This window comes from Hemibagrus wyckioides, linkage group LG20 (assembly GCF_019097595.1).
Source record: "Hemibagrus wyckioides isolate EC202008001 linkage group LG20, SWU_Hwy_1.0, whole genome shotgun sequence".
In the NCBI taxonomy this organism is placed as follows: domain Eukaryota; kingdom Metazoa; phylum Chordata; class Actinopteri; order Siluriformes; family Bagridae; genus Hemibagrus; species Hemibagrus wyckioides.
In genome coordinates, this window is record NC_080729.1 from 13049015 (window position 1) to 13308933 (window position 259919).

A 259919-nucleotide genomic window follows, 5' to 3' on the forward strand; every position below is an offset into this window, starting at 1 on the left:
TGAGGAAACCTGCAGTCTGACACTGAAGAACTTACAGAAGAGTGATAGTGGACCCTATGATGCAGAAGTATCTGGTGAAACAAAGGACTCTGTGGCTATGTACCAACTACATGTGTTGGGTAAGTGTTATAGTCAAAATGCACGACTGATACAATTATATTGTCCTTATCAGTTAAGTAATAATTGATTAATTATTAATAATTAATTAACTACCAGTACACTAAAGCATGTGTATGCGTGTATCTCAGATCCAGTGGAGAAACCAGTTCTTACTCCTTCTCTCCAAAGCAATGACACCTGTAATGTGACTCTCACCTGTGAAGTTCAGAAGCTCTCAGTAACCTGTCAATGCTACAATAATAATTGTGATATGATGGAAAAGAAAACATCTGGAGACACGTTCCTTTCCCTCTCGCTGTATGTTAGCAACAACTTCATCATTTGTAATCATAGCAATCCAGTGAGCTGGAACAATACAACTATGGAGATGAAACATGTGAAACAACTCTGCCTTAATAAAGGTGTGAGCATGCACATATACACACCACCATGTTTTATTTATCCACACATACATATGTACCCTTTTCTTATAGCTTGATATTCTTGTTGCATGATATTATATGTAAATTGTATTCTAAATATCATTTTTCCCCTAGGAGATAAGACAGGTTCTGGAGAAAATATGACTGACACACACCCTGATTCATTAATTATCATCATAACTCCCATCATCATCATCCTCCTTCTCGTCATCTTTATCATCTGGTTCCTGAAGAAAGGGACAACAAGTAATTACCTTTTTATATAAAGATAATAATTAATGTGGGTGTATAGTGGGTAACATTTTATTTGGGTGACACATTTATGATAGAGATTATTTTTATTTTTTTGACATGACAGAAATTGTTGGTATATGTTCTTCAAAAGCATTGCTCTCTAATGCTAGCAGCTGGGCAAATCACAATTATATATAATAGCATAAAGTTAAAAAAAATGTAGAACAGCCTTCAGGAGAGAGGACTTTGTATGTTGCTGTTTTTGGTGTTTGGGTTGTTGTTGTTGTTGTTGTTTGTTTTCATTACAAAGCAATGTGCATTTTGTTGCAGAGAGAGAGAGGCAATTACTGTTTTTGTAAGGAAGGAATAATTTACAGGATTAATACAGGAATAAAACAGGATTTGTAAAGAGAAGGTGCACTTACCACTTTGTATTTGATCTTTTTGATAATGAAGTGTACTTTTCCACTTACAATTATTATATATTTACATATAATATAAATTCCTAAAAAAGCATTCACCATATCTAAAGTGTCAAGATAAACTAAACCCTTTCATGTTTAGCATGTAATGTATATAAACTGTACATAGTAGCTCCCTTTTATAATCTTCTCCAATTAAAAAATAAGTTGACATTTTGCACATGAAAATAGCTCTGCTCTAAAAGCTCCATGCTTTCTACAGTGAATTTAACTACTTCTGCAAGCTGTTAATTAAAAGCACCTTAATAAATGACTGCATGGCAGTCATGAAACTGATAAACAAAAAAAATGTAATTAAAAAATATTTACTTTAACTATTATATACTAAAACATACTTTCTAATACTTTTAACTTTCTGTGTTTTTATCTAGGCAAGAATTTCATTAAACTAACAAAAATAACATATAATATCGCTTGATATTGCCAACTTTGAAGATCAACATGAGTTTGTGATCTAACATTTCACTAGTGTTACTTAAGCATTTTAATGACAAAACATTTCAAGTTATTTATTATTTTTTTTAATATAAATGATGAATCGATGTGTTCTATTTGTAGAAGTTAAGTGTCAAAACAGGAAGACTGATGCAAGTCCAGGTAAGGCAGCTGTAAAAAAAAATATATATATTAGGAGTCCAAAACATAAAACATAATTTGGGTTAGGCAAGAACACAGGTAACTAGGGTCAGGAACTAGTTCAAATATAGTTTACAAAATATCAAAGGCTTGCTATAGTCAGAAACACAAGGTAAGCTGAGCATATTCTTAACAACTGGCTTGTGTGTGTGAATGTGACTTGGGTGTGTGTGACTGGAAACAGGTGAGACTGACCAGAAGTCCAGTGACTGTGACCTAAGGCAGTGAATGAATGTGGGTTCTGGGAAGTGGACTCAGGTGTTTGTAGGCCATGGTGCATGTTGGTAGTTGGAGTTTGTGGTTTTGTTTACCTAAAATTAATTAAAATGAATACAGTTCATTTACAAGTGTAATATGATTTCATTGTAATGATTTTAATACTTATGTACAGAAAATTAAGTACAGTATAAATGATTAAAGCAGATTTCTAACTGTAATTTTTGTCATTACTACTATACAGAGTGAGTATATTGTTTGTTACCAAATCATTATTTCTGCATAGCTACACAAAGAAAAGCACATATGAGTAATGTAGATAATTAATTTGTGGCAATTTGCACATTTTATATATAAGAATTGCAATTTGCAGCTAGTTAATTACCAATCCCCATTAGTAAAAGTCGCATAATGCTGAAAGTGAATAAGCATATAGTGGATGCTTTGCATTAACTTTAAATATTGTACAATTCCTTTTCTTTTCATCTAATTTCAGATTGCTTTTTTACTAGTAAATGACATTGTGAATGATAAAAATAGAATACAGCAACACACAATAAATAGACATGAGCAATAGGTGTTAGTGTTACCAAACTAATGTGTACTTAATTTAGACTGGTATTTAATGACATAAATTTTGTGTAGTTGGTAAAGGATCGGTCTGATATTTATATTTTAAAGTGTCTGATATTTCATCTTTAATATAGTTTGAAAATATAAACAATTTCATTTCTAAACCTGCTAGATGTTGTCAACACGATCTATGAAGAAGTTGAGCCTAAGAACAAGGTGACCATTTTGATAGTAATTTTTTTTTCGCATTATCAATTACATATTACTGAGGGGAAAAAACACTGTATATGGTGTATATAACAGTGTGGTTAAACCATGTCTACAGGGGGGAAATAAAGCACAGTCAATTGAGATGTCAGAGAACCATACAACTGCTGCTACTGTGTACTGTACTGTCGGGATGCCAGCCCAGGCTTGTATTAATGATGAGAGCACTGTAAGCACTGCAAATCCTGGCAGCAAGGTAAATGCCAGCAAATAATCTCTTTTAGGTGTACTAAATGATAATATTATATTAATTTAGTATAAAACATAAATATGCATTTTTACAATGTTATTTATGTAGATACATTTATGTAGATACCATTCCTTAATTATGCATAATGTTTTATTGTGTTTTATAAAAAAAAAAAGACAAATGTAGAATGTAATTTTTTCCTCATTTGTTTTGCAATCCATAATTTCAATTAGTTGCTCAAGGGCCTAAAAGTGACTCTTTGGTAATCTCTGTTATAAAGTGATGCGTCAGTCACTGAGCTTTGAGTCTTAAAATGCTTCTGTGGCATGCATTCTGTTGTCTAAATCAGTCCGGTTTAATTCTACCTCTATTCTATAATCTATGTATAATCTAACCTAACCAATCTATTCTTGAAGAAAGGTTCTGTGTACATTTTTGGAGAATTTCCATTTGTGTCATTTTGCTTTTTAACTCTAAGTGATTTTTGTTTAACAACAGAAATATTGTGAAACTGCCCTTCTGTAGTTCTGTACATTTTCAAGCTTGTCATTATTTTTTCTATAGATTCATGGATATAGTTATATGATCAGTGTTCAGTAGCTATGTGATATATACATAGGCCTGTGTTGTTTGGCCAGTTACAATTTCATTTTATTATAGTAAATTTTTAATGACAGTGAAAGTATTCTACTTATAACCTGTTACCCACACTGTTAGGGATGAAATATTTTTATAATGCAACTTTAATTAGGACACCTGCAGATTAGGTACACAGTAGCAAAACCCAGAGTGGCAGTAATTTTATGGCTTCCTGTTGTGCATCATTTGCGTTTCTTATTTTGCTTCTTTTTGTTATTAATACACTGTTTACTTTTTTGAAGTAGCTTCAGTAATCTTGTTTATCTTGTTTTTAACATTAGTCATGTTAATACATTTTATAAATATGCTCTTCTACCATGCTTTTGTATTAACTATCCAGAAAGAACAGCTATTCACCAGACTGCAAAAGGGATATTTAGTTTATTTCCTACTTCTATTCCACAGAAACTTTCTATTTAAGAAAGTCTATTTACTATTTATTATTTATAAATCTTTCTATTTATATAGTTCTTCTTTTTGTGATCTCTCTGTCACTTCACCCCATAAAACTTCAGATGGAAAGACAATGGTTAGAAATAAAAGTCTGGTTAATTTTTTATATTTGTTCTGTAGTTTGTAAAGTCCTGGGGTCATTTTTATTTTTGTGTTAAATTTAACAGGAAACCATGTTTATTTTCTTTCTTCAATTTGGACCTACTGATATTTATTTGAACTTTGGAACTTGTACAAACATTGCAATACAATTTAAGATGGTCCTTTACATGCCTACATGCCACAGAAACTCTAAAAATTAAATTAAACTCTTTCTATTAACCCTATAACCCTACTATGAAATAAGCTGTTTTTATCTACAGAGTCTCTAATAGAAGTAGTGAAAGGGGTAAAACATTACTCATAATATTTACTATTGCTGGATATGAATAATTAAATAGATAGATTAAATATGAAAACCTAATGAGTGCCTAGAATATACTTAGCAAAAAGAATGTCTCTGTTGATCTGTTGATTTAAATATATTTTAACTATAACACAGAACAACACTAACATTTAGGAAAATCTGTGCCCTATACAGTACATTTATTTGCTCCAATTTACCAACTGCACTGTGACTCAATATTACATATCTCAAATAAGTAAATCTTCAGTGATTTATTACAATATTTGGGCTGTGGAATTATTTAAATCTGTGGAATATATATATATATATATATATATATATATATATATATATATATATATATACACAGATATATATATATATATGTATATATATATATATATATATATATATATATATATATATATATATATATATATACATATATATATATATATACACACACACATATATATATATATATATATATATATATATATATATACACAGATATATATATATGTATATATATATATATATATATATATATATATATATATTTAAGTTTCTTATATATTTGTTTATTTTGATTATGTTGTTTTTTTTCCTTTCTTTAGGATATGGATCCGAGGGAAGTGCAGCACAATAACAACAAATACGGTGAAACCCATCAAGTATGATTAACAGAATATTTCTGATTTCTTGAGTTACAGTAATTAAAGAGTCTGTAATCTAGTTCTATTTGTTTTGGTAACTGCAAGCCATTAATGATGTAATGAAATTGTATGAATGCCAAGTTTTAAAATATAAATGTAATTATGGCATGTTTGTTATGTATACTGTTTTATACCTTTATTTTTTGTACTTAGAATCAAGGAGCAGAGAGGAACTATGAGTCAGTGGACGTCTTGCCTGAAACCATTTATTCAACTGTGAACAAGGCTGGCAAACCTGTTTATAAAGCATGAACATTCCTTTTAGCTTTGTGATTGACATTTTTATGCCACAGCCATAAAACAGCTGTAGTGATGATTATGTTTGGAGCACCAGTGGAACACCAGGAAACAGGTGTTTTAGGGGGTTGGGGTGGTTTTTGAACTACAGTAACTCAGGAAATTTGGTTAAAGTTGTACTCAAATTATAATTAGGTTTACATTATAATTGTCTGTTTTATTGCTTATTGCATATCAGAGTAGTTTTTGTTTGTTTGTTTATCTTTGCTTTTTTTTTTTATTTCTATTGTGTAATCATCCTCAACACATATAAATGAATTTATCAGTCATTTAGGATACTAAAATTATAGTACCGATAGATAGATAGATAGATAGATAGATAGATAGATAGATAGATAGATAGATAGATAGATAGATAGATAGATAGATAGATAGATAGATCCCACATTTATTGAACCCATGGGGGAAATTCTAGTGTTACTGCAGCTTAGTCAATTAGAATAGCGGTTCCCAACAGCGGGGTCCCGGCCCACAAGAGGAAGCCAGAGCCATTAACTCCCAGTTATTCACTGCTCTCTGCGAAGAGGTAGGTGCTGATTACCATACCCTGGTGGTGGGTGCTGACGCGTCTGTTCAGCCTGAGGGAGGAGTTGCATGACCTTCTTGCGGACAAGAGACCAGACCTTCCAGAGTTTTTGGATGATGACAAATGGCTTGCTCAACTCAGCTACCTTTCAGACATATTCGGTGAAATGAACAAGCTTAACAGAGCAATGCAAGGTGCAAACAAACACTGTGGTGCAGCATGAACGAGTAGAGGCTTTTCAAAAGAAAACTACACATGTGGAAATCCCGTGTCTCCTCTGGAATCAGTGACATGTTTGAGCACACCCATGCATTTATTGCAGACAGACACTTGAATTTTAAAATCAAACCCATTTCAGTGAGGTTCCATTGGAATCATTCTGGTCTGAAATTGCAGGGCCAATTTATAGGTTACTCTTAGGCTTACGTTTTTAAATTACAAATGCTGATGTTTTTGTTATTGTATTTTCAATATTATATGTTTTTTATAGATGCAAGTATTACGTTTTAAAGTGTTGAATAATCAGGTATTATTCAACATTTGATGTATTATTTCAGGGATTTGCACATTCTGTATACTCAAAATGTAAAAGAATAAAATAAAATACAGATGATATATTTATCTTTATTTGCTTACTGTCTGTATTAACCTTATTTATGTTCACATTTGCTATTTTAGTGTATTATCTATCTATCTTTTTTGTAATATTTTAAAATGGCAAATCAACTCACCTTAAATGACTTGTTCACTGCATATACAGTACATAAACAAAAGAGAATAAAAATTTACATCATGTCTTTGCAGTGTATATTAGAATTTGTCACTAAGCGACTAATTTTGTTCTAAAAGCATCTACAACTGATTCGTATAAACCCAGTTTTCATCTTTCTTTCATCTCCTGCATGTGTTCCTACTTCATTAGAACAACACCCAAACTGCAATATTTATTCTTGTCTCTCTCTGTCTTTTTCACCAATACATCACAGGATCAGAATAAATGCCTCAACAGAAAGAGATTCATAATTTTGCTGCATTCTTGTTTTGTTCTGAGCATTTGGCGGCATGGCTATTTCTTTAAATTAGCAGAAAAAAATAAGTGGATATACTAAAGCTCAGATTCTGTACTTTAATGACCAACTTGCAGCAGACATTGGCTGAAGGCAGTGCAATAATCCAATAGAGCATTCTAGCATAGTAATTAAAAGTAAAGAGATGTCAAATTTCATAAATGGCCCTCAACTTGCGGCTTAACTTGCGTCTTATAGATGTCCTTGACAACTGTTGACATCTATCCTGACTATTCTGTAGATTTTAGTATAAACAAATTTTTAAGGCAATTAAAATTAAATTATATTGTAAAAGAATCTTTTCTTATTAAATATAATATATATTAAATATGAAATATTATTTAAATAGTAGACAGCTAGACAGATGCATTGTACAGATTTTACAGTTCTCCATTTAATTTCTCTGGTGAAGCAAATGCAAGATGCAAACTCGAATTTTCACAGAGTTCACGCATTTCACGTCACATCCTTCCTGTCACAAGCCAAAAAGGGGAAATGGTTAGTCACACAGAATAGACAGCCATGTGTTCTACAAGATATGAGAGGCAAAATCTCTTATCTATTAACCTCACAAGGATATTTCCATGTAGATTTCAGTGTTGTTTTTTGAAACCAAAGAGTAGTTTCATACACAAACAGATGTCATATGGCTTAACATTAAACAGATTTTACCACTGAGGTCTCACATAAGCAACTTTGTAATGAGTGAAATGACCTGAGTCACATGAAAGAGAAACTACTGGCACTGGTATTTTTTTAAGTTTCCAGTTGGTCAATAGGATGAAAAAAAATGGTGTTTCCCCTTTCTACAAGATAAAAAAAAATCTATTGGTTACTGGAAATATTCATCATTTGTGAGACTGAAACTCTGTTCATTAAGATGATTATGATTGCATCTGCATGTTATCATTAATTTGTTTTTTTTATTATGTTCGGTTAAACATAGAATCTGATGTTATGTTTGTTTAAAACCTAATGTAAAATGTAACTGGGAAAAATCTTGGACAAACATTTTAATAGACCATCAGTTGGAATGAAAACTTATCTGTTTGAAAAAGACAAAAAAATGCTTTAATATCCCATATATGAGGGGAAATGGAACAAAATGTTATACATGGTATTATTTTAGCCAATTAATTTCAGATTTATTCGATAAACTGTACACAAATTGGTGATCTCCTCAGTCCCTTGATAAAAGGTGTGCAGTTCCATCTTCTCAGGATCTCTTTTGATCAGGCACACCATCAACTTTTAAAAATTAAAAAAATATGTATTCTCAACATAGCTTAATGCATTAAGTCGTTTTTCTTAATACATTAATTTCACTACACACAAATAGGCCTAATATATTATTCATCATTCTAAACACGTTAATTTAAATAATGACATTCTCAAAATATTACGAATTTAATCCCGTATTGCTACGAATCTCGTGATTTTTACTTTATTCTCATAGTGTTAACTTTATGCGCGAAATATTACTACTTTGTCTATAATGACTTTAATCTCAAGAGGTTTTCCATTTTAATTTTTATCTTTGCACAGGCATCTTTAAAGTTGAACAAAACAAAGTTATGCGCAAATGGCAGGACAACACCAGCGCAATTAAGTATTTACAAAGCACATAAAAATACTTCGCAGTTTTAACACTCACACAGTCACGGGTAAATTTATACATATTCATTTAAAATGTAAATTACCATATATGTATTAAAGTATTAAAATATATATAAGAACTGCGTTATACTGTATAATGTGCTCTGGCCAGAGTTGTACCATGTGCCACCTGGCGGGAATTCTGTGAAGTACAACACGTGTATTTAAATACCAAAGCGCCGACTCGCAGAATCTCGCGGCACACTGCGGGCGGAATCGCGGCATGCCGCAGGAAAAAGCACGCATTTTTAAATGCCACATCTGTATGATGTTTAAAATTGTTGAATAATTAGAAACATTAAAACATTTTAATGTTGAAACATTAAAAGTATTATTATACTATTTACTAGGGATGCCACAATACTCAGTATAATATTGAACCGTTCGGTACGACCTCCACGGTTCAATACGCGTATGTGAACCGCGGTTTTTCGGTTTTTCTTTAAAATAATAATAACCATGCGTTTTATTACTCTCTGAACCGTCTGTTTGTGTTTGCCTCTACTGTGTCTACGCGCTGAGACAGACACGCCTCCCCTCGAGTAAATATCCAATCAGTGAGCGCTAAAGTTAGGGGCGGTAACCATGCTTGAGATGCTGGTGTCAGATTTCACAATCTAACCGTAGAGGGCGGTGAAGTGAGACAGAAACATGAGGAAGCAGCGCCGTCTTTCAAATCTGTGGTGTGGGAACATTTCGGATTTGTTGGTGACTATGATGCCGATGAAACAAAAATGCTAAAATGACTGTGTGCAAGCACTGTTACACACGAGTTACCTACTGACATGGAAATACTTCCAGTAAGACCACACATCTGCAGCTCCATCACCAGAGATATCACCTGTGTGGAAGCAGGATGGCAGAGCAGGTAACACAGGCATCCAAAAAGCTACAGTCCCTAGCTGATTCCTTCACAACTGCAGCATTCAGACACAACTGGTTCCGAGAGACACAAAAAATTATTATAATATAATAATTGCTAAAGATTTGCAGCCGTTTTCTGTGATCGGTAATGTGGACTTTCGGCAACTTATAAAAGTGCTCGAGTCGCGTTACACACTACCGACACGGCCTTTTTTCCTGACCTCTACGAAAAGACGCGCAAAAAAATCGAAAAGGAATCGACTAAAACACAAAGCCTTGCTCTAATAACAGCTAGTTGGACCTCGGGGGTAACAGAGCGTTCTCTCACCCTTACTGTTCATTACATAGTGGACTGGGGAAAAAAGAGCGCCGTACTCCAAACCCGTCTCCTGTAATAAAGTCATACAAGCGCTAATTTTTATATCTCACTATTTTCAGTACACTATGAATGTGAAATAAGTTGATTTTTGCATTTAAGTAAAATAAAGAGAATTGCAACTAAAACCAGTTTTTTTCTTCTTCTTAACATACTTACTGTTCCTGTCACCTAAGCAAAGAATAATGGAAAAAAAAAACAAACTTTAATATGCCAAGCCATCCGAACCGAACCAAACTGAAAACCGTGGTTAAAAACCGCGGTACGTATTGAACCGTGATTTTTATTGTATTGTTTCATATTCATTTGTTTTGGAATATACAGTATGATCAAATGAAAAAGATGTTAAGAAAATATGAAATGCCAAATGTCATGATTTGATTTATTTATTTGTGAGCGAAACAATCGGCCTCGCCTTATAGGGGAAATTACTAAGTAACCTTGGAAGACCTAAAAGCGAAAGGATCCTAGTCCCTGCCCCAGATCATTTAGTCTCAGTCTATGATGAGACTAAATGACGAAACTAAATGCGTATTACTACCGTTTTCACGTCTCCCTCCCGAAAACTGTAGACTTCTCACATCAGCGACCAGGGCGCGCCCTTATTCTTGGAAAAATTATTATTTTATTCCCTGATGCCTTTTTTTTTTTATCTTTTTCAAACATATGGGGAGCGGGGCAATACGTCAAAGTGAAAGTCCCTTAAAATACTTCTGTTACATATTCAGTTTGCTAAATTTATATATGTCCTTATTTGCTTTCGATCTCTGATTTAAAATAAATGACCACTTCCTCTTTTTTTTTTCTCATCTCCTACATGATTTCCTGCTTTTCTAGAATAACACTTAAACCCATAATAATTCTCTTCTGTCTCACTATTTCATCACAAATGTCTCATCACAAGCACCTCTGAATAAACACCTTCACAGAATGAGAAATTCTGAGCATTTAGCCCTTTGGTTGCTTTATTTATTCAGCAAAAATGTATTTAATCATTTAAAGTGGTTATTCATTAATTACTATTTATACTATGTCCAAAACTTAAATGTCCTTAATTTCTAGTCAAAAAATAAAAACATTACTTTGTGTTTGTTTACCACATAAATTAATGTTAGTGTTATACGCAGTAACTGTTCAGCAAAATAACAGGAAGAATGAGCGCAAGTCATATAATGTTAATAACAGTGTCCTGGCACATCCAATAATCTTTCACTTTTGAGATTGTCTTAAACAATTCTGTAGTTCTTCAAAGGGTTTTTTCTGATCTAAGCAAGAGTGAAAAAACAAGGCAAAGTTAGTTTTGACTATACTTAATAAAAATAATAAATAATTATAAAATAATTGTGTAATTAAATTACTCTAGGAATTCTTCTGTGTTTTTACCAAGCAAACAGACCACAGGTCCTACTTGTTTTCTATTGGCTCATGAGTTCATATTCACAGATCAAATGTCACCCTAAATAAGGTCGAACACAAGCATAACTTCCTTAACCTGAAGAGGAAGTTCTGATACACGATGGTGCTAGAGATGCAGCTGGTCTTCTTTCTCTCCATCTTGGTCTCAGTTACAGGTAACTAATCATCTAAACTGACTGAAGCGGATAAAGTGCTCTGATATACTGTGATTGAGCTTAGGAAAGCAAACAGATTAGAGATTATCTCAGGCCATTATTAATATAGTAGTAAATAAACTTGAATGATCATGAATATTATCCAGTGCTAGTGTTCTTCTCTTTTAAAAGAGAATATTTTTTAATGTGGTGTTCTTTCTCTTGTGTGGCTTTGTGGCAATGGCTGGCTGTGCAGATGAGTTATTTATCCAAAACAAATTACAAAAGAGGAAATAATTTTAACTGACTAGCCTTGGGTGCCTTGGACGTTTCCCTAGCAGACCTCCAGAGGGCAACCCTGCACATTTTAGTTAAGTTTGGTTGTATGTTTAATTTCCCATGTTCACTATGCTCACCTGTTTTGCACTGTTAGTAATTCTAAATTTACACATGTATCTGTCTTCATCCTCACTCCCCCTCTGGCCTCGACATGTTCCTCATTTCCACCAAGTTTCCAGGCCGTCAAGTAAAGGCACGTTAGAAGCCATGCCTTATGGGCTTACAGAGGTTTGGGGGCAATCCACCAGAGCACTGAAAAACATAATGACATTGTCATTTTACTATAATACTATGTAATTTTACTATAATAATGGTTTTATCACAGTAGCAATATTATCCATGGTCACTATGATTTAACCAAAAATGGAAATTAATTTTGTAGGAATTAGTGTGTACATCTTGTCTGGGCTGCCGCCTATCATCACTGTTACAGTTTACAGGGTTTTGGTGTACAGTGGGAATTGTGGCTTAGTGGTTAGCACATTTGCATCACACCTCCAGGGTTAGTCTCTCAGTCCAAAGACATGCGTTGTATGCATGATGATTGGCATCACTAAATTGTCTGTAATGTGTAAGTGTATGTATCATTGTGCCGTGCAACTGGTTGTCACCATGTTCAGTGTGTCCCCAGCCTTGTGCCCCTGGAATAGGCTCCCCACAACCCTATGTAGAATAAGTGGTACAGAAAATGGATGGACTGAGTGTAGTGAATATAGTTTGGGATACAGCCCTCAATTATTTAATGAATAATGCAGACCTACATAGATGTTCCAGTGCATGGGTAATTCTGTTGGATGTATAGTTAATTTGTTAGATTATGTAAATCATTCTGACATAAAATAAAAACAAAATACATTGCTAAAAACAAAAGTTGTCACAACATAACTAAATAGCTTATCTGTGCTCTTTTCTCACAGTGTGCAATGATGTTTTTAAGCTGGTTAACAGTTCTGTTCAAATGGACATACATAATGTTACATATCCAGATGTTATTGTGGGGAGAGAAGTTTTAGATATTTACAAAGCGTAACACAACACAAAGACTAAGAGAAAAGAGATGCGAGCCGTGCTAAAGAAAGTAAAGGAATATAACAAAACTTCAGTCTGGCTCACTTTTTAACACTTTGTCTAAGCAAACAAAATGAAATGTGAATGTACTGTAAAAGCTTGGTTAAAGTATCTTGTTTTCTAAGATTTACATGTCTTACGTTAAAATAAGACACTTGAGGTTGCACTGAATGTAGCAAAAGACCTTTAAGTGCTTCATTAATTTCATCCACTTATATTATTATTGTTGCAATGTCAATATTTTGTTAAAAATAACACAAACCTACTGTGTATGGACTGGCCAATGCATATCATTCTCATTGTTGGATAGATATTAAGTTGATACATTATTGTGGCATAAAATAAAATGTAATACAAGTCATCACAACATACCTAAAGAGTTTATCTTTGCTCTTTTCTTACAGTGTGTGATGATGTTTTTAAGCTGGTTAACAGTTCTGTTCAACTGGAAACTCAAAAGGAATTTACAAAAAGTGAAGGTTTTGATATTACCTGGACATTTAACAAAAAAAACAACATTGTGAAATTTAATGGAAATCCTCCAAGTACAGTATTTAAAAGTTATAAAGACAGGGTGGAGTTCAATGAGGAAACCTGCAGTCTGACACTGAAGAACTTACAGAAGAGTGATAGTGGACCCTATGATGCAGAAGTATCTGGTGAAACAATGGACTCTGTGGCTATGTACCAACTACATGTGTTGGGTAAGTGTTATAGTCAAAATGCACTACTGATACAATAATGTTGTTTTTATCAGTTATGTAATGATTAATTAATTAATTTGTGTGTGTGTGTTTGTCTCAGATCCAGTGGAGAAACCAGTTTTTACTGCATCAATCCAGCAAAGCAATGACACCTGTAATGTGACTCTCACCTGTGAAGCTCAGAAGCTTTCAGTAACCTGTCACTGCTACAATGATAGTTGTGATATGAGGGAGAAAAAAACATCTGGAGACACGTTCCTTTCCCTCTCACTCTATGTTAGTAACAGCTTCATCATTTGTAATCATAGCAACCCATTGAGCTGGAAAAATACAACTATGGAGATGAAACAATTCTGCCCTTCTGAAAGTGTAAGCATGCACAGATACTGTATGGGGTAAATTTAAATGTAAGTAAAATGTACATTCCTTAATTAATATTTGTGGTATTATTACATGATCAGTATTGAACATCTGTTCCTCTCCATGCTATGCTGTTCCTCACCTAACCTCTTCCCTAGATTGTATCATACTGACCAGAGCTCACCATCATTCTTTGGGGAATGTTCCTTGGGTAGGGGTAAAAAGTTCCCGGGTATTAACAGATGGTGTCTCATGAAAACTGTTTTTAATCATCATGCATGTCTTTTATTTGTAAGGAAAATATACTTTTTTTCCTGCCTTTATTAAATGTATACATGTGCTTATTTGCTTTCTTAACTATTAATTATTATTATAGTTATTAGTAGTAGTAGTAGTAGTAGTAGTAATGTAAACAGTGATATTTTAAACCATTTTAAATATATACAAATACCAAGACCAGAATTGACAAAACAAGCCCCAACTTAAATGAGTTGGTCACTTCATATACATAAAGAAAACAGAATGAAGATGTACATCACTTTTCACACAGTAAAGTAAATTTGCATAATGTCATTGTAGTGTACATTAGAATGGCCGTTGGTCACCAAGTGGTTAATTTTGACCTCAGCTTTAAAAGAATCTATCACTGATTTCATAAACTCCATTTTAATCTTTTTTTCACCTTCTCCATGTGCTGCTGCTTTTTCAGAATAACACTCAAATCTCTCTCACTGTCTCTTTCATGCTGCCAATACACCACAAGCTCCTCTGTATAAATGCTTCCACAGAATGAGAAATTCAACATTTTGTTGAATTCTTAACAACTGCTTGATAACTGTGGTTGCTTAATATAATTAGCAGGAAAAAAGTAATTAGTCTCTATTGTCAGACGTTGTTTTTGTTTACCACAAATTCAACTCAATTCAATTTATTTATGTAGCACTTTTTACAATGGACAATTGTCTCTCATTTAGTTAAATAGTAACTTAGTTAATTAATGTGAGTGTTAATTTCAGTTATTGTTTAGCTGAATAAAATGAAGAATGAACAAATCGCAAACTTCTCTGATATACTGTGAGCTGTGTGGATAGCAAACAGATTAGAGATTATCTCAGGAATAGTATATAGTATTGTATTATACTATATACTATTCAGTGCTATAGTGTTCTCTTTTAAAGAAAAAGATTTCTTTTACTGTGGTGATTTTTAATCTTCACAAATATTATGTGGGCATTATGTGGGCATCAACCTCCTTATTGATTTACATAACACTATACACATGCTGTATCTGCATCACACAATTGTCACCCAAATGAGGATGGGTTCCCTTTTGAGTCTGGTTCCTCTCAAGGTTTCTTCCTCATACCATCTAAGGGAGTTTTTCCTTGCCACAGTCGCCTCAGTCACCTCAGGCTTGCTCACTTGGGATAACATCTAGGACTGTCTGTCTGTTTGTTTGTTGTTTTCTTATGTCGTTTCTCATGTAAAGCTGCTTTGAGACAATGCTCTTTGTTAAAAGCGCTATACAAATAAAATTGAATTGAATTGAATATGGAATTGGCTGTTTGTGCAGGTGAGGAAATGTACTGAAAAAAATTTAAAGCATAAAAAAATAAGTGTTATTCTTTATTAACATTAAATGAAATTATTATATTATATTATATTATAAGTCATTTTTACATTTACCTTTATTTGTGCATTGAGCAAACACTTTTCTTCAAAGCAAATTAGTGATGGGTGCCTTAGATGTTTCTCTAGCAGACCATCAGAGGGCAACCCTGCCCATTTTTCTTAAGTTCAGTTACATGTTTAATTTCTCCTGTCTTTAATTTTCTCACCTGTTTTGTATAATTAGCTCCCTAATTTAAGCCCCTGTGTCTCACCATACAATTGTCTAGATTCTGTTTGATGTCAGTGTGTTTATTCCTAACCCACGTCCAGTTTTTGTATGTTCCTGACATTGACGCAGTTTTGTGTATTCATGATTCTGATTTTTGTTTCTGTTACCTCCTAGTAATTTTGCACTGTAAATTAATCTAAATCTACACATGCATCTGTCTTCATCCATCCACTTTACTATGATAATGGTTTTATCATTGGAGCAATAACCATGGTCACTATGATTTTACCAAAAATGGATCATAATTTTGTAGGAATTAGTGTGTACATCTTGTCTGGGCTGCTGCTTATCATTACTGTTATCAGACACTTCTGAAGCAAATGCTGTCCAATTATATGAGTTGTTATTTTACAGGGTGTTGGTGTACAGGGGGAATGATGGCATAGTTGTTAGCACATTTGCATCGCACCACCAGGGTTAGTCCCCCAGTCCAAAGACATGCATTGTATGCTGATTGGCATCGCTAAATTGTCCGTAGTGTATGCATGTGTGTGTGTGATTGTGCCCTGTAATTGTTTGCCACCACATCCAGGATGTGCCCTGCCTTGTGCCGTAATGCTGAGTTCACATTGCACAATTTTCAAAGTCATCGGATCACCATTGTTTTTACACTGCACGATTATCTGGGGTAGCATTCAGTTGCTGCTGTGTTCACATTGCACAATGGATCAAGGACAAGAGATTACACACTGTCACTACTCAATCCATACTGGATACATACTGTGCATGTGTTTTTACAACAGTCTAGCGATATGGATTATTGTGTGGTTTATATACAGCTATAAATAAATAAATATTTTGTGTGTTTCTTAAATGCAGACTTTTGTTAAAGTATGCTGAAATAAGTAGAACAGATAAGTATAACATGACGGACGGAATGAATTAATTCATTTATGAATAAATAAATTGAATGAATAAATAAGTATATTGTGTGTTTCTTAAATGCAGACATTTTTTAAAGTATACTGAAATAAGTAGAACATATCCTTCAACTGGACATACAAGAAAACTTTGATATGTCCTCCATTCTCTTCTGGTCATGTAACAAAGAATATTGAAAAAGACAGAGTTTTTAGGTGGCAATAAATGTAGCAAAAGAAATTAAAGTTTTCATGAAAATTGAAAGTCATGTAATGTTCCTGACACAGTCCTGGCACTTCCAATAATCTTTCAATTTTGCGATTGTCTTTACAATTCTGTAATTGGTATGTAAAAAGGATATAGTTTTTCAGTTTTGACTATACTTAATAACAAATTGTTTTAATTACTATAAAATAATTGTATGATTAAATTACTAAATAAGGAATTCTTCCGGTTTTGTAACAAGCAAATAGACCACAGCTCCTAATTGTTTTCTACTGGCTGATGAGTTCAAAATTGATGTTTTTCCAGCAGGTCACCAGAGGGCAACCCTGCCCATTTTAGTTCAGTTCAGTTGTGTTTAATTTCCCCTGTTCACTATTCTCACCTCTTTTGTATAATTAGATTTAAACCTTTTTGTCTCACCATGTCTTGGTCTAGCTTATGTTGATGTCAGTGTGTTTATTCCTAAACCGCATCCAGTTTTTGTGTATTCCTGACTTTAATCCAGTTTTGTGTATTCCTGATACAGATTACTGTTTCTGTTACCACCTAGTAATTTTGCACTGTTACTAAATCGAAATCTACAAATGCATCTGTCTTTATTCTTGCTTCCCCCCACTGGCCTTACTATGTTCCTCACTTCTCCCCTAAGGTACCTGATTTAAACCTCTTTGTCTCACCATATATTTGTCTACCTTCTGTTGATGTCAGTATGTTTGTTGTTCCTACCCTTGAGTCAGTTTTTGTGTATTCATGACTGTTTATTTTGCCATAGATTATGTTTCTTAATCTAGTAGTTTCTCTTTCATCGTAAATTTAATGTATTAATACTTATGTCACTTTACTATCATAATGGTTTTATACATGAATTGTATGCTGATTGGGATTGTTAAATTGTCTATTGTGTGTGAGTGTTTGTGTGTAATTGTGCCCTGCATTTGATTGTCCCCAGAAAACTTTGATAGGTCCTCTGTTCTCTTCTGGTCATTTAACAAAGTATATTTAAAAGAAAAATAAACTGTTCTATCTGTTCTATCTAACTCTCATGTAAAGCTGCTTTGAGACAATGCTCTTTGTTAAAAGCGCTATACAAATAAAATTGAATTGAATTGAATTGATTGGAGTCTCTAAATTGCCCGTAGTGTGTGAATGAGTGTGTGTGTGCCCTGCGATGCGTTGGTACTCCATCCAGGGTGTATCCTGCCTTGATGCCCGATGACTCCTGAGATAGGCACAGGCTCCCCATGACCTGAGTATAGATTGGATAAGCGGGACAGAAATGAAATGAAAAATTTATTATATCAGGGATTTGCACATTCTGTATACCCAAAATGTAAATGAATAAAAGAAAATGTATTTTTATATTTATTTGCTTACTGTCTGTATTACCCTTATTTATGTTTTCATTTGCTATTTTAGTGTATTATATTATCTATCTTTTTTTAATATTTTAAAATACCATGGCCACAAAATGCCAAGTCAACTCACCTTAAATGACTTTGTCACTGTATATACAGTACATGAACAAAAGAGAATAAAAATTTACATCATGTCATCATTACATTTGGCAGCATGGCTATTTCATTAAATTAGCAGGAAAAGATAAGTGGATATACTAAAGCTCAGATTCTGTACTTTAATGACCAACTTGCAGCAGACATTGGCTGAAGGTAGTGCAATAATCCAATAGAGCATTCTAGCATAGTAATTAAAAGTAAAGAGATGTCATATTTCATAAATGGTCCTCAACTTGCGGCTTATAGATGTCCTTGACAACCATTATACTACTTTTGACATCTATCCTGACTATTCTGTAGATTTTAGTATAAACAAATTTTTAAGGCAATGCCCATGTATTATATTGTAAAAGAATCTTTTCTTATTAAATATAAAATATTATTTAAAAAAATATATTTTACTTTGTAGACAGCTAGACAGATGCATTGTACAGATATTACAGTTCTCCATTTAATTTCTCTGGTGAAGCAAATGCAAGACGCAAACTAGAATTTTCACACAGTTCACGCATTTCACGTCACATCCTTCCTGTCACAAGCCAAAAAGGGGAAATGGTTAGGAGAGGCAAAAACTCTTAACTATTAACCTCACAAGGATATTTCCATGTAGATTTCAGTGTTGTTATTTGAAATCAAAGAGTAGTTTCATACACAAACAGATGTCATATGGCTTAACATTAAACAGATTTTACCATTGAGGTCTCACATAAGCAACTTTGTAATGAGTGAAATGACCTGAGTCACATGAAAGAGAAACTACTGGCACTGGTATTTTCTAAGTTTCCAGTTGGTCATTAGGATGAAAAAAATGGTGTTTCCCCTTTCTACAAGATAAAAATATCTATTGGTTACTGAAAAGATTCATCATTTGTGAGACTGAAACTCTGTCATAGGAAAACGGAGTTGTGTTTCTGGTACAGTGTCATCCCCTACTGGTGACTCAGTTCTTAGTTACAGAAGGCTATCCAAGTTAATGTGTGTGGAATAGTTTACATTAAGACATGATTACATCTGCATGTTATCATTAATTTGTTTTTTTATTATGTTCGGTTAAACATAGAATCTGAATATATTAACATGTTATGTTTGTTTAAAACCTAATGTAAAATGTAAATGGGAAAAATCTTGGACAAACATTTTAATAGACCATCAGCTGGAATGAAAACTTATCTGTTCGGAAAAAGACAAAAATGTGCTTTAATATCCCATATATGAGGGGAAATGGAACAAAATGTTATACATGGTATTATTTTAGCCAATTAATTTCAGATTTATTTGATTTTCACATTTTAATGAAACAAGGTAAAAAGAGTATAGATATTAAAGTATGATGTTTTAAACTGTTGAATAATTAGTCATTTTCCATGTATTATTACAGGTATTCATTTGTTTTGGAATATACAGTATGTTGATCTTTCAGCTGCTCCCTACGTGTGTGAGGGGTCGCTACAGTGGACAAACTGGTCTGCACAACAATTTGGCACAGGTTTTACACCAGATACCCTTCCTGACCCAAACCTCCCATTTTATCCGGGCTTGGGACCGGCACTGCATCCAGTGCCTGGGGTGTGGGGTGTGGGCACTGGCTGGGAATTGAACCCAGGCCTTCCGCATGGTAAGCGAGAAACGTACCACTGAGCCTCCAGCGCCCTTTGGAATATACAGTATAATCAAATTAAAAAGATGTTAAGAAAATATAAACTGCCAATGTCATAATTTGATTTATTTATTTATTTAGCTAAATTTATATATGTATATCTTTTGATCAAAGATTTAAAATAAACGACTACTTCATTTTCATACTTTTTTCATCTCCTACATGATTTCCTGCTTTTCCTTTTTCCTCGCTTTTCCCACTTATACCCATAATAATTCTCTTCTCTCTCACTGTCTCATCACAAGCACCTCTGAATAAACACCTTCACAGATTGAGAAGTTCTGAGCATTTAGCAGTTTGGTTGCTTTATTTAATCAGCAAAAAAAGTATTTAATCATTTAAAGTATTTAATCAGAAATTAATATTTATACTACAATATGTGCAAAGCTTAAATGTCCTTAAACTTAAGTCAAAAACATGGCTTTGTATTTGTTTACCACATAAATTAATGTTAGTTTTATTCACAGTAACTGTTTAGCGAAATAAAAGGAAAAATTCGCAAGTCATGTAATGTTCATAACACAGTCCTGGCACATCCAATAATCTTTCACAACCAAGATTGTCATATACAATTCAGTAATTCTTTGATTCTTCTGATCTAAGCAACAGTGAAAAAACAAGGCAAAGTCAGTTTTGACTATACTTAATAAAAAAAGAAATAATAAATAATTATGAAATAATTGTGTAATTAAATTACTTTAGGAATTCTTCTGGTTTTTTACCAAGCAAACAGACCACAGCTGCCACTTGTTTTCTATTGGCTCATGATTTCATATTCACAGATCAAATTTCACCCTAAATAACTAATCATCTAAACTGACTGAAGCGGTTAAAGTGCTCTGATATACTGTGATTGAGCTTTGGAAAGCAAACAGATTAGAGATTATCTCAGGCCATTATTAATATAGTAGTAAATAAACTTGAATGATCATGAATATTATCCAGTGCTAGTGTTCTTCTCTTTTAAAAGAGAATATTTTTTTAATGTGGTGTTCTTTCTCTTGTGTGGGTTTGTGGCAATGGCTGGCTGTGCAGATGAGTTTTATTTATCCAAAACAAATTAAAAAAGAGGAAATAATTTTAACTGACTAGCCATGGGTGCCTTGGACGTTTCCCTAGCAGACCTCCAGAGGGCAACCCTGCACATTTTAGTTAAGTTTGGTTGTATGTTTAATTTCCCATGTTCACTATGCTCACCTGTTTTGCACTGTTAGTAATTCTAAATTTACACATGTATCTGTCTTCATCCTCACTCCCCCTCTGGCCTCGACATGTTCCTCATTTCCACCAAGTTTCCAGGCCATCAAGTAAAGGCACATTAGGAGCCATGCCTTATGGGCGCAGGGGGGTTCAGGGGCAATCCACCAGAGCATTTGTGAATTTCCCTGCCAGACCACCAGAAGGCACATTCAATTAAACCTAATTTACACTCGTGTCTGCCTTCATAGCCTCTACATGGCAGCAATGTTCCCATGTGAAAAGTAACTCTTGTTAATACTCTTATGAAAAACATAATGAATGTCATTTTACTATTATAATGGTTTTTATCGTAGTAGCAATATTAACCATGGTCACTATGATTTAACCAAGAATGGAAAATAATTTTGTAGGAATTAGTGTGTACATTGTGTCTGGGCTGCTGCCTATCATTAATGTTTACAGTTTACATGGTGTACAGTGGGAATTGTGGCTTAGTGGTTAGCACATTTGCATCACACCTCCAGGGTTAGTCTCTCAGTCCAAAGACATGTGTTGTATGCATGATGATTGGCGTCACTAAATTGTCTGTAGTGTGTGACTCTGTGTGTATCATTGTGCCATTCAATTGGTTGCCACCATGTCCAGGGTGTCCCCCGCCTTGTGCCCCTGGAATAGGCTCCCCACAACCCTATGTAGAATAAGTGGTACAGAAAATGGATGGATTCAGTGTAGTGAATGTAGTTTGGGATACAGCCCTCAATTATGTAATAAATAATGCAGATCTACATAGATGTGCCAGTGCATGGCTAGTTCTGCTGGACGTATAGTTAATTTGTTAGATTATGTAAATTATTCTGACATGAAACATAATACATTGCTAAAAACAAGAGTCGTTACAAAACTAAAATAGACTACATAGTTTATCTTTGCTCTTTTCTTACAGTGTTCAATGATGTTTTTAAGCTGGTTAACAGTTCTTTTCAATTGGACATACATAATGTTACATATCCAGATGTTATCTAGGATGCATCTATCTAAAGCATCGGATGCAGTGGTGTAAAGCACGCTGCCTCTGGACTCTAGAGCAGTGGAGACACGTTCTCTGGAGTGATGAATCACGCTTCTCCATCTGGCAATCTGATGGACGAGTCTGGGTTTGGCGGTTGCCAGGAGAACGGTACTTGTCTGACCGCATTGTGCCAAGTGTAATGTTTGGTGGAGGGGGGATTATGGTGTGGGGTTGTTTTTCAGGAGCTGGGCTTGGCCCCTTAGTTCCAGTGAAAGGAACTCTGAATGCTTCAGCATACCAAGACATTTTGGACAATTCCATGCTCCCAACTTTGTGGGAACAGTTTGGAGCTGGCCCCTTCCTCTTCCAACATGACTGTGCACCAGTGACCAAAGCAAGGTCCATAAAGACATGGATGACAGAGTCTGGTGTGGATGAACTTGACTGGCCTGCACAGAGTCCTGACCTCAACCCGATAGAACACCTTTGGGATGAATTAGAGCAGAGACTGAGAGCCAGGCCTTCTCGTCCAACATCAGTGTGTGACCTCACAAATGCGCTTCTGGAAGAATGGTCAAAAATTCCCATAAACACACTCCTAAACCTTGTGGACAGCCTTCCCAGAAGAGTTGAAGATGTTATAGCTGCAAAGGGTGGACCGATGTCATATTGAACCCTATGGATTAGGAATGGGATGTCACTTAAGTTCATATGAGAGTCAAGGCAGGTGAGCGAATACTTTTGGCAATATAGTGTATATATAAAACAAAAAAGGAAAAAAGTTGTAAACTATGGAGAATAAATATTTACAAAATCCAGACCAAGGGAAAGGGGATGTGAGCTGTGCTAAAGAAAATAAAGGAATAAAACAAAACTTCAGTCTAGCTCACTTTTTAACACTCTAACGTATCTTAGCAAACAAAATGAAAACAATAAATATTCACCATTTTGAGGTAACAATAAAAAGCTGAAAACTTCTACGATATTTAACACAAATAACAAGATTTTGAAATTTATTGCAAATCCTCTAAGTAGAGTATTTGGAAGTTATAAAGACAGAGTGGAGTTTAATTAGGAAATCTACAGTCTTACAGAAAAGAACTTACAGACAAGTGATAGTGGACTCTGTGAAGCATTTGATGAACAGGACGTAACTGTTGCCAATGTTGTTATGTTACAATGCAATTGTATGCATAGCAATCTTTTTGTTGGATAAATGTTTTTTTTTTAATTGATACATTATTGAGGCATAAAATAAAAATATAATCCAAGTCATCACAACATAACTAAATAGTTCATCTTTGCTCTTTTCCTACAGGGTGTGATGTTTTTAATCTGGTTAACAGTTCTGTTCAACTGGACATACATGAATATTTTAATAAGTCCTCCCTTCTCTTCTGGACATTTAACAAAACCAATATCATTTTGAGAGATCCTCCAAGAAAAGTGTTTGGACATTATAATGGCAGGGTGGAGTTAAATGAGGAAAACTACAGTCTGACACTGAAGAACTTATAGAAGAGTGATAGTGGACTCTATAAAGCAGAAACATCTGATGACATGAAGGTCACTGTTGCTACATACCAATTACATGTGTTGGGTAAGTCTTATATCAGTTGTGCAATAATTAATTAATTAATGTGTGTGTGTGTGTGTGTGTGTGTGTGTGTCCATGCGAATTGATTAGCAGTACAGTAATGCATGTATATGTGTGTATCTCAGATCCAGTGGAGAAACCAGTCCTTACTGCCTCTCTCCAAAGCAATGACACCTGTAATGTGACTCTCACCTGTGAAGCACAGAAGCTCTCAGTAACCTCTCACTGCTACAATAATAATTGTGATATGAGGGAGAAGAAAACATCTGGAGACACGTTCCTTTTGCTTTCACTGTATATTAGTAACAATTCATCATTTGTAATCATAGCAACCCAGTGAGCTGGAAAAATACAACTATGGAGATAAAACATGTAAAGCAACTCTGCCCTTCTGAAGGTGAAAGCATGCACAGATACTGCATGGAGTAAATTTAACTGTAATAAAAATATCAATAATTGATACTTGAATTGTATTATTATTTGATTAGGCTTGAACATCTCCATGCTGTGCTGTTCCTTACCAACCCTCTTCCCTATGTCGTGTCATATTGGCCAGAGCTCACCATCATTCTTTAAATATTCTGGAAAAGGACATTTTACAGTGGGTCTAGTTTGCCATAGGCAGTTTGCATATCAAGATGGAAAAGGAGTGGAAGGACACAAAGCTTTTCATCTTACAAACATCTTAAACAACCCAACTCGCACACAAAACATTTATTTGCTGATTTTAGCTCAGTTTTTAAAAAGATGCAGCTGTATTTTTGTCAGTCAGCAGTTAGCTTCTGATGTGAGGTTACTGGCATTTTGGTTTTACTTTTAAACTTTAAACAGATAAACACATGTCTCTAGACACATATTCAACATCATAACACAAGTCAAACACCTTTTTATTATGTAAATATATCTTCACAGGAAGGCAGCTTTGTGGTGTCTTCCAACATCCAACGTCTTCTTCAGGGCCAGTCTGATCATGGTTGTGCCCCACTGCATTTTTCGATTATGTGATGACATCTTCCTTGTTCTTACATGACTAAAACATTTTTTTAACTCAAAAAATAAAAGCACGACTTTGTTTTTGTTTACCACATAAATAAATGTAAGTGTTATTTAGTCTCTGTTTAATTAACTTCAATTCAATTTATTTATATGACCTTTTTTACAATGGACATTGTCTCAAATTGTCTCAAATTTAGTTAAATGGTAATTAAATTTAGCTATTTACTTAACTGATGCAAGTGTTTATTTTAGTTATTGATTAGCAAAATAAAATGAAGAATGAACAAATTGCTTAATTTTCATAGCACAGTCCAAGAATCTTAAATCTTCTTCTTTCGGCTTTTCCCTTCAGGGGTCGCCACAGCGAATCATCTCTCTCCACCTGTCCCTATCTTCTGCATCCTCAACACTTGCACCCACTAGCTTCATATCCTCATTTATTACATCCATATACCTCCTCTTTGGCCTTCCTCTTTTCCTCCTGCCTGGCAGCTCCATGTCCAACATTCTCCTACCAATATAGTCACTCTCCCTCCTCTGGACATGTCCAAACCATCTTAACCTGGCCTCTCTAACTTTGTCCCCCAAACATCCGACAACAGAGCTGTCCCTCTGATGTACTCGTTCCTAATCCTGTCCAACCTTGTCACTCCCAAAGAGAACCTCAACATCTTCAACTCTGCTACCTCTAGCTCTGACTCATGTCTCTGTCTCAGTGATACTGTCTCTAAACCATACAGCATGGCTGGTCTCACCACTGTCCTGTACACCTTCCCCTTGATTCTCGCTGAAATTTTTCTATCACACAGAACTCCCAACACCTTTCTCCACCCATTCCAACCTGCCTGCACTTGCTTCTTTACCTCTTTCCCACACTCTCCATTACTCTGGACTGTTGACCCTAAGTACTTAAACTCCTGTACCTTCTTCACCTCATCACCCTATAATCTTACTGTTCCACTTCCCTCCCTGTCATTCACACACATGTTCTCAGTCTTACTACGACTGACTTTCATTCCTCTTCTCTCCAGCGCAAACCTCTACCTCTTCAGGTTTTCCTCCACCTGCTCCCTGCTCTCACTACAGATCACAATGTCATCTGCAAACATCATTGTCCAAGGAGACTCCTGTCTGACCTCCTCTGACAACTGGTTCATCACCATAGCAAACAGGAATGGGCTCAGAGCCGATCACTGATGCAGTCCCACCTCCACTTTGAACTCCTCTGTCTGCCCTACAGCACACCTCACCACTGTCCTGCTCCTCTCATACATGTCCTGCACCACTCTGACATACTTCTCTGCTACTCCTGACTTCCTCATACAGTACCACAGCTCTTTTCTTGGCACCCTGTCATACGCTTTCTCCAAGTCTACAAACACACAGTGCAACTCTCTCTGATCATCCCTATACTTCTCCATCAACATTCTCAGAGCAAAAATTGCATTTGTTGTGCTCTTTCTGGGCATGAAGCCATATTGCTGGTCACAAATTTCCACTACCTTCCTTAACCTAGCTTCTACTACTCTTTCCCAGAGCTTCATTGTATGGTTCATCAACTTTATCCCCCTATAGTTGCTGCAACTCTGCACGTCACCCTTATTCTTAAAGATCGGCACTAATACACTTCTTCTCCATTCCTCAGGCATCTTCTCACTCTCTAAAACCCTGTTAAACAGACTGGTTAAAAATTCCACTGCCACCTCTCCTAGACACTTCCAGACCTCCACCGGGATGTCGTCAGGACCACTGCCTTTCCACTTTTCATCCTCTTCAAAGCCTTCCTGACTTCATCCTTTCTAATCTTATCTACTTCCTGTTCCAGAGTTCACCCCTTCTACTCTTTTTTTCCCCTCATTTTCCTCATTCATCAGCTCTTCAAAGTACTCCTTCCATCTCCTCTGTACACTCTCCTCATTTGTGAGCACCTTTCCATCTCTATCCTTAATAACTCTAACTTGTCGCACATCCTTCCCATCTTGATCCCTTTGCCTAGCTAACCTGTACAAGTCTTCTCTCCTTCTCTAGTGTCTAACCTAGTGTACAACTCATCATACACCTTCTGCTTGGCCTTAGACACCTCCCTCTTCACTCTGTGCTGTAACTCCTTGTATTCCTGTCTATTCTCTTCAGTCCTGTCCATGTCCCACTTCTTCTTGGCTAACCTCTTCCTCTGAATACTATCCTGAACTTCCTCATTCCACCACCAAGTCTCCTTATCTTCTTTCCTCCTTCCAGATGGCACACCCAGCACCTTTCTTCCTGTCTCCCTGATCACTTCTGCTGTAGTTTCCCAGTCATCTGGCAGCACTACCTGACCACGCAGAGCCTGCCTCAACTTCTGTCTAAATTCCTCACAACATTCCTCCTTTTTCAGCTTCCACCACTTGGTTTTCTTCTCCATCTCTATCTTTGACCTCTGCTTACAGACCATCAAATTTATCCTACACACTACCATCCTATGCTGTCTGGCTACACTCTCTCCCACTACCACTTTACAGTCACTAATCTCTTTCAGATTGCTTCTTCTACATAGGATGTAGTCTACCTGTGTGCTCCTACCTCCACTCTTGTAAGTCACTCTATGCTCCTCCCTCTTCTGAAAATAAGTGTTAACCACAGCCATGTCCATCCTCTTAGCAAAGTCCACTACCATCTGTCCTTCAAGGTTTCTTTCCTTAACTCCAAACTTGCCCATCACCTCCTCATCGCCTGTGTTCCCCTCACCAACATGTCCATTAAAATCTGCTCCTATCACCACTCTCTCACCTGTTGGAATAGTCTCTATCACCTCATCTAATTCACTCCAGAATCTCTCTTTCTCCTCTAACTCACAACCTACCTGTGGGGCATAACCACTAACAACATTCAACATCACCCCTTCAATCTCCAACTTCAGACTCATCACCCTGTCTGACACTCTCATCACCTCCAGAACATTCCTCACAAACTCCACCTTCAGGACCACACCTACCCCATTTCTCTTACTATCCATACCATAATAAAACAGCTTGAATCCTGCTCCTATACTACTATACTCCTATACTTCCACCTGGTCTCCTCTACACACAGTATATCCACCTTCCTTCTCTCCATCATATCAGCCAGCTCTCTACCTTTCCCTGTCATAGTACCAACATTTAGAGTTCCTATTCTCAGTCCTACACTCTTACGTTTCCTCTTCTCTCTCTGTCTACGCACTCATCTTCCTCCTCTACTTCTTCGACCAAAGGTAGCCCAATTTCCACCAGCGCCCTGTAGGTCAACGGCGCTGATGGCGGTCGTTGTTAACCCGGGCCTCGACCGATCCGGTATGAAATTTAGAGTACTGACAATTCACATGGTTAAATTTGGCAATGTTTTACGCCGGATGCCCTTCCTGATGCAACCCTCTCTATTTAGTATAATAGTAAAATAGTATAAAATATATAAAATTATAGAACATTTGAACATCACTGTAATGCAATGTTGTAAAGTCTGACAGCCATTAGTATGAATGACCTGTGTATAGTGCTCCTTCCTATACTGGGGGTGTAGCAGTTTGCTGCTGAAGGAGCTACACAGGATCTCCACAGACCCATACAGTCCCATGTTTGCCTGGTTTTTGTTGTTTAATTAGCTACCTGATTTAAACCTCTTTGCCTCACCATGTCTTTGTCTAGCTTCACTTGATGTCAGTATGTTTGTTGTGCTTATCTTTGACCCAGATTTTGTGTATTCCTGACTCTAGTGTTTGTTTTGCTTAGTTCTGCCATAAATTCTTTTTCTTAATCTAGTAGTTTCTCTTGCACTGCAAAAAACTGCCTTCATCGACTCTACATGACAAATTTTTCCATGTGAAAAATTACTAATTAATAATTTTATAAATAACTATGTCACTTTACTATCATAATGGTTTATCATAGTAGCAATAATAACCATGGTTATCTATTACCTATGATTTAACCAAAAAGGAACATAATTGTATATGCATTATGTGTGATTGTACCCTGCAATTGGTTGCCACCATGTCCAGGGTGTACCCTGCCTTGTGCCCCAAGGAATACAGAAAATGGTACAGAATATGGATTGATTTTGTCTATCGAATGTATTTTGGGATACAGGCCTGGATTCTCACTAACAATTCAGTAATGCATGTCTATGTGTGTATCTCAGATCCAGTGGAGAAACCAGTCCTTTCTGATTCTCTCCAGGAAAGCAATGACACCTGTAATGTGACTCTCACCTGTGAAGCTCAGAAGCTCTCAGTAACCTCTCACTGCTACAATAATAATTGTGATATGAGAGAAAAGAAAACATCTGGAGAAACGTTCCTTTCCCTCTCACTGTATTTTAGTAACAGCTTCATCATTTGTAATCATAGCAACCCAGTAAGCTGGGTACAACATGGAGATAAAACAATTCTGCCCTTCTGAAAGTGTAAGCATGCATAGATACTGCCTGGGGTAAATTTAAATGTAAGTAAAAAGTACATTCTTTATTAACCTCTCTATGCTATGCTGTTCCTCACCAATCTTCTTCCCCATGTTGTATCATGCTGGCAAGAGCTCACCCTCATTCCTTAGGATGGTGTCTCATGAAGTTGGTTTTTCTTTTTTTCCTGCTGTCCTTTTAATAGTCATGCATGTTTTGTATATGTAAAGAAAATACTCTCTCTGTGCTATGTTTGATATTTCCCTAATAAAATGAGGTATGGGGAAAAATTTTAATGTTTCATTTACCACATAAATTAATGTCACTTTACATTAACTCTTCAGGGGGAGACCGCCTGGGAATACCAGGTGTGGTATGCTATTTAGGGCAGTGGTGTTGATGGGTTGTTGATTGGGGTTCAAGCCCCTGCACCACCAAACTACACTGCTAGGCAATTGAGCAAGGCCCTTAACCCCCTGCTCCTGTGATGCTGTATCATAGCTGCCCCTGTGCTTTGACCCTCAACTTCCCCAGCTGGGATATGCAAAGAAAATAATTCCACTGTGCTGTGATTTATGTGTAGCAATAATAAAGCCTTTGAGTTCTCAGTTCTGTAATGTTCATGGCACATCTAATAATGTTTCACTTTTAAGATTGTCTTACACAGTTCTGTAACTCTGCCAAGGTTGTAGGTTTTCTGTTCTATTTCTAAAGTATGCAACTAGTCAAGATTCAAGTCAATAGGCTTTTAATGTCATATCAACCATATATAGCTGATATAGTACACAGTGATATGAAACAAAGTTCCTCCAGGACCATGGTGCTACATGAAACAGAGCTAGATAAAAAAAAACAGAACTAGGACTAAAGGTAAAAAGTTAATTTTTGCCTTTATTTATTTGTCACATATACATTACAGCGTTATTCTTTTCTTCACATATCCCATCCTTGGAGGTTGGGGTCAGAGCACAGGGTCAGCTATGATACAGCACCGCTGGAGCAGAGAGGGTTAAGGGTCTTGCTCAAGGGCCTAATAGTGGCAACTTGGTGGTGCTGGGGCTTGAATCCCTGATCTTCTGGTCAATGACCCAGAGCCTTAACCACTTGAGCCACCACCACCCTAAATTAATGGACCTAAATTAACCTTTTCACAAAGTGCATTGAATGCACAAAGTTGCAACCTCAAACAACTACACAAATATACCAAAATATAGCTCCAACCAGCATACAGCCTGTTTGGATTACAGTTGAACTACAGTTCAACATTATTTCTACAGTATTTGTACAATATATGTATTTATTTATTATATTTTATGGTTTATATCACGGTGTGTAGATGGCACGGTGGTTTAGTGGTTAGCATGTTTGCCTCACACCTCCAGCACCTTGGGTTTGAATACTGCTCGCTGTGTGTGTGTGGAGTTTGTGTGTTCTCCCTGTGCTCTGGTTTCCTCCCACAGTCCAAAGTCATGCTTCTATGCTGGTTGGAGTCTCTAAATTGCCTGTAGTGTGTGTGTGCCCTGTGATGGCACTCTGTCCAGGGTGTATCCTGCCTTGATGCCTGAGATAGGGACAGGCTCCCCATGACCTGAGCATAGATCAGGCAAGCAGTACAGATGATGAAAAAATAATGGTATTTCTTTCTTTCTCTTTCATATTTTTATTAGAGCAACTGTAACATGGCAAAGAAATTTCCCCCAGGGATTAATAAAGTTCTTTGAATCTTGAATCTTGAAACAGTTGTAGCAGCATTTAGGAAAAAGTAGAGATATAGATGGCTTCAGAGAAGAAACTTGCACTGATTGTGAGGGCCTGAATGTTTAGTGTCTGGCTTATTGGTGTATTCATGAAAAACACATGAGCTTGTGTGTTTTTACAACATTAAAGAGTTGCTTTTCTGAGCTTCTTTCTTGATGAAATGTCAGGCATAAGCAGATTTAGGAATATTCATGCAGGTTTGAGTTCAACTTTTACTTCTTATAGGAAATACACAAAGCCATGGTTCTTCAGTAACAGATGGATTTATTCTTCTTATTCCATTAATCTGCATCTCTCTGTCATCACATCCACTATCAGACTCTTCAAATACATGACAATGTACAGAATAAACACTGTTGTAAAACCACCATTCTGGATCCTGAGTAGCTGCTGGTGCTACTGCCATGACACCAGCTTGGATATGTGAAGTATTATTCAACAGAGAAAAAAAAGGGGGCAAAGTCAGTTGTGACTACAACTTAATAACACATTAATATAATTTTTATATGATAATTGTATAATTAAAAAAATAAAAAACTAGAATTTTGCATTTCTAGAAGAAAATGTGATTGTGAAAAGCAAAGCAATATGTTGCTTAAACTATTGCAAAACATTGTCAAATAATATATACAAGCTAAAGTAACAGTTTAAAAAGTTTAAGGTAGTATGTGGCTGTAGAGTAAGAATTCAAGCTGTAGGAACAGTTTAAAGATGATGCGTCCTTAAAAAAAAAACCTCTTCCCTCACTCTAGCTGACGTCACAAACACAGTAGCGGTCTGAAGTCCATGAAACATACATTTAAAAATCCATATAAAATAAACTATAATACTTATCAGCATGAAAAGTAATACCACACCTAAGCAGCATTTTAGCGTTGGAACCCTGTTTCTAGCTATTATCATTTAAGCGATATGTTGCTTAAAGTATTGCAAGAAATTCTCAAAAAAATATATAAACACAACTCCAAGCGGGTCTCAAGCATGGGAGGCGGGCACGCTAACAAAGTACCACAAAGCAACGAACAACAAAGGACTTATATACAATCTATACATACTATATACAACTCGCCTGCACAGCACCTACCGCTAACCTCCATATATAACCTCCTCTATAAAAGCTATACATGCTTAAACTATTGCAAACCATTCTCAAATAATAAATACAAACTAAAGTTACAGTTAAAATATGAGGTCTAAATGCACTAGCGTGTGTGCTCTGCTTAAATATCCATATAAAACTCAGGAAGTGAACCATAGCTAAAGTTTAATGTAGTATGTGTAGTATGTGTAGTAGTATTTACCAACACCGCTTTGCCTGCACCTACCGCTAGCCTCCGTTACATATATATAAGCTATAAATGATTAAGCTATTCCAAAACATTCTCAAATAATAAACACAAACTAAAGTCACAGTTAAAATATGAAGTCTAAACAAACTAGCGTGTGCGCTATGCTTAAATGTCTGTACAAAAACCAGGAAGTGAAGCGTAGCTAAAGTTTAAGGTGGTATGTGGCTGTAAAAGTTAGAATTCAAGCTGTAGGACCAGTTTAAAGACAATACAATCTTAAAAAAGAAAAACCTCTAGCTGACGTCACAGCTAGCCGTATAGAAACCAGGAAGTAAAGTTTGTGAAAAATGCATTTAAAAATTAATATAAAAAAAACTATAATACTTATCAGCATGAAAAATAATAGCACACTTAAGCACAACATGAGCAACATTTTAGCTTTGGAATCATGTTTCCAGCTATTATCATTTAACCAATATGTTGCTTCAACTATTGCAAGAAATTCTCAAAATATATATAAATACAACTAGCGCACCTAGCGCTAGCTTCCGTTACATATATAAAAGCTGCACATGCTTAAACTTTTGCAAAACATTCTCAAATAATAAATACAAACTAAAGTTACAGTTAAATTATGAAGTCTAAACGAACTAGCGTGTGCGCTCTGCTTAAATATCCGGAGTAATGTTTTACATGAACAGCACCTACTGATAGCCTCCGTTAAATATATACAAGATATACATGCTATATACAACACCGCTTTGCCTGCAGAGCACGTACCCCTAGCCTCCGTTACATATATAAAAGCTATACATGCTTAAAAGATTGCAAAACATACTCAAATAACAAATACAAACTAAAGTTACAGTTAAAATTGCTTATGCAATCACACTAATAATGCATTATTCCTGTTTTGTTCCTAACAAGTAGGCCACAGCCCCTCCTACTTGTTCTCCATTTGATCACAAGATCATATTTACAGATTAAATTTCACCTCAAATAAAGTCGAACATAAGTGTATCTTCCTTAACCTGAAGAGGAAGCTTTGATACATGATGGCGTTGGTGATTCATCTCGTCCTCCTTCTCTCCGTCTTGGTCTCAGTTACAGGTAACTAATCATCTAAACTGACTGAAGAGGTTAAAGTGCTCTGATATACTGAGTGAACTTTGGATAGCAAACTTGCAAATTAGAGTTAGTAATGTAGTACTAAAAAACTTGAATGATCATAAATACTATCCAGTGCTAGTGTTCTTTCCTCTTAAAAGAAAAGAATCCAATAATTGTGTTGTTTTTTTATTCTGTTAACAAATCATGTGTGGAAAAATCATGTGTGGAATTGTGGCAATGGTTGTCTGTGCAAGTGCGGAAATGTACCGAAAATTTATATTTAAGTATAAATAATTTGAAAAAAATGTTGTGTCAAAAATGTAGTAAGAAAGTAAAATTCTATTATTTTAAGTGTATTAAAACTACTAATAAGTAAAAACATTTACATATAGCTTTATGTTTACATATATTTATGGTTTTAGCAAATTACACTTGAGGAAAATGAGGAAATAATTTTTAGTGACTAAAATATAAATAATGTAATTGTTATGGATACCTTGGACAGTTCCCCAGCAGACCACTAGAGGGCAACTCTGCAAATCTTAGTTCAGTTTAGTTGTGTTTCATTTCCTCTGTCCACTATGCTGACTTGTTTCATTTCACTATGCACTTTGTCTCACCATAACTTTGTCTAGCTTTTGTTTAATGTGTGTGTGTGTTTCCTAACCTAGATCCAGCTTTTGTGTATTCCTGAATTTGAACAAGTTTTGTGCATGGTTTGATTCCTGTTTCTGTATCTACCTAGTAGTTTATTTTTGTGCTGTAATAAATGAAATTCTGCACATGCATCTGTCTTGACCTCCACATGTTAGAAAGCTAGAACAAAACATGCATTTTCTGGCAGTAACAGTATAAGCAGTTCTGGGAGAACCAAAGGCATCTCACTAGGCTCAAGGCTCTATTGGACAAGCCTGAGGTCAGGCTTCTCCATGAAAGATTTCCTCTGGTTGGGGCACCCACCTAGATGGTAGCCATTACCCACTCTTCATTGGTTCCACAATGGATGTCACTCCAATACCTGGTCTAGAAGAGGATGACACCCTGCCCCCCTGTCCTTCAGAGGGTGTCAGTCCCCCCACTCTGCCTGGCCAATGTAGACACTACCCTTTTGCTTAGTGGCAGGCATTGCTTCACCCCCTTGCTTGACAACGGACCACTGGCTTCCACTCTTCCCCTTTGGCATTGCCAGACATCTTGCTCTCTCCTAAATTATGAGTTGTTATTTTACAGTGTGTTGGTGTACAGGGGGCATGGTGGCTTAGTGGTTAGCACATTTGCATCACACTTCTGTGGTTAGTCCCCCAGTCCAAAGACATGCAGTGTATGCTGATTGGCATCACTAAATTGTTTGTAGTGTGTGAGTGTGTGTTTGATTGTGACTGATTGGTTGCCACCACTTCCAACGTGTCCCCTGCATCGTGCCCCAAGAAAATAGATTTAGTGTAGTGAATGTATTTTTGGAAACAGCCTTGGATTATGTAATAAATGATACAGACCTACATAGATGTGCCAGTGCATGACTAGTTCTACCTGGTGGCTGAATAGCTAATTTGGCTGGATAGTTAATTTGTTAAATTATATAAATAATAATGACATCAATAAAAACACAAGTCACCACAGCATAACTAAATAGTTTATCTTTGCTGTTTTTTTTTACAGTGTGCAGTGATGTTTTTAAGCTGGTTAACAGTTCTGTTAAATTGGTCATGCAAAAAAAAATTGAAAAGTTCTATGATATGGGCTGGATATTTAACACGGAAAACAATATTGTGAGATATAATGGAAATACTCCAAGTAAAGTATTTGGAAGTTATAAAGACAAGGTGGAGTTCAATGAGGAAACCTACAGTCTGACACTGAAGAACGTACAGAAGAGTGACAGTGGAATCTATGAAGCAAAAGCAATTGATGAACAGATTGTAAATGTTGCTACATACCAACTACATGTGTTTGGTAAGTCCTATAGTCAAAATGCACTACTGATATAATAATAGTGTCTTTATCAGTTAAGTAATACATAATAATAAAATAATGTCTGTGTGTGTGTGTGTGTGTGTGTACATTGACTAGCAGTACAGTAATGCATGTGTATATGTGTATCTCAGATCCAGTGGAGAAACCAGTCCTGTCTGACTCTCTCCAGCAAAGCAATGACACCTGTAATGTGACTCTCACCTGTGAAGCTCAGAAGCTCTCAGTAACCTCTCACTGCTACAATAATAATTGTGATCTGAGGGAAAAGAAAACATCTGGAGACACGTTCCTTTCCCTCTCACTGCATGTTAGTAACAACTTCATCATCTGTAATCATAGCAACCCAGTGAGCTGGAACAATACAACTATGGAGATGAAACATGTGAAAAAACTCTGCCCTGATAAAGGTGTGAGCATGCACATATATAAACACTATGTTTTTTTAATTTATTTAATTTAACATATACACAGGTACCCTTTCATTATAGCATGATATTGTTACTGAATGATATTATGTGTAAATTATAATCTAATTAGCATTTTTCCTCTAGGAGATGAGAATGGTTCTGGGTTAAATATGGCTGACACAAAGACTGTTCTATTACTGACAGGCATTTCCACCATCATCATCATCATGTTCCTCATCATCATATGTTATCAGAGGAAAAGAACAACAAGTAATTTCTTTCTTTTCTTTTTTTTTTTTACAAAAAAGATGATAAATAATGTTCACAGTGGGAAACACTTTATTTGGGTGATACATTTGATACATTAATTGTCAGTTATATTGTCATTAAAATAAAGGCACCATTAGTGGTATTAAGTAGTATTACATAGATTTTTTTTAAACAGAAAATGTTAGTATTTTTTTAGAGAAGCATAGCTCTATAATGTAGGTAGCTGGGTAAATCACAATTATATATAATAACAAATTAGGAAAAGCAGAAAAGTCTTCAGGAGAGAAGGCAGGAATTTCAATAATCTGAGACAAAAAAAACATACATAATATCACTTGATATTGTAAACTTTGATCAACATCAGTTTGTGATATAACATCAAAAGTCAAAGTCAAAGTCAAAGAAGCTTTATTGTCACTTCAACCATATATAGCTGATGCAGTACACAGTGAAATGAAACAACTAGACCAAAGTTCTTCCTAGACCAAAGGTGCTACACACAAAGACAAAGTACAGTGACACAGACAAGCATAGAGCTAAACATAAAGATAAAACTAAGCTATACTTCTTGTGCAATCTTTAAACTAGACATACAACAGAAGTGCACAGGATGACAAGACAAGACAGTGCAGACAAACAGGACATATAACGCCGACTCTGTGCAAAAGAATATTGTTGACAGTGAGTGCAAATATTAAAGTTAACATGTAAACAGGATCAATATAAAGTGTAATGTAAGTGACATATGCGTGCAAACAGGACAATTTGTGTGTGTGTGTGTGTGTGTGTGTGTGTCCAGCACAGTATAGTTCTCTGTTGAAAGCAGTTCTCAGTTGTGTCCGTGTGTCCGTGTCCAGCACAGTTCAGTTTCTCTGTTGAGATCAGATCTCATTTTTTGCGTGTGTCTGTGTGTGTGTGTGTGTGTGTCTGTGTGTGTGTGTGTGTCTGTGTGTGTGTGTCCATGTCCAGCTCAGTTCAGTTCTCTGTTGAGATACCTGATTGCCTGAGGGAAGAAGCTGTTCAACAGTCTGGTTGTGCGGGTCTGAATACTTCAGTACCTCTTTCCGGATGGCAGGAGGGTGAAGAGTGTGTGTGAGGGGTGTGTGGGATCATCCAAAATGCTGTTAGCTTTGCGGATGCAGTGTGTGGAGTAAATGTCTGTGATAGAGGGAAGAGAGACTCTGGTGATCTTCTCAGCTGTCCTCACTATCCGCTGAAGGGTCTTGCGATCCGAGACGGTGCAATTCCCAAACCAGGCAGTGATGCAGCTGCTCAGGATGCTCTCGATGGTCCCTCTGTAGAAGGTGGTCAGGATGGGAGGTGGAAGATGAGCCTTCCTCAGCCTTCGCAGGAAGTAGAGACACTGCTGGGCTTTCTTGGTGATGGAGCTGATGTTGAGTGACCAGGTAAGGTCCTCTGCCAGGTGAATTTGGTGCTCGTGACGATCTCCACAATGGACCCATCAATGTTCAGTGGAGAGTGGTCACTCTGTGCTCTCCTGAAGTCAACAACCATCTCTTTAGTCTTGTCGACGTTCAGGGACAGGTTGTTGGCTCTGCACCAGGCCGTCAGTTGTTGCACCTCCTCTCTGTATGCGGACTCGTCATTCTTGCTGAAGAGACCCACCACGGTCGTGTCATCGGCGAACTTGATGATATGATTAGAGCTGTGCATTGCTGCACAGTCATGAGTCAGCAGAGTGAACAGCAGTGGACTGAGCACACAGCCCTGAGGAGCTCCAGTGTTCAGTGTGGTGGTGCTGGAGGTGCTGTTCCCAGTCCGGACTGACTGAGGTCTTCCAGTCAGGAAATCCAGGATCCAATTGCAGAGGGAGGTGTTGATGCCCAGCAGACTCAGCTTCTCGATCAGGTGCTGAGGAATGATCATATTGAATGCTGAACTGAAGTCAATGAACAGCATTCGTAGGTAAGTGTCTTTATTGTCCAGGTGTGTGAGGGCCAGATGGAGGGTTGTGGTGATGGCATCGTCCGTGGAGCGATTTGGACGATGTGGCAGCAGGTTCTTAATGTGCCTCATGACAAGCCTCTCGAAGCACTTCATGATGATGGGTGTGAGTGCAACGGGACGGTAGTCATTGAGACAGGACACTGGAGACTTCTTCGGCACGGGGATGATGGTGGTCGACTTTAGGCACATTGGGATGACGGCGCTGCTCAGGGAGATGTTGAAGATGTCTGTGAAGACATCTGCTAGCTGTTCTGCACATTCCCTGAGCACTCTGCCAGGAATGTTGTCTGGTCCAGCAGCTTTCCGTGGGTTAACTCTGCATAGAGTTTTCCTCACGTCAGCCATGGTGAGACAGAGCACCTGGTCCTCTGCCCTCACTGTCACGTCATTTCGTGCCTCAAACCGAGCATAGAAGCTGTTCAGCACATCTGGAAGGGAGGGATCACTGTCACAGGCAGGTGGAGCTGGCCTGTAGTTGGTGATGGACTGGATGCCTTGCCACATGCGCCAAGTGTCACCGCTGCTCTTGAAGGCAGAGTCTCTGGATTTTAGCAGCGCACACACCTTTGCGGTCATCCACGGCTTCTGGTTTGATCGTGTGGTGATGGACTTGGAGACTGTCACGTCATCGATGCACTTTCCGATGTAGCTGGTCACTGATGACGTGTATTTCTCCAAGTCTGTGGTTTCGCTAGTGTTATTTACACTTTTTAATGACAACTATTTTTAAGTTATTGATTATTTTTAAATATCAATAATGAATCCATGTCCTCTGTTTGTAGAAGTTAATTGTCAAAACAAATAGAATGATGCAAGTTCAGGTAAGGCAGCTGGAATAAAATATTAGGAGTCCAAAACGTAAGGTGAACTCAGTGTTACATGAGCAGTTAGTGTTATCATTCTAATGTGTGACTGGTATTTAGAGACAGAAATTTTGTGTAGTTTGTAAAGGATCAGTCTGAATTTTATATTTTACTGTTTCTGATACTTCATCTATCAATATAATTTGAAAATATAAACCATTTCACTTCTACACCTGCTAGATGTTTTCAACATGGTCTATGAAGAAATTGAGCCTATGAACAAGGTGACCCTTTGATAGTAATCTCTTTTGTATATCAGTTACGTATTACTGGGGAGAAAAGAACACAGTATTTGGTTTATATAACAGTTTGGTTAATCCATGTCTACAGGGGGGAAATAAAGCACAGTCAGAGAACCATGCAGCTGCTGATTCTGTGTACTGTACTGTCGGGATGGCAGCCCAGGCTTGTAGTAAAGATGCGAGCACTGTAAGCACTGCAAACCCTGGCAGCAAGGTAAATGGAAGCAAATAAGCTTTTTTGGGATTATGAAATGATAATATTATATAAACCTTGAATAAAATATAAATATGTATTTATACAATGTTATTTATGTAGATACCATCCCTTCATTATACATAATGGTTTATTGTATTTTTTTAAATGACAAATATCGTAAAATATAGAACATAATTTTTTTACTAATTTGTTTTGCAATCCATCATTTCAGTTAGTTGCTTAAGGGCCTGAAAGTGACTCTTTGGTAGTCTCTGTTTCAAGGTGATGTGATGTGTCGGTAACTATGTGATGTACACATAGGCTTGTGTTGTTTGGCCAGTTACAATTAAATTTTTTATTATTATTTTATTTACACTTGATTATATTTATATATTACCCATCATATCATACTAACATTATTTTCATAATGCAACCACAATTAGGACACCTGCAGATTAGGTACACAGTAGTAAAACCCGGGGTGGCAGTAATTTTATGAATTCTTATTGTGCATCATTTTTTATTTTGCTATTTTTGGTTATTAATACACTGTTTACTTTCTGGAAGAAGCTGCAATAATCCTCTTTCTCTTGTTTTTAACATTAATCATGTTATAGTAATACTATTCTTATTTTATACTTTATTGCATCAATGTTATTATAGATTTGTTCTATAGTTTGCAAAGATGTGGGGTTATTTTTATTTCTATGTTAAATTTAACAGGAAACCATGTTTATTTCCTCTCTTCATTTTTATTAAGGACCCATTGAGATTTATTTATACTTTTGATTTCTTGTACAAGCATTACATCACAATTCAAGATGTTCCATTACATGCCACAGGTGTAATCTAAAAATTAAATGTGTTGTGAAATATAAATGTAATAATGGCTTTTGTATATTTTCACTTTTCCTTTTTTTGTACTTAGAATCAAGGAGCAGAGAGGAACTTTGACTCATACCGTGGATTTCATACCTCAAACCATTTTTGTTACCGTGAACAAGGCCAGTAAACCTGTCTACAAAGCATGAACATGCCTTGTAGCTTTATGATTGACATTTTTATGCCATAAAATATTCCTCAAACAGCAAAAAAACCTTAAGAATTCTGGACAAATGTCATTTGTACTGATGATTATGGTTAAAGTTGATGGCTAGATGAAAGGGTTTCGAGAAAGGGTTTGGTGTAGATGCAGGTTTTCAATCCAGTAAAGCAGGAGCCACACTTAATTCCACCAGTTGGTTTTGAGTAACCTTAGGTGTGGCTTTTGCTTAGTTGGAATGAATGTATGCAGTTTTACAAACTCAAATTATAATTAGATATACATTTTAATTTGATTTACATTTTAATTGTCTGTTTTATTTCTTATTACGTATCAGCATAGATCGCATAGCATATACAAGGATAGATCTTTGCTCTCTTAAAATTTCTACTACTATATATATATATATACAGAATACAGAATTTATATATATATATATATATAATATATAATATTATAATATATTATTATAATATTATATAATATTATAATATTATATATATATATATATATATATATATATATATATATATATAATATTTTTTATAAATACAAGTATTAAATTTTAAGTTTTAAATAATCATGTATTATACTTCATGTATATGTCTGATGTATTATTTCAGAGATTCGTACGTTTTAGAGTATACAGTATACTCAAAAGGTAAAAGAGTAAAAGAATGTAAAATGCAGATGTCATGACTTTTATATTTATTATCCTTGGTATATTAGCTAGATTTACCTTTTTAAAATATTTTAAAATACCATTACGCCAATTACCAAAACGGCAAAAGAGCTCACCTTAAATGACTTGGCCACTTTATATATAGTACATAACCCTCAACCCAACTCACATGCAAGTTGTCAAATGGTGTGATGGCAACTTTGTTGATCGTGACTAAAACTAAAGAAATAATTATAGGCATTAAGAAGTGTAGTGGTAAACCAAAAAACCAGCATCATTCACAGAGAAAATGTACAAATTGTACAAACATGCAAGTATTTGGGAAAAGTGTTTGATTCGCAACTGAGATTTGATGAGAAAACTAGTTGTATTGTCAAGACGAGACATCAGAGAATTCACTTCACTGAGAAAGCTAAATTCTTTTGGCGTCTGTAAGAGTGTTTTAAGTAACTTTCATCTAACTTTTATCAAGAGTGTTTGAACATTTTCATTTATGTGCTGGTTCAATAGGTTGTCTATAAAAGAAAAATAGTCTAAATAGCATTGTTCAGGTCTGCACCAAAATCACCGTAGTCCAACAAAAAGACCTATGCTCCCTATGGAAGAAGTGGTCCAGAAAGCAGAAGGAAAAATAAGTCAACCTGACTACATACTTTCAAGGGAATTCTCAATTACATTTACATTTCTGCCATTTGGCAGATGCTCTAATCCAGAGTTATGTACAATTTCTCATTTTACACAGTTGTATTTAGATAAAAGTGGAGCAAGAAAGAGAAAGAATAACTAACATTTATTGTTCTCTAACAGTTTCATTTTGTTTCCCCGAGAAAGCAGAACAAACAAGTTTCTTCTAACACAGCTATTTCACAACACATCTTTCCGGGAACAGGAACAGGAGGAAAGGCTGTCAGCATAAGTTAAGATATAAAAGGCAAAAGAAATTGTACTATGGTTTTACAAACACTGTTGAATTTATTATGAATAAGTAACCACACAAAGGCAGTGTCATGGAGAACAAAATAATTGCAAGGAACCCTCTGATAACAAAGATATTTAAAATCATACTGTATTTTTTTGTATTTTTCTGTATTAAACACATCATTTTCCTTACATAATACACATTTAACAATACGACCTTATATGTTCCACTTTGTAAAAACTGATATGATTATTACAGTGTTAGTGTTAGTGTTTATATAGAGTATGTCTTATATAATGTAAGTGTCTTAATTTCTTATTTAATGTACAAAGTTTCAGTTTATTTTTAGTACTGGTCTCTCCTCCTTTTGAAAATTTCCTATTAGTTATTAAACAGATTTATTATTTGTAGGATTTTATTTGGAAATTTTGAATTTGTAGGATACTGAAGCTTTTATGTCAAAATGTCTCCGCCTACTGGTGAGTCAAGCATTCTTAATGATAGAATGCCGCCCTCATTCAGATTATTTATGTGTTTATATATGTCTTAAACTAAGACACAATTATTATCAGGAAAATATCAGGAATGGAGGTCTGTGTCCTGTGAAATCCCCATTAAAAATTTTGTTTTATACTGACTTTACATAAACTTTTTGTTCATGTGAGTGATGAAAGAAGTATTCTGTCTACAGTTTCATATAACAAAAGCAGTAAAAATCTGTAGTATGCTATAGATTCTCCCCATTAATCATAAGGACTAGTGTCATTCTGTATCAGTGCTATCTGTGTGAAAGCGAAATTCCTTTTTTCCTCTGTAGAGAATGGCAACTACTATTCTATAATATTATATATTTCATCGACATTGTCATTCAGTATTGTCTCCATTTATCCCTGTGTCACTTTTTACCATTGTAATGTTATGTACCGTTTGTTTGTGAATTTTCCTTACCTTTAAAAAAGAAAAAACAAAGAGATATAAAAAAGATGTGACATGTGGCTTGAAATTGTAAAGGCCTGGTTAAGAGTAAGTAAGAATCATTGTTGCTACTGAGGCAACTGAGACCTTGAGTGAAGGAAAAAAATAGTAATATCCACCAATGGTTGCTGATGCACAAAGGCAAACTAGCATAAAACTAGCTGATCAAGCAGAATACAAGTGTCCAATGTTCCAGGATGACATCTACAGAATGCATAGCTGAGTGGTGGTGCAGTGCAATGAATTTGCAGACAAGATCCAATCACAAGCATGTGTGTGTGTGTGTGTGTGTGTGTGCCATGTGTGTTTGCTTGTGTCAGTTAAAATGACAAGGCATATAGGGGTGTATACATTTTAATAAGATTTATATATAATAAAACAGCAAGGAAAAGTTTACAGAGTACAGAAAGTTTTATACAATGTATAGTATAATTAGTATAATCAAAGTGTAACAGAAAAAGGGCTGTGTGCTATGTCTCACTTTTCCATCTGGCCTGCAGTGTACATTAGAATGACCAGTATTCATCTAGATGTTAAATTTGATCTCTGTAAATTCAATCTCTAATTTTTCATGAAATCATACACCACTCAACCTATAAACTCCCACAACCTATTCACATTTTCATCCAATGTGGATTTCTGACACAAAACTACTGGAACTATATTTATTTCATTCTCTATCACTGTCTGTATCATACAGCTCCCCAAGGTCTCATCTGAACAATGTGGAGAAACCAGTTCTTACTGCCTCACTCCAGCAAAGCAATGACACCTGTAATGTGACTCTCACCTGTGAAGCTGAAAAGCTTTCAGTAACCTCTCACTGCTACAATGATAATTGTGATATGAGGGAAAAGAAAACATCTGGAGACATGTTCCTTTCCCTTTCACTGTATAGCAACCCAGTAAGCTGGAAATATACAACTATGAAGATAAAACAACAAGCAACTCGTTATTTTTGTTTTGCAAAACTTATTTTTTTCTCACAAATTTCATTTTTTCATTTGCAAAACTTTATTTTCTTTTGCAACACATGAATTCTTTTGTGAATATATGTGGCATTGAATTGACTCCATAGAAATGAAATACACATCTAAACTAAACTAAGATTTGCAGAGTTTCCCTCTAGTGGTCTGTTGGGGAAATGTCCAAGGTATCCATAACAATTACATTATTTATATTTTAGTCACTAAAAATGATTTCCTCATTTCTAATTGTAATTTGATAAGACTATAAATATATGTAAACATAAACGTATATGTAAATGTTTTTATTTAATAGTAGTTTTAATACACTTAAAATAATACTTTTTTACTACATTTTTGACACAAAAAGTTTTCAAATGATCTATACTTCAATATAAATTTTCAGTACATTTCCTCAGTTGCACAAACAACCACTGCCACAATTCCACACATGATTTGTTAAGAGAAAGAAAACAACACAATTATTGGATTATTTTCTTTTGAAAGGAAAGAACACTAGCACTGGATAGTATTTATGACCAAGTTTTTTAGTACTACATTATTAACTCTAATTTGCAAGTTTGCTATCCAAAGTTCACTCAGTATATCAGAGCACTTTAACCTCTTCAGTCAGTTTAGATGATTAGTTACCTGTAACTGAGACCAAGACGGAGAGAAGGAGGACGAGATGAATCACCAACGCCATCATGTATCAAAGCTTCCTCTTCAGGTTAAGGAAGATACACTTATGTTCGACTTTATTTGAGGTGAATTTTGATCTGTGAATATGATCTTGTGATCAAATGTAGAACAAGTAGGAGGGGCTGTGGTCTACTTGCTTGAAACAAAACAGGAATATTGCATTATTTCGTATTATAGTTATATAATTATCATATTAAAATTATATTAATGTGTTATTAAATTGTAGTCACAACTGACTTTGCCCCCTTTTTTTCACTGTTGAACCATACTTCACATATCCAAGATGGTGTCATGGCAGTAGCACCAGCAGCAACGTTTGACTTTCTGGCACTGTTTTGACGTGGGGGTGGAGTCAAGGTATTGTGGCATGGTAAGCAGGCCTGGGCAGGCCTCCTTCGAAGCTACGTCATCAGCTGGAGACTCAAATCGCAACAAATAAAGTTAACAGATCAGAGGTCTACGTTTGGATCTGTCGTTTCCTTTTATATCACTTACATTAAAATGAGTATTGTTTTGTTAAAGTCCATAGATTTTATTTACGACCGCGGTGAAGTAAGTTTGATATTTGGACATTAGACATACATTCGGAAGCAGTATTTTAGGGACTGTCGACAAATTTCTGTACGACTGGAATGTAGTACTTGTTACTTACCTAGCTACGTGCCCCACTTATTATAATTTCGTCTTAAATATACATATGCCATGCGTCATTGCATGCTGCTTTTTTAATTTATTAATGATAATTTAATTAATAGATAGTATTAATTATGTATCATGTGAATTAAATTGTAATTATTTATTTATTTTTTAATTTAAAAAAATCACTACTCCTTCAATACCTTCTAGGTCATGTGACCCAAAACTAGTATGCAACACATGAATTCTTTTGAGAATATATGTGGCATTGTATTGACTCCATACATTTCCTATGTTCACTATGCTGACTTGTTTCATTTCCTATGTTCACTATGCTCGCTTTGTCTCACCATACCTTTGTCTAGCTTTTGTTTAATGTGTGTGTGTGTTTCCTAACCTAGATCCAGTTTTTGTGTATTCCTGAATTTGAACAAGTTTTGTGTAAGGTTTGATTCCTGTTTCTGTATCTACCTAGTACTTTATTTTTGTGCTGTAATAAATGTAATTCTGCACATACATCTGTCTTCACCTACATGTGACAGAAAGCTAGAAAAAAACATGTGTTGTCTGGCAGTAATAGTACAGGTCTGGGAGAACCAAAGGCATCTCACCAGGCTCAAGGCTCTATTTGACAAACCTGAGGTCAGGCTCCTCCTTCCTCTGGTTGGGGCACCCAACTAGGTAGCTGTTACCCACTCTTCATTGGTTCCACAATGGATGACACTCCAATTCCTGGTCTAGAAGAGGATGGCACCCTGCCCCCCTGTCCTGCAGAGGATGTCTGTCCCCCCACTCTGCCTGGCCAATGTAGACACTGCCCATTTGCTTAGTGGCAGGCATTGTTCCACCCCTTTGCTCGACCATGGTCCACTTGCTTCCTCTCTTCCCCCTTTGGCATTGCTGCGTCACTTGCTCCCTCCTACATTATTTTACAGGGTGTTGGTGTACAGGGGGAATGGTGGCTTAGTGGTTATCACATTTGCATCACACCTCTGTGGTTAGTCCCCCAGTTCAAAGACATGCATTGTATGCTAATTGGCATCACTAAATTGTCCAAGGTGTCCCCTGCCTTGTGCCCCAAAAGTATTGTATTGGGAAACATCCCTGGATTAGGTAATAAATGATACAGACCTACATAGATATGCCAGTGTATGACTAGTTCTACCTGTTGGCTGGATAGTTAATTTGTTAAATTATATAAATAATAATGATTTAATAATACCTCAAAAAAAACACAAGTCATCACTAAATAGTTTATCTTTGCTGTGTTTTATTTTTCCAGTGTGCAGTGATGTTTTTAAGCCAGTTAACAGTTCTGTTAAATTGATCATGCAAAAAAAGTTGAAAAGTTCTATGATATTGGCTGGATATTTAACACGGAAAACAATATTGTGTGATATAATGGAAATCCTCTAAGTAAAGTATTTGGAAGTTATAAAGACAAGGTGGAGTTCAATGAGGAAACCTACAGTCTGACGCTGAAGAACATACAGAAGAATGACAGTGGAATCTATGAAGCATCAGCAATTGGTGAATACACTTTAAATGTTGCTACATACCAACTACATGTGTTGGGTAAGTCTTATATTCAAAATGCACTACTGATACAATAATAGTGTCCTTATCAGTTAAATAATAATTAATTAAATAATTTGTGTGTGTGTGTGTGTGTTCAGTAATGCATGTCTATGTGTGTATCTCAGATCCAGTGGAGAAACCAGTTCTTACTGCCTCACTCCAGCAAAGCAATGACACCTGTAATGTGACTCTCACCTGTGAAGCTCAGAAGCTCTCAGTAACCTCTCAGTGCTACAATAATAATTGTGATATGAGGGAAAAGAAAACATCTGGAGACACATTCCTTTCCCTCTCACTGTATGTTAGTAACAGCTTCATCATTTGTAATAATAGCAAACCAGTGAGCTGGAAAAATACAACTATGGAGATAAAACAATTGTACAGTTGTAGCAGCATTTAGGAAAAAGTACAGACGTAGATGGCTTCAGAGAAGAAACTGTTGCATTGATTGTGAGGGCCTGAATGATTAGTGTCTGGCTTATAGGTGTATTCATAGATAGATACAACTTTATTGTCATTGCAAAGTACAGGTACATAGCAACAAAATGCTGTTTAGCATCTACCAGAACTGCAAATAGTAGAAATTGTGCAAATGTACAAGTGCAGATAAATATGTAAATATGTACATCGATAAATAAATAAGGCTATGTCAGAGTGTGTATAGAAAAGCATGTGCAGGTAGTATTTACAGCAGATAAAGTGACAGGTGTAATTATAATTGTGCTAAAAAATGTGTGCATTGTGTACAATGTATGTACATGTCAGCATACCCACACACACAGGAAGCAGAGAGCAAGTTCAGTGCCACTTTAATCCAACACAGGCAGGCACAAGGTAACTCAGGCTGAATGCAAACTCAAGCAGGCAGGCAAAAAGGCAAAACAGGCAAGAGAGGAGACTAGTGGCCTTTACTACTGCAGTCTTCTATTTACTGCAGTCTTCTTTTACACGAGAGTCGGAGGCGGATGTCCCGTGTGGAGAGCCAGACTCTATCACCCATATGGTATTGGGGAGTTTCTCTCTGCCGCAAGTCTGCTTGGCTTTTCTGTTGGCGCACCGCGTGGCGCAGGTGGACGTGTGCCGATTCCCAGACCCTCTCACTCTCTCTGAACCAATGGTCAATAGTTGGATCTCTTGGACTTTGCGTTCAGTCTGCCCGTTCGTCTGCAGATGATAACCCAACGACAGGCTTACTGATACCCACAGTTGATTGAAAAAGGCTCGCCATACTCTAGAGACGAACTGATGTCCTCTATCAGACACAATGTCTTCAGGGATTCCGAAGTGCCAAAAGACATGCTGAAAGAGTGCCTCCACAGTTTCCAGAGCAGTGGGCAGGCCCCTGAGAGGTATCAGTTTGCACACCTTGGAGAATCAATCTACCACGATGAGGATAGTGGTAAAGCCGTTGGACGTGGGCAAGTCCCTAGATGGGACCAGGGATGTTGAGGGATCGGTAGGGGCACTAGCTTACCCTCCGGCAGATGTCGTGGTGTCGAAATCACGGCGCAGACTGGGCATCCTCTCATGAATCGTGTGACATCACGAGACATGTTGGGCCACCAATATCTGCCCTTGAGGAGTGAGAGGGTTCGCTGTCTGCCCGGATGTCCAGAGCCCGGAGAGGAGTGTACTCCAGAGTGTAGTCCAGAAGGGTTAAGCGATGAGAGGTTGGGACATAGGTTTTCCCGGCGGAGCAGGTTCGGTAGTGGAGGACATATTTCCTTGTCTATGGACCATAGGAGAGGGCAGACGAAAAGATCAGGAGGGAGTATGGGCATGTCTTCTTCCGGCTGAGGTTCGGGTGAATGGATTCGGGATAGTGCATCGGCTTTGGTGTTTTGGTTGGTATGAGACAGTGAAGCGAAACCTTGTGAAGAACAGAACCCAGCGAGCTTGTCACGGATTCAGGTGTTTCACTTCTTTGAGGTATTGAAGGTTTTTATGGTCAGTGATAACTTTGAAAGGGTGGTTAGCTCCCTCCAACCAGTGCCACCACTCTTCTAGGGCCAACTTAATGGTCGTAATTCTGCTCCACCGGGGACAATTTCTTAGAAAAGAAGGCGCATGGGCGGAGTGCAAGTGGGTCACCTCCTCTCTGAGACAATACTGCCCCTACTCCTGAAGTCGAAGCATCCACCTCCACTATGAAGGGTCGACTAGGATCTGGGTGGATTAAGATGGGTGCAGAGCTGAAGGCAGCTTTCAGTTTTTGGAAGGCTTTGAGCGCCGATGGCGTCCATTGAAGTGATTTGGGCTTGTTGCATAGAAGGGAGGTGAGAGGCGCGGTATTCTTACTGAAGTTTTCAATGAAGCAACGGTAGAAGTTTGCAAACTCCAGGAAGTGCTGAAGAGCTTTAATACTGTGAGGTTGCGGCCAGTTCTTCACCGCTTCTACTTTGGACTGATCCATTGTGATGCCCCCTGCGGAGATGACATAGCCCAATAACTGGATGATGGGTTGGTGGAACTCGCACTTTTCGAGCTTAAGATAAAGCTGGTGACGGTGGAGACAGTTGAGCACCTGTTTGACATGGCGAATATGCTCCGACCGGTTGGATTAATAAATGAGGATGTCGTCAATGTATACAATCACAAACTGGTGGAGCATGTCACGGAAGACTTCATTCATAAAATTCTGAAATACCGCAGGCACGTTGGAGAGACCATATGGCATGACCCTGTATTCATAGTGCCCAGAAGGTGTAATGAATGCCGTCTTCCATTCATCTCCGTGCCATATGCGGATCAGGTTATAGGTGCTCCGCAGAGTTTAGTGAAAAGGCGAGCTCCATGGAGTTCCTCAAGTGCCGCAGGGACCAGAGGCAGGGGGTAAGTGAACTTTACTGTCTGCGAGTTCAGGTTTCTGTAGTCGATACACGGCCGAAGCTCTCCATCCTTTTTTGCCACAAAAAAGAAACTGGAAGCCACCGGGGAAGTGGATGGACGTATAAATCCTTGACGTAGCGCCTCCTGAATGTACTCTTCCATGGCCTTCTGCTCTGGGATGGACAGAGGGTAAACTCACCCCTTGGGCATCTTAGCATCGGGCAGAAGGGTTATGGCACAGTCCCAGGTTTGATGTGGTGGCAGTTTCGTCGCGGCTGTTTTACTGAATACAACCCTGCAGCTCCCGTATTCCGCAGGGATGCCCACCTCAGCATTCTGGTGAGGGCTCTCTACACTGGTTTCCTCCAGCATGCCTGTCATGGGAACCGGGATGGAGAGTGCTCGTAGACATGACTGGAAGCAATAGTCGCTCCATCGATCGATGCTCCTGGTGCTCCACCTGATGTAGGGCTGGTGGAGCGCTAACCAGAGGAGCCCCAGGATGATGTCCACCTGGTCATCCTCCAACACCAGGAGTGAGACCGTCTCCTCGTGCAGACAGCCGAGTCAGTGGGTCAACTCTGGGGTGATCCACTGCACCAGCCCGCAACCCAGTGGCTTTTCCTGAATGGTCATGATCCTGTAATGCGTGGGATGTGGCAGGTGGATAAGACCCGAGAGGAGACGAAGTTCCCAGACGCGCCGGAATCAAACAGCATGGTAAGTGCGTGAGATTGAGACCCATGCATTAGTGTGGCATCATGATACCGCGGGTTGGTTATTATAGAGCTGAGGTAGATTGTACTCACCTCAGGCTCTCCACAGTACAGGCAGAGTTCACGCTGGAGCCGGTGCTGCCGCTCGCTAGCGGACAGATGGTACTCGTCTGTCTGCATGGGCTCTGGTGTGGAGAAATCCTCATGGGGTGAGATATCAGATCGGTCACCATCAAAGGGAACAGATGTTGGGACACACTCTGCGCCTTCAACATGAAGGACTCTAGGCTGGCAGACTCGTCGTATATCGCCATCTGCCGTTGGATGTCGGGCCATAAACCCCGCCAGTAAGCCGCGAGTAGCGCCGCCTCATTCCAGCCACTGGATGCCGCCAGTGTGTGGAAGCACAGCGTGTACTCACGGACAGTGTTCTTTCCTTGCCGCAGAGTAAACAGCTCATCGTGAACCGAGAGGGCAGATGTGCTCACGCCAAAGACCGCCTTGAAGTGGGCCAGGAAATCAGCTAGGGAGGCGAAGACTGGGCTCTCGGTTGTCCTCAACGCCTCTGCCCAGTGTCTGACCTCACCAGACAGTAGCGAGAGGATGAATGCGATCTTCGCGTGGTCATTGGGGAACAACATCAAAATAGAGTTGGCATTGCATCACAAATCCTGCACATTCCGATACCTCACCCGAGAACAATGCTGGTTTGGCCACGGGACAGGCCGGGGGAGCCACCGTGGATAGTACGGCTTGCTGTAGTGCGGCCGCCAGTGCAGCAACCGGATCAGGTGCAGGAGACGGGCCGGCTTGTGGCTGCTGCGGATCCGGTGTAGGAGGCGCGCCGTCATGCTGACCTTTCATCTCGCAGGTAGGACCCAGTTAACTTGTTGAGGAGCGAGTATTCTGTCAGCATACACACACACACAGGAAGCAGAGAGCAAGTTCAGCGCCACTTTAATCCAACACAGGCAGGCAGAAGGTAAAACGTAACTCAGGCTGAATGCAAACTCAAGCAGGCAGGCAAAACAGGCAAGAGAGGAGATTAGTGGCCTTTACTACTGCAGTCTTAATACTCGCCACTGTCACTGATGAGTGAGCGCTTTAAATAAGCCCCGGGTGAATTAAGTGCAGGTGTCGCAATCAGAACTCAGGTGAGTGTGAGCGAGGTAGTGCTGCTGGGACCGGCGTGCCAGTGAGAATACAACAATAACAGATAATATACAATGAATATACAAATAGTATATGGTATGTATAAATAAAGTATATATAAATGTATATAAATAGATAGACAGATAAATAAAAAAACTAGGTGTATCTATGAAATGGACAATATGTACAATTAATTATATTACACAGTGAGAAAATATATTATACCAGAATGTACAACAGAATGTATAACAGTGAAATATATTATATTAACAGAATGTACAGGGTGGAGCAGAACTGTAAAGTGGTAAGTGTAGTAAGACATGAGTGTCCTAGCGGTGTAGTGTAGAGTTCAGTAGATTTATGGTTGAGGGAAAAAAACTGGCCCTAAACCTACTGGTTCTGGTGAGGATGGACCTGTATCTCCTCCTGGATGGAAGGAGGTTGGACAGTTTATGACTCGGGTGGGAGGAGTCCTTGATGATTTTGTGTGCTCTGTGCAGACATCTACTGTGGTGAAGAGACTCAATGGCAGGTAGTTGGGTGCCAATGATGCATTGGGCAGTTTTCACAACCTTTTGCAGTGATTTCTTTTCACACACCATGGAGTTGCCATGCCACACTGTGATGGAACTCGTCAAGATGCTCTCAATGATGCAGCAGTAAAAGTTGGTCAGGATCTTGGGGGATAGGTGAACTTTCTTCAGTCTCCTTAGGAAGTAAAGACTCTGTTGCGCCTTTCGAACCAGAGTTGAGGTGTTCGGATGCCAGGACAGATCCTCAGAGATGTGGACACCCAGGAACTTAAAGCTGGAAACACGATCTACTTCAGACCCGTTGATGTAAGTAGGGGAGTATCTGCTGCTGTTAGATTTCCGGAAGTCCACAATGAGCTCTTTGGTCTTTGTGGCATTGAGGGTGAGGTTGTTCATGGAACACCATTCTGACAGTCTACGGATATCCTCCCTGTAGGCTGATTCATCGTTGTTGCTGATTCAGCCAACAACTGTGGTATCATCTGCATACTTGATGAAGACATTGGAGTTAGTCATGGGTGAACAGGGAGTAGAGCAGTGGGCTCAGCACACAGCCTTGTGGGACACCGGTGTTCAGGATGAGGGTTGAGGATATGTGATTACCCAACCTTACAGACTGAGGACGATTTGTTAAAAAGTCCATAATCCAGCTGCATATGGATGTGCAGTGTAGCGAATTTAGCTCAAAATTTAAATATTTAAGTGTAATTATAACTGGTTATAATTAATTATAAATATTCAAATGGGGGTTCTTAGAACTAACTGTTAGAGAATCAATAACACAATTATTTGATTTGTTTGTCCACCGAACAGACAGTATAATTATGCATTAATTCCAGGGAAAGTTATCTTCCTGGCCAAGAAAGAATAACTACTTTGTAAAGTACTAGCTGTAATTTAGCATGTAGCAAGAGCAATGTTCAGGGACCCCGAATTCCCTGAACTTGTAGTTTATTCACAATCACTCGTGAATAAAATGCATTTAATAAAACAGAAACACACAACACATACTAACTACAACACACATACATAAAAGTCAGGGTAAGTATTATAGAGAGGGGATAAGTAGGCAAAGGGAGATTGAGATTAAGGAAGGGAATACGGAGGAAATCAGAACGAGATTGAGAGTAAGAGAGAGGAAGGAGATAAGGAAACAGAGATCAAATATGGCAAGTTTCAAATCGAGTTTTGGTTACACCCGTGTGAGAATCGTCAAAGTAATTAGGATTCGCCTTAATAAAGGGGTTTCAGCTTAAAATTGTGGATCTAAAGTAATTAGTAACTTGTTCGTTGACAAGCATCCTGATGTAGTGGATCAAGGAGGTTCGGAGATTCAAAGTCCTCGGAGCAAGCAAGAGATTCTGCTGGTATGAAAAAGGTTTCAGTGGTGCAAAGAAAGTTCTTCAATCAAAGCTGCCGGCAAAGTCTCAGAAGAAAGTGAAAGTCTTGTCCCGAAGAAAGGTCAGAGTCGAGTCGGGCGATGATAGAAGAGATCGTGCCGGGAAGCAAAGGCGCACCCCCCCCCCTGCCCCCCGACCGCAGAGCTGAGCAGAGCAAAAAGCTGAGCAACAAAAGCCAAAAAGCTGAGCAAAAAGCCACAATAGATGGTTGCTTAGGGTTTTTATTGATCCCTTGGTCGCACCCAGTTTTTTAGAGTGACCAATCCAATACCTGAAGTTTTTGGAGGGAAAAGTTTCTTTGTCTCCACTCGGTCACTTATTTGCATACTTTATGGTGAAGTCAGGAATGGATAAAGTTTCAATTAAAGTATCATAGGCTCATATTATGTACTTGGATGACCACCTGGCATACACTATTGCTCCTAAAAGTAAAAGTGGATCATTTTGATAGTAGACACAAAAGAGACAGTAAGAGAGGAAAGGAAACTGGGTATAGGCAATTAAAACATATAATCTTATCTTATAAAACATGTTCTATTTCATGAAAACACAGAACAACAGGTCATGAGTGGTCATACAACCATAAAAATATAAAGGCAAAAGGGGAATACATATACAGGTGTGTTAGGCATGGGTCAGGTAGGGTTTTACTATTGTTTTATTGAAACTTGAATCAAGGAACTCTCCTTATGTGTGTGCGTGTGGGGGTCAGGATGAGCGTTTCCAGATGCTTTGTGTGTGTGGGCTATCAGTACTGATGGTCTGCAGAACTCCAACATTCATGGAGGCAGGATTCCTCCTTTGTCTCCAGTCTCTTTGGGGGAGTCATTGGTTATCCAGAGCCATCAGACATCCCGGAACCTGGCTCCCATGAGTTACAGCATGTCGGTTGAGGTATAATGAAATGAACTATAAGTAGTGATAGCTCAGTTGTGAGCTGTGTAATAGTTAATTGAGTTTTTGAGAAGAATGCAACGGACCCCATGAGCAAGTGAGCCGACCTGGAGACGCTACAGCAGATACCCAGGTCACTGAGCTTAGTGATCAGTTTACTAGGGACAACTGTATTAAAAGCAGAGCTGAAGTCAATGAACAACATCTGAATGTATATAGTGTTATTGTCCAAGTGGGAGAGAGCAAGATGAAGAGCAGTGGAAATAGCGTCCTCTGTTGACCTATTTGGGCAAACTGATGTGGGTCCAGTGTAGGTGGGAGACATGCTATGAGGTGACTTAGAACCAGCTTCTCAAAGCACTTCATAACAATGGGAGTGAGTGCAACAGGGCGGAAGTCGTTCGAACACTTCACAGAAGAATGCTTGGACACTGGTATGATGGTTGTAGTCTTCAGACATGTTGGAACAGTGGCCTGGGCCAGTGACAGGTTGAAAATGTCAGTGAAGACTTGCGCCAGTTGGTCAGCACAACTCCTGAGCACATGTCCGGGTATGCCATCAGGACCAGCTGACTTACGTGGATCTACTCTGCTCAGTGCTGAGTGTACTTCTGTTGTGGAGAGTAACATTGGAGGATCAGCTGTAGAGGAATCATCATTCCTGGTGTGTGTGATGTCCTGGTCAAAGCAAGCAAAGAAGTGGTTGAGCTCATCTGGGAGGAAGGCATTGCATAGGTAGAGACTGTATTGTTGGTTTGTGGTCAGTGATGGTCTGGATGCCCTTCCACATGCATCTGGGGTTGGAGTTGCAGTGGAAGTGCTCCTCGATATGCAGTTTATGTACATGCCTGGCTTTCCTAATGCCCTTTTTCAGGTTGGCCCTGGCTCTGCTGTAGTCCTCTGCATTGCCGGATTTAAAAGCAGCATCTCTTGCTTTCAGCAAGAGGCGGACCTCAGAGTTCATCCATGGCTTCTGGTTAGGAAAGTGTTTCACATGCTTAACAGTGGTGGCGTTGTCAAGACACATGGTTATATGGTCCAGTACAGGTGTTAATGTCTGTCTGTGTGTCTGAGGTGGCCTGTGAGGTGAACATGCTCCAGTCAGTGTCTTGTAGTTGGTGCTGTAGTGAGGAAATGCCCCTCTCTGGCCATACCTTCACCGTCTTCACTGATGGTTTCACACGTTTGATGAGTGGTGTGTATTTGGGTAGGATGAACAAAGAGAGGTGATCAGACTGACCCCAGTGGGGGAGGGAAATGGCCCTGTATGCCTCAACAATGTTGGTGTAGACATGGTCCAGTGTGTTGTCCCCTCTAGTAGTGCAGGAAACATGCTGATGAAATTTGGGAAGTACAGATTTCAAGTTGATGTGGTTGAAGTCCCCAGCAACAATAATAGCTCCACCGGGGTGTGTGGCCTGTTGCTTGCTGACAGCTGCATGCAGTTCTTCGATAGCAGCCTTAGCATTAGCATCAGGAGGGATGTATACTGCAGTCACAACAATGGCTGAGAATTCTCTTGGTAGATAGAAGGGTCTGCATTTAATCATCAAATACTCCAGATGAGCAGAGCAATGACTTTCAATAACAGTCGAGTCTGTGCACCATGATTTATTAACATAAATACACAGACCTCCACCTTTGTGCTTACCAGAGTCCACTGCTGATTTGTCTGCTCGGAAAACACTGTGTCCCCCTAGTTAAATGGCGCTGCTGGGAATGTTGTTGTTAAGCTACGTTTCCGTGAAAATCATGACATTACATTCCTTGATCCTTTTTTTCGTTGTTAGCCATAGTCGCAGTTTGTCCATTTTATTCACCAGAGATCATACATTAGCAAGAAAGATGCTTGGAAGTGATGTTCAATGAGGGTTTAGCTTTAGCCTCGCTCTAACGCTGCCGTGCTTCCCACGTCTTTGTTTACGCTCACGGTGCCGGCGCTGCGCTCTTTCTGCCGGGTGAGCTGGAGCGGAGATCAGCAGTGTTTTAGCGATTTCCGGAGGGAGTTGAAAGGTCAGTGAATTATCATTAATCCAGTTATGACCGATGTCCAACAAGGCTTTTCTGAGTGAATAAACTTACTAGTAGAGAAATAACTAAATTGCAGAATCTGGGGAGACATATGAGCTTGTGTGTTTTTACAACATTAAACAGTTGCTTTTCTGAGCATCTTTCTTGATGAAATGTCAGGCAGAAAGAGATTTAGGAATGATCATGCAGGTTTGAGTTCAACTTTTACTTCCTATAGGAAATACACAAAGCCATGGTTCTTCACTAACAGATGGATTTATTCTTCTTATTCCATTAATCTGCATCTCTCTGTCATCACATTCACCATCAAACTCTTCAAAGTTTACTGTTGTAAAACCACCATTCTGGATCCTGAGTAGCTGCTGGTGCTACTGCCAGGACACCATCTTGGGTATGTGAAGTATTGTTCAACAGTGAAAAAAAGGGGGCAAAGTCAGCTGTGACTATAACTTAATAACACATTAATATAATTTTTATATGATAATTGTATTACTATAATAAGAAATAATGCATTATTCCTGTTTTGTTCCAAGCAAATAGACCACAACCCCTCCTACTTGTTCTCCATTTGATCACATAAGTGTATCTTCCTTAACCTGAAGAGGAAGCTTTGATACATGATGGCGTTGGTGATTCATCTCGTCCTCCTTCTCTCCATCTTGGTCTCAGTTACAGGTAATTAATTATCTAAACTGACTGAAGAGGTTAAAGTGCTCTGATATACTGAGTGAACTTTGGATAGCAAACTTGCAAATTAGAGTTAATAATGTAGTACTAAAAAACTTGAATGATCATAAATACTATCCAGTGTTAGTGTTCTTTTATATTAAAAGAAAGGAATCCAATAATTGTGTTGTTTGTTTTCTCTTAACAAATCATGTGTGGAATTGTGGCAATGGTTGTCTGTGCAAGTGAGGAAATGTACTGAAAATTTATATTGAAGTATAGATCATTTGAAAAAATTTTGTGTCAAAAATGTAGTAAGAAATTAAAATGCTATTATATTAAGTGTATTAAAACTACTAATAAGTAAAAAAAAATTTTTTTCGTTTAAATATATTTATGGTTTTAGCAAATTACAATTACAAATGAGGAAATCATTTTTAGTGACTAAAATATAAATAATGTAATTGTTATGGATACCTTGGACATTTTCCCAACAGACCACTAGAGGGCAACTCTGCAAATCTTAGCTCAGTTTAGTTGTGTTTCATTTCCTCTGTCCACTATGCTGACTTGTTTCATTTCACTATGCACTTTGTCTCCGTACCTTTTATTTAATGTGTGTGTTTCCTAACCTAGATCCAGTTTTTGTGTATTCCTGAATTTGAACAAGTTTTGTGCACGGTTTGATTCCTGTTTTTGTATCTATCTAGTAGTTAATTTTTGTGCTGCAATAAATACAATTCTGTGCATGCATCTGTCTTTACCTCCACATGACAGAAAGCTCTAGCTTTTATGAATTTTCTGGCAGTAACAGTACAAGCAGATCTGGGAGAACCAAAGGCATCTCACCAGGCTAAAGGCTCTACTGGACAAGCCTGAGGTCAGGCTCCTCCTTCCTCTGGTTGGGGCACCCACCTAGATGGTAGCCGTTACCCACTCTTCGTTGGTTCCACAATGGATGTCACTCTAATTCCTGGTCTAGAAGAGGATGACACCCTGCCCCCCTGTCCTGCAGAGGGTGTCAGTCCCCCCATTTGCTTAGTGACAGGCGTTGCTCCACCCCTTTGCCCGACAACGGACCACTGGCTTTCTCTCTTCCCCCTTTGGCCTCGCCGTGTCCATCTCTCCCTCCTAAATTATAGAGTTGTTATTTTACAGCATGTTGGTGTACAGGGGGCATGGTGGCTTAGTGGTTAGCACATTTGCATCACACCTCTGTGGTTAGTCCCCCAGTCCAAAGACATGCATTGTATGCCGATTGGCATCACTAAATTCTGTAGTCTAATGTCTGTAGTGTGTGAGTGTGTGTTTGATTGTGTCTGTGATTGGTTGCCACCACTTCCAAGGTGTCCCCTGCCTCGTGCCGCAAGAAAATGGATTTAGTGTAATGAATGTAGTTTGGGAAACAGCCCTGGATTATGTAATAAATGATACAGACCTACATAGATGTTCCAGTGCATGACTAGTTCTACCTGTTGGCTGGATAGTTAATTTGTTAAATTATATAAATAATAATGACATAAATAAAAACATTACACCTCAATAAAAACACAAGTAATCACAGCATAACTAAATAGTTTATCTTTGCTGTTTTTTTTTTTACAGTGTGCAGTGATGTTTTTAAGCTGGTTAACAGTTCTGTTAAATTGGTCATGCAAAAAAAAGTTGAAAAGTTCTATGATATTGGCTGGATATTTAACACGGAAAACAATATCGTGAGATATAATGGAAATCCTCCAAGTAAAGTATTTGGAAGTTATAAAGACAAGGTGGAGTTCAATGAGGAAACCTACAGTCTGACACTGAAGAACATACAAAAGAATGACATTGGAATCTATGAAGCATCAGCAATTGGTGAATACACTGTAAATGTTGCTACATACCAATTACATGTGTTGGGTAAGTCTTATATTCAAAATGCACTACTGATACAATAATAGTGTCCTCATCAGTTAAGTAATAATTAATTAAATAATTTGTGTGTGTGTTCAGTAATGCATGTCTATGCGTGTATCTCAGATCCAGTCGAGAAACCAGTTCTTACTGCCTCACTCCAGCAAAGCAATGACACCTGTAATGTGACTCTCACCTGTGAAGCTGAAAAGCTTTCAGTCACCTCTCACTGCTACAATGATAATTGTGATATGAAAAAAAAGAAAACATCTGGAGGCACGTTCCTTTCCCTCACACTGTATGTTAGTAACAGCTTCATCATTTGTAATCATAGTAACCCAGTAAGCTGGAAAAATACAACTATGGAGATAAAACAATTCTGCCCTTCTGAAAGTGTAAGCATGCATAGATACTGCCTGGGGTAAATTTAAATGTACATTCTTTATTAACCTCTCCATGCTATGCTGTTCCTCACCAATCTTCTTCCCCATGTTGTATCATGCTGGCAAGAGCTCACCCTCATTTCTTAGGATGGTGTCTCATGAAGTTTGTTTTTCTTTTTTCCCTGCTGTCCTTTTAATAGTCAAGGTCCTTAACCCCCTGCTCCAGTGACACTGTATCATAGCTGCCCCTGTGCTTTGACCCTCAACTTCCCCAGCTGGGATATGCAAAGAAAATAATTCCACTGTGCTGTGATTTATGTGTAGCAATAATAAAGCCTTTGTGCCCTCAGTTCTGTAATGTTCATGGCACATCTAATAATGTTTCACTTTTAAGATTGTCTTACACAGTTCTGTAATTCTGCAAAGGTTGTAGGTTTTCTGTTCTATTTCTAAACTATGCAACTAGTCAAGATTTAAGTCAATAGGCTTTTAATGTCATATCAACCATATATAGCTGATATAGTACACAGTGATATGAAACAAAGCTACATGGTGCTACATGAAACAGAGCTACATAAGTTTAAAAAAAAACAGAACTAGGGCTAAAGGTAAAAAGATAAATTAACCTAGTCACAAAGTGCATGTTTGCAACCTTGTGTAAACAGTGCAAGACAAGAGACAGACAATCAACTATACGAAATACACAGTATACAGCCTGTTTGGTGTGCAAAATAGTTGTAGCAGCATTTAGGAAAAAGTAGAGATGTAGATGGCTTCAGAGAAGAAACTGTTGCACAGTCTGGTTGTGAGGGCCTGAATGCTTAGTGTCTGACTTATTGGCATATTCATGAAAAACATATGAGCTGTTTATCATCGATGGAGATTTCAATCATGCAAATCTCAGAACAGTGCTCCCTAAATTCCATCAACATGTGCACTTTGCTACGAGAGGGACGAACACGCTGGATGTTGTTTATACAAACATTCCCGGTGCGTATCGTGCGGAGCCCCGCCCCTACCTCGGCTACTCAGACCACATCTCTGTTATGTTGATTCCAGCATACAGACCACTCGTCAGATGCTCTAAACCGGTTCTGAAACAGGTTAAAACCTGGCCAGCAGGAGCCATCTCTGCTCTTCAGGACTGTTTTGAGTGCACTGACTGGGACATGTTTAGGGAGGCTGCAACCAACGGTGACTCTATTGACTTGGAGGAGTACACGGCATCAGTGACCAGCTACATCGGGAAGTGCATCGATGACGTGACCGTCTCCAAGTTCATCACCATACCCTCCAACCAGAAGCCGTGGATGACCGCAAAGGTGTGTGCGCTGCTAAGATCCAGAGACTCTGCCTTCAGAACTGGAGACAAGGACACCCTAAGAAAAGCACGGGCTAAACTGTCTCGAGCCATTAGAGACGCAAAGCGCGCACACTCCCAGAGAATTCACGGCCACTTCCAGAGCAGCAGCGACACTCGGTGCATGTGGCAAGGCATCCAGTCCATCACCAACTACAGGCCAGCTCCACCTGCCTGTGACAGTGATCCCTCCCTTCCAGATGTGCTGAACAGCTTCTATGCTCGGTTTGAGGCATGTACCGACGTGACAGCGAGGAAGACCATCCCTTCTCCAGAGGACCAGGTGCTCTGTCTCACCACAGCTGACGTGAGGAAAACTCTATGCAGAGTTAACCCACGGAAAGCTGCTGGACCAGACAACATTCCTGGCAGAGTGCTCAGGGAGTGTGCAGAACAGCTAGCGGATGTCTTCACAGACATCTTCAACATCTCTCTGAGCAGCACCATCGTCCCAACGTGCCTAAAGTCTACCACCATCATCCCCGTGCCGAAGAAGTCTCCAGTGTCCTGTCTCAATGACTACCGTCCCGTTGCACTTACACCAATCATCAGGAAGTGCTTCGAGAGGCTCGTCATGAGGCACATTAAGAACCTGCTGCCAGCTTCACTTGACCCCATGCAGTTTGCATATCGTCCAAATCACTCCACAGACGATGCCATCAGCACAATCCTCCATCTGGCCCTCACACACTTGGACAATAAAGACACTTACCTACGAATGCTGTTCACTGACTTCAGTTCAGCATTCAACACGATCATTCCTCAGCACCTGATCGAGAAGCTGAGTCTGCTGGGCATCAACACCTCCCTCTGCAATTGGATCCTGGATTTCCTGACTGGGAGACCTCAGTCAGTCCGGATCAGGAACAGCATCTCCAGCACCACCACACTGAACACTGGAGCTCCTCAGGGCTGTGCGCTCAGTCCACTGCTGTTCACTCTGCTGACTCATGACTGTGTAGCAATGCACAGCTCTAATCATATCATCAAGTTCACCGATGACACGACCGTGGTGGGTCTCATCAGCAAGAATGATGGGTCAGCATATAGAGAGGAGGTGCCACAAGTAGCAGCCTGGTGTACAGTCAATAACCTGTCTCCGAATGTTAACAAGAGTAAAGAGATGGTTGTTGACTTCAGGAGAGCAAAGAGTGACAATCGATGGGTCCATCGTGGAGATCGTGAAGAGCACCAAATTCCTTGGCGTTCACCTGGCGGAGGAACTCACCTGGTCACTCAACACCTGCTCCATCACCAGGAAAGCCTAGCAGCATCTCTACTTCTGTGAAGGCTGAGGAAGGCTCATCTTCCACCTCCCATCCTGACCACCTTCTACAGAGGGACCATCGAGAGCATCCTGAGCAGCTGCATCACTGCCTGTTTTTTGAATTGCACTGTCTTGGACCGCAAGACCCTTCAGCATATAGTGAGGACAGCTGAGAAGATCATCGGCGTCTCTCTACCCTCTATCACAGACATTTACTCCACACGCTGCATCTGCAAAGCTAACAGCATTGTGGATGATCCCACACACCCCTCACACATGCTCTTCACCCTTCTTCCCTCAGGCAATCAGGCATCTCAACAGAGAACTGAGCTGAACTGGACACATGAACACACACACATACAACCAAGATCTGATCTCAGAGGAGAACTGAACTGTGCTGGACACGGACACACACACACATACATAACACACATGCACAAAAAAAAGAACTGAACCGTGCTGGACATAGTCAGACATACACACACACACTGAATTGTCCTGTTTGCACGCACATGCCACTTTACATTTATATATATTTATATTAATCCTGTTTACATGTGTCGCTTTAATATCTGCAATCACTGTATACACTGTTCTTTGTACATTGTCTTGTTCATTGCACAAAGTCGGCCTATTGTTTGTCTGCACTTCTTGTCTTGTCTTGTCTTGTCTCCCTGTGCACTTCTGTTGTATGTCTAGTTCTTAAAGACTGTTTAATTAACTGTAGTTTAATTTTTTAGTTTAATTTTAATTTTTAAATTATAGGTTTTTTTTTTCATCTCTGTGTCATAGCTCTATGTTAGTCTGCATCACTGTACTTTGTCTGTGTTATGTGTAGCACCTCTGGTCTAGGAGGAATGTTGTTTCACTTCATTGTGTACTGCATCAGCTATATATGGTTGAAGTGACAATAAAGCTACTTTGACTTTGATTTTGAGGTTGTGTGTTTTTACAACATTAAACAGTTGCTTTTCTGAGCTTCCTTCTTGATGAAATGTCAGGTACAAACAGATTTAGGAATGTTTATGCAGGTTTGACTTTGACTTGCTATAGGAAATACACAAAGCCACGGTTTATTATTCTTATTCCATTAATCTGCATCTCTCTGTCCAAACTCCAAAATCCACCGTCAAACTCTTCAAATACATGACTACCTGTTGGCTGGATAGTTAATTTTTTAAGTTATATAAATAATAATGACTAAAAAATATAAAAAAACCTCAAAATAAAAATACCTCAATAAAACACAAGTAAACTACATACCAATTACATGTGTTGGGTAAGTCTTATATTCAAAATGCACTACTGATATAATAATAGTGTCCTTATCAGTTAAGTAATACATAATAATAAAATAATGTCTGTGTGTGTGTGTGTGTGTGTGTGTGTGTGTACATTGACTAGCGTTACAGTAATGCATGTCTATGTGTGTATCTCAGATCCAGTGGAGAAACCAGTCCTGTCTGACCCTCTCCAGCAAAGCAATGACACCTGTAATGTGACTCTCACCTGTGAAGCTCAGAAGCTCTCAGTAACCTCTCACTGCTACAATAATAATTGTGATTTGAGGGAAAAGAAAACATCTGGAGACACGTTCCTTTCCCTCTCACTGCATGTTAGTAACAGCTTTATCATCTGTAATCATAGCAACCCATTGAGCTGGAAAAATACAATTATGGAGATGAAACATGTGAAACAACTCTGCCCTGATAAAGGTGTGAGCATGCACATATACAAACACCATGATTTATTTATCAACACATACACATGGACCCTTTTATTATAGCATGATATTGTTATTGGATGATATTATGTGTAAATTGTAATCTAATTAGCATGTTTCCTCTAGGAGATGAGAATGGTTCTGGGTTAAATATGACTGACACAAAGACTGTTCTATTACTGACAGGCATTTCCACCATCATCATCATCATCTTCCTCATCATCATATGTTATCAGAGGAAAAGAAGAACAACAAGTAATTAAAAAGTTTAAAAAAAAGGTGATAAATATTGTTCATAGTGGGAAACACTTTATTTGGGTGATACATTTGATACATTAATTTTCAGTTATATTGTCATTAAAATAAAGGCACCATTAGTGGCATTATGTAGTATTACATAGATTTTTTTTAAACAGAAAAGTTTAAAGCATAAAAAAAGCATAACTCTATAATGTGGGTAGCTGGGTAAGTCAGAATTATATATAATAATATAAAGATAACAGACAGAGGTAAAGCTGCTGATGTAAGCACTGCAAATCCTGGCAGCAAGGTAAATGGCAGCAAATAAGGTTTTTTAGGTTTTTGAAATGATAATATTATATTAATCTTGTATAAAATATTAATATGTATTTATACAGTGTTATTTATGTAGATACCATCACTTCATTATACATTATATTTAAATGACAAATATCGTAAAATATAGAACAATTTTTTTTTACTAATTTCTTTTGCAATCCATCATTTCAGTTAGTTGCTTAAGGGCCTGAAAGTGACTCTTTGGTAATCTCTGTTTCAAAGTGATGTGGTGTGTCCATAACTATGTGATGTACACATAGGCTTGTGTTGTTTGGCCAGTTACAATTAAATTTTTCATTTTTATTTTATTTACACTTACTTGATTATACTTATGTTACCCATCATATCATACTAACATGTTACTCACAGTGTAATGATGAATTATTTTCAAAATGCAACTACAATTAGGACACCTGCAGATTAGGTACACAGTAGCAAAACCCAGGGTGTCAGTAATTTTATGGCTTCTTATTGTGCATCATTTGCGTTTCTTATTTTGCTTTTTCTTTTGTTATTAATACACTGTTTACTTTCTGGAAGAAGCTGCAATAATCTTGTTTCTCTTGTTTTTAACATTAATCATGTTTGCAAATTTTATAAATATGCTTTTCTACCATGCTTTTGTATTAACTATCCAGAAAGCACAGCTATTTATTGCTTTTTACTTCTATTCCACAGAGACTTCCTGGTTCTTAGTAGTAGCACTTTCTATTTGTATAGTGCTTCTTTATGTGACCTCTCTGTCACTTCCCAAAAAAAACCTCAGGTGGAAAGACAGTGGTTAGAAACAAATGTAAGGTTAAGAAAATAGTTTTAATTAATAGTACTCTTATTTTATACTTTGCATTAATGTTATTATAGATTTGTTCTGTAGTTTGCAAAGACGTGGGATCGTTCTCATTTCTATGTTAAATTTAACAGGAAACCATGTTTATATCCTCTCTTTATTTTTTATTAAGGACCCATTGAGATTTATTTATACTTTTGATTTCTTGTACAAGCATTAAATCACAATTTAAGATGTTCCATTACATGCCACAGATGTACTCTAAAATTTAAATGTGTTGTGAAATATTAATGTAATAATGGCTTTTGAATATTTTCAATTTTTCCTTTTTTGTTTCTTAGAATCAAGGAGCAGAGAGGAACTGTGAGTCAGTGGATCAAACCATTTTTGTTACCGTGAACAATGCCAGTAAACCTGTCTACAAAGCATGAACATGTCTTGTAGCTTCAAGTTTGACATTTTTATGTCACTGCCATAAAACATTCCTCAAACAGCAAAAACGCCTTAAGAATTCTAGACACATATCATTTGTACTGATGATTATGTTTGTAGAGGAGAAAACAATGGCTACGAAGAGAAATACCAGAAAACAGGTAGTTTGGGGGTGGTAACAGGAAATTTGGTTAAAGTTGATGGCTAGATGAAAGGGTTTTGAGAAAGGGTTTGGTGTAGATGCAGGCTTTCAATCCAGTAAAACAGGAGCCACACTTAATTCCACCAGTTGGCTTTGAGTAAACTTAGGTGTGGCTTTTGCTTAGTTGGAATGAATGTATGCAGTTTTACAAACTCAAATTATAATTAGATTTAAATTTTAATTTGATTTACATTTTAATTGTCTGTTTTATTGCTTATTATGTTTCATAGAAAGCATAGATCTTTGCTTTCTCAAAATTTTTACCTGTGTAATCACTGTAAACAAATATAAATGAATTTATTGATCATTTTAGATACTACAATTATAGTACCTAACATATACCCTAACATAATTAAACATACGTGTAGTATACATAAAAATGAAATCACAACATAAAATAGACATACACACATAACACAAACGCATAGACACACAAGTCACATATATATCTGTGTTGTCTATAGTTTTAGTTTTATTGCACACATTGCTATTTTGTTGCAAACCAAATGTTAATCCGGTTATAATGTGTACATGCTGTAGAATAAATCACTGCATATGAATTCCATAAGGGATATACCATATGTGTCCACATAAAGTGTCTGAGCATGTTAATAATAGAGTGATATTAAAGCCTCATTATGGTGTAATGTTCTTGTGAAGTGTTTGATTATTGTTCATAGTATGATAATACAAGATGGAAAAAAATTATAGGTCTTCAGTATTTACCATGACCTTTCCATTTATTACCAAGTATTCATGTTCATGGCTAATGGGTCCCCTCATGTGTATGACCAGTGTTTTTTGTTGTTTGTTTGTTTTATGTATTAAATTGATACAGAGATTTCAGAGATTCATATGTTTTAGAATATACAGTATACTCAAAATGTAAAAGAATAATAGAATGTAAAATGCAGATATCATGACTTTTATATTTATTATTCTTGATATATTATCTAGATTTACCTTTTTAAAATATTTTAAAATACCATCACGCCAAATACCAAAACGGCAAAAGAGCTCACCTTAAATGACTTGGTCACTTTATATACAGTATATAACCTTCAACCCAACTCACATGCAAGTTGTCAAATGGTGTGATGGCAACTTTGTTGATCGTGACTAAAACTAAAGAAATAATTACAGGCATTAAGAAGTGTAGTGGTAAACCAAAAAACCAGCATCATTCACAGAGAAGATGTACAAATCGTACAAACATGCAAGTATTTGGGAAAAGTGTTTGATTCGCAACTGAGATTTGATGAGAAAACTAGCTGTATTGTGTAGACGAGACATCAGAGAATTCACTTGCTGAGAAAGCTAAATTCTTTTGGCGTCTGTAAGAGTGTTTTAAGTAACTTTCATCTAACTTTTATCAAGAGTGTTTAAACATTTTCATTTATGTGCTGGTTCAATAGGTTCTCTATAAAAGAAAAATAGTCTAAATAGCATTGTTCAGGTCTGCACCAAAATCACCGTAGTCCAACAAAAAGACCTATGCTCCCTATGGAAGAAGTGGTCCAGAGAGCAGAAGGAAAAATCAACCTGACTACATACTTTCAAGGGAATTCTCAATTACATTTACATTTCTGCCATTTGGCAGATGCCCTTATCCAGAGTTTTGTACAATTCATTTTACACAATTGTATTTAGATAACACTGGTGCAAGAAAGAGAAAGAAGAACTAACATTTATTTATTTACAGTTTCATTTTGTTTCCCTGAGAAAGCAGAAAAAACAAGTTTCTTCTAACACAGCTATTTCACAACACATCTTTCCAGGAACAGGAGGAAAAGTTTCAATGGAATCTTCTGTCAGCATAAGTGAAGATATAAAAGGCAAAAGAAATTGTACTATGGTTTTACAAACACTGTTGAACATTTCTGATGTTTAAAATCATACTATATTTTTTTTTACACCAAACACATCATTTTCCTTACATAATACACATTTAACAATACGACCTTATATGTTCCACTTTGTAAGAACTGATATGATTATTACAGTGTTAGTGTTAGTGTTTATATACAGTATGTCATATAATGTAAGTGTCTTAATGTCTTATTTGTACAAAGTTTCAGTTTATTTTTAGTACTGGTCTCTCCTCCTTTTGAAAATTTCCTATTAGTTATTAAACAGATTTATTATTTGTAGGATTTTATTTGGAAATTTTGAATTTGTAGGATACTGAAGCTTTTATGTCAAAATGTCTCCGCCTACTGGTGAGTCAAGCATTCTTAATGATAGAATGCCGCCCTCATTCAGATTATTTATGTGTTTATATATGTCTTAAACTAAGATACAATTATTATCAGGAAAATATCAGGAATGGAGGTCTGTGTCCTGTGAAATCCCCATTAAAAATTTTGTTTTATACTGACTTTACATAAACTCTTTTTGTTCATGTGAGTGATGAAAGAAGTATTCTGTCTACAGTTTCATATAACAAAAGCAGTAAAAATCTATAGTATGCTATAGATTCTCCCCATTAATCATAAGGACTAGTGTCATTGTAATGACTTGTCGGAGACAGGTGTGTTCGAATCCATGTGCAGATCTTTATTTAAACTCACACAGGCAGGAATCATAAACCGTATAGACGAAGCCAAGTTCAAAGTCGGAAATCAAACACTAGAAAATCAATACCGAAACACAAAACCGAAACTCGAAGTCGAAGACGAAGGCAAGGATCATACACAAGAAACAATCTGAGAGCAGAACTATGGCAAGGCTTAGTATGTCACGAAGGAACGATACTTCACAATGAACAAAGGGAGCATGCTGCTTAAATGCTAAAACAAACCAGGAAGTGAGTACGAGAGTGCTAATACTCGGGCGAGGGCTCCCTCTGGTGTTCTGGATCTGGGTGTGATGTTACAGAACCCCCCCCTCTAGGAACACCTCCAGGTGTTCGACGACGTGGACGTCCCCGAGGCCGAGGTGCAGGTTGGTTGGGGAAGGCACGGTGAAACTCCTCCGTGAGTGACGGGTCCAGAATATCTGCAGCGTTTACCCAGCAACGTTCCTCTGGGCCATACCCCTCCCAGTCCACTAAGTATTGAAGACGGCCTCCTAGACAACGGGAGTTAAGGATGGCATGTACCCGATAAGCGAGGGAACCGTCAATGTCTAGGGGTGGAGGTGGTTCACTGGAGGCGGGGTTGGTTGTCTGTGGTTCGTGAAAGGGCTTAAGAAGAGACACATGGAAGGTAGGGGAAATACGATATGCCCTGGGTAATTCTAGACGATAAGAGACTGGGTTAACCTGGCGAACGATCTGGAATGGTCCAATAAACTTTGGGCTGAGCTTACGGCAAGGGAGACGCAATTTTAGATTCCGCGTGGAGAGCCAGACCTTTTGGCCCACCCGGTAGGCAGGGTGGGGGCGTCGATGGCGGTTTGCTTGGATCTCCTGCCTGCGGACTGCCCTTTGAAGGCGTACATGGGCTCACTCCCAAACCTCCTGACTCCGCCTGGACCAATCATCTACTGCAGGGACGTCCGAGGGTTCTCCTGACCATGGAAACAATGGTGGTTGGTAGCCGAGGACACATTGGAATGGGGTGAGGCCTGTGGAAGAGTGGGTTAGAGAATTCTGTGCATACTCTGCCCAGGGAAGGAACTCACTCCAGCGATGCTGTTCTCTACTGCAGTATGCCCTCAGGAATCTTCCCAACTCTTGGTTCAGGTGTTCAGCTTGGCCATTAGATTGGGGATGGTATCCAGAACTTAGACTGACGTTGATCCCCAACTGTTTACAGAATTCCTTCCAAACCCATGACGTGAACTGTGGGCCCCTATCTGAGACGACGTCTTCTGGAAGGCCATAATTACGGAACACATTGTGGAACAAGGCTTGGGCGGTTTCCATGGCTGTCGGTAACCCTTTCATGGGAATAAGCTTACAGACCTTGGAGAACCGATCAATAACCACCATTACAGTGGTGAACCCCTGAGACTCGGGTAGATCTGTGAGAAAGTCTGTGGAAATGTGAGACCATGATCGTCGTGGAGTAGGCAGCGGTTTCAATAATCCAGCTGGAAGTAGATTGCTCGTACGAGATTGGGCACACATGGGACAGGATTTGACATATTTTCCCACGTCGGCTTTAAGTGATGGCCACCAAAATCTATGACGTAGGAGTTGGGTGGTACGCTGAATGCCGGGGTGACCCGAGCTTGGGCTTTCGTGGGTCCACTGCATAACTCGTTGACGCATGGAGGTAGGTATATATAACTTGGAAGGTGGACAGGTTGGCGGAGGGGGTTCTGTGGTGTGGGCCCGCTCGATCTCATCCACAATGCTCCACTGTACTGGGGCTATGAGAACAGACCGAGGGAGAATGGGTTCAGGGAGAGTTGGTGGCTCGAGAGTTTCGTGGATTCTGGACAGGGCATCCGCTTTCCCATTCTTGGAACCTGGTCAATAGGTGACTGAGAATTTGAACCTGGTGAAGAAGAGGGCCCACCTGGCTTGGCGAGGATTCATTCGTTTGGCCTCACGTAGGTATTCCAGATTTCTGTGGTCTGTTAGGACTAGGAAAGGGTGTTGGGAGCCTTCAAGCCAATGTCTCCATTCCTCAAGAGCAGCCTTCATGGATAGAAGCTCCCGATTTCCCACATCATAATTCATCTCGGCTGCCGTGAGCTTGCGCGAAAAGAAAGCACAGGGATGCAACTTCCCAGAATCCGGTTGGCGTTGTGAAAGTACTGCCCCAATTCCGCTGTTGGAAGCATCGACCTCTACTACAAAGGGCAGACTGGGGTCAGGATGACGTAATATAGGTGCTGATGTGAAACTTCGCTTTAGCTTCTCAAAAGCTGCCTGGGCTTGGTCAGTCCATGACAATTTTTTGGGCTTGCCTCTGAGTAGTGAGGTGAGTGGTCCAGCTATGGTGCTGTAGTGACGGATGAAGCGACGGTAAAAGTTGGCAAAGCCCAGAAAGCGTTGAAGTTCTTTGATCGTAGTGGGTTTAGGCCAGGCTGTGACCGTAGACACCTTGGATTGGTCCATCTCTACCCCCTCAGGTGAGAGCACGTAGCCTAGGAAGGACATGGAGGGGCAGTGGAATTCACACTTTTCGAGCTTGACATAGAGGTGATGCTCAGCAAGTCGCTTGAGGACTGCCCGCACATGTTTGACGTGTTCCTCATGGTTGGGGGAGTAAATCAGTATATCATCTATGTATGCTATGATGTGTTTGTTGAGCATGTCTCTAAATACCTCGTTGATGAGAGACTGGAAGACAGCAGGGGCATTAGTAAGTCCATAAGGCATGACTAGATATTCATAATGTCCTTGTGTTGTATGGAATGCAGTTTTCCAGTCGTCACCCTCTCTTATCCTGATGAGGTTATAAGCGCTGCAGAGATCCAGCTTGGTGAATATTTTAGCCCCCTGTAACTGTTCAAGCGCTGCGGGGACTAGTGGAAGAGGATAGGGATAAGGAATGGTTATGGCGTTCAAACCTCTATAATCAATGCAGGGTCGTAGGCCTCCATCCTTCTTTTCCACGAAGAAGAACCCTGCCGCAGCCGGAGATGTAGACGATCGGATATACCCTGCAGCAAGGGCTTCTTCGATATACTCCTCCATAGCTCTTTTTTCTGGAAGAGAGAGAGGATTAACACGATTTTTGGGGGGCATGACATTCGGGAGGAGGTCAATAGCACAATCCCAGGACCGGTGTGGTGGTAATTTAGTTGCTTTTTCTTTACTGAAAACATCCCAGAGGTCACGGTATTCATTGGGGAGTGTGACTGGGGACGAGGACTCAGGGCTTTCGACAGAAGTAGAGAGGCATGGGCGTGGCGTAGGATCAGCGAAGCAGTTTGCCAGGCAGGTTCTGGACCAGTTCTTGAGTTCTCCCTCCTTCCATGAAATGTGCGGATCGTGAAGCCGTAGCCACGGGAGGCCCAGGACGATGGGATTGGAGGGGGAGGAAAAAATAAAAAATGATAGTCTCTCGTGGTGAAATAATCCAATTTGTAAGTCCATTACAGGTGTCTGATGAGTGAGAAGCCCTTCTCCTATGGGCTGATCGTTGATAGCAGTCACTCTCAGAGGTGGGGTACAAGGGATAGCAGGCAGCTTGAGTTTGAGCACCAGGTCACGGTCTATCAGGTTGACTGCCGAGCCTGAGTCAATCAACACTGTGACATGAAAACGTTCATTACCATTGAGTAGAAAGGCAGGGAGGGTAAGCTTAGACACCGTGTTAGCTTTTCCCACTAGAGATGTGGTAGGTTTCTCTGGGCAGTGATAAACTCGATGGCCTGGCTTCCCGCAATAGAAACACAGCTGCTGTTGAGTGCGACGCTGACGCTCCTCCTCAGAAACACAAGCTCTCCCCACCTGCATGGATTCCGAGTAGCAACCCTCTGATATGGGGTGAGGTAGTGAACATGTGGCGGACGCATGAGCATTGTATTGGCGGCACAGATTATCCAGTCTGACAGCCGTGGAGATGTACTGAGAAAGAGTGATGTTTGTGTCTCGACACACCATCTCAGCCTTCAGGGACGGATTGAGGCCCTCGCGGAACACTGCCATGAGTGCAGGTGCATTCCAGCCTGACTGAGCCGCCAACGTACGAAATTTGATGGCGTACTCAGCTGCCGACTCAGAACCCTGGCGTAGTTCGAGCAGCTGCACAGAAATGTCTTTCCCTCCCGCTGGGTATTCAAACACCTCCCGAATAAGTTCAGTGAAGTAGTTAACAGAGCTCCTTACTTGGGGATCCGAGTCCCAAACTGCTGAGGCCCAGTCTAGTGCTTTACCAGTTAGCAAGGATAACATGAACGCGCACCTGGTAGTTTCGTTGTCATAGGCCTCTGGTTGTTGTGCAAAGAAGTTATCACACTGACGTAGAAAACCTCTGCAATGGTCGGCGGACCCATCAAACTTTTCGGGAAGAGCAAAACTGGGAAACTCACTACATGACGGTGGCGTGGGTGCTGGGGCGGCTGCCGAGCTCTGAGCTTGTTGCTGTAGCTGTAGATTAGCCGCTTTCAGAGAATCCACCTTCGCTTGGTAAGCCCTGATAAGAACTCCCTGACGCCACAAAGTAGAGTTGCAAAGTTGCTTGTAGATCCGCTGGATTCGTAGTTGGTGAAGTATCCTGTAACGACTTGTCGGAGACAGGTGTGTTCGAATCCATGTGCAGATCTTTATTTAAACTCACACAGGCAGGAATCATAAACCGTATAGACGAAGTCAAGTTCAAAGTCGGAAATCAAACACTAGAAAATCAATACCGAAACACAAAACCGAAACTCGAAGTCGAAGACGAAGGCAAGGGTCATACACAAGAAACAATCTGAGAGCAGAACTATGGCAAGGCTTAGTATGTCACAAAGGAACGATACTTCACAATGAACAAAGGGAGCATGCTGCTTAAATGCTAAAACAAACCAGGAAGTGAGTACGAGAGTGCTAATACTCGGGCGAGGGCTCCCTCTGGTGTTCTGGATCTGGGTGTGATGTTACAGTCATTCTGTATCAGTGCTATCTGTGTGAAAGCGAAATTCCTTTTTTTCCTCTGTAGAGAATTGCAACTACTATTCTATAATATTATATATTTCATCGACATTGTCATTCAGTATTGTCTCCATTTATCCCTGTGTCACTTTTTACCATTGTAATGTTATGTACCGTTTGTTTGTGAATTTTCCTGGGCCAGGATAATGGTGAATATCTTCTAGTTACTGAAATGTTTTGGCTGTGTGTATGGGCTGTCCTGGTTAATTTAAAATTACATCCTCAATTTTTTTTCTCCTCCCCGTCCATCATAAGGTGGCATGGTGTCTCAGAGGTTAGCACGTTCACTTCACACCTCCAGTGTCCTGGGTTCGAGTCTTGCTCTCGCTCCCACTCACTGTGTCATGCAATTTGCATGTTCTTCCAGTGCTTGGTGAGTTTCCTCTGACAGTCCTTCTTCTAGAAGACATGCTTCTAGCCGGATTGGAGTCTCTCAATTGCCTCTAGTGTGTGATTGAATGAGTGTGTGTGCCCTGTGATAGGCCTTGATGCTCGATGACGCTTGAGATAGGCACAGGCTCCCTGTGACAGTATGAAATGAAAAATACTTTTCCATAGCATTTCACTGATGTGCTGCTCAAGTGATTTCTAAAAAACATAATAAAAAGTGTACTTGCATAGTGCTATTTATCCTTTAGAAGCATTAGTATTTGTGAGCATTTTATTAATTATTAATTAATTATTTATTATTATTAATTTATTATTAATTAATTAATTATTAATACAAAACACAGAGGCAGTGCATGTTTTACAATTTAATTCTGTGTTTAATTAAAGAAAGGATTCATACAGGTTTGGAACAACATGGGAGTGAATAAATGACAATTTTCATTTTTGGATGAACGATGACTTGTCAGCTATGACAGGTGTAAACAGGGCAAAAAATTGACATTAATACAATAAGCATTCCATTCATCTGACCTTTCCAAAAACCTGCAAGCATTTCTACAAAATGTCACAATCCAACATACAAATTATCATCAACTGTATACAGTGAAGGAAAAAATTATTTGATCCCCTGCTGATTTTGTACGTTTGCCCACTGACAAAGAAATGATCAGTCCGTAATTTTAATGGTAGGTTTATCTGAACAGTGAGAGACAGAATAACAACAAAAAAATCCAGAAAACCACATTTCAAAAATTTATACATTGATTTGCATTTTATTGAGTGAAATAAGTATTTGACCCCTTTGCAAAACATGACTTAGTACTTGGTGGCAAACCCTTGTTGGCAATCACAGACATCAGACATTTCTTGTAGTTGGCCACCAGGTTTGCAGACATCTCACATCTCAAGGAATTTGGGCCCACTCCAATTTGGGTCCTCTCCAAGTCATTAAGGTTTTGTGGCTGACCCTTCATCTCCCTCCACAGATTTTCTATGGGATTAAGGTCTGGAGACTGGCTAGGCCACTACAGGACCTTAATGTGCTTCTTTTTGAACCACTCCTTTGTTGCCTTGGCCATGTGTTTTGGGTCATTGTCAGGCTGGAATATCCATCCACGACCCATTTTCAATGCCCTGGCTGAGGGAAGGAGGTTCTCATCCAAGATTTAACGGTACATGGCCCTGTCCATCATCCCTTTGATGCGGTGCAGTTGTCCTGTCACCTGGGGATGGTGTACTTGGGGTCATAGGCAGCATTCCTCCTCCTCCAAACACGGCGAGTTGAGTTGATGCCAAACAGCTGGATTTTGGTCTTATTTGACCACAACACTTTCACCCAGTTCTCCTCTGAATCATTCAGATGTTCACTGGCAAACTTCAGATGAGCCTGTACATGTGCTTTCTTTAGCAGGGGGACCTTGCGGGCGCTACTGGATTTCAGTCTTTCACGGCGTAGTGTGTTACTAATTGTTTTCTTGGTGACTATGGTCCCAGCTGCCTTGAGATCATTGACAAAATCCTCCAGTGTAATTCTGGGCTGATTCCTCGCCGTTCTCATGATCATTGAAACTCCATGATGTGAGATCTTGCATGGAGCCCCAGACTGAGGAAGATCGACTGTCCTTTTGTGTTTCTTCTATTTGGGAATAATCGCATCAACTGTTGTCATCTTCTCACCAAGCTACTTGGCGATTGTCTTGTAGCTCATTCCAGCCTTGTGTAGGTCTACAATCTTGTCCCTGACATCCATGGACAGCTCTTTGGTCTTGGCCATGATGGAGAGTTTGGAATCTGATTGATTGCTTCCTTCTGTGGACAGGTGTCTTTCATACAGTTAACAAGCTGAGATTAAGAGCACTCCCCGAGAGTGCTCCTACTGTAATCTCAGCTCGTTACCTGTATAAAAGACACCTGGGAGCCAGAAACCTTTCTGATTGATAGGGGATCAAATACTTATTTCACTCATTAAAATGCAAATCAATGTAGAACTTTTCTGAAATGCATTTTTCTGGATTTTTTGTTGTTATTCTGCCTCTCACTGTTCAAATACACCTACCATTAAAATTACAGACTGATCATTTCTTTGTCAGTGGGCAAACATACAAAATCAGCAGGGGATCAAATCATTTTTTCCCTCACTGTATGTGTCAAGTGTTGTGTGGTCCAACTCATCTCCAGGTGTGAGCAAAATCCAGTCACTATCTACCCTTACATGCATGAAAATGTGAGTCAAAGGACAATGGAAGCAAGATTTCACTGCAAAGCACTCACATGGTAACAGTGTTAAGAATGTACTTGATCTGTGCAAAAACAGGAATTTTTTCAACATGTAAAAGGTCTAATGTCAACACCTCTCTATCAACAAGTCTCTAACAGTATACTTGACCTTGTCTGCAGTCAGCTGAGAGACATACTGAATTATATTGCCATCAAATTCTATATCCCTGAAGTTGTTGCTTTCTCTTAGAGCAGTCTGAAGATCAGTGGGTAGAGACAATAAAGGTCTGCAGATACTTCTGCTAGGAACCTTTTCAGAATTACCCAAAATATTATCTGGTGAAAGTTACCAGCATTGTTTGAACTGGTGATGATTGCTCAGTGTCATTGTTATGGTTAAAAAACTTTGACAGTTATATGTCAGGTTCTTAAAATACTGATGTTTAACTTCGAATCTCATACACCAATGAGAAGGAAGAGGACCATACATTAACATAAATCTGGGATAATGTAGAAGATAGTGACATTTCAGCATTAAAACATCTCCAAATACTTCTGTCATCTCTGAAAGGAATGCATGTACAAGTAATTCTAGATATGCCAGTTCATCTTTCCTCATGACAATGTCTGCAATCTCTTTACATAGTAAGAACACATGCCAATATCTGCTTCCAGGTGGAACACGATGGCCCATTATAAATGGCAACAATCTAAAAAGACACCATTTCTGAGCAGCTGTTCCTACAATTCCTGAAGACAACAGCACAGGCTTATTGGCCTTGCCATTCTGACCAAAAGAGAATTTTTGAAGCTCTTCATTTAGCTCAGTTATTATTATATGCTTTTGTTTATGAGCTTCACAAATTGTTATACATTCACTAAAAATGTACAACTACAACATGCTGAATTAACTTTACAAGCGTGAATGTCCTTCGAGTGCACTTTGGGCAATGGTACAGTTGAGGCATAAGGATCTAAAATAAAAGGTTAATCATCCAGAGTAAAGGTTCTGGCAGCGGCTTGTCTCCCTCTTCCACAATGTTGACAATGCGCCTCTGAAGGAAAGTGTGTTTTTAAGGTGTGGCCTCCCCCCGACAATCTTAATATGATTTTTATTAATAGTATACACATGCTTTTTTACATAATGTGAATGTAATGTGAAAATTTATTAGTGTTATCATTCTAATGTGTACTGAATTTAGACTGGTATTTACAGACCTAGTCTTTCTATAGTTTGTGAGAGATCAGTATGATATTAAGTCTATAGTCTATATTAATTATGTCTGATATTTCAACCTTGAATTTAATTTGAAAATATAAACTATTTAATTTCTAAACCTGCTAGATGTTGTCAGTATGGTCTATGAAGAGGTTGAGCCTAAGAACAAGGTGACCTTTTGACAGTAATCTCTTTTGCGTATCGATTACATATTACTGGGAGGAAAAAGAACAGAGTATATGGTGTGAATAACAGTTTGGTTAAACCATGTGTTCAAATCAACTGCTGATTCTGGGTACTGTACTGTCAGGATGCCAGCCCAAGCTTGTAGTAATGATGAGAGCACTGTAAGCACTACAAATACTGACAGCAAATGAAAATGCCAGCAAATAATCTTTTTTAGGTTTATGAATATTATGTATTAATCTTGTATAAAATATAAACATGCATTTATACAATAAACCACACATTCATTATTCATAATGTTTTATTTTATTTAAAAAAAAAAAGACATATACTCTAAACAGTAAAATGTAATTTTTTTTAAATCCATCATTTCAATTAGTTGCTCAAGGGCCTAACAGTGACTCTTTGGTGATGTGTCATTCACTGAGCTTTGAGACTTCAGTTGGTGCTGAACTGTTAAAATTCTTATGTGGCATGGATTCTGCTGTCTAAATCAGTCCCTCTGGTAGCCTTATATTATCATGAATTCATACTTCATGTGAGATGGTTTTTTGTAGTTCATGATCAATTCCTTTTGTGCTCTACAATGGACTCTTTATATTATTCAGGTTTAATTCTACCTCTTGATTTGGCACCAGTTTGTCCACCAGATGCCCTTCCTGACACAACCATCCTATTTTATCCAGGCTTGGGACTGGTGCTGAGAATTGACCACTCAGTAGGAGGGTTAGTTCCCTGCCTGAGAACCAAACCTTGGCTGTAACGTTAACCAGACTGGACACAGACTTAGAGCAAAACCCCAAACGGGGATGTTTATTGAACTTCACAAAACGGGTAGAGAGACAGAAGAAGAAAATACCGGAACTAAGAAGATCAGCTGGAGAGGAGTAGCGTAGCGTAATGTAGAGAGTCTTGGCATCTTCGACATGAGTCGTTTTCAAGATCAGACAGTGAGTGAGTGGAAAGAGTGCATTTAAATAGAGGAGTGAAAGTGATTACGTAACTAGGTGCAGGTGTGCTGAATTAATATTCGGGTGATTGGGCACATTGGTTGGTGAGGGAGTCTGGTATACCCATGACAGAACCCCCCTCTCCACGGCCTGCTTCTGAGGGCCAAATACCCCGATGCCGTGGTGGGTGTCCTCTGCCGCGTGGTGCCGGGCACTCGGGGTGAGCTATGTGGAACTCTGAGAGTAGGTTGGGGTCCAGAACATCCTCTCTGGGAACCCATGACCCTTCCTCCGGCCCATAGCCCTCCCAGTCCACAAGATACTCCAAACGACCACCATGGCACCGGGAGAGCAGGATTTCTTTGACAGCATATATGGTGCCATCATCTAGCACCATTGGGAGAGGGGAATCGTCAACCGCACCAGACTCTGTGGAAAGAGGAGAGACAGGTGAGACATATGGTTTGAGCAAGAATACATAGAAAGTGGGGTGAATTCTGTATTGTGGTGGCAGTTTGAGTTCATATGTGACTGGGTTGATCTGTCTCGTGATAAGGAAGGGACCAATGAGTCTGGGACTCAGCTTTTTGCATGGGAGGCATAGTTGAATGTCTCTGGTGGAGAGCCAAACCTTTTGCCCTGGTCGATATGTGGGAGTGGCAGATCTCCAAGCATTGGCGTGAAATTTCTGCCAGCTTACCGCCCATTGGAGGTGCTGATGTGCTGATTCCCAAACCCTCTCACTCTCCTGGAACCAGTGAGTCACTGATGGCACCTCTGAGGGTTCTCCAGACCAGAGAAACAGAGGTGGTTGATAGCCGAGTATGCACTGGAACGGTGTGAGGTCTGTGGCTGGCTGACGGAGGAAGTTCTGTGCATACTCGGCCCATGCAATGTACTGATGCCAGGAGTTCTGGTGGCTATGACAGAAGGTATGGCGGTAACGGCCAATTTCCTGAATCTTCCTTTCAGATTGGCCATTAGACTGAGGGTGGTAATCAGAGGTCAGACTGACTGTCACACCTAAAAGTGAGAAGAAAGCTTTCCAGACTCTGGAAACAAACTGGGGCCCTCTGTCTGAGACCTGTCCTCTGGTAATCCAAAGTTTCTGAAGACATGTTGGAAGTATCTCAGCGGTTTCCATTGCAGTGGGAAGGCCCTTGAGGGGTACGAGACGGCAGGCCTTGCAAGTGTTCCCCTCAGGGGGTGGTAGGTCAGTTATGAAATCCACTCATAGGTGTGACCAGGGGCACTGAGGAGTGGGTTGAGGAAGCAACTTTCCTGATGGGAGATGGCAGGATGTCTTGGCCATAGCACACTCCTGGCAGCCCCTCACATACCTTCCGATATCCTGAGCTATTCCTGTCCACCAGGGTTCGATTGGTTCCAGGGTGACCAGTGCCCAGCACTGCATGAAAAGTGTGATTTTTGTCAGTTAACGAGACTGTAAATTACCACAGAATTTCAGGTTAACGACTGTTCACGGGAATGCAGGCAGGGAACTGCCAAAAATTGACGTGAAATAGGCTTGTCAATTGACCCCCCTCCCCCATGTTCCTATCACCTTGGCCTGGGTTTAGCTTTCATATGTAAATGACTTCAGTGAGCTATACAAATGCAAACCAGGGTAGTGTGGGGAGGGGGGACTCACTGGTTGAGAGTGGGCTTATTACCCAAATGTAAAGAAAATCTAGTAAAAAAAAGCTCAGTCTTATTTTAATTATAGACTTTTAAATTGTTGCTTGAATTTTGAATTGAGATTTCTTACACAGTGTCCTAACTACACGCGACGTGATGCTGCAAGACACGATAAAATGTATTTTTTCCATGTTAATCAGTTTTTGTTCTGAACAGCCTAACCAGTTTTAGAAACTGTTTTTATTTCAGTGACGTCGCAGCCGACAGCTCCTATACAGAGATCCTATATATATAGAGAGCTCCTATATATATATAAAGCATTGAAAACAAGGATTTTCTTTATTATATAATATATTTATATAATAATATATATATATATATATATATATATATATATATATATATATATATATATATATATATATATATATATATATATATATATATATTTAATTATAATTATAATATATATTTATATATATTTATATAAATTATATATAACAAATAAATGTTTTTTTTAAAACAACCATACCAAAATAAAGAAAATCCATCTTCCGAATTTATTCATCTAACACATATAATGGAAGTGAAGTCAACTGAGCGTTATTGTCATTCTGCTACATGTAGGAACATACAGTGAAACAAAATGTTGTATCACTAAGGCTCTAAGGACCAAATTACACAACAGAAAATACTTTTTATTGTATACAACTAACAAAGTATATAGCAAATGATTACATAAAGTAAAAAAAAAATAGTATAACATTTTCAGACAATAGTCTGATCCTAACAGCACTACTAGTCCTCAACCACTGTACACAGTGGTATGACTACAGTAAGTTTTTCTGTTGTTTTGCTTAAATGCACAGTGGATGTATTTAACACACATCTTCCAGCAATGCGCTCAACAGGGAGAAATGATGCTGGGTATCAGATGTCTTTCCCCGCTCCAAACCACAAAACTCCAAATTTCTATGGGTTTTTCATAAAAATGACAGTCTGAATGGGGATGAGGCCAGGAGACTTGTGCAATGACATGTTTAAATTATTACCTTTTGACACAACATGTACAACAATAAACCTCTTGATAATAGCCAGCTGTGGTTCTGCTACAGGGTTACCCTTTTGCATGTCTTGGCAAAACAGTCAATCTCAGTTATACAATTTTCAGGGTTGACCATGTAACATCAATTTTCATTTGATGTTACATGGTCAACATCGCATTTCTGTCATCCTCATCCAAGATTGTTTGCTGGAATGGAGACAGAGGCTCCACTGTACAGTTTAATGCTCTCCGAGCTCTTCCTGGTTACATCACTTCGCATGTGACGATCCTCGGCCAGTCAGGTGCTAGGTCACGGTGACGCGGCATGTTCCTCCAATCACAGACGAGGATATGAGACAAAGCGCAGAACCAAAACATACAAACAGAGATGTTACTCTTTCCTGGAATTCGCTTACCGTTTTCATTTTTACCCCCGCTCTTTACATTTACCTCACTGTTTACAATGGCTAGCCAAGGAACTGAAGAGGAAGAGGCGGCTGCACAGTTCTAAAATCGCGGTAAGTCTAAATTCTTCTAACGATATAAGCCATGCTTTCATTTAGCAGAACCATTGTAAGTTTTGTAACAAAGTATTTTTACTTGTGTTTTGTAGGAGGCAGTCCGTCGGCTACACAACTCTGAGGCAAACTGTAGGTGCTATGACCCGGAGCACGGGTACAGATGAAAGATATGGGCTAATATGCACTCTGTTGTTTCAGAAGCAAATAAACATGTTGTTTTAACTCCGTACTTTTTGCCTCCACAGATTAAGCTCGCCACATAATGAGACGGTCACCTCATCTTAGTAGGAGCACTGTCCATAAGCCCGGAATTGCGCAATGAAGGCCTGGATAAAAATGACTTTGTTGGTAAGTAATTTTCACTGTGTTGTTGTTGTTATTTAGTTGTTAGATTCAAGAAGCTTTATTGTCATTTCAACCACATATAGCGGACGCAGTACATATTGACATGAAACAACGTTTCTCCAGGACCTGGTGCTACATAAACATACAACATAGAGTTCAACACAAAGTTTGTCCAAGCCACATAAAGTGTAAAGTGTTATTATATTTTGTTGTCACCATGTTGTTGTTCTTCATTCTGTTTTTATTATTTTTCTGTGTAGCTGTTTGGTTGGTTGTAGTTTTTAAAAAACCCATTCTTTTTTTCTAGTTGCCTGCAAGACATACTACGAGACCGTGCGTAGAAATTTCCGGTACAGCCAGCCAGAGCTAGCAAATGTGGCTGCAGCTAATAAGACCTCAGCCCAGAGTCGCCAGAGGAGGAAGAGGGTAAGACAGATTAGAATTAAATTTGTTTTACTTATTTCTGTTGCATTAGTATAAACTGTAATGATGTACATGGTGCTTATTATATGTAACAATTGTGTTTTCAGCTCTTGGAGGCGAGGCAAAGTGTACAGGCTGCGGATGAAGTGGACTTCTGGAGGGGAATCACCGCTGACATAATGTCAGACGAAGAAGACAGTGCCATTGATGGAGTCTCGGGGTGGATTGTGAGACCTCCATCAATCCGCAGCCAGGAGCTAAGCAATCTGTGTGCAGACGAGACTAGAAGCCAGTTCAAAGTATGCAGCAATGCATCACCAGCGTCTGCGAACTGGGCTGCTGTCTAACAGAGCGCCACTGCATACCTACGACCCCAAGGCAGCAAAAAGACATTTGATGCTAAACATGATGCCATGAAAATAATCTCTGGCTACTTTTTGTGTATTTATATTTCATATGTCTATTTAATAAAACTCTTACATTTAATTAACATGTCTCTCCCAAATGTCTGTTTTCCTAATATTTACTATTAGCCTTTGACACCTATATTGTTATAATATATCTTTAATAGGGCTGGGGAAGTTAACGTGTTATCGCGTTAACTCATTAATTCATTAACGCCGACAATTATTTTATCGCGCGTTAACACAGTTTTTATAATTTTGTAAATAATTTAAAAAGTCTGCTGGTAACTGGCTCCGAATACATATACAGATAAACGACGGGTGACGGGAGGGGTGGGCTGTCGTTTCGTATTGGCTTTGGATAAATGTCATGACGTGTCTGAAGCAATGAGAGCATTTTGGATGAGTGTAAGTGCGCTGCGGCGCTCACAGGAACCGGAAAAGAAGTAGAATCGGCAGATAAACAAAGATGGAAAACAGGCAGGCAGAGGCAGAGAGAGAGAGAGAGAGAGAGAGAGAGCGTGCGTTAACTTGCATTAACTCATGACAATCATGCAATTAATCGCGATTAAATATTTTAATCGATTGACAGCCCTAATCTTTAACAATTTTTATAGATTAATAAATAAACATAAATGAAAATTATATATATATAAATAACAAAAGGGGAAAGGGAGGGGTTTACTCAAAACGGTATTATGATTGCCCAGACTGACCAATAGCAACACATGTCTCAGCCAATCACAGGTGATCTTTCTGTTTTGAAAATTGTGCTTTCATCCAGTAGGTACTGTAGAACATTCAAGGTGGTTTCATTCATATGCTAATTCGCATTTCGCACCTTGTACCTCCACACACACCTCCCTCCCCAGACACCCCCTGGTACGATAACGACTGTTTCTGTCACTCGCGAACGGGAACTTCCCAGGCTGTGAATTGTCGATAACTGCTGGTGATTAGAGAGGTCATCAGGCGTTCACGGGGATGAAAATCTGCCTTTTCATGCAGTACAGGGAAGTGTGCGTCGAATGAATAAGCCGGTGACGTTGGGATCTAGGGACATATATATGATTGGGTAGACAGCCCGGAGGAGCTGGATCAGAGACACTGGCGGCTGCAATGTCTTCATCCAGGGACCACTGGATAGGGGAGATAAGTAATTCAGAAGGAATGATTGGTTCAGGCTGTTTGGGAGGTGCTTCTGGAGTGTGGAGATGGGAAAGGGCATCTGCTTTAGTATTTTTGGTCCCAGGATGGTAAGAGATGGTGAAATTGAAGTGGGTAAAGAAGAGGGCCCACCTGGCCTGCCGGGGGTTAAGCCTCTTTACGTCATGTAGATATTCTAGATTGCAGTGGTAAGTGAGTACCACGAACGGATGGCGGGCCCCTTCTAGCCAGTGTCTCCACTCCTCTAGAGCTAATTTGATGGCCAGTAATTCTCTGTTTCCAATATCATAGTTTTGTTCGGTGGGGGTCATCTTCTTAGGAAAGAAGGCACATGGACGGAGACGAGGAGGATTGCCTTGGTACTGTGATAACACTGCCCCTACTCTCGAGGTGAATGTGACTACCTCCACCGTAAAGGGCTTGTTCGGGTCCGGATGGGTCAGGAGGAGTGCAGATGTAAAAATCTTTTGGAGTTCTGTCATGGCTTTGGTGGCCTCAGGTGTCCAGGACAATGACTTAGGTTTATTCCTGAGCAGGTTGGTTAGTGGGGCCACAACAGAAATGTAGTTCTTTATAAATCAGCGGTAGAAATTGGAGAAACCAAGGAATCTTTGGAGGTCTTTGATGGTAGAAGGGGCAGGCCAGGTAGAGAAGGCTTCTACCTTCCTCTTGTCCATGCGGATACCCTCAGGGCTGATGACAAAGCCGAGGAACTGAATTGAGGTCTGATGGAATTCACACTCCTCTGCTTTCAGATAAAGCTGGTGTTCACAAAGTTTCTTCAGGACCTTAGAAACATGTTGATGATGTTCTGTCTCGCTCTGGGAGTACACCAGGATATTATTGATGTAAACAAACAGGACAAAGCGATTGAGGTACTCCTGGAACACCTCATTCATGTACCCCTGGACCACTGAGGGGGTGTTGACCAGGCCGTAGGGCATGACCCGGTACTCGTAATGGCCAGTTGGGGTCACAAATGCAGTTGTCCATTTGTCTCCCTCTCATATTCGAATGGTTGTACACGTTTCTAAGGTCCAGTTTCGTGAAAATCCTGGCTCCGCGGAGCTGTTCTAGAGCAGCTGGGACGAGAGGAAGAGGGTAACGATATTTGACGGTGATGTTATTGAGGGCTTGGTAGTCTATGCAAGGCCGTAACCCTCCATCTTTCTTGGCCACAAAAAAAGAAACTGGAAGCTGCCAGGGGGGTTGACAGGCAGATGTAGCCTTGGATAACATGTCCCGATTGGCCACAATAGAGGCACAGACCCTGGGTCAGTCGGCGTTGGTACTCAGCTTGAGTAAGGCGTGAATGGTCCAGTTGCATGGGTTCTTCAGCTGGTTCTGGAGAGTGGGGAGGTTCTGGTTTGTTGGAGGACACCGGTGTTGTTTAGATCCATGCTGTCTCTCATATATTCAGAGACCTGAATGGTACGCTGGATGAAATGCTCAAGCCCTATGGTGCCATCTATGGTGGCGAGATGCATTTGCAGCGTGGATTCTAAACCCTGTCTGAAGCTGGTCAGCAGGGCATGCTTGTTCCACCCACTGACAGCAGCTAGTGCAAAGAATGTCTCTAGAGATTGGGTGACAGATCCACCCTGACTCCAGAGGGATTCCACCCATCGGAGAGCTTGACCTGAAAGGAGAGAAAGAACAAATGCGATTTTAGCTCTCTCTGTAGGGAAACGATCCGGCTGCATCTCCAGGGCAAGCGAGCATTGTAATATAAACCCGTTGCAGTCCTCTGCCGAACCAGAGTAGGGCGCTGGATTGACCACGGGACTGGCGAAGTATTGGAGCGCTGAAGAAGTGGAGGCGGAAGCGGCGGGTTCCGAAGGCGGCTGTAGAATCCAGCTCTTGAAAAGGGTCCGAACCTGTTGGTGGTCTGGTCTTCTGTAACGTTAACCAGACTGGACACAGACTTGGAGCAAAACCCCAAATGGGTATGTTTATTGAACTTCACAAAACGGGTAGAGAGACGGAAGAAGGAAATAGCGGAACTAAGATCAGCTGGAGAGGAGTAGAGTAGCATAGCATAATGTAAAGAGTCTTGGCGACCAGACAGTGAGTGAGTGGAAAGAGTGCACTTAAATAGAGGAGTGGAAGTGATTACATAACTAGGTACAGGTGTGCTGGATTAATATTCGGGTGATTGGACGCATTGGTTGGTGAGTCTGGTATACCCGTGACATTGGCCACCTCAAGGATATGGGATGGGCATGGGATCCTGCCACTGGACCACCTGGGGACACAGGCTACTCTTCATATAATCTGTCCAAATTTTTTCCCAGCCCATATTTTTTCTCAATTAGTTTTTTTTTTTTTTTTTTTACAACCATTAACCTAACCTTTATTTCCATGAAGAAAACCTCTGTTTACATTTTTAGGGGGGTCATTTTGCTTTTTAACTCATTTTGAGTGTTCTGTTGACAGAATCATTTGCATTTCAGCTTGTTTAATTACTGTCTTTCAGATTGAGTAAAAGTATTAAAGTAAGCATCATAGAGGATATTGAAAATATAACAGTCAAATTCACTTAACAATATGGCAATATTTCAAGGAACTAAAGAAGAAGCCAAAATTTAAGCTTTAGAGAACTAATTTTTAAAATTACAAGGCACTTATATGTAAACAAAGACTTCCTGCATTTTTGAAATAAAGCAATTATCATTTTTCAATTGACTGACAATGTATTAATGAGTCTCATGCCCCTTCAAACATTTTTTCATGCATTGTAATTATTATTAGGCTATACACCTTGTAGTTTTTCTAATTCTTGTCACCTTTCAGAATACAAATTTTCAAACATATGATCTTGTGTTTTTTTTTACATTAAACAGTTGCTTTTCTGATCTATTTTATTAATGAAATGTCAGGCACGAGCAGATTTTGGAATGTTCACACAGGTTCGAGTTAAATTTTTACTTCCTATTGGAAATACACAAAGGCATGGTTCTTCAATTACAGATGGATTTATTCTTTTTATTCTATTAATCTGCATCTCTCTGTCATCACATCCAACAGTGAACTATTCACATACACGACAATGTACAGAATAAACACTGAATACCAGTGAATACCACCATTCTGGGTCCTGAGTATATGCTGGTGATACTGTCATGACACCATCTTGGATATGTGAAGTAGTGTACAATGGTGAAAAAAAAAAAGTCAGTTGTGACTGCAACTTAATAACACATTACTATAATTATTATATAATAATTGTATAATGATAATAATAAATAAATAAATAATGATTTTTTTCTGGTTTTGTAGCAAGCAAATAGACCACAGCCCCTCCTACTTGTTTTCTATTGGCTCATTTGTTCATATTCACAGTTCAAAGTTCACCTTAAATAACGTCAAACATGAGTGTAACTTTCTTAATCTGAAGAGGAAGCTCTGAAACATGATGGAGCTGGTGAAGCAGCTGGTCTTCTTTCTCTCCGTCTTGGTCTCAGTTACAGGTAACTAATCATCTAAACTGACTGAAGAGGTTAAAGTGCTCTGATATACTGTGATTGAGCTTTGGATAGCAAACAGATTAGAGATTATCTCAGGCAATTAAAAAATAGTAAATAAACTTGAATGATCATAAATCATATTAAGTGCTAGTGTTCTTCCCTTTTAAAGGAAAATATTTATTTTACTGTGGTGTTTTTATTCTTCACAAATATTGTGTGGGTATGTTTTTGCAGGTGAGGAAATGTACTGAAAAAATTACATTCAAGTATAGTTAAAGAAAAAAAAATTCTTGTGTCAAAAATGTGTTCATAGAAAAAACTAAAAGTGTTATCAGAAAGGTATTATGTAAAAGTCATTTTTACATTTATATTTATTTGTGCATTTAGAAAACACTTTTCTCCAAAGCAAATAATTTTAACTGACTAGTTATGGGTGCCTTATAGCTATTTATTAGCTCCATGTTTTAAGCCCCTTTGTCTCACCATATAATTGTCTAGTTTCTGTTTGATGTCAGTTTGTTTATTCCTAACCCACATCCAGTTTTTGTGTATTCCTGATTCAGATTTCTGTTTCTGTTACCACCTAGTATTTGTGCACTGTTAGTAAATCTAAATCTACACATGCATCTGTCTTCATCCTCGCTCCCCCCTCTGGCCTCGCCATTTTCCTCACTTCTCCCCAGTTTACAGGCTATTTCCACTCCGTTAGGAGCCGGGCCTTAAAGGGGGCTCTGTCATGGATACCTGGAACATTTCTCTGCCAGGCCACCAGATGGCAATCCTGCACATTTAATTGAACGCTTCTTCAGTTGTGCGATTAATTTCCATAATTCATGATGTTTGCCTGTTTTGTGCTGTTTAATTAGCTACCTGATTTAAGACTCTGTCTCACCATGTATTTGTCTAGCTTCTCTTGATGTCAGTATGTTTGTTGTGCTTATCCTTGACCCATATCTTGTGTATTCCTTACTGTAGTGTTTGTTTTGTCTTAATCTAGTAGTTTCTCTTGCACTGTAAATAAAACTTTTCTGCGTTTTTGTCGGCCTTCATCACCTCTACCTGACAGCAATTTCCATATGAAAAATTACTCTAATTAATACTTTTATAAATAATTATTTCACTTTACTATCATAATGGTTTTATCATAAGTTACCATGGTCACAATGATTTAACCAAAATGGAACATAATTGTATATGAATTATGTGTGATTGTACCCTGCATTTGGGTGCCACCACGTCCAGGGTGTCCCCTGTCTTGTGCCCTGGAATACAGAAAATGGTACAGAAAATAGACTGATTTAGTCTATTGAATGTAGTTTGGGATACAGGATTATCCTGGATTCTTACTGAATATACCAAAAGAAAATGAAGCAAATTCCTCATTTAATCAGCAGTATTTTTGCTATATTTGCTAGTATGTTGGTAGTGCTAAGACTACTAATAGTGTAGACCTACATAGATGTGCCAGTGCATGGCTAGTTCTACCCATTGGATGGATAGTAATTTGTTAGTTTATAAATTTCCTGACATAAAATTAAACCATAATAAAAGTTGGCAACGAAACGTTTGCGATACTATTTTTAAGATGGTTAACAGTTCTGTTCAGCTGCACATACAAGAAAACTTTAATAAGTCCTCCATTCTCTATGGTCCTTTAACAAAGAATATTTAAAAAAGACACAATTTTGAAGTGGCACTAGTTGTAGCAATAGATATTAAGCAGTTCTGTAATTTTATATGCTTATATTTTTAATGCAAAATCAGTGTTTTGTTCAAAATAACACAAACCTACTGCATAGCATTCTGTTTGTTGAATGGATAGTTAAGGTGTTAATTTAATCAATATTGTGACATAAAATAAAAATATCATACAAGTCATCACAATATAACTAAATAGTTTACCTTTGCTCTTTTCTTACAGTGTGTGATGTTTTTAAGCTGGTTAACAGTTCTGTTCAACTGGACATACAAAAACATTTTGATAAGTTCTCCATTCTCTTCTGGTCACTTAACAAAGACAGCAACACTGTGAGATATAATGGAAATCCTCCAAGTAAAGTATTTGGAAGTTATAAAGACAAGGTGGAGTTCAATGAGGAAACCTACAGTCTGACACTGAAGAATGTACAGAAGAGTGACAGTGGAATCTATGAAGCAAGGGCAATTGATCAAGAGACTGTAATTGTTGAGTTAAATTATTGAAGGCCTTACAGCCGGGCGACACATGATGTCAGCCACTAGCTGAAATATGATTGGATAAATACCCTTATCATAAATATACACTACTGGAAGCAGCGCAACCGAGAGAAAAGCTATGAAATGTAGAGAATAGACTATTGGGAATAATTTAATACACATTCATGGAAAATATATTAAATATATTAAAATTCAAGTCAGTGATTCAGATCACTGCTGTTTAGGCCAGCAGAGAAGGCCTTGCTGGCCCTGACGGTCCACCACTGACAAAGTGCATGTTTGCAAACTTGTTAAAACAGTGCAAGACAAGAGACAGACAATTAAGTACACGAAATATACCAAAAATATAGCTCCAACCAGTATACAGCCTGTTTGGTGTGCAAAATAGTTGTAGCAGCATTTATGAAAAAGTAGAGATATAGACTGCTTCAGAGAAGAAACTGTTGCATTGATTGTGAGAGCCTGAATGCTTAGTGTCTGGCTTATTGGCATATTCATGAAAAACATATAAGCTTGTGTGTTTTTACAACATTAAACAGTTGCTTTTCTGAGCTTCTTTCTTGATGAAATGTCAGGCACAAACAGATTTAGGATTGTTTATGCAGGTTTGACTTTGACTTTTACTTGCTATAGGAAATACACAAAGCCACAGTTTATTCTTCTTATTCCATTAATCTGCATCTCTGTCCAAACTCCAAAATCCACTATCAAACTCTTCAAATACACGACTATGTACAGAATAAACAATGTTGTAAAGCCACCATTCTGGATCCTAAGTAGCTGCTGGTGCTACTGACACCAAAGTCAGTTGTGACTACAACTTAATAACACATTAATATAATTTTTATATGATAATTGTATAAGAATATTATAAGAATGCATTATTCCTGTTTTGTTCCAAGCAAGTAGACCACAGCCCCTCCTACTTGTTCTCCATTTGATCACAAGACCATATTCACAGATCAAAATTCACCTCAAGTAAAGTCGACCATAAATGTATCTTCCTTAACCTGAAGAGGAAGCTTTGATACATGATGGTGTTGGTGATTCAGCTCATCCTCCTTCTCTCCGTCTTGGTCTCAGTTACAGGTAACTAATCATCTAAACTGACTGAAGAGGTTAAAGTGCTCTGATATACTGAGTGAACTTTGGATAGCAAACTTGCAAATTAGAGTTAATAATGTAGTACTAAAAAACTTGAATGATCATAAATACTATCCAGTGCTAGTGTTCATTCCTTTTTAAAGAAAATAATCCAATAATTGTGTTGTTTTTTTCTTTTAACAAATCATGTGTGGAATTGTGGCAATGGTTGTCTGTGCAAGTGAGGAAATGTACTGAAAATGTATATTTAAGTATAGATCATTTAAAAAAAAAATTGTGTCAAAAATGTAGTAAAAAAAAGTAAAATGCTAATATTGTAAATGTATTAAAACTACTAATAAGTAAAAACATTTACATATAGGTTTATGTTTACATATATTTATGGTTTTAGCAAATTACAATTAGAAATGAGGAAATCATTTTTGTTGACTAAAATATAAATAATGTAATTGTTATGGATACCTTGGACAGTTCCCCAACAGACGACTAGAGAACAACACTACAAATCTTAGTTCAGTTTAGTTGTGTGTTTCATTTCCTATGTCCACTATGCTGACTTGTTTCATTTCACTACGCACTTTGTCTCACCATAACTTTGTCTAGCTTTTGTTTTAATGTCAGTGTGTGTTTCCTAACCTAGATCCAGTTTTTGTGTATTCCTGAATTTGAACAAGTTTTGTGTAAATTACCCAGTAGTTCATTTTTGTGCTGCAATAAATGTAATTCTGCACATGCATCTGTCTTTACCTCCACATGACAGAAAGCTAGAACAAAACATGAATTTTCTGGCAGTAACAGTACAAGCAGATCTGGGAGAACCAAAGGCATCTCATCAGGCTCAAGGCTCTATTGGACAAACCTGAAATCAGGCTCCTCCTTCCTCTGCTTGGGGCACCCACCTAGATGTTACCCACTCTTCATTGGTTCCACAATGGATGACACTCCAATTCCTGGTCTAGAAGAGGATGGCACCCTGCCCCCCTGTCCTGCAGAGGGTGTCAGTCCCCCCACTCTGCCTGGCCAGTGTAGACACTGCCCATTTGAGGATTCAAATGAGGATGGGTTCCCTTTTGAGTCTGGTTCCTCTCAAGGTTTCTTCCTTTTCTTCCTCTTACCATCTAAGGGAGTTTTTCCTTGCCACAGTCGCCTCACTCACCTCAGGCTTGCTTGGGATAACATCTAGGACTGTTTGTCTGTTTATATGTTTGTTGTTTTCTTACGTCGTTTCTCATGTAAAGCTGCTTTGAGACAATGCTCTTTGTTAAAAGCACTATACAAATAAAATTGAATTGAATTGAATTGAATTTATGTGAATTTGCTTAGTGGCAGGCATTGCTCCACCCCTTTGCTCGACCAGGGACCACTTGCTTCCTCTCTTCCCCCTTTGGCATTGCCGTGTCACTTGCTCCCTCCTAAATTATTTTACAGGGTGTTCATGTACAGGGGGCATGGGGCTTTAGTGGTCAGCACATTTGCATCACACCTCTGTGGTTAGTCCCCCAGTCCAAAGACATGCAGTGTATGCTGATGGGCATCGCTAAATTGTTTGTAGTGTGTGAGTGTGTGTTTGATTGTGTCCATGTTTGGTTGCCACCATGCCCAAGGTGTCCCCTGCCTTGTGCCCCAAGGGTATTGTATTGGGAAACCTCCCTAGATTAGGTAATAAATAATACAGACCTACATAGATGTGCCAGTGCATGACTAGTTCTACCTGTTGGCTGGATAGTTAATTTTTTTAGTTATATAAATAATAATGACTTAAATAAAAACATAATACCTCAATAAAAACACAAGTCACCACAGCATAACTAAATAGTTTATCTTTTTTTTTTTTACAGTGTGCAGTGATGTTTTTAAGCTGGTTAACAGTTCTGTTAAATTGGTCATGCAAAAAAAAGTTGAAAAGTTCTATGATATTGGCTGGATATTTAACACGGAAAACAATATTGTGAGATATAATGGAAATCCTCCAAGTAAAGTATTTGGAAGTTATAAAGACAAGGTGGAGTTCAATGAGGAAACCTACAGTCTGACACTGAAGAACGTACAGAAGAATGACAGTGGAATCTATGAAGCAAAAGCAATTGATGAACAGACTGTAACTGTTGCTACATACCAACTATATGTGTTGGGTAAGTCTTATATTCAAAATGCACTACTGATATAATAATAGTGTCCTTATCAGTTAAGTAATACATAATAATAAATTAATGTTTGTGTGTGCATGTGTGTGTGTGTGTGTGTACATTCACTAGCAGTACAGTAATGCATGTCTATGTGTGTATCTCAGATCTAGTGGAGAAACCAGTCCTGTCTGACTCTCTCCAGCAAAGCAATGACACCTGTAATGTGACTCTCACCTGTGAAGCTCAGAAGCTCTCAGTAACCTCTCACTGCTACAATAATAATTGTGATTTGAGAAAAAAAAAAACATCTGGAGACATGTTCCTTTCCCTCTCACTGCATGTTAGTAACAGCTTTATCATCTGTAATCATAGCAACCCATTGAGCTGGAAAAATACAATTATGGAGATGAAACATGTGAAACAACTCTGCCCTGATAAAGGTGTGAGCATACACATATACAAACACCATGATTTATTTATCAACACATACACATGGACCCTTTTATTATAGCATGATATTGTTATTGGATGATATTATGTGCAAATTGTAATCTAATTAGCATGTTTCCTCTAGGAGATGAGAATGGTTCTGGGTTAAATATGGCTGACACAAAGACTGTTCTATTACTGACAGGCATTTCCACCATCATCATCATCATCTTCTTCATCATTATATGTTGTCAGAGGAAAAGAAGAACAAGTAATTTCTTTTTTTTTTTTACAAAAAGGATGATAAATATTGTTCATAGTGGGAAACACTTTATTCATGTGATACATTTGATACATTAATTGTCAGTTATATTGTCATTAAAATAAAGGCACCATTAGTGGCATTAAGTAGTATTACATAGATTTTTTTTAAACAGAAAAGTTAGTATTTTTTTTCCAGAAGCATAGCTCTATAATGTAGGTAGCTGGGTAAATCACAATTATATATAATAACATAAAGATAACAGACAGAGATAAAGCTGCTCCATTAGGTTTAAAGCTGTTCCTTCAGGTTTTCCATTAGGAAAAGCAGAAAGGTCTTCAGGAGAGAAGGCAGGAATTTCAATAATCTGAGACAACAAAACATATATAATATCACTTGATATTGTAAACTTTGATCAACATCAGTTTGTGATCTAACATTTCGCTAGTGTTATTTACACTTTTTAATGACAACTATTTTTAAGTTATTGATTATTTTTAAATATCAATAATGAATCCATGTCCTCTGTTTGTAGAAGTTAATTGTCAAAACAAGAAGAATGATGCAAGTTCAGGTAAGGCAGCTGTAATAAAATATTAGGAGTCCAAAACGTAAGGTGAACTCAGTGTTACATGAGCAGTTAGTGTTATCATTCTAATGTGTGACTGGTATTTAGAGACAGAAATTTTGTGTAGTTTGTAAAGGATCAGTCTGAATTTTATATTTTACTGTTTCTGATACTTCATCTATCAATATAATTTGAAAATATAAACCATTTCACTTCTACACCTGCTAGATGTTTTCAACATGGTCTATGAAGAAATTGAGCCTATGAACAAGGTGACCCTTTGCTAGTAATCTCTTTTGTATATCAATTACATATTACTGGGGAGAAAAGAACACAGTATTTGGTTTATATAACAGTTTGGTTAATCCATGTCTACAGGGGGGAAATAAAGCACAGTCAGAGAACCATGCAGCTGCTGATTCTGTGTACTGTACTGTCGGGATGGCAGCCCAGGCTTGTAGTAAAGATGCGAGCACTGTAAGCACTGCAAACCCTGGCAGCAAGGTAAATGGAAGCAAATAAGCTTTTTGGGATTACAAAATGATAATATTATATAAACCTTGAATAAAATATAAATATGTATTTATACAATGTTATTTATGTAGATACCATCCCTTCATTATACATAATGGTTTATTGTATTTTTTTAAATGACAAATATCGTAAAATATAGAACATATTTTTTTTTTACTAATTTGTTTTGCAATCCATCATTTCAGTTAGTTGCTTAAGGGCCTGAAAGTGACTCTTTGGTAGTCTCTGTTTCAAGGTGATGTGATGTGTCGGTAACTATGTGATGTACACATAGGCTTGTGTTGTTTGGCCAGTTACAATTAAATTTTTTATTATTATTTTATTTACACTTACTTGATTATATTTATATATTACCCATCATATCATACTAACATTATTTTCATAATGCAACCACAATTAGGACACCTGCAGATTAGGTACACAGTAGTAAAACCCGGGGTGGCAGTAATTTTATGGCTTCTTCTTGTGCATCATTTGCATTTCTTATTTTGCTTTTTTTGTTATTAATACACTGTTTACTTTCTGTAAAAAGCTGCAATAATCTTGTTTCTCTTGTTATTAACATTAATCATGTTTATAAATTTTATAAATATGCTTTTCTACCATGCTTTTGTATTAACTATCCAGAAAGCACAGAAAGCTATTCATTGCTTATACCAGACTGCAAAAAGGGATATTTAGTTTATTTCCTACTTCTATTCCACAGAGAGTTCCTGGTTCTTAGTAGTAGCACTTTCTATTTATATAGTGCTACTTTATGTGACCTTTGTCCCTTCCCCAAAACAACTCAGGTGGAAAGGCAGTGGTTAGAAACAAATGTATGGTTAAGAAAATAGTTTTAATTAATAGTATTCTGATTTTATACTTTATTGCATCAATGTTATTATAGATTTGTACTGTAGTTTGCAAAGACATGGGGTCGTTCTTATTTCTTTCCTCTCTTTATTTCTATTAATTTTTATTAAGGACCCAGTGAGATTTATTTATACTTTTGATTTCTTGTACAAGCATTACAACACAATTCAAGATGTTCCATTACATGCCACAGGTGTAATCTAAAAATTAAATGTGTTGTGAAATATAAATGTAATAATGGCTTTTGTATATTTTCACTTTTCCTTTTTTGTACTTAGAATCAAAGAGCAGAGAGGAACTGTGAGTCAGTGGATCAAACCATTTTTGTTACCGTGAACAAGGCCCGTAAACCTGTCTACAAAGCATGAACATGTCTTGTAGCTTTATGATTGACATTTTTATGTCACTGCCATAAAACATTCCTCAAACAGCAAAAACGCCTTAAGAATTCTAGACACATATCATTTGTACTGATGATTATGTTTGGAGAGGAGAAAACATTGGCTACGAAGAGAAACACCAGAAAACAGGTAGTTGGGGCAATTTGGTTGATGTTGATGGCTAGATGAAAGGGTTTCGAGAAAGGGTTTGGTGTAGATGGTTTTCAATCCAGTAAAGCAGGAGCCACACTTAATTCCACCAGTTGGCTTTGAGTAAACCTTTGCTTAGTTGGAATGAATGTATGCAGTTTTACAAACTCAAATTATAATTAGATTTAAATTTTAATTTGATTTACATTTTAATTGTCTGTTTTATTGCTTATTACGTTTAATAGAAAGCATAGATCTTTGCTTTCTTAAAATATTTACCTTTTTAATCACTCTAAATAAATATAAATGAATGTATAGAGTGGTATTAAAGCCTCATTATGGTGTAATGTTGTTGTGAAGTGTTGTTGATTATTGTTCATAGTATGATAATACAAGATGGAAAAAATTATAGGTCTTCAGTATTTACCATGACCATTCCATTTATGACCAAGGATTCATGTTCATGGCTAATGGATCCCCTCATGTGTATGACCAGTGTTTTTTTTGTTTGTTTTGTTTGTTTGTTTTAGGTATTAGATAGATACAGGCTTTTTTATATATATTTTCATTAAAAAATATTTTTACATATTTTTTATAAATACAAGTATTACATTTAAGGTGTTTAATAATCATGTATTATACTTCATGTATATGTTTGATGTATTATTTCAGAGATTCATACGTTTTAGAATATACAGTATACTCAAAATGTAAAAGAATAAAAGAATGTAAAATGCAGATGTCATGACTTTTATATGTATTTGTTTACTGCCTTATTAAATGTATTTATGTCTTTATTTGCTATCTTGGTGTATTATCTAGATCTACCTTTTTAAAATATTTTAAAATATTTACATTACGCCAAATACCAAAATGGCAAAAGAGCTCACCTTAAATGACTTGGTCACTTTATATACAGATGACAACTTTGTCGATCGTGACTAAAACTAAAGAAATAATTATAGGCATTAGGAAGTGTAGTGGTAAACCAAAAAACCAGCATCATTCACAGAGAAGATGTACAATTCGTACAAACATGCAAGTATTCAGGAAAAGTGTTTGATTCGCAACTGAGATTTGATGAGAAAACTAGCTGTATTGTGTAGACGAGACATCAGAGAATTCACTTGCTGAGAAAGCTAAATTCTTTTGGCATCTGTAAGAGCGTTTTATGTAACTTTCATCTAACTTTTATCAAGAGTGTTTAAACATTTTCATTCATGTGCTGGTTCAATAGGTTTTCTATGAAGAGAAAAAATGTCTAAATAGCATTGTTCAGGTCTGCACCAAAATCACCGTAGTCCAAAAAAAGACCAATGCTCTCTATGCAAGAAGTGGTCCAGAGAGCAGAAGGAATAATAAGTCAACCTGACAACATAATCTCAAGGGAATTCTCAATTACATTTCTGTCATATGGCAGATGCCCTTATCCAGAGTAACTTACAATTAATCTTATTTTATACAACTGAGCAATTGAGAGTTAACAGCCTTGCTCAGCGGCCCAGAAGTGGCAGCTTGATGTAATTGGGATTCAAACTCCAAACTTTCCAATCACTAACCCAGTGGCTTAACCTCTATGCTACCACATCCCCCCAAATATGGATTGCACCCCATCATTGCACATTATTACTAAAACCTTTCCTAACATCAAAACCATCTGAATTTGTGCAGTCCTACTCTCTCTGTTACGGTGAAATATTTTTCTTATTTCTGTATCTCGAGAAAAGTGGTGCAATAAAGAGAAAGAAGAACTAACATTAATTTTGTTTCCCTAAGAAAGCAGAACAAACAAGTTTCTTCTAAAACAGCTATTTCACATCACTTTCAATCTTTCTGGGAACATACACTGTAAAATCCGATTAGTTAACCTTACTTGAAAAAAGCATGCAAACCGGTTGCACTTAAAATAATGAGTACAGAATTGGGTATTGTATGTTCTAGTAACTAATGCTTACAAAGTAAAATATACTTATGTCCAAGTTACTGTAACTAAGAGAAACTAGTACAAAGTACTTTGCAATTTGCTTAATGTGTACTATTGGGTAAGTATAGAGTACTCAGAAGTACAAGTTCAGTATACTAACTTGCATGATGTAAACTTTACTGTTGTGTGTATTCCAAATAACACAATTATGTAAGTTAGGCTAACTGAAGTAAAATTTCCTGTAACTGCGATTTTCTAGTTTTATTTACTTTAAGAGCAGTCAGATTTACTTCATAATAGCATGCAAACTACACTAAAACTACACTTTTAATGCAACAGTAAATAAACGCCTTGTTTTAGCTGCAAATAATAACATTCAGTAAAACATTACATTTGGTAATAAATAATTAGACATGTAGTGAAGGTATACTTTGTAAGGAATATCTATATCCAAAACATGAAAAAATGCCTGCCAACTCACTATAATTTATACCTATGTAGTGGAGTATAGGTACAAAGTAAAAATACATATTTAACACACAATCACATTACAGTTAGAACAGGTTTATTTCTCGAAAAGACCTTCAACCTTTGCATCTGTTACAACGGTCAGGAATGTGGCCAATAACAAAAGCAAAAACAAAAACTTTTGTTTCAAAGAAGTGTCATAATTACTTAGCAGAAATAGCAACTGACACTACGCTCATACACATAATTAATAGCCATAACCATCACTCAGTCAATCAAATGCACTTTCGTGATGCTTTTAACCAAACCATTTGTAACCTTTCACCTGCAGTTGCAAAGTGCTGTGTGTGCAGCAGGATTGCAAGAACAATTATAATTGTTATAAGAACAGTTATAGTGGATTAGTCTGAGCATAAGGCATTTAAAAACCTCTATGTAACTGCACCGAGTGTTTTTTTCCTATTAACACAATAATAGCAAAAACAAAAAAAATAACCATTTCAAAAAAGTGCCATAATGACTTAACAATGGCAACAATAGCAACTGACACTACTACAACTTTTCAACAAACTCTTCAATAATTGCACTAACTCAACAGGAGATTTTTTTAGAGTTTGGAGTCTTGGGGGGAGTTTGTTCTCTCCCAGCCTAAGCATCACTCTCTGGATGAAGTTTAACGTGTTTCTCATGGCCCTTGGGTATTCAAGGTGGAGAGCATAAGACAGGCCAAACAAAAGGCAAAGTGCTTGTGGTAGGTTTGTGAGATTTCCCATCACAATACCTCCTTCCAGAATGATGGCAGTTGATAGTGGGTTTAAGTGGAGATGACTTGAAGACACAGGTGTATCTTCGCCGACAACAGTCAGCAAGCCAACAGTCACCTGTGCCCAGCCCTCATTGTCGTTTGAATCCTGTGTGACACAAAAACTCCATTACAACAGTGAAATATTATCTATCTGTCCTGCCTACACAGCTTTCAAGTCTTGTTCATTAATTTTTCATTAATTTCACTGCATCAACACATGGGCCATGGATAATTTTACTGTACACAAAAAGATTCCTGCTGCCAATCTTCCACCCCTGTCACCCAGCCGGATTGAACCCAGGACATTCTTGCTGTGAGGGACCCGAACTAGCTCTGCAACTGCGGGTGAGGGACCCGAACTTGCTCCCTTCTAGTACTGAACTCACAGGGACATATTCCATATTCTTATTTTTCTGTAACTGTGTGAGAACTTACAAAGGCAGTGTTGTAGAAGTTACTCGGATCATCACCAAGTAGTACTGGGAGACCTCTGAGAACAAGGGTATGTAGTGCTGTCACATCTGGCTTCTAGAGGAAAGAACAAATTAAGTTCAGGATAATACAACATTACAATATGAACACAAAAGTATACATGAAAAGAGTTTCATCTAAATGTTATTTTTGTGGAAATCTCCAAAACTGGTACACAGTTTATCAGGAGCAAAGGACCTAGTGTTTTAACAGTACTGCAAGTTGCCAGTTCTTAAAATACAGTATTTATGCTCGTTCAACAAAAAATAACATTAAGAAACCTTTAGAAGACTTACCCCTGAATCAATCTGCTGCACAATTTCAGCTAATTTTTCTCCAACATATCCTTTCTTGGACTTGAAGATACTGACAAAGCGTGGTGTGAAGTGGTCCAATGCATCAAAAAAGTCATTTTCTAGATTTGTGGTGGCAATCCTGTTGAACTCTGCATATACCTGCAATGCACAGCAAAAAGACACAAAAACATGTGAATAGACTAGGTATTTATTATGGGTGTAAACAAAAAAGCATATAAGTGTCAGTTCTTACTTGTCTCTCTGAAAAAAGGGCAGGCCACCGCTCCTTCAGGGTTTTCACTGGAGGTTCAGTCTCCACAATCTCCCGTCTCCGCAGTGGGAAGGTCTGATCCATCCTTGAAGCAATAACAGTTCCACTGGGGTTCCGTTTTTTTCATTTCTTCAACCAGGAGCTTTCTTTCAGCCTCTAGTCCATCTTCATTCTGCCCCTCAGGTAGGTTAGGTAAGTAATTCACCTCATACCTTTTTGGTCTTTTGAGGCCTTTTGATGCCATTTGTGGGGCGCACTTTATCCCTGTGTTTATTGCAACCCCTGCACATCCAGCTTTTCTCAGTTTAGTGCGATAATTTCCCATTTTGTACATCAAGCTGTTCTTCCAGCCAGAGCACCCATCTGGTGAGCCTGGTTCCCTCAGACAAGGATGTTTTGTTATGAGTGCTAATGCCACAGAATGGCATCGTTCTTCATTTGGATAGGCATCAAATTTGTAGATCTCCTCAGCAAGTTTCTCCAAAATACCATGCTTCATGTCTCTTGGTACATTCAGGTAAGTACGGTCTCGTAAAAACAGAAGATTTGCCTGTCTCAGTCTGAATTCCACATCAACTGGGAAATTTGGAATGTCAAAACGATTCATCACAATTGGTGTGAGTGCGACGGGACAGTAGTCATTGAGGCAGGAAACCGTAGACTTCTTTGGCACAGGGATGATGGTCATTGTCTTGAGGCACGTAGGGATGATGGAGCTGCTCAGCGAGATGTTGAAGATGTCAGTGAAGACATAAAATACAAAAGAAACCTCTCAAGAGTAACCTCACAAAGGCAGTGCCATGGAGAACAAAATGGTCACAAGAAACCCTCTTGTACTCCAATGAAGATATTTCAAATCATACTAAAATACATTTTACACCAAACACGTCATACACTGTTTAAAAAAAATTAAAGGAACACTTAGAAAACGCATCAGATCTCAATGGTGAAAAATGTAATGCTGGATATCTATACTGATATGGACTGGGTAATGTGTTAGGAACAAAATTATGCCACAATGTTTGATGGAAATGAAAATTATCAACGTATAGAGGGCTGAATTCAAAGACACCCCGAAAATCAGTGGTACTCAGTAGTTTGTATGGCCCCCACGTGCTTGTATGCATCCCTACAACATCGGGGCATGCTCCTAATGAGACAACAATTGGTGTCCTGGGGTATTTCCTCCCAGCTCTTGACCAGGGCATCACTGAGCTCCTGGACAATCTGAGGTGCAACCTGGCGATGTCGGATGGACCTAAACATTAAGGATTAAGGTCAGGCGAGCGTGGGGGCCATTCAGTGGTATCAATTCCTTCATCCTCCAGGAGCTGTCTGCATTCTCTCGCCACATAAGGCCGGGCATTACCGTACACCAGGAGGAACCCAGGACCCATTCCACCGGCGTAGGGTCTGACAATGGGTCCAAGGTTTTCATCCTGATACCTAATGGCAGTCAGGGTGCCATTGTCTAGCCTGTAGAGGTCTGTGCGTCCCTCCATGGATATGCATCCCTAGACCATCACTGACCCACCACCAAAAGTACAGGGCGCCAGTGGCGGACCTGCCAATTCTGGTGTTTGATTGGATGCAAATGCGGCTCCAGACAGTGAGCACAGGGCCCACTAGAGGACATTGGGCCCTCAGGCCATCCTCATGAAGCCTGTTTCTGATTGTTTGGTCAGAGACATTCACACCAGTGTCCTGCTGGAGGTCATTTTGTAGGGCTCTGGCAGTGCTCATGCTGTTCCTCATTGCACAAAGGAGCAGATACCAGTCCTGATGGGTTAAGGATCTTCTACGGCCCTGTCCAGTCTCCTTGCAGAATCTCCTCCATGCTCTTGAGACTGTGTTGGGAGACACAGCAAACCTTCTGGCAATGGCATGTATTGATGTGCCATCCTGAGGAGTTGGACTACCTATTCAACCTCTGCAGTGTCCAGATTGCCTCATGCTACCACTAGTGACACTGACCCTAGCCAAAATGCAAAACTGTGAAAAACAGTCAAAAAGATGAGTAGGGAAAAAATGTTAGTAGCCTCCACCTGTAAAACCATTCATGTTTTGGGGGTCGTCTCATTGTAGCCCATCTAGTGCACCTGTTGTTAATTTCATTAATACCAAAGCAGCTGAAACTGATTAACAACCCCTCTGCTACTTAACTGACCAGATCAATATCCCAGAAGTTTAATTGACTTGATGCTGATATGATTATTACATTACTGATTTGAGCAATGAGAAAATCTCATTGTTAGTGTTAGTGTATATATACACTGTTAAGCCATAACATTAGAAGAAAAGGTGAAGTGAATAACACTGATTATCTCCTCATCATGGCACCTTTTAGTGGGTGGGATAAATTAGGCAGCAAGTGAACATTTTGTCTTCAAAGTTGATAGAAGTAGGAAAAATGGGCACGCATAAGGATTTGAGCCAATTTGATGAAGAGCCAAATTGTGATGGCTAGAGATCAGACATCTCCAACCGGCAGGTCTTGTGGAGTGATCCCGGTTTGCAATGGTCAGTATCTATCAAAAGTGATCCAAGGAATGAATAGTGGTGAACCGGTGTCAGGGTCACCGGTGACAGAGCAGCTAAGGCTCGCTGATGTGTGTGGGGAGTGAAGGCAGGCCCATGTGTCCATCAAGATTTCTTTTACATCACTTGGATGGCTGGGTCTGTGTGCATCGCTTACCTGGGGAACACATGGCACCAGGATGCACTATGGGAAGAAGGCAAGCCGGCGGAGGCAGTGTCATACTCTGGGCAATGCTCTGCTGGGAAACCTCTGGTCCTGCCATCTTTGTGGATGTAACTTTGACACCTACCTAAGCATTGTTACAGACCATACCTTTTCACTGAAATAGTATTCCCTGATGGCTGTGGCCTCTTTCAGCAGGATAATGCACTGTCCCACAAAGCAAAAATGGTTCAGGAATTGTTTGATGAGCACAACAACGAGTTTGAGGTGTTGACTTGGCATCCAAATTCCCCAGATCTCAATGCAATCAAGCATCTGTGGGATGTGTTTGACAAACAAGTCCGATTCATGGAAGCCCCACTTCGCAACTTACAGGACTTAAAGGACCTGCTGCTAACATCTTGGTGCCAGATACCACAGCACATCTTCAGGGATGTAGTGGAGTCCATGTCTACTCAGGTCAGGGCTGTTTTGGCAGCAAAACGGGGACCAACACAATATTAGGCAGGTGGTCATACTGCTATGCCTGACTGGTGTATGTCTTATATAATGTAAGTGTCTTAATGTCTTGTAAGTGTCTTCTTGTATGTTTATACAATACAGTTTAATTTTTAGTACTGGTCTCCTACCTTTTAAAAAGTGTACACATTCAGATTATTTATGTGTTTATATATGTCTAAAATTAAGATAGAATTGTTATTGAAAATATCAGGAATGTAGGTCTATGTCCTGTGAAAGTTCATATTAAAAAATTAAAATTATCTCTTGGGTGTTATTTTGTTTTTATACTGACTTTACAGTCAGTATAATAATAATAGTCAGCCCTTTATGTTCTTGTGAGTTTTAAAAGAGGTATTCTGACTACAGTTTCATATACCAAAAGCAGAAACAATTTGTAGATTGCTATAGATTTTCCCCATTAATCATAAGGACTAGTGTCATTCTGTCTCAGTGCTATCTGTATGAAAGTGAAATGGAGGAAGCGTGCCTTTTTTCATCTGTAGAGAATGGCAACTGTTATTCTATAATATTATGTATTTCATCTACATTGTCATTCAGTATTGTCTCCATTTATCCCTGTGTCACTTTTTACCATTGTAATGTTATGTACCATTTTTTTGTGAATTTTCCTTACCTTTAAAAAAGAAAAACCTAAGAGAAATAAATTTTTAAAAAATGTGACATGGCTTGAAATTGTAAAGGCCTTGTGGCAATTTCCTATTAGATTATTATTATTATTATTATTCTTAAAAGGTTCATTGTGAGACTGAAACTGTGGAAGTTCTAAATATGTTAAATGTCAATATTTATGTTTGAGACATTAACTTCTTAACATGAATTAATTATAGTTAAAGATATGATGTATTAATGTAGTAATGCAACAATGTAGTGCATTAAAATGTCTAATCTAAAAGTTTTTGTTGCTGAGGAAAACCTGGCACAATCTTCTTAATAGAACACTGCCCAGCATACCAGTAATTACTGGGCAAACAAGATACAATCAAGTGTGTGTGTGTGTGTGTCATGTGTATATCTGCATCTACAGCCCTTTCTTCTTCAAAATAGCTTGAACAGCACACCCCAGTCTGCATTGAAATCTTTGCCTGGAAGAGACATTGCTGATGCAGTATAGCTACCTTGTGTCACGTTGCCGTATTCAGTCTTACCATGGCGTAAGACCTGTGACATGAACAGGTCCCCACCTTAGTAGTACCTTAGTAGTTTGACTGTTACTCACCCAGGTTTAAGCCTCCCACCCAGCAGTTTCAGTTTATGACTGTGTTTCAACCTATATATAAAATTGATTATCATTAGCATAGCATTGTATATATTTGGGTTGAATTAGAGTGGAGACTGTAAACCAGGCCAAAACTTGGACGTCTGCCTTCACACGCACATGAATGTAATATGGAGTTGGCCCGGAGGGGTGTCTTCTGTAACCGCAAGGTTACTCATCTATGAATTGACTCTTTCTGCTTCTTTCAGTTGATGAATCTGGAGTACATAATCAAGTTTTAATAACTTTACAAAGAAACCAAATCTCTCTTCTGAGCTGCACTCCACTTTCATTTATCCTATCTGTATTGGAAGACTCAAAACATGACACCAAAATCTGCTGAAGACTGCAGTACATATAAATAAGTCTAAATTGTTTTGCACAATTTTATTGCTCCACCGTCATGAACCTTCTCATTGGATTAAACTTTATTATACAGTACAAGAATATCCAGCCTGGTAGGTCTTGCCTATAAATTAAGTCCATTTAAATGAATAGTCATAACAAAAAATAAAGGTTACACCATAATGAATTTAATTACACAAGTTGAAATAGGAGGTTTCTTGATATAGTCTTAAAAATCAGCAATACCTCCACAAGTACAACAGCCCATGATGGTATAATATCCAGAGGTAATCAACATCAAATGAAAAATTTATATAGTATATTAAGACTTCCAAGTAACAGAAGTGAAGTGAGGCAATGCATGAAATTAAACATACAATGAATACATGTTATTGAATGAAGCCCACCTCAACACCTCTTGGACAGATGATGATTATAAAAGTAGTGTATGATTACGCAAACCTGAGTTTATAGCAAGCATAATCGCTGTAGATATGCTGTAATTAGATATGGTGTTTTTGTTTATTAGAGCATGTAAAGACAACAGATGGCAGGTGACTCTTTCAGCTACTGTTCGGGCCTATTATTAAAATTCTTTAAAATATTCTGTATTTTGAAGCAGTGAGAAATCACTGAAAGTGGATCTTTTGTTATTTAGATATTTGTTGAAATGGAAACATTGGGGATTCAATTCAGGATGCTCTGACTTTGCCTGCTCTCCCCAGTACAATGATGTGTGGTATCTCTAAACTATCCATAGAATGTGAAAATGTGTATTGGTGCATGTCTGTCCTGTAATGGGTTGATACCCTGTCCAGGGTGTCCTCTGCTTTGGCCATAGTCCCCTGGGATAGTCTCAGGCTCACTGCAAACCTGTGAGGGACAGGCAGAAATGGATGGATGGATGGATGGATGAGCATTTAGAATCTGGTTTATCCAGCAATATATGAAAATATTTTAACTGTGCTATAGTGTGTGGCACAGTGGGCATTGCCATCCCAGAGCCACCAGAGGGTCTCCGGTTTGATTCTGTAGAATTCCACTAATTAAAATGTACAAAATGTATAAAAAGTTTTTTTATAAAAATTACTACGTTAAGAATTTATACTGTGTGTCACAAAACTGTAATCAAAATAACATTACATAGAAAGAACAACACAGCAAGTTTTATTGACGGGTAATTTTTCATTTCACTGCAAATATATGACTGTTTGTGACATAAAATCTTGAATCTCTAAGCTGCTTTGATGCTAGCATACCTCCACTATATCTTAAAATCTATTCAAATCCATGTATACAGAGAGAAAAAAAAATACTTCACTTAATTATGGTGATAAGTGTAAATATGCTTTATTACCATTGCCTTTATCACAAAGTAAGTCTCTGAAATACAGACTAGAGTCCATTCTGTATATAAACTGTACACAAAAGCAAGGCACTATGCTGTACATTTACAGTGTTTCATTTGTTAATTCATCTTTTAACTCGCCTCACATATTTCATAGTGTTTTAACAAGTACAAGCAAATGCAAGAGATCACCTGACAACAGCCAAAGTTCGTTCACACAGTAAAAGTATCTTAAATACTGGTTAACTCCACTGAAGATGGAAAATATAAGAGCAACTTGAAAAAAATTGAAGAGAGTAAACTCCCTTGCTACAAATTAGGCTACATTTTCCTCAAGCACACAGAACTATCCCAGAAAAAGTTGGGAAGACAGAAAAAACCAGACTGGATTACCTTTACTTTAATAAGAAGAAGAGAATAGAACAGCTGTTGTCAAAGATGGTACAGAAACTTACTGCACAGCACAGTTCATAGAAAAGTGATGACACACAGTGGTGACTGTTGAAAGTGCATAGAAACAAAACACGTCAACATCAGAGACAGACACCACAGCAGGTAAACACTGTTAAACCTAATGTGACATTTGGCATGATCCACATCATCTTGTTGTCACTCGCCAACATCAGATTTTAATGACAAGCTGAGGTCATAGTACACAAGGGCACACAACCAGAGCTGTGACAGAAACAGAGCATGGTCAACATCACTATTGAGAGGCAATTAAAAGAGTCCTTTGGCTTTTTTAAGGTTGACTTGCTTCCACCCAGGTAAGGCTTCATACTCCTCTCTCTTCATTTCCAGGGCTTTCTGGAAAAAAAAAAAAACACCACATGCAGCACTTATGAGAGAAGAGAAATATAACAAATGCATGGGAAAACTCTCATTCAGCTACTTTTTAGTAGCAAGTTTTTAGCCTACACCAATAATATATAGGATTCACAGCAGACCCTTCATTGCAACTGCTTGTGGTCAAATCTCAGAGGGCTGAAACATTTGTTAAATGTAGATGCCTATCCAACAGATCAATGAATGAATAAATTAAAGTCTCCTACTTAAGATGTATTGAATTATATTGACCTGTAGATGTCAGGGAATTGTCAATTATCAGTATCAGTCCGTTGTGCTTGTTTAATTATTTAAAAGGTCTTATTATTCTCAACGCAGGAATGCTTCACGATGTGGTCATGCTTATCAAGTTCAAAGCCTTTGAAAACCTGACACTCAAGTCTGGACAACAGTCAAACCTTACACTTAAACTGTGTGCATGCACAGCACCTTATTAGAGGAAATATATGAAAAGTTGCCATACGTGAGAAAGAGTGCAAAAGGAAGAACATCAAACAGAGTCTTTAGTGAAGGAAAAGTGAAGCAGTGCATAGTACATATTCTGTGCCTGTGTAAGGTCCAGTGGTTAAAAAAAAACAAAAAAAAAAAAAACTTACCATCTCAGAAATCCCTATACTAGAGTATAAAAAGGAAAACATCAGACTCTAGACATTTAGAAGCTTATGTATAGGTAAATATGGTCTCCCATGAAATACGTTGCTTCTTAATTTATTTTGTTTTGTTTTAATATTCTGGTTAGTTGAAGGTAATGAATGGACCTTCTCACCTCAAAGTCCTCATCTGATAGGTAGATTTCGAGGCGCAAGGGGTCTACACCGTGTGGAAGGGGCCGAGTCTGCAGTGCTGCAAGAGGATAAGTGCTTTGACAAAGACGAGCCAGAACATCCTCCACCAGAGTAATCTGGTTACACATCTCTGCCTCCTACACACATACACAGACACATAAGTGGTCCAAATGAAAAGTACTGCATAATGCAAACTAGAAAATGATAACACTATAGCTGTACAACTTCCAGATTTCATTATCATATACTAGTACCTGTAATTTTTATTTTTTAGCAAACACATTGAATCTAAGCAAATTATAACAGTTCCCATAAATAAACGCGTTGTTTCATATAAAATACACAGATATGCATGCACATTATACACACACATGCACAGTCTATAATTTCTGATCTCAGCTGGTTTCACCTCCTACACTTTGCTTGCATAGCTGATGAAGGACTTTTGTCTAAACAGTCCTGTTGCTCTGGAAACCTTCTGTACTATGCTGCAGTTTATACTACATGCGTGAGTAGTTTTGTACACATTTGTGCAGTCACACCTGTTCCATGAGCTCTGCAATGTCCTCACGGTGCTCCCAGCTCGGGAACATGTTAGTAAAAGTAAGAGGCTCCAGTCCAGCATGGATCAAATACGACTTTTGAGGATTCTGCTCATTCTTTTCTGTAAGAGGTAGATAAGTCATTAAGCTGTTAAGCCTCAACATACATCTTCAGGTTTCACAAAAAGGAACAGAACATAAGCTTTAGCCAAAACGCTACAATACATGTCTGCGATCTTTTTAGATCAGCCAATTCCTAGAACACACAAAATACCAAGTCTATTTTTTTTTTTTATTCAGAAAGAGCAGCTTGTATTAATGGGCCTGCAGCCCTCTATCATTTAAGCTGCTATTTTTAAAGGCTTCATCAACTCATAACACAAGGTGACAAAGGTGACAAAATTTACTTTACTATCCTTTTTTTTACTCTCATTCCCCCTCCCAAATGCTTTTTTTAAATAAAAAACTAAATGTACTTAATCATACAAAAGGACAGGCAATAGAACCAAAGGTTCTGTGGGTTTTTTTCCCCCCCATGTTTGAAGTTCAGAGGAAAAACCAGCATGAACCCAGTAGGTCATAAATAAATGGCACCGATCTGCATTTAAAAGCATGTGTAACTGAGTGCTGCAATGTGTCTCATGCGCTCCTCAGCACAGGCATAAAATTCAGCTATACTGACTGTGCCATCATCACTATTCTGAACTCCTTGACAAGTCCATCTGCACTACTGAATATTATACTGTTCACTTACAGATTGTATATCGCTACCACATATGTGTTTATGTGATGAGTGCTGCATGTATACTGTGTATATTCTCTTTATATATTGTATATTTTTTTTTATGTGAATACTGCAGATATAGACGTGTTATTGTGGACACTGAATTGCATGCTTTTATTGCATAATTATATTGCAAAGCTGTGGGGAAGTACCCAAGATTTTCACCATCTATAGACTTGTAGTTATGGCTAAGTGACTTAATTTGATAATAGTTTGCCCCACATTGTTCTGCTGTTGATGGGACCTGACAAAATGCTTTGGTCAACCCATACAGTTTCACTGTTAAACTACTAACTGGTATTGCAACTTAGCATCTAATTTAATAACACAATCACCCTTCTCTGTTTAAAAAAAAAAAAAATAAAAAAAAGAAAAGAAATAAAATAAAATAAAAAAAAATCTTTTCACTAATCACAATGTAGGTCAAAACAAAATAGCGCAATGTCTTTAACAATCAACACCACACACTTCTGGGACAAGTCTGTTCTGTTTATTCTAACTCTATGGTCATATCTCACCTCTGCAGTAACGGAGTACTGTTTCCATGGCGCATTTTCTGTCAGCATCCCAGCGGATCCGGGCTGAGCCGGGTGTTTCTGTGTCCTGTGGCCACCACCCCTGCCACAGGTAAACCTCATGATAGTTATCCACCAGGAACAGAGCTAAAGTGACAGGGAGAGAAAGAGAAAGAAGGAAAGGAAGAATTTGTATTTTTCTACTTCAAATTTTAAAATATCTAGCTTTATAACAGAACATGTGCAAAAATGTCCAGGACAACAGCTTACAGTAGGGAACATATTGTATCAATGATGTACAAAAACCTTCAAAACCTATTGTTTATGCATTTCTTTAATAAGTTGTCAAACACACATAGCTAATATGTGGTAGACAGATCCAGAACCTGGAAATTGACAGCAGATAAACAGTCACATTTTTCAATCTATACCGAGGTACAGGTAAAAGATGCTAAGAGGAGGACCACATAGATCTAGGGGCTAAGTAAAGAGAAATACAGGCCTGAAATGTGCTTTACAATGGCAATAGACCGATTAACTGAACAGAAAGCCAGTGAGGCTAAAACATGCATGAAATTCATTTTTTATCAATATATTTTGCGTAAATATTGTGATTTTACTCATTTATACAGGCTCAAGAGCAATATTTCAAGGGAGACAAAATGCTACTTATGAACCTCTAGCTAATATTCTGCTTGAATTGTATTCATGGGGGTCCATAAACTTCTGATTTTCGAGTTAAATGACCCATTGATTGAAATAATTTGTTAATATTAGATTCAAACCCCCCAGTACATACATATATACACTTCTTCACATTTACTGGCAATACAGAGTAGCCACACTCCACTAGCTTGTATTTATTTTAATTTTTTTTTTCTTTCAGAAATTGGAGTACTCCAAGAAAACCCACACACTCAGATTGTAAGCCAAGTGTTCTGGATCATAGCAGGGAGCTGTGAAGCGGAAATGCTACATCTGATTAAACTTCAACTCAAGTTTAACAAACAACTTTTATGTAACACACAAAAACTATCCCCCCATGACTGTGGATCCCTGAATGTTAGATGTAATTAGTTAGATTTAATGCACAAAGGTAATGTGAGGATTACAAAAAAAGCATTTGTAGAGCACAATCTCTAATGTAATTAAAAACACTAATAATCTACTTTAAGTATAAATGTACAAAGAACTGGGTTAAAGATATCTATAGTGTGTAGTGTGTATACTTACCAGGCTGTGGTGCAGAGTACAGGTCTTCCTGGAGGAAGGGGAACGCGCTGACCAGGTCTGGAGTTCTGGACGGGTAGAAGAACTCCTGAGCCACAAACTCACCTGATGAACTAGTTAACTGGAAGAGGCGTGGTGTGAAGTTAAACTTTCCTGGATCTAAAAATAAATAAATAAATGATTTAAAAAAACATACTATACACATACCAAATATTTTTTTTCCATAAATGTAGCTTTAAAAGTCACAACAGCATCTATTTATGTTAAATGTAAAAATGCTATACCTTGGAGCATGCAGTCATAAGCCTTACGATCCTTTCTGCCTAACGCCTCCCAGAATTCGATAGTCTCCATCCCTTCTTCGCACTCATGGATGGTCACACTGCAACTGCTGTGCAAACCAGCCTCCAGTGGTCGCCTTGGAGACAATAAAACATTTACTGGACTCGATAAAAACCGTACTAGTGCTTTAATAATACTTGAGTGTGTTATCACTTGTGAGAAGAAAGGAGTGGACAAAGCCTGAACAGCAAGGACAAGCAGATTACATATCATACATTTTTCATTCACAGTTGCCTGGCAGACAAGCAGCTTTACTTTTTATTTAATACAACAACCAACTAAATTTATTATTTTTTTATTTTGTAATGTACTTCATGTTTTTATTATTTAGAGATATGTTTTAATGTTTAGAGATGTGTGTTAATTTGTTCTAAATTGATACAAGTACAGATGTTAAAAAGAGGTGTAAATATACTATATGTTTATTCATCAGCAAGATACACAAGCCATCTCTCCGACAACACAGAAACTAAAATTCATGTGATCAGGAGATAAGATATAAGGCTCAAATAAACATTATGCTCAATATAAACCTGTGGTAGTCTGGTAATCTGGGTGTCAGTTTAGATTAAGAAAAACAAAAAAAGGTAAATTTCTTCGAGAAATTTAAAACAGAAGGATTTAAAACAGATCCATGCACGTCTCTGAGACCAATTAACAACTCAAGTGTTAAAGAGAAGAGATGGGGGAAAAAAACTAAATTTATCCTTTACCCACTACAGGATTAAATCTTAGATACATATCCAAAGACTTTCTGCAAGCATGAATTGCCTCATCAGCACACACATTATCAGGAGAAATCAATGTTACATAATGTCACATCTTCAAGGGATTCATTTATTTTTATATGTTTGTCATCACTTATTGTCCTCTTATTTAGATCAAGCACAACATGAGACTGGAAAGCACACTGGAGCTTTGACTTTCTAGTCAGGAAGTTAATGAACTATCAAAACCATAGACAACTCTTGAACTCACTGTTCTTTGATCTTGTCAGCAGCGGTTCTCGCCACTTCACGGGTGTGTGTTTGTGTCTTACAGCCATGCCATAGGTAGATCAGGGCTTTGTTAATGTTGAGCAGAATCATGGAAGTCCGAGAGCGCAGACTACTGCAGTGACATGCTACCTCCAGCAGATGGCCCTCTACTGGCAACTCTCCACGAACACAGTACAAACGCCATTCACCTAAAGAGATTGAAGAAAGAGAGTATATGATAACTGACTAATCTGATGCTCTCTTTTTCACACTATAACGTCACAGCCCAATTCCATATTTAAAACACCATGGTAGACTTTAGAACAAACCCAAAAAGACACGTATTCAAGTATAAACTTGAATGTCCTTACTCTGAATGTTCTCTTCCTCTTCCTCCCTCTTCCCACAATGCACGATCATGCCGCCATTAAAGCACTGCAGGAAGCACGGAGGCTCTTTGCCCTGCTGCACCTGCACCTGTAAATCAACACCCAGGTTTAAGCATACTGTATATAGTTTCTGCTTCAGTGTAATATTACTGCACAGTGATTTAGTGTATGCTTGCTGCAAGCAATGTTAAATTAGTCTAAGTTCAAATTAGTCTAAGTTGGCAGGTTTAACATTCAAAATGTAGGGTGCATTAATGAGCTGCTACAAGATTATGCTGGTTTGTAACTCAAGTGTTTTATATCAGATGCCAGTTTGACTGTGTATTTAAATGACATGTAAACATGTATTTATTTTATTGATTTAAATTCATTAATTCAATAACTAATGAACTATGCACTGATTAGAAACACACACAAACCTGTGCTCCTCTCTCCTCATCCAGCTCAATGGTCATCAATGCAGAGGTTCCTTTTTCACTGACTGTTGAGTTCCTGCCTTGCCAGAAAAAATAGCAGCACTTCTCTCGCCCTGGACCAGCACTGCGAACCTGCTCGGGCTTCTGCCTGTTGCCCACTAAACACAAACAATATACCATTTTTTCCCCACAAGTTCATATTTTGTCAATATTTTTTTTTAATTCTTCTATAGCCAGCTTCCTTCCTTCTCCATTACACGGCAGAGGTGATTTAGCAACGTTTTCTCCATCCCACTAATTCCACTGCTGTATATATTCAGATGAAAAACTCATACTCAGCACATTTCTCCTGCTATTGATACTCACCTGCTACGCTCACCATGTACTTCCATTTCACTACATAGGCATCTCCCTCATGAAACTGCCCAATGCTCTGCTTGGGTAGGCGGCTGTAGTCGAATTCCAGGATGTGCCAGACATCCACACTGATTGTGCTAATCTCCAGAGAGCGCAGATGATCTTCAGAACATCCACTATCCACAGGGCCATGACCACGACCAACATCCTGCCCTTCCAGAACCATGCTTATAGGGGACTGAAGCACCGGGAGCATCAGCCCCACGTCATATGCAACACTCTCCAAGCGAGAGGGTGTACCCTGAGAGAGCTAATATGGATAGGAAAGAAAGGGATGCAAAGGCATGAGGAAAATCCAAGGCAAGTGATGTGTAATAGAATGGAATTACAGATGAATTGTTTTTCAGCAAAATCACTTTATCCTGGGCTGCATTGTGAGACTATTATATCCTGCATCCTTTTAGTTACATGAGCTGGGTTTTTAACCAAATAAACAGTTTTCAGCTATTAGAACTAGTCACCAAACCTTAGATTTATTGATGGCATATCTGAGTAATAGGTGCCATGTTTCTCAGCCATGATATATTTATTTCACAGAATATACCCACACACATATAGGGGAATATACCTTCTGCTCGAAGGAATGTTCACTGCTGCTCTTTGGTAGTGACTCAGCAGCATCTCTCCAGTCCAGAAACTTCTCTTTGAACAAAGATGTCTCGTTGTGTTCAGTCAATCTGCCGAATATCGCCCAGTCTGGACGACCTTGGCCATTCCTGAACACGGATATTTTATCAGCATAAACCGAGAAAAGGAAGAAAAGAGTTTCTTTTTGAGTGCTACTGCTTTCAAACCTGGGTATGAGTGAATTGCATCCTCCTGGGTCGAGTGGGTTAATGTCACAGTTAGTGTAGTCAAAGGTGCCATTCCACAGATGCTTGGCCAGTTGGAAGGCCACCTTTCTCTGTGCCAGAGTGACTTCTTTACCATGCCATACATACACCTCACTGCCAAAATCAAACACCAGCACCTAACACAAACATTCACAGAAATACAAGCAGAGACACACAGGGAGAGAAAATATGTTATTTAAATCCACTCAGCACTTAATATCAGCAGTTTCTGTAGGATTTTCTTCACATTTTTATGGTTTCATTCTTCTGAAGCCATAGTCTACAAAAAAACTTACAAAGCATGCATGGTATCTTACTTGAAGAAATGTTTTGGTCAGCAGAGAGGTATAAAATATTTTTATATTGATTATAATTAATATATGAATTAAAGACAAAAAAGGTTTGGAATAGGGAAGCAATTGAAAACTACTATTATTCGAAATAAACAGAGAGTGTAAATAGATACATATACAAATCAGTAGTGCACTACTTGCTTGCCACAGTAGTTCTCAGGGCATCTGCATGAGAAGTATACATCGAAAATGGGGTCAATATACTGCTGCTAGCGAGCAGTCAGATGTGAAACTCGCATAGCATTGCATTTAGAGCATTCTGCCTGATCAGGGTCATCGTGGTTCAAATTAGGTTAAAACTAGTTTGTTAATATTTGGGGGAAAATAGAACAAGCTACACTACCAGTCAAAAGTTTGGACACCTTCTAATTCACTGTTTTTTGTGTAGTGACTTATTTTCTACATTCTAGAACAATACTGGAGATTTCAAAACTATTAAATAACGCACATGGATTTATGTAATCCATACGTAACGACAACAAAAACAACAGTCAGTTGTTATTTTAAGACACGAAGGTCAGGTGTTCTGGAATAGTTCTTGTAAGAACAGTATTGTCAAGTGCATTTCCAAAACCCATCAAGCACCATGATGAAACTGGCTCACAGGAAGACCATCCCAGTAAAGCAAGACCAAAACTTACCTCTGCTGCAGAGGAGAAGTTCATTTAGAGTTACCAGCCTCAGAAATCACCAATTAACAGCACCTCAGATTAGAGCCGTTATGAAGGCTTTACAGAGCATCAGTAGCAGACATATCTCAATATCAACTGTTCAAAGGACATTATTGTATATTTCGACCACCTTCAGCATTGTTTTACAATGTAGAAAGAAATATCAGGAAAGACCATTGAATTAGAAGGCATGTCCAAACTTTTGACTGGTAGTGTAAATGTTTGATTCCAAGCAGGTTCAAATAAAATGTTAACAGGAGAGGATTTAAAAAAATTTAAAAAAAAAATTGCTGTCTACATGTCTAGTTAAGACCAATTCTCAGTAGCTCGATGTAGCTGAGGTCAGAATCCGTCTGAATTTATACACCATGCTACAAGTGCAGGCATGTCTAACTCCAGTTTTCTGGTGGTTGAGTTCATTTTTAATTGATAGATGAAATTGAATTAAAGAGAATACTCTTTTCAGGTTTTGGCCATGCTACCTGCAAATACAGATATTTGGACATTAGACATTTAGAGTACTAAACAGATACAGATAATGGCACTGCTTTACCCTAGTTGGAATGATTGTACAAATGATTTAATAAAAGTACAATAAGTTATGTTAGTTACGTGTTACAAAATTTTTGTCCATTACACAGAATAGCATTTCAATTAGCTAAAGGTCATTATCTTTTCTTATTTGAATATTTTATTATATTTTTCCACTATCATTGAAGAAATATTTCAACCTTACTTTAATGATGTGTTCATTATTTTATATTACAGCTTTCATACCTCTTTGGATCCCAAAAGTGAGCAACGAGGAACTCTTCCCCAGAAATCATCATCAGGAAGCAGCTTATCATCCACCAGACGAAAGATGCAATTAGTCTCTACGATCGCATTCTCAAAAAACTCGTCTTCTTCTGGTGTACCAGCCGCTGTTGTGACACAGGCACAGAATGCGTTTCATTTGAATGTAGAGCAAATGTGAAAGAGATGAATATGATTGTGTTTAGATTTTGGTGTTAGGAGCATACGCTGGTAGCTGGCTTGTCCTCCTAAAATTTTCCAAAACTCCGCTGCAGCAGGGCTTTCAAAGTTCACCCCCTCCTCAATGGTCTCCACTTGCGTTGCCCGGCAACCTAGGTCATGGTTCAGCTGTATAAAACTAGCCAGCTCTGATGCCTAATAAAGGTTAAAAGTATAATTTTATAATAAAAGCTAATGACATCAGATTTTTAGCTATATTATCAGACATGGATAAACCTGAGCATCAAGTAATATATTTTTAGATTGATGTGTAGCACTTCTAAGTGACTAAGAATGTACTTTCACACTGAAATACACGCAAAAAACACAGCAACAGAAAAAGTTAAACAAATTCTGCAGATTTAGAAAATTTGTAGATCATAGAGTCAGCACAATTTTTTAATATGCTAATTTTCTTTTTTTGGCCAACAATCCAATTATACAGAATGCAGGTACTGCAATTTTTTTCAAAGCTGCAGCTCGGAACTCTGGCTTTGAGTTCGGCAGCTCAAAAAAATGCCCAAAATCCCTGTGGCTGGGTTGATAGAGGGTCAAAATGCTTTCTCACTGCAATTAAAACTGCACTAGAGTTGGATGGAGATCGCATTGCTTAGACACATACTGTCTTAAAGAACTGCACTACGGGACAATATGTGCATTTGTGAGATATATAGTGGGTTCCAAATGTCTGAGACCATACTGAAAAAGTCTGAGACCACACTGACCTTTTTGTACATAGCTGTTAAGGTGGCATGAGGAAAAGCTGACCTTTTGTACAAAGCCATTAAGTTGGTCAGTATCACAAATTTGCTTGCATTTAAAGAGAGACCTGTTGAATATTCAAGGTATTGAACATTTACTATTGTTGTTTTAAATATTTAAAAAAAAAAATAAAACCTTTCTTAACCAATTGTAAATGAAAAAAACAAAGACCACAAGATGATTAGATTAGGAAAACAAGTATTGAACATAGAGACTCCTGAGATGCTTGATTATGCTTTATGTGTAATAGTAGCCATGACAGGCTGTACCTTTGCTCTCTCTATGACATTTGCAAACTCTCCAATCCAAACGAAGCAGTGCTCAGGCGTAACCAGTAGAAAACAGTCACCACTGTTCAAAGATGAGACTCTGGGCTCCACTAGTCTTGTCTGGACATGTCTGCGACCTGAGAAAAAATAAAATGAAATGGTTTAGGTTGCACAATGCAAATGTTCCTAACCTTTGATATGCCAGTGATAGAATCTATTCATTTTAAAATAAACAATAGCACTGTATAGTGACAATGTTGAAGAGTATAACTTTTTCAAAACAATTGTGTACAGGACTGACCTTTGACTTGCATGAGCATGAGTTTTTTGTATGGAGCAGCACTGTTGTTGGTCACCTGCTCAGAAATGCTGACACTGCGCAAACTCACACTGCTGTAGTTCTCCTTACTAGCCAAACCAGCTAGAGCAGCATCTGAAATACTGGAGCTCTGACTCACTGCAAAACAGATAAAAACAGATCAGTTCATGCAAACACATTTCTTAGTCACCTCATCTCTCAATTTTTAACTCGACCTCTGAACTCTCTTTCTCTATTAGTCCAAATCATCTTATACCAACAACTCTTTCAATTAAATGCAAATTTTCAGGTGTGTGATTGAGCTTTTCATACCATAATTCTTTTTTACTCCCCCTTATAAAACCTTCATTCACACATTTAAATCTCACATTTTCCACATCATGTCTAATGTCTCATCATACCCTCTTCTCCACTTCAATGGCTATGTAGTAATTAGTATTTCCATGTCATCCTTTTCCTCCTATAACTCACTTTTCTCCTGTTTGATCCTCTTGCTTTCCAGAATGCCAATATTGAGTCTCTGTTCAGTGTACTCATGTCTGATGTCCTGACGTGCTGCCAGAATCTTCAGCGGGTTACGTGATGCCTGAACGTTACGTGAAGGACGTATAGCCCTCTTGTGGTGCACCATTGCTGATGCCAGCCTAAGATCAAATAAATTACATTTGTATGTATTTGTATAGGAATCCATGCATATGAACATATTATACATATTTATACAATAGTCACAGAAACTAACCATTTCTGATTTGGCATTCATTCATAATATTGGGAATCCTGTCTAGTCTACTAGTCTAGGTTCAGCATGTAATTTATTAATTCATTGACTATCACAATATACAAAATGATCCTTTTATAATAAGTATTCTTATTTAAAAAAAATAATAATAATAACTAAAGAATCCTTAAACTTCATCCTTTATATGGTAGCCAAAAAAGTCTACCCTCCATGTCCTAAAGCACAATCAATGGGCAATAAAGAAACCTTCCTGCTTCTTTTTGTTTAATTTACATAAATGATCATTTTACATTTTCATTGCATTTTATACATTTTAGTAAAGATTGAGCTTAATTTTAATAGTGATTTAAAAGCAAATGAAGATACATGTGTTTCCTGTTTATGTTGTAAATTTCAACACTGATAGTTTGTGCCAATTTATTTATCTGGAACATATTTCACAATAGGCACTGTATACTTACTTTGGTGTATGTTTTCCAAATATGGCATCAAAATCATCATCGATGGGCACTCTCGGCATGCTGCGTGGGATGTCTGCCACACGGCGATAGAACTTCGAGAAGATTTCATCGTCCAGTCTCATTACTTCTTTCACAGCCTTCTCGGTCACTGTGAGAGTCGTCTCCTGCAAACTAGTCACTGAGAGACAGAAAAAGAGAGAGCACGAAATTGAGAAATAGAAGCAAGTCATTACCATTAACACCAGACTCAAACAGACTGAACTGGAACAGATCAAATTATCAACGGTACTCACCTTTACTGTTCAAATGCCCCAAAAACGTCTCCAGCTTATCCAGTTTCTTGTCGGATTCCATATCTGCTGTGACCTCAATCTCTATTATAGGGATAGACATTGACAGATTCCATGAAGCATTATGCATTTATTTCCTCACATACTCATAATTCTAAGTATAGGCTTGCAGCATTTCAGTCTTAAACAGAAGGAGAGAGAGTGTGTGTTACATTTACCCTCCTGTGGTTTAGAGATAGCTGGTACACCATTCTTTAGCTTTGCAGAGACTGGAGACAGAATGGGACTGATCACTGCAGAGGATGCAGCCAGACCTACAACAGAGATATGAAAAAGCCCTTCAGTTTGTAACAGTTGGATAAAATGGTGTGGTTGTATATGCTGCACTACCGAAAAGATAAGATAACCTATTAATCCCGAAATAAATCCTTTTACCAGAAACTGCTTCAGGTTATGAGAATTAAAACAAATAAATACAAACAAAATATAAATGAAATATTCTGTATATACAGAATGTATACAAAAAGTACAAAAAGGTGGTAGGGAACTATAGGATATTGCACATGATGTGATCTCACATTGTATGATATTGATATTACACATAGTATTATATTAACGTATATAATGCACATAGTATTATATTAACGTATATATTGTAAATATTGTGAACTAGGATAGTGCACATAACATGCCCTGTTTTCATTGTAACAGTTAAAGCTGGAAAAAAATGCTAACAAACTACATAAATGTACAGTGACATGTAATTTGTGTTTGCATGGATTTGTATCTTCCAACCTTTCTTCACCATCCGAGCAGCCACAGTGTACTGGCCAGAGTCATTTGCCACACCCTTTCCGGTGCTTTGCCATGCCTCCTCTCTTGTAGAGATCATCTGCTTCCGCTCTTCGATGGACATCTGTCCCTCTACTCCTTCTGCCAGCCTCTGATTGAATGGAACACAAACAGGAATTAGAAATGGGAAATGTGGCGCAATCACCACACATGCCAACACAAAAAAGCAGTGCAAACTTTCATAACAGTTGGAGAGGTCAATCTGTGAAAACATGCCATCCATAACACCAAGGTGCAGTCAGTTTGCAGCATGTTTAGAAGCAGGCGTTTTTAAACATTGTCTGCTTTGTGCTTAATGATCATCTGAAAAAATGGCATGATCACTGATGCCAGACATAACAATAGTACCAAGTTATTTGGTTAACATTAACCAAATCTGGTTGAAGGGCAAAGAATTCTAGTTGTAAAACCTGCAAACCTAGGTTAAGTTGAACTTTAGATTTTTTTTTTTTCAGCTTCAGATATAATGATGCTGGACATATCTGAACTGGCAGATGAGGTTTGTTTTTAAAATTTTCCACTAACAAAACCATCACAGCTCTGACTTCAAAATACTACAACATACTATTACAGGATATAATCAAGTGACTCACAGCACCTCAGCAATATCCCAGATACACTAATGCATTTGTATCAAATTAAACAAAATATATTTTGCATAGACGGTTAACATAGTTTTGTTCAATTGCAGCAGAAAATTTCGATCTTTACTAATAATAGGCACACAAAAACTAAATATACATAGCACATCTGTTTCCCAACACAAGAGTTCATAAGCCATTCATTGAGGACATTCAGACAACAAGACCATGTTTGCTGCATGTTAGAAAGGCACACAGCCCTGAAGAAGACATCATGATATCAACAAAGTAATTTGTTGAGTGCATTGGCCACACTTACCTGGCATGGTTGGTCTACCGGCTGACATTTTTGGGTGGAATGGAAAGGAGGAGGGGAATAGGTGGAAGCAAAAACAGGCTCCTAAAGGTAGGAGATGATGTGAGAAAGAAAGAGCAGGAAAAAAATGAAAATACAAGAGCACCCAGAGGGAAAGAAATGAGATAAAATAAATCCAAAAGGGTAATGCAACACAAAATGACTCTGAAGGAAACAGGGAATACAGTGGCAAATGTCTACCAGAAGAAAATAGAGCAAAGTCCAGCACATAGCTTTTGAAAAGACAGATGAACACAAGCAAGTCAACAATCAATGCAAAGCTCCGAAAGGTACTCAAGCCCCAACTAATCACCGTGTAGCATAAGCCAGGAAGCAGTGCAGGTAAAATATCTAATCTGCAAAGGCTAAAGTTGTTAATGCAGTATGCATGAACAAATCTTACCCAAACCATCTCAGATGAGGCAAACTCCTCAATAACAGCCCTTTCTTCCTATAACACACAAGTAATGGATGTGTGTGTAAGGCACAGGTTGTTTTTTCTTGTAAAATAAACTAACCACATGTTGTGCTCCATACCATACAAACCACAAAATATGGCTAAAAATTTTTCTAGTTATCAGACTGGTGACAGAAAATCAAGTCTTTTGCACATGTTAACAGCACAAAAACACACAATTTAAATGTGATTAGTTGTGTAGTTAGGGTTTGGACACTACTAAACAATGCTCTTGACCAAGTTAAGCACAATACATCAAGTCATAATTTCATGGCACAAGGTTATGTTTAAAATTAGCTTAGCGAAACCCCTATCCTGAAGTTTCAGATGCATGTATGTCTTTTACCCTACACATTTAGTATGATATTAAGCCATGTCAGTACCAGGTGTCTCAAAGCATGTATAGAACTTTCTCTAGCTCTGTGTGTAAGAGTCAGCAGTACATTAAACTATTGGCATTTATATTACCAGTTAGTTCTGGTCCAGTAATTTGACTGGAATTTGATTTTAAATCCAGATCCATGAGTGCCACAAAAACATTTCATATTTGCAATACTCCACTTGTCTGTTACTTTAATGAGACTAGCAGCTTTTTTTTGCCCCCAGTGTAATAGTCAGTCTTTACTATTGACTGTAGTTTTGCTGTGTTGTTCTGTTAATTATGAGGACTTTTGTTATTTAAAAATATATATTTATAAATAAACATATTGCTAAATTACAAACATTTTCTTTAGTCAATTTCTGCTTAGTTACTCCCATCAGTTGTTGAAGAGAATTGTAAAGTGTAACTAATATTTGCCCATATTGTGTCTGAAATGTCAGTTACTTCATATTTATTTCTTATGAGTAGAATAATTGTATAAATAAGATATCACACCTGTAATCATGCTGTTAATATTGCCATGGTTTTGATTACATGCAGCCCATGACCTCAAGCCTATGGCCAAATCACAGCCGCGCAGATGTTCAGTATAAAAGCCCTCTTGTTTGTGTGACATTTAATTATTTGTAGTATTTGTAGTGTAGCACATATAAACTATATGTAGACACGAGTGTCTACAAACCCGGGGTCTTTTTTATCAGACATTTCTTCAGTCATATACCTTCTTCTTGAAGCCTTGCTCCTCCCATATTTGGTTGCTCATTGATGCCACTTCCTGCACGACTTCTTGTTTCTTGTTCATCCTGTTCTTCCAATCCTCTTCCCCACTCTTTTTCAACAAGGCTAACCTGTGAAAAGAAATGCAGTCACACTCATGGAGACTTATCCTGCACATCACTGGATGCATTTTGAAGACAAAACAGATATTCAGGAAATTGGATTATGCATGTAGCTTCCTAATGATGCATATTTCTTTATAGCAAATATTCTCTTTTTCATCCTCTCCCTGCAACCTCTTTTTACTCTACTTTCCAGTTTCATCCTCACCATGAAGAAGGACAGCCAGCTGAACAGCACATTCTAAAATAGCAATCTCTATGTGGCTCAGCGAAGGAGAGGAGCACTGACCCACATTCATTCATCAAACAGGACGCAAGGAGAACAGTGCTGGTGCCCTTGACACATGCTGCATTCACAGCCATTTCCATACCCAGTCACTATACACTTTTTAGCAACATTTTTTCTATGCACTGATTTACCAGTTTAGGTGTTTAGGTATGAAATAATCCCCCATAGTATATGAGAGGTAAAATAACACACCAAAGCCAAGAAAGGAGGTGTAGAAAGCACAGATACACACAGCATCTGTATGAAGTAAATTAGGCAATTAGTCTAGTTTTTATTTTGGAAAATAGAACCAAGTAAGTGTGTTAGAAAAGACTGTAGGAAGGCACAAAGAAAAATATTTAAAAATATTAACAGTCCCATACACATGAGGAGAGGAGAGGAGAGGAGAGGAGAGGAGAGGAGAGGAGAGGAGAGGAGAGGAGAGGAGAGGAGGGGAGAGGAGAGGAGAGGAGAGGAGAGGAGAGGAGAGGAGAGGAGAGGAGAGGAGAGGAGAGGAGAGGAGAGGAGAGGAGAGGAAAAGATCACCAGTATCACCATCTTCTTATGGTTAAGATCAGTTCCAATTTGAGGTTAAATTTGAACTATACAGATTTTTGGAACCTTACTATAATGACTGTTACAACTGTATAACACACTAGAAAAATATCCTTTATAAACATCAGGATAATATTTTACTTCATTTTGCAGCCTACATGAGACCACTAACCACACACTCACCTCTCCTTAATGGACATTGACGTCATTGTCTCTGGTTCTTCGTGGGCCACAGGAGAAGACTGGGTTTGATTTGGTATGACGTACTGGGGCTTAGGTTGCGTCTGAGGTGGGACCTTAGTCTGTGGGGGATTGTAGGAATAAGACTGAGTGGGGTTGGTTGTCTGAGTGGATACTTTGGTTTGTATCTGTCCAGGGAATTCTGGGTAAATTTGTGCTTCTGTTGGTGGAGGAGACTGGAGGTATGACTGGGGTTTGGGATAAATCTGAGGTGAGGTTTGAGGGGAGCGGTGAGAAGAGCTTTGGAAGTGTGGCTGTATCGTCTTCGGCTGGGGTTTAGGTGAAACAGGAGGAGGACTGGGCTGCAGGTATGTTAGTGTGTGTGGAGCAGTAGTCGTAGTGCGTGAAGGGCTTTGGAGGGAAACAACTGCAGTGCTCACAGTACACACTGAGGGACCGGTCTCAGGAGCATCTATTTAACACACAAAGTGGAAAAGTACAAGTGAAATGGTTAATGCACACATGCACATATGCGTACACAACAATTCTAGCTTTAATATTCTAGTTTTAAATAGAGATTATTGTTACTCTCCTACAATTAGCTAAACTTCAGAAGATTGCTACCATACATACAGATATATACACACACACAGTGACATTGAATCCTCCTTATACACACATTACCACACACAAATATTCTGTGAATACATAATAGCCACAATAATTGGCAGACAAGTAAGCCAATCACAGAGAATCATACCCAAGAGAGGGAGAGAGAGATAGCAAAATACCAAAATAAAAGGGATATAAAAATTATTTTTAAAAAAATTTATAAAAAATTGAGCTATTAGCTTATATTTTGGTAAAGAGAACTTTCAAACTGTATTTTACCCCTTTTCAATTTTTTAAGGATAAGCAGACTGCATGAATCAAGTATTTTAAGTATATCATTCTCCAGTAGCTAAAGTGATAATTGTTGGCAAATGGGTAGTTACCTGAGGTTGGAGAGTTTGTATTTTTTACTTGGTTCTATTAAAATACTTGTTTGTATTTAATTCAGAGATGTGTGATCAGGACTTTTTTGTTTTCTCTTCTCTGCTAGCTGAAGTTAGCAGGAATACCAGGGTACATCTCTCTATTTATCTCTATTGACAGGTTCAGCCTTGAGCTGTGTGATTACAGTGGAGCTCTACATGCCTTCAAACAAAACCTATACTTGAGACAGTTAATGTCTGTTGACTAGTTCATTCTGTAGGGCAAATGGTGCTCATGATTCTGCAGATTGAGTACAGTTGTACTATGGAATAAGTGACTATTACAGCCTAATAAAGAATTAAGCAGAGACCTAACCAGTTAAAAGACAAGCTCAGATAGAAATTAAAATGTCTGGCTTATGTACCTAATGGTCAGTAAATGTGACCGGTCAAATTGATGTGCATAATAAATTGCTCTTCTGTATTGCTGTGGAAACACTGGCATGACAGCACATATTACATTTTCAGAGAAGCCATTACATCCCAAATTACATACTAAAACATTAAATAGGACACCACTAGTGGCTTTACTATGTAGGCAGCCTTGAATTATCACTGAATGTGCACTGACTTGGCAATCACAGCCCTGAGATTAATCATAATGGTAGAGGAGGACGCAGTACAACCCACATTACAAAATGTGTAAAATATTAGTCGTTTATCCTATGTGATACCTCACTGATCACCTTTGACCACAGTACACTCAGACATGTCAGCTCCCAAAAATATTCATTTGATTGTATAAATAAGAACTGGCCTTCAAGGCAAAGCAAACGTATGACATATGGCAAATCAAATAGGTACTACAACATGCACACACTGCAACTGTGTTACCACTGCATAAGCACACTAGGCAGAGAATAATCAGATTGACTCCCTCCTGAGCAGACATCCACACTCCCTCCAAAACATACATTGTCTAAATTGATAGTGAATATAAACAGCACTGACATGGTATTTTTCCCCCTATAAATTTGTTTATAGAAACCAAATGAGGCTTCTATTGTACCTTTCTCTGCATGATCCCCGCCCCCATGTAGAATACTCACATTAATTGTATTACATCTTTCATAAAAATTTCTCATTCATTGTTTCCTCGAAGCAAGCCAGCAATTTATTGCTGCATTTGTACTCACTATAGTGCTAAGAGCACTCTGCTGACTGAAGATAGTAACACTCCAGTAAAAAGCCTCCCACCTCCTTTACAACAGCATTATTAGTTTGTGATACTCAGGCACAGACAAAGAAAGCCGTGTGGGTTGCTTGGATGTGAAATTATGCTAATCGCATTCAACCCAGCATGGCAGAGCTCACTTAACCCAATCAGAAATGGGCTCAGCACATGGACAGGCAACCAAGTGTGACACAGAGTGCAGTATGTGCATTAGATACAATAAGGACACAGCCGAATTGATTACACACCCCTGTAGTTTATTTATTTATTTATTCATTTATCCGTTCACTCACTCTCCATTCCCCCATCTCTTACCTGAGGCAACAACTCTGCTGTGCTCCGTCTGAACAGCGTCTGGCAAAAGGTAACCTTGTGAGATGAGGATCTTGTCTTTCCCTCTCTCCCAGTCTTGCTGCCTCACTCTGTCATGCTCCCTCTCTTGCTCTCTCTCTTTCTGGTTAGTCAGCCCCGCCTCCCTCTCTCCATGAGTGTGGGAGAGTGTGTGTGTAATAGTGTGTGTATGTGTGCGCTGATTAAATACATGAGGGAGTGTGGGTTCTCTGCTTTCTGCCAAACGAAGTCTACACCCATGGTCCTCCTCTTGTTTCTGATCATTGGCTGGTACTCTAGCAGCCAAGCCCTTGCCTTGTGCTGGTTGGATGAGCCCCTCTAATGGGGGTGGAGAGCATATCTCGGGGGGGCAGTTTTCCCCACTCTCAGTTAGGCTGAAATATCGAACACCCCTCTCATATGCTGGAAGCTTATCGTGTGGTGACTGATTGGATGAGAGCAGACTGGGCGGTGCTGCTGGAGTAGGAGTGCGAGAGAGGGCTGGACATGTCTCTGTGTGAACATCTGCAGGGATTGCCATGGATAGGCTTGTCACCATGGCAACAGAAGCCTGGGCGGTGACCGCTGCAACAGAACGGACCAACGATGCAGAGAGAGGCTCCAACTTCAGACGACCTCCATTCTGCAGCTAGACATTGACCGAGAAATACAGGGAGGAAAAACAAGAAATGAATCCATGACCAGACAAAGCATAAAAGTTACAAAAAGGCAACACAATCATGTTAGAGCCCTGTAGCTTTTCCACAAAATCCACCCAAGGTTTGTGCAGTGCACAAGCGCGCACACACACAAACACACACAGTTCAGCTGAGAATGTATAATATACTAAGCTGAATTACTTGATCTCAGAATAACTTCTCACACATTACTACATATATACACATAGCTGAGAGGTTATTATGTAAGAAATGAGATGCCAGTGACATTTAAGCCTGGCATACAGAACAGTCTCCACAACAAATGCAATTTACTCCTTTTCATTCCATTGCAACATGCATGCTATAAAATATGTGGTCAGCAGATTTATGTACAATAGTATAGTCCTTAATGACATAAAAATGGTCAGACAGAGGAGTGGCCAGTATGACAGACATAAATACATTTACATTTCTGGCATTTGGCAGACACCCTTATGCAGAGTGATTCACAATTTAGCTCATTCTTTTTTATACAACTGAGCAATTGAGGTTTAAGGACCTTGCTCAAGGGCCCAGCAGTGGCAGCTTGGTGGTCCTGGGATTTGACCTCACAACCTTATGATCAGTAATCCAACACCTTACCCACATACAAGCTATACAAGCTGCCACATACAAATCTATATTAGTAGTTGTAGTAATAGTAGCAGCAGTAGTAGAAGTAACACTCGAAGTAGGAGTAGCAGTTTTATTAGTAGAAGCAACAAAAGAATATCAGTAAAAGCCACTATAGTAGAAGTATTCAAAGTAATAGTATTAGTAGCAGTACGAGTTGTTGTAGCAGTAATAGAACTAGCAACATTAATAGTATTAATAGTAGTAGCAGTAGTAGAAGTAACATTAGAAGTAGGGAACAGCAGTTTTATTAGTAGCAGCAACAAAAGAATAGCAAAAATAATAGTGGAAGTAGTAATAATAGCATTAGTAGCAGCATTAATAGTAGCAATATCACATAAATCACAACTGCATGACAGAGGAAAGAAAGAGTCAGGTGCGATGATGCATCATTTACACTTCATCCATAGCCACTTTTATAGAATTCCATATGCCTATGAACAGTGTTCAATCAAGCAAGCATTCAATGGGCAACTAACAAGAAGCCAGTATTCAATATGAGGGATGCAAAACTGCCAATCCAAAGCTGTTACTGTCCCAGGCTAACCAAAAGTGGTTCATATTATCTTACTTGATTGCCATTGGGTGGTACTACAAACCCATCAGGCATGGGAAATGGATCTGTCTGATCTGATGGATCTACAGCCTGCATAAGATCCTGTGAAAGGGATAGTGTTCTGATGCTTGAAATTGTGACTAATGCAAAATATCACATTCCTGGAATATTCCAAAGATCTACTTAATCCAAAGATTCATTTAGAGGGAAACAATCCACATCACTATACTGCTATGTGTTTATTTAAATAAACAATTTAACAATTAGAATGTGACTCAAACCTCATTTGAAATATAGGAATAATGCAACAGTGCTGAAACAAGTGCTGTTGTTTAAAATTAATCTGAAAAGTACTTGGAGGAAATTATAATGAGCCAAAAAATAGTTAAATTTACCTGATTTACTTCCCCTTGGGTGATAGGTTGGGTTTGGAACCGGGCATTTTGCCTGCGTGGACGTGAATCTGCACATGCACCCTCTGATTTTTGGGCAGGAGGATGAGACAGGCGGTTAAACAGAGCCATTTTTTCTGCCAGGCTCAGTGTCGACAGGTCAGGCTCCTCAGCCGCTGTCCCTTCTCCGGTTCTCACATCTTCTGGTGGAACTTCCTTCTCCTTCTCCTGTGGAGCGAAGTCAGGGGCTGAGGGAGTCTGCATGCTGGGAGAAGACAAACAATCACATCACTGCAAGAAATGCGAAGAGAGTAAAGAATTTGCAGGCTTGCAGTTGCACCACTGATATGCATACATGCTCCAAAAGAACATAGAAAAACAGCAGTCATATGTTTCAATCAAAATAAAATATATGTATAGGATCACAGGATGCATAAAAGTAAATATTAACTGCACGCTGTAAAAGGAAAAAAAAAACACACTGAAGAGCAGCACAGACACAGCAAATCAAGCAACAATGTAACACGTACATGTTACACAGAAAAATACAACACTCAAAAACACTTTGCATATTGATTAATTGAAATGTTAATGTTACATTAATGTTCATAACTAAAAAGTGTTTTAGCATGAGCCATTACTGAGTGAAATAACCAGGAGATGGTAACAAAGTACTAGGTATTAATCACTACCTGATACAAAGTGTGAGGTTCACCTCTAAAATTTCCATCCCGTTCCAGCATGTTACATTATCAACAAACTATATAGTTCAGAATTAATACACCATAAGTAACATTAATAAATTAACTCTTATATTAACCCTCAATGGACCACATTATATTTTTTTTTAATTGCTTTACTGTTCTGCTACAATCATAAAATAGATTTGCAAGTTTGTCTTGTACACTAACATACAGTTTTTCAAAATTCTTTCATGAAAACATTAACAATGTACTACATTTGAGAAATTCTTTACATGTTTAATTTGAACTCTATGGGTCATTGCTAGTTTGGCATTGTTTTTAACTGATTTGGATGGCACTACAGAAGGAGAAATAATTTTATAAAATTGACCTGATGGCATTTAAGTTATGTAAAATACGCTTACCATTGTGTGCTTTGCCCATGTGTCAGTGCTTGTACAGGTTGCCTTGATAACTAAACGGTTTACTTACATGGCAGGAAAACAAAAGTTTGTGGATAAGAGAATAAGACTTTTTGTAAGTGAAAAGCAATCGTTGGGATGATTTTAAATGTTAAAAAATTCTCTGCTTTTTTTGTCATTTACATAGTAAAAAGTCCAAAGAGGATTGCTCTTTAATTTAAATAATAAACCTAAACAAACTTCCTTTCTGCCTTGGATAGCAACTGGCTGGTCAGATATACAAATACATAGAAGCAAATATTTAAAATTACAAGCGAGTCTAATATTGAAGGTGAAATATTTCCTTCATATTGTGTAAAATAAAATAGAATAGTAACGCAGAGTACAGCATTTCACCAGTAGAGGATGCTGTCCACAGCCTTTACTGCACAGAAGACATAAAACATATCCAATACACACACCAGTTCAAGATGCAGAGACACTGAAGGCACAGCAATAAAATCACACTAACTGGAGATTTGGCCAAACTTAAAATCAATAGCCATGCTGCAAACATATATACATAAACAGGTATTATATAAACACAGCAGAACTAACTGTACAAGCTTAAAGAAAGCCCTAAAAGCTCATACACATACAATCAGGTACCTGAAGTTAGTCACTGTGGTGCTGACTACTGTGGGACTGGGAAACCTGGGGGCTGTGGTTTGAACAGTGACGATTTGGGTGGGGGGACCAGGAGAACTTTAGAAAAGGACAAATAATGCCAAGGAAATCAATGAAAGATGGTCACAACTCTGTAAACCAGTGACAAATGAACTATAAATAAAAGCAAACCAGAATTACTGCAATAGTAGCAGACACTGGAAAAGAGAGAAGTCAAAGCAACACAACATGAAAATCTTGGAAAACGTGAAGCGCATGAAGTTACAAAACAATGCTACGTATAACCCAAAATCCATTGTTAGGGTCAATACTGAAATTGCTTATAATCACTCAAACAAATCCAAAATAGCTATCTGCTCCGTACTAGAAAATACTAAAAGATTGGCAGGTTAAATTAATTGACAAATACATTCAAAATTTTCAGTGGTTACAACACCACAATTCAAAAAGTTTCTGCAATGCCTTGCATATGTATATAGCACCTTTAACTTTTACATAGTGGCCAACAGTAACTATGAAGGAGCTCCACATCTCAATGGGAGACTCTGTCCACAGGTTAACTATAGCCTGGAGATATGGAAGAGTGGCAAGTCTGAAATGTCATTTGGAACATTTGGCAGAAACCAAACACCCCTGATTTCTATTAAAATATCATCTCCACATTGAAGTATGGGGTTACCCCCTATATAAACTATATTCCTGACATTTTGAAGAATGTCTTTAATATTATTCTGTTGGATGTTCAAGGTTTAGGATGATTTTCAGAAGAAAAACCTGATTGATATAGTTCCAAACTTTGTCCCAGACTTGCTTTGATGGATCCCTGGTCTTCAAAATACTGTTTATTGAGATGTGTTCTCTAAACTCTGTCCATCCAGGAATGGATGTATTTGTGTACACACGGCACAGGGCATTTAATTGCACATATGTGACCTTCACTTAACTAATCAAGTGACTTATAGTGGCAACTAATTTGGGGTTTCTCAACATTTCATAATTAATTTTTTTTTTGGTAAATAAGACTCAGATTTTTCATGGAGTTTGTGTGTAGAAGTGATGTTAGGAGAAGTGACCTACGTCGCAGCGATGACCACTTCCTCTGTGGTAACAGGCTGAGTTCTGGAACGGTCCTGTGTGCGCCTGAGTCTCCTCTCCACTGCCGCATTACGGGACCGAGGTTTGGGAACACCACTTTCTGAAGTCTTCTCAAGCTCCTAAAATATAATGGCAAGTAAAAACAAAAATACTAAATAAAATATTAAAGCAGGCATAAAAAGCAAACATGACAATGCCACAAATATTATATTATATTATATTATATATATATATATATATATAGATTATATGATCTTATACCCTGAAAAGGGACCTCTTGGCTGCTACACTCATCTTTGCACGCTCATCCAACTTCTCTTCATCTACTAGAGAAAGAAAGTGGGCGTTTGTGAGTGAGCTTTGATCACTGATCTTTTTTGTTTGTTGTATTATAATATAATCCATAAATGGAGATAAGCTCACCTTCTGCCTTATGTAACTCCAGAGACCTAAGGAATACCAAGCAAAAAATACAATAAAAACAAAGAGCCAAGGATTGCATAGAAACTTTTTAAAAATGTAAACCTAAAAAAAGAAAAGTCTACAATCATTTCCATTGAATCCTCACTGGCAGGACTTCTAACATTCTAACATTCATTCAAGTTCTAACATTCAAAGCAATCATGAGGATCTTAAAAACCTAGCCTAGAGAAGTGTCAGAGTTAAAAGAGAATCATTTTTGTGAGCGTTATTATACCTGTTTGTAATACCATACCTATCAGACTGTAGTCTTTCAGCTGATGTGACTGGCTGGGTTCTGAACCTTTCAGAAGCCTTGCGATCATCACCAGGGTTGATGTACCTTCTAGGTCGGCGTTGCCCCTTTTCTTGGTCAATAATCTCTGCAGACTCAGTCTCCTGGGCAGCAGTTTCGATCTTAGATTCATTTCTTCATATGGGACAAGTGTGATTTAAAGCAATGGAAAAAAAATTATAATTATTAAAATGCAAATCATTGCTTATTAAATTTACATTTCGTAATTTTAAAGTACAAGTTTCCTATTAAATAGTTTATGGTAAAGCAACAAATTTATCATAAATTGAAGCCTCATGCACACCAACAGACACACAATCGATTTTGTTTATTTAATTTACACACATGCAATTGCTCAATAAAAAAAGCATTTTACCAAATATTCCCTAATTCTGGCAAAAATAATAAATATTCATTTATTAATTCTAGCAATTTATTAGGGTTAGTTATTGTTTTAAGACTGGTAAGATTTCTCTCAAAGATTTCACATAGATCTCTCTCACACTGCTTAATACTTTAACAACATATACTGCTCAATGCATCACAGCAAAGTGTGAGACTGAGGTTAATCAGCAGAGTCTAACAGCACGTTAAATCGTCAACAGATTAATGCATTTAGTTCGCTTGCTTGAAGACGATGTTAACAATCAAAGCCATAAGAGCAAAACATTGTCTCCATGTTAAAAGAATTAGTATTTGTATCTATTTCAAGACTCAAGTGCTATCCACGTACAATTCTGGCCTACGTCCTGAGGCATTCTCTAGATAGGAATGCCTGAGCTTTGCCACAGAAACTCTTGTATCCAAAGCCCCTACTTCACCATTGGTGGTTCCTGTGTCCCTGGCATTATGCCCCACACCTGTTGGCATAATGGATTCTCGACTTGCAGCACGATCAAGACAACGCATTGCTGCAGATCGCTGAGCCACTCCAATATCTGACAAAGATCGAGTCCGGGTTTTTGGCTTGAGATCATCCCTACTTCTTCTGTGGCGGGCCTGAGGGATGGAGGAACCGCTCTGTAAGTAACAGCCTTCTCCCAGTCTATGATGCAAAGATGGGTCACTGCCCTCTTGTGTGGGTGTAGTGTCCATAGCTTCTAGCATGTCATGATTTATCTTCTTACGTCTGTCTCCCTCCATTTGGCCACCTGTTTGGTCAGTTTGATCTTGGCTATCCCTATTACCCGACTGGCTGATCCTACGCACTCTACATACTTTCCAATCATCTTCGGATTGGCTTATCCTTCTGTGTCTGAGATGTGCTTCACCATCCTCTGGCTGGCTGATCCTCCTTCGTCTGCCCTGCATTTCTAACATCTCGCTCTGGATCATCTTTTGACCTTCAACATTTTCTACATCATAAACCTTCGAGTTACTTATTTCATTTAGCTGAACCTTATCAAACGTTGCAGTTCTCCCTTTACTTTGTCCATCTTTTATCTCAAATTGAGTAAGCCTTTTGTCAAGGCCTTGTGCTATATCTGATTTACTAGCCCAGTTTTCAACCTGCCTAGATGGATCTTCAACATGTTTAAAGATCTGTAACTGTTCCACTGACTTCCCATTAATGCTATCAATTTGTCCTTTACCGTAATGCTGAACTTGACCTAACTTGCTTATTTTTCTATCATCCCATCTCTCTTTCCCTTCCATCTTTTCACACCCAACCTGCATTTCTCCCTGTATTCTCTTTTTGCTGCTCAGTCTAGGTCTTTCTTGAGACTCACTAATTTTCCCATCACCTTGACCTGCTCTGTTCTGCATGTGGCTGATCCTGTTTTCTCCTTTACTTCCTTCCTCCCCCAGTGGGCTGACTCTCCTTATATCTTGCCCTTCTCTCATCTCAAAGTTGCCACCCCTGCTTCTGCCCTTATCTACCCTCTCATCTAATTGTTCAACACTCACTCTGCCTCCTCGCTCAATCTCTTCTGACTGGCTGATTCTCCTGCTTCTCCTACCCTCCAAAACTTCCTCAGCATGTCTGTTCATGGTGTCATCTACACTTCTCTCCCGACGGCGAATTTCAGAAGGCAATACAGCTTTTCTGCTCTTCAGCAGGCTTTCTGATAGTGGATCATTTCTTGAAGCTGATCTGCCTTCCCTTTGGAAAAGCGGAATATGTTCAGCACTGGCCCTTTGATTGGTTTCCACACCTTCTCTACCAATTGGTGTTAACCTAGGTATGTCTGCATGCCCCTGAGTGTCTGGAGGCCCATGAGTTGCAGAAGGACTGGGTGAAGCACGTGCAATATTCCCATTCAATGGAGCAGGTTGATGGCTAGGCCAGTAGGAAGGACCATGATGAGGATGGCCATAGATAGGGTGCAGATCTTCATTGGGATCATAAGGAAGAGGCTGACCATGATTATATCCAGAAACAACTGGCTGAATCTGTCCAAATGATTGAGACACATGTCCAACCGTATACAGAGGTTGGTGGTGAGAAGCATTGCCCACAAGCATTGGTTGATGGAGGTCTACATATTTAAGTTCAGGTTGTGGGGCATTTGTAGTCTCAGGAATTAATTGTTGAAAATCTCTGTCTCTAGAATGAATCTGTGGGGGAATTCTACGCATCTGAGTTGGCTGTTGCATGTCCCTGTAATAGGGTGAAAGTTGTGTATAGTCTGGCTGGCAACTCATAGCATTTGGATGTCCCTGAAGCCTCTGATCATAGTTTAGATGTTCTACATTTGGTGCACACTGAGGTTCACCTGAGAGTAAACGCTGATGGCGAGTTGATTCTATACTCCGTGCACGTTGATATCTTGGTGGTTCGGCACTGTGTGCTCGAAAGTAATGGGAAGATTCTGTATTCAAATTCTGCTGTTGGCCTAGGGGTTCTGCAGTCCATGTTTGTAGCTGAATTGTAGATTCAGAGTGAGGGGCTAAATGTGAAGGAGTATCAACAGGGAGACGTCGGACTGAGAATGCATCTGATCCTGAATCAGATGTCCGTCCTAAGCTGCTTTCCCTTGACCGTCTCTCTCTCCCTCGTATTCTTCATAAGGGGATAAAAAAAAATATTAGCGCTGACCATGTCAAGATTTTAACTATCTAGAGACCTTCATAACAAAGACAAGATTAGTAATAAATACTTGATCCAACATTTGCTTGTTGTTGGTGTATATTGTGACATTTTAACTTGAAGCCATACTATTTATGCAACTTTTAACCCGGTGTGGTGTTAGCCAAATCAAAACAGCATACAGGTACATTACCTATTTAAGTAACCTGCTTTGGATAAACAGCAAGTAACAAATGACTTTTACACATTTAAGAAAATAAGGTTGGTAATTCTTTTGGCACACATGACAAAAAAGCTGTACAAAAACAGGTATAAATTAAGGCTTAGTCCAAAGCATTAGGTGCAACATAATTAAATGTTTATTAACTGGCATATGTATTGTATTTAGTATTGGTATTACATATTATATTTATTTATATATATATATATATATATATATATATTTTTTTTTTAAACCAATCATGCACTATTGAGTAGTGGCAGGCCCCCAAAGGCCAAAGTAGTGGATAACCAAATAACACTTTCTATTATAAAGCAGATGGTGTACTACATAGCATACATAATCATGTGGCTTTGTTATGTCTGACTCACAACGGAGCTTTTTTATTGATGATGGCACATAATTTTGTAGTGTACCAGATAATGTACCCAAAACCCATAATTTGTTTAATCAACTGTTGATGACAAAAGCAAAATTACACTTGGAGTAAAACTGTAAGCTGGAAATGTACAGAAATTCTTACAAATAGTGAATAAAAACTATTTTATACCTCATTCTTCCCCATTCTCCCATTGACAAGTACACAGCTTTTAATGCCCGGATGATTTTATAATCAAGGGTCAAGGACCCTTATTAATCAGAATTTAAGTTATGCAATGCCAGCAGATGTGTTTCATTACTGAAACTTCTGTATGACATTGAGTTGACCACCAGTTTGAGGGCAGATTCAGGATTCACCATTGATCTTTTGTAGAAAAATATTCACCCAGCTATCCACATTTACATAATCACTAGCAAACAGCATGCACCAATTTAGCATATATGCACATAATTTGGGATTTTTCCATTTAAATTAAGATGCATATCATTTAAATGAACCTGGCATCAATGTGTAGCAATAACCTCCGAGTCAGTAAAATGGAAAATCTTGCTTTTAAATAATACAACTAGAACAAGAACAGTGCTACTGATGCAAAGTACCATTCTTGCATTGCACCTATGATTTGTTATTTTTCCTCTCATTCCACACATTCATTCTAAATACTGAAACAATGAAAAAGGGAACGAATATTCTAATTATTACGGTAGCACTGTGTATACTGTAAATTTTTTGAGAAACTGTCCAAGTCATAGAATTTTAAACAACAAGTCTTCTAAATCTTTTCTGTCAATAAAAACATGAGTATGTCAAGTGTTTTGATAAAATGATACTCTGACTAAAACTCTGAATATTAAAGCTGTCTGCAATATAATATTTGAATGTGATTTTGATCAAATGCAACTTTTATATAAAAAAAAAAAAACCTATTTCATCTCCAACATACCATAATATAAAAATCATAAAATCATAATACCAGTTGCTCCAAAGGGTAAAATGTTTTTTTTTGTCTTTCTTTGAAAATGTACAAACAAGGAATTATACAGACTTTTTGATACCGAAAGGTGGAGCAAATAAAATTCCTTATATGAATGGTCAAAGTGAACAACCAGTGGTTTGCCTGCCTTGAGAAGTCAGTAAGTGAGACTCAAACAGATGAAACTAGAGGAATGCACGAGTTAGCAGGGAAGAATTTAGGTGGTTTCTCTGACTGTACACTATAAATGATGGGAAAGCAGACAAATGAATTTTGCATGCCCAGGGGGAATATTTTAAAAGGGCACAAGCAATCGTGTACCTGGACGGCCAGTTGATATGCGAGTTTGTCTCATCATCCGAGTCTTTCTGGAGAGACCACTCACTTTAAGACAAAGACACCATGCTAGAAATATCGGCCAGAATAGGGCAGCTTATAATGATAATAAATGAACCAAAAAATGGTAACAGGGTTACTGTTTCGCTATGACAAATTAACACCAGTGCACTTCACCTTAATTGTGAGGTTCAGAACTATGGACATGGACAATTTTACTATGATTTGAGCTCATCACCACAACTGCAGAACATATTTTAAGTTTATTTTAGTTTATCCCCTTAGTGTGTGATGTTGGGTCTTTAAACTTGATGCTGTTTTAGGATTAAGAGATTGCTCCAAAAGAACCACAAAAAAACAAAGAATGAGTGAGATAGTTTGAAATCAACGTCTATTTTGTTATACGTCTTTAGACTTCTGCTTTTAGCACTTAATATATCATTTAAAGCATATACAATATAGTTAAATAGCTAGTCATTGTACAAATACAACCTTTCTGTGCTTATTATAATAGTAACATTGTTTACATTTAATACAATATTAATATTTAAAATGTATTAAGCTAGAACTGTTGCATAAAACTGATGGCCTCTTGGATTTGTCTATGGCAAATTAAACTTTGCTATTAAAATTAACTGTGTTCCCCTTTGTGAACCCAGGAGACCCATGCAGCTTCCACCTTTAAGGCTCTGCCCCATTAACCAGAATTTGAAAGAAGGCTATTTATTAAGTTGATTTGGATAAAAACTGCAAATGTAAAGCGCCTAACTGATTAAATGTAATGTGGTTGCCTTGCATAAAAGCAGAAATAGATGAAGAAGCAAGCAAATGATAGCATATCACTATTGCCATGACCAAAGTAGCTGAGAAAAGCTCCAGAGAGCCACATTGGTTAATTAATAAATAAATAAATAAATAAATAAAACCTTTTATAAAGCACTTCCATAATTTACCTATGTAGTTTGCTGTTGCTTTATATTAGAAATTGGAGAGAATTAATGCACCAAATTCTGTACACCAATGTCAAAGCTGAACCAACCAACAAGGAGAGTATTGAAATCTTAGCTACCATTATTTGATAGAAATTTAAGCACAACCTCATGTATCCAGGGAAATTCTATGTTCTCATCTAGTGCTCTTCAGAAGACATTAGCATGGGGTTTAAACCAAGCAGTCATGGGCATCATTATAATAAAAGATAAATGGATGTTATAATAAAAGATAAATGGCCAAATTCACTGCATAGGTTTATGACAACTGATCTCTTGCTCAGCACAATAGTGCATTTACACAACAGAAGCATAAAGGACATAAAGCATAATAAAAGAAGCTGAGAAAACACTCAGCCTCTTATCTATATCCTTCAACATCATGATCCATGTATATTAAAAAAAAGTTAAGCTGATGGTTTGCTAACATCCAGGGTTTTCTATGAGCTTGTGTTTTAATCATGAAAGATGACTACAGTGGATTAATTTTGAAAAAAAATAAATAAATAAATCAAGGAAATACTACACTAATTCAAGGACATACTAAAAGAAGAAGCTCACAGACTTACCCCTGTCGGCTGAGGATGTTTTGTGCCTGCTGCTCAATAAACAGATCTCCTGGGGAGATTCCCTGGCGTGCGGAGGGCAATGAGGCACGGCGGGCTGCCCTGGGGGATCTAGGCACTGCAGCAACACCTCTAGCCTGTTGGGCTGGCCCCTTTTCCACAGTGGGTGGAGCTTCTTGTTGGTATGATCGGCGGTTGCTGTCTGGAGTTCTCCGGTAGTTCTCCAGGTTGACCCTTTCCCTCTCTAGCTCTGTATCCATTTTCTTGTCTCGAGAACTGAAAGTGTTTCTTCTTTGTGTGTGAGGGGCAGAATCATCAGCAGGCATGGTAACCCGGCCAACACCTGAGCTGCTGTATCTTGACCTGTTGACGTTACGGTCACGCCCTTTCTCCTTCTCCTCTCTCCACTGTTCCTGTTTTTGACCTTGTCCCCCATCAGGCAAAGCTTGTTTGTCCAAGGATTCTCTGTTGGCACGCGTGTGTCGTGGTGTGTAATCCATATCAGGTTCCTGGTCAAGAAGGATCCCATAACGTTCTGATAACTGCCGTCGACGCTCAGCTTTGTAGCGAGCTATTCGTTCTGCTTTGGAGCTGAGGCTTTCAGGGTTAGAATCCTGAACAGGATGCACAGGAATTTGTGCACTGGGCTGCGTTTGAGCCCTTGATTGCCTCTCTGTATTGTCCATCTCATCACAACTGTAGTGCCTCACTGTGAAAAACAAGAACGAACAGGAAGTAGAAATTAATCATAATACATTTAATTCTATAACTTGCAATAAAATAAACTTCTTTCACATAGAAGATCTAGCAAACTATTTATAATATTTGGTTACTCCAAGATTATTACTGTATAGTAAGTGGTGTTTCATTAAGACATGGACAGGTCTTTTATTAGGACATGTACCTAGTTGACAAATATTACAGCAGAATAGTTAATATGAAGTAAATTACAAGCACAATACCTGGCTCATTAGAGTCTGAAGCACGTGTATACCGTGGCGTGTCTTCCTCCAGTAGCCGATTGGTCACCATGCCAGGTGTGTATTGCATACTCGTAGCCAAGGCAGATGGTACATCTGTCTCTATACCCTCCAGTCTTCGCGCAATTCTCTCTTTTCTATAGGGAATGACATCTTATTTGATATTTTTTGGTTGCTTTGAAATTGGGAAGGCAGTAGGTTTACTCTAGAACAAGGTTCTTAACCTTTCCCCCCCAGTGCAACCCAATTCATCACCCAGAATGCCTGGGTATGCACTGATGCACAGATAAGCAAAGATGTCTGATTTACAGAGAAAAAGTTCACAATAATAATAATAAGAAGAAGAAGAAGAAGAATTTGTTCACAATAATAAATCTGAGATGGTGCCATCAGGCAAACCTTTCATTCAACTATCAAAATTTATTTGTTCTTAATCTTTTTTTTTTTTTTTTTTTAATGCCACTCATGACACCCCAGGGACCACATCAGGACCTTCAGGGGGTTGAGACCCCCAGGTTAAGAACCTCTGCCCTAGAAATGTAATACTTAATATATATACACTCACCTTTTCATTTTAGTATCACTCGTGATATCAGTTTCAAAATGCTTTCGTAACTCTGAAACTATAAAGAAAGTTTGTGAGGTTCCCAAAAAACTTTTTAAACTTCTCCAGCTGAAGGTCAGTGAGTTAGGATCACTTACCTTTGGGAAGCACAGCAAGAATTTTGTCGTCGATATCTGTGACTGTGTGCGTGTTTTTATATTCACTGGAAAGGTCTTTTGTAACGCTGTAAAGAAGAGAAAACGTAAAGAAGAGTTAAAGATTCTTAGTTCAGGAAAACAAATAATAAAAACATGACTAAGCCTTACCTAAATGTCTGAAAAACTGCAGGCTCAGCCAAATGTAACTCCTGCAGTCTTGCATTTCATGAACAAAAACTGAATTCACTTGAAACAACCCACAAAAATGCTAAATTTTCCACTTTATTGGTGCTTTAAGACCACTCACTACTGCGATATTTCGAATTCGACTATAGCGATAAAATGTCTTGAGACACTTTCAGTAATCAATGGAAGCCTGCGTCAGTCACCTGCTCCTGTGCGACATTTTAATAGGAATTGGTAAACTATGTCATGGACTCTGATTGTCCTCGTGGTCTGCCTACAGAAATAGATTAGGAGCTAAGCTATTAATACATGCCTTGAGTTCTACTTTCCCATGCCATCATGCTTGCCCAGTCTAAACAGGGTACTCCAATTACTAACGTCTGCAGTGAAGACATTCCGATACCCAACACTCGGCCACCTTTTCGTGGCTAATGACAAATCAGGCAACTTTATTGTGGGCTCTAATTACAGTTTAAACCTGATATGGAAGTCAAAATGTGTACAATTAATTGGCCAAATCATAAGTAATTCGAAGAGTGGACCAAACTCATGACCAACTTTCCATAATTCTTTGATGAATGGTGCTCAGTGATGAAGTGTCTAAAATTATATCTAGACATCCACCTTTTGTGTATTTTTAAATTCTATAAATCTTACATGAGACTGAATATTTTGACTGAGAAGGAGAAGGAAAGAGCTTACAACACAAGAGAGACAGGGGGATGTTGACCAACAAGTTAATGAACATAAAAATGATCGCCAATGCTGAATCCAGGGCATTTTTTATAGGGTTTTCAATATTGCTTTTTGAAGAATACCAAGGTAAAAACAAAATAATTACATGTCCCCATGGTATTAGGCTGAAAATATAACTCACTGCAGTTGTTTTATATTATGATTTTTTTAATGAAGGGACAATAATTCAAAAACATTAGTGTATTTGCTTTTAAAAAAGATTAATCAAAACTCTAGACAAGTCCAGACCCAGTAGGAAAGCCAGAGAGTTAAGCAGATGGACAGCTTTGTCCTGAAATCTCTACAAACCCAGAGGCAAGTGTTAGAGAATTGAACACACAGATTCGCAACATAAGGTTCAACCAGATAACTCAACAAAGGGAGCTGCGCTATTCAAAGGCTCTATCACTTTGATCACCCCATTCAGTAAACAATGGAAATAGCAATTCAGCTTTATCCCACTCACTAGAGGTTTGTGCACATGGATTTTCACAATACTGTCTCCTTAAGTGTGTTCCATGTTTCACAATGTTTTTTTATGGTTTTAAACATCTAGCATGTTTTTTGTATGGTTTTATGTATTTATGGTTTTATGTATTTATGGTTTTGAGCATCTGTGGGGGAAGTGGTAGCTCAGTGGTGCTGGACTACTGATTGGAAGGTTGTGAGCTCAAATCCCAGGACCACCAAGCTGCCACTGCTAGGCTTCTGAGAAAGGCCATTTAACCTTCAACTACTCAGTTAAAATGCAAGTCACTCTGGAGAAGGGTGCTGGCCAAATGCCATAAATGTAGAGCTGGGATAATGACTTTTTAAATGCAGATAATCAACACACATCTCCCCAATGATCATATGGGTCTGACCTTCTTTTTTTGTTTTTAATTTTGCTATCATTTTTGCCATTTGGATTTAGATCAAAAAATGAAGATGGTACATCAGAAAAGAATTTTTTTATTTTCGGATATTTTTAAATAGCTTATAACATGGCATTTTATATTGAACTCACATTTTTTAACATATCGGATCTGAATATTTGACTGACTTCTGAATTCATTCTGCTGCTACCATCAGGAGTTACATCAGTAAAGATGAGTAGGCCTGCTCCATAAGCAGCCATGCAAGCTAAAGCCAAAACACTACCTCCGCATGCACAAAGTAGATATAAATATCAGGAAATATAATTCTGATCTGTCCTTTGATCATAAATGTCTTCAGTATGTAGCAAAAACAAAAGAATTTACCATGACATTTCAATTCTTTCAGAGGGGACTAGTTATGGATGAGGAAAGTTAAAAGCATTAAAAAATAATAAATAGTAAACAAGTAAACAAGAAGAACAAAGATGCCTCCTCCTTCAACAAGTCTAGTCCTTATTGTTACAAATTTGTATGCCTCAAATACCTTAAAAATATATACAGTGGACCCTATTGGGTCACAGGTGGTTAAAAATAAACCGTGAATCTTGTAGTGGAATAAAATGAAAGCACACCTTGGTGCTTCCTTCTGTAGTGTACTGTTGCAGAGTTTAGTTCCTGATTCACCACCAAGTCCTGTAAAAAGCAAACACAAAATTTTTACTTTAATGAGAAACAGTGTTCCTCACACCAGATAGGAACATACAATGCCTTTATTAGGATGCGTAAGGCCTAGGCACATATTTCTCTTTCAGATGATGGAGTATGGGTCAGACTAAAATGGCAGCAACTAAAATTCACCATCTTTAAGAAATCCATAAAGCTATTCCAGTAAAGACAAGTGCAGTGCTTACTTTAATGTCTGTATGAAGTTTTAACAGACACATGCTTCCTTACAAACCTTAAAATGACCAATCTTGCCTGGGACAAAATCCTCTATAAGCACTTTTCACACTTAAATGTGCACTTTGTAATTTTTAGAGTCCTCTGTTGCCTGCAAGGCAAATTGCTATTGCAAAAAAGGACTTTGCTCACAACCAACCTCACTGCCTCTGATAAAACCACATATGGTGCCTTTTTAGGAAAAGGTGCACAGCTGAGTAGCTGATAATTTTGCAAATGGTGCTACTTTCTGGGCCTGAAAAAATGTAAACAGACTCTAAAAAAAAAAAAAAGAAGGAACAAAGAAACCAAATTTTCTGCAGGGCACAAATCACAGGGTTGCATTTTTAGGTATTTCTTTTCATTCTAATCATTATAATAATCATCATCATAATTAATATTATTATAATGATTTTGTCATACCTTTAAACATACATCAAAACCACAAATTTAAAAGCATCCTTTTCATGATTTACCATATTTGTAAAATTAAGCAGACATCACATCAACCATCTGAACATTTATCTGGAGCTCAGAATAATGCAAATGTAAAACGAGTAAGCATTAAGATCAATGAGTAAGGGTTTGTGCTCTGTACAAGTGCCAAAGCAAAGCTTAAGGATGCTGACTGGCACAACCAACCTAGAGAGGGGAGGAATGGGGGATTTTCTATAAATACAGAAAGGGGTGGACAAAGTGAAAAATAGATCTCTCTCTAAAAATGCCACCCCTCGTTCATAAGAGCTTTTGGAGGACAGACTGTGAAGGGAAGAGTCATGTATTGCCACAAGATAGAAACAAGTGATTCTCCTGGAGTAATATTATTTGTTAGAAAGTCTTCGATTTCTTGTGATCTCTAACACTACATTGACTTGGTGTCAACAAAAAACAAGCCGAGATGAATGAACTCCAGCATTATATTAAATAAGAGATAAAACTGTAAAGAGTGAACATCTTTCACATCATAAAGTCTCAAGTGAACAAAAACAAATAGGGTAAAATAAGTACTACACTTCATAGCCATTTGCAACAAACACACTTTACTCTTGCTTCCTTCCCTCTACTTCCCATTCAGCTAAGTTGGCAATGATTAATCGATCAGCTTTAAACTGATGATATGAACAGAATTTGACTTTAACGCTCACACTTAAAACTGATTTAGATAAGGCAGTACCGTGTACAAACGCAATTCCCCAGAAGTCACTCCTTCCCTCAAGCAGATATACATCAAGCGCCACAACAATCCCATACTTCATCCAATCCTGCTGCCAGGTAACAGTATCCAGGCGAAAGGAACCAGGATCTTACCTGGGCTGTATTGTGTGGCATGGCCGAGGTAGTTAGTAATCCACGGGTTCCGAAACATGTTGCAATGTAACAAGTACATTAAGGTAAGAAAAATGGAGATCGGACCAGACAGCAACAGAGAGAGAGAGAGAGAGAGAGAGAGAGAGAGAGAGAGAGAGAGAGAGAGAGAGGGCAAGACTTCAGTGGTGATGGAAATGCAGACCCATGCACAGTCCAGGAGAGAGGATAAAAAAAAATCACATACACATCAGAGAGTGAGTGTGTGTGTGTAAAAGAGAGAGAGGGGGGGGGTGTTAAGTCAGCTCACAGGCTGTAATCTGACTGCAGGCAGAAATTAGCCTGGATGATATAAGTGGATTGTAGGTGCATGGCAGATTCCCAGACTTCTGGCACATCTAATACACATAAAAAAGTTTCAAGGTATTAAAATGTTAATGTGCATCACAGGATGGCATGCGATAATTTAGCATTGAAATTCTGAGTGAGTGAGTGAGTGCTGTAAAATGTATAGTCCAGGATTTGGGCAAGGACTCCCACTTAATCAGAAACACAAAGACAGGAAAAATGTTCAGTAGTATACAATTGCACAAACGTACACACTTGTACACTCACAATGCCATTTCTCCCTCTCATTCTGAATAACCTCTCCAAACCCCACCCCCTGCCTACACCACACCCCCCCCCATGCTCATACACGTGTATGCACACACACACACGAGATTTTGTTCATAGCAAGAAATATTTCATAGCAAGAAATAATGAGTGAAAGAGTTCACTAGAGGGCACAAGAGTGTGTACATTTTTTAAAGGTGAATGGGGGAAAAACATGAAAAATATTCAAATGTCTGGCCCACAGGATGTACTGCAATGATTCATCAATTATATGTTCTTGTTTTTTTTTTATTTGCCTTCTCAATACTACAAACAAAGAAAAAAAGGGGAGACTGCATAACAACGAAGCAGCAATGCTCATTTCATATTTGGAAAAAAACAATTTGTAAGTACCTCTTCCAGAACATCCATGACCAAAGAATAACTCAAATACTCCATTCTGTAATCTTTACAACATGTCAAAGATATCTTTAGACAGAAAGAACATTCTTATTCCTAAAAAACACTGTTAAACACTTTTACATAAACGTTTACATAAAATAAATCATATGCATACACATTTGTACATGTACTGTGTCCTCGTCCCTGGCCTTTCATTGCCCTGTAGATCCCCTTAATAAGGTAATGTGTGCTGTGATTGGTCAGGAGGCCAGTAAGAAGGGGGGGAGTGGGGCAACCTTGTTTATCCCTCTGCTCTGTCCACGTGCTCTGGTGTGTGCTTTCTTGCTCTTAAGGATCAGACAACCTATTTTTTTGTAACACTTTTGCACGTTTGTCTTTTGGAAATATACTTTCATTCGAAAGCATATGCCCTTTTTTGTCTTCATCATTACCACTTGACTATCGTTAATCCTAAATATTGCACAGCCAGCCACACACTCCCAAAACACTCTCCTTTTAGATGCAAATAAACAAACTTCTGCGTAATCACGCCACACTGCCTGCTCACATGCACACTATTTTTAAGTTCACATAAACCACAGAAACACATAGAAGCTTGCAGTCATACCTTTATCACTGCATTAACCAGGATTCAGAGTTTCTGGTGTGAATGCTGTCTTTTATTCCAGGATTTTCTTAAAGAACTATTGCAAACAACAGTTTAACTCACTAGTGTAGGTATTTTCAGGACAATCTGAAGAGACCAAAAGGAAATTCTGAGCATTTATACAGGCCTAAATTTATAGGAAATTACTTTCAAAAAGGAGAGTTGAGGTTCTATTGGAAAAATTTTGATTTACGCTCACCTAAGACCATATCACAATTCTGTATTAAGATGCAGGGTTTCAAACCAATAAAAGTGCTACACTTAGGCTGTCTGTTTAAGCTGTCTGCAGATATAGTGCCTGTGTATCTGTGTCTGTTATTTTGCTTAGCAACTAAAGTTTACTGTTAAATGGCTGCATTGTTTACAGCAATTGTTATAAGAAAAACAATGACATTATTTACGGATTTTATGATATTGTTTTGTTGCTGTTTTATACAAGCAATAAGTCACGAGAGGGCATGCATTTCAGTGATTTTATTATGAGTAAGGAGCTTTTAGGTGCTAGGTTACTTGTGATAAAATCACTGTAACGCATCTGCATGGGTGGATTAGTGCTTTAACATGAAATGCGTATATGGATATGAACATACACACACAAGCTTCACCCATGCATTGCATATTTCTTTTATTTTTACAGTTAAATTTCGTTAGATAACGTTTCATTAGAAGTGCACAAGTTTAATAAAAAGTTGACATTACTTATAGATCCTACATGGATCAAGCCCATGCAGTTCAAATAGGTTTACAACTATAAGGACATCAGATAGGTTAAGAACTTTCAGTAAATCAAATAATATTAATTCAGAGTAGTCAATAATTGTACTGTACACATAATAAATAAAAAATAATAATAATGAAAAAATATTTACAACGAGGTCCTCCTAACTATGCTTCATAGACCAAATTTTGAGAGCCATGGTTATAAATAACATCTCCAAGACTGGGGAGAGTTAATAAAATACCAAAATACATTTAGTCCTACAGGCAGACTTTGTGTTTTCTTTAAAACAGATCTGTTTATCTATGTAGCCATGAGTGCATGATCTAATATGGTAATCGTCTCCAGATACATCTTGTACACGAAAAACTGCCAATGAGGTTTACAAGCAGCAAACTTTTCATTATAAACAGAGAAAATCAGTAGGCCTTATGAAAGCATTGTGGCAAGTTTCTTTGTTTGGACAGCAGAGTGTAAAGGCAGCACAAAGTTCAGCCTGCATTCTCAAGCATAAACCACACATTAGCAGCATACAGAAAGGCACGTACACACATACACACACAGGGACACCTGCTGACTTTCCATCATATAAGCCTTTGGAATTACTCTAAGATACATCAGTAATTCTTGGTGGTCATGGAGAGGGCTAAAAATCTATCAATAGCTCAACAATGAAACTAATAAGGTTTAACAATGCATTAATCTCACAAGGTCTCATCATTGGCTGAATAAGAATGGTGAGGTTGCTGTAATGCAACTTTTATTAAGGAACCACAATGATGTGTTTCTAGTTCATGAAGGGTTCATGCTGTGTTTGCCTCAAGTACCAACCAAGGTAAACAAAAATTATTACTCTTTTTTTTCTTCTTCAAACCAAAGACAACAAACTTATGTTTATGTGATCTCTTTCTCTTTTTTCCACAGTGTGTCTGAATCCATCAACTAACAGACTTCATCTTAGGTCATTGTTCACTTCAGACTATGCGTTACCTGGTAATCTGCTTTAAAACATTTATTAAAAGCAATTTAATAATTTAATATGAATGGCAAAACTAAATCCTTATTTTCATGTCTTATCTTTGGAAGACATGGGAGACTTGGGCCTGCTAGCCCATTTATACCAGCTTCTCTGACATATATACCTCTGAACAATTTTTGCAATGTGTGTGAGCACATTATCCTGCTGAAAAAAGGCCACCATTATGGAATACCATTGCCATGAAGGGGTGTGCTTAGGCTGCAACAATGTTTAGGTAGGTGGTATGTGTCAAAGTAACATTCACATGCCAGTACCCAGGGTTTCCCAGCAGAACATTACCCAGAGCATTACAGTGCCTTCCTTGGACCACGTTTCCAAGGTCCTAACCACTGCATACTGGGAACATTCTATAAGACCTGCCCAGTTGTCTAGCCATCAAAAGTTGGCACAATCACTCACAACCTTATGCTTGCCCATATTACCTCCTTCAAAAAACCTCAACTTTGACAACTGTTCAATTGCTGCTGCCTAATTTGGCATATAATGTATATATACAAAATACATACATACTTTTAAATATTTAATATCTTCATATTTTTCAATTATTTTTTATGACAAGGAACATATATACCATTATACATTATACTTGTATTCAACTCAACTTGTATTTGTTGATGTGAACAAAAAAAGCAATTCACTGTTTCCACATACAGTTCATTTACACAGTTCTTACTTTTTTTTTGTTTTTTTTACATTTTTTTATATTTTTACATATCTCTACTTTATACTTTATTTTTATTTTACTGTAACAAAATTTTATATTTTATACTTATTCTTCCTATTGGCATTTTGCCTCCATATTTTCTTTTTCCTTTTCAAGGTCATAAACAGTACGATATGCAGTGAAATGCTTACACGACTGTGTATGGTTGTGTATGTGACGAATAAAAATTTGAATTTAATCACAGTTATGTCTATAAGCAAATAGCCAAAACGCCATAACTGAAACAGAACTAATTCAGACAGCAGGTTTGTTTTGGGCAATAACTGAAGTGATATGCACATGTATTTTTGTTGTATTCTTTGTCCTGGGACATCACTGTGAAGATGCAACATGCTGAAAATCAGTTTACTGTTTACATGCCTAGGTTTGAAGGGCATGTTTAGAAGACAGCTTCTAAATTATTTTGAACATTCTGTATGCTCAGTACATATTTCTGTTGCCCAGCTATCTTACACACAGACAGACAGACATTTCGACCAGTGGAAATTGTGAGCTGCTCTGCTACATTTTTATAGCCTTTCTTTGCTTTGTAGGAGTCTCAGTCAGCTTTTTCCAGCTGCTTAGAGTAGCCAGGGTGCCCATATGTTTGCATACATCTATAACTAGCTATGCTTTCTTTTTACTAGGATATTTAACTCTAACCATTTCATTGCTTGAACCCACCATGAAAGCACCTCCAGAACACTTCCCCTTATACAACCATTGCTGAAGGCCACTCTAAATTCCTACTAAGCAGATGGGGTAGGGATGAAAGACTCCCTTGCTCTTCTCTGCTCTCACTCATCTGCCTTTATTAGGAGACAGAGTGCAAACGGCACGGTACAATCTGTTTATCTAGTCGCTGGACTGCAAATGACTGTGAAACAAACCAGTCATTTAGCAAGTCCAAACCCAGAGCCAGAAGCATTAAGCCCTTGCCAGATGAAGAAGGCTTGTTCACCAATGTACATTATATTTTACTGTATTTCAATATTGCAGAAGTAGAGAGCATTTGGGGGTTAAAAAAAGTGGCAACTTATCCTAATTCCCTGCTAAATATACTGAGAAGCTTTAGAAACTATTCATAATAGTAGGCTTCATAGTATTCATCTTTTATCGTGGTAAAATTAACTTGGTTGAGAGTTAGGCTGTTTCGTTTTGCATGCAATTGCAACTGCTGATCTAGCAGCATCTTCAGCTCACTTAGTTTGATTTAACTGCATAATCAGAACTGTAACCAACTCCAAGAAAGCACCTGGTTCATACTGTGCAGCACTTCTGCTCCATTATTCTCTGATTCTCTAGATACAGGAACAGGAGCTGCACCCTGTCTGTGTTCATATATGGCTATTACACACTGCACAGATGTGAAATCATTTACAGCAGCTGAGCCACTGGGTCTAAGTTGGTCTAGGGATACACTTCTTGAGAAATATTCACCTAAAAAAATAAAAGAATGAAGCTATAAAAGTCTGCTTCCCAAACCTAGTCCTGATCATAAAAGAGGATGCATTAGCACTACAAAAATCTTCATCCATGTCATTCTGTGGCTCTACAGTCTTGAATCTATGCAATTCACATATTCACTGAATAAAATACGACAGGGCATGTCGTTCTGTGTAATGTGGCCCATAACTAAAAGTGAAGTGCTTTATTCCTTTTACAGCACAGCAACTATTAGTATTATTATTTTTAATAATGAGAATCATCATCATAAATCATCATCAGTTCCTCCTTGAACCTCCTGTTACTTATAACCTCCTTGATCAACCATTAAAAAAAGTCCTGTATGCAGACCAACAGGCAAAAATATCTACAGGGTACAGAGGTACAGCAAAGAGCAAATGAATTGCCCTGAGAAAACGCAAATCATATTTGCATATAAAATTTCAAACATGCCACATCAGTTAACACATATTTTCACAAGAAACTATCCCTGCATTTTGATTTTACATTTTGATCCATACAAAGTGAGCATGATTGTTCACATTATGTGACATACAGTATGTCCCTAAATCAATTAATATATATTTTAATAAAAAAAAAAATCTCAAATAGGCTTTTAGCTACATATGTAATCGGTACTGAAAGGAAAAGACTGAACTCTAAGGTTAACTATGGGCCGTATATATATATATATAATATATGTGACAGTTTATTTTGACAGAGTAGGCAGGTGCAGCTAAATCAACAGCTGCAGTATTACTGCCTGGCTAAAGGCCACCACAAAAAAAACACAACAACATGGTGATAGTGATCGTGCATAAGTTGGTTACTCCTATACACTCAGGATAGCCCAAAACCACTAACCCTTTACTTCATAAAACTACACTATACAGTCAATTGTACCAGCAGTAAAGGGCCTCAGATAAAAGCCAATATTCAATTCAATTTAATTTGCATAGCATTTGTAAACATGCACTTTAAAAAGAAAATAGTAGGAAACAGGGTTACAGAAATATATATATATCTCAGATATAAATTTTAATTTAGAAATCTATTTCAATAAGGAAACCAGGGATGAGGAAAATTTTCCTATATGGTGACATTTTAGCTAAGCCTGGCATGAAACAAGGACTTTGACAGGACTTCGACTTCGTCAGGGTTAGTGCTTCAGACAGAAATTTCAGATCCATATCTTAATCAGTATATTACAGATCAAGTTAGATTATTCAACAAAATCTGACTTGTTATGTTGAAAAGGTAATTTGTCTAGCTCAAGCAGCACAATATCCTACATCAGAGCTGGAGTCCTTCATTCTTCTCACGCAAAGAAAAAGCAAAAATGATTCTACCCAAAATTGACTTTTAATGTCAATATCACTTTGACATCTCTACTACAGGAAAACAGAAATATTCTACCTACAAAGATCATCATCAGGTAAAGAGCTAGGTTAATAAACCCAGCAGTAAAACGGTCAGCCTGCTAAAGAAAGACTAAAACCGAACCGGTCTAGTGTATCTTTCTCATGATTTGATCAGGCGTTTTAGAAAGCTGCTTGCCTTAGCAAAATGGATCCTTAGCAACAACATGTCCCTAATCAATTCAGTTTTTAAGTAGATAGTGGTTGCCAAAACTCGCTGCAAAGTTCCTGTGCCATCACAGCCTCAACAAAACAGATGTGCACTAAAAGTTTTTTTTTTTTTTTTAAATTTAATTAAGTTTAATTAACTAGTCAAATGAAGAGAAATTTGGTGGAATTTGGTATTGGATTTTTTTAATGCAATTTTCACCATTTTTATTTATAAGCTAACTAGACTTCACTGCTACCAGTGAGTAGGTAGTTTGTAATGGATACAATTTTATGACCTTTATAGGAAATCTAGGAATTTTGTTTGATTTCACCCAAAAGAGGTGAGTCAACTGCCTCAAATTGACTCATGGGACATCCTTAGCAGTTTCATTTAATTTTTTCAATGTTTGCCTCTGAACCCACCATGTATGTGGCCACTTTGGCCAACTTGGTCAAAAAAATCTGTATTTTTGTCATATATACAACCATTTATTGGTCTGCTGACTTGCACTGGCTCTCTAAATTATAAGGTATGCCAAACATAAACACACTGAGGATGCCAAGCATGGACATGCCAACAAAACAGCAGCTCTCGCCAGCCAGTTCCAGTTACACTGCAGCCCATGACAGGTGATTTCAGAGAAGATCAGGGGTTCAAAGGGAACACAAAGTTCTAACCTTTGCATTTGTGAAACAGAAATTAGAGCTGAGCAAACAGGTCATTGAAAAACCATCATATCAATTCAGTGCCAACTGTTTCTCAACCAGTGGCATCTAGGCAACATATTCAGACTCTCTAGGAAAAGGCTCACATTCTGATACAGCCACAATAGCTTTTCCTCTTCAGGTTTAAACAGCAAAAATCTAGACTGCATTGACTCTTTGTACCGATGCCACACTAAAAAAAAGTGAGCAATCATTAAAAGAAAAAAAATGTTTTAAATCATTTTTTTATAAAGCTGTGTGAGAATTTCTTTTGGGAAAGGACACACTTTGTTGAGCATGTTGCAGATACTGCCCGCATAAAATGACAATCATTACACAGAGCCTGTTACCCATTGGTTTGAATAAAATTAAGTCTGTATAGCTGCAATTAAATTGTTTAATTTAGTAATGTTTTTGTATATATTTCTGATAAAAGAATACTTCAGTGTTTAGCTTCACTCGTACCAATTTGTGTCCACTTTTGTTTAACAAAGATCAAAAAGGCTAAAAAAAAAAATGACATGCATGTTCCTTGAAAAGTTATGACGCTGTATATATTTGCCAGAACTATACATCTAATACAGTAAATAAGTCCAAAACGCATTGCTTTTAAATGCATCCACAGTATGTATCCAACATCCTTAAAGCCCATTAAGCATGCCTAGAGTTTAAACAAATGGATACCTGTGTTTCACCTATGGGCTCTGGTGTAAATTCCAAGGTGACCACTCTTCACGCAGAGACACGCATCATTTACATCATTACACAGAGAGTACAGTGATTGATAACTAGGAATGTTAAGAAGACAACTGTAAGAGTCTGTACAGGAAAATATTCCAGGGGATCTTCAGAAATATTCCACAGTAAAATTCGTCAGATTGTCAGGTGGGAAAAACTGCAGGTGAAAAGTTTCTGAATTTCTCTCTCAGCTAACAGCACTGGCGTTCCAGAATGACACATCAAACTACTACGAAGAGACAGAGACAGTAACAGGGAAGAGTGAGAGGCAGGAGAGATAACCTAACCCAGCAGGCTCCATGTATGGGCCTAAGAGAGGAACACAGTGAGAGGGGAATCTGCCATAAATAGCCAAAGGAGTAGAGAGGGAGAGACAGAATCAGCTGTCTACCAGCCCTGATCATGCAGAATCACTAGGAGTACATTTTCTATTCCCCCTCTAAAATTAGGAAGTCCATCAAAATTAAAAATACATTTTTGTTTCTGAAGGAAGAATTAAAACACAAAATATGTATTTTGATAGTTTACAAGTTATACTTAAGGGTGTTGGCCTTAGGTTTAACAGCACATGACTTCCTAGAGGATCGGTCACAGTCACGCTGGCTGTGCTGAGCAGCAGCCATGTTGAACATGACTCTGGGATTTTGTGGCAGCTGTTGATCACTTGCCAGCACATGACCAGAGCAGTGTGGTCTCTGTCGCGGTCACAGATATGTGCACATTAACCTCCAGGATAAACATTTATGAAATCCAAATGTTTTCCCTTAAACAAACACACGTAGAAGACTCATGAAAGACACTTATTTAGAATACATCCAAGTAGAGCACATAATAAACACCATGAATGAAATCCACTAGAATAAAATTCTACAGAAATCCTAGTATCACTAAAAATCTATCTACATTAAACAACAACCTTTTCGTGCAAGCAGCACATAGGATATGGGTAGTAAGACTCCATCTAGAATATATAGGTATCCTGCATCAGTTTTTTTTGCCGTTTTAAAATATAAGAAGTTATCAGTGAACATGAAATTATGCGGTAAGCATGAACAGTGTTTCTAATTAAGCTCTTCACAACCTGCTTCATGAGGAAGCCAACCATGGAGGCTTTTTTTTAAATTTCCCAAATGGACCAAGCCCAACCAAGCTGTAAATATATTCTCTGCCTTAACTTCTGTATTTAGAAATGACATTCCTCCATAATCAAATGTAGTAGGTTATATTTCGTAGTATTTATTCACACATACATTGTATGTGGTCCATATTTTAGCCAGATCCATGGCCTACATTAATTTCGTTGCCTCTCCAGAGTTTCATACTTTTTACTTCTATTATAAATAAGTAGAAAGTACAATACATTTGGAAACACTCGTTTCCAGGGAAAGACTAAGGAAATGTTTAAAAACATTTGCCTATGTTTGGAGAAACACATTTACCTTAGCGGGTACACAGTCCACCCTACTGTCCTGTTAAGCCCAGTTTGGCACAATAACAATGAAATTTAATTTATTGTAAGTCTTAGCTTATTTGTAATCGTGCAGTGGGCATGACAGGAGCGCTTCTTTTCCGCATGGTGTTACTACGCGTTAGGGCGCGTTCTGCCATTTAAAAACTTCCGACCTGACTTGTGACCAATCACAACCAATCGCAGCACGAGCCACCCACCCACACACACACACACACACACACACACACACACATTGAGTGTTTGCGAACTTATTTGCACAAATATGGACACCCCCCCCCCCACACACACACACATCGGTGCGTATTTGCGAACTTATTTGCACAAATATGGACACCCCCCCAACATACACACACACACACACACACACAGAGCGGATCATATTGTGTAATTAAATCTTAAATTATCAAACAGACAAAGAGGAAATGGAAAATGCTTTTTTTTTTTTACAAAAATCTTTTTAAAAGCGCCTTTAAGAAAAAAAGGTTGTTAATAATAATAATAATAATAATAATAATAATAATGTATTTTATGGCAAAGTTGTAAGGATGAGTTGACTTAAAGGATTAAAATAAGAAATTGTGCCATTGCTGCTCCTGTTGTCTGGCATCAACTCCAGATTCATGTCATATTTATCAAGGAATTGAGCTTCCTATATAAATGAGTAAATTATCGGACATAAGGGCAAGGAGAAGGTAGATACTATTTTACAGACCAGTATGTTGTTATGTTAGCAGAAATGTGGCTTAGATAGTCTAGGTGTCAATGTAAAAAAGAAAAAAAAAATGAAATGTACATGAACATACAAAATGCAAATACAAAGAAAGGCTGTAAAGAACAGATACCTTCAAAAAATTGTTAAATTAAACATCTCTTACAATAAAAATGCAATAAAGAACAGTAAACTGTATTTAATTAAACAAAGTCAATATTTGGTGTGGCATCCCTTTTTCCTTTGAAAAAAATAGTAAACTAAATACATACATACATACATACATATATATTCTCCTGTACAATTTGTGCAGTTTTATAAGGAAATTAGCTTGTTATTTTTACTAAGTAATTGGAGAATCTGCTTTTCTGGAGATATTAACTGTTTTTTTCCCCCAATGCAAAATCCAGCAGCCTTCATTATGTTTTTATCTGGAAATGGGTCTTTTATGTAATATGCTGCTTTCATTACTACATACTCACATTTTTACAAACATTAATAATGCAGAAGTAATAACATAGCATGTAGCAAGATTTGCTGCACCAAAAATAAATAAATAAATAAAATAAAAAATAGCAAAGACTTTTGCACAGTAATGGAGCTTCTTGGGTACAGGTTGCAGAAATGTTCAGAAAAAAATCCTGCTTTTTAGTTAATTAAACAGAACAACACCATATGATATATTCCGGGTTTTAAAATAATTTGCAGCCGAAGGCTCTTAACTGTAATTGATACAGATTTATTTTATGTACATAATCTAACCCTAACCCTCATTATTTATATGTGTACAGTGTATAAGCTGATTAAAACTGTCATTATATTCAAGCTGACATTGTTTTTAGAGTTTTTCAATTATTCAGGTCATCCTATTACATTTCAATTCAAGTAAGCAGTCATACAAGCTATCAATTAGAACTCAATGACTAATATAATACATTTATAATAGGTGGTTTTAATTTCCACCATGGAACCAAAATATTAATACTGATAAATACTACAGAGCCTGCAGGCTATGTTTGATTGACCACTGTGGAGCTCCACTATAAGAACTCTTTACAGAAAATCACATTAACATATCATGTGGTTCATCAAATAAAACACCAATGACTTGGTACATTTAGCTTTACACTCTTCATATGTTGTGTTCTGCATGTAATTGATTTTCACATGTGGTACATGTGTGGTTATTTGTCACAATTCATTTGTTCTTACATGTAATCACATTAATCACATGATGTCACATGTTTGCTTGAATTCACGTTTCCAGTTTCAGGGCATAACATGGTGACATTCACAGGTTTTATATATATTCTGTAAAATGAAAGTATGATCATATGTGACACGTGTGTGAAGTTCCTTAAACACTATTTGGAGAATAATGTAATCTTTGAGTAAACAGAAACTGATAGATCTTAGTATGGGGCATTTTTTCCATTCATAACAACACCGCACTCTCACCTTGAACTGTGTTTACAGCAGAACACTATCTCATTTGCAGGAGCATTTGGGTCTTGCACATATCTGTATGGCTGTGTGTGAAACAGAAAAGGAGATCTGCCACTGATTTTGACACGTTTCCCTCGCCAGACTGCCATACTAAGTTCAGCCAGCTGGACCCAAATGTTGGCAAAACTCTTTTTTAATGGCTCATAGCTTTGGCACAGCATCTTATGAATTAATCAGAAGTGTGATGCACTTTATGAATGAAGGCTAACATCATCTCAGCATGCTCTATGATATCTGGAGTACATCCACCCATCCAACCTGCTAAAAGCACCCTATGCCAAGTTCTCCCACTCATGCAAAAATACACACAGAGACCAGTTCCAAACAGGGCTGTTTAAAAATAATGCTAGAATTTAGCACAAAAGGAAATGATGAATGGAATGGGGCAAAGATACACCATGTCTGTGCCCAAAAGAAAAATTTAGACGTTACCCATTCTCCAAGAGAATTCAGATGTTTATATATTCAGGAAACATATGATAGCAATGTCTACTATAAATTGCATCATCTTTATTGACAATATATATATATATTATTTATGATTAGAATTTGTATAAGTGAGCATGTCCATTCATAAAATTGATTAGTGATATGTTTAGCTAGGGGAAAATATAATTTATCACAAGGCCTAAATATAAAAAAAAGATATAGGGTATACAGTGTGTTACAAAAAAAATGTAGTGCTAATAAAAATTTGAAGAATACTGAATTAAAATTGGATTATACAGTGTTTATATAGATGCAAAATGATTTCATTAATGTAATATATTTCCCTTCAAATGACTCATCACATTTACTGCAAATATCAGCATATCACAGTTTCAACATTTGTAATTCAAACATTTAACAACAGAGTTAAATTGTAGAAAATGTTTATTAAATTTCACTTTTTTAGCTTATTTAACATATGTACATTTCAATGCCTAACCGTTTACAAACATGGAACCAATAGTCTGTCGTGTTTTGTGACATGAATAATGACCCAGAGACCTCAAAGATTATGGAAAAAAATTTGCATCAAAATGTTAAATCATGTCACTCTTTGCACCCCATAGCATGTAGCAAAATGTAAAGAGCAGTTTATGCTTTAAAGGTATACACTGCATTACGGTTGAGTTTCATCAAGTCACAACTTCCAAAAAAGAATGATGAATTTCATCTACTTTTCCCACAATGCGCATTCTCCAAGTGCTACAATGGCAATAATGCTACATCGTTCATGAATATGCCATGAAATAATAACAGTTATGGGCCTGTGGAATGAGGGGGGGGGAGAACAGTTCCAGTCCATGTGCTACACATATTCCTTTCAGCTTGACTTTAGCTTATAATACTTGCAAAGAAATAAAAAATATTTGGCTGTATGACTGAAAGGTTCCTTTTTTTCTAGAAAAAAAGTAGACATGACATGACATGACATCGAATCAAAGACATACAAATGCTCAAATAAAATAAGGCCACATTTAGCTTTTAAGAAACATAGGTACATAACATATTTTCATTTACATTGTAGGCTACTGTATGAACTTTGGGCCAAGTTTTCATGTTGAAACTAGCTTTGGACAAAAACAATATTTTAATTAGTAGGGGGTTTTGGGATTCATAACTAGATTCAGTATGCACCTGGAAAGCTGGTCCTCTGTAGGTATTTAGGTTGCTGATTGGATTTTGCTAAACAACCACTTCAATAAATGTTAACATAATACTGACTTGTTTCTACAGAGTTCCAGGTATGGACCGAAGTTCTTACACATTTAACTACAGCAGTGTGATACATATTCCAAGCACAAGCTGAAATCCACATCGTTATCAAAGTATACAATGACAACCTTTCTCATTCACAATTTTCTGAGCAGGAACAAGGCATACTGCAGGTGTTTTTAACAGAGATATTTTTAGCTCAGCTAAATTTACCCTATTTTCAGTTTTTTTTTTTTTTTAAAGCACTAGAAAATTATATATTTTCTTCCTGCACTATACAGCAATATGATACTGCCAACTGGATCGAAGAGCAAAGAAATAAACTATCATGGTAAATACAAAATATTTCAGAAAATATTTAAAATATACTTTTTTTTATTTTTTACATTATCCGGCCTGGTTAACAATTTCAATGATAACAAAAATAAATATTCAGTGAAATGCAATTTTTCTTTTCAAATACATGGATGGCACATGGAAAGAATGATGGGGGAGCAAGCGAATATTCATGCACGCACACATGCACACACGCAGTCTGAAACGTTTCTTGTTGAGCAACAGTTAGACAAATGACATTTTTATACATCCTGGCTTGAACATATTCTACAGCCACTGAGCTTTATGTTGGACAACACTGCTCTAGCTATCAAACACATATATCCTGTAGTACCGTACACTATATCTTTCCACCTTAAAACCCTGCTGTCTTCTTAACCACTATTATCAAAATGGTATATGTCATCATGGTATATCATGTTTTTATTGTATCTTCTCAAATCATGGCCTAACAACTCGTTCCCTACTAAATTCCTAAAATCTGTACACATTTATATGCTTAATCACAAATAATTGTTAGCATTTATTGCTTCCTGCTGCACTTGGTGACATAGAGACACCGCAAAAAAACTTAGAGAATTAATTGTGTTCATATCTGGACCCTGTTTTTAAAAATTTACATTGCGTGAAAAAAACATATCCCAAACCTGGGTTAATCAATGGCATTTTAAATATTACAAATATTTATAGTGATTTTGATATCAGACATATCATGTTTGTGTCTCTTGTGTAGGTGTATCATTGATAATGTCTTTGAAAAAGGCTACTCAATAGCTTTTATTCTCTTTCGTTTAAGCAAAATAAAAAAGTTTCTAACCTTCCATTCACAAGGTGCAATGTTGGTTCATCAAATACTAAAATGTTCATTCTATCCACACTTCTATTTCGTCTAAAATACATCTATGGTTTCAGTCAATACAACATGAACTGTAGCGCTCTATGTTTAGGGACATTATGTTACAGAGTGTTGCAAAGTTTTTAAATGGGGATTATGGATCAAAAGCAAATGCTTCAGATGTTTTTTGAACAGTCTTCGCTTGACTGCTAAAGTAAAACAGTTCTTGAGCCACTAATCTTCAACTTGCTACAGCTGCCCATCTCAGATGGAGCTCTTAGATTTTGTATAGCTCAGGTGACACTTTAACAACAAATGCAAACAAATGCATCCTCCACAATACTTGGTTAAACATGAAAATGAACATAAAATGTAAAAATACAGACAACAATCATGTCTGGACAAATGAATTACACTGGACTACAAGTAGACCACAGGTTCTGACAATTGACACAAGTTCCACAAGGTCATCAGAAGAGAAGCACTGGGTGGAGAGGAGGAGAAGGAACAGACGCTGCTACGATTTAACCCCATCTTAATTTGACAGAGGGTGGGCAAGGAGAAACATTGTTGTGTTGTGGGGCACATAACAAAAATAAGGAAAACATGATTTTAAACAAAAGATTTTTTAAAAATGGGATTGAGGTCAGGTAAAGGTATAGATTGGTGGGATAAGGAGTTCCTTAAAGGGATACGTCAACCAAATAATGTTAATGTAGCTAATAATGAATGAAAGCTAATTCAGCAACCATTATGTAGTTGGCCTAGCTATTTAAAATGTTTGACCCATATTAAAATGGAATTATATAGCTATTGGTTGTTGATATATATTACAAAATTCCCTTGGTATTGTAATATATGTCCAATACATTACATTTTCTATAGGGAAAATTTGGAAAATTGGGCCATAGCAGTGCACAGACTCCCATGAGAAATTGAATAAGGGATGGGGAACAGGAGTGGTTGGGTCATGCCTCCTTCTGGCAGTGGAGCAGCAACATTAAGAAACCCAGCAGGTAGGGTGGAGTTGATACACAATGCTCTTGTCGGAGAAGGCCATTTTTATCTGTGTATGTGTGCATTTATTTTTTAATGCATGTCAGAATTCATGATGATGAACTGAGGTGCATGTAAGACTGTTTATATGGTATATGTCTGCATATGCATTATGTAAATACGTAGTGCATAAATGCATGTCAGTGTGTGTGTGTGTGTGTGTGTGTGTGTATTTGGGTGTGTGTGTGTGTGTGTGTGTGTGTCTACGTGTCTGAGTATACTTGTGCGAGTGCCATATGAAAATGAAGGCATTTAGCAGACAGCCAGGTCACAGTGTTGGAAGCTGGCTCTAAGTGGCAATGGATGTCCCTTCACCCCCTGATTTATGACTTCCGGGGTTTGACTATGACTTCTCCACCTGGCTGGGCTCGTCCAACTCTGAAACACAAGAGGATGGCTGTTAGTACTATTTTAAGGGAAAGACTCTACCATGCTAAAGTCACAGTGGCTCGTTGATGAAATCAATAAATGGACATTTTCTATATAAGCCCACATCAGAAAACATACAAGCCCTTTAAACCACACAAACACACAATATAATGATTACCCAATGATACTGTTGTGCTACACTACAATCTATGAATAAATGACAAGAAAAATAAATGACACACTGAACAAAGCGGTTTGATAGTGCTAACTGAAAAGGAAGTAACTGAAAAGCAACCTGATATCACTTCTTTAAATTCATTAAACATGAGTTTAGTGAGTCACAATTGAAGGAGTGCTACTCCATCTAGTGGTATTATGCATTATCTTACAGAAAGCATTTAAGTTATTTCTTGTCCGAAACTGAACCGTCAAAGATCCACATTCTACAAGACTGCAAAAATTTAAAAAAAAAAAGTATGTACAGTTTCTGCATGTTCATGCTTCCTCTTCGGGGTCACCACAGAGGATCATTTCGTCCATATATTTTGATTTGGCATAGGTTTATGCCGGATGCCCTTCCTGACACAACCCTCCCATTTTATCCAGGCTTAGGACCAGCCTAAGAGTTAACTCTTCAATGGATGGGTTAGCTCCCTGCCTGGTAAACAAACCCAGGCCGTGGCAATGAGGGCGCGGGGTCCTGCATCTGGACCACCAGTAAGCTATGTACTGTTATGTACTGTTAGGCTATGTAAGCTACCAGTGCTGGTCCTCTGAGCAAGGCCCTTAACCCTCAATTGCTCAGTTGTATAAAATAAGATAAACTGTAAGTCACTCTGGATAAGAGCATCTGCCAAATGCCAAAAATGAAAATTTTGTTTCTGTATGCAAATCTAAAATACACTGACTGACAGGTGCAGATCATTTCTTTCATTTGGCATAAACTGCCTTTTGAAATGACATACTCATTTACTAATTGGTCGCACCCAGTGCTTATAAATAACTTAAAGGTATAATCAGTGATTTTGGGGAATGTACAAATGGGTGACAAACTGTAAGTTTATTTAAGTCACAATATTCAATATTCATTCATCACTATTCTATTTAAATCTAAACCACACATTGTCCAATTTGTAGCTGCAATGTTTTGCTGAGAACAGAGCCACTGTAACGCTATGTTGGCACATGCTGTTGTCGAATATCTGCTTCGCATTTTGAAGTGTTGTGAATTCTATCATGCCTTTCTGCCTATCACGGTTGTAAAGAGTGGTTACTTGAGTTTTCCTAATCTCTTTCATCAACACATTTTCACCTACTGAACTGCCACTCATCTGGTGTTTTTTTATTAGTTTTTTTGTTTTGTTTTGTTTTGCACCATTCTATGAGAAGCTCTAGAGATTGTTTTAGGTGAAAATCCCAGTATATCAGCAATTTTTGAAATAATCAAATGAGTCCATTTGGCACCAACAACCACACCACAGTGAGAGACAGTAGGTGCGTTTACATGGACACTTTTTAATCAGATCGGACTGAATTCAATCAGATTGACGAATCCGATCGCAGCGTTTACATGAACGCGGTATAAACTAATCCGATTGTTATGCGCGTTTACATGACACATGTTTAGAATCGGATTAGATTTTTTAACATGCGCAGTCCACAAAAACATCCGTACCTCATACGTCATTCGTATCAACATCCGTACGTCATATGCCATTCGTATCAACATCCGTACGTCATACATCATTCTTGCGTCATTGCACATGCGCAGAACTTTCCGGGAACATATTCCATCCGATTAAGTGTTTACATGTCCTCTCAAAAGGGTTTAAACCACCCCTTACCATCCAACTGAAATTTTAAACGGATGTCGCAAATTCCATCCGATTGACGTGTTTACATGACACTTTTTTAATCTGATTGTGCTTCTAGTCCTTTTACGATCGGATTACAAGTGTCCATGTAAACGCACCTATTGAGTTCACATTTTTCACATACTTTTTTTTTAACATCATCTATTATCTATCTTTTAGATAGCTCTGGGCCATCTGTTGGATTATTGAGTATCAGGAGCATCAGCATTTATAGGTGTGATAATCAACTCAAAATACCCAGAAAAAAAAACAACTCCCTACTGAAATTTTACAGCTTATTCTTGTTCTAAGAAAGAAAGGCTTTTTGTGACAAACTTAAGATTTTATACATTGTGCAATATTCTCATCAATGAAAGCAAGAGGACAAGTAGATCAAAGTCTCTAGCATGAGACACAGATACCCCACAGGTCCTCAACTGCCAACTTCATTGAATGATACCCATAAAACACCAGCTTCAAAGTCAACAGACAAGAGGCAACTCCAGGATGTTGGCCTGAGACCGGCCAATAAAAGAAGAGACTATAATGGGCCAAAGAAAATAGATATTTGAAAGAGGTAGAACAGAAAAAGTGTTGGTGTTATGGAGTTAAGGTGTTATGGAGAGAAAAATCACAAAAAACACAACAAGAACATTTGTGAGATTTACTATTTGATAGAAGATGCAGTCAGCAGGTATTCTATCTGTAATGGATAGTCCTGGGCAGTCATCAGATATCAACCCTATTGAGCTGTTGTGGGTGCAGTCTTGACCGTATAGCTTATGAAAAGTTCCCATCAAGCATTTTATGGGGGGTGCATCAAGAAGCATAAGGTAAAATAAGGCCCTCAGATTAGACTGTTTCTTCTAGCACCTCCGCAAATGCCTGATCAGATTGAGAACTGAGGAATTTGGAGGCCAGGTCGACACCAAGAACTCTTTTTCATGTTCCTCAAACACACATTTCTGCAGTGTGGCAGGATGCATTTTTCTGCTGAAAGGGGCCACTGTCATTAAGGATACTCTTGCAATAAAGGGCAACAGTCATTAAAGATACTGTTGCATGTAAAGAAATATCCAAATGAGTGCTAGGAGCAAGGTTTCCCAGCAGAACATTGCCCAGAACATCACAATGCCTGTGTCAGTCTGCTTTCTTCCTTAGGTGCATCCTGGTGCCATCTCTTCCCCAGGTCAGTGAGACACATGAATGCGGCCATCCACATGATGTAAAAAGAAAAGGGGATTCATCAGAGCAGGCCAACTTCTTCCACTGCTCCATGGTCCGGTTCTGATGTTCGCCTGCCCATTATAGTTGCTGTTGTTGGTGGACATGGTAGATACTTTTTGGTAGTGGTATGGGCACTCTGCCTGTTCTGCAGCTCTGCAGACCTATACACAGCAGGCTGCTATGTACTGTGTGTTCGGAAACCTTTCTATTAACGGCAGCAATTTGTGCTACAGTATCGCTTCTTCTGTGGAATCAGACCAGATGGGCTAGCCTTTACCCTAGTTTACTGATTGTCCTTCCTTGAAGCACTTTTAGTAGGTCCTTACCACTTCATACTGGGAACCCCTAGACAAGACCTGCTGTTCTAGAGAGCATTTCAACCAGTAAACAAAACTAACCAGTTGTCAAAATTGCTCAGATCAACTTTGAGAACTGACTGTTCACTTTGTGTCTATATATACCACCTTTTGACAGATGCAACTGTAATTAGATAATTAATGCTATTCACATCACATGTCAGTGGTTTTATTGTTATAGCTAATCGGTGTGAACATATGTATCTATTGAGATTTTAACTCGTTATGTGTATTTAAACTTGTGAAACAACTCTATAAAGCAGTTGATTAAAAAGAGCTTATAGCAATGGGAATGGGAAAGAGAGAAATTAACTACAGCAAGGAAAATTACTAAATATTAATTTATAGTCTTTGATTATATGTTTTACATATTTTGGTATTAGAAACAGTATCTAATTTTGGAAATCAAATCTGTTACAGTCCTCCATATGGTACATGGTTTATTCATAACTGTTTTACCCATTTAATTAAACCAGTTCAATACAAATTTTACAACAGTAAAGGCTGAAAAACAATTCTAAATAACAAAACAACAGCAAAATACCTGCTGAAATTGGATGATCATCTTGTGTCTCACAAGGCTCGTTGCTGTCTGAGCAAGGCTCTCTGATTTCTCTGTCCTCCTTCTCTGCTGCATTTGGAAGTTCCTGGGATGAAGGAAGGGACTGTCTATCATCCCTCTCCAGCTCTTCAGCACTAGATACAAAGGCTACCCCATATAGTCCATCCCATGAGTCTGTGCTACGAAGGCTAAGGCGTCTCATGCGGGAGACAGTGTCCACCTCCCTCATACGAGCAAGTCTCTCTTCAGAACCATGTCCAGGTGGGGCTATAAAACGATCATGCAGGGCCTCAATTCGTTGAGAAACTACTCTGCCCCGTTTTCCTGAGCCTTGCAGCTCCTTGACCCTTGGACTCCCTTCAGCACCTTGTATCTGTTCATCTACCAATTTATGCTTGTCCATCACTAAGTCTTTATTTGACATATTAATGCTTTGGTCTTCACTTTGTTCCTGCTCCTCCGAAGGATTCCATTTTTGTACATCTACAACCCTTCCGTTATCCCTTATGTTGTGAGTATCAGAGTCTAAATCCCAAACTGAATCATCTGAACCATGCCTATCTATCCCACACCCTCGCCAGCCACCTAGACCACGCTTTTCACCACTGGCTTGTTGTCTATCACTTTCTAAACCCCACCTATCCTCACCTAAGTCCTCCCTCTCAGCATCAAGGGACCGCCTTTCTCTTGCCCAACCCCCTCCAAGACTCCTAGCTCCTTCCCAGCCACTTCTCTCCCAGTCCAGCTCTAAAGATAATCTACGATTTGGATAAGCTAAAACAGACAGGGGAAGGTGATCTGGGGGAAACTCTGGCAGGAGCCCTGGGTCGAGGCCCGAATGAGTCCATATTGTAGACTTGTTTGGCCTTAAAATCACACTTGGTTCCCTGTTGGGTTCATGCATTTGCTTGTCCTCTTGGGCTTGGTCCGCTGAATCTTTACCCGCAGAGTCTTCCTGCTGGAAATTTTCTGGCTCTATCTTTGTCTCCTCTTCTTCTTTCTTACTATAATCACCATCAGTTTTTATTTCTAGATTCAACTGACTTTCAGCCACTTGTGCTAGTTCAGCCTCTTGCTTCTCTACTTGGGTATCAATTTGTTCACAGTTTTCAACATCGTCTCCTTCCAGTACCTTGTTTGTTTCATCTTCTGTCTTACTGACAGGGATGCCTTCATTCCTCTTTATGTCATTCACTTCATCTAGAGCCTCAACTGACCCAAGGTTGGACCCTTCCCCAGTGATAAGTGTGGCAATATGCTTCTCAGCTAGTGAGAGCTGCATTTGCCAGTCAGCTGGTACTTCTGGGTTCACCTCTAAAGCTGCTTTTTCTCCTATGGGCTTGCCACCTGTAATGCCACATAGTACATTCCTATTACCAAGGACTTTGTTACTCTGATTTGTTACCCTTCTAAAGCCAGAGGTTCTCTCTTCACTTAATAAAGTGAGAGGCTCTTGTCTCGAATTATTTTCATTATCTAATGCTAATGAGCAGCATGGCTGCTCTGAATCTACTGCAGATCCACTAGGCATGGCCACATGCTGCTGATTATCAGTGCTCATGGCACTACCTGGTTTGGATTTTACAGAAGCCCCTCGGCTGATTGCCCCAGAATCACGGGCCATTTGGAGTGTCTGACAGATGTGCTCATAGTCTGGGGGACTGGTTAGGGTTGAAGCATCCTGCATGGGCTGCCTGTCTCCCCATGGGACCTCAGCTGACATAGATGAAGTGGAGGAGGTGTGTGCGGTCAAACTCTCGTCTTTGATTAAGGAATCCTTAGGAGTTGAGACATCCAGCTTCACTGATCTGCAGGCTTTGCGCTGTGTTATCTGGGCCATCACTGTTTTGTAATCTCTGAAACCTGTTTCTGGTGGAGGAGCTGCTGGACAAATCTCCTCCCTTAGCTGTTTGCTGAAGCTGACACTTTTCCCTGTTGATGGCCGGGAAAAGGCACTCTTAACCTCCCTGTATTCTGGGTCACTTCCTGGTACTAGGCTGGACCTAAGTGTAGTTGCAGACATTCCCAATGGCTCAGAGGACAGTCTTGCTTTTATACGGTCAGGGATTTGCATGGAGGAACGGTTGGAAAGGTTATTGCTGGCAGTGGTAAGCTCCAGGATATCTTTGTAGGCCTCATTAAGATCTTCAATGCACTGGTCCACACTAGGACGCTTACCTGCTTGCTCTTGCAATTCCTTATTAATGGACTCTAGCTCCTCAATGGCATCCCAAGACCTTCGTCTCACTGGCTTCAACAAGAACTGACCAAAATCCTCTGGGTTTGGGCCAGCAATTAACTTAGCATCTTCAGCTTGATCCAAGGGGGGCGATTTGAGTGGAGGCTGTGTTGGGGGTGGTGGCGGTGGTTGGGAGGGTGGTTGGGTTGGAGGTGGTGGTGGTGGATGTGGAGGAGGATGTAATGGAGGTCTGTGTGAACCTGTGCTCTTGAAGGTGCCTGTTCTTGAAAAGGCACTGTTGCTGGATGGTTTCAAACTTTTCTGACCCTTCATAGGATACCCATAGGGAGTACTGGGGTCTGAAGCTCCAGGGGCTCCTGCAGCCCCTGAAGTTCCTGTAGTCCCTGGATTTCCTGTAGCCCCTGTAGTTCCTGAAGGCCCTGGATTACCTGTAGCCCCTGTGCCTCCTGTAGGCCCAGAAGTACCTGGAACTCCAGAGCCACTTTCAGCAGCGGCTTCTGCTTCTGGGACAGCAGGCAGTGTTTGTGCTTCCATTTTATCAGGGCCTGGATGTTGAGCACTCTTTGCAAGTTCAGGACTAGTTTGGGTTTCCTGATCACGATACTGGTCCCCTGGCCAAGCCCCAGAATATCGTCTCAGCTCATCATGGGGGTTTGGCTTAATTATTTTAGTGCGAGAGTTTCTCCTGCGATGAGCTCTTCTGGTGATTATGCTACTGGAAGCACTGCCAAGTGTAAGTGCCTGTAGTTCCAAATCAGTGGAGGTGGTGGATGTGCTTTTGAGGCTTTGGTTTGGCAGAGAACCAAGGGTGTTGCTGTTTTCACTTGAGGAGCTTGGTGGTGGAGGTGGAGGAATACGAGGGGATTCAGGTTCTTTTTCTTCATTGTTGTTTTGATCTCTTAACTTTCCACTAGATTGTGAAAGAGGGACAGACACAAGGCAGAAAATAGTCTCACTTAATTTCTTTTTCACACTCTTTTTCTCAGGCTCATGTGCCATTTCTGTCTTTGCTGTGGAAACGCTTTCTGAGGAACCCTTTTCAATGGATTTGTCTGCCTTTGTCTGTTTGTCTGTGACTTTCTCTGCTTTTAACTGTTCTACACTTATGTCTGCTTTTGTCTGTTTCTCAGACTTAATGAGCTTGTCTGTTAATTTATCTGATTTACTTTGTTTTTCTGACATTTTATCTCCCTTAAACTTTTCTGGAATTTTGTCTGCTTTGCCTAGCTTGTCAGGAACTCTCTCTGACTTGCTGGGTTTTTCTAGAATTCTCTCAGCCTTTATTGTTTTTTCTGGAATCCTCTCTGCCAGTTTATCAAGTTTAGTTTGTTTTTCACAGTATCTATCTGTTTTACCCTGCTCTGGAATTTTATCTATTTTTGTTTGGTCTGGCATTCTATCTGTTTTAATCTGTTTGTCGGAAAATCGGTCTGGCTTAACCTCTGCAACTTTTATTTGATCTGCACCTCTGTCCGACTTGACTTGGTCTGTGATTTTCTCTACTTTGACCTGCTCTGCAGGTCGGTCAACTTTAGCCTGTTCTGTCCTCTCTACCTTGACTTGACCTTGGTCTGTAATTCTGTCTACCTTAACCTGCTGATCTGCACTCCGGTCAACTTTTATAACTGGTTGTGAGGGTCTTGTCTGAAATGTTGTGGAGTACTTGGAAAAGCTCTGGTCTGGTGCTACACTTTCACTGCCTTTGTTCAACCCTCTATTCCATCGGTTAGCATTCTCCTGTTCACTAGGAGCAGGTTTATGAGTGTCCGTGCTCGGCCCCTGTGGAGGGAGGAAGGCACTATCATGTGTGGATTGTCCTAAAGCTGAAGTGCAGGGAAGCTCTTTGTTGACATGTCGGATCTTGTCTGCATCCGTGAGTGAGTTTCCACTGGGCCCCCCTGAGATATGCCTAACACGTTGGTCTTCAAATGGAACATATTGAACAGGTCGATTTGGTACAATTGGGCCTGGATGCACTGGCCGTCTGGGAACAACTGCCATACTCCTGTCTTCCTGACGTTCTGACCATGACATTCCAGCTGTTCTTGAAAACCACTCGCCCATCTCAGCACTTACTGGTTCTCGTTTCCATCGGACAAGGGCTGAGTCAGCACGGTAAATCTGTCCACTTCTTGGAGGCAGAAATCTCCTGTAAGAGGGGGGTGGGATGTAACCAGGGGGCTCCATACCAGTCAATTCCTGATAAAACAGATCTGCCCTATAAGCCTCTGGTCTCAGAAATTCTGCACTCTGTGAGTAACACATAGACCTGTCTCGAAGTAGTTCCGAGCTATAACAAAGTGATCTGTCCCTTAAAAGGTCAGCACTGTGAGAGTGGCTTAAAAAGCGGTCTCTTAACAGGTCTGCACTTTGTGAATGACTAACAAATCGTAGTGGTTCGGCACTTTGGGAATGGCTCACCATTCGATCTCTTAGTGGCTCTGCGCTCTGTGAAAAGCACATGGACCGATCCCGTAATGGCTCTGCACTCTGAGAATAGCATCCAGACCTGTCTCTTAATGGTTCAAAGCTCTGAGAATAGCAAAGTGACCGGTCTCTGGGTTTAGAAACTGGTTCAGAGGAAAGAGTTTCCCAACTCCCCCTATTCTGCTGGTGAGTCTCATATGATGGGGGCTTTATGGGACGACTGAAACGTGGCTTTGGCACAAGTGCAGTGGGACCTTGACTCTGACCACTCCAGCGTTCTCCTAATGGCCATTCATTTTGATAACGACTGTATGGCACAGAGTTGTTTCTCTGTGTAGGTGCCTGGCTTGAGGCACCCGTTGGGGGATGTTCTCCATACTGTGGATCTTCAGGAGAGAGAACTCGGGGCAGTGACTGAGACTTCATCCTGACTGTGGCAGATACACTGCCCTCTATAGGCCGCAAACGATGCTGCTGTTCCTGAGACCAGCGTTCAGCTTCTCCATCAGATAACTGCCGGCCAAGACCTACTGCAGGACGCCACTCCTCTGTGCCCAGGCTTTGGCACTTCCTTTCTCCAGTAACTCGTAGTGTCTCTGGGCCTGAGTCTATGGGCTCTCGCATCCACTGCACTTCTTCCCATCTCGTCATTGGCCTTTCTGTCCTTAGCTCCTCAGGAGCTAGCACTGGCCCTCTCCAAGGCCCTCCAGACACACGCAACTCCCTAGGGTCAGCAAAGTCCAACAGGGCACTGAAGTCTTGCCCTCTCCTTCTCCAGTAGGCGATATCTCGTTCGTCTGCGTGTTCAGAGAACGTCAAGCTGGGGGCATCATAAAACCTGAGAACAAAAATAATGCAAATTATGACAGAACGCATAGAGCAGACAATAAAATATTCTACATGCTACCATGTATGAGAGATAAAAAACATCATGTTAAAAGAAAATGTAGTAATTACAGAAATGAGCTTTTCCATGTCATCCTTCATGAGAGCAAGTGAGCTGTTAAAGTGCCATTTAAAGTTACTGTATCACATTTAATATCATTAAAATTGTGATCTTCATGAGTGAATTATACAGGTTCATATCCAAGGAAAGTCTACCCCCTGAATCACTAAACACAAAATTCAGATTTTATTTACTTTTTTAATTTGAAGTTAATTAACCTTTTTTATTTAATCTTAAGTGAAAGTTTTATTCTGAAATAGTTTCTAATGCATGAATCCATGATTCATGGAAATTTGACACTTATTTGACAGTAAAAAACCTTTGGAGTATTAGTATTACTCTACATGACCCACTCACCCACTGTCAGTAGCAAGTGAGTCTCCTAGAGGCTGTAGATCACCAAGAAAACCAACAGGAACTTCCAGCCTCCTCTGGATTCTGTCAGGTCCTTCGTTGATATTGTTGTTGTTTTCAGGAAACGCTTTTACAGTCTGCGTTGGTCTGTAGGCCCCTGTCCCTGTTTCTGTCCTGTTATCTCCTCCACCTTCTGCTGTCCCAAACCCGTTTAAGGCCCCGCCACCACCAGTGGGACGATTCTCTACATTGTCACGCCGACAGTCTGTATTCCGATTTTCATAAGGTGCAGAGGCTGAGGCGGGGCCACTCCTGGGCAGTTTGTATCCATGAGAGATCAGCAAGTCTTCCACACTGTACATGATGTCTGCTTGGGTCTGTGTGTATGGAGGTGAACCTGATACCAGGTGTGTGCCTGTATGTTTATGTGTGTATGTTTATGTGTGTGTGTGTGTGTGTGTGTGTGTGTGTGTGTTTGTTTGTGTGTGTGTTTGGCCTAGGAGCAGTGCTGGTGAAAGCAGGAACACAGCTGCTCAACAGAGGCCATCACTAAAAAGAGAAAGGGAGGGAAGAGAAAGAAGAATTTTACCTTAATATTCTGGTAATCAAAGTATTTAAAGTAAAGTAGGATGTGGCCAACATATGCATCAATTAGTGTTAATTAAAAAGCTATTTGAGAAAAACAGAAAACCGGGAAAAAAAGATTCCTTACAAAGAGGTTAAATGGACACTGCAATGCATAAAATCATGCAGGTACAGGTATTGGGCACCAGTAATAATGTAATAATGTTCACATTAAACATCAAAATGGGGAAAAGGAAATGATCTTCAGATATTCACACACAATAGTCTCAAATATTTACACAGAATGGTGAGGAAAAACTAAAAACATCCAGTCAGCAGCAGGTCTGTGGGCAGAAATGCTCTTTTTGGTGAGAGATCAGAGTGATAAGAGTGAAAAGGCCATATTTTACATTAACGGTGGGACACTTTGGGTTGGATGGGCTATAATGACAGAAGACGAGAAGAGATCTGTTGTTTCTGAAATTCTCAAACCTGCTTGCCTGCAACCAACAACCATGCCATGATCAAAGTCATTTAGATCACAACTCTCCACATTTGGAAGTTTGATATAAACAATAAATGAAACTCTTGACCCTGCATGATACCATGGCATGCTGCCACAAAATTGGCTGATTTGATAATATGTAGGTAGAAACTATTTTAATATGTCTTACACAGAACCACTTTCTCCAATCTATACTTGCTTCAGTAGCATTTCAACCTAGATACCACCAATAACCTCTTGAAGACAGAGCTTCTTGCTATCCCAGGTAGTCCTGCAATCCATCACAACATCACCTTCAGGATCGGCTCCCCATCAATATCATTTGCAAGGTCTGCTAGGAACCTTGGGGTATTGACTCGCAACTTGCAGGCTTTCACAGCCCATAATGCTACAAGCTCCCTCTTATGCACATTCACTTGGTATAACAGGAAAATCAGGCCTTGTCTGTCAATGTATGCTGTTCCTTGTCCAATTAAATATGTTCTATTTGTGAATGATAACTAATTGACTATGTAGATTTATTTTTGTATGTCTCATGGACAATTTGATAAAATCTTGTTAATGAAATATGTTTCTAACCTTATGTGCACACTGGCAAGCCTAACATTTTTGACAGTGGCATTTGAATTGAAATCTTCTCAATTTTGTATAAAGTACGTATGATGTGGTTAAGGAACAAATCCAAAATGACTGGACTGAATGATTCCTTGGACCAGTCCTACTGTATGGTGCATGTGGTCCAACATTAATTCAGTCCACCAATCACAACTTTAATTTAGTGGTCTAATTTACTATTTCACACAGAGAATTTGAAGACAATCATTTCATCTGGTCTTGTCACGTACAACCTCAATGGACAGTGACATTATACAGAAAAATAAAGCAAATGAAACAATAATACTAATCAGAGTGTTTTTATTTGCTACTTCCTTCCAAGTTCAGTGTATATATACACAGGGTAAGACAAATGTAAGTAGTAAAATGAATGCCCATATATAAATATATTTCTATATAAAAATATATGTTCAATAAATAGGTTTTATGTATATAGGTTACGTAACAGGTTTTAAATATGTATTCAATAAATAGGTTTTACGTAGGCAAAGCTTCATCAGGAATAGTGTTAAAAATTTTAAATATTCATATTATTCTGGTCAGGGTTGTGGTGAATCTAAAACCAATTCCAGGAATACTCAGCATGAAGAAGGAGCACACTCTGGATGAGATGCTAGTCCATCAAAGGACAGCATGCACACACACACACACACACACACACACATTCATACTCATTCCCACCTAGGGGCAATTTAGTTTTGTCAATCCATCTACCAAGATGTGTTTGCAAGGCGGGAGAAAACTGAAGAACCTGGAGGAAACTTGTGAAGACACAGTGGCAACATGCACAGAAACTTCACACAGACAGTAACCTGAGCTCAGTATTGATTCATGGACCCTGGAGCTTTGAGATGCCAACACTACCAGTTACAAATATAAAATAAAATATTTCCAAATGTGTTATTCCATACAGTTACTGCATTTTCATTCTAGAATAGTTTCATTAATATTCCCAGTATTTTCTACATTTTCCAATATAGTTTGTTCCCAAAAAATACTAGAAAATACTGATACTCTTTCATCATTCTGATTTTGTGAAGTATAAAGATGTTTCCGGACTTTTTTTTACCACTGAACCTGGTATTTCAGATATCATGGACAATTATGCTATGGAATTAGCTATGCCTGGAATCTCTGTATTTATAGTATGTAAATGCTGCGGGAAGTGTGAGGAGCTGCTTTTGTTAAAAACTACAGCTAATAGTATAGTCAGTTTGCGATATAGACTGTGATACATAAGAGTACCTTATTCAAGCCCATGGTGTTAAAATCTACTTACCTCAATTCCTCAATTCGTTCCTGCATTTATTAATAAATCGAATATCAAAACCCTGCTTTGCAGTTGTCATCTTGTAGCTTTTGGCACTATACTGGAGTTCACCCAGTTCTCTTGCACTATTCTTGAAATGTCAAAAGCTTTTCCATCAAAGCTGTCATATCTGTAAATTTGGATTCAGTGTAATTATAGCAGCAATATTCTAGAGATGATCGAGATATTATACAATTTGTAATCAGTATATGCAACAAACTTCAACAATTCTCCGTTCTTTTTTTATGACACCAAACCTTGTAATGTAAAAAATGTTGAATTTTTTAAGTGTAGCACACATTTGTCCTAGGAGTGAATGAAAAGCATTGAACTTATACAAAATTGTGCTCTATTGTTTCTCTATGGCCATTAGAAAAATAATCAAGCCGCAAAAAGGGATTGATGTATTGGAAATAGTGCACATGCAGCTAACAAAATGAAGTAGTCAGCAAGAAGTGATTAAAGACAAACGAAACAAGACACTTAGTTCTATCTGATTCCACGGATTCCATCAATAGCAAAGCCTTTCCCCAATCTTGTGTTTGTCCAGGTGTTAACCTTTGACCCCAACAATGACCTTAACATGACCTTGAAGACAGTGTTAATTGCAGTGACCTTGCTTCACACCTTACAGATGCTCTGTCTGTACATGAATGTTTATAAGTGTCCATTTTGAACTACATATTGCCTTTTTTTTCCCTGAGCTATTCTCCTAGATGATTTGATGACTGGTGTGCAGCGAGGCTGAAATTGCAGTGTAGAGTGAAATACTGGAAGCTATGCTGGAAGCTTCAGCTAGGACTTGCATTAACTGAGCAGAATCCAGCATAATGTCTGCACATTGCAGTCTTTAAGCAAATACACCAAATCCTATACATATGACCTTTGTATGACCTTTGCATCCTCCCATGCTGTGTTTGTGCACATCTGAGAAAAAATGTGCAGTTTGTAATACATAGCCCAAATGTTTGGAAAAGATTCTTATAGAAATTCTATTGTAAATTGCTAATGAAGGGCACAACTAATAGCAACTACAATTAAGTGTAAAAACTCAGCTAGTACTAGACCCATTTAAAAGTACACCTTATCTAAAAAAGTTTGCCTGTTCACCTATAATCAAACTGCGCCAGATTTGTGTTTTTTTTTTGTCATAAATCCTATAACAGCATAGTCCTTCAATAGTAAATAGGTAATTAATAGAGGTACCTAATAGTGGTCTATATAAATTTTATCATGCAGTATACTGTATCTTGCAAATATCTTGTCAACAACTAGGCCAAAGTCTCAGAGATGCAGACAAGCAAAAAAACAAAAAATAAAAATTTCCTTACAGAAGCACATTAAATTGTCATGAGCGTGTGTAAAAAAAAGTATGGTCTACACAGTATGCATGTAAATAATAAAAGACAATTAAATGTCTAAACTGCCATGACACTGCCCAAATCCAAATGCTGACACCTTGTACAGCAACCCTTGAACATTTCCACTGAGCACTAGATGAGGCACTACAGCATGCGGCTGGACCCCCAACCTCTCTGTGGCGTTACCTTTTTAATGCTAACAGTCAGAGGGGAGAGACAGCCATAGTCCAAGTGTGATATGACCATGACAGCTGCTGTCAATGATATCACATCGGTGTTGCTAGGTAGAAAAAAGGGGTGCTGCTGCCTCATTTTGATGGAGTATGAGAGTGCAACAGCATCGCCACAGAAATAAAATGTTGCGATTTCTCCTGAGTGAATGCAGCCCAGGGGGCTACTGAAGAAACAACTACTTCTCTGAATGACTTGGTCGCACAGGCTGTCAAATGCATATTATCATATTATTACATAACCAGCCAGTCATCTGTCCCTAAGTGGAACATTCAGTACATATTTGTATACTTGTTATTTTTTTTCCCCGGTAAAAACTTTTCATCTAGGCTATGTAATATCCAATTAACTGGACATCAGGGTAACTTTAAAGGTGTGGCAGTGGGACAAAATGTGTCATATGATTATGTAAAACTTTAACCACATGCAAAAACCGTCGCACAATAATAACCTTTGGCAGCTTTACAGACCAGATAGGTTTAATATGCAAAATTGTATAGCCTGTCCCCACTTGGCAACATGGCAACAGCTGCCCAGGCAGTCATTTTGAAAGAAGCAGACATGCACACACACACACACACAAGCACACACACACACACATGCACGCCGGCCGAATACACAACCTCCTCTCAGCAGCCCTGGACAGGTAGCTTGAAAAAACTCGAGCAGGTGAGAAAACGGCATCACTCCGGACCGACGGACAGCCGCGCGCAAAAAACGGGCTGCCGCGTGTCGCCATGGCAGCATCAGCGAGCAACTTTGCAGCGCGAGAAACACCCAAAACGGATACGCCGCTCCCCCCTATGGAGTGTGGAGCTCTGTTATTAAAGAGCATGAAGCACATGCTTCGCTGTTATTGCCTCCCACCCGGTATCGCCTTAAAATCCGCAAAATCACACCTCCCGCTCCTTCTTTGCCCATAAGCCGATCCGCAGCGCCACGAAAACACGCGGCGCCTTTTCCGGCAATAGCGCGCTGCAAAGGTGCGCATGTGACCTACAGTAGCACGAAGAAGCGCGCTGAGCTGCCAGCCGTACCGCAGTATGCTGTGGTGTACATAAAATAGGCCGCTCCTGACGAGCTATAAAGGAGGGAAAAAAGTCGCACGTACCAAATAGCGCTATACGCCACGCTGCAGGTGCAAGCAAATCCGCATGCTCGCGCAAAATCCGCCAAACGGTCGCTCGATCTCTTCGCCGGCCAGTCCCGATTTCCCGCTGCATTCGCGCATATTGCCCCTCTTCCAGGCGAACATAAACACGCGCTCGGCCTAAGCGCGCGTCTCGAACGCACGCCGCACATGCACGGTACCGAACCGAATCTTTCCTCCCTCTTTTCCTCACCGGTGGCCGCGAGTTAAAGGAGCCGTTCTGACATTTTTTTTTTTTTTTTTTTTTTTTTGCAGATGCGCCTCTCGCTGCTGCCGGAGGTACGTGAGCGCGGCGTGCGTGCCTGTGCGTGTGCGTGCGTGTTTATCGAAAAGAGCTGAAAATGCACTACCGCTCCCTAGGCAAAAAAAAAAAAAAAAAAAAAAAAAAAAACACGCACAGCAGCAGGCCGGGTGCGGAATCGGTGTAGTTCGTTTGAGGTTTCTGCAACAGCGGCCTGGTAGCATTATGTTATCATTTCTTTATTTATTTACTCATTTGAAAAACGCCTACCTGGTTGTTCCGTCTCCCATCTTCCGAGGCGGATTTGAGTCCGCATTTCTTACAAACCGGCCGGGGAGCGGCGCGCCCGACGAGCGGGGCTCTCCTTACTGCGCTCCTCACAGTAGAAAACACACACGCGCACACGCACACACACACACACAGAGAGATAGAGAGAGAAACGAGGAAATTACAAAATGGTTTCTTCCGCGAAGTGCGCGGAAAAAAAAAAGTTGATATACTCACTTTGGCATCAGCTATCACTCAGGCTCTCACATTCCTCTCATGCACGTTATGCCAAGTCAAAAGTTTGTCCTTTAGTGACAATTAGTGCAGTTGAAGTAAGCATGGCTAGCATGGGACTGAGCTAATCAGAATCGCTGACACCACTGAATCTACTGTGGGTGATTCTCTGCTAATGATTCCTGCTAGGGTGTAACTGAAAAAAAAAAAACACAGAGGAAAGTCAGAGCACTATGTTACATAATTTATACTATATAGGTGTTGCCTCCGCAGCTAAAATCACTGCACAGTGATGCATCTTAAATGTACATGCATTTTTTTACATAGAATTTAAAAGGCATTATGTGCTGAATGGTAGGTTTACATTAGTGGACTGTACAGAGTGTTTCTGATGAGACTAAGCAATGCTGCATGGTGAGTATCACAGTGCTGAGAAAACTATATCACAGTGTCGAGATTCTGTTCCAGCCATACAAATAAGATTAATACCACAATCAGGAGCTTTAGACAGTAACAGCTAAATAATTCTGCATAGTTGCATCTGCAGAATATCTGTTCCTTGGTGGGAAATGAATGACCATGTGACATTAATGTATTGCTAGCGTATACTTCTTAATAACCAGTGGAATTTGTCTAAAGAACCACGATGCTACATTAAGGATTTACAAAAAAAAAAAAAAAGATTAATATAGGATGGTCATAAGCCACTTCGAGATGTGATTTGAGGTTAGATTTGGGGTGGCAAGGTTTATTTCAAGGATGGCCACACCCCTTGATGTAGATTGTTTAGAGTGTGCAAGCCTTATTTGAAGAAAGACTGCGATTAGTTCTCAGAAAAGACACATGCAGTTACACATCCATACATCCACCTTGTTAGTAAAAATAATCACGGTTGAAATGCAGATAATTCTGACATTAATAAAAGAACATCCCATACGTACATACACACACACACACACACACACATAAAGGCAAAATGTGTGCACACAAACACACATCTCACAACAGTGACCCAGAATTTGTGGTACTCCCAGTTGGATCACATTTGCACAAATCTGATCTGCTGTGGCATCCTTTAGAGATACACCAGAGAGAGAGAGAGGGGGGGGGGGAGCGCAATTAATAATAATAAGAGCTCTTTTACACCCGACAACAAAATATACATACAGAAATACCACTCCGTTCAATGGTGCAATGCATGGATGTATGCGTCAGTGTAGTATTTCTGTCCACTGAGTGCACTTGACTTGATCACTCTTACTGAGCAAACACGGAATGTCAAAGCTTGGAAAAGACAAGCTTTTTTTTCCTGAGCTAACAGACCACTATGCACCTTTATTTGTCTTCAAAACCTAATAGTCCGTACAGCCTTCCTTCTACGTAGTGCCATCTTTCTATACATTTCACCAGGATTTTGTGAATTGCAAGAGATCTTGTTCCTTTAAGTTGAGAGATACTCTGCTGATGAGTGGACCTGCAGAGCCCTATGACCTGTATCTGTTACTAGGTAAAACAGGCAAGCGGTGACTAAGCCAGAAAACACTGCCCTCTAGCGGCTTCCTACGGTATTATTATATTAGTGCTGTATCAGTGAAAGTACAGCATCCATGAGCCTTCCAGTTTATCTATCTTGCACACACAATAACAAAAGAGGTCGTCTATCTAGGCACTTGAAAAAAAAAATAGGTTTATCTGACTGTCACGGAAAAAGCAACATCATAGTTTAAATATAAAATAGAAGACTATAAATATTGTATTCATTTTTATCCTATAATGTACACCATACATTTTCTGTTGCAGCATAACTGCTTGCCTTACACTGAACATGATTCTGTGTCCTTCAGGATGTAATATTTACAGAAGGGGGGAAAAATAATGAAGGGTTGAAGAATAATAGAAAATGTTCAAAGGACAAAAGAGATGAATAGGATACTAAGATAGACGAACGGTATGTATGAACTTAAAAGGGGAAGAATGAGGAGAAATATGTTGTATTATACAGAATTATATCACATAAAGCAATCTCCATAACTACTAACCACTAACACACTAACCATCAACCTGTACCTTTGTCAATAAGCTGGTAAGATTGGCTGGTTTAGCTTTAAAAAGTAAAAGACAACAGGGTGTGCTGTTATAGGAAAATGATCAAAAACAGAGCAATGCGATGTAACTCAATGTGGAGCGGAGTTACTGTTACCACCTCCATGATCATTTTCTAATAACTGCTTATCCGAAGTGTTTTATTCCACCTAATCCACAGTAGTTAGCTAATGATTATACTTTTAAATTTTATACTAAATATATCATGCTTTTAACTGTTTACGTTGCATTTAATCTTTACAATTAATCTGGAACATCTACAGGACCAATATAGAAGAAGCATTTATTTGTTACATTTGTCATGCATTAAAGCATACGCCAGCTTGTTAGAAAGTTGGGGTCAGAGCACAGGGTCAGCCATGATATGGCAGCCCTGGAGCAGAGAATGTTAAGAGACATGCTCAAGGGCCAAAAGAAATGGCAGCTTGACTTTCTGATCTGTTACAGAGAGCCTTAACCATTGAGTTACCACGTCCCTATATAGCAGCTATTTCCTCATGAGCCACTTTTTTTCCTTTCTAAAATTAAGAAGTTCTTCCTGGTTGAAGTTAATGCAACCAAAATCAGCATGTGATGATACAGAGAAACCATTACAGGGCACTCGGCACACATTTATTCACACACTTCTTCACACCTAACGCCAACTTAGATTAGGCACTCTACCAAGCAGTACTTTTTTGGGGAGGTGGATTAAGCATACTGCTAGAGTGACGGGATCCAGATACACCCAAACTGATCAGGATAAAACCATTAAATAATATGAACGAATTATTTTTTAAAAAGGATTAGAGCCTTATACTTTTAATTAACCACATTTGATTTATTCAAATAAAAAATGGCAATAGGAAACTGAACAAAGGATGATGTAGCAGCTTTAAAAGAGAACGTTTTGAAAGGAAAACTTTTTACAAACAATAACTCAAGCAAAGAACTGAACTACGTATGTTGTTCTTGTTTTAGAATTCTAATCATTAAATCTGCACCATCATTGGGTGATGGTAATTCTTGTATTATTGTACTATTATTTCCATGATGAATAAACTGATTGTTTGTGTCAGGGTGCAGCATGAGAGCCACTGTGTACACAGAGATACTTATAATTTGCCATTTGTTGTTAAACCTTTGTAACCTCTTGCATTCCTGGACAAGGTAGCAAGCTGATTGTTCTGCTGGACCCCAGTGGAGTTGCATGATGGACAATAATCAATGCCCAACTTCTTTGGAACCAGCACATCTTGGCTAAGCACTCAGAGAACATTGCTCTAACTGCAGGATAATGCTTATGTGATGTGTGTAACTTGCAGGCAATGTAAAGATTACTGATTATTTATTACCTTCCTCTAATGTGTTTGTGAAGCAAACAGCATACACAGCTGCTTAGCCCTCTAGGAAATAAAGGTAAGCTCCTTTTCTGCATTGTTGCAGCAGGAAAGAAACAGGGCAGAAGGCTCAGGTAGTGTGAGTGCTTCTGCTATGTTTGAGCCAAATCATAACCTTGTATCACAAAGTGCATGATTCTATGTGGGTTAAAATGTGGGTTACTTTTATTTTCATCATACAGTTGTTCCTGGCCATTAATGAGATGCCAGAAAGAGAAGACACTGTGTGTACAGAAAACCAAGCCATGGGACACGGAGCAATGGCGCATGGTAGGTAACTGGACACTGGACTTGTTACGATTGTTTTCTAGCTTAAAAACCATCACTGGAGCCTTCTAGAGACACTTTTTATGTCACTAGTACATGGTGTTCTTGGGCAGCTCCATCTGAATTATCCTGAATTCATGAACATTATACTTACTACCCATCAGACCAGACCTGCTAAACCTAACCCAGCTGGACACGTCACTGTAGCACAGCAGACCACAAATTCTGACATGTAAGGAGTCAGATGCTCTATGTTCTATGCAGATTTTCTGCAAGCAAGTGGAAAATCTGTTCACTGTACTAAAATACTGGGCATCATAAACAACGTTGTTTTTTGCAGACTCAGCGAGTAGCATCTCTTTTTGGGTCTAGCCTAAAGATGTATTTCAAGAGTTATCAATTAGATTTGGCATGAGGCCAAATTCTCTCAGAGAAATTGCTGTGTGGGCCAGATGTCATCCTACAACCCCCCTTAAACCCACAAGCTAAAAACCTCACACACTTTAACATAACTCTCTCACATATACCCCTAAACTCTCGTCCCCATCGCCAGGCTCCTACAAATGTATTTAAAGGGTGTATCAACAATCAGTGGAACATTATTCAATTCAATTCAATTTTATTTGTATAGCGCTTTTAACAAAGAGCATTGTCTCAAAGCAGCTTTACATGAGAAACGACATAAGAAAACAACAAACATATAAACAAACAGACAGACAATCCTAGATGTTATCCCAAGTGAGCAAGCCTGAGGTGACTGAGGCGACTGTGGCAAGGAAAAACTCCCTTAGATGGTATGAGGAAGAAACCTTGAGAGGAACCAGACTCAAAAGGGAACCCATCCTCATTTGGGTGACAATTGTGTGATGCAGATACAGCATGTGTTTAGTGTTATGTAAATCAATAAGGAGGTTGTTGTCCATGGCACTGCTTGAATATCCCAATCCTCACAAGCAGAACCCGGCTGGAGCTGGTCCATCTCCGGATGCCACTGGAGCCGGCACAGTCTCTGTATGCCTCGGGATGGGCAGAAGAAGGGAAACAATGGAACAGCATTAGCGTAGCTGCTGTTCATAATATTAGCAGTACTAGATGAATGTGCATTTAATCAGATGTACTGGAGTACAAGGTTATGGGAAGTGTTAGATGTATGCCAGGCTGAAGAGATAAGTCTTTAGTCTACATTTAAACTGGGAGACTGTGTCTGAGCCCCGAACACTGTCAGGAAGACTATTCCAAAGTTTTGGAGCTAAATACGAAAAATTATATAATAGTAATTTCATTTATAATTTTAAAATCACTATTACAATGTTCATTTTGCTCTATGTACAAAGCACATGTTATATTCATCCACAAAAATGTTCAGAGTGTGGTGAAAATACATTGATATATTACTGCTATATCATGCAGAGAATTCACATACAGCACCTATGCTATATTTCAGCCTATTGCCCTATAGTAGTATTGTGAGGGTAGGAATGAATAGAAACACTCAACCATGCAAATTGAAAATCATTTCTTATTGGTCACTTCTGATAGAAAATGGGTTTAACAGCTCTCATCTTTTTCAATCTAGAGCAGTAGCCATTCTGGACATGCAGAGTTGACTGCAATAGTATGCAGTATGCAATAAATGGGATTTGCTTATGATAGCAGATCATTTTGCATCCACCTCCAGGTTCATTTGAATCCCATGAATCCACCAACCTTTGGTGTGTGGGCCAATTAAAAAAAAAAAACAAGTGACTGGGGTCACACCATTCTGAAAGCCTCAACAAAGAGAAAATGTTTAATGCAACTATTTTGACCTCTTCATGGTCAAAAGAATATCTGATTACTCATATACTGTAAACTAGCCAGATGGATAAGGTTAGCTGTTCAGAGAACCACTTACTTTTCTCTTAGTAACACATCACACCAGGATCGCTGATAATCATTGGTAATGATTATTTTCGGACACTCCATCTAAATCAACTTGCTGCAGATTACTAGAGGAGGTGGAAGTGAGCAAATCTCTTTGAAATCTCTTTACACTTACTGCATTCTCTTCCATTCAAGTGAACAGGTTTTTTGGGGGGGTGTTTTTTGCCTGGATTATTTTTTTTACACATTCAATCTGTTGGCAGCATAATTAACAATAGCAATGTTTCTGGTTGTTCACATGGAAATGTTTTCTTCATCATAATGTTTTCTTCGTTTCTTCTACATAATGTTACTGTGACAGTACAGTGAGTTGGAGGATGGGCTGTGGCCAGAGAGCTCTCCATCAGTTTGGCAGAGTGCCATTTGATGATCCCTGATATATACAGTATGTAGAAGCATTGTCTCTGCATGGGGTTCTGGTGAATGAAAGTGCAAAGAAATTTTTCGTAAGAGTATTAAACACAAAATGATGTTCCTGCAGGAAGTGAACAGGAAGCATTTTAGCATATGGTACATGGTAAACTGAGCCATGATGTATTATCTGGATATTTGGAGAAACGATGACTGAATGAAAGACTAGTATGTTTTCACCAATATACACACACATTTCTTTCCCTTTTGATTTGCTCAATTAATTATACATGAAATGTTATGCAATTATTGTTTACATTTATTATAGGGAAAGCAAACCAAACAAAAAAGCAAATTAACCAAAAAGGTGAATTTGATTAAAATATTTGTGAAGAGGCATGTCTCAGCAACATGAACATCGTACAGAGAACAATATAACAATTTGGAGGGATTTTAATCCTCAGTGGAAAAAGTATCAGAGCCTTGAGCGATTCTTATCCTCAGTAGAGAACATTATCACAAAACTCAATGTTTCTCATCCTTAGTAGAGAGCAGAATCAGCACTTTGAGCGATTGCCATGCTCAATAAAGAACAGTATCAGCACTATTTATGTCTGGTGGGGTGAGCTATCAGGATGTGTAACAAGACATTGTCATGACTTTGCATCAACAATCTGCTAAGTGAACTGCCTCAAAGTCTATTAAATTAATTAATTAAATAAAGTGGCCTCCAAAGAAAGAAGGATGATGTAATTGAAGTTAGAAGTATGCTGAAATAGCATGAAATGAGAGAAGCATGTATGGAGAAAAAGGAAGAGGAAGGTCATGGGGGGATTGACAGGGTAGTCAGAAGGTCACCGAGAAGTCAATACTTTAACATTTACCCATAATCCCCCTACAGGATCAGAGCAGGACACACTGGTGCATATGAAGTATCCAAGACTCCCTTGGCTTTAACACAGGATACGATGTTGAATATGAATTTATACACACACGTACAGACACACTCACACACACATATTCTGCTCTTTTATAAGCAGACTGGAAAAAAGGAAATTGTCAGATATTTTTTCATTGAATAGGATTGAAAAGCATGCTACATGTACTAAAAGACCACACATCAATGCTGAATAATGTCTGCATTTGTTTGTACATATAAAGCATTTCACAAGATAACGTTGATTGTATTTTTTTTTTTATTATTATTATTATTTGTGTCATTTCTAATACAGGTAATCATACAGATTAAAAACATAGATTAAAAAATGTCTAGAGCAGCAAAAGCAAGAAGGGGAAAAAAGTTCCAGGAACACAGGGTTTGTGCTTTTCATACTTTATGTGCAAGAAATATTTGCGTGTGCTACCGACTGCTTACAAGACATTATACAGCAAGATTTCAGAGAGAGAAAGAGAAAGAAAATGATGGGCTATTTTTTTTTTTTTATCAATACATTGTGTCTCTCTACAGGATGTAAAGAAGTTGGCAAAAAAGTCCAATTGGCACATGACATAAAAAGCCATATAGAAAGACTGTATTAAAAAGGCATGTATTGCAACTTCTACAGTTCATTAAACACAAAAGCTCAGAGACTTTAAACGTCACCCAAAATGTTGCCTATAGACAACAAAAGTCACACAAATAAAGATCACTCATACTACTGAACTTTGCCCCTGGCTTTCTGATATAATGTTTGGTTATTATGTAGTTACAAAGTTTATTTATTTACTCAGACTTATTATATCCTGACAGGAATCAAAGTGTAAAATATTCCCTAGGGATCATAAACATAGCTTTTTTTAATTGGTGCTATTCTAATTAATTGAGCACAGTTTTACAGAGCTGATTATTTAGTGTATGCTATGAATCTTAAGCCTTCCTTTCATACTTTAATTATATAACAGTTAATCAGATACGCTAATTTGAACGGTCAAGCGGCGTTCCATGAGTGGAAGTATTTAGCACAACCGCACTGGGACATTTTTCACTGTTTACCGTTTCACTCAGTCCGCTTGTGTTCACCACATAAAATTCCTCTTGCTAGTATGAAACCGTTACCTCTGACCTAATATCTTTTTATGCTTGTGGGATGAAGATGAAAATGAAGAAGGGATGCCAATTTTCGGGAATCTAAATATGTATTTTCTTTTCAGTACAAATGAATGTGAGCTAGCGAGCTAGTCGACATGCTATAAAAGTGAGAGTGGCTTCTTCAAGATTTATATTCAACAGTGAAGCAAAAAGAAACAGGCCATATTGAGTGTGAAATGTTAGTTACTCAATATTATTTTTATGTTTTGTTGTTTAAAAGCAATAAAAACAGAGCCATGGAATTTAACATAGACTGTACATAGACTGACGAAATCAAGTTCATGAAGCTCTTCATTACCTGAAGGAAGATGATTTTGAAAACACTGGTTATGTAGCAAGACACTTACATTATCTTCAGTCAGTTATTATTTCTTTGTAATTACACATTCACTTGCACTTCCATTTACTCAGTCTACTCCCTAATCAATGTAACATTCAGAGCAACTCATCAAGGCTAAATTAAATCACAAATCTAGACTCTAATCTTATCTGAAATATTCAATCAAAGATCAAAACAAGAATTTCCAAAACAGCAGTGCACTGCCTCCGATTTCTGCTCTTGCTATAACTTTGTACTCGAATTTAAGGTATCGTTCTGATTTAAATGTGTTGTCTGTAATGTTTAAGACGTTCAGGACCATATAATTTCTTACACATACCCCATTCATAGCAATCATTTTTTAGTTTCTGTTCCAAGCCCCACTCTAATCAATGGTCTGTTACCTTACTGTGTTCACCTGTTCTGTGTTACGTTTTGATTATCTTTGATTATTTTGGTTTCCCTATGTTCTCTATATCCTGTTGTTCTTTGTTCATTGCAAAATTTTATCATGCATTATTTTCATGAATTCGAAGTTTGAATTGTGTTTTGTTAGACTTTCTGTTTTCGACCCTCAGCTGTTTCGAATATGGGTTATCCTCCTGAGACTGCCTGCATGTGTTTCGACTGCTAATAGGGACAATTCATACGACTACTGGATTTGTCCTAATAAAGCATATACCAAGATTATGCACTTGTTCCCTAACTAACCCTCTGCTTTTCACCACAACACATTGTACTGTAATTTTGAAGAACTTTAGAATTTAGTTTCTCCATTTCATGTCTTTCAAATTTTTTATGGGCCAGAAATTAGCCTGCCCCCAGCCAAAAAAATAGTTGCTCATCTCTGGTCCTTTTCTGTGTAAGACAATTTATAAGGTATACATAGCTTTAACAGTGCCAATTGGGACACTCAGGGAGAAGGTAAAATTCTTCATAGGAATTTGCTTCTTTAAACATACAATCATGAATTACCAAAGTAGTGTCAAGAATATTTCTAGCCAAAGTAAATACAGAAAACAGCTCATTAACCTAGTGCTATAAGAATGAATGTGGTAAATATTAAATGCCCCTACTCTACTTATTCTACTTACTCTAATTCACTCTATTTCAGGGCTCTTAAACCCAAATAACTTTAGCTCTGGACCACTTAGCGTTTTCCATGCTCTGAGTCTCAGCTTTTCAGTTTTTAATTAACCGAAATCAGGTGCACTGGAGCAGGGAAATCACTAAACAGTGGCCCTGTCTAGTTAGTGTTCTTACTACATTACCAAACATCCCAACTGCTAGAATACATACAATAACGAGACCTCTTAATTGGTATTACTTTTGAGTGCTCATATGATTTAATGTATATATAGATAAATATAATATGTACATACACAGAGACAGTCTATTGTCTATATGTTATGGTCACAGTACCTTAGAGACCGTGCATATTCCCATAATGCACTGTGAAATGGCTACAAGCAGCGAACTGGTCTATAACTATAACAACTGATTGCGTAAATAGATAATCCTAAGGTTCGCTATGATATGTGTAACATACGGCTAAATGCCATTTGCGTTTGGTGTCCCATGACTATTGCCTGTTGCTTATCTACCAACTTCCGTGACATGCTTTCCCTTTTTCCCTCTTTTTTTGACAACTGCTACTTTGTCAGTATAACACTATCGCACTGCTACTACATTTTTCTCACTTGGAATAGACATGGTCCAAGATGTGGTCCACTAAGTCTGGATTTTAAGTCTTTACTGAATATTTAAATTAATATTATAGCCTGTTTTAATCAAGTTCATTCTCAGAGAAAGGTTTTCCCTGGTGCTTGATAGTCTGATAGTCTGGCAGTATGATATTTCCTGACAAAAGGATTTCGTTAGAAATCGATAAACTGTACATTAGGATGTTATTTTGTGAAATAGGAATGTGACATGCCCATATTGCCACCCTACCTGATGTGAGAATAGGTGTACCAAGATAGCACAGATCCACCAGTGTGTCAGTGTATGTATAACTGGTCCAGATTTTGGGCCATTTTCAGATTTTGGTGCAACTTAGGTTCAAAAGATACCTGATGTTGATAAGTGTTTTTCAGTTTCTGGGCAGAGAATTCAGGTTACTATAATTACCTGTGCATCTCTGAGGTTGCCAGATTTTCTGACAGGTCTGGACCATCACCTTTGAAACAATCACTTGCCTTTAAGCAGGAAGTGACAGGTGATAGATAATAAATACAATACAGTGTAGCATAATAGCAATATGTAAATAAAAAAATACAGATCTGAAACATGATATACAAGAAGACAAATCTGCCAACACTAGCCTAACATATTGTGAATATATAGGCTGATTGTCATGAATATTTCTACTTCTTTGTGCTCTCAAATTGCTAGTTCACTTTAAGTAGCAGTTTACATTGTCATCAAAAAAAATAGTGATCAACTCACTATCCTAAAGAGAAGTTTTCACTCATTTAAGATGATGTCATCTTCAACCTCTGGGTCTTTGGCAAACTACACCCCACCTGCCAACTGCAATCACTGCTGTCTGAGCACTTATTAAGCATGTAGATATATCTGAGAGCTGAATAACAATGTGTGCCTCAGAATTAAAGTTTGGTATGAACTTTGTGTGCTTAACCCAGAGTATGACATGCAATAAATAAAAAAGCCAGCCTGAATATGACATTCATCTCAGAAGAAGAGGTCTTATCGCAATCTATTTATATACCGGTTTATTAAAATGTAAGTGGTCTATGTATTCATTTACTTCCATCTCCATGTTACTGCATAATAGAATTCATTCACTTGTTTGAATGAATGTTTTCTCATATGAATGATTTCTTTCCTCCATAAATCCATCCATACATTCCTAATCCTATGCACTATCACTGAGTCGATGCTGATATATCGTGACTGGTATTTTTTATGGCTATATAATAGTATTGCACAGATCCAATTCCTTGTAAGGTCCAGAAACATCAGAAAAGGCACCAGCAGGTTTCCCTCCCATAGGACATTACAGGAATAATTAAACTGTGCATTAGAAATGCTTTGGTTCTGGGCAGCTTCCAAGAATAGAATGGACTAGAATATTAGTGGAATATGTTCCATCAGAGTAGCCTGCACTCACCAATGTAATTCATCATAAATTTATTGGCAGCTCTGAAGACAAGAGAGCAGCCATGAAATGAATAGTAGGAGCAAAAATGCTGACATGGCGTTGTATAAATGAAAGCCAGTAGCCATTAATTAACATGATGTGTGTGGCATATTGCCAACTGATGGCTACTAGCTCTCTGAACGGCTCTGCTACCATTTTTTTTATTAGACTATTCTTTTAAAGTCATGAATCTCTGACCCTAGTTTATCACTTCCTCTGAAATGCATCATCCCCGGAACATATGTACAGTATTTAAGAATTGTTGTGAGAATAGTTAAGTAACAAACCCCTGTTACATCAAAAAAAAAAAAAGAAAAGAAAGAAAAAAAGTCAACTCTGTGCAAGATATTTTTGTAAGGCCGACTGTGACTTTAAAATAACAGACACAAATACTGTACGATTTATGGTTTTAAACAAAAGAGGCATTTCACATGCCCATTAGATCAATTTCCTGCATTTGAGAGACGGTACTGAAAAACAGGTAGAAATACCAATAAATTCCTGGCAGTCAAAATCCTGTTAAAAGCTGATAAAGAGAACCCCAGGGATTATAATGTTCTAGTTGCATGGCACTTCCATCAACTGTAATATAGCAAGCATATCCTCAATACAAACAATCTGTCCAGTCAGCCATGCTTCGAAATGAAAACATTGTGTATAGTGAAAGCAAGTATACCCTGTGTAAGTTTTGTGAATTCTGTGTAATGACTGGTCTCAGGAAACCTAATGTCAACTGTGAAAACACCCTGCCTGAATTTAAAGCAGGACAGTTTCAAATGTCTGCTTTTAAAACCAACAAACCGAGTGACTTCCCCGTTGGGGAAAGGTATTCTATGCTATACATTAGAGGCTAAATGGTTAAGATTTGTAGAAGAAGGCATGGATTGTTTCACAATCAAATCTAATATAATATTAACTTTCTAACCCTAAAAATACTTGCATTCTTACTTTCTTTCTCTTAGGCCTCAGTTTCTGATTGGTCTGTAGTGACACTCCCATTCTGTTCCCCTACAACTGGCTGTTCCTGGGTTTCTGTAACTCCACCCACAATGAATGTTGGTCCGTCTCCATCTTTTCCACTGACAGATTCGGAATCAGCAGGGTTTTTTGACTGCTCGGTCAGGTTAGGCCCCTCCCACTTCTCTTCATCTAGTCGGCTGGAGATCGACCAATAGAGATGAGCTTCCAGGCGAGCAGCAGCCAATGCAAGCTCTCGGGCTGAACAAGAAGGAGTGTCCACCTATGGGCAAAGGTGAGATATGGAATGCATGAAATCAGACCTTCCAAATAAGAAATTTCTTTAATTTTTATTTTTGCTGTGATGGTTACCACTTTACTCACCAAAACAAAATGTAATTGGCTAAAATGTAACTGTGCAATAACATTTCTTTTTTTCTCTGATTCACTTTTTACTTTTCTGGTTTTAGCTATGTGCTTTTTCAGCATGATGTACCTATGCACTTGAAAATGCCCAGTCCTGCTGTGCACCTTAAAAAAGACCAGCTATTTAACCTTTGCTATATATAAACTAGAGTAAAAACTGTGTATAGAGTCATATAGAGTCTAAAAGTAATTTACTCATGACCAAAGTATGTCCCATATAGGAAGCAGATGTACAGTAGAACGTATTCTGTTGCACCTCAAAGGTATGATGAAATGCACCATAGTCCACATCAAAGAATCCTTCGGCCAAGGACATCATCGGGCTGAACCTGTGACCCCACTGCACCTCCTCAGCCAAATAGGAGCTCCGTGCTTGACATGTCATACCTGTATAGATAGATAGATAGATAGATAGATAGATAGATAGATAGATAGATAGATAGATAGATAGATAGATAGATAGATAGATAGATAGATAGATAGATAGATATGGGTTAAAACACTCAAGTCAGGCTTGTTTTACGTGTCTGAAGCAGTTCTCTTTGCAAATCTTTGGAAGCAGTACATGTAAAAAGCTACTGAGAGCATCTTACAAAATTCACTTCATCAAGAAGCATTATTTCTGATCAGATGAGACCAAACTGTAACTTCTTGGTCATGCACTGTCAGTATGTTTGGTGACAAAGGAAATGCATACAAGCAAAAGGACCTGACATGATTGTAAAGTGCTGTGATGGATTGATCACTTTTTGCCCATTTTTTAGACTGTTGCTACAACACTGAAACAATCTGCTGCATGAAACACCTAAAAATGTGAATTGTGTATACATGCACAGCATTTCACTATTACATTTTATTCATTACTGAACTGTGTATTGGTCAGCACTTGCTGTACTGTCCCTTTACTGTCCTGTCTTGGACTATTTGCACATTTTTGAACTCTATGTAGTGTTGTGTAGGTCAGTGTAGTGTACTTAGTTATGTGTTGTCTCCTGTAGTTTTGTGTTTCATGTAGCACCATGGTACTGAAGGACCACTGTTTAATTTCACTGTGTACTGTACCAGTTGTATATAGTTGAAATGATAATAAAAGCTTCTTGGTTTCCTCTTCTTGACTCTTGATACTTTGGGGCTGTTTTGTGGCTGGAAGCACAGGATGTCTGATACCATGAATTCAGCCCAAAACTTGGGCTGAGAATTGGCCATAGACAGAGCTTAAGAAAAAAATGATAAATCAAATATACTTTGCAGTTGTTTAAAACTGCAGAAATTTAAAATCAGTGGTTCACAGTGATTTTTAAACCCTACTAAAACCTGTCGTCTGAATTGAAGAGGGAAATTCATACATACGGAAATTCATACGCTTGACTGTTACGGTCAGAGGGTTTTTGATGAGATTGAGAGTGTCTGTCTCACCTGTAGCTTCCACCATGCCCTCAAGAATAACAACAATCTCAAAGTCTTCCTTCTCTAGCTGTGCCTGGGACATGTCCCAGAATGGTGAACGTGAGTCAATCTCATGAGAGATGACCAATGGAGACACAAGGAACAAGCGGTCATCCCCTGTCTCAAAGCCCACACTGATATCTGTCTGATCCAGCGGAATAAATTCACCTAAAAAGGAAAAAGGATTAAAAATATAATTATAAAAATAATGTAAAATAGTAACTAGCACTCCAGGTTTCTGATCATAGACAGAACAACAAATAGAATTTAAAGTGATCAGAATGTATATTATATTTATATTATTATGTTAAACAAATACTGTATTAATAAATTGAGAGCAGGTACATATTACACATAAACACTATAAAGTTTACCTTTAGAGATTAAATTTTAGATTTCAGTCTTCTTAATACAAAAGGGATATTACACCAAAAGCAGACATTTATAAATTGATGCACTTATGTTTTGTTTGTTTATATTCTAAATTTATATCAGCTGTTATCATCAGCTATAAAAATTTATATACACCAATCAGCCATAACATTATGAGCAGTGACAGGTGAAGTGAATAACACTGAGTATCTCCTCATCATGGCTCCTGTTAGTGGGTGGGATATATTAGGCAGCAAGTGAACATTTTGTCCTCAAAGTTGATGTGTTAGAAGCAGGAAAAATGGACAAGCGTAAGGATTTGAGCGAGTTTGACAGTGGTGGCTAGACGACTGGATCAGAGCATCTCCAAAACTGCAGATCTTGTGGAGTGTTCCCGGTCTGCAGTGGTCAGTATCTATCAAAAGTATCTTTTACGTCTTGTAAGTCCTTTAAGCCCTGTAAGTATCCTTTAAGTCCTGTAAGTTGCCAGGTGAGATCCATGGAGACTCACCTTGCAACTTACCGGACTTAAAGGATCTGCTGCTAATATCTTGGTGCCAGATACCACAGCACACCTTCAGGGATCTAGTGGAGTCCATGCCTCGGTGGGTAAGGGCTGTTTTGGCAGCAAAAGGGAGACCAACACAATATTAGGCAGGTGGTCATAGTGTTATGCCTGATCGGTGTAAATATGCAATATGCAGCCAATATCAGCAACAAAACATATATTCTCCATGTCATATTATATGTAGATTCAAGATAGATATGTAATTTAAAAAAACAATGGCATTGTGCTTACATCATCAATCAAAGAGGAGCAGCATAAACACAAACATTCTTCAAAGTTAGCTTGAGGAAATGTTTTCTTTTTTTTGTCTATAAGTATGTTTTATTTATGTTGTATTTATGAATATGAAAAATGAACCTTTTGATTTAAAGATGATCAATTCTGATTTATATTTCATAACAGAAATAACACCAGTTCTTATTAGTAGACTTATTTGTATTCCATTAATAGCATTGCCATTTGAGTTTTCTGACATTAAATACCTCTAACATTTCTGCAGTATTTTAAATGTGGAACACAGCAGTGGTGCGCATTTTCAAGATGCAGATTTAACCACTGCAGCTCTTGATTACACTTGACATGGGACATTTCACTTGTCCACCACCAGATGGCATCCCTGCATTCATTCCCTAACTTTGCTGATGTTGAGAGCTTTGATTTCCATATTTTGTAGTCTTGATGATTTGAGAAGCTGCAGCTGGAGTCTCACCCTCTTGGGTCTGTTTGGATTTGATGAGCTTCGCTCTCATGTTGGCTCCCACGATGTGTGAGGATCTCAGATCGCCAACTCTGAACATCAGACACAGCTTATCGTCCCGTAGAGAGATGACCGCGTTCCGGGAGAACACCAGCGTCTCTGCCCGCTTGTTTGGTTGAGAGATCTTCACAAACATACAGCCAACCTGAGGAAGTTGGAAAGTAGAATAAGGTTATAGGGTAACTACTGAACAGCCAAAATGTGTCCAAAGCACATTTTCCCAGTGAGATCTATTCCCAAAACAGGAAAGCTAATGCTGGCAGCTATAAAACAGCAGAAATATCCACTATTTTTATATTTATGTCTATGTATTCCTTTATAAAATGTCATTCTTTAAAAGTTACTGTATAAGCCGTGTCTTACAGTTGCATATTAAGTCCTGGATTAAAGACCCTGGTCCCATAAGGTAATAAGTGTGCACCACAATATGCAAATAATTACTAATCATACTGTTTATTAATGCACAAAATTACAAAGCTACAGAGCCTTCCAGAATTATTGGCACCCTACATATACATCCTACATAATAATAGAAATATGAGAAACTATGTCACTTATATAATCGGCAATATACCAAATTCTATTTCACAAGCAAACACATTGTCATTCTGGAATTTTTAAAATGCATTAGTAATTACGTCAAGATCCTCACAAGCAAACTAAGGCAAGAGTGTGTGTGTGTGTGTGTGTGTGTACATGTGTGTCCCCAAAATATATGGGTGAAATACAGCCTGAGGACAAGACATTAAATTAGGACAATCAGAGCAAGACAAATTAACTCACGCACACACACAGACACAGAGACACACATCATGTTAGAATGCTAACATATAATCAGTTTTGGTGGGGTACTTTGAGCGATGAAGAAAGAAAGTAAATTAACTTCTCAGGACAGAGGGAATGAAACAAGGAGAGTACAATCAGGTGGAATGAAAACAGAGAGGAAGAGAGGAAGAGTGAGTAACATCAACTCTTTAAAAAGCATGACTCATTTGGCTCTGTCGGAAATTACACACACACTTTAGAGGAGCTGCAGAGGAACAAGTACTGAGTGCAGTGAAAGCCAGAATCCATTTTTACAAAACCCAATTGCATGTGAAAGATTCTGCAGCAGCAATGTGCTACAAATTTGGAGAAAAACATGAGAGAAAGATAGACGAAAAGAAAGAAAAAGAGAGATGTACTGAGCTTGGGAGGGGGAAAAGCTCATTTCAAAATTTCTAATATTCCTGAGTACTAATTTTACACCATTAAAAAATATGTTTAATGTTTTAAAGCCTACTAACAAAAATACTAATGCATGACATGCTAAGAAATAGTGTAATGGTGAACAATGTTATTAGTTATGGCCAATTCTGAATGTCTGGACCACACACTGGTTTCAACACTGAGGACCTTAACTGAGGACTGAGGGCCTGTACTAAGAACTGAGGACCTGTACTGAGGACTGATGACCTGTACTGAGAACTGAGGACCTGTACTGAGAACTGAGGACCTGTACCAAGGACTGAGGACCTGTACTGATGACTGATGACCTGTACTGAGGACTGATGACCTGTACCAAGGACTGAGGACCTGTACTGAGGACTGATGACCTGTACTGAGGACTGAGGACCTGTACCGAGGACTGATGACCTGTACCAAGAACTGAGGACCTGTATCGAGAACTGAGGACCTGTACCGAGAACTGAGGACCTGTACTGAGGACTGATGACCTGTACTGAGGACTGAGGACCTGTACTGAGGACTGATGACCTGTACTGAGGACTGAGGACCTGTAGCAAAAACTGAGGACCTGTCCTGAGGACTGTACCTATATCTGTTAACGTGCATTTACTAATTCTGGTTGCTGGAGCTATGCAGTTCTACTGTAGTTTGTAATTAATGTTCACATATAGGCAGGATTTCAATAGACCCTGCAGTGTCATACAGTATCATTTATATCTATCTAACTACATCTATCTTTTAATAATTATAAATAACGCATATGGAGGTTTGTCAACTTCAGCTATGTGATTTTGGCTTTTGTAAGAAATCCAATCATCTTTATGTAAGTTATTTACCTGAAGGCATTTTTTTGAGCCAGAGGCTAGCTACAGAGGTACAGTCATTAAGCCAGGATGGACAAACTCATATTTCTTTACTCTCTGTTCTGATTAGTGACATGACAACATGGCTTGTTATTTAAAAAAAAAAAAAGCAACAAAAACATAGTGTTTAAAGATTGTTGTGTTGTGTTTATTCTCCCCATGCCAAAATCCTGAATGGATGTGTCTCAGCTGTGAAAAATGTAATTGCCACAATTTTAATCTGGCAAAATATATATATAGGGCAGAGACAACCTGTGCACACATTAACATTTCATGAGATTAGTATCTTGTGACTACACAGTTGAATCAAGTTTTATTAACTGCTGAATAATTTGTATGGAAGCTATATTGTTAAACTAACCTAATTGGCAGGGATTTATATGTTAACTACAGTTAGGTCTGTTAATGCAGCAATATACTGGCAGCATACTAGACTCCTATAAAATATTTATTTTAGTCAGATATTTTGTTTTTTTCATAGTTTATGTGTTTCATGTTCTGCTGATTTTAGGCTATATCAAATTACATTTGCAATTCTATTTTCTCCTTTAGTCCAGATGTTCTATATCCTAATTTCTTTAAGCTTACTGGCATTGTGTTTAGAGATGGGGGTGTACTGAAAAACATTAATACTCATGAAAAATCTGGCAACCTCAGAAGTACTGATTTGTAACCTCAGAAGTGGTTGATTTGCATATCCTGTATGGGCCGTAAACATTGGTATAACTTACAGACTTAATTCATCTCTGACTCTGAATACAGTCCTGTATAAGTTGTCACATCGCAAGGCAACACAACGTTAAATGTATTGTTAGGTTTTCTGTTTCAATAGACATGTCGGAGAAATAGCAAGCTTGTGAGTGCTTAAAAAGTTGAAATGAGTGTGTTCTTACCATAAAAGCGTTGACCATTGAGCCGAGTATGGCTTGCAAAAGCAGAAGCATGGTGCCCACAGGACACTGGTCAGTGATGACACGATGGCCATATCCGATGGTGGTCTCCGTCTCGATGGAGAAAAGAAAAGCGGAGATAAATCCGTTCACATTATTCACACATGGAGTCCACGTATCATCCTCCAAATGATCCAGATCTCCCCTAAAAAGAGAAAGACAGAAACACAGAAGAAGTGAAAGAAGATTTGCTTTTTATTTTTGGTTGTTTGGTTGCTGGTTGCTGGTTGTCCATTAATGAATGTATATTCAGCCAACTACAGCATGAAGAAGTGTATTTCTTTTTCTTTCCAAAATTGCTTTGAAACTAAAAACTAATAATACAATAAAATACTGAAATAATGACTTTATTTAGTAAGTGACTTTGTTCCTGGAATGCAGTGGTGAAATCTAGATTTAGTCAGAAAGGTTAAGAGCGAGCGAGAGAGAGAGAGAGAGAGAGAGAGAGAGAGAAGAGAGGAGAGAAGTAGGAGTTTGCTGTTTTTTATGTTCTCTAGTACCCACCCACTCAGATGACTGCAGGTTAATCTCAGGTGGGTATGTGTGTATGCCTGTATTTGTGTACATTTGAGTGGGTACCTGGAACAGTTCCTGAGGAATATAATCCTTTATAATGTTAGCTCCAAAGGAATCTTTCTATTTTAAAAATGATCCCAATATCAAAGATCTTGAGGTTCTCTGATAGCATGAGTGAGGTACTTCACTGCAGAGTATGTCTCTCTGCATAGCGCTCTGAAACCTTGATTTAAATAGGGCAGCTCTTGTTGGCCGACAGATGTGACGTATACGTCATAGAGGAGAAGCTTCTTCACAATATTTAAAGTCACCTCCTCATTCAAAAGAGGACACCTTTTCCTCTCTTTTTACTGCTATCTGAGAACAGGGTTTACAGTCATAACCTAAAGTTCTCTTTCAACCATTTGTTTCGGTATTTCACGGTGGGAGATGCTGACTCACATTTTGCAAAACACGCATTCTGAAGATCAGCTGACACAAATTTGGATGTCCACACCTTTGTCCAAGTGCAATTCAAAAACTGGGCCAAATCATTCTGTCACCTCTGCACTTAACATAATGTGACTGCATCATGGGTGCAATCACATCCAGTCAATCTTATAAAAGTGTGCAGTGAGGTCTAATTCAACTCTACACAGATGTCCCCATTAAAAACACCACAATTCCTCTAGTAATTTGCACATAAAAAACATTGAGCAAAAAATTGAGTTTGTGTGCCAGCATGTGCAAATGTATTGCAAACAGCATGTGCAAATGGACTGTATTCCACCTTGGCAGTTGATGCAGACCACCACTGTGGTGTTGTCCATCTGGACAACAATATGATGTCCTCCCAAGAAGGGTAGGAAATGCTTTAGGGTTAGGGAGACCACTAATACTTCTAAATAATTTATGTGAGAATTCTGCAGGTCTAAATCCCATTCCTGCCCTTGTTAGTGGCTCCCTATGCCTAGAGAGATGCAGCTGATTTGATCACCTTTCTGGACAGTATGATTCCCACCTTTGTCATGAAGGACAATTGCCTAAATGGATGCATTGTCCACACACAAGTCGTCATGACCAACACACTATTTTGGTCATGGTATGAGGGAGGTCAGTCATCGCTGGAATTCTGTCATGTTACAGGCTGCCAAGCCAACACCCTGAACTCTCCTAGATGCTAGAATGATCAATGAACATGCTGGTGTTTTGCAATGTCTCTTGTTCTGAATGAACTGCGAAAAGCCAGTCATCTCAATAAACAGCCAGACCAATGCCCTCACTCCTGAGCTGCAAAGGCCCAAATATTCGTATATCACATCCTGAAATGTGAACCTCAGAGACTTTCTATGGGGAGGATTTATAGTTAAAAATATGTGTCTTGTAGATTAACTGTGGTAAACCATTTGGACAAAGTGTAAAGGGACTGTATGCACTAGCAATCTGAACCTTTCTGAGGTGTCGGTTCACCATGCACAGGTCTAGAATTAGCATCCCTTTTTGGGACTAGGAAATACCTCGAGTAGGAACTGTATTTTGAATTGGGATGGAGCAACACCAGATTGGAGTATGTGTCCCTTGTTTACTGTTCTCAATGCCCACTTACTTTACACACATATGCCATGCCTCCATACTTTAGGTAAGGTATTTTAGGGTCTTGGGGTGCAATGAGACATACAACCTGGATACAGCACCACTGCATGAGTGACATGAAAGGCCTGATACCATGCAGGTGCTTATGTGGACTTTTAATCTGGCATTCACATTTTTTGTGCTTGGAATGTGTTGCAAATTGTGTTAAATACTCTTTTTGCATGAACTCAATAACAGAACCTCCAGGCCTGGATGAACTGGGCAAGAAAGATTTATTAAATAACACTGGTCTGTGCTTGTGTTTACAACTCGAGAGTAAATTTACAGGATTATACTATTTTTGTTTTTGTAGGGTGGTGCAACCTGGGCTCCCACAGGGACTCCACATGCTAGAACAGGTTCAGGAACAGAGAACTTTGAGGAAAAGAGGGTGTATTTCATTTCTTACTGCAGAATGTGGGAGTGGTTATGTGACACACCAGTTTTTTCCATCCCCATTAAGAGAGGGCCCGGGCAAGCTGGCACTGCTGGGTTGGGCATTCATATGGAGTTTTAAAATCGTAAAGGCCAAGGGTTGGTGAAAAGGTGTGTCAAGAGCAGGAGGACTTCCTGGAGAGGCATACCTGCAGAAATTCACCTGCTCTCTATTTCTTTTCCTCACAGTGCTGTTACATGGAGTGAACAGACCCTAAGGATCCACCGAAACATCTAGCAGCTCCTCTTTGTGAGAAAGGCCAGAGAGGTTGAGCCACTGTACACAGCATTGAGCCAGCTGTGCCAGAGGCGGGTGAGAAAGTACATTTTCTACCATGTTCACAAAATCCAACACAGAACAATGCCCCCCCCCTCCCCTTTTTGGCAAAAGCAGGATTTCTCCATGAACAGGTGATTTCCTCTTCTGTGGAAAAAAAACAAAAATTGCCTTGCTACACATTCAGCTTTGAGAAGCTGATTCCAATAACAGCAAGAACTGGTAGCCTATGTGAGTGCCCTAGGCCAGGCCACAGGTGTCCACTAGCAGGTCAATGTAACTGAGCCGATCTCCCTTTCTCCCACCAGATGTGAATTCAAATATATTCACCCATTGCTAGGGCATGTTGCAGTCCAAGACACAAAGCGTATCTGGTGTGAATGTCTAGGCATGAAATCTTGTAGCCACATGGACAACCTGTAGCAGGAGGCTTTTCCATCTTTCTGATGTGAGATGTATCTGCATTTGCCATAGAGAGAAAGATCTATACTTTCCCTCAGTGGGTAGTTGTAGACTAGCAACCAAGGCCTAGAGGTTATTTAATGCTGAGCGAGGCAGCCAGCAACTCTGTATTCCGCAAAAAGAGGCTTTTCTCTGGTAAAGAAAAGGGTTCAGCAAGGCCTAGGTAGGTTAGCACCCTGTGCTTGAGATGTCAGTTTGAATCATGGACTGTTTATTCAAGCCTCCCAGATAGCCTAGTCACAATAGAGTATTCTGTGTAAAGTGAGAAGAGGTGCATCAGCCCATAAAAACTGGAAAGGAGCATGTCCCCCTTGAACCAATACAGGCATTTAAGTAAAGGTATCTGAGGACAACACAGAGCAGTGTGCCCCACAGTGAGATGCCAAAACTAATGCTCGAGAGAAAACTCAGTCCCAGTTAATACTTGATTATGGGAAACACTAGATATGCAATGGCAGTGTGGTCTAAGACAATTTGATTTCAACCATATGCAAGATCTTACACCTGACAGGTGTTCTCTGCATGCTCACTTTACTGGTACATGCTTGCAAATATGGTTGCAAGCACACAATTCATTCACCTTGTACTTGCTCTCAGGTTACTTGTAATGTAGAATCATGTTGTAGTACCTCCTCAGGATATTTTCACAGAAGACATTTTGCAGTTGGTTTCAGAGCCCTTTTCATAGGAATGGGTAAATGAGCATGACATGAGCCATGTATCTGATACTAGCACTGGTATAGATGCATTCCTGTGAATGTGTGTGTATGTTTAGTGTAAATACCTGCAGTATGCAATTAGGTACCAAATAGCACCAAAGAAAAGCCAGGTGACGGCGTAGGCCATGACGAAAACAAAGAGCGAGCAGCGCCAGTTCAGATCCACCAGAGTGGTAAATATGTCCGTCAAGTAGCGGTAAGTTTCCCGCATGTTGCCATGCTGTACATTACAGCGGCCATTTTTCTCCACATATCGTTGCCTCTTGCGTTTACTGCGTCCTAGAGAGTAGAGAGGGAGTCAAAGAGGGACAAAAAAGGGAAAAAAAAGTGAGTGAGGTTGGATGGACATACAACAAGAAACAAAGCAAGTGATAGATAGATAGAGACAGAACTGCCAAGAGATAAGAAAGGGACAGAACAGGGAGATGAGTGAGACCAAGAAAGAGGGTCTGACAGACAGCAGGAGAGTAAGAGAAATTGGAAAGCAAAAAGGATAACAGACATAAATCATGACAAATGAGCCAAGATAGTGTGGATAAATACACTAAAGTGGATAAGGAAAAACATAATGCAATATTATATAACACTGTTTTTCTATGCAGATGCACTTACACATGCATGTACACAATACCATTAAATAGTTCAACATATAACATCTAAAACCTTGCGTCTGTTTTGCTGGTGTGAATTCAAGCACCCTTTTTGAATGGCAAAAAATAAAACAATATTTAACATACATGAATATTGTTTTTTAAAAATTTAAAAAGATGGTGAAATCTCTTACCCCAGCCAAACTTTCCTCGCTCCTGCCCTGCCGCTGGCATTTTCTTCCTGGGCTGATTGGCTTGTGCTTCCCGGGCAGCCATTTTGTCCTGGAATGACATGTTGTTGTTAGAGGGCACTTGCGGGGGTGATGATGTCTCTGTGGTTACAACATGCCCAAGTTCCTCAGATACATTAAATACTCCAGTGGTAGGAGCATCTTCTTTGGTCTCCTCAGCAGGCACCTCCCCTTTCTCTGGGACCGGCAGAGAGAGGGACTCTGGCCGAGAAGAGAATGTGGAGTTTTCTAGTGCCATCTGTGTGTATATGTGTGTGTGAATGTGTGTGTGTCAGTGGGCGGACAACTATGTGTGTGTGTGTGTGTGTCCCAATGTGTTAATGATCTTTCTTGGTGTGTTATTCTCAGTTGCAGAAGCTCATCTGTGCCAACTTGCTTCCTGCACAGAAATAGGAGACAGAAACATGAGAGAGCTCTGATTAGTAACTTATAAAGATTCTACAAAACACTGAACTGTCAAAGTTTGCACACATCTTTAAATTTAGAAAAGATCACATTTGCATAATATAGTGGAAAGCCCTAATAACATAATCTCTCTCAAAAGGGCAAAAATTATTCATTGCCTAGTAGGATCCAAAGTCCTGAATCCACTACCAAGACCTTTTCTTATTCCATCCAAAAGATAACACAAAATTTTTTTCTTCTTTGTGTTGTTTTGAACTATACGGCCGAATGAAAAAGTATGTACAAAACACACCAGGGCATGCTGTTACAGAAAAATAATCCATGACATAGAGTTATGATGCAGCCCCAGTGGAAGCCGAATGGATTATTTTCTCAATATTTTATAATGGCAAGTTAAATCGCTGTGATATTTTCTCCCCATTTTTCTGTTACATAACTATACCTTTTTAATCTGTTTATAGATAGATTATGTGGAGCATCCACCATACAAATCCCCGTGAATGAGCTGTTACTATAGAAACAATAACGTGTTAGTATAAGCACATTGATATAACCATGATTTGAATTACAGCTGGCACTGCTAATAGATCTTCTAAATAGTAAACACCTTCAAATCAGATTTCAAGATTTCAGTGCAGAGGTATTGACGTGACAAATATTTCTTGTAAATACCCAGTTTTGCCACAATATTTAGGTTATATTGCCACAATATTACTTGGCCAGCATAGTATGTAATTTTTGGTACATCCTACTCCAATTTTAGTCCCCCTTAGATCTTATAATATCTGCCATTCTTATGGGAAGGTTTTCCAACTTGCTCTGGGGGTTTGTCACCATTCAGCCATAAGGGGCATTAGTGATATTAAAGACTGACAGCAAGAATTCGTAGCTTAGTGATTAAGATGTTGGATTACTGATCAGAAAGTTCAAACTCCAGGTCCACCAAGTTGCCACTGCTGGGCCCTTAAGCAAGGCCCTTAACCTCCAATTGCTCAGTTGTATAAAATGAGATAAGGATGTCTGCCAAATGCCAGAAATGTAAATGATATGAAATGAGATTTTTGCAGGCCATTTAACTTCTTTCACACCAACCTTAAAAAACTTCAATTTCAATTCAATTCAATGCAATTTCTTTGTATAGTGTGTTTAACAATGGACTTTTTCTTTTAAAAAGAATTAAAAAGAAACTATATATATAGCTATAACTATAAATATATTATAACATTTAAAATATTATAACATTTAAAATTAAGTTCCCATTTATTTCTAAAATTTATCCCCAATGAGCAAGCCTGGGACAATGGTGGCAAGGAAAAAGTCCCTGAGATGATATGAGGAAGAAACCTTGAGAGGAACCAGATTCAGAAGGGAACCTCATCCTCGTTTGGGTGACACTGGACAGAAAAATAATGTAAATGTGAATAACGTCCTCTCTTCATATAAACCATGTCTTCATGGACCTTTCTTTGTTCGCAGGGGCCTTGTCGTGCTTTGCAAGGTTTGGGCTAGGCACAAGACCACATATGAGTTTGAAAGTATGTAAAAAGTTGTCAATATTTCATCATGTAAAATGTTTTCCCATATTGCATGCATATCTGCATCCCCTATTTACACACTTTTTTATTGTTGACTTGGAGTATTGTATCTAGCAACGCAACTATACCACTCCCTTCACTGTCCATTCTAAAGTTTAACTTGCAAGTACACAGCCTAAGCAAGACTGCTAGTTTTAGACAGGGAGCTTTTCGAGTTGACAGGCAACATTATTTACATTATTTCAAAGGTGAACAACCTTGGAAGCTGTCCTAGATAGAATGAAAGCTCTGAAGGTCCACTGGCAAGTGAATTTTGAGAACACATTGTTAAAGAAATGTAGGCTTTATCTGCGGCTGATGCATCATTCACAGACAGCTTGGCAATGTTGGTGGTGAACACTTTGTTCTTTATCTTCCATCACCAGATGTTCACCTAGTTACTTCATCCATCCAGGCATTACTGATGCCAGATGTAGGCCAAACTTAAAACTACCATTTTACTGCAACTGTTCAACCTTTAATTACATTATAGGATATTATCGCATTCATTGTAATAGTGCCTTTAGAGAAGGGGCCAATATGTCAAGAGCAGATACTTGCCTATCTAGGAACCTGTCTCACTGAGCAGAATATAGCTGGAGTGATTAAGAGTGCAAGAATTGCAAGGCTGCTCACAATTTCGTTAATTTTTGATTACGATCCCAAGATGTGATTATTGCTGCATCTCATAGTATTAACATAACATTAACTTAACTATTTTATGCCAAAATAGATAGGTATTTCGAGATATCTTTGATTTCCTCTGAACACTAACTAGGCAGGCATTTTGTCAGTCTTTGTACAGTCTATGTTAAATTCCATGGCTCTGTTTTATTGCTTTTAATTGCAGGCCCTTTAATTTTGCTGTAGTTCAAAAGGAAGCCTCCATTCTAAGTTTTTTATTGTCTTTTTGTCTATTTTGCAGGGACACCCCGTTCTTGGTAATGTCACTGTGGTGTCCAGATTTCTCCACTTGTTGATGATGGCCTTCACAGTGCTCAATGTTCTGTTGTAACATCTAATGCTATTTTATACTCCTCTCCTGATTGATACCATTTCAACAACGAGATCCTGTAGGTGCTTTGCATGCTCTTTGAGGACCAGCAGTTGGATGAAATCAAGAAAATCCTACAGAAAGAACTGATCTTAATTTGGGGTTAATAAAATTGGGGTTGATATTTACTTTTGAACATGGGTTTGTATGTTAATTCTAAGCACATTCAAAGGTTATTGTACGTTTTCTGTCTTATTTTCCCCTTAGAAGGTTTCTATTTATTCTATTTATTGATCTTGGTCTCATTTTTTACATCAGAAAAGCCTGTTATTTTAACAGAGGTGTGTAAAATGTTTATATCCATTTTATCATTATATCATTTTCAGAGACTTGTATGGTGGACACATTATCTAAAACAATACCTAACAGACTTAAGCATGTTATTTAACAAAGAAAAACATCTATTCCTTAATATGGTGAAGATGTCTATAAGGAGGGGTTTATTTAACATATATGGAAGAAGCTTAGTAACAAAGAGAGACTGGTGAGAGTATTTATAGCGGCTATAATGTAAGTGATGAACAAACTTGCTTCATGGACATTTAAAGCAAGTATAAATAAATAGTAATTGCCATTATTAATGGTCATTCATAAATAAAATAAAATAAAATAAAAATAAATAAATAAACTTCAGGGTGGTGACAGATTCCACATGACAATAACCCCATCACTGATGAGTATCCTATAACAACAGTACATTTTGTATTTTTTTTCTTATTTCTGCAAGTCTATGTTTTGTGCATCAATACAAATACACGTGTCAGTGAATCTATTGCAACTTAGTGTGTAAACAGTTATTTGCGCATAATAATTAAACTTGAAATAAATTAAATGGAAGCATAAATACTTTATTTGTATGGCACACACACGTGTGCACACACACTACACCTCTTCTTGTCCACTTCGCTGTAAGCCAAATTAAGACCATGATATTCATTCAAAAAGGAAAAAGAGCCAGAAACGGCCTGTTGCTACTTCTTTCATGTGCTCCCACTCACCAGCTTTTTGCTGAGATGCTGCTATTATGTTACTATTGATTATTCCTCAAACAGTACAATAATCCCTATAGTATCAGAGCCTTCTGTGTGTTTTGTACCCAGTATCTCTGTGTGGTTATCCTGCGGCATGGTCGAGCATAACCTACCCCATTAATCTCTCTTTCTCAGACTCTACAGACTCTGTATGGTAATCATGTATGTGTGTAAACATGATCCAAATCAAAGTACCAAAATGGCTCTATATTTAGTTCAGATGGTTTAGCATGAGTAATTGCGTCTCCTCATTGACATCTCGCTCCGTCTTGCCCATGTATAGACAAATAGTTCTTGTGTGCACAGACGTTATCAGCGTGCAGGGTGTGTTCAAACCCCAGCTTCAGGAAAAATAATAAGCAGGGACCGCACACGTTGGGATGAGAATGCAGACTCCCCTCTGGCTATTTCTAATTTTGGGTCATCAACTGATGAACACATGCATGTGCACACACACACACACACACACATACACAGACGAGAAAAAAAATCCCATCACCAAGAGATTCTGGATGTGGAATATTTTTAAATGGGCCAAATTAGACCTGCTCCAATTAAAGTATCAGGGTTAGACAATTCTGGTAATTGTGTGTGCCTGTACGCGTGTGTGTGCATGTTCATGAGCAGAAAGGGTGATGTGCTCTCTAAATGTGGCCTTCTGAGAGGCGAGAATGTCAGATTCAAACACAGATGCAAATGTACACTGACATTTTGAGAGAAACTCTGCCATGTTGCACACACACATACACTCACACACAAGAAATGGCCTTTGGGCAATATGTGTGTGGGTGAGGGGACACATGTTTATATCTATTTATGGGGACCAATACATTTGCCTTTTTTTATTTGTGAGATATATAAAATTCAAAATATTTTCTTTTGATTGAAGCTAAATAGGGTATATATACATAAGGGGTAATTGTATAACATATAGATCTGTGAAAATTAGCATCGTTAAATAATCTAAAGGAACTGCATGTAATCTGTACTGCAGTGGATGCTGCTTCTGAACAATGAAATCTCACAAATTCCCAGCAGGATTTAAGTCATTTAATATCCATGGCCATATCCCAACCTCAATTCCCACCTCTGCAAACCACTTTTGCACCTTGTTGGAATATCCAACCACTATACGCAGTGAATGAAGGCGGACAGCTGGGATCAGAAAATCCACCATTAAGGCAATTCAAATATCCCCTTGCAGACATCCACGTTTGTCAAAAATCCAACACTTTTGCTATGATGCATCCCCAAACCATAATCCCATCCTGACCATGCGTTACAGCAGCCTGCAAGCAAGTCTGCATAAACTAGGGACTAGATAAGCAACTACCAGCACTGAATGGTGACAACACATCAACTTTAATGCTTAACCATTTTATTGCTATAAACAAGGCAATGTGAAGCGATTATGTTCTGTTTCATAGTGGTGCCACACATTACTTCTGACTAGCACCTCAGAATGTGAACATATGAGATACATGTCAGTTTGCCAGTCAGAACAGAAAGAATGAAAAAATCAAGTATGTGAAAACTCTCGTTTTTGTAAACTGACCTCTCTCTGGCCAGCTACAGAAGATACACTGCGTTATGTTTAGAGTTGCTAAACTATGGCCATTTTTTTAAATATATTTAACAATCCAGATACAGCATTTTTTCAGGTTTGGTCCACTGAAACACTTCACTTCCCACCTGCTGCCTCATATAGACTTACAGAGTTGTCTATCACTTCTCTGGAGAAGAAACCTGGAAGCATTACTCAACATCACATCTGCCATTTCAGCCAGTCACCAAGCAAAATCTTGACGAAACCATTTGTGTTTAATTTTAGAACCTTTGGTTATCTTCTTGACTTGCAAGTGAGAATCCAGCCTCTCTCAAACTCCTTTGCGCTACATACTCAAGCGCCATTTCTGCTTTCCTCACAGGAGCTTGCTCTTTCTGATAATAATGCTGTCCTCTCTTATTGTCTTTCTCCCTAATCTATTTGTCCTTCACTGACCCACTCTCTCTTTGTTTTCTTCAGTATGCCACTCACACTCCTCTGACTGTCAACAACTTTAACTGCAATTTGTCTTTGTGAAAATCCAACACAGTTTTCTAAGCATACAACTGGTGTTTTACCAGTGTTTTTGCTCAGCACCAAATCACAAATCAATGTTAACACCGTTTGTTTATGGATACCTTACAGCTGAGTTTGCGCTCTATATTAAGAACACCTGCATTCAATGATCAGGAAATAATCACTTTATCGCTACTGAGCATGAGGGTATACTTCCTATGCAGCCAATACAAAGACACTAATGACTACCTGACAACCACACAACACTTAGCAACCAACCCTTTCTGGCTTTCCTCTTTTAGGAAAAGCCTGGCGCTAATTAGTTTTTCTGCTGTAGAACTTACCAGTTGTCGGTCATGCTGCAGTCATGTTACTGGCGCAGTTAAAATGATCTCAAACATAAGGGATAAAGGTCAGTTTTCACTGTTAACATGATGGTCGAAGATATGAAACTCTATCTGTTAGACGCAGGGACTACAGATCTCAATTGAGAGAGCTAATGGATTAAAGTGCTGCTGCATCTATCTTTTCAAGTAAGAGATAAAGTGACGGTTATTTTGCCACCGTCAGCAGGTTCACAACTGTTAACCCGAGTCAACATGAGAAATAAGTTCAAATTAACACATAATGAGGGATGAGTGCTTCCCAGCCCCAACACCCCCCTACACACACTTAATTATAAAAAAATATATATATATGCAGTGAGTGTTTTTGTTTATTCCTTTAAGTGAATAAAGGAAATAGATCACTCTAGACGTAGCAAAAACAGTAAATAATCATCAGTGTATTACAGATCTGTAACTGAGCAATTGTTTACTACCGGCTTTTAAAACTTAATGACGAAACAGATTTATTTCTATAGATTTAATGACGCAATAATGTGTCGATTGAATTGAAAGAGCAGTGGTGTAGGCAGGAAACCTGTCACCTGTGAACACACGCAATCAACACAACACAAACAAAGGCCAGCTCAGCCTCCAAACATTATTATCTCATGACATTTCTCACAATAGACTTGTTTTTTTCCATCATAAAAAGGAAAGAATGACGAGCCATATGTCTTTTAAGGGAAGATAAATCCTAATCCTTACCTGCTCGCAGGCTTCTTTCAGTCGCTAACTTCACCAAGGATTGTAATCTATACCCGAATGACGTTTTTAATTTTTAATATCGTTTTTTATTTTCCCCTTTCAGTTCGTCTAAGCGTGCACATTTTTGGGGGGTTATACAGCAGTTATATCGCGGATGTTGCTGCCGGTGTAAATCGGCGCTGCATCCCTTCGTGCTCTCTAACGTCCTCCAGGAAACAAAAGCGTCTCTCTTGTACCAACGCCGCCGAGCAAAGAGATGGAGATGGAGATGGAGGGATGGGGAGGGGGGGGAAGCGTTGCAAATTGAATCTAATCTCGAAATCCGGGCGAATTTGCTTTATCCGTGTCTTTTCGCCGGTACGATGTTAAAATGGAGGCGGATCTGTAAACTCGGGCGAACATCTGAAAGGCTCGAGCACGACTGAGCAGCGCGAGCATCTGCGCAGGTGACGAGCAGCGCGAGGAACAGAAACAGGAGGGAGGCAGTGTTTCACAAATGAAAAAAAAAAAAAATCCCTATCCCGTTTTAGTTACCAGAGTAACCACCTTTCATTGATTACTGTTTAAAAGTTTGTTTTTGGGATTTTTTTTTTTTTTTTAGATAGATAGATGAATATTTTTGACGACTATAAATATGAATTACATCCATACACCGATCAAGCAGAACATTATGAGCACTGAGAGGTGAAGTGAATAAGACTGATTATCTCCTCATCATGGCACCTGTTAGTGGGTGGGATATATTAGAAAGGCATGTGAACATTTTGTCCTCAACGTTGATGTGTTAGAAGCAGGAAAAATGGACAAGCGTAAGGATTTGAGCGAGTTTGATGAAGGTCCAGATTGTGATGGCTAGACCACTGGATCAGAGCATCTCCAAAACTGCAGCTCTTGTGGGGTGTTCCCAGTCTGCAGTGGTCAGTATCTATCAAAAGTGGTCCAAGGAAGGAACAGTGGTGAACCGGTGACATGGTCATGGGCAGCCAAGGCTCAATGAGGCTGGCCCATGTGATCCGATCCAACAGATGATCTACTGTTGCTCAGATTGCTGAAGAAGTTAATTCTGGTTCTGATAGAAAGGTGTCAGAATACACAGTGCATGATGGGTCCTGGTCAGACTAGAAGACCAATTACCCATGTTAAGCTGTGAGGCAAAGTGACCATTTAGCTCAGGCTGGGATAGTAGCTAACCCTCTAACACACACACACACACACACACACACACACACACACTGTACAGAACATGGTCACCATTAACCAGATATAATATTTGCATGGTGGATCATACACAGTACAGCAGTGCCAAGGTGTGTGATAGTTGAACCTCATCAACTAAAAAATAATGATGTTAAAGTTTATTTTTAAACTTAATATTTTCTCTTCTGTATGCCAATCTCCCTTGGCTTTTGCCACTTTTTTAATTAGGCTGTTATTATTTCTGGATAGCATGTTGCCCTCTGCTGGCAAAGGTATTGAGCTTTTCATCCTGTTCTTATCAAACATCTGAGATTGAACTCACAGTCTACCATGAGATGATTTAAGTACTGACAATACTACCTGAGTCATAAATAACTCTTCTATAATTGCAGTGTAGTGCATTTGATAGAGCATAGTATGCATTTTTACATATTACATGCCTTATGTAGTGCACCTTTAGAACATAGGTCACCATAGGTCATCATCAAAAATGGTTCAAACACCATTTGCTTCACCATCTTTCCTGATGTGATCATTGATGAAGAGCAGAAAGACAATAAATAATATTTTATGCCAGTAGAAACTATATAAACCTTTATTTTTGAAGACGTACATTTTCACAGCACAAAATGAGGGAGTCCTTAAATTTATGAGCCGATCATGATTGTATGAAAAGCCTGCTGTGTTTGTGCCCTTGACAAAACTTATCAGCAAAACGTCTTTGGTTGTTCTCTATAACATGGGTTGTGTTGTCTGTCATGTTTTTGTTTTCTGTATGCATGCAATATAAATGCGAGGCAATGGAGTGCTAAAGAGAAGTTAAAGGTTAAAAGCTTACTGAAGCATTATAATTGGTGTCATTTACTAAACACTCTGTTTAAATCCAATGAACAAATGATGTACCAACCAATGTTAATTGAGTGAAAGAGTCAAGAGTATTGTGACCTGAAAAGCCTGACCTGCACAATATTGAAATTATGGTGTCCATGTATTCAGGAAGTTTGAGGAATCCCGGTGGAAACCTATGTGGACACAGGGAGAACACGCACAATTCTGCACATACAGTAACCTGAGCTGAGGCTCGAACTAGGGAACATAAGGATATGAGGCATCAACACTATCTGCTGCTAGACCATGTTATATTTTGAGATAAATACATCAGTTGTGTTGTTTATTACTCTGATATAAATGAGATTTAAACTCACTATTTCGTCAGGTTTCTCATTTATAATCTACCAATACACATACATTTTACCACCTGCCTTCTAAAGCTTATGAGATCTTTTGGTGATTTCTCACTAGTGTCTGGTAGATCAGCTTCTTTAGTATCTTTGCAGACCAGTGAAGGCGTGTTTTGACAGCGTGGGGAAAAAATAAGCCATGCTCCATTAATAAGCTATCTACTCCATTAAGAAGCTATCATAAGAAATTATCAAAATAAAAGAATGACGATAGATTTTTCCCATGAAATTCGGTGGAGTTGCCCTTTAACGCTGCAACGTGGTACCATCCCAATTGACATGGGATAAAAAAATGGGCGTGGTTAACCCATCGCCCCGCCCCTATAGATAGTGGTCGCACTCCGCCTTAGTATTTTCAATCGTATCCGTTTTATTGCTCGTTGCAGGACCCTCAGATTTTTTTAAACAGTGTTGTGGCCTAGACTTCTGTAGATACATGTCCATACAACCTTTAAATCTAACCAAGCGTTGCAGAATCGTCGCATGTCTGTCGAGCCGACAGCAGGGACGCTTGCGCTTCTGCGTGGATTTATCATGAAGGACTGCCGGTGCTGGGATGCGAACAGCAGCAAAAACTACGAGGAGCTATTTGATAAACTAGACACCAATAAAGATGGGAAAGTTGACGTGGCGGAGCTTCGGTCAGGTCTCATAGCGATGGGGATAGCCCTGCGTACTGGAGAAGCTCAGGTACAGATTAAAAAAGAGCCGGTGTAATCCTAGCTGTGGCATCCAACCTGCTGTTGGAACAAGGCGTGATGCTGCGTTCACGTGCTCCTCGGACGTTTCCCACTTGTGAAAGCTTAATTACGAAGATGCACTAATGCTAAATTTATATATCACTGTATCCTTCTAACATTTCAATATTTGTATAGTAATACAGAATGCAGCTTTAAAAACAACCAAGTGGGGATTGTTTACGCAGATTTGGAATCGTGAAGGCATCATGAATTTTATGCTTCGCGTAAACGAAATGATCATATTCTGTTGATTCTGCCGATATTAAATCAAACTAAACGGAGCAAGCTCCGTAAATCTACCACTGACCAGTTTGCAGGTTTAATTTTTTCCATCTCCATAAAATGCCCAATGTATGTAGAAACCATTTTGGCAGTGTTTGTAGTATGCGGTTGCGCATGTAAGTGGGCGTGGTCAGATTCCCCCCCTCCCCTCTCCCTCTAGCAGGACATGAAACTGTCAGTCAATATTTTGTGTAGAGTAATTATTAAAGAATATTATGTTTTATATTAATAATATAATACACTTTATTGCATATCATACAATATATATTACATATATCATAATATATTACTTTAAAACATATAATACAAACACTTTATTAATTAATAATAATTATGATACTTATTTTTAATGGTTGAATTTTATTGTGCATGTAACAGTTAGTCTCCTAATAATCAATGCAGTAAACACATGTAAGTGCACAGGCATACAGGTCCTTACAAAAGTATTCACAACCCATAAACCTTTCCCAATTTTAGTATTAGAACCTGCATTTGAAACTGCTTTGCATATCATGACAAAATACAAACAAAATAGTCCATAGCCCTTCATGTTCTTCTTGAATATCAGCCTAAAGCCTAAAGCCTAACACAACCTAGGCATTTTAGAACTACACTGTATTGACAAAACTTTTGGGACACCCCTCCAAATCATTTAATTCCGGTGTGGTTTTTCAGGGTTTGGCCTGCCTCGCAGTCTCCATCCTCAATTCATCCCAAAGGTGTTCTGTTGTGTTGAGGTCAGGCCAGTCAAGTTCCTCCACACCAAACTCACTCATCCGCAGTCATGTTGGAACAGGAAGGGGTCATCCCCAAACTGTTCCCACAAAGTTGGGAGCATGAAATTGTCCAAAATGTCTTGGTATGCTGAAGCATTAAGAGTTCCTTTCACTGGAACTAAGGGGCCAAGCCCAGCCCAGGGGTGTCTGAAAACTTTTGGCAATATACTGTATGTTAGGTCAATCATGGCTATTTTAAAGCTTTTTCAGTGTCTTATAAGGCCAATTAAGATTTTATGTCCCATGCTTGACAACTGCCCTTCAACCAGTGTGTGGCTTTAACCATTTGCATGTCTTGACAGAAAATAGTGGCCACCGGTGACAAGAACAGGGACGGTGTGCTTGACTTCACTGAGTTCGCCAGATACCTGAAAGAGCACGAGAAGAAACTGTGGCTTACATTCAAAAGCTTGGACAAGAATGATGATGGTAATAGGTTTACCATTCCTAATTTGCAGTCATGCTGAGCTCCTAAATTATGCATGATCATAATAGAGTGATAATGCAGCACTTTGGTGTCATTGGAGTGGACGAAATCGAATTATATTGAGTGTTCCTTATTGCCTATTTAGATAAAACTGACCGTGTTCAATTAATGGTACAGTATAAATGACACCAGAGTGCAACCAAACAGTGTCTGTGTTTACGACCAATATTATAACAGATATGTGAAGTCATAGTTGGATTAGCCCATGTATTCATTGCTTTAGAGTGTTTTATTGCGTTAGGCTCTGCAACTCTTAATTAGAGTGCATTACTGAAGGTTTCGGAGCAGCTGTAATTCTCTTTATTGGCTGTTAGGTCGCCTGGATGCCTGTGAGATCAAACAATCTCTGGCTGAACTGGGAATGGACATATCCACAGAAGCAGCACTGAAAATCCTGCAGAGGTTAGATATTCAAGATCTCTAGTATTCTAGTATTGTAATAAATACATTAGAATATATTGTCTGGGAATTAAGTTAGTATGCATGCTATATATATATATATATATATATGTGTGTGTGTGTGTGTGTGTATATATATATATGTAAATTATGGAATGAATATATATATATATATATATATATATATATATATATATATATATTCATTCCATAATTTACAGAGCTTCCATTACCAATAAATGGTGTATTTTATTGTAAAGAATGTTGGATACAATATGTACATTATATAGAAGGCTAGAAGGCACAATTTATGCCATGTTCATGTGGTTTCATGAGATAGCTATAGGTATGAGAAGTGGCAAAAATGGCATGACTTAAAAAAATAGCATAATTGACACGTGCCCTATACACAATTCTGTTTAATCCAAATTAATATAAAGTTGAAATAATAGAAGGCATCTGTATATCCATTACATGAGTGTATGCAAGAAATCAGTTAATGGTCTATATGTCTAGCTCTCCATTAATCACATATCTAAAATGGTAAAGAAACCATCTACCATTACATTAGCCTTCTATTAATTAGGTGTCTTAGAACAGTGAAAATACTAAAACTGAGTCTTTAGGAATGACAAGTATTGCTAATATTCTGAATCCAGACTGATTCTTATGTTATGATTTTAGTACATATTTATAAATGACATATGATTGGTTATGGTTTTGCAGCATCGACATTGACGGCACCATGACTGTGGATTGGAACGAGTGGAAAGAGCACTTCATGTTCAAGCCTGCAACTGACCTAGAAGAAATTATTAGATACTGGAAACACTCCTCGGTCAGATATTGTTCCAGTTCACATTTACTTTCTGTGATGTTGTAGTGCTAAAATACACTGAAACAGTTTTTAATGCAGTGAATATACAATGAATTGTAGTAATAACATGGCATCCTCTTTACTTTTATTTCTGCATGCTTGTATGACTAGGACTCTATACTCTATTATGATTCTATATGCCATTTAATGACTAGTTTTATTCCCACAGGATTTTTTGCATTATAGTATATAATGATTAAAAGTATAAATTTTATTTTTAGAAATATTTTAGACCTCTAACACCTCCTCTTCTTTTCCCTAAATGTCAACCCAAATGCCGATTATCAAATTATTAGCATTATACTCTATGCCTCTCCAAGTTAGCAGCTGGACATTGGTGATAATCTCGTCATTCCTGATGAGTTCACTAACGAAGAGAAGATCTCTGGTGTCTGGTGGCGACAGCTAGTTGCCGGGGCAACAGCAGGGGCGGTTTCTCGAACAGGCACTGCACCTTTGGATAGAATCAAGGTTTTTATGCAGGTATGTACAGTTCAGTTTTCACAGATTTCAAGTTTTAATGTATATCATTTCAAATGATTTACAGTAGTTCCTGAACATTCGGAATAGAAAATAAGCAAGGCTGTATATTTGAATATTGCTCGTTTTTACCTCTCATAATGTACAGAGTAGTTCAAGAGTATTGTAATGAGTGCAGTAGATACTATAGTATTGCTTTGAATCGTGTTTTCACAGATTTGTCTTGTTCTAGGTTCATTCATCCAGGTCAAACCAAATCAGTCTGGTGGGGGGGTTCAAACGGATGCTTAATGAAGGAGGAGTGACATCTCTGTGGAGGGGAAACGGCCTCAATGTGTTGAAAATCGCTCCCGAGACCGCTATCAAATTCATGGCCTATGAACAGGTGGGCTGTCATAAAGTCTTTGACCCTGTATTTTTCAAGCACTAACCCACACTACCTAATTAAACTCATCAGCTAATTACAGAGTTCTTCATGAGATTAATTATCTGGGAATGGAAAAAAAAATTGAAGTGGATTTTATAATGCCTACTGGTACTTGTTTCACAATTGTCATACAATTCAACAGTTCAATGAAACCATTAGTAAAATGTCTTTCAAATTATGCTGACAACTAATGGCAAATATCCATGTTTACATCAGGTCTTTGTTCAAGTTTGCTTTCAGTATATGGAGTTAAAACTTGGCAGTGCTGTATTGTATGGATTGAATGTGTTATCTAGAACTTTTCCCATTCGCTTGCTTCCATGCTGAATACCAATAGAACATGATCATGAAGTTGACCTTCATGACCCATTTAAGTAGACTTTAACTGGTCCCCATTACACTGTGTGCATATTCCCTGGCCATTCACATCAAGTTTTCCTTCTGAACTTGTGCAGGATATGTACTGAATTTGTTGTAAGGGTTCATTGCACATTCTGACTATGTATCTCGTATAGTTATAACACCATACTAAAGACTAGACTATTTACTACAATATTAAGTTCTGCTTATCACCAATCCCAGGTCCCACTCTAGGGCCATAGTTTTCCATGAATGTCAGAGATATTGTGCATCTGTTAGAAAACTTTAACTAATTAATGCACTCCGAATGGCAAGCCAACATTGTTTCTGCCATCGTCTGGACAATGCTGCCACTTTTGGGTAGATTCAGGAAAAGATACTCTGCTCCAAATCATTGTTCACTTAGAAATCTACATATACTGGAACTCATAAGAGTGTGACTGACTACTGCAAAGATGTCAGTATGCTGCGGTCATGTTAAGGTGTGTTATCCAGTGTGTGTGCCACAATGACCGGTTTATGTACAATGTCAGGTCTGGTCTGATGAGTAGTGAGCATGGAGGGCTCATCAGTAATAATAACAACAGACAGAACAATGGCCGTTCTGGCAGAATACCCTGTCAACACATGGTAATATAGTGTGTCAAATGTGCTTCAGTGTCATCCACATCGGAAATTAATTCGGCTGGTGACACAACCTGACCCATAGCTTTTGTCCGTTCCTTTTCTCTGAGCCTCTTCTCAGAATAAGTTGTCATTGACGTGGTCTTGTAAATTGCCTATTACCTTGGCATGGGACTGCTGCAAGAGAGCATGACTTCTGTCTGATTGAATTGGCCTAATAGATAGGCAGCTCTTAATACAGGTGTTCATTTGTCCAATTCCAGAGCTTGCTTCCCCAGCCACATCATTTTTATGATTTCCTGCACCCTTGGTGGTTGATGAAAAACATCACCAGGGTACTGTAGTACTAACGAGTCTTACCCAATTAGGGGTTTGTGAGAGGAACATAGCTTTCATTTCAAGGACAGTAATATTCTGACGTGGACTCGTTTTCTTTTCCTTTCTTTTAATTTCAAGTTTTTCCATTTGCATCTACAGCATACCCAGTTTCACTACAGGAGTTGCCAATAATAATGTCCCAAGATATACAAATAGGTGATGTCTGAGCCTTCATTTTTATAACTACATCCATAACTGTGATGCATCTATCCTCTGTCTTGCATGTGAGTCCAGATTCTTGCCACTGAACAGATTGAGAAGGAGTTAAGCGACGCTTGGTGATTAACTCTTGGTCCTAGCACATCCACATGCAAGGCTAAACACATGCTGTTTGTCTATCTCACATACACTTGAACACAGTGGGTGTGAAGTGAAGGAGAAATTTCCTGTATTAAAAGCAGAATTTCCTCTTTCATATCCACAGCCGCTCACATTACATCTGATTTGCGCAGTAGTGCGATGGCTAGATATTTGCTCCTAACTCGGGTTTTTGAGTGAGTCACTAAGGTTAGTGACTGCATGAGGTCCTGCAGTTAATCTGCGGTTCTCTTTACTGCTGCGCACAGCAGTAAATGATGCAGTATTTCCATAACCCAGGAGGCTTGCTTCCTGCATCACTAACAGCATTATGCTTCAGTTTTGCCAGGGCTCTGTATACATAAGTTCAGATCCCAAACAATTTAGGCAGTGATCAAGTCTAAATCCCTCCAGGTCTGGTAAAATAAACAACTCACCACCCTGCCTTGACATGCACAAGAGATTCATACTAGTTATGAGTTATGAACTGTGTCCACAGTGTCCAAGCTGGCAGACTCTAATGCAAAAAACAGGCCAGTGTTCACCAATACAGTCAATAACGGTGAAAATCGTAATAAAATACTAGTCTTCACCCATGGTTAGAGCAACAAATTTTAGAGTTCTATACTTGAATCCACTTTCTCAAATAAAAGAGAATGGGAAAGAGGATGAGTGTGATGTAATGGGGAACTTTTATAGGGTGCTAACTTCCAGTCATGGTCACAGGGTGATGTGAATTTTTTGGGGGGGCGTTTCAGCAAGGAAATGAGCAAACGTTTCAGAAGGAACCCATTAGGGTTATGTCGAATCAGCAATGGACAACAATACCCATCAGCCCCTGCACATCACATGACGTGTTTTAGTAATCAGCAAGTATACTCAGGTTCCTGCGTTTTAGTGGCATGGTATATGTGTAGCATGTTATATGTTTATATTATAGGGGATGTGGTAGCTTAGTGGTTAAGGTGTTGTGAGATCGAATTCCAGGCCCACCAAACTGGGCCCTTGAGCAAGGCCCTTAACGCTCAATTATAAAAAAGAGATCAATTGTTAGTAGCTCTGGATAAAGGCGTCTGCCAAATGCTGTAAATGGTATTTGTTGCTCTATGTCCTAAGCCTTGTTTTACTATCTGTATGTGTTGTTCTTTTGGGTTGTGTGTGTTTATTCCTTGTACACTTTGAATCCATTGCCTCCAAGAATCCCTGACAAATCTACTCTGTCTCTCCAGAACCAAAGAAAGCAGAGCTGTGCTATGCAGCGTATTTTGAATATGCATACCTGTTAAATAAGCCGTAAAAGCTTATCATGATGTGGCTGAATGAAGAAATATAAAACACAAAGTCTTATTCCTTTCAAGCAACCTAAAATCCTGCATGAATTTCAAACTAAGTATTTTAAACTGGAGTCATTTATGATTATCTCTAGTCTATCACCTAAGAAAAACGTTATATGTTTCTAATAGTAACCATATTTCTATATGAAAAGCTTTATTGTATGTAGGCATGTGTAAGTTTATGTTAAATTGTTATACTGAAGGATTTGTTTGTTCTATGGTTGTATGACTGAAGGATTCAGGATTGTGGCATATTTTTATTCATTGTGCAGTTTAACTTCCATGACCCCTACTTTTAAATGCTGTGTGCTTATTCACAGTCATCACCAATATATTTTCCTTGCAGTATAAGAAGTATCTGTCATCCGAGGGTGATAAAATAGAGACAGCGCAGAGATTCATGGCTGGCTCTTTAGCCGGTGCCACAGCACAAACTTCCATTTATCCTATGGAGGTGAGCCTTACAAATGTTTATTGATCTGCTTTACTTTTTCCACTTTAAGGCATAAATCTGAGGATGTAATGATGTCAATGTCTTCCTCAATCAATCTATTTTTTCTTGAGCATTAAAATAGAACTAATCCAGCTATGGTTTGGTAAGTAGTTTCATAAAAAAAAATGGCTTTGCATACAGGCCTTTCTGGACTATATTCATTATCGTTCATATAATTTCTGAACGGTAAACAAAAAACTCTACATTATTTTCTTTTTCATCAGGTAGTGAAGACTAGACTGACCCTGAGGAGTACCGGACAGTATTCTGGGATGATCGACTGTGCCAGGTCAATTCTGAAAAGAGAGGGCATCAAGGCTTTCTATAAAGGTTACATCCCCAACATGCTGGGCATTATACCTTACGCTGGCATCGACCTTGCTGTTTATGAGGTACATGCAGTTACAGCCACACGCTGATTGTCATTTTAGAGTCTCTTAACTTTGAATACAGTGGTGGGGTTGTTATTTTATCCTTGGAACACTCTGATAATCGATTTCAGGATGTTATGTCCTGTACCTGTGCTGTTTGTCATGTCAATTATATGCTCTGTAGCGGAGTGTCGCAGAATCCTGCAAGGTGGCGTCTCAAGTCTTGCCTGTGGCATATATAATACACAATAAAAATGAAAATCTTAAACTTGATAAGTTCTACAATGCTTCACTACAGATAAATAAAATAACTAATGGTAAAATAATAACAATAATAATAATAATAATAATAATAATAATTATTATTATTATTATTGTAATAATAATAATATAAATATAAAAGCTTTATTATTAATAATAATAATTTGTTATTATTATTATTACTATAATAATGATAATGATAATAATAATAATAATAATAATAATAATAATAATAATAATAATAACCAAAGTTAAAAAACAGTTAATGGTCCAACACAATGCAACACAATTGATCCGTTCAATGCAACAAGGTCAAAACGGTAATCCACAAAATAATCTATAAAACACTGCAGAGGTTAAAGACGTTAAAACAGTCTAAAAATATATCAATGCTCACGCAGCTGGCAAGACTTTACAGTGAGTGAGATCAGGAAATTTGCATGAACATATGGAAGAAGAGTTCTCAGTATTAAGGGGAGGGGGGTCCTCTGCTGGTGTGGAAGTGTAATCTTCTGGAGGTGTGTTACATAAATCCTATTACATTCACTACTTAGTATGTACTGCATGTGCCATTGACTAAGGCCACCTCTTTCAATTTTATGATAAACATGTCCAATATGCCATATTATCATATTTACTATTATATACTTAAACAATATTCAGGGTAACAGAACCTCATTGCTGGTCATTGGCTTTGAAAAACATGACCAATGTTTTAGATGCTGGAGAACAAAATACACAGATTGTATAATAAATTACACACAGAAAACACAGATCTTGTAATTAAAATATACACATCAAAAACAACCAGAGGTTATAGTTTGGTACTCTGTAGTGTATTTAAAAGGGGTGCAATCTCAGGCTTCCACACAATCTTCAGGTCTACGCCATATGAGATGTGACAATACGGCCAACGGATATGGCCGCCCGGACTACGCTTCCCAGAATACAGATTCAGTTTGTAAGCCAATGATTTACTGAAGTAGCTGCCAATTGATATACAACAAAAGTTCTGGGGAAATCTACTTTTAATTTGCAAACAATACTGTAGTACAGGGGTTTCAAATCGTATCTAATATTGTGTTGGTCCCCCTTTTGCTGCCAAAACTGCCAAATTCCGACACTTTTCTATCAGAACCAGCATTAACATCTCCAGCAATTTGAGCAACTGTAGCTCATCTGTTGGAACGGATCGCACGGGCCAACCTTCGCATCAATGAGCCTTGGTTGTCCATGAATCTGTCGCCGGTTCACCACTGGTCCTTTCTTGGACCACTTTTGATAGATACTGACCACTGCAGACCGGGAACACCCCACAAGAGCTGCAGTTTTGGAGATGCTCTGTTCTAGTCGTCTAGCCATCACAATTTGGCCCTTGTCAAACTCGCTCAAATCCTTACGCTTGTCCATTTTTCCTGCTTCTAACACATCAACTTTGAGGACAAAATGTTCACTTGCTGCCTAATATATCCCACCCACTAACAGGTGCCATGATGAGGAGAAAATCAGTGTTATTCACTTCGCCTCTCAGTGCTCATAATGTTATGGCTGATCGGTGTATATGAGCTAACACAACAGAGCACTGTGTGATTACACAGAGGTTTTACTCTTTAACCTGGTACTCACTAACTTTGATAGTCACATGTGATGTGCACCCTTTATATTTTAATAACGTTTTCATAATATAATGCAGAAATGTCAGCAATTTAATTAAGATTAATTAAACACTTGGGCAGCTTTACAAACTACTTCTAATCCTTTTCTTGCGTTCTGCCACTTCTAGAGCCTAAAGAATGCCTGGCTAGCACACTACGCTAAAGACACAGCCAACCCCGGTGTTCTGGTCCTGTTGGGCTGTGGTACCATCTCCAGCACATGTGGGCAACTGGCCAGCTACCCTCTGGCCTTGGTCCGCACTCGTATGCAGGCACAAGGTAGGTACTGTGTCAACTAAAAAGCCCCAGAGAGCTCAGAGAACCCCTCTTGAATGCATGATGGACACCAGATGTGTCCCTAGACACCAGATGTTTGTGCAGGAGGGAGAGCTGAAGAGAATACAGAGATGGCTGGCATTTTAGGAGGCATTTAGAGAGCTGGTAGTTGGCAGTAAAGCAAAGGGGCACATTGGTTACAAAAGTCCATGATGGCTTTAGGGTTTTGTATTAGTTAAGCTTCATGTAGGAGCGTGTGTATATTTCATGTAGAGAAACAAACAGAACCAAGTACATTTGTTTTTAACGTGCTTTAGTAAATCTACTAAAAGTTGCAATAAAAGGAATGCAGTAATAACTGGTGTCAATTCTGTGTTGCGCTTTCAGCATCGCTCGGAAACTTGGAGCAGCCTTCTATGCGCTCACTGATTAAGAGCATTGTGGCAAACGAAGGCTTTTTCGGTCTCTATCGGGGGATCCTACCCAACTTCATGAAGGTCATTCCAGCTGTGAGCATCAGCTACGTAGTGTACGAGTACACAAAATCATCGCTAGGTATCTCAAAGTGAATGTCACAGGGCTGAGTTCCCAAACCGCATAAGCATAGGAGTGCTGTTCCTGGATCCGTTTATCTTCATGAACATTAGGAAAAACTAGTATCAATCATGTGGAACAGCTACAATCTGATTCCAGATCAACATTCCTGTGTAAAATGCTTCATGAGTCCAGACTGTTGTTGCTGTTTTATAGCAGTTTTCTTCATGAATGTCCTCTGTGCACTAAACACCGCTGAATTAGACTTTTAAAACTCATCAGTCGTGTCTTAAGTACATGGTCGAAGGACCAGGATGGACTCTTATGCTGTAGATTTAACTACATGATTTAATCTTATAGGTAATTCGTCATTTGCTTATTTAAATTTGTAGCAGTAGGAATGACTGGTCACTGCACTGAATAATAGGGCAAATACAATTTGCCTTATGACTTGCATGCTACGACCTCTTTCTTGTGTGTCTATGCATGTGAATGCCTGATATCTATGAATGTTGCTTTTATTTCTATTACATTATTTTTATATTTTTTTTTTATATTTTACCAGAAATAAATAAATATACAATGGATACAATCTACTGTACCATAATGTAGACACCAAAATACCAGAACATAACCCACAGGATAACAAGGATATGTTAATATAAGGATGCTCCACAGAGAAAGTTACAGTAATCCCCGGTTTATCGCGGTGGTTACGTTCCAAACCACCCGCGATAAACGAAAATCCGCGATACACGGACGCCACCCCCAAATGTTTTTTTTTTGTTTGTTTAAGCCGTAAATGACCCTCCCACACTCTTTAAACACACACAGAAAACATTTGCAAGCATATAGCGAGATGATTTTTGAGTAAATTCGTAAAAATATCACATTCATGGTGAGTACTGTACGTATGTATGTTCCTTGCCAGAAGCCTTAGAAGCTGCAGAGCGATTGGGCTTGCAGAAAAATCGTAAAAATACCAGACTCAATAAAAATTGGCCAGACTCGTTCTTCCAGTAGTACTGTATTTAGATTTTCAGCATCCCCGCACCACGCTTTCCTAAACAACGCTACGTGTTCTTTGTCACTTGAGTAAATACGCTGTACAGTATTTTATATATTATTAACATTTTACTTTATTTGAATTAATGTTTATATTTTGTAATTAATAATTATATTTCTAGTAATAAATTACCTTATTTCAATATAAAAACAATTCACTATAAGGTTTGCGGATACCGCGATATACAGTCCACAAGAAAAAAATAGTTATGTTCCAAATAAAAATCCACGATATCCCGGGACCGCGATATATGCACCGCGATATAGCGGGGGATTACTGTACTACAAAAGGGCATTTTACTAAAATAACAAATAAACAAAAATCTCTTCCAAAATCTGTGCACTTATTGACTTTCTCTCCCAATCTCCAAATGGGAGGAATTTCCATCATCCATCATAAGTGCCCCTGCATGATTATTATCAATATTATGATATTATAATTATGGATTGATTTATCCAGAATTTGCCCAGAAGAAATTGCAATTTGATGTAATTTCCTTCCAGCAAAAAAAAAAATTGTTTCTAAATATAAACAGAAGCAATAAAATACAGAATATTTAAAACAGAGAAAAAGGATTATATTTGATTTGCTGTGATCACATAGGGCTTTAGCCTAAGGTGCCTAGTTAGCAAGCTGAATAATTCTGTACACTACTGAAATCACCAAAGAAATTGATTTCATTTTATTTTACACACTTTTCTCAAAATTATATTTTTCTATTGTTTATTGAGGCAATGTGAGAGTTCCGAGAAAATACAGTTAAAATCAGTTAAATCTAATTAATGACAGACTCCTTCAGCATTTCTCCAGGCTTTTTTGCGGCCAGAAATGCAGCTTCTGGAGTATTTTTATAGGCTTTTATTTGTGGGAAACTTATTGAATTGGTGAAATTTCAAGCACAGAATTTTTCTGAAAAACTCCTACCAGTGACGATACATATAATAACCTCCTGTGATAGCTGTACTTCATGTACAAGACACATAAATGGAAGCTGGCTTTGGCTGAATGCATTGTGACGATGCCAGATTTTTTTTGAAATGTTGCAAGCTCCTCAGAATATCATAGAGTTTGCTTTATTTTGCATTAATGTCTGCAATCCCAGCCTGGAGGGACTGATCTGAAACAACCGAATTTGTTATACTTTATTCTGTAAGTGGTGGGAGTGAGTTGATGTAAAGGTTTGAGTCACAAGGGAAAGTCGATGCATATTTCGTGATTTGTGATTAGTACAGTAAACTGTGACACAAATCGCATTCTGTGACCAAATACATAAAGGTATTCGATATGTGCTAATCATTCTTCCTTTTAAGTGTGTTTGTGTGTGCAAGGTTCAATAAATTAAACTAACCATTTGTGCATAAGGAAAATCAAATCAAAAAATTTTGCGTTTGACATTATTTGCCGTTGACTGCTTATACTTCTCAATAGAATAAAAAAAAAAAGCTAAAGTTTAATTTGAGATTCTTCTAAAATTCATACATTATGCAACAGAGCATATAGTGCATAGCATACACCGATCAGGCGTAACATTATGAGCACTGAGAGGTGAAGTGAATAACACTGATGATCTCCTCATCATGGCACCTGTTAGTGGGTGGGATATATTAGGCAGCAAGTGAACATTTTGTTCTCAAAGTTGATGTGTTAGAAGCAGGAAAAATGGGCAAGATTTTAACGAGTTTGATAAGGGCCAAATTGTGATGGCTAGACGACTGGATCAGAGCATCTCCAAAACTGCAGCTCTTGTGGGGTGTTCCCGGTCTGCAGTGGTCGGTATCCATCGAAAGTGCTCCAAGAAAGGAACAGAATACACAGTGCATGATGGGTCAGGGCTGTTTTGGCAGCAAAAGGGGGACCAACACAATATTAGGCAGGTGGTCATAATGTTATGCCTGATCGGTGTATGGGCATAATGTATAGTGTGTCATTTGGGGTACACCTGACACAAACTGTTTGGCTTTGTATTTGAATAAATGAGAATATTTGAATAAACACTATATATTTATTTATCATGTAAATATCAGTAAGACGGTTGTTTAAGGATAAAAGCCTCCTTGAACGGACGTATAGCATAATACATAATGTCTGGAAGCCATGATTTCTGTAGTTCACTTCTCCAGGGAAAAGAGAGTCAATTGGGATTGTGCCAGTGTTGCTATGGTAACAGAGCAACCTTGACTGGCCTTTGGACCTCCTAAATGCCTGTGATATCGACAGAACAAGTTTGTTATTGTCAGCACTTCTTATCCTGAAGTCCAAGAAAAAAAGACTACTTGTTTTGCTCCCCCCACCCCTTTTTTTTTTTTAAATAAATCACTTTGGATTCCTTTTTTTCCTGTGATGTCATTTTTGCTAACACAGCATAAGAGTCCTTGAAAGGACACAAGTACATGTATCAGGCTCCACAATAATGATGGCAAAGCTGTTTTTGTTTTTTTTTAACCGAATGGGATGACCCAGTCCGTGAAGGACTATGAATCACGGATAGTTAAAAGGCTGGGATGAGGAACCATGCAGTGAAACATTAAATATAAACATAATCAGACTTGAGAATACTTAAATATGCAATCACAGCTTATGATTTAAGGATTATGATTCAGCTCAGCTCAGCAGTATTGGAGCCAGCTATTTTAATGCTCCAATAAACAGCGCAGAACTGTATAATACTGTTACCAGGCAAACTACAAAATACTCTCATAGCTATAATTGCTCTTTTACATCTTCACTAATGTTTACCTGAACAAATTTATGACTATCTTAGTATTGATTTGTGCAAAGGATGGTGTGATAAAATCTGCAAATTCGCTTGACATGAATGTCTTACAGACATTCTAATCCTGTAAGGTAATGGCTCTGTCTGGTTTGACATTCTGTCCTTCCAAGATTCAATATTCAATATTCACCTGGGTGAAGTCCATCCATTTTCTGAACCGTTTATCCTAAACTGGGTTGCAGGGAGTCTGGGGCCTGTCCTCTATCAAAAGTGGTCCAAGGAAGGAACAGTGGTGAACCGGTGACAGAGTCATGGTTGGTGAAGGCTCACTGATGCACGTGGGGAGTGAAGGCTGGCCCGTGTGATCCGATCCAACAGACGAGCTACTGTTGCTCAGATTGCTGAAGACGTTAATGCTGGTTCTGATAGAAAGGTGTCAGAATATACAGTGCATGACGGGTCATAAGGGGGACCAACACAATATTAGGCTGGTGGTCATAATGTTATGCCTGATCAATGTATATGGACTGGAGGAAGAATACTTGGAGGAAACCCCCATGCACGCAGGTTGGAGGCAGAAATCGAACCCTCACCCCTGGAGGTGAGAGGCAAAGTAAGTGAACTCGGTGAAGTAAGGCTAAGAAACCTGCCTTTACACAAAGACCATCCATTTTCTGTAACTCTTATCCTCCACACAGCCATGGCTCCCATGTGAAACTATTCCAAGAGACTCAGGGCAAAAGGCAGGCCAACCCACTGCAATTCACAACCGCACCCACACTCACACACTACAGACAATTTCAAGATTTCAATCAGCCTTAAAATGCATGTCATAGGACTAGGGAAGAAACCGTGGTACCCAGAGGAAACCCCCAAAGCTAGGGAGAATATGAAAACTCATGCTTTAACATGCACACAGGATGAAGGCAGGAATCAAACCCCCAACCCCAGAGTACCGCTGTGTCACCTGGATAGCGAATCATTCGCCACCTTTTACATTTCACTTCTAAACCTGATATACTTGCATAAGAACTATTGAAGATCAACTGAAGGATAATAAGTTCATTACACTGTAAGCTGATACCTGCAACATGCCTGAGATGAAGGCTGTTCAGTTTAAAACAGGTCTCACTAGTTGCTTATGCAACTTTTCAACAACATGACATATGATACAAAAATATGTACCACTCTCCTAGTCCTCTTTCCCCACAAACTTCTTTACTGAGCTCTCTCTGAGTCAGCACTGGTTCCATTTGTTTTTAAGCCCTTCTAACTATCTGGGGTATTTTCAAATTCACCCTGAGACCAAGCATGGTATCTGAATGAAGAGGATGGATGTGTCCCAAATGTCCTGCTCCCATGGTTCTGGACAGAGGCAAGAAATCCAAATGTGGCAGTATACTGATATCTCTGGCCATCAGCACACATGGCACTAGAGATAAGGCTGAAGGCTACAACTTATGTTTAGTAAGTGCAGGTACTTCCTAAGGTACCTGTAGCTCTGACTTTAAAGGGGGAAAAAAAAAGCTTGGATACCTGACCATGTTGTTGCTCAGAAGATTGGGGTTCAAGCTGCCACTGTTGGGTCTTGAGCATGGTCCTTAACCCTCTCAGGAGGCCTGGGGTGAGGTGGAATTTCCATTTCATCCCAAATGTGTTCAGTAGAGTTAAGGTCAGTGCCCTGTGCAGGTCACTGGACTTCTTCCACTCCAACCTTGACAAACCATGTCTTCATGGGTCTCATTTTGTACACAGGGAACAGTGTCATAGTGGAGCAATTTTGGACTCTTTAGTTCCAATGAAGAGAAATTGTGTGGCTACAGCAACCAAAGACATCTTATTCTTTATAATTATATGCTTCCAACTTCGTGGGAACAGTTCAAGAACCATATTTGGACATGATCGTGAGGTGTCCAGCCCATATAGTCAAGCTCTAGATAGTGTGCATGTGCTCCAACACGTGTACGAGTAAGAAGAAACGGGAAAGATGGTTGTATGACTGCAGTATTACATCATAAGTAATGCAATGAGATTGTCAGAAGGTCTTGACATGCACAGACTCACAGAAGTTCAACAAGTGATTACTCATGGCCTACCTACATGTCTTATGGAGAGTTGCTTCACATGGAGCACACCTTTATACTTTTCAGAGAGTTCCAGCTCTATAATTTGAATGTCTGACATGTCTATAACTAGCATAATTTATGTGAAAATGAGTCATTTCTACAACGGCCCTTACTTCACTGTGTAAAATTTCAGTATTTTCTTGATACGAGCTTGATATAAACTAGATCGTACATCATATGCATTTCTTTTCTAACCATGTCGCATCTTCCGGGCTGCAAATAACACATTTCTTGCAAGTGCCACTGCAAAGACTCAGATATTCTAATAAAGATTTTTATTTTTCAGTTTTAAATAGGCCAACAAACCATAAAAATACATACAGGTCAGTAAAATGATCAGCCACATACTCACATGTGCACATCAGCATCAAGGTTTAAGATTGTAAACCGCCTTCAAAAAACAGAACTGATAGACTTGTTAAACTGCTGTTCACAAGAAGGTTGGTGGTGGTGCTGTGGGATTTATTTTAGATTTTTTTTTTTTTTCCTTGTTTGCTTTATCCTGAGAGTCAATTAAAATGAACTCACACTGAATTTAATTGGTCGATGCTGATGTAGTTAAAAGCCCTCACCAGTCTGTAAATGCTCAAAGGCGTGAAATTAAATTAATGCTGACCGGGATATCATTTTACTGAATGAGAAAAAAAAAAAATCAAACACATGACCATTCAGAAGTCCAGGAAAAAAAAAAAAGAAAAAAAAAAAAAAAATCACCCCATAGCCCCAAATTAAGGAATTTACATCGCTGTCTTGGAAAAAAAAAAAAAAAAAAAAAAAAAAATACATTCTCTATTAATAAAAACCTAGTTTAAATGTAATTTGTGAGGGAGCGATACAATAATGGTATCACAAAAACATATTTCGGCTCGACCGGGTGGGGGGAAAAAAAGACCCTCCTAACATTTTAACGACGTGATTCACATCCTTGTTGATCGGATGCACATCATCACAGGACATGAAGAAATATGTGATTAACGTTTGAGGTTAAAACACCACCATCTTAAAATAATGCACTGAATCTCACATAGTGGTAGTAGGGGTTTAGGCTTCTGCAGGGCACACATCAAGTGTTTCTCCCTCAAAGCAAAAAGATTACTCATTCCCTTAACAATGATAGCAAATCTGTCTACAAGCATTCAAACCAGATGTATGTCAATCCACAGCAATACACAGTTTTGTGTTTTTTTTTTTCCTGCTCAAGCACATCGGAGCATAAAATCTGGTGTGTTCGAGCGGGGAAACACTCATCTAATACAAATGTCAAGTTAAAAGACAATTCTGCTATATTCGGCTCCGACGCCTTGCCTCTGGAGCATGTAAGTATGCAAAATGCATTTTATTGCTGAACTGGTTGGACTTGTAGATGATCCTTAATTAGAGATCTTTCAGGAAAAAGAAAATGGTGGATGAAGGGTGCAGCACTGTGTAATAAAAAAACGCCACAATGCCAACATGCACAGTACAGCACAAAAAAAAGAAAGAAAGAAAGAAAGAAAGAAAGAAGGAAGGAAGAAGAGGAAAAAAACCCACTTCCTTTTCACCCATTCATAGTTGTTCTATTATTTAGCTGTTTGACAAAGCGGAAATGTTTGGATTTCTATAGCGCAAAAAATAAAAATGGAAGAAAAAAAAATAAGGGGTTAAGATAAATGAAGGGGGGGGGGAACGAAAGGAAAACGCAACTGAACAGAGACCAGCGAGAAAAACAGAATGCTTTCGTTTTCCGACTAGAAAAAAAAAAAGAACCTAAAACATCTCAAAGCATTTTCAAAAGAAAAGTAAATACAAGGTGCATGCGACAGCTTTTCAACGTTTCAGGGTACAGATGATGGTGATGACGAGGAGGATGATTGGGATGGCGGGGTCACGATTCCTCGTTTCCTGAGTCGTCTTCATCGTAGCAACAGTCCTCATCGTCATTATTGTCCTCCAAGTCCTCGTCGTCATAGTAATCATCGTAAAACAAGTCAGAGCCCTCGTCTGTGGGGGGGGCGCGCGTGCGCACACAGTACTCAGCCAGTGTAGTGGGAACTTTAACACCGTCTCGCTCTGCCTCTGCTTTAGTGGCCAGAACCTGCTTCCTGTAACACACACACACATATATAAAGGAAACGGTCACTTCTCTTTCTCTTCCACCTCTAATTTCAGGACCTTCTTAAATCGAACAAGGGATGTAAGTGCATGGCTATGAGATTGCTGTTGTCTCGACTACGCCACTGTAGCAAATCTCACACGACATTATTTAAAGCCACTGTGTTTGTGTATTTTTTTTTACATATCAAACTTGGTTAAATTGGCCAGATGCCTATTGATCTATTTGTGTTTAGTTTGCTCTTGGTGTGTGTAAATAGACAGTTGACAGGTGTGTCTATTTATCCTCTACAACATTTTAGCTAGCACACCATTGTAGGGTAACCTGGTGTGGGTTATTTTTTTGTACTATATATTTGAAGTTTAAGGTCAAGCTGTGTGTTTTTGTGTGTATTTTGCTCTGTTTAAGCTTTTTTTTTTTAATATTGTGCAAAAGTGAATGGATTCGTAACCACTAGCAAGATTTTATTCTCTGAACGTTTTGTAAACGAAAAGGACAGCTCAATACTGAGGGAACGTCCCAAATGACATTGTACATTACTCCTGCATAAATATCATGCTAATACACTTATACTGTTGATCATTAGTGTTATTATTTAGTGTATATAATGAGGTTTGAGAGCTGAACATGAATTCTCACTGGATCTACTTTAACTGAAGCTGATCCACATGCTGGAGAAGGACGCAGCATGTGTTACAAAATGCTCTTTCTTAACAAGTAACTCAAAATGCCATTTTACTACCAGAGAGAATAGAATTCTGCAAAACATCCTGCAGCTTGTTTTCTGTATTAGTTGCAGAATTATATGACGGCTTTGTGCCATTTCTTGCTTAAAGGGCTTCAAGCTTTTTGCTCAAAAATGAATGTTCAATTGAGGTTAGAAGTCTCTATAACCATTAAGGTCGAATCTAAGATGCCACTGTTGCCAAATATCTTACATGAAGACTACTAATCTATTCCCAATTCATTACTGGACTTTATTTTTATGTTAAATGTATATGCTGACATTGTAAAAGGGAAAAAAAAAAAGTATATATACACTGCATCATGATTAATGTCATGATTAATATTCTACCATTGTTTTCCAAAAATGGGAGGAAACTGGACAAGGCTTGTTCCCAAAAGCCAGATTATACTGGGTATATAATTCAGTCTTACTATAGTCATAGTCCAGCTTTTGGCCAAAAAACAAACAAACAAAAACAAAAGTGCCGAGCTATGCAACTTGGTCCAACGGCTTTTCAGTAAGCTGTCTAACCACAAGAGGGCAGCCGCATCCAAAACCTCCGTAGCAGATTTATGACTGAAATTTAACTGTGTAATCTCTACAAGATGCCATACGCCCACCTTGAAAAGCTGACTTTGCCTTATCATAGGAAATAGTTTTAGATCCACTGTTTACAGTACATAGATGACAGTTTGGTGGTACAAAAAAAACAACATCATGCAGAGATACTAAAAAAAAAGCAGATGAGTCATCCTTCACCATATTCCCAACAAGTGGGCGAGTGTGTGTGTGCTGTATGCCAAAAGCTAGCTACAATCCTGCATGCTTGACCCCTACACTGAGGCTCTGTAATGCTGTGGGAGGCATTTTGCTGGCATGGTTCTCATTTGAGGGGCTATTGCAAATCAGTACAAAGTTCATCTCAATGATCAGCTTTATCCTATGCTGAAAACCTTTAGAAACTGACAGAGGAGTGGTCACTTCCAGGATAAAGGATGAGACCTCACTGAATGCTTTGATGAGTATAAAAATGACATCAATAATATTCTAGGTCACAAGCTCGCGCTCTAAGAGATTTTGAACTGACAATTCTCCTCTCTCCACCACCACCACCATCCAAACTTGGAATTATCTTTAAGGAATGTTCATCCCACCAGTATAGTTCCAGAGATGTGCAGAATGTATGAAGCCTTCGCAGCAGTAGCTCATAATGGCTTTTCTTTTCATTTGTTCTTGGCAGAAAATCAAATCAGCGAAGTGTCAATGGCAAAACGAACATGGTGAAAATGCAGAGATGAGCATCTTACCGAATGATCTCTGCGTACTCTCTGTCCTTCCCTTTGCTGTCTCTCCACTTGCGGTACATCACGGAGGCATCCACGTTAGCAGGAGAGAAAGTGTTAGGCTCGTTCAACAAGGATATGACGCTCAGCAGGATGGTTCTGAAACGCACACACAAACATATCAAGGTTACCAGAAGGCTTCACCGAATCTTAAAACAGATCTCTCTTAAGACTCTCTCTCTCTCTCAATCCTGCAGGGCACTTATCAGAAATCTACAAAACAAGAGAAACTAAAACCTGACCTAAAATTTCAGAGAAGTGAGACAATCACAACACGGTATTCTGAAACATTGAGGACAGGCTGTTGAATTTTCACACATATTAGAAAAAGCATTCTGTGCTCAGTGACAGCTGATCTTCAGAAACACGCACACACATGTTCATGCATGCATGCACGCTCTTTCTCTCGCACTCACACACGCGCACCTAACAGGAAGATGCAAGGCTGTCAATTAAAGCTAGAGACATGTGAAACTCAATATTTGAGGTTGTGACAGAACAGAAGCTTACTAACAAACAAGCAAATTGAGGACAGGAAAGGACTCCAAGTTACTTCCTGCCACATAACTAAAACACAGAGGTACACCATTCTACACTTATATACTAACAGTACAAAGAAATCCAGACAGAGAAAACACTATTAGATTTAAATTAAAAAAAAAAAAAAAAAATTAGCATCACAAAATAAATGCCATCATAACACACAGGGTGTGTGTGTGTTCACCTGACGTTCTGTGTTGGATTCCACCTCTCTGAGGGCAGCTCTCCGCTCTGCGGGTCATCTACGGGAGGGTGAAGGATAGAGATACATACGTCCCCGTTCTGAAAGACACACACCATTCATTTACAAGGTTAATCCTCGTGTCCTTCGAGGTTGGGGGGGTGGGGGGGTGGCAGATGCACCATATTTTGTAAATACAAGACAGTGCTACTTCTGCTGGGATCCTCCTCCCAGCAGAATGTTCGTAAATTCATCATGCTCAATGGATATCAAACACTGTACTGCTGACTGCAGCTAAGCAAAATCTATTTTTGGCTAAGCAGCAGTTCACACTAGCTCTAGTTAGATGAATCACTCTGCCACCTTTCTGAAATTATAACGTGATCAATACTGACAACAGGAGGGAAGTGTCACTCAAAATATCTTTTAAAGAACAATAATTAGTTTACTTCAAGTTTTTTGTTTCATTTGTTGTTGTTTTTTTTGTAATATAGACAAGGATTTGGAAAGTGAAGTGTACAAAGATTTCATAACTGATTTCTCGTTCGTTTTTGCCACTAGCAAAAGAAAATGGCAATACTAAAAGGTTCATTACAACTTTGGTACTTTTATATGATATTTTCTACGTTACAGATCATTCATACCGTTCACAATAACACTGTACAATAGTTCCCCTGTGTGTGGCGGGTGATAACACTCTCACACTGCACGACTCACAAGGTTCTTCATATTTACTATACACCTATATACCACACTATACATATACACACACACAAATATATATCATTTTACATTTTATACATTTTTGTGTTGTATTTTGAAACTGTGTCTGTCCGTCTCTGCCCATCCCAACCGTCCGTCTCTGTCCCAACCGTCCGTCTCTGCCCATCCCAACCGTCCGTCTCTGTCCCAACCATCCGTATGTCTGCCCATCCCAACCGTCCGTCTCTGTCCCAACCATCCGTATGTCTGCCCATCCCAACCGTCCGTCTCTGTCCCAACCATCCGTATGTCTGCCCATCTATCGGTCCGTCTGTCCCTGTCCCAACCATCCGTATGTCTGCCCATCTATCGGTCCGTCTGTCCCAACCATCCGTATGTCTGCCCATCTATCGGTCCGTCTGTCCCAACCATCCGTATGTCTGCCCATCTATCGGTCCGTCTGTCCCAACCATCCGTATGTCTGCCCATCTATCGGTCCGTCTGTCCCAACCATCCGTATGTCTGCCCATCTATCGGTCCGTCTGTCCCAACCATCCGTATGTCTGCCCATCTATCGGTCCGTCTGTCCCAACCATCCGTATGTCTGCCCATCTATCGGTCCGTCTGTCCCAACCATCCGTATGTCTGCCCATCTATCCGTCTGTCCATCCGTCTCTGCCCATCTATCCGTCTCTGTCCGTCTATCCATCCGTCTGCCTGTCCATCCATCTACCGACCTATCTATGACATTTGATATATGCATGCTTTCTGTAAGGAGACATTTATTTAGCATGTTTGGAATGAGTTGTCCGTGTCGGTCAAAGGTGAATAAATAACTTTCATTTTTTAAACAAAATTAAAGTCTTCAAGATAGAGGGTTTTGCAGTTCTCTATAACATACCAATTTAAGGTTTTTGTGTTATTAATTTGAAGAGATGAGCCGAATAAATGTAACTGATAACAGGAACTTATTTTTTTTTCTTGTAAAAAAAAAAAAAAAAAGAATAATCTTTATATGCTGAAGGAGGCTGGAAAATAGGATAAGGAGGGGATAACGGTATATTGTTGATTGAAAAAACAAGCACACAAGGCATGATTTTCCATACAGAGAAGCGTTGAGATGTGTTTTACAAAAGTAAATTATTGATCTGTCCAATTTTTAAAAAATAATAAATCCTCACTACTGGCCATAAAGATTCCTGCCTTGATTTACTGTTATAACTTGTGTACTATCCTCAGTGCTGTTTCTGCATTGCTGCAAGGCTGGTTTACTTCAGAAGTGCCAGGAGGATTGCAGACGATTTTGAAAGACTGTATGTGTGTGAGCCTTGGGCTCTCTTTGTTCAGAACTTTGTTTTGGTTAAGCCCATTCTCAGGAGTGAAGGATGGCTTCAGCAGAAATGTACAAACATGTTTTTTTTTCCTCTGGAAGGCATAGTCACATACTTCAGAGCCTAGAAATGCTACCAAGTAAGCTCAGTGCTGTCGGTCTGGTTCAAGCACTCGCACCGCTCCACAGAGATGTACTGATGAACTTCCCTTACCTCGGTAACACTCAACTGTGAAATCTTTTTGTTTTGTTAAACATGGTGTGACTTAGCCCTATAATGCCTGTGTATTATGCAAACTGGACATTAACAAGCTGAGAAAAGTGTGAGGAGGGTTTTACAGCCTGGTAAGTTTTTCCAACACTGAGCACATGACTGAGAAAAAACAAAGGCGCACTCTTACCTCATAAATGTTAGGGTGCCACATTTTCGTGAGGAATCTGAAGGCTGGAGGGGAGTAGGGGTAGTCGATGGGGAACTTGATACGTGCCTAGGGTAGAAAGAAAAGGGGAAAAAAAAAAAAAAGAATCAGCAGAGATCAGCAGACATACTGTGAATTAAATAAACAAGTAATGCAAGTGAACAGGCTCCAGTTCCCCGTGAAGGTTCTCAGCCTCAGACGCAATTAAGCCTGATTTTCTGCTTCACACTTACAAACGACTGGGCATGATTGTACTCTAAAGTTCAGAATGATTCTGTAGCCATTAAAGTCCCATAGTAATCTCACTTGGCCTACCAAGACAGTCTCCCTCACTAAGCAGGACCATAAGGAGACGCTGGGACGGCTGCTGATAATTGGATTGGAGATGAATTACGAGTCAAGGATACAGCACGGATTTGCCAATGGGGAACGCACCAAACCAAAACATGAATGAATCAAATGGCAGGAATTGCACGTTTTATCTACTAAAACAACTTGGGATACTGATTACACATGAAATGTGCACTCTGCTGAACTCCATCCTGCCCCTTTACAAAAACAGCAGCTAAGATCAAGTTCCTGACACTGAAACACAACACTCATGCCGCTTCCACGCCAGGGATATACGAGCAGTCAGGGATCGGAGGATGGTGTGTAAAATATTGAAAATGTTTGCATGGAAGCAAAGGTGAGTGTTACATAAACCGTCCAGCTGGAATTAAAATTTGAATGAGACCGTGCACTGTGGAATTTACTGATCAGCCCGATTAGCACTCTAATGAGTCACATTAGCCTTGCGATCAGTGTCTGGTAGACATTAGGTAGTCACCAATTATTCTTTGCGCTGCATATTATGTGCCCGCAGGACTGACATTAACCTAGTTAAAAAGCAATCAGTGATTTCAATTCCCAGGGCCTTACAAATTGTGCGTGCTGTATTTTCCGAACGATCTTAATGATCGGAAATTTGATTCATTTCAAGACAATTGCTCAAAAGAGAAAAAATAAAAAAATGTTTGTCATTTAACCAAGCGCTCAGCGTGTGCAGAAACGTCAAGTCTGCAGGAAAAAGATCGCAGCTGGCTTGATCATGAAACCGCGGAGAGAATACCACAAGTGCACAAAGCTGTCAAAGCTCTGAAGGATCTAAAAATATAAGCAAAGCTTTGTGCCCCCCAACACACACACAGGTTTATATAATTTCAATATTCAGACGATAAAAATAAATGAAACCTTTCTATTAGCAATGGAGTTAAACAAATGTACACGTAGGAAATACTTTTAATAGAGAAATGTACTATTTTCCAATACTTACCACAATCTCAGAGTATTCCACAGAATATGATCTGCATGAAAGGACCATATCTACTGACCAATTTTTATTTTTTGGCAATTCTTTGATTGATGATTCAGATTGAAGAAAAAAAAAAAAGTACAAATTTCACAATTATCAGGTCTCGTAAAATAAACTCTTTCCAATTCAAGAAACAGTATAAAAAGATATCAAATTAATTCATTGATTATTATTATTATAAAGCAGGCAGCTCCAATGATCAAAACCATCGATGATCTTATGGGATCAGTACAAACACTGCCATCAGTACAAACACTCCCATCAAGACAAATATATTCACAAAATATTTTTGTTTCTGTAACACTTCCCCACATGGATTACTGACTGAACAGAAATAGAACTTTACGTGTGAGAGCGGAAGAATATTATTGCTAAGAAAATTATGAACACGTAAGTGGAAAAGAGGAATAGGTTTGAGGAAGCGCCGACGTACACAAATAATTTATAGTGTATTCGAGGCTTCTTGTCGCACGTTGTGACTAAACATGTCAATGGAAAATGAAGACGTGTGCCTTCATAATAATGATGCACTAAAATACGTCATGAGCTAGCTAATAAGTTGATGATGTGTCCACATCGGCTACGTCGCCCACAAAGTGTTTCTAATTAGTATGACTAACTTTCCTGATCAGAGGAGTTAGCTAGATTTACTAAGGCCTAGTTAGCGTTAAGCTACCTAGCTACATTATTTAAATACTTTCCGTTACTGTGACACTCTTGCTTATATAATATATATATATATATATATATATATATATATATATATATATATATATATATATATATATATATAGTAGCTGTGCCAGAGGAGGTGTGGGTTTTATCCCATCTGACAGAAACCACACCTGATTGCACCGGTTTAAACACTTGATATTGGCTGCAATTGACGTGTGGAAATGAAAACTGGCAGTAGGACACCTCTGTCATTTGTTCACAAGTCTTCAGAACAAATTATGTTTGGCATAAGTGCAATAAAAACAATTTGCATCATTTATCAAACAGGATGTTGACGGGTTCATTTGTAAAAATCGGTCACGGGAGCCTTTAGATAAAAACTGTGGCGTTCATTAGAATCCAGTTTGTTTGTACCCCATGAGAGCTCGAGAATATAAAATAAATATATAACAAATATAAACATATACAGAGACTTAAGTGAACCAAATAACTAGACAAAGTTATGTTTTTGTATATACTATGCCAAGTGAAGTTTAAATGGCTTATTTATTTTAACTGCACACAGAGAGCAATCACAAAAATATACATATATTCAAAAAGGCCAAAAATAATGGTGCCCTATACAAGAAGGAAAAGTGGGTGGTTGCAATGACGAGGCTCACACACGACATACACTTCCACCTGGAGAGCATTCTGGGTCCACAAATGCTGTAGCATAAGACTGACAGGTCCATGTGTGTGTTTGTTTTTTTCTTTTTTTGGAAACAAGAAAAAGAAAATGAGATCGTGAGAGAAAAAGAAAGGATTGTCTGTTCTGCAAAGAGAACTGGAGGTACAAAATATAAAATGGCCACTTTTACAGTGTGCCACCAGCAATCACATCATGTCTGTTTTTAGGTTTGCTTATTCCTACCAGCCATTTGGATAAAACAAGAAATATTTCTTCCGTAAGTAATACTTTTGTGCTAACATATTGCTCTCTTCTGTCAACACAAATGGACAGAAAACAGATCTGGATTGAGAGCTCTGCTGAGCTCGAGCCGTGATGAATCTGATTTCCTTTGGGACTTTTATTGACCCCTTTACATTGCTGTATTTGCAACTAGTCTCACAGTAAATAATTCAACATGATAAAAACAAACGTTTAAAATACTCTATATGCCTTACTTTACTTGCTTATACTTTAAGTTCACTGATCAGGCATAACATTATGAGCAGTGACAGGTGAAGTGAATAACACTGATGATCTCATCATGGCACCTGTTAGTGGGTGGGATATATTAGGCAGCAAGTGAACATTTTATCCTCAAAGTTGATGTGTTAGAAGCAGGAAAAATGGACAAGCGTAAGGATTTGAGCAAGTTTGACAAGGGCCAAATTGTGATGGCTAGACGACTAGAACAGAGCATCTCCAAAACTGCAGCTCTTGTGGGGTGTTCCTAGATCCCTCTATCAAAAGTGGTCCAAGGAAGGAACAGTGGTGAACTGGCGACAGGGTCATGGACGGCCAAGGCTCATTGATGCACGTGGGGAGAGAAGGCTGGCCCGTGTGATCCGATCCAACAGACGAGCTACTGTTGCACAGATTGCTGAAGTTAATGCTGGTTCTGATAGAAAGGTCTCAAAATACACAGTGCATGACAGGTCAGGGCTGTTTTGGCAGCAAAAGGTGGACCAACACAATATTTGGTCATAGGTGGTCATAATGTTATGCTTGATCTGTGTATGTGGACACCTGATCACATCCATGTGCTTTTTAGAACACATTTAGACACCCCTTTGCTGTTACAATAAACTCCACTCTTCTGCAAAGGCTTTTCACTAGATTTGGAGTGTGGCTGATTTTTGGATTCTTCCACAAGTGCATTAGTGCCATATAGTGAGGTCAGGCACTGATGTTGGGTGAGGAGGCCTGTGGTGCAATCAACGCTCCAGTTCATCCCGAATATGTTCAGTGGGGTTGAGGTCGGGTCTCTGTGCAGGACGCTCAAGGTGATCCACATAAACCTGGCAAACCATATCTTCAAGGACCTTGTTTTGTGCACCTAATTCCATTGAAGGGACCTTTTAAATCTACAGCACACAAACAATTTACAATTTTCCTTTACAATTGTGTGCTTCCAATGTCATCATATGGGTGCGATGTGCAGGTGTACACAAACTTATCCATATAGTTTAGCTGGGCCTCTGGGGTCAAAATGCAGACAGAGAAAAATCGCATCGCTGAACCGTTTCACACCACAGGAGCGGTCATTGTGGAAGCGTGTAGTGAATAGTCCCTGACAGTGGGGGAGGAAGGGGTTGCATGAGAGCCCCAAAATCGGGGCTTAAATCGTGTAGCGTGCAGTGGGATTTAGTACTCTTTTTGTTGTTTTCAGCTCTCTGAGTTGTGCCTTGTTTGGACTTTTATGGCCATCACTAAATGTAATTCAGCTGTGCTGTAAACACGCTTGGCAATTTACGGCTAGTCCGCAACACACAACTCTACCGAAAGACTGAGAACAATGAGGGCTCTAGTTAACGCTAAAATGATTTGATCATGCAGAACTCTCTTTAAACTAGTTACAAATGGATTTTCCTGTCAATTAGATCCCTTCACTAAAGTGCAGCCCGTTGTGAACAGTTGTGAACTACTGGTTCTGGCGCTGTACACCGGGAAGCCCTGCAGGTTCTCACACACACACACACACACACAGGGAGCAGCTCACACACACACAGGGAGCAGCTCACACACACACAGGGAGCAGCTCACACACTCCCAGCTCTGGCAATGCTCAAGTCTGAACACAACCGCTGAAGGCAATGACGCCAGAGTATCGGCCAAACCCACAGCACTTCACCAGTGTAAACAAAGACAATAGACGAATGTGTGTCAGTGCGAATCAGTTTCAAAATTTCTTCCAAACACATTCTACTCGGTTCTCTAGAAATGATCCCAGCACATCTAACTCTTATTTTTTTTTGATCTCCAGTAACTAAATGATGAATGTGAATCATTAGGATCTTTATTGTCTGTGAGATCAGGAACTGAAACTTGGCTCATTTCCTATTTGGGTGAAGTTAATCTGAAGCATTACTTCTTTTCCGCTGCTTGACAAGAAGATAAGAAGAAGAAAAAACTGAGTTATAAACTTTATGTTTAATACATATACTGTACAGATAAAGGGGAAATGATCTGAGCTTCTTCAAAAAAAAAAAAAAAAAAAAACCTCAGACGAACACGTTTTGTTTAGACCTTTATGGCACCACAAAGCCGATTATTGTTGATAAGGTTTAAAATGATTAAAAAATACAGTGTATATATATATATATCATGTGTCAATCGTTACTAATACAATTATAAGACATTTTATTACCACACAGTTCTTCAGTCAGAAACTCCTATCATATCTGCTCGTGCGTGATAGTCGCATTGTTGACAAAAGAGGAACAAAGAAGAAAAGCTATTCTACTAACATCCTGACTGAAATGTTTTATAAGCTCCCAAATTTCACAGACTTTCTTTCTTTGATGATGATTAAAGAAAAAAAAAGGGAAAGAAAAAAAAAAGTTGATAAGCTGTTGATTGTTAAGAAATGTCAATTCCGGTCTATAAACTGTAAGAGCGCTGTAGCTAACTCAGCACAAAGCTAGCATGAGCTAACTAGCAGTGTTTGGTTCATGTGGATAAATATAGAGCTGGGGCACTGCTAAATATAGCCAGCGAAACGGGCAAGCTATTAGGGCGAAGATATTACACAAGAGGTAGCATTTGGAAAAATAAACCAATCTTACCTTAAAGTAACCCCCTTCGTAGAGTGTATTTGGGGGTCCAAAAATGGCCACTTCCCAGTTATAAAGGTCTGCCTCGTCCACCAGGGTGATTTTAAAGCCCTCCACTGGCTCTTCTTGAAGGCTTTTCATTTCGAGCATTAACGCTTTCTGTGAGCTCGCTACGTGAGAACTGCTGTTCTGAGCCATTTTCTGAGGGAAAAAAGTAACGAAATGAACGGACTTGCGTTTGGACAACGCCTGTCTTCTCTCTGGCTAACTCAAGCTAAGCTAAGCTAAGCTAAGCTAGCAGGTTGTGCTATAGCTGGCTTTTGTGTGATAGCTCGCGAGCTTTGCCAGCCACACAAAAACGCCTATTGTTTGTTGGAGTTGCCTAACGAGTCGCTCGATGTGACAATACCAAGTTAATTTAAAAGAAAAAAAAAAAAACCCCGACCCTCTTTCCACAAAATTAGCGCAGTGAATATTTTATTTAACCATCTAACATTATCAAAGATTTACTATGGAAATATCACGCCATCCAAATGGAAACCATCAGACTTTTATTTTTCCTCGCTACTACAGCTAAACTATCCGATTTATATTTTCAGGCTACTCTTGTCTTCGTGTTTTTCTTTTTTTTTTTTTTTTTTTAAACAAAAGTTGTAAAAAAAAAAAAATGTTTGCTAAGGAAAAATAACTCTACACGGTGTTTAAAACAACTTGCTGAAAAAGAGAAAATTGAGTAAACAACTGAGATAGTTGACTGACTGTTTGTCGCAGCTGGTGGAATCTCCAGTATGGCTCTGGTGTGTGTGTGTGTGTGTTTTCTTCCACCAGTTCCACTCGTCAATAAGTTCGCAATGCACCATGGGTGTTGTAGTTCACTAGGCCAGGATCCCTTACCGCTGCATCAATGTTTTTTCAGTCGTGGACTGAACTTCTTGTGAGCGCTTTTGCAAATATACACATGCTCAAGCAATACTATGTCTATGATTCTACGCGCTGTATAATCAAGAAAGTCCTAGAAAGCGAAATACCAACAATCGTGAGCTAATTAAATTTGTAGTTCCTAGGTCATTGATGAGCATCAGTCCAGCGCAATGACTGCGCAAAGCAGTGTGTATTCATCATATGCGCTGCGAGTGTAAGCTAACCCGTTCGGAACTGAAATAAAGTACTTCAGAAGACGTTCAAATGGGGAATTTTGAATGTTTAATAATAGGCTGATATTGAGAGAAAGTGAGAATGTGTTTCCACTCGAGTTAGTGTATACAGTTTACACACTGATCAGGCGTAACGTTCATTATGACCACCTGCCTAATATTGTGTTGGTCCATCTTTTGCTGCCAAAACAGCCCTGATCCATCATGCACTGTGTATTCTGACACCTTTCTATCATTAACTTCATCAGCAACAGTAGCTCGTCTGTTGGACTGGACCACATGGGGTAGTCTTGTATCAATGAGCCTTGGCTGCCCATGACCCTATCGCCAGTTCACCACTGTTCCTTCCTTGGACCACTTTTGATAGATACTGACCACTGCAGACCAGGAACACCCCATAAGAGCTGCAGTTTTGGAGATGCTCTGATCCAGTGGTCTAGCCATCACAATTTGGCCCTTTGTCAAACTCGCTCAAATCCTTACGCTTGCCTATTTTTCCTGCTTCTAATCAACATCAACTTTGAGGGACAAAATGTTCACTTGCTGCCTAATATATCCCACCCACTAACAGGTGCCATGATGAGGAGATCATCAGTGTTATTCACGTCACCTCTCACTGCTCATAATGTTATGCCTGATCGGTGTATAAAGAAATAAATGTACATCGCAGTGCCACTATCCGTACCTGTATCTGATTAGGGCTCAAATTTATAATTCAACTGGATAAACACAGACTCACAATTATTTCTCAACAATTTCCAACAAATTTGTCTGGTTCTGGATTTTCTGGTATAAACAATCTAGTAGCCTTATTATATCCACCATTATGTAGCCACTTCTCAGGTGACCAGATGCCCTGCAAAATGTTAATTATATGCGTAAAAATGCAAATAATTTATTTATAATGAATAAATAAAAGTGTGCCTCCTATCTGTGTTTGTATTTGTGTTCTATTTAGAACCTGTTCCACCGTCATTCTGAATGCAGTGTATTAAAAAAAATAGAAAAAATGCTCTACTTGTATTGTCTTGTATGTAGATCTTTTACTTTGAACATCTGAACATTCTCATTTTTTATGGGTCAAAACTTAAGAAGATACCAGCCGAACAAAAATGCCCTTACCATATTCACACATTTGCTGTAATGTGAAGTTGAAGCCCTATAGGCTTTCCTACTACTACGCACCTAGCATTCCACTTGACAAAATTTTCCTTTATCATATGAGATGAGTATGTGCATTATATCACACAAGATGAAGAATCAGTTGCTCTATATTTGCATAAAGTTCAACTTTTCTCAACTTTGTCATGTTGCTGGAATCATCACTGGTCACCATCACTTATGTCACCTAAAGTTCATTCATTTTTCAACAGAAAATGAATTATCTCTGGTCACTTTGTTGCTGTGAGTCACTATGTGTGAATGTCACATTAGAGAGATTTCACCTAGTTCATAGTTTCAGTGAGCTTTCACTGAGAATTATCATACACATTTGTTTTAATGCTTGTTTTGATCTGCTGTAATAGTGTACATATGGGAAATCATTCATACATTCATTTACTGTACCTGGTCATAGTGGTGGATGATCTGGAGGCTGGTTGATCTCACGAACCCTGGTTGTGTAATACACCCTGTCTGAAATGCAATGGGTAATTTATAGCTGCCAATCCACAGTAATTCAGATTCAAAAATGTATTGGTTACATGCACAACCATTTTTTGACTGTCTGTGTAAAAAAACAGAATAAAATTAGAATAAGAACAGAATTACATTAAAATAAAATTCTAGCTAGGAAAAGAAAAAGGGGGTTCAGGGGTTGGGCTTTTAATGCTTCAGCATAACAAGACATTTTGGACAATTTCTTTATGGGAACAGTTTGGGGATGGCCCCTTCCTGTTCCAACATGACTGCTCACCAGTGCACAAAGCAAGGTCCATAAAGACATGGATGAGCGAGTTTGGTGTGGAGTCCTGACGTCAACCTGATAGAACACCTTCGGGAGAATTCTATCGGGTTGAGTGGAGACTCCGAGCCATTCCAAAACTGGGACATCTACCTTTACATGCAAATGAATGTAATATGGAGTTGGCCTGCCCTTTGGAGCTATAATAGCTTTAACTCTTCTGGGAAGGCTTTCCACAAGGTTTAGGAGTGTGTTTATGGGAATTTTTGACCATTCCTCTAAAAGTGCATTTGTGAGGTCAGGCACTGATGTTGGAGGAGAAGGCCTGGCTCGCAGTCTCCGCTCTAATTCATCCCAAAGGTGTTCTATCAGGTTGAGGTCAGGACTCTGTACAGGCCAGTCAAGTTCCTCCACACCAAACTCACTCATCCATGTCTTTATGGACCTTGCTTTGTGCACTGGTGCACAGTCATGTTGGAACAGGAAGGGGTCATCCCCAAACTGTTCCTACAACGTTGGGAGCATGAAATTGACCAAAATGTCTTGGTATGCTGAAGCATTAAGGGTTCCTTTCACTGGAACTAAGGGGCCAAACCCAACCCCTGAAAAACAACTTCAATGATTTGGAGGGGTGTCCCAAAACGTTTGACAATATCGTGTACATAAAAATAAAAATATAACATATTAATACAGTCTGTATTCAGGTGGCTAGAAACAGCAAAACTTTATGAACAAAGTGCAGATGTGTGCAGTTTTTACTGCAATACATACTAATTAACAGTCTGCGCTCTCAGATACTTGTCACGCCATTGTGCCCGAGTGTACAGCAGTATAACCAAAGACACGCCCCCAAATTTGTGGCACGTATCAATAAGAGAGAAGCATTTCCCTTTTATCTGTAGTCGAGTCAGCTAGTTCAAGGCAATCAGCCTCAAGGACACATAGGCAGACATTGTTTTTTAGCTTAGCAGCATAGTATAATACTAATGGCTTTGTGTTGTTTTACTGTAATAATAATGTAGAATGTACAAGTTATACTAGACACAGCACAATGCAGGGTCACTACATTGCACAAAACAGCTAAAAACCTGCCAAAGTTAGCTTGAAAGAAACAATTTTTTTAAAGGTCTTATTCTTTCACCTAGTAATCAGTTGTTTTATTGAGCTTAATCAACAAAGGAGAAAGACCCATGTTACAAAAATGTTTCTAAACAAGTAGCTCTTCTACCAGAGATCCAAAATCTTACATTCTTTGCTTTACTGTTGCCTAATGTTGTGCTTCATCCTGAGGTGTGATGTGAATTAAAAGTACTACTTGCAGTGGTTGTGTTTATTATTTGTAGAAATGGAAAGGGGGAATATTCTTCTTCGTCATGACATCCAGTTTGGTGGATGTCATCATTTGTTGTGGGATGGTGATTTTCTTATGTCCTATTAATATATTCTGGTAGCTGACAATGAAATATCTGGTCTCTGTGGATACCTCAGACCTAAGAAACAGAGGAAAAACAAATAATTTAGACCACAATCGTCCACAAAATCAAGAGATGGCTGTGTCTCTACTTGCCTGTCAGAAAGCGTTCCTTCTTGTGCTAGCATTTAGGTGATCTAGTCTAGGCATGTTTTGGGTTCAGTGGCGGGATTTTGCTTGTTGGTGATCAAATCAGCTGCGATTTGGACGAACATTACTTGCCTATAATAGAAAAAAAAAAATGTATGGACTTTTCCAAGCTCCATGAAACTTTCTTAACAGAGAGTAAAGCAAGGATTAAACCCCAGACCTATGTAACTGTGAGGCACTGACACGACCTGTTGTATTACTAAAGTGCCTGATCAGTCTATGAAAGATAAACATCTTAGTCTGTAGGAGCTTCAGTACAACCTTCAGTACAAGTCATATTAGAGCTCCTTCAGGGGAGCATTTACTAACGTTTCTCAGGCATATTTTATAACTATTACTTTAGCTTTGGGAAATGTAAATAAACACACGTTCTCGAGTGACTTTCAGGTATGGTCAACAATCACAGTTAATATTCATCAATTTCAAATATCTTTACTCACCATCGCTTTAAGGAATGAGCTACACTATATTGCCAAAAGTTTTGGGACATCTGCCTTTACATGCACATAAACTTTAATGACATCCCATTCTTAATCTGTATGAATTAATATGGAGTTGGTCCATCTCTTGCAGCTATAACAGCTTCAGCTCTTCTGGGAAGGCTTTCCACAAGGTTTAGGAGTGCGTTTATGGGAATTTTTGACCATTCCGCTAGAAGCACATTTGTGAGGTAGACGAGAAGGCCTGGCTCACAGTCTCTGCTCTAATTCATCCCAGAGGTGTTCTATCGTGTTGAGGTCAGAATTACAGGCCAGTCAAGTTCCTCCACACCAAACTCGCTCATCCATGTCTTTACGGTCCTTGCTATGTGCACTGATGTTGGAACAGGACGGGGTCATCCGCAAGCTGTCCCCACAATGATGGGAGCATGAAATTGTCCAAAATGTCTTGGTATGCTGAAGCATTAAGAGTTCCTTTCACTGGAACTAAGGGGCCAAGCCCAACCCCTAAAAAACAACACCATACCATAACCCCCCTCTACTAAACTCTACACTTGGCACAATGCAGTCAGGCAAGTACCGTTCTCCTGGCAACCGCCAAAACCCAGACTCGTCCATCGGATTGCCAGACAAAGAAGCGTGATTCGTCATCTCCACTGCCCTAGAGTCCAGTGGTGGCATGCTTTACACCTCTGCATCCTAAGCCAGCTGCTCGGCCATGAAAACCCATTCCATGAAGCTCTCTACACACTGTTCTTCAGCTGATCTGAAGGTCACATGAAGTTGGCGACTTCTGTGCACCTCAGCATGCTCTGACCCCATTCTGTGATTTTACGTGGCCTACCACTTCGTGGCTGAGTTGCTGTTGTTCCCAATTGCTTCCACTTTGTTATAATACCACTAACAGTTGACCATGGAATATTTAGTAGTGAGGAAATTTCAGGAATGGACTTGGCAACCTATCAGGGTACCACGCTTGAATTCATTGAGCTTCTGAGAGGGACCCATTCTTTCACAAATGTTTGTAGAAGCAGTCTGCATGCCTAGGTGCATGATTTTATACACCTGTGTCCGTGGAAGTGATTGAAACAACCGAATTCAATGATTTGGAAGAGTGTCCAAAAACATTTGGCAACATAGTGTGTTTTAGAATATGAAAGGATTTTTTCTTTTTTCTTCTTTCTTAGAGTAATTGCATACAAAATGGCATACGACTCTTATTTTGGAAGGAAGGCGAGCCGCAAACGCCTTATAGATGAAATCTCCGCATTCACACTATGCGTAGCTTGTCATTACGGTTAGCAAAACAGCTATTCAAACCGGATGGCTTGCTGCAGTTAAATTCCTAAGATGATATCAGTTACACGGGGAAAAGGTTGGAAACCGTGTTTAACGTCTTGGCATGTATAGATACACAACGACCTCTCAGAGAATCTGCTAGTTTTCGGTAAGTTTTTCGGATGTATGTCTTTCGCGATAGCAGCCGATGCCGAACTAGCCAAACTCCTTGTGGTGTAATCCCAAATAGCTGCCGTTCATCACATAGTGCAAAACATGTAGCCCGTATCCGCCATTATTACACAGCCTACCTAGTGCACTTGTACAAAAAGTGTCACGCTATTTGGGATACAGCCTGTAGCTTGCCCAGCTAGACTGCTAGCTGTATTTGTGAACGCTGTTGTATTTTATTAGTTAAATAGCTAGACAGCGAGGTAACACTTTTTATATCCGCGTAGATAATCAGCAGTTATTATAACCATGCGTGTAATACAATTGATTTATTAAACATTTATATCGAAAAACCCTTCGGGAGAAAAAGGGGCTAGGAGACAGGAAGCTCATCAGTTCAGCTAGCTATTCATACTGCTGACATGTTGAAAATAACAATGAGTAAATATAACGCTTGCACGACCTCATTTATCTGTACTTCAGTTTTCTTAAGTTTACAGTTGTTTTATAGGTGTGTAAAAAGATATACTGTATGTATATATAAACAAACATTCAACGGTTAACTCCAAAAATATTGGCACCCATTAAGATAAGAGGGAGAAAAAAACCGCTCATATAAAATAAACAGCGCCCACAATGATTCAGATTTTCCGTTCACAAACAGTTGGAATCCCCAAGCGACAAGTTGTGGGGGGGGGGGGGGGTTTAAAAGCTTTATAAACATGGGCATTCAGATGTTTAATGCACCTTTAATTCTTAGAGTAAGTAAGCCAGGAATTCCTTTTCCACACACGTGTCTTAATGTTTGGTGTCTATCTCCTGAATCCTAAAATACACTATACTGGCCGAAGTTTTGGGACATCCCTCCAAATCATTGAAGTTGTTTTTCAGGGGTTGGGCTCGGCCCCTTAGTTCCAGTGAAAAGGAACTCCTAATGCTTTAGCATACCAAGACATTTTGGACAATTTCATGCTCCCAACTTTGTGGGAACTTTGGGGATGACCCTGTCCTGTTCCAACATGACTGCACACCAGTGCACAAAGCAAGGTCCATAAAGACATGGATGAGTGAGTTTGGTGTGGAGGAACTGGACAGAGTCCTAACCTCAACCCGATAGAACACCTTTGGGATGAATTAGAGCGGAGACTGTGAACCAGGCTGGGACGTCTGCCTTTACATGCACGTGAATGTAATATGGAGTTGGCCCGCCCTTTGCAGCTATAACAGCTTCAACTCTACTGGGTAGGCTTTCCACAAGGTTTAGGAGTGTGTTTATGGGAATTTTTGACCATTCCTCTAGAAGTGCATTTGTGAGGTCAGGCACTGATGTCAGACGAGAAGGTCTGGCTCACAGTCTCCGCTGTAATTCATATATATATACATTTTTATATATATATATATATATATGTGTGTTTGTGTATATATCAGATCAGTCTTAACAGATTGTTCTGCTAAATATTGAATAACCTGATGTTGCAGGACGATATGAACTACTCTTCTCTCTTATTAGCGATTTATGTTAATATTACAGTGAATTTGCCCATATGTTTATGGAAGGTAAATTTTGTTGAACTTTGTCTAACAGTAGTAGAACTGTATGTTGTCTTGTTTTCAGGTTCTTCCAGCTTTTCTGTAACTCGGTGCTGGAAAGATGAACGGATTGTCGGTCAGCGAGCTGTGCGGCCTTTTCTGTTGCCCTCCTTGCCCGAGTCGGATTGCAGCAAAATTGGCCTTCCTACCCCCAGAGCCCACTTACACTTTACTGCCTGAACTGGACTCACCCCCGACCATAACCTCAAACCAGAGTGCCACAGGCCTGCGTTCTCGGCTAGGTCGGAGAGGAGGAGGAGGAGGAGGGAGTGACAGGGGTGGAGAGGGCAGGTGGAAGCTCCATCTGTCAGAGCGAGCTGAGTTCCAGTACTCCCAAAGAGAGCTGGACAGGACAGAAGTCTTCCTGACACGCTCTAGTCGTGGGAACAAAGTGGGATGCATGTACATCCGATGTGCCCCCACAGCCAGGTAGAAATGCTACTAATATATGTGCAGGATACTATTTACATCCCAAAATAAACAAAATGCTCTGCTTTATTTACACCGATCAGCCATAACATTAAAACCACCTGCCTAATAATGTGTAGTGCCACCAAAACAGCTCTGATCTGTCGAGGCATGGACTCCACAGGACCTCTGAAGGTGTGCTGTTGTATCTGGTGCCAGGACATTAGCAGCAGATCCTGTTTTGGAAATGCTCTCACCCAGTCATCTAAAGTCACTCAGATCCTTACACCTGCCCATTTTTCCTGCTTCTAAAGTACCACCTTTGAGAACTGACCGTTCACTCGCTGCCTAATATATCTCACCCCCTGACAGGTGCCGATGTAACAAGATAATCAGTGTATTTCACTTCAGCTGTCAGTGGTTTTAATGCTATGGCTGATTGGGCTGTATAGGCTCTCCATGACAACAAGCATGGACCGTATTTACACAAACACTTTATTGCTATTTTTAACACATGCAGGGTCAATAGAGTAAAATATATTTTACAGTAATTTATTTATTTTTGTGAATGGAGGTGCTGCTGTTTGTTTAATTGTAGTGCTGCATAATGGTTGCAGTCATTATTGTAACTGTTTTGGTATTTTTTTTTAATTCATGATTATTTGTGAGTTATTATAATTACTCAGGTAAAAACCTATCTCATTAAAGAACAATAATTTTATTTTTATTTATCTAATTTTAAATCGACAAAAACAGCATTTGGTGTTAGATTTTTTTTCATTTTTCATGCTCACAAAAAGGACATTAAATCTATAAAATATCTTTATATTTATATGTAGTAAAGGGCTCATGTTTGTCTCTGCAGGTACACAGTGCTGTTCTCGCATGGTAATGCTGTGGATCTGGGGCAGATGAGTAGCTTCTACATCGGCCTGGGCACACGCATTAACTGCAACATCTTCTCCTACGACTACTCGGGTTATGGAGCCAGTACGGGGAAGCCGTCTGAGAAGAACCTCTACGCTGATATCGACGCCGCCTGGCATGCACTGCGCACCAGGTGAGCAAAAGCCTTTCAACGTGGGAAGATTTAGTTAGTTAGGAAACGTTTCTGCTGCAGCTAAGTATACTGTTTTACTACTTTTGCCCATCGGTGCTCAGACTTGACCTCCAGATTGCTCTAAATTATGTGAAGTGCTGATACTTAAACCGTGATAGTGGGAACTGTACATAATAAAGTCAAGTGTCCTTCTGTAGAGCAGGGTCTGGAGGACAGTGGAACCTCACAGCATGTGACATGTGATATCAGATGATTGCACAGTATGTACCTCGGTAATGTAGTTGAGAGCAAAAGTTTGCATACCCTTAGGGGAAATTTTTATTTATTTTTTTATCTATGGTAACTCCAGTGCAAAAATGCACATGTAGACTGACCATTTCTGTGGCTGAATTATGGCGCTTTTATTTTATACATTATTCTAAACCTCTGTTGGTCAAAAAGTGTTGATTTAATGTGCCATATCAGCAGTTCTGGCAATGCAGCGTGCTTTAATTCTGATCACAGGTTTATGTTAATGCGCTCATTCGAACACATTACCGTTTCTATAGCAACAGCTCGGTCATCTGTATTATTGACGCTCTACATAAACCAAGAAGCATCTAATCATTGATGCATTGAAACCTTTGAACATTGAAGCTTTCGGGAAAGTCTTTCAGTAACGATTGTGTAACGTTTTTTTGTTGGGCTCGTGTCAGTAAATTCACTACTTCACAAAGGCTTGGCTCACAGATGTTTCCCAGATGTCACAAGTTCAAGTAGTCTATGCTTAAATATTCTTGGCGAATAAATCCACTTTATATCAGGTTAAAAGTTTGCATCACCTGTTCTGAAAGTGATAAATCTTCTCTCATAACTTGTATGGTCACCTTTTTGCCTTTGTAACTGCCCTTAAACTCTTTATTCTGATCTGCCTGTTCTAATTGTGCCAGATGTTATATTCAACTTGGCCAGATGTCATTCGCTGCCTTTCATCAGTTCAAGTCTGGAATCTGTGCAGTTCAATTTTTTTTTTCTAGAAATGTCAAGCAGTGTAACTGGGAAACAATTATCCACTAATTGGCTTTGTGATATTATTATTATTATTATTATTATTATTATTATTATTATTATTATTATTATTATTATTATTGTATCCTAGTTTTTTCTTTCATTTATCTCCAGATATGGGATCAGTCCCGAGAACATCATCCTTTATGGTCAGAGTATTGGCACGGTGCCCACGGTGGACCTGGCGTCGCGGTATGAGTGTGCTGCAGTGGTTCTTCACTCCCCCCTCACCTCGGGAATGAGGGTGGCCTTCCCCGACACCAAGAAGACCTACTGCTTTGATGCTTTTCCAAAGTAGGTGCTTCTACTACCTAGTCAGCTATTGAGAAATTGAAACTGCACAGTTATTCATAATTAGTTTGTAAGTAACAGACTGGTTAGAGACAATAAACACGGCAGTCCAAGGTGGGGAAGTGTGTCCTGCGCCTGAGTCGTCATTATGTGATATCGGGGCAGTGGGATTGGCTTTACCGCTCTTAGACCTTGACTACTCACTAGTGTTCAAATCACAGGGTTTGTGTATAATTTGCTCATTCATGTGAGATCATTTTTATTACGATACTTTACCAGCCCCCAAACCTGAATTCAGGGGTTGGGCTCGGCCCCTTAGTTCCAGTGAAAGGAAGCATACCAAGACATTTTGGACAATTTTATGCTTCCAACTTTGTGGGAACAGTTTGGGGATGCCCCCTTCCTGTTCCAACATGACTTCACACCAGTGCACAAAGCAAGGTCCATAAAGACATGGACGTGTGAGTTTGGTGTGGAGGAACTTGACTCGCCCTGCACCTCAACCTGATAGAACACCTTTGGGATGAATTAGAGCGGAGACTGCGAGCCAGGCTTTCTTATCCAACATCACCACTCACAAATGCGCTTCTAGATGTATAGTCAAAAATTCCAATAAACACACTCCTAAACCTTGTGGAAAGCCTTCCCAGAAGAGTTGAAGTTGTTACAGCTACAAAGAGTGGGCAAACTCTAGTTTTGGCCTGGTTCACAGTCTATCGGGTTGAGGTCAGGACTCAGTCAAGTTTCTCCTCATCCATGTCTTAATGGACCTTACTTTGTCCACTGGTGTGCAGTCATGTTGGAACAGGAAGGGGTCATCCCCAAACTGTTCCCACAAAGTTGGGAGCATGAAATTGTCCAAAATGTCTTGGTATGCTGAAGCATTAAGAGTTCCTTTCACTGGAACGAAGGGGCCGAGTCCAACCCCTGGAAAAAACCCCAAAACAAAACCATGAATTCAGTGATTTGGAGGGGTGTCCCAAAACGTTTGGCAATATAGTAAGACAGTATACTTAGTTTTGTCGGTTTTCTTGAGTTGATGAAGGATTTTCTCAAGGAAAAATTATGTACTATACCAGGATATGTGCAAGTGTTAGGACTAGATGTTTTATGTTTTTTTTACCTCTGCATTATTGATTCAATACAAAAACCTTTACATTTCAAAATATTATATTACTAACACCCAAAACATGTCACATATACAGAAAAATGTCCGAATGTCACTAATGAAAACAACATATTATCTAACAGCCCAAAAATTAGCCTCAGTTTCTTGTTTTTGGCTGATTGTAAAGAGTGATTAATTGAGTTCATTTGTCCTTCCTGGCAGCTCGAGTCTGGCCATCTGGCCTTTTTCCTCTGACCTCTTTGTCAAAAGGGCATTTTCCATCCACAGAACATCACTCACGCCAAGCTTTTTTTTTTTTTTTTTTTGCACCATTCTGTATAAAGCAGCTCATGAAATACTCAAACCATCCGTCCGTACCATGATCAGAGTCACCGGGATCATAACTTTTCTTCATTCTGATGTATGATGTGAACGTTAACCGAAGCGCTTGATCTGTATCTGCATGATTTTATGCTTTCTGCTGCCACATTATTGGGTGATTAGAAAACTGCATAAATTTGCAGGGGTGTTCCTAATAAACTGGGCAGTGAGCGTATATAGGGATAGATGATCTTATGGAGCCGACTTTCACATCACTTTTGTAAACATGATGTAATTGTGGTGGAAAGGGACATGCAGATGTTTCAAGCGCTTTTAATTGCTGACATGGTCACAAAGCGGCTTTCCAGAAATCCAGATGTTTAGGTTTAGATACCCAATGACTAAACTAGAGAAGAGTGACAAAGGAAAAATTCCCGAGACCACAAGAGAAGGACAATTTAGACGAACGCAGTAAATACAAATCAGTGTTAAGTGCCTTAAAGGGAATTCAGTATGAGCATGTTGTGTATAAGTGTTCTGGACTGAAAATGTACAGCAGCATGTCTTACGTACAAGTGTATCCATGTGAGATTATCCACCTTCGGGGGAAAAAAGAAAACTATTTGCAAGCAACATGAAAAAGCCTGTGGGTTGGAGCACGTAATCAAAAACAATCCACAGAGCTTGTCAGTTTGTGAAGGTTGTTTCACAACCCATGCAAATCTCATTTAGTGACACAATCTCCAGCACTATATTAACCAACACCCCCACCTCTTCTTTCAGCATCGAGAAGGTGTCGAAGATCACGTCTCCAGTGCTGATCATCCACGGCACCGAGGACGAGGTGATCGATTTCTCGCATGGCCTTGCGCTGTTTGAGCGCTGCCCCAAGGCCGTGGAGCCGCTGTGGGTGGAGGGAGCCGGCCACAACGACATCGAGCTCTACAGCCAGTACCTGGAGCGCCTGCGCCGCTTCATCAGCCAGGAGCTGACCGCCCAGTATGCCTGAAAATCCAGCAATTCAGTGCTCAGTCCAGGTGAAACGAACACTCCAGTGTCAATTCGAGGGCCTGCTTCAACATTTTCTACTCTGTAGAATCTGGTAAATGGTAACACGTAGACCTGGATGGTTCAACATCTTCGAAGCAGGACCTTGTGGGTCCAGTATAGCAGGGCAAAAATCACCACAAACTGTATTATCATTATTTCTTCATATTATTGTATTATTATTATTATTATTATATTATTATTTCCTTTGCTCAAGGCATCTACAAGGAGACTGCCATAAGTGCAATTTCTTAGATTAGTTCTTGTTTCGTTCAATATTTTGGGCTGGAGGATTCAATTTTCTGCTCCTTCCTGTATGTATGTGCTCTCTGCTGGACAGATTGGGTGTTTTGTCTGACCTTGTGGAGACCATTATATGGGTCAAGTGTGTATGTACTGATTTATTACTGACTCTTTAAAATGCTATTTGATCTCAAGCACCTCTTGGCCCTTTTATTTCTTTCTTCTTAATGCATTTGGATTGCCAGCCAGCAGTATCTTGTGTGTGCGCGCGTGTTTAACAGGACACGATCTGAGCGATACGTTTTGGCAGCCAGCAATATAACTTGGGTTACTGTGAAATACACAATAAGCAACCTTGATACAAAAAAAAAAAAACTTTAATAGTTCCATCCCCCTACCCCTTTTGGAACAACCGATCTGAAAAGACTGACTTCCATTTTCCTTCAGCGCAATTAAACTTCACAAGAATGTAGCTTTCATCTTCCTCCGCAACGACACTTAGATTAAGAGTAACTAGCGCTTTTCTGTCTTTCCATCCAAGCTTCTTTGTCAGTGCGCTTTCCTCTGACTCTCATTCATGCTTTAAATCTTGTATATATTTCCCCCGAAACGCTCTCACTGTGACACCCAGATAGCAGTTCCACAAAGTACCAAACACTACACACACTAATTATGCATCATGCATCGTCTCAGCGCCTGACCTTCTCCGGTGAAATCAAGAACTCCACGTTTTCTCTTCCGATTTCTCTCTGACGCCGTTTCGCGCTCTTCCTCTTTCTCATAGTGTCTGTAAAGCTTAAAGATGATGGTGAGAGTTTTTGAATATAAACGCATTAAACAGAAACAACAGTGCTAATTTGTAACATATCCTTCCTCTTTTAGGTATTTCTTATTCCGGACAGGTTTTTTTTAAGTACTCTATTTATGACATTAACATTTCTCGCAGTTTAGCTATACTTAATGCATTTTAAGAACATTACGAAGCACTTGCAAATCTATTTTTCTAAGTTTTTGCTCTAGTGCTCTAGTTTTGTCTAAATCAGAGCCATTCTTAAGGGACTAGATAATAGTTTTATTGTTATTTGGTTGGAGAGATAAGTCAGCCCCATGCCTGAGATAATTCTATTTGCTCTTAAAGGTTAAGCGGCTTTTTTTTTTTTTTTTTTTTTGGAACACGATTACCTAAATGGTGAGATTTACAATAGCGATTTATTTTTCCCCCCACAAAAAAAAAAAGAAATTCTTGGCCAGAATTGGTCTTGATCAAAATTCTCCATATTAAAAGCAAAAGCTGCAGTACTCCACCCTCTACCTTCCAAATGGCAATAAACTTTATGATGCAGATGTTTGGACAAAATGTTTGAGACCCTCCGATTTAAACTGATTAATGTATTATCCTTTTATCCAGCTGCAACCATGTATAAATGTGTAGTCATGTTTCCATTGGTGAAAGAAGCATTTCTTTTCTTTTCTTTGTTTTTTTCTTGGTGTATCCTTTTCTTAGCTGAAGAATGTATGTGCTGTAATGTAACTGATTAATAAAAGTGATGATGAGTATGAAGCGTTATTTAATTGTCTTAAATCTGGTTTATTAGAAGGTGTTGAAATGTTCACGGGTGTTTATTAATGCCATTAATCATATACTCTTTAATCCACACAATGTAAATCATATGAATCACAAATGAATATCATTTTTTTTTACCTAAAGAAAAAATGCTTCGTTGTTGGTCTGATTAACCGCGCGCGAAGATGTCTCCAGTGTCCGAGCTTTGTACCAGTAAGATTTCTCATACAGGAACGTCTTCAGGACAGAGGACTTGACCTTTTTATTTGCTGGTTTAATTTAATTGTATCTTTTGAAAAAAGAGTAAAATATGCGAGAAAAGATAAAGGAATGTTCCACTTCATTTTCTACAATTGAATCTTAGTGTGTCAATAAGTGTATTTTTTTTTATTAGTATATACAAATTCTAATCAGTGAGCTCTTGCTTTAGAGGAATAATGCATTTCTGTAAAATTATCACGCTTTGGGTGTTAACAGTTAATCTGCTTTGCATTGATGCTTTATATGAAGTTAAGTTGTCTTTATTTGTCGCATGTACTTTACTGCACAGTGAAATTCTTTCTTTGCATATCCCATCTTTGGGGGTTGGGGTCAGAGCACAGGGTCAGCCATGATACAGCGCCCCCTGGAGCAGGATGGGTTGGTGGCCTGCCTTGGTGAGGGGCCCAATGGTGGCAGATCGGCAGTGCTAGGGCTTGAACCCTGATCTTCCGGTCAACGATCCAGAGCTTTAACCACTCCGCCCCAAGAGTTACACCACTCCTTTGTGGATTATTTCTATAACAGCAGGTTATATTTTTTGTTTTATTTCTCACATACACTGACCAGGCATAACATTATGACCACCTGCCTAATATTGCGTTGGTCCTCCTTTTGCTGCCAAAGCTGCCCTGAACTGTATTCTGACACCTTTCTATCAGAACCAGCATTAACTTCTTCAGCAATTTGAGCAACAGTAGCTCGTCCGTTGGATCGGATCACACGGGTCAGCCTTCACTTCCCACGTGCATCAATGACCCTGTCGCCAGTTCACCACTGTTCCTTTCTTGGACCACTTTTGATAGATACTGACCACTGCAAACCGGGAACACCCCATAAGAGCTGCAGTTTTGGAGATGCTCTGATCCAGTCGTCTAGCCATCACAATTTGGCCCTTTGTCAAACTCGCTCAAATCCTTACACTTGTCCATTTTTCCTGCTTCTAACACATCAACTTTGAGGACAAAATGTTCACTTGCTGCCTAATATATCCCACCCACTAACAGATGCCATGATGAGGAGATCATCAGTCTTATTCACTTCACCTCTCACTGCTCATAATGTTATGCCTGATCGGTGTACGTTCTTATGGTATAACTAAATATGTGAGACATTAAAAAAATGTTGTGCTTTAGTAGGAAAATAATCAATGACTGTTGAAATGAAGTGGCCCAGTACGAAGCAGAGAAAGCGCAAGCAAAGTTTATTTCCTTGGTCGTTAAATCATTTTTATCTCCTTAGAAAAAGCTTCTCTCTACCAACAATTAGATAAATAACAGCACATTTTTAATCTGTTTATTATTAGATTATCTGGTATATCTGTATGTTGTTTCTATAGAAACATTAACATGTTAGAAGTAGAGCTTTAACATGACCATGTGGTTTGTATTACAGCCTCCACTACTGTCAGAGCAGCTGTTGAAACACCTTCTGAGCAGAGATTAGGTCAAGGGGTGTCTGATCTTATCCGGAAGGATCAGCTGTGGGTCCAGGTTTTCTTTAGAATCAAGCAGAAGCCTTACCTGAGTCTATTGAAAAAATAAGGCAAGATCGACCGATTAAACCGGTTGAATCAGGTGCGATTAGAATGAAAACCTGCACCCAAACCAGCTCTTTCTGGATAAGATCAGACCCCCTGGATTAGACAATGTATAAACACTGCTTTCACTGTTCTGCTGTCTTCACCGTAACCACTAGATGGCAACATGTTTCTTTCTTTCGATTCCTCATAAAAACACCATGCACAAATATGGAGTGTATACACTAAATAGCTTTAATAGCGTTAATCTTGTTAGATAGAAACTAGACGGAATTACTACAACGCCTTCTATGAAATATCTTCTTGCAACTTTTTTTTAAAGAGAGGTACTAATCACAAACACAAGAAATAAACACTTCGCTTGATTAACTGCTGAAATGTTCTTTCAACTGTTCAGCTGTTAAGAGAGTGTGATTGCTGTAGTTTAGATAAGCAATAAATCTAGGGGTTGTTTCTAATTTGATTAAAAATGTTCTTTCAAAGAACCTTGTAGTACCTGTGTAGTATGATCTTAAATTTTCAGATTTGTTATCACAGTATTCTGTACACAATGTACCTGTTTTCTTTACTTTGGCCTGATTCGGGTCACAGGGGATCCGGAGTCTATGCTGGGAACAGTGGGTGTAAAGTGGGAATGCACTCTGGATTGGAGGATAGTACATCACACAAGAGTGCAGCATATGTTTTTTGAGAGGAAACGTGAGAACACAAAAGAAACCCACATACACTAATGTTTTGGGACACATCTCCAAATCATTGAGTTCAGGTTTTGTTTTTCAGGGGTTGGGCTCAGCCCCTTAATTCCAGTGAAAGGAACTCTTAATGCTTCAGCATACCAAGATATTTTAGACTTTGTGGGAATAGTTGTGACCAACATGACAAAGCAAGGTCCATAAAGACATGAATGAGCGAAAATAGTGTGGAGTTCTGACCTCATCCTGATAGAACACTTTTGGGATGAATTAGAGCAGAGACTGTGAGCCAGACCTTCTCATCCAACATCAGTGCCTGACCTCACAAATGCGCTTCTAGAGGAATGGTCAAAAATTCCCATAAAGACACTCCTAAACCTTGTGGAAAGCCTTCCCAGAAGAGTTGAAGCTGTTATAACTGCAAAAGGTGGGCCAACTCCATATTACATTCATGTGCATGTAAAGGCAGACGTCGCAGTTTTGGCCTGGCTCACAGTCTCCGCTCTAATTCATCCCGAAGGTGTTCTATCAGTTTGAGGTCAGGACTCTGTGCAGGCCAGTCAAGTTCCTCCACACCAAACTCACTCATCCGTGTCTTTATGGACCTTGTTTTGTGCACTGGTGTACAGTCATGTTGGAACAGGAAGGGGTCATCCCCAAACTGTTCCCACAAAGTTGGGAGCATGAAATTGTCCAGAATGTCTTGGTATGAAGCTGAAGCATTAAGAGTTCCTTTCACTGGAACTAAGGGGCCGAGCCCAACCCCTGAAAAACAACACCTGAATTCACTGATTTGGAGGGGTGTCCCAAAACTTTTATATGAGAATATGAGAATATGAGAACATGAAAAGACTCCACAAAGACAGTAATCCAAGCTCAGGATTACACCTGGATTGACCCTTGAGGTGCCCTATGAGGTAGCATCATCCATCCATCCATCCATCAG

General features: G+C 38.7%; 11 protein-coding genes, 1 long non-coding RNA gene and 1 pseudogene across 30 annotated transcripts in view; 9 read left to right on the forward strand and 4 right to left on the reverse strand.

Moving 5' to 3' along the window:
• The window catches only part of LOC131370885 (SLAM family member 7-like), an 11582-nt gene extending 4813 nt beyond the window's left edge, over window positions 1-6769 (forward strand). Inside the window, exons 2-9 of one of the 2 annotated variants that reach the window (XM_058418439.1) lie at window positions 1-119; window positions 249-521; window positions 657-788; window positions 1817-1855; window positions 2856-2899; window positions 3009-3146; window positions 5235-5291; window positions 5487-6769. The exon at window positions 1-119 is cut by the window's left edge and continues 181 nt beyond it. In XM_058418439.1, the coding sequence (XP_058274422.1) occupies window positions 1-119; window positions 249-521; window positions 657-788; window positions 1817-1855; window positions 2856-2899; window positions 3009-3146; window positions 5235-5291; window positions 5487-5585 (901 nt within the window). In that variant the 3' untranslated portion in view covers window positions 5586-6769. The remainder of the gene's footprint in view (window positions 120-248; window positions 522-656; window positions 789-1816; window positions 1856-2855; window positions 2900-3008; window positions 3147-5234; window positions 5292-5486) is intronic. The other variant, XM_058418440.1, reaches the window with a different exon arrangement.
• A 4832-nt stretch (window positions 6770-11601) lies between these two features.
• On the forward strand, window positions 11602-18578 carry LOC131370887 (CD48 antigen-like). The gene is made up of 3 exons (XM_058418441.1): window positions 11602-11690; window positions 13481-13780; window positions 13881-18578. Exons 1-3 carry the CDS (start codon window positions 11636-11638, stop codon window positions 14177-14179), a joined length of 654 nt encoding a protein of 217 aa, XP_058274424.1. The 5' UTR covers window positions 11602-11635; the 3' UTR covers window positions 14180-18578.
• A 14940-nt stretch (window positions 18579-33518) lies between these two features.
• LOC131370650 (CD48 antigen-like) lies at window positions 33519-41015 on the forward strand. Of its 2 annotated transcripts, none has more exons than XM_058418047.1 (7): window positions 33519-33669; window positions 35329-35622; window positions 35775-36050; window positions 36195-36320; window positions 39332-39375; window positions 39482-39607; window positions 40518-41015. In XM_058418047.1, the coding sequence occupies exons 1-7, from the start codon at window positions 33612-33614 to the stop codon at window positions 40599-40601; spliced, it is 1008 nt and encodes a 335-aa protein (XP_058274030.1). In that variant the 5' UTR covers window positions 33519-33611; the 3' UTR covers window positions 40602-41015. The 2 variants fall into 2 exon arrangements, with proteins under 2 accessions (XP_058274030.1, XP_058274031.1); XM_058418048.1 differs by having other exon boundaries at window positions 36255-36320.
• A 5208-nt stretch (window positions 41016-46223) lies between these two features.
• LOC131370790 (CD48 antigen-like) lies at window positions 46224-47488 on the forward strand (annotated as a pseudogene).
• A 9775-nt stretch (window positions 47489-57263) lies between these two features.
• Window positions 57264-65732, forward strand: LOC131370791 (CD48 antigen-like). The gene is made up of 4 exons (XM_058418305.1): window positions 57264-57318; window positions 58915-59208; window positions 63652-63929; window positions 65643-65732. Exons 1-4 carry the CDS (start codon window positions 57264-57266, stop codon window positions 65730-65732), a joined length of 717 nt encoding a protein of 238 aa, XP_058274288.1.
• Window positions 65733-81847: 16115 nt separating this feature from the next.
• On the forward strand, window positions 81848-82577 carry LOC131370757 (uncharacterized). The gene is made up of 3 exons (XR_009207467.1): window positions 81848-81986; window positions 82291-82409; window positions 82514-82577. It is a non-coding gene; the product is annotated as an uncharacterized LOC131370757 (long non-coding RNA).
• An 8019-nt stretch (window positions 82578-90596) lies between these two features.
• On the forward strand, window positions 90597-96722 carry LOC131370626 (CD48 antigen-like). 4 transcript variants are annotated; one of them, XM_058418010.1, is made up of 9 exons: window positions 90597-90729; window positions 91505-91835; window positions 92583-92876; window positions 93035-93310; window positions 93505-93570; window positions 94097-94135; window positions 94358-94401; window positions 94508-94633; window positions 95797-96722. In XM_058418010.1, the coding sequence occupies exons 2-9, from the start codon at window positions 91676-91678 to the stop codon at window positions 95884-95886; spliced, it is 1095 nt and encodes a 364-aa protein (XP_058273993.1). In that variant the 5' UTR covers window positions 90597-90729; window positions 91505-91675; the 3' UTR covers window positions 95887-96722. The 4 variants fall into 4 exon arrangements, with proteins under 4 accessions (XP_058273993.1, XP_058273991.1, XP_058273994.1 ...); XM_058418008.1 differs by having other exon boundaries at window positions 93445-93570; window positions 95797-96719; XM_058418009.1 differs by having other exon boundaries at window positions 90637-90729; window positions 91537-91835; window positions 93445-93570; window positions 95797-96719.
• A 9709-nt stretch (window positions 96723-106431) lies between these two features.
• Window positions 106432-153345, reverse strand: svilb (supervillin b). 11 transcript variants are annotated; one of them, XM_058418870.1, is made up of 41 exons: window positions 144519-144677; window positions 142904-142964; window positions 140494-140579; window positions 140357-140414; window positions 139774-139928; window positions 138815-139520; window positions 133048-135318; window positions 132276-132449; window positions 131984-132009; window positions 131822-131886; window positions 131543-131679; window positions 130448-130543; window positions 128698-128959; window positions 128318-128404; window positions 126401-127064; window positions 123881-124349; window positions 122757-122883; window positions 121600-121647; window positions 121161-121241; window positions 120204-120351; window positions 119627-119722; window positions 119412-119492; window positions 119119-119296; window positions 118390-118562; window positions 117901-118056; window positions 117600-117736; window positions 116577-116724; window positions 116332-116477; window positions 114492-114667; window positions 114266-114413; window positions 113647-113947; window positions 113284-113438; window positions 112847-112952; window positions 112477-112684; window positions 111441-111574; window positions 111160-111315; window positions 109930-110073; window positions 108628-108749; window positions 108067-108222; window positions 107897-107915; window positions 106432-107261 (listed from the first exon to the last, which is right to left on the reverse strand). In XM_058418870.1, the coding sequence occupies exons 1-40, from the start codon at window positions 144595-144597 to the stop codon at window positions 107901-107903; spliced, it is 8736 nt and encodes a 2911-aa protein (XP_058274853.1). In that variant the 5' UTR covers window positions 144598-144677; the 3' UTR covers window positions 106432-107261; window positions 107897-107900. The 11 variants fall into 11 exon arrangements, with proteins under 11 accessions (XP_058274853.1, XP_058274858.1, XP_058274851.1 ...); XM_058418875.1 differs by lacking the exons at window positions 107897-107915; window positions 144519-144677 and adding an exon at window positions 153042-153345; XM_058418868.1 differs by lacking the exon at window positions 107897-107915 and having other exon boundaries at window positions 131822-131883.
• A 4291-nt stretch (window positions 153346-157636) lies between these two features.
• Window positions 157637-177657, reverse strand: LOC131370547 (uncharacterized). 3 transcript variants are annotated; one of them, XM_058417891.1, is made up of 5 exons: window positions 177484-177657; window positions 177250-177355; window positions 171007-171552; window positions 165059-170541; window positions 157637-161087 (listed from the first exon to the last, which is right to left on the reverse strand). In XM_058417891.1, the coding sequence occupies exons 3-5, from the start codon at window positions 171363-171365 to the stop codon at window positions 161053-161055; spliced, it is 5877 nt and encodes a 1958-aa protein (XP_058273874.1). In that variant the 5' UTR covers window positions 171366-171552; window positions 177250-177355; window positions 177484-177657; the 3' UTR covers window positions 157637-161052. The 3 variants fall into 3 exon arrangements, with proteins under 3 accessions (XP_058273874.1, XP_058273873.1, XP_058273875.1); XM_058417890.1 differs by lacking the exon at window positions 177484-177657 and having other exon boundaries at window positions 177250-177390; XM_058417892.1 differs by lacking the exons at window positions 177250-177355; window positions 177484-177657 and adding an exon at window positions 176700-176969.
• A 7028-nt stretch (window positions 177658-184685) lies between these two features.
• Window positions 184686-209156, reverse strand: kcnj9 (potassium inwardly rectifying channel subfamily J member 9). The gene is made up of 8 exons (XM_058372714.1): window positions 208719-209156; window positions 201445-201880; window positions 200726-200939; window positions 196584-196785; window positions 193553-193745; window positions 191874-192071; window positions 190714-190844; window positions 184686-190314 (listed from the first exon to the last, which is right to left on the reverse strand). Exons 2-8 carry the CDS (start codon window positions 201737-201739, stop codon window positions 190033-190035), a joined length of 1515 nt encoding a protein of 504 aa, XP_058228697.1. The 5' UTR covers window positions 201740-201880; window positions 208719-209156; the 3' UTR covers window positions 184686-190032.
• Window positions 209157-211475: 2319 nt separating this feature from the next.
• On the forward strand, window positions 211476-225593 carry LOC131370552 (mitochondrial adenyl nucleotide antiporter SLC25A24-like). The gene is made up of 10 exons (XM_058417898.1): window positions 211476-211846; window positions 213257-213383; window positions 213756-213843; window positions 214567-214678; window positions 215042-215200; window positions 215430-215582; window positions 218964-219071; window positions 219335-219502; window positions 221526-221676; window positions 222061-225593. The coding sequence occupies exons 1-10, from the start codon at window positions 211640-211642 to the stop codon at window positions 222240-222242; spliced, it is 1455 nt and encodes a 484-aa protein (XP_058273881.1). The 5' UTR covers window positions 211476-211639; the 3' UTR covers window positions 222243-225593.
• Window positions 225594-228866: 3273 nt separating this feature from the next.
• Window positions 228867-242057, reverse strand: cdc34b (cell division cycle 34 homolog (S. cerevisiae) b). 2 transcript variants are annotated; one of them, XM_058418689.1, is made up of 6 exons: window positions 241997-242057; window positions 241250-241438; window positions 235429-235515; window positions 232999-233096; window positions 232239-232373; window positions 228867-230193 (listed from the first exon to the last, which is right to left on the reverse strand). In XM_058418689.1, the coding sequence occupies exons 2-6, from the start codon at window positions 241433-241435 to the stop codon at window positions 229977-229979; spliced, it is 723 nt and encodes a 240-aa protein (XP_058274672.1). In that variant the 5' UTR covers window positions 241436-241438; window positions 241997-242057; the 3' UTR covers window positions 228867-229976. The 2 variants fall into 2 exon arrangements, with proteins under 2 accessions (XP_058274672.1, XP_058274671.1); XM_058418688.1 differs by lacking the exon at window positions 241997-242057 and having other exon boundaries at window positions 241250-241990.
• Window positions 242058-247613: 5556 nt separating this feature from the next.
• abhd17aa (abhydrolase domain containing 17A, depalmitoylase a) lies at window positions 247614-256486 on the forward strand. The gene is made up of 5 exons (XM_058418887.1): window positions 247614-247802; window positions 249420-249823; window positions 250668-250862; window positions 252024-252203; window positions 254413-256486. The coding sequence occupies exons 2-5, from the start codon at window positions 249456-249458 to the stop codon at window positions 254636-254638; spliced, it is 969 nt and encodes a 322-aa protein (XP_058274870.1). The 5' UTR covers window positions 247614-247802; window positions 249420-249455; the 3' UTR covers window positions 254639-256486.
• The last annotated feature ends 3433 nt before the right edge of the window (window positions 256487-259919 follow it).

Excerpts from the sequence above, each read along its gene's own strand:
- LOC131370887 (XM_058418441.1), top strand. The coding sequence starts at position 11,636 with ATGGTGCTAGAGATGCAGCTGGTCTTCTTTCTCTCCATCTTGGTCTCA. Across the intron at positions 11,691-13,480 it reads CATCTTGGTCTCAGTTACAG|TGTGTGATGATGTTTTTAAG; the intron begins GTAACTAATCAT and ends CTTTTCTTACAG. Across the intron at positions 13,781-13,880 it reads GTACCAACTACATGTGTTGG|ATCCAGTGGAGAAACCAGTT; the intron begins GTAAGTGTTATA and ends TGTTTGTCTCAG.
- kcnj9 (XM_058372714.1), bottom strand. The coding sequence starts at position 201,739 with ATGGCACTAGAAAACTCCACATTCTCTTCTCGGCCAGAGTCCCTCTCT. Across the intron at positions 196,786-200,725 it reads TACCTAATTGCATACTGCAG|GGGAGATCTGGATCATTTGG; the intron begins GTATTTACACTA and ends TTCTCTTTTTAG. Across the intron at positions 193,746-196,583 it reads CAATGGTCAACGCTTTTATG|GTTGGCTGTATGTTTGTGAA; the intron begins GTAAGAACACAC and ends CAACTTCCTCAG.
- LOC131370547 (XM_058417891.1), bottom strand. The coding sequence starts at position 171,365 with ATGTACAGTGTGGAAGACTTGCTGATCTCTCATGGATACAAACTGCCC. Across the intron at positions 170,542-171,006 it reads TCACTTGCTACTGACAGTGG|GTTTTATGATGCCCCCAGCT; the intron begins GTGAGTGGGTCA and ends TTTTGTTCTCAG. Across the intron at positions 161,088-165,058 it reads TGATCATCCAATTTCAGCAG|AGTTGGACGAGCCCAGCCAG; the intron begins GTATTTTGCTGT and ends CTTGTGTTTCAG.
- abhd17aa (XM_058418887.1), top strand. The coding sequence starts at position 249,456 with ATGAACGGATTGTCGGTCAGCGAGCTGTGCGGCCTTTTCTGTTGCCCT. Across the intron at positions 250,863-252,023 it reads TGGCATGCACTGCGCACCAG|ATATGGGATCAGTCCCGAGA; the intron begins GTGAGCAAAAGC and ends ATTTATCTCCAG. Across the intron at positions 252,204-254,412 it reads TGCTTTGATGCTTTTCCAAA|CATCGAGAAGGTGTCGAAGA; the intron begins GTAGGTGCTTCT and ends CTCTTCTTTCAG.
- LOC131370791 (XM_058418305.1), top strand. The coding sequence starts at position 57,264 with ATGGCGTTGGTGATTCATCTCGTCCTCCTTCTCTCCATCTTGGTCTCA. Across the intron at positions 57,319-58,914 it reads CATCTTGGTCTCAGTTACAG|TGTGCAGTGATGTTTTTAAG; the intron begins GTAATTAATTAT and ends TTTTTTTTACAG. Across the intron at positions 63,930-65,642 it reads AACTCTGCCCTGATAAAGGT|AATCAAGGAGCAGAGAGGAA; the intron begins GTGAGCATGCAC and ends TTTGTTTCTTAG.
- LOC131370626 (XM_058418008.1), top strand. The coding sequence starts at position 91,676 with ATGGATGACACTCCAATTCCTGGTCTAGAAGAGGATGGCACCCTGCCC. Across the intron at positions 93,311-93,444 it reads ACAACTCTGCCCTGATAAAG|GAGATGAGAATGGTTCTGGG; the intron begins GTGTGAGCATAC and ends TGTTTCCTCTAG. Across the intron at positions 93,571-94,096 it reads TCAGAGGAAAAGAAGAACAA|AAGTTAATTGTCAAAACAAG; the intron begins GTAATTTCTTTT and ends CTCTGTTTGTAG.
- LOC131370552 (XM_058417898.1), top strand. The coding sequence starts at position 211,640 with ATGTCTGTCGAGCCGACAGCAGGGACGCTTGCGCTTCTGCGTGGATTT. Across the intron at positions 213,844-214,566 it reads GCACTGAAAATCCTGCAGAG|CATCGACATTGACGGCACCA; the intron begins GTTAGATATTCA and ends ATGGTTTTGCAG. Across the intron at positions 219,072-219,334 it reads CTTCCATTTATCCTATGGAG|GTAGTGAAGACTAGACTGAC; the intron begins GTGAGCCTTACA and ends CTTTTTCATCAG.
- svilb (XM_058418867.1), bottom strand. The coding sequence starts at position 144,597 with ATGTACTTGTTACATTGCAACATGTTTCGGAACCCGTGGATTACTAAC. Across the intron at positions 124,350-126,400 it reads CAGCAGAGTTGTTGCCTCAG|ATGCTCCTGAGACCGGTCCC; the intron begins GTAAGAGATGGG and ends TGTGTTAAATAG. Across the intron at positions 112,685-112,846 it reads AGAGGAAGAGAACATTCAGA|GTGAATGGCGTTTGTACTGT; the intron begins GTAAGGACATTC and ends CAATCTCTTTAG.
- cdc34b (XM_058418689.1), bottom strand. The coding sequence starts at position 241,435 with ATGGCTCAGAACAGCAGTTCTCACGTAGCGAGCTCACAGAAAGCGTTA. Across the intron at positions 232,374-232,998 it reads AATCCAACACAGAACGTCAG|AACCATCCTGCTGAGCGTCA; the intron begins GTGAACACACAC and ends TGTGCGTTTCAG. Across the intron at positions 230,194-232,238 it reads GAGTACGCAGAGATCATTCG|GAAGCAGGTTCTGGCCACTA; the intron begins GTAAGATGCTCA and ends TGTGTGTTACAG.
- LOC131370650 (XM_058418047.1), top strand. The coding sequence starts at position 33,612 with ATGATGGCGTTGGTGATTCATCTCGTCCTCCTTCTCTCCGTCTTGGTC. Across the intron at positions 33,670-35,328 it reads CGTCTTGGTCTCAGTTACAG|TGTGCAGTGATGTTTTTAAG; the intron begins GTAACTAATCAT and ends TTTTTTTTACAG. Across the intron at positions 35,623-35,774 it reads ATACCAACTACATGTGTTTG|ATCCAGTGGAGAAACCAGTC; the intron begins GTAAGTCCTATA and ends TGTGTATCTCAG.